This window comes from Heterodontus francisci, chromosome 4 (assembly GCF_036365525.1).
Source record: "Heterodontus francisci isolate sHetFra1 chromosome 4, sHetFra1.hap1, whole genome shotgun sequence".
Classification (NCBI taxonomy): Eukaryota; Metazoa; Chordata; class Chondrichthyes; order Heterodontiformes; family Heterodontidae; genus Heterodontus; species Heterodontus francisci.
In genome coordinates this window covers 168,251,440-168,539,797 of record NC_090374.1, presented here as the reverse complement: position 1 = coordinate 168,539,797, position 288,358 = coordinate 168,251,440, and the positions used below count along the sequence as shown (strand labels likewise).

At 44.3% G+C, this 288,358-nt stretch overlaps 1 protein-coding gene across 5 annotated transcripts; it reads left to right on the top strand.

The window, feature by feature from the left end:
• Positions 1–81,318: 81,318 nt before the first annotated feature.
• On the top strand, positions 81,319–282,832 carry LOC137369373 (endophilin-A1-like). Of its 5 annotated transcripts, none has more exons than XM_068030489.1 (11): positions 81,319–81,495; positions 208,823–208,911; positions 220,161–220,229; positions 222,171–222,275; positions 236,966–237,038; positions 248,127–248,270; positions 267,505–267,638; positions 270,316–270,474; positions 278,968–279,071; positions 281,198–281,319; positions 282,095–282,832. In XM_068030489.1, exons 4-11 carry the CDS (start codon positions 222,240–222,242, stop codon positions 282,292–282,294), a joined length of 972 nt encoding a protein of 323 aa, XP_067886590.1. In that variant the 5' UTR covers positions 81,319–81,495; positions 208,823–208,911; positions 220,161–220,229; positions 222,171–222,239; the 3' UTR covers positions 282,295–282,832. The 5 variants fall into 5 exon arrangements, with proteins under 5 accessions (XP_067886590.1, XP_067886589.1, XP_067886593.1 ...); XM_068030488.1 differs by having other exon boundaries at positions 222,168–222,275; XM_068030492.1 differs by lacking the exon at positions 222,171–222,275.
• Positions 282,833–288,358: the final 5,526 nt, after the last annotated feature.

Sequence of the window (288,358 nt, the reverse complement as noted above, 5' to 3'; positions counted from 1 at the left end):
GTGGTGCAGTGAGAGAGACGGTGAAAATCATCAGTGTATATCCAGAAGTTTTCTTCATTCTGGAGTTGAGAAAGAGAAGGAGGTCAAAGTTAGAACCTTATGGAAGACTTTAGACAATAATGTGAAAGAGGGAACAGAAACCACTCGAGGTCTTACTATGTTTAGGCAGCCAGGAGTGGAGTAATGCCATAAGCACTGTTTCCTTGAAGCTGGAGAGTGAAGGAAAGGCATTGGTGAAGAGTAACGTGGGTCACACATCCAAACACCACAGAGAATTCAAAGGAACAATGAAGGATAACATGCAGTTGCAGATGTAGGAGTTTTGATGACAGTTCTGTTGAAAGATCATCAATCGACCTGAAACATTAACTCTGTTTCTCTCTCCACAGATGCTGCCAGACCTGCTGAGCGTTTCTAGAATTTTCTGTTTATATTTCATTTATGGAAGGTATTAGTGACATTGGCCGGGCCCACAGTGTTGTGAGTGGAGCAGTATCAGGACTGGAGGTATTTACAAGAGATGGGTACAGACAGACCTGACAGGTGATGGTGTGTTCAAGAAATGGCATTCTTCCCACATCCCTTTCCTGTCCTGTCTGGTTTTTAATATTTACTCCACTGTGTAATTGAAAATAACCCATTCTCAGGGCAGTTTTTCTGTGTTGATGCTGCTCACCTGGTATAAAGGTAACCAGCTGATTCAAAATGTTTCCTTCCTTTTAGTACTTCTGTAAAGCAGGCAATCAGTAAATTTAACATCTCAGGATTAATTTTATTTAGTTATTTCCAACTCATTCTCGAGTTTTGGATCTTTCTTGTCTAGTTCAGTAGCAGAAAAGCAGATGATTTGTACCCAGTTTTTTCAGCATCAGGAACAATTCTCTGTAACTCCTAACCAGAGAGACAGTATTACACCTCACTAGCAATTGTTATCCCTTTCTCTTTCCCTGGAGTGAGATGTAGAGTGTTTAGTCCTGTCTGGGTTTGTATGCCCTGATAAATATTGGGATTTTGAAAGTTCAGAATTCAGGGCCTCTGCACAGAATTCTAAATTAAAATTTTAAGTTCACGTACTCTATCTCAGTCAATAAGTTAGCTTTTTCATTATCATTGACCTCCATTATCATTTTTTTTAAATGCATATGGTAAAGACTTGTAAAACAGTGATATGATTTAACAAAATGGCACTAATTTCTAAAAATAATCAGATCCACAATTACGAGCTAACTTATAATGTCCCTGTAGCATGCGAAAATGACACAAATTTGCTTTTCAACAGTTTTATATTAATGATGTCATCTTTTTTCTTTAATGTGATAAAGGATTAGCTGAGATCTCAAACTCTCGCAGCACAGGGACTAATTTACCCAGGATCTAACAATGTTCCCCCGAGTGGTTAATTAACATTAATTAACATGGTTTCCATCTTTTCCCCAGATCAACATTCTATTATAAATACGCAAGTGCACAAACTCCTCAGTCTTTCTCTTCAATCTAAACATTAAGCTTTAAGTATGTTAGTGGCTAAAAGTGTATAAACATTTTTTTAAACTTGCCTGGTTTTTGAGTGGAATGAGCGACAAGCAGTAACGGAGTCAGTAATCCATACCGAATATTATTTTTTGTCACTTAAGTACTGTCTAGTCAATATGCCTTGCAGGTTTCAGCAAGATGCTGACACTCTTCTATTTATGTGACAAGATGCATTCAAATCTTTCTGTGGATCCCTGAGGTTTAATTAACCTGTTCCCTACATAATGAAGTACTGTGAACAGGTTAAAAAGATCTCAAATGAGCACCTGATGGAAGCAAACCCATGAAGCTATGTTGAAAGGAAACCTAATTCTACACCCTGTGCAGGAATGAAGGATAAGTCCAATCAACCTTTACAATGAATTCATTAAAATACCACACTGGGCAAATACATTAAACTTGGAATGTCCACAAATACAATATTCTCATCTGCAACTTAACAGAGACTGGCTTAAAATGAAAGCTGATTTTTGATACTAAGATTTGTTGAGTTTGCTGGATTGTCTGGAGTATTTTAAATTTATGTAACCAGCTGAAAGAGGCAGACGCCGTCTCATCCAGTTTGAAATGGGTAAATACAGGGGCATAATTTGTAAAATTATTCACAAATACAGGTTTTCCCAGTGTAAAATATCAGTATCACATAGATTTCTGCATTATTTCATGATGTTAAATGACGGATGGGAACTTCTGATATATTTATTATCTGGAATTCTAATTGCACTGCAAATTACGCCACTGTATATAGACTAACAGTCTGTGTCCAGGTATTTTTAGGTTTATTTGAATTAATATTTGCTGAGTTTAGTAGAGGTGGTTGTCATTTTTGTTGGGTGTATTTAATCCCTGGTGAGTGTGATGATAGAGCATATACCATACGTCTGATACGATAATCCTTGCGATTGAATAGCAACATGCATCTCCTCTTCCTGACTGAACATGGAACCGTGTTTATTTTGGGGAAGGGAATGTTTGCTCTCTGCTGGCCGAGGTAGACACTTCCAAGAACATTGGACTGGCTTCAAAATAATGAAGTCTTGAGTGACTTGTAAACTGGGATGTCTATCAGTGGAATGGGAATAATTTTCACCACTTGATGAAATATTGCTTAAGCTCATTATCTAAATGTTAATAAGGTTTCTTTGGACATTAAGTAGATATTTCTGTCAGCATTTTTACAGTTTTTGGCAAGAGAAGTGGTACCAAAGTTTTGGAAGCTGTTTTCAAAAATGCTTTTAAATTTCTTATCATTGGTTTCTTTCTCTCTGCAAAATAAGGTAAATGCTACTCCTGAACTGTACAACCTGAAATACTCCCATACACTTAGCCCAGTGCAAGTGTTACAGGGTTCCCATGTTGGCCACTTGGTTCTAGGTTACCCTGTCGATGATTTGATTTAGCAATCCCAATTGGGTGTAACGAGCCTTTATTATAGCATTAGCAGAATCAGTCATACACACAGTATTCAAGCAACAGTTAACAGAATCAAGGTCAGTATTACTGGGAACGAGTCTCCGGATAGCAGCACAGTGTGGTCAATCTTTTTCAAATCTCTGTGTTTCATTCTGTTTGCTCTCTTTTATTATCCGCCTGTCCTTATGGCTCTGTTGTGCCCACATGCTCTTCCATCAACCAGAACTCATTCACACACCTTCATTGGCTCCACTCTGGCTAGCTTCAACCAGCTATTATCTTACACAGGCTACTGTGTCCTTGTTTTACCTGGAATTAAGCACACCCTCCCCTCTAAGCAACTGTCAACAACATATTAATTGCATGTTTTAGCAGTTAATGAGCTTAAGGCCATCTAAGAGTTATTTAAAAGTTAATTCATTATATTTCAATGCTTTCAAATTGGTTAGTTCTTCATATTTCAACTGTTCCCAACTTGAGGGAGAACTTCTTCCAATACATCAATATTCTATTGTTCTGATTCATCAGTTCTGATGAAAGGTCACAGACCTGAAACGTTAACTCTGCTTCTCTCTACACAGATGCTGCCAGACCTGCTGAGTATTTCCACCATTTTTTTGTTTTTATTTCAATATTCTATTACTGTTCCCTTAATAAAGCTGCCATTTCATGTCTGTCTACTTTCTTATTTAAGCATTTTATAAGAACTCTAAAACAACAGACTAGTATGAGCAAAACCCCCAGTACCACAACCTTAGCTCCAATTAAAGATTCAAATAACAAGTGCTATCCCCAAGTGCTGGCTTGTGTTATACACTGTCTCCCATCTTCAGTCTTTTTATACTTGTTGGATTTGTTGCTCAGCTGCCTCATTTAATTGGTGCTCAGGTTGTGGTACTGGGGGTTTTGCTCATACTAGTCTGTTGCCTTAGAGTTCTTATAAAATGCTTAAATAAGGAAGTAGACAGACTTTAAGCATGTGCAGGCGTTCTGGCCTGCATCTTACACAGCTGAGCATTGAGCAGCCATAAGGGGACATCTACAGACCGTCTGACAATCAGAAAATAGAATCCAGACCCCATAAAAATCTTTCCAGTTACTGCCTGTCCCTCTGTACCCTGACCAGGATTCTTCTCCCAGACCCTTTAAAGATCTGCTTCCAGCTCAACTCTGAGGAGAAACCACTGGATCTCACCAATTTCCTACCCCACAGACCCCAACCAGCGAGATGCCTGTTGGTGTTCATTCAGTGCTGGCAGCTCATCGTATTCAATTTTCATGGTTGGGTGCTTCAGACAGGATCCATCCACTATCTGCTCCCTCCACTGCGTGTCCACCCTGCTATCCATCCAACCCCACCCACTGTCCATGCAATGGCCACCCACTGATGCCTCAGACAGGCTGTGCCCACTGTCTGCCCACTCCACTGTCCACCCACTGCCCATGCAATGCCTGCTCACTCCTCTGTCCTATCACCACCATCCACTGCCCATGCAATGCCCACCCTCTATCTATCCACTGCCCACTCCTCTGGTGCTTCAGACAGGCTCCACCCACTGCCACCTAATTTGCACCAAAACTAACATTGACCATGCCTATTTATTTTGTAAATTGTGAGGTAATTCTCAGTTCTGGATAGAAGGGACGCAACTTTCCTCATTTTTGCAATTTTAGTGAAAAATTAGAGGTAAGGTTAAAGCATTGTTCCCTACCAACAGTGCTATCAAGCGGTGCTTGCTCAGCAATAACCTGCTCAGTGACACTCAATTTAGGTTCTGCCAGGACCACTCAGCTCCTGAGCTCATTACAGCCTTGGGTCAAACATTGACAAAAGAGCTGAACTCCAGAGGTGAGGTGAGGTGAGAGTGACTGCCCTTGACATCAAGGCAGCATTTGACTGAGTATGGCATCAAGGAGCCCAAGCAAAACTGGACACAATAGGAATCAGTTGGAGTCATACCTAGCACAAATGGTTGATTGAGGTCAATCATCTCAGTTGCAGGACATCACTGCAGGAGTTCCTCAAGGTGGTGTCTTAGGCCCAACCACCTTCAGCTGCTTCATCAATGACCTTCCCTTCATCATAAGGTCAGAAGTGGAGATATTCGCTGATGATTGCACAATGTTCCGCACCATTCACGACTCCTCAGATTCTGTAGCAGCCCATGTCCATATGCAGCAAGACCTGGACAATATCCAGGCTTGGGCTGATAAGTGGCATGTAACATTCACGCCACACAAGTGCCTGGCAGTGACCATCTCAAACGAGAGAATCTCACCATCTCCCTTTGATGTTCAATGGCATTACCATCGCTGAATCCCCCACTATAAACATCCAGGGGGTTACCATTGACCAGAAACTGAACTGCACCAGCCACATAAATGCTGTGGCTATAAGAGCAGGTCAGAGGTTGGGAATTCTGCGGCGAGTAACTCACCTCCTGACTCGCCAAAGCCTGTCCACCATCTACAAGGCACAAGTCAAGAGTGTGATGGAATACTCTCCACTTGCCTGGATGGGTGCAGCTCCAACAACACTCAAGAAGCTCGACACCACCCAGGACAAAGCAGCCCGCTTGATTGGCACCCGATCCACCACCTTCAAGATTCACTCCCTCCACCACCAACGCACAGTGGCAGCAGTTGTACCATATACAAGATGCACTGCAGCAATTCACCAAGGCCCCTTTGACAGCACCTTCCAAATCCTCGACCTTTACTACCTAGAAGGACAAGGGTAGCAGATGAATGAGAACACCACCACTTGCAAGTTCCCCTCCAAGCCACACACCATCCTGACTTGGAACTGTATCGCTGTTCCTTCACTGTCACTGGGTCAAAATCCTGGCACTCCCGAACAGCACTGTGGGTGTACCTACACCCCAAGGACTGCAGCAGTTCAAGAAGGCAGCTCACCAGCACCTTCTCAAAGGCAATTCGGGATGGGCAATAAATACTGGCCTAGCCAGCGATACCCACATCCCATGAACAAATAAAAAAAAAACCTCTTCAGTACCCATGACCTCTACCACCTATAAGAACAAGGGCAGCTGATGCATCGGAACACTACCTTTTGCAAGTTTCACCCCCCCCCCCCCCCACCCACCTGCCAAGTCAGCCACCATCCTGTCTTGAAAATATATGGCCGTTCCTTCACTGTCGCTGGGTCAAAATTCCAGAAAGCAGTGTGGGAACACCTTGACCACACAGACTGCAGCAGTTTAAGAAGGCAGCTCACCACCACATTCTCAAGGATAGTAAGGGATGAGTAACATACTGGCCTTGCCCATCATGCCCACATCCTGAGAATTAATTAAATGAAACAGGATTAGTAATGGTACATTTTTTGTCCTGGATATTTTTCAGTGTGCATTACAGTTACTTGTCCAGCAAGTGGTGCTGTTGTCAGTTACCTACTGACTGATAAATTGCTCTCCTTCCTTTGAATAAATGTACATTTCCGAAGCTGGTAATTTAAAGCACTTTGATGATGTTGGTAATCTGCAGATTTGTCATGGATTGGTTCATCAAAATTCCAAGGTGATTGAACAGCTTTCTCACACCCTGCAGGATTCATGCTCCTAGACCTTTCTGTGAGGTGTCGTCTTCCAGGATTGTCTTCTTCCTTGGATCATAGTACTGCAGAGTACAGGTTTATACTGACAATGCTTATTTGAGAGACTCAAACATGCTGATGGTTCTCCTGCAACACAATGACGGTTTGTCAGAAAAATTTGGAATGTATAGTGCCAAGAAGTTGAAAAATCCAAGATATCTCTGTAGATCTTCCTTGTCTTGTGGAGTAGGAATAGGCCTTACATCTTCAACTTTGCCTGGGCCAGGACGGATTCCGCAACCTGAGTAGATGGAGCCAAAGAAATTGATCTGACTTACATTCACCTGGCATTTCTTGTTGTTAAAAACAAGCCCTTTGCGACGAGCTACTGCCATCAGTGAATTGAGATTTTGATCATGTTCTTCTTTGGTTTTGCCCATTACCGCAATATCATCGGTAATGCATATACAGCTGGACATGTTTTCTATAATTCTGTCCATTTGCTGCTGAAACAGATCTTGACTGACAGATAAACCGAAGGGTGGTCTCTGGAAGCAGTATCTTCCAAATTGTGTCCTGAAGGTGGAGACTTCTTGAGATTCCTTAGCTAGGTGTACTGACCAATATCCATGTTTAGCATCCAACTTGGAGAAGAATTTGCCTCCTGTGAACATAGGATTCAATTCCTCCAGTGTTGGAATCTTGTGGGGGCATCTCTTTAGGGAGAGGTTTAGATGCCTTGGATCTAGACATACCCTGATAGCTCCATCCTTCAGCAGTACGCATGTGATTGAGTTACACCAGTCAATGGATGATGCCATTGTGTTCGATGTCATCTAACTCAAGCTTTTCTTGTATGTGCACGCTGCACTTTCTGGAAGGGTCGATTGATGGAATTGCATCCTCTCTGGCGTGCAGTACGGCATTGCCTTTGAAATCTCCTATGGTGTTGAACCTGTCTGGGTACGTTTGTTGTAGGTCATAGACCGAGTCAATACGGGTACCTTTGGTCATATTTGCTGTAGGGGGTACCTTTGTGACCTCGTGTATGGTAATGATGTTGAGGTCCATACACACTGGTAGTCCTGCCACCGGTGGTCCACTTGTGTTCACTAGGTAAAATATTTGTGGTTTCCATGCTGACTTGCCATAGCTGCATTGTTAGTGTGCCAGGGATGGGTAACCCATTGTCTGCAGATAACTTGGCAGTTGTCGGTTGTATCATTGATTTCCAATGACTCCAGAACATATCCTTCAGGATTTGGATTGGTAAGATATTTGCACTAGTGCCAGTGTCAATCATGACCCTGAGTGTATGTTTGCCAGATTTCTTTGGGCATGTGATGTTAATGGTAGCAAAAGCTTCCAGTTGTTTGACTTCATCAACATGATGTGTCAGGTTCACAATGTGAAACGCTTGCTTGTCTTCTGACTCAGAATTGCTTCTCTCTGATTCTTGTCTCAGGTTTGTTTCGCTGTGGACTTGGTGTAACGGCTTGCGTTTATGAAGGTCTCTGGCGCTTTCCTTGCTGGTGATGCCCTGTTGCTGCACCTGTCTTCTGTTTGTTTGTGACTTCTGGATGAGTCCTTGGAGCCAGATTTCTTCCATATGTGGGCCCAGTGTCCTTTTGTACCACACGCCTTGCACGCTGTTTGTGGGAGCTTGCTGTGCACAAACTGGTTGCTGTATTTCCCTACATTATAACAGTCGCTACATGCCAGGTGTAGTTAATTAACTGTGAAACATGTTGGGATGTCCTGAGGTTGTGAAAGGCACTGTAGAAATTCAAGTCTTTCTATTTGTTTTTGGGATGTGGGAAAGGCCATTTATTCCCTGAAGTGAACCAGTTGGTTTTATGACAATCCCAGAGCAAATTATTATCTAATTTATTTATTGAATTCATTGGCTTAGTGAGATTTGAATGCAACCCCTGCAGTCTCATGCTGCACAGCAGTAGCACACATTTGCCATTCCTGGAGGATTTAGATAATCATATCAATGCACTGTGGGATCCTTAGAGCACAGAGGATATGAAGAAGGTGATCCAGGAAAAGAAGCCCCTAAATGGAAGCTAAAATTTCGTTCAATCCACAGCATCAAGGGAGAGCTCCTGATCTCCGGGGCCCAGCTTTTCAAAAAGGATTCTTTTGGAACACAAGATTGTTGGAGTCATAGTATCATACAGCACGGAAGAAGGCCATTCAGCCCATCATGGCTGTGCTAACTCTTTAAAAAGTTATCTAATTAGTCCCACTACCCCTGCTCTTTCCTGTAAATGATTCCCCTTTAAGTATTTGTCCAATTCCCCTTTGAAAGTTACTATTGAAACTGCTTCCACCGTCCTATCAGGCAGTGAACTCCAGATTCCACTCCCCAATTGGGGAACGAGACTGGGAGATTTCCAATCATAGCAGCTAGAGTGTAGGACTCAAAAGCCTGCATGTGTAATGTTTTCTTGCAGAGCACAGAAAGTATGGAATGAATGCCAGCTCCAGAGACACCAGCATCACAGCTACCCTGTCCCATATCAGTAATCCATTTTCTTGACTTAAACATAATATTTAACTGTCTTCCAAAATTCAATCACCTGAATTCTTTCCTGATGCAGATAATATTTGCTTGGATTCTTGAACACTATTCAATAGCAAAATGACACACAGCAATTCACCATGAAGGGCCCAGCATCATCCTTCCTCAGAAACTGTTCTATGTTATCCCTGCGGCATCTTTAATTTACTTTCAACTCTTTCTAACATATAGTGAGTAACCAGCTGGGTAAACCCATCCATTTTTAAACTTCCACAGTGGAGCCCAATCTTTCTTTCCCCAGAGATCATAGATTCAATGAAGAACTTTCTCCTAATCTCTCATCAATCAGCAAATATTTTAAATGGGTGACCCCATTCTTCAACTTGAGGAAATATTCACTCTAAAAATCTCAACTAAATTTCCTTCACTGCTCCGGTGGGAGTGGTCCCCGTATCTCAAGTTTCCTCGCCTATATAAAGTTTCTCATCTCTGGTATCATCCTGTCGAATTTACATGTCATACTAGACCCCCATCTGCCAAGAATAAGGCATATTAATTTTGCCATATGGATATTAAATTTCAAATTGTTGCTGGGAAGTAGAGAAGGCCTGGTACAAGGGCTGCCAGACACTTGTCTGGAAGATGTTTACATACCAATAGGGACAAGGGAGGTTACTTCCCTTATCCAATTTAACCCACAATGGACTTTGAGCACCAGACATTGAAAGTGAGGGAGCTTAAATTTCAGGATGACTGCTGGGGTAACTGAATCCACAAGCAGACAAAAGCCCAGAGAAAGAGAGAGAGAAAGAGGAGCATGGCGGGAGCGGGGGTTTAAAAAGCGCGCCAAAAGTCCAGAGTCGGAGACCAGAGACAGAGCGAGAGAAAGGAGCACGGCGGGAGTAGCAGGAGTGGAGCAGGGAAAAATCAAAAAGTGACAACAGAGTGACATCACAATTGACAGTGACAGCAGGGAAACAGAGCCGCTGGGGTGAGTATACAGGTAAGCTTTTAATTTAATTTAAATCAAACATAGCATAACACTTGATTGATTTATTAGTATATAAGTTAAAAACTAAAGCAAATTTTATAACTTATAATAGAGTGAGAGAGAGACCAGCAGTGAGTGTATTAGTTCAACTTAAAACATAAGCTGTATTAAGTATTATTAGGGTTTATCAATATTTGTAAGGTTTACTAATATTACTAAGATTTATTAGTATTGGCAAAGCTTTATTATCATTGGTAACATCTATTAGACACAATGAGTGCCAATTGAAAGCTGAGTGTGGAGATTCGAGTTTGGTGAGTGGCGAGTTCAGTGAAGGGGGCAGAGGTGCACCATGTTTCCATTTTTCCTTTTTTTTGTACTCTTTTAACCCTCCAGTATTTGGTTCTTGCTTCGGTGCAGTGGAAGGAGCTGTTTGGTGAGTACCTGGTAAGCTGTGACATCACAGGCAAGCAGGTAGGCGATTGGTTTGGGAAGAAGCTACCTGTTTGGTGAGTTTCTGGTATGTGATAAAGGTCCTTTCTAATCCTAACGTTGAAAATAGTAAAGTAACTAGTGATAAGCTTAATAAAATATATAAAAATAGGGCGGCACAGTGGCGCAGTGGTTAGCACCGCAGCCTCACAGCTCCAGCGACCCGGGTTCAATTCTGGGTACTGCCTGTGTGGAGTTTGCAAGTTCTCCCTGTGTCTGCGTGGGTTTCCTGTGGGTGCTCTGGTTTCCGGTATAGGTAGGTGGTAGGGGAATTTAGGGACAGGTGGGGATGTGGTAGGAATATGGGATTAGTGTAGGATTAGTATAAATGGGTGGTTGATGGTTGGCACAGACTCGGTGGGCCGAAGGGCCTGTTTCAGTGCTGTATCACTAAACTAAACTAAAAAATAATAGAATAAAATAATTAAGTAGTTAATTAAAACACATTAAGGATGGCAGGACAGGTGATGTGTCACAGCTGCAGCATGTGGGAGCGTCTGCAGTAAGTGTTTGCAGCACGAAGAGCTTCGGCTCAGAGTTATTGAACTGGAATCCAAGCTGCAGACACTGCGACACATCAGGGAGGGGGCAAGTTACCTGGACATTTTGTATCAGGAGGTGCTCACACCGCTTAGGACAGGGTCTTCCGATTTGGTCAGTGGTCAGGGACAGGAGAGTGTGGTTACAGCTGAGGCAGGTAAGGGGACTCTGAGGACAGGAGTGCAGGATCCTCAGCCTTTGCGATTACCCAACAGGTTTGAGGTTCTTTCAGTTTGTTTGGTTGAGTGTGGGGGCTGGAGGGTGGATGAGCAACCTGACCATGGCACCATTGTATAGGAAGCCATTCAAGTGGAGGGAGAAAAAAGGAATGTAGTGGTAGTAGGGGACAGTATAGTTAGGGGGATTTACATTGTTCTCTGCAGCAAAGAGCGAGAGTCCAGATGGCTGTGCTGCCTGCCCGGTGCCAGGGTTCAGGACATCTGCTCAGGGCTGGAGAAGAACTTACAATGGGAGGGGGAGGATCCAGTCGTCATGTCCATGGAGGTACCAACTATATAGGCAGGACAAGGAAAGAGGTTCTGCATAGTCAATATGAGGAACGAGGCACCAAATTAAGGAGAACCTCAAAGGTAATCATCTCTGGATTATTACCTGAGCCACGTACAAATAGGCATTGGGCAAATAAAATTAGAGAAATTGATGCGTGGCTCAAAGACTGGTGTGATAGAAGTGGGTTCTGAGTCGTGGGGCGCTGGCACCAGTACTGGGGAAAGTGGTGGCCGTACTGTTGGGACGGTCTACACCTGAACTGTGCTGAGGCCGGTGTTCTAGGGAGCCGCATAATTAGGGAAGTAGAGAGGGTTTTAAACTGAATAGTGGGGGCAAGGGATCAAATTTGGGAAGATATGTTAAATCAAGGGGTAGAGACAAGGCAAGAGAGAAAAGTATTAATATGGGAAATGATAAACAGACTGTGACACAAAGGGACAGAGTGTACAAGTGCAAATAAACAGATAAGACTAGTGGTTACAAAAATAATAAAAGGACAAAGCTAAAGGCTCTGTATCTGAATGCACGTAGCATTCAAAACAAAACAGATGAACTGAGCGCAAATAGAAATAAATAAGTACGATCTGATTGCCATTACAGAGACATGGCTGCAGGATGACAGATTGAGACCTGAATATTGAAGGGTACATGGCATTTAGGAAGGACAGGAAGCTAGGAAAAGGTGGAATGGTAGCTCTGTTAATTAATGATCACAGCGCAATAGAGAGGGATAACCTAAGTTCAGGAGACCAGGATGTAGAAGAAGTTTGGGTAGAGATGAGAAATCATAAAGGCAAGAAGTCACTTGTGGGAGTGGTGTACAGACCACCTAACATTCACCACACAGTAGGAAGGAGTACAAAGGAAGAAATAAAGGCAGCTTGTCAGAAAGGTACAGCGATAATTATGGGGGATTTTAACCTACATATAGACTGGAAAAATCAGATGGGCAGAGATGAGATGTACATAGAATGCTTTCGGGATAATTTCTTGGAACAATACATTCTGGAGCCAACCAGAGGCTATACTAGACCTAGTATTATGCAACGAGATAGGATTAATTAATGGCCTCATAGTTAAGGCGCCCCTAGGTAGCAGCGATCATAATATGATTGAATTTTACATTCAGTTTGAGGGAGAGAGGAGTAGTTCCAAGAACTAGTATTTTCAACTTAAAGAAGGGCAATTATGAGGGCATGAAAGGAGAGCTAGCTAAAGTGAACTGGCAAATTAGGTTAAGCGATAGGTCATTAGAGATGAAATGGCAGACATTTAAGGGGATATTTCAGAATACACAGAATAGATTTCAATGAGAGAGAAACATTCCAAGGGTGGGACCCACCATCCGTGGTTAACTAAAACAGTTTAAAAATAGTATCAAACTTAAAGAAAAAGCATATAATTGTGCAAAGATGGGAGGCAGGTCAGAAGATTGGACAGAATATGAAAAAACAGCAATGAATGCCTAAAAGATTGATAAGAAAAGTAAAATTAGAGTACGAGAGAAAGCTAGCTAGAAATATAAAAACAGATAGTAAGAGTTTCTATAGATATTTTAAAAAGAAAAGAGTTAACAAAGTGAGTGTTGGTCCTATAGAAAGTGAGTCTGGGGAATTAATAATGGACAATAAGGAGATGGCAGATGAATTGAACAGATATTTTGCATCGGCCTTCACTATTGAGGATACAAGTAACATCCCAGTGTTAGCTATAAGTCAGGAAATGGAAGGGAGGGAGGAACTCAAGAAAACTACAATCACCAGGGAATTGGTACTGAACATATTGTTGGAGCTGTGGCTGACAAGTTTCTCGGTCCTGATGGACTTCATCCTAGGGTGTTAAAAGAAGTGGCTAGTGAGATAGTTGATGCGTTAGTTTTAATTTTCCAAATTTCCCTAGATTCGGAGAAAGCTCACTTTGGAAAATAGTGAATGTAACTCCTTTATTCAAAAAGGGAGGGAGACAGAAAGCAAGAAACTACAGGCCAGTTAGCTTAACATCTGTCTTAGCGAAAATGTTAGAAGCTATTATTAAAGACGTTATAGCAGGGCACTTAGAAAAATTCAAGGTAATCAGGCAAAGTCAACATGGTTTTGTGAAAGGGAAATCATATTTAATCAATTTATTGGAGTTCTTTAAGGGAGTTGCATGTGCTGTGGATAAAGGGGAACCGGTGGATGTATTGTATTTAGATTTCCAGAAGGAATTTGATAAGGTGCCACATCAAAATTTATTGCAGAAAATAAATGTTCATGGTGTAGGGGGTAACATATTGGCATGGATAGAAGATTGGCTAACTAACAGGAAATGGAGAATAGGCATAAATGGGTCATTTTCTGGTTGGCAAGATGTAACACGTGATATGCCACAGGGATCTGTGCTGGGGCCTCAACTTTTTACAATTTATATCAATGACTTAGATGAAGTGATGTCACAAAGTTAGGTTGGAAAGTAACTTGTGATGAGGACATAAGGGAGCTACAAAGGCATATAGATAGGTTAAGTGAGTGGGCAAAGATCTGGTAAATGGAGTATAATGTTGGAAAGTGTGAAATAGTCCACTTTGGCAGGAAGAATAAAAAAGAAGTATATTATCTGAATGGTGAAAGATTGCAGAGCTCTGAGATGCAGATGGATCTGGGTGTCCTAGTGCATGAATCACAAAATGTTAGTATGCAGGTCCAGCACGTAATTAGCAAAGCTATTAGAATGTTATTGTTTATCGTGAGGGGAATTGAATACAAAAGTAGGGAGGTTATGCTTCAGCTATACAGGGCATTGGTGAGACCACATCTGGAGTACTGTGTACAATACTGGACTACTTATTTAAAGATGTAAGTGCATTGGAGGCAGTACAGAGAATGTTTACTCAACTAATACCTGGAATGGGCAGGCTGTCTTACAAGGAAAGATTGGACAGGCTAGGCTTGTATCTGCTGGGATTTAGAAGAGTAAAAGTCGACTTGATTGAAACATATAAGATCCTGAGGGGTCTTGACAGGGTGGATGTGGAAGGGATGTTTCCCCTTGTGGGAGAATCTAGAACTAGGGGTCACTGTTTAAAAATAAGGGGTTGCCCATTTAAGACAGAGATGAGGAGAAATTCTTTCTCTCATGAGGGTTGTGAGTCTTTGAAATTCTCTTCCTCAAAAGGCAGTGGAAGCAGAGTCTTTAAATATTTTTATGGCAGAGGTAGATAGATTCTTGATAAGCAAGGGGGTGGAAGGTTATCGGTGGCCGGTGGAAATGTGGAGTAATCAGTTCAGCCATGAACCTATTGAATGGCGGAGCAGGCTCAAAGTGCCGAGTGGCCTATTCCTGCCCCTAATTCGTATGTTTTTTAACAAAAACAAGAAATGCTGGAGCCACTCAGCAGGTCTGGCAGCATCTGTGGAAAGAGAAGCAGAGTTAATGTTTTGGGTCAGTGACCCTTCTTCGGAACGTATGTTTTATGTTTGTTTGTATGGAACAGATGTGGTCAGACTAGCTGGTCACGTGACTAGCCTACTTGGCAACCTGATTTTTCTGAATTGTACAAACAGTTTGAACTCAGAGAGTGTCTGCTGGCTCCTGGACTGAAAAGACCTCTCCTGGCTGGCTCGGCACTGCCTCTCCTGTCTGCTCCCATCTCTTCCTCCAAACCTCTGAATCCACTGAAGACACATGAACTCCAAGAGAGAAAAGTCTCCTACAACGAACAAGATTCAAGAAAAATACTGGGCCGCAACGAAAAGCAAGATCTACCTCTAATCAAGGGCTCTACAGTGAGCTCGAAGAACCGTAACAAAAACTCTTCAGAGATTGCCTCAAACTTTTCCACTTTATTTTTCTTCTGCTCTTTTCTGTCTCGTTCTGCATGTGTGTGTCGCGTACGCGTGCTAGCATGGGTGCGTCGTGTATTAATAGGTGTTAACTAAATTAGAATTTAAGTTTAATAAATTTCAACTTTTCTTCTTTACACCTAAGAAAACCTGTTTTTGTTGGTTTCTTTGCCTTATAATTGAAAAGTGGTGAACAAGGATTCACCAAGGGGGAGCTAAACACACGGTGTTTTAAAAGATTAAACCCTGTTACGGTAAGACCAGGTGGAGGCTGAGCAGGAACCCTAGACCTCTTACTCACCTGGTCATAACAACACTGTGCGTTCTCAGTTGCATCAATGTCCTTTTTATAATGCAGTGTTCAGAACTGTGCACCTGTCCCTTTAACGGTGGCCTAATCTTTGTTTGAGACAGATTTATCATTACCCCTTTGCCCCATTTATAAAATCCAAAATACCATCCAACTTTTTATAGCTTTGTTTAGATATACCCACACTTCTAAGGAATTAATGTCTTTGCATCCCCAGTCCTTTCTGTTTTTTCAGAATCTTGATGTTGAGTTTGTAACACACTCCCTATGCCCATACCCAAATTTTCTTCTGTCTCACTTTTCCTTTTATCAACAATAACAACTTGCATTTATACAACACCTTTAATGTAAAATGTCCCAAGGCGTTTCACAGGATTGTTATCAAACTAAATTTTTACAGTTTCTATTATTTCTTCAAATTCTCCTTTCATGAGTAAAGATTTTTTAAATTTCATTTTAACTCTGATTCAGGTTCTCCTATTTTTGTTTCAGTGTTATATTCATGCACTGCCAAGCATTCATGGGTTTGTATAAGGAGAGGTCATGTTTCAAGTGCAGGAAAATGTGCTGTTTGTAATCTCTTTAATCCCCAGAGGGTCCTAACAACAGTGCCAGTATTTTTGTTAATAATCCTGACAGTATTTTGGTAATAAAACTTTTGTCTGCACAAAACTGGCACAGTATGCACAGGATGCTAAAGTTATGATACTTTCAGAAGAGCTTCTCACAAACACAAGATTAAACTTGAGACAGCAAAACAAACAGGGGAATGATGTCAAAAAGAGAGGAAAGTGGCAGGATGCCATTCGTTGGTATGAAATCAATTAATGCGAGTGGGTCATTATCTGTTGGTAAATGGCAGAGGTGGTGTAGGCTATAGACCACTCAAGCCAGCTTTCATCATTTGCTCATTTAAGGCATATTAGCTTGGCTTCTGTCCAATGGAAATTCTTGAGTGGTTCTGAACAGGTATCCAATTATAATTGCCTGGAACTGGTACTGTATAAATGCAGCAAGACAAACAAAGAGAATAAAGATTAAAATCTTCCACATCCTGACCCAAATATTTTGCTCCATAATTTGTGAATCTTGAAATAAGACTGGAGGTTGCACAGACCAGTTTTGGGAGATTCACACTAATGGTTGTATGTCACAATTGCATTTCTATATAATTGCGCTCCTTAATCTTAATATAGCTGTCAGTGAACATAACTTTTCAGCACAAAACTGCCCTCAAATTCAGTGATGTTACTTTGATAATGTAATGCATGTAAGGAGCTGTGATGAAATAAACAATGAAATAAAAGAATTATGAATTTTAAAAAATCAACTGCAAAACAAAATCACAAGAACATGAACACTTATACAAAATAAACATGGAGTAGTGGCCATGTGCCCTCTTCTATACTCGAAATCTACAAACTTGTCTGCAAGGAGGAGGCTCGTTAACCTCGTCTGAAATAGTTCTGGGGAGAACCCCTTTGATATTGAAAGAAACTATTGCATATTAATGACTCTGATCAGCATGAATAGATTAACAGAGAATGCTGGAGACAGTCTGGCTCATTGCCAACCGAGGTGAATAAGGAGTGAAGCAGCAACATAACAGAATTATTCCCATTCAAACATTAAACAATGGCCATGGTTATCATATCTTGGCCCATTTTGTGGTTACAAAAGGGGAGAAGGCCATGCATATCCTAACCAAAATTTCAATGTGAGAGATTTTTACCTTAAAAGATAGCTCTCTGGAGAGGGAGAGGGAGGAGATCAAGCCAACATCACAGAAAGCCTGTGAGAAAGATTCAGCAGACGAGAGAAGAACAATGCTGAGCAAGAACAGCCACTACAGCAGAGACGTCACTAAGTGACTTTGATACTAACCATCTGTGAAGGTAACAAACGATACACCACCAGCTTTGGGCTGTATTACAGCCACTAGAACTTTGCAATACCTCCGCAAGTTCAAGACTGCGAATAATCAGGCCTGAGATGTCAAAAAAAGACATTTCCGACGACTCAACAATCTTCTGTAAACCACACACACTTATCTCACTTGGGACTTAAAACTACCTCTTTCCCTTTCTTTCTATCTATCAATCGATCGATTGATCTAGCTATTGTGTATGTATGTTTGGGTGAATCTGTGGGTGAGTGAGGTTGCAATCATTTCAGGATTTGTTTTTAAAAAATTGTTCTACCTATGAGAAAACATATTATTTGTTTATTTGACTCTAAAGACAGTCGGGCTGAATCATCATTTTTACAAAACACGATTGTGGTCAGTTGGGAGGTGAATAGTGGGAACCAACCAAACTTCTTTCCACCTGTCTGGAACAATAGGTATAACATTAGGCAAAGGGCGGTGCAGTAGTTAGCACCGCAGCCTCACAGCTCCAGCGACCCGGGTTCAATTCTGTGTACTGCCTGTGTGGAGTTTGCAAGTTCTCCCTGTGTCTGCGTGGGTTTTCGCCAGGTGCTCCGGTTTCCTCCCAACACCAAAAGACTTGCAGGTTGATAGGTAAATTGGCCATTATAAATTGCCCCTAATATAGATAGGTGGTAGGGGAATATAGGGACAGGTGGGGATGTGGTAGGAATATGGGATTAGTGTAGGATTAGTGTAAATGGGTGGTTGATGGTCGGCACAGACTTGGTGGGCCGAAGGGCCTGTTTCAGTGCTGAATCTCTAAATAAATAAATAAAATAAATAAATGGAAAGCTCCCACAGAGGTTTGGTACCTCTCAGGTGATTTTAGGTGCTTTATAAAACTAATGTTGACTCCTTTATAGATCTGATGCTAATCCTGACCTCTGATTTACTGGTGTCAGCATTGTAGCAGCTCTTACTTTGAAGAACTAAATACACCCATATTGAAAAGTGTATTAAAAAATATGATTGCTTTCAGTAAAATGTTATTACAAGATCTTTTATTAAGTGCTATGCTCTAAAAATAGGTTATTATGTCTCTATTTTTAAAGTCAACCTGTTCCCAATAAGATTTCCTGAGCTGTTGGATCCTTGGAAATGTCATATTATGGAAGACAGATGATCAAGAATGAATTATTGTAGCGTGCAAAGTTTGAAAGATTTTCTTGAGTTCTAATTAATTGACCTTTGCCAACGCAGAGGCAATGACTAGCCAATCCTCAGGAGGTTCCACAGTGAAGCAGAATCCTTCGTAATAGTTACTAAATATGTATTCTTCTTCTTCTTCTTTGGCCTCCTTGTCTCGAGAGACAACGGGTAAGCGCCTGGAGGTGGTCAGTGGTTTGTGGATGTATCATCAGGGAATGAATAGACTCAATAGGACGAAAGACCTTTTCTCCTGTCATAGTCATAGTCATAGAGAGATACAGTACTGAAACAGGCCCTTTGGCCCACCGAGTCTGTGCTGACCAACAACCACCCATTTATACTAATCCTACATTTAATCCCATATTCCCTACCACATCCCCACCTTTCATACTTGAAATGTTTTTGTAATTGGCATACCATTATGGAATCACAATACAGTTATTCCTAAGAAAAAAAAATATTTTTCTGTGGAAATGACTGACTTTCATAATCCTCCCACATTGTCTTCGGCTGTCCGTCGGGATCGAGGATGACTTGCTTCCACTCCGGCATATTGTGAGACACTGAACCATAGGCGGCAGAAATCTCCAAACACTTTGCACCTCCTCCAATGGCAATCGTCTAACATGGGGGTGAGTAACTGATCTCTCCATCTTGGTCCCTTTATTCAAGCAGGAGATTCCCACTGAAACACTTGATCCAGAAACATAACAAAACTGACTCCAGACAGTGAGAAGCAACCCTGGGGGCTCCAACCCATCGTTATTTCGGTGGAGAGCATGTATGCATTAAATGTATAGCACTTTATGATAGTTTAACACTGCATTTCATGATACTATAATACCTGGCATTCCACATCCAAGGATTGCTTTAATTTTTCATCATTATCAGCAATTCGTAAATTATTCTGATAATTCTGTGAATTGCTAAATGCTCTGTAGTTCCGAATATTTCTGTGAATTTGCTTCATAAATCAGATCAAATTGTGTGCAGCCTGTTGAATCTGCACCTGGAATTAAGACTGATGGAGTCAGCAGTTACCCTGTTAATAAGCATATGGTTACCATTGTGACAGTTACTAGTAGACTTTTCCAGGCCAACATCTTGATGTATCACCAGAAAGGACAGGATGCAGAGGAAGGTACCACTATCTGCTGGGCTGCACTGGAAATATCGTCCTTGCTACATTTTTAATAGTTTATTGTTTGAATTTACTCTAAGTCCTCATCTAGAGAAATCTTGCAATTAAATGCAAATGGACAAGATAAATCCTCAGATTTTAACTCAGGTTATGGGATGAATTAGGAACTCAGTCACTGCTCCAGAAATCAGCCCAGAGAGAGTAATTGAGTGGGGGTGGGAGTGGTGGTGGGGGGAGGGGGAGAGAAGGGGAGGGGTGGGGGCAGTCAGGGGAGGGGGAGGTGTTGGGTGGGGTCGGTGGCTGGTGGGGAAGGGATGAGGGAGTCACAGCAGCTTCCATACTCAGACCTGAAAAGAAAAACTGCAGCTACTTTGGATCCTAACCCTTGCTAACTGCTCAGGTTAAAATCACAGACGATGGGGTCCTGACAGCTTCCCAGTGGATTGGTGGTTCAGGCAAGTTTAGTTAACAACCCATTTAGTTTCCAACTGGAAAGTAACCTATTAACCTATTTTTTGTTGAAAGCTAACAAGCTATAAATGTTAGAAATAAAGACATTCCTTGAATTTGGTTGCTGCCGTTCACATATCCTGAAGCACTTCATCACTGATTAAGTATTTTTGAAGTATAGCCATTGTCATAATACAGCTAAATGTGGCAGCCAGTTTGTACACAGCAATGACATCAGGGAAATCCCCTGCTCTGTTAATAGTGTCAGGGGACCTTTCATCTCCATCTGAGAGGTCAGGCAGGGCCTTGGTTTAATGCTTCATCTGAAAAACAGCACCTCGCACTTCATCAGTAAGGTAATTCGGCCCATCGTGCCTGTGCTTGCTCTTTGAAAGAGACATCCAGTTAGGCCCAGTCCCCTGTTCATTTCCCCACATCTCTGCATCTTTCTCTTTTCAAATATTTATCCAATTCCTTTTTGGAAGTTACTATTAAATCTGCTTCACTGCTCTTTCAGGCAGCGCGTTCCAGCTCGTAACAACTCACTGTGTACAATAATTTCTCCTCATCTTTCCCCTGGATCTTTCACCAATCACCTTAAATCTGTGTCCTCTGGTTACTGACCCTTCTGCCAGTGGAAACAGTTTCTCCTTATTCACTCTATCAGAACCCTTCATGATTTATTCAGTTACCTGAATGAGATTCAAAGCCACGACCTTCTGTCTCAGCCGAGAGTGTGACCAGGGAGTCAGGGCTGGCGTTTAACAATACAGCTAACATAATAATCTTGAAAATAAATATCAGGTAACTTTTTGGTCTGATGGATAATTCCACTCTTGTAGGGCAGGAGGAGGAGCCTGAATTTGAGGTATTTATCTTACTAAACAGTTGTGTCATTTATTTTAAGTATTATTTTACGCTATATTCCTTTACCAATCTTCTCATTTTCTCAATGTAGAGGCTCAGCGCCAACTTTCAGACACTTCTTCCTACCTCCCCCTGGACCATGACCCCACCACCAAACATCAAGCGACTGTCCACAGGACTGTCACTGACCTCATCTCCTCTGGAGATCTTCCCTCTACAGCTCCCAACCTCATAGTCCCGCATCCCCAGACAGCCCGCTTCTACCTCCTTCCCAAAATCTACATTGTGACCCATTGTGTCAGCCTGTTCCTGCCCCACTGAACTTATTTCTTCCTATCTTGACTCTGTCTTTTCTCCGCTGGTCCAGTCTCTTCCCACCTACATCCGTGACTCTTCTGACGCCCTAAGTCATTGTGACAGTTTCCAGTTTCCTGGTCCCAACCGCCTCCTCTTCGCTATGGACGTCCAATCGCTCTACACCTCCATCCCCCACCAGGATGGTTTGAGGGCTCTCTGCTTCTTCTTTGAACAGAGGCCCAATCAGTCCCCATCCACCACCACCCTCCTCCGCCTGGCTGAACTTGTTCTCACATTGAACAGCTTCTCCTTCACTCCACTCACTTCCGTCAAGTAAAAGGTGTTGCTATGGGTACCCGCATGGGTCCTAGTTATGCCTGTCTTTTTGTGGGATATGTCGAACATTCCTTGTTCCCGTCCTACTCAGGCCCCCTCCCCCAAATCTTTTTCCGGTACATTGATGACTGTATTGGTGCCGATTCCTGCTCCCGCCCCAAACTGGAAAACTTTATCAACTTTGTTTCTAATTTCCACCCTTCTTTCACCTTTGCATGGTCCATCTCCGACACTTCCCTTCCCTTCCTCGACTTCTCTGTCTCCATCTCTGGGGATAGGCTGTCTACTAATATCCATTATAAGCCCACCAACTCCCACAGCTACCTTGACTACACTTCTTCACACCCTGCCTCCTGTAAGGACTCCATTCCATTCTCCCAGTTTCTCCGTCTCTGACGCATCTGCTCTGATGATGCTACCTTCCACGACAGCACTTCTGATATGTCTTCCTTTTTCCTCAACCGAGGATTCCCCCCACTGTGGTTGACAGGGCCCTCAACTGTGTCCGGCCCATTTCCCGTAGCTTTACCCTCACCCCTTCCCCTCCTTCCCAGAACCGCGACAGGGTTCCCCTTGTCCTCACTTTCCACCCTATCAGCCTCCATATCCAAAGGATCATCCTCCGCCATTTCTGCCACCTCCAGCGTGATGCCACTACCCTCCCTTCCCCTGTCAGCATTCCGAAATGATCGTTCCTTCCGTGACTCCCTGGTCCATTCCTCCATTACCCCCACCACCTCGTCCCCTTCACATGGCACCTTCCCCTGCAATCGCAGGAGGTGTAATACCTGCCCATTTACCTCCTCTCTCCTCACTAACCCAGGCCCCAAACACTCCTTTCAGTTGAAGCAGCTTTCAATGTAGTATACTGTATTCACTGCTCACAATGTGGTCTCCTCTACATTGGGGAGACCAAACGCAGACTGGGTGACCGCTTTGCGGAATACCTCCACTCAGTCCGAAAGCATGATCCCGAGCTTCCGGTTGCTCGCCATTTCAACACTCCCCCCTGTTCTCATGCTCACATCTCTGTCCTGGGATTGCTGCAGTGTTCCAGTGAACATCAACGCAAGCTCAAGGAACAGCATCCCATTTACCGATTAGGCACACTACAGCCTGCCGGACTGAACAATGAGTTCAATAATTTCAGAGGATTTTACTTTTATTTTCTTCTTATTTTTTCTTCTTTCATTTTTCTTTTTTATATATTTTTTGTGTTTATTTTATTTTATTTCATCTTAGTTTGTTCAGTTTGCTTACCCACTGTTTTTTTCATATTTGTACTTGCGGCTGTTCAGTTTTCAGTCCGTTAACACCCTATCTGTACTAATGCTTTGTCTTTCAACACACCATTAACATATTGTTTGCCTTTGCTCCATGACCTTCTGGTCGGTTATTCTCTGTGACCTTGTCCTATCTACACCTTCTCCTTTGCTATCTCTTGCCCTACCCCTGCTTTACTTGCTTAAAACCTTTCACATTTCTAATATTTGCCAGTTCTGAAGAAGGGTCACTGACCTGAAACGTTAACTCTGCTTCTCTCTCCACGGATGCTGCCAGACCTGCTGAGTATTTCCAGCGTTTCTTGTTTTTATTTCAGATTTCCAGCATCCGCAGTATTTTGCTTTTATTCTCATTTTCTCACCTTGCCTTTTTCTGGATCTGTCTCCACTGATACCAAGTTCTTCTCCAGTCCTTGATGTTCAGCAAGGATCTCTGAATGGTGATCAGGAGCAGGAACACAATGGTCCTTTTTCCTCCTGCCAAACCTGCAAAATACTGAAGACAATTGCAAATTGCAGGAACCCAACAGTTCCCAACACTAGCCAGCTGAGCACAGACGAGAGATTAAACTGAGAACTGTACAGCTCAATAACTACACTGAGTAGACAATGCTTATTTCTAAGCAACACTGAATGTGTTAATGACAGCAGAGTACCCAGCCATGAACCTTAGGTCTGTGAATCACTGTGTGACTTCTACACAATTTCAGGGCAGAATATTCAGGCCCTGCCAAGGTTGAGAAAGGAGCCAGACGGGGCCTGAAAATACTAGCACAGGCAGGCTTGTTAGTTTTCCAACCCCTTTCCTGGTGTCAGCCATTTTGGCTGATCATGGGGTCGGGGCCTTGAAAGGCCACCTGCCCCACGAGGTGGGCAGACAATTAGGCTCATTAAGAGCCTTGTTAAAGGTAGGTAATGGATGCCAACTGGGATTTTTAAGTCGGCCTCCAGTTGCCCAAAGCAATGGGGAGCAGTTTAACTGCCTGAAGGTGGGCAGCCAGTGGTATGCCAGAGGGGGGCCAATGCTCCAGGCAGGCCTACAGGCCCTCCATGCCTGCCTGGGTGCGGGTGCAGCCAAAGGCCATACGACAGGGGCTTCCCCCCACCGCACCCCCACTCCAAGTGGTAACCTGACGGCTTTTTGTATTTTTTAATTAAATTTTTTTTTAAGTGGCTGACAGGACATCTCATGTTGAAGTGCCCTCTCAGGCACTTACCTTTTATTGCAGTCTGCTGCTCCTCTCAAGCTGGAAGGCCTTTGATTGGCCCTCCAGCTTCAAGACTCCACCCGCTGCCCTTAATTGGACAGGGAACTTGGCCCCATGCCATTTCAGAGAGCGCCCCAGCCAAAATTCCAACAAGTGACTGTTGTCTCCCTGGGGCTGGGTTCAGGACCTTTTTCCCACCCCCAAAGTGAAAATTCAGCCCTCAGTATTGAACAAGGTGTAATTGTCCACTGACTATATATTAAAGTCATGTATAAAGCCTAGCAGTAGGAATTGCTAAAGCATATAGAATTAAAGATCAAACACACAGATATTTCATGACATACATTCCATCTGTCATGTGTCTCTGTCCAGTTTTCTAAATGTTTACTGGGAGAAAGAACATATTAAACTGTCAAGGTATCCATTTCACCATCTGCTCAGGACATATCAGAGCAGATGAGAACATGAACACATTCCACATTCAACTGGTGACAAACAGATCTCTCCAAGCCAAAAGCTGGGTCTTTTTTCAAAGATGAAGAAAACCAATAACATATGTGGAATATTTGACAGAATTGGGACAAGAATGTTAAAATGCTGTCAAGCATCTGACATTCAGTCTAATTGACCATTCATTGGAATGGTCTTAGTGATGTTTGATACTAGGCAGTGCCAGGAGAATGGGAATGTGACCCAGTAGGGTATGAAACAAGAACAGAAATGCTGTTGTTGCCAGAAATTATGTAATCCATAACCCTGGACTGACGATTAATGTATTGGTTAGTTTTCCCGAAGTAGGATGTTAGTTCTTTGGAACGATCTGCTTTTCCCTTCTTTGGTCAAGTGTAGTAAGATTCATATGTAATGCAGAGTTGTCCTAATATTTTTACAGTTACAATGTGCTGAAAACCTCAAAATGAGAAGCATTGTACACCTTCCTTAAATTTCTACATTTCCTTTTGTGGCAGTTCTTAGTGAAGTTCATTTCTGTGGCCCAGCTAACCTTTACACAATGTAACTAAGAATTTCTTGGTTTATTTCTATACTGTAATTCTGCAGGTGATTTACCAGTCTTGCATTGTGAGCCTCGAGGGGAGACTGGCAAAAGCTCCAGTGAAACGGTATAAACTGGCATTTTCAGCTATTTGTGCTGTTATGTTCGGGTTGCACCAGAGTTCTAACAGGGCATTGGTGGAAGCCCAGCATAATTTCAGGAACAGTGACCTCGATTTAACATTCTCAAACCCCCCTTGACCCCCCACCCCTACCCTGCTGTGACAGGAACCAGGCAAGGGGCAGTTAAAATAAAGTAGGGGGGGGTGATGGAACAGCAGGTGCACAATCCAATCTAACACACCAAGCTTTCAGAGAGCTCCAAGTGCAGTTCTACATTCCTAATGGTGTACAAAAATGTCAGGCCATTTAACACACAAACTGTTGTTACGCTCCCATTAGGGACCATTGGCTTTTAAAAAAGAGCAAGTCAAATTCCCAGTTATTACCGAAAGAAATACGCCACAAGATTTCACATTTTAAACAAAAAAATTTACTGTACAAGAGTTAAACAGAGCAAAACACTACTAACTTAACACTACAAGTTGGAAACATTTATATTTTAAACTTAAAATCTTAACAGAACATAAAGTTGTATGTTTTAAACTCTAAATCTCAACAGAACACACCTGTTTGACTGTTACTTCCAGCCCAAGAGTCCCCTATACATTACAAGATCTTGGCGATGTGTTCACTTCTCCTGGGACCAATCCAAAGTGTAACACAGCTCTTAAGAATTCACTTTGATTCCTTAGTTTCTCAGCTATCTTTCGAGGTATGAGATCACCTCCTGAATCTGGACTTCCCAGCTTCCCAGCCTGCCACAAAACAGAAACACCCCTGGTTCCTGATGGCCTCTTTGCTCCTGCGTCCAGCTGCTTTCAAAGCCTTTCCAAAAGCCAAATTGTTTTTTCAAAAGCCAACTCTTTGTCTGAAGCCAACAGCTTTCCAAAAGCCAACTGTGTCTCTATGTCAGCAAGCACACAGATCAAAAAAGCAGGCACCCCCTGCATCATCTATCTCCATAGCAATATTGTACTGTTGGGATGTCCCAGATAGTATTTTAAGCTAATTATTTGCAACTCCAAATGTTCTCTTTGTTCTGGGAAATCATATGAATAATTTAACAAAGTGATTCATGACAACGCTTCGTCAGCGCTGACGTCATCAGGCTGCGCCGTGGTGCGCACATGCGAAGACAGTCACCTGCTCTCTGCGCATGCGCTGCGGTCCGGCTTGCCAGGGCCGCTTTGCGCATGCGCAGATGATGTCATCGTGTTACGTTGTCTTCCTCGGGCAATGCGCCAGGTTGGCCTCTGCGCATGCGTCAATCTTCGGATATTCACGCATGCGTCAAAGCTTCGGCGCGACTTTTTGAAAGTGGAAGGAGGAGAGGTTTCGTCGTGCATTTTCTCGCATTTTATCTGAAATATTTAGTCATTTTGGAGATTTGCTTCATTTTTATTAGACACAGGAGATTGTTCCAAGGTAAGCTGCTCTGCCGTTGTAAGCTGCTCTGAAAACATTTCCATTGTCTGGGGCACTGCATGTGCTCCAGTCCCTGTTGTAAGTTGCTTTGAAAGCATTTCCATTGTCTGGGGCACCGCATGTGCTCCAGTCCCTGTTGGAAGTTGCTTTGAAAGCATTTCCATTGTCTGGGGCACCGCATGTGCTCCAGTCCCTGTTGTAAGCTGCTCTGAAAGCAGTTCCATTGTCTGGGGCACCGCATGTGCTCCAGTCCCTGTTGTGAGTTGCTGTGTGCAGGCAGTACATGTGCTGCAGTCCAGCGAACAACCTACCATCTAAACGGTCACTTTCGTTTTTGTAACGTTTCAATGGAGTGCATTCTGTATTTCTTATCTCATCTCATGTTTCCCGTGTGGTCCCTTAATAGCCTTCCTGAACTTCAAACTTCGATCATGGCAACGTCAGTAGATTCCACAGAGCAGTTCCTTGCCACCTTCACAACCCAGGAGTTCGAGAGTTATGACGACTTCAGCAGTAAATTTGAGATGTTTCAACAGGTAGCATGGTCTGCAGGCACATCCTGTGATGTGCCTTGTTATGTTTCACTATGTTAACAATGCTATTTAAATGCGCTTTGCTGTTGTGCTTACAGGCAACGGGGAGTCTATTTAAAAAAGTGAGCACCCATACGCTTGAGAGGGAAAACAAGAGACGGAGAGTCGAAACTCCCATCCGCTTTAAGTATGCCTCGGTGAGGCTGTGCTGTGTACACTATGGGCAGCCACGCATCCGTTCCACTGGAGTGAGACCGAATCAGAGGTAGGTGCTGCGGTCACTACATTTCCACTTGTGTAGCTTGTCAGTCCTGTAAAGCTGTTCCTTGATGCGCATTGAACCAAGATTAGATTTGCATTATCAATACATCTCGTCAGTGAGATCCTGTGCCCACAAAGCCACGCGCATACCACCCCCGTGTCTACGGACTGCCTTTGTTGTGATTTCCTGGATAGACCAATGGCTGGGCGACCACCTCAGCGCCAGCTCCTCTGCACTGCGAAACAGGTGCGCACCAGATTTTGGGACCTTGTCATGGTGCACATGTAAACTGCTGCCAGCAACACACCTGGGGATGGCTGGCGTTTTAGTGAGGGCACGAGGAACTTGGGGCGTGCTCATTGAATGTCTGTGTAACTTTTCAGGTATCTTGCCCTGGGCTGTGAGGTCTTCATCAGTGTAAAATTCAATACGAGCAAGAACAAACTGTGTGTCAGCTCCTACCATCTTGTGCATACCGGTCATGTTTTGCATCCAGAATGTTTACGCTTCTATGCAAGGAGACGACAACTGAACCACGATGAAAGGCAGAAGGTAGAAGAGTTGGTCAAGCTGCAGGCTGGGAACAAACAGCTGAAGGATTATATCGAGCGTTCATTCAATAAGACCGTGACCCTTAGTGACATTAGAAATGTAAAATCCCGGCTCAAAACAGGGGATGACAGCATGGATGCACTGTGTGATACGCTGGAGAAGATTCAGCAGGACGGGGCTGCAGTGCGGGTTGGCCTGCAGGGAAGCAGCATCCTCTATATTGCCTTCATGACACCAGCCATGAAGGCCCACATGCAGGCCTTTCCTGAACTGCTGTTCATGGACGGAACGTACAAAGTGAACAAATGCGGCTACCCTCTGTACCAGGTGATGGTGCAGGACAATGTTGGTAGGGGCAGGGCTGTGTTCTATGCCATGGTGAGGAATGAGACGTCTCAGATGCTGGACGAGATTGTGGATGTTTTTGTCGATTTCATGGCATCCAGCGCCTGCCGCGTGAGATCAGCCATTGTGGATAAAGACATCAATGAGATCAATGCGATCAGGAAGCATCTCCCAGCTGCAATGGTTCTCCTCTGTCAGTTCCATGTGATGCAGAGCATGAGGAGGAAGATCAGCAGCTACCCACTGAATGGTGAACTGAGGGATCAGTTGTTTATGATCTGCAAGGAAATGGTTCATGCACCTTTGGGGGAGAAGCTCACAAGTTGTGTAGAAAGGATTGGACACCTCTACCCACCCCTGCAGGACTACCTGCTTACAAACTGGATTCCACAGAAGGAGATGTGGGCAGCATGTTCACGCAGTAAAGTCCTAACGTTTGGGAACAACACTAACAATCGCATTGAGTCAGAGAATGGCAAGATAAAGCACCTGCTCCACTCCTCCTCATCCATGAAGGAATGCATCTCAGCGCTGATCTTCCACAATAGTGTCCTGGATCGGGAGCGTGCCTATTACACATTCCTGCAGGGAGCCTCTTTCAAGCGCATCGCAGAGGCACCAGCAGATCTACAATCATTTTACACGGGATTCACCAGTCATGCTGTGAAGCTGATGCATCAGGATCATAGCCACATTCAGCAAGTACATGTCAAGGAGCAGGATGAAGGCACAGTGACTGTGATTTCTGGTGCCAAACAGTACACACTGCAGATACATGATGGCCAGGCTACCTGCAGCTGCATCTTCTCCATTCAGACTTTGTTGCCCTGCAAACATGCTATTGTTGTGCAGAGGCATCTGGGTCTGCCTTTGGACAGGCTTGCCCCCAACTGCCGCTGGCGTGCATCTCAGACACCGACGACGACAGGCATGGCTGCTGCCATTCTGATTACAGAGGAACAGCCAAGGCCCCTCAGCTACAATGAAAAATACCGCTTGCTTTCAGATCAATGGTACCAGCTACACCAGGCCGTTCTGCAGAGTGGAACGGCATCATTCATGAGGAAACTGGACTGGCTGAGGCAACAGATTCTCCGCTGGCAGCAAGGACTGGCTGAGATGGAGCCATTTACTATGCCCAACAATTGCCCGGAGGCACCTTCGGATGGAGGTGGCCACGCGCTGGACATCAGTCACATGCCACAATCCATGGATCCTGAGCGTTTCACCCCCTGGCCTAATGATCTGATGGACCATACATACGCCTGCCTGTTCAAAGCTCCACTTCCCCCACCTGCAGTACCCTCTCCTTGCTGCTCAGTTACACAGTCACCTGTTCCTGCACCCATCCGGGCAGTGCACGTGGACACACAGCCATCTGTTCCTGCACCCATCCGAGCAGTGCACGTGGACACACAGCCATCTGTTCCTGCACCCATCTGAGCAGTGCACATGGACACACAGCCACCTGTTCCTGCACCCATCAGAGCAGTGCATATGGACACACAGCCACCTGTTCCTGCACCCATCCGAGCAGTGCATATGGACACACAGCCACCTGTTCCTGCACCCATCCGAGCAGTGCATTTGGACACACAGCCACCTGTTCCTGCACCCATCCGAGCAGTGCATATGGACACACAGCCACCTGTTCCTGCACCCATCAGAGCAGTGCACGTGGACACACAGCCACCTGTTTCCCCATCCGCCTTTGAAACAACCATGCAGAGCCTTGTGAGACTCCGCAATTGCCAGCTTCTGCCTGTCAAGCAGAGAGGGCGTCCAAAGGGGTCAAGCACTTGGGGAACATTCAGCAAGAAGAGACTGAGCACTAAACGAAACAAGCATGCCGTGTCCAGTGGTAGCACAAATGTGAATGCTCTTGCTGCGTACACAACTGGTGAGGTGGGAGTGCAGCCACACCGTTCTCCATCCTCAGTGTTGCTTTAAGGCAAAGGTAGGTAAGAGTAAAATGAAATGGAAGGTGATGCTGATAATAATAGGCAGGATTAAATGGGAATGGATGGGAAGACGCACGAGTAGCATAACCACTAGCAGGGAACAGCTGGGCTAAATGGCCAGCTTTATGTTCATAGCCCAAAAGAAATGTGCTTCTTTTTCCAGCACCCTCACATCATTCATGTTTTCCCTGAGAGCAGCATTGAACCATCATGAGATAGGGGCAGTAACATCATCCTGACTCCTACAGCTGAGGTGGGTACTAAGTGATTCATTGGCAGTGTTATCAGTACATGCCTATACTGCAGAGCATAAAGCATGCTCAATGGTAATTTCATTGGAGGGAGGGAAGCTCTGACACTGATGTTCTTTCCTTATTTCCTTTCATGTAAAACGTGCCCTTGAGAAAACAATCCTTGACACTTAAGGACGGCATTCCAGCAAAGGAGGCAGTGCAGGAGAGGACGCAAGGATGTGCTGATTCCTGCATCTGAGGTGGGTAATAAGTGCTTCATTGGCGACGTTATCAATTGGTGCCTTCACTGCAGAACTTAAAAAGGTGTGCACAACAGTAATTTCAGTGGATGGAGGGAGGCAAGCTCTGACTCTGATTTGCTTTATTTCTTTTCATGTAAAACATGCCGTCGAGAAAACTATCCTTAAGACTTAAGGTCAGCATTCAAGCAACGAAGGCAACTGGATCATGCTGCGGAGCTCGTCACGATGTGGAAAGGAACATTGCATTTATGGATGAAGTGGGAGCGCTTGGGGGACATTCACCAAGAATAGACTGAACTCAGACTCTTGTGACTTTGCCTTCTTCACACGGACAATACAGTAGTGGAATAGAGAGCTACGCGTTCATTCACCACAAGGCTCTCCAGGAACAATCTCTTTAGCTGTGCATAGCAGAGACTCGGCCTGTCTGTCTAACGGGAATGCTGGAAACACAACACTCATGTATCCATGCACAGCAGTGCCTCGGATGCTTAATGAACTTAATAAAACTTCTCAATAATTAACCCCAGAATTGTTGAGGTTTTGTTTTTGATGCTATTTCCCCGACATTGCAACTGCACTTCAGATATTCAACTGTGGTGGAGGGGTGGAGGTAGGGGGGTAGAGGGAGGGGTGGAGGTAGCGGGGTAGAGGAGGGGTGGGTGAAGAGGGGGATAGAGGGGTGGGTGAAGAGGGGTAGGGAGGGGTGGGTGAAGAGGGGGAGGTGAAGATGGAGAGGGGGGAGGGGTGGGGAGAGGGGGGAGGGGTAGGAAAAGCAGGCAGGGGTGGGGAGAGAGAGCATGCAAAATGCAGGGACCAGACAGTTGCAATGCCTGAAGTACTGTGGAGAAGTAGGGGAGAAGCAACTGGATTGGGCATCCACAGCTGGAGGGAACGGCTGAATGGAGAGGGCCGGAAGCGAGAGGCCGTAGAGAGCCGCGGGGAGCGAGTGTGCGAAGACCTTGGTGTCGCCGGGTCCAGGGACTGGCCGGTAAGTCTTTTGCTGTTGTGTTTCTGGCGCATGCACAGAAAAAGGCACTCCTCTTCCGCTCCGCTGCTCCCCCCACCTCTCTCCCCCACCCCCCCCACTCTCCCCCACCCCCGCCCTCCCCCCCTCTCTCCCCTCCCCCCCCTCTCCCCCACACCCCTCTCCCTCTACCCTTCCTCCCTCTCTCCTTCCTCCCCCTCCTCTCCCCTCCCCCCCCTCTCTCCCCTCCCCCCCTCTCCCCCACCCCCTCCCTCTCCCCTTTTTTCCTCTCCCCTTCCTCCCTCTCCCTCTCCCCCAGTTCCCCCCCTCCCTCTTTCTCCCCCTCCCTCTTTCTCCCCCCTCCCACCCTCCCTCTCTTCCCCCCCCTCTCTTTTCTCCCCTCCCTCTCTTTCCCCCCCTCCCTCTCTTTCCCCCTCCCTCTCTTTCCCCCCTCCCTCTCTTTTCCCCCCCTCCCTCTCTTTCCTCCCCTCCCTCTCTTTCCCCCCTCCCTCTCTTCCCCCCATCTCCTTCTCTTCCCCCCCTCTCCTTCTCTTCCCCCCCCTCTCCTTCTCTTCCCCCCCTCTCCTTCTCTTCCCCCCTTCCTCTCTTCCCCCCTCCCTCTCTTCCCCCCCTCCCTCTCTTCCCCCTCCCTCTCTTTCCCCCTCCCTCTCTTTCCCCCTCTCTTCCCCCTCCCTTTCTTTCCCCCTCTCTTCCCCCTCCCTCTCTTCCCCCCTCTCTTTCTTTCCCCCTCTCTTCCCCCCCTCCCTCTTCCCTTCCCTCTCTTCCTCCCCCTCCCCTCCCTTTCTTTCCCCCCTCCCCTCCCTCCCTCTCTTTCTCCCCCCCTCCCCTCCCTCTCTTCCCCCCCTCCCCTCCCCTCCCCTCCCTCTCTTTCCCCCCCTCCCCTCCCCTCCCTCTTTCCCCCTCCTCCCCCTCTTTCCCTCCCTCTCTTCCACCCCCCTCCCCTCCCCTCCCTCTCTTCCACCCCACTCCCCTCCCTCTCTTCCACCCCCCTCCCCTCCCTCTCTTCCACCCCCTCCCCTCCCCTCCCTCTCTTCCACCCCCTCCCCCCCCTCTCTTCCCCCCCCCTCCCCCCCCTCTCTTCCCCCCCTCTCTTTCCCCCCCTCTCTTCCCCCCCTCTCTTTCCCCCCCCTCCCCTCCCTCTCTTTCCCCCCCTCCCCTCCCTCTTTCCCCCCCTCCCCTCCCTCTTTCCCCCCCTCTCTTTCCCCCCCCCTCCCCTCCCTCTCTTTCCCCCCCCTCCCCTCCCTCTCTTTCCCCCCTCCCCTCCCTCTTTCCCCCCCCCTCTCTTTCCCCCTCCTCCCCCTCTTTCCCCCTCCTCCCCCCCTTTCCCTCCCTCTCTTCCACCCCCTCCCCTCCCCTCCCTCTCTTCCACCCCCCTCCCCTCCCCTCCCTCTCTTCCACCCCCCTCCCCTCCCTCTCTTCCACCCCCCTCCCCTCCCTCTCTTCCACCCCCCTCCCCTCCCTCTCTTCCACCCCCCTCCCCTCCCCTCCCTCTCTTCCACCCCCTCCCCTCCCTCTCTTCCCCCCCTCTCTTTCCCCCCCCTCCCCTCCCTCTCTTTCCCCCCTCCCCTCCCTCTTTCCCCCCCTCCCCTCCCTCTTTCCCCCCCTCCCCTCCCCTCCCTCTTTCCCCCCCTCCCCTCCCCTCCCTCTTTCCCCCCCTCCCCTCCCCTCCCTCTTTCCCCCCTCCCTCTCTTTCCCCCTCCTCCCCCTCTTTCCCCCTCCTCCCCCTCTTTCCCCCTCTCTTCCACCCCCCTCCCCTCCCCTCCCTCTCTTCCACCCCCCTCCCCTCCCTCTCTTCCACCCCCCTCCCCTCCCTCTCTTCCACCCCCCTCCCCTCCCTCTCTTCCACCCCCCTCCCCTCCCCTCCCCTCCCCTCCCCTCCCCTCCCTCTCTTCCACCCCCTCCCCTCCCCTCCCTCTCTTCCACCCCCTCCCCTCCCCTCCCCTCCCTCTCTTCCACCCCCTCCCCTCCCCTCCCCTCCCCTCCCTCTCTTCCACCCCCTCCCCTCCCCTCCCCTCCCCTCCCCTCCCCTCCCTCTCTTCCACCCCCTCCCCTCCCCTCCCTCTCTTCCCCCCCCTCTCTTCCCCCCCCTCCCCATCCTCTCTTCCACCCCCTCCCCTCCCTCTCTTCCACCCCCTCCCCTCCCTCTCTTCCACCCCCCTCCCCTCCCTCTCTTCCCCCCTCTCTTTCCCCCTCCCTCCCTTCCACCCCCTCCCCTCCCTCTCTTCCACCCCCCTCCCCTCCCCTCCCTCTCTTCCACCCCCTCCCCTCCCCTCCCTCTCTTTCCCCCCCTCCCTCTCTTTCCCCCCCTCCCTCTCTTTCCCCCCCTCCCTCTCTTTCCCTCCTTCTCTTTCCCCCCCTCCCCTCCCCTCCCTCTCTTCCCCCCCCTCCCCTCCCTCTCTTTCCCCCCCCATCACCGTCACCGCTGCTCTCCCCGCGCTGGTCTCCCCGCCCCCCCGCGCTGCTCTCCCCGGCCCGCTCCACTCTCTCACTCCGGCCATTGTATACTGCCACGTGTTTGTTAGGTTTCCTCAGTGTGATTCTTTGAGCAGCGCCATCTTTAGTCCTGGCAGCTGCTACAGTCGCAATCTGTGACGTTTTAGTGGCACATGCTGTATTTGCACATGTGCCAAAACAGCGCCACCTACCATTCGCGTTGTCAACAAATGCGGTCATGATTTAAACTCCCGATTGCAACAGCTGCAGACACACCATCTCATTCAAGACAGTCAGAGAGGTTTCCATTGTTTCGGGTCTCCAAACTTCCCTTTATGACCTTACTAAATAAACATGGGCTACCCTTTGTTTTGTAACCACCCTAGGTTTGTTTGCCAGCTTCTCAAACTAGGTGTTTTAGTTTAGTTTAGAGATACAGCACTGAAACAGGCCCTTCGGCCCACCGAGTCTGTGCCGACCATCAACCACCCATTTATACTAATCCTACACTAATCCCATATTCCTACCACATCCTCACCTGTCCCTATATTTCCCTACCACCTACCTAATACTAGGGGCAATTTATAATTGCCAATTTACCTACCAACCTGCAAGTCTTTCGGCTGTGGGAGGAAACCGGAGCACCCGGAGGAAACCCACGCAGACACAGGGAGAACTTGCAAACTCCACACAGGCAGTACCCAGAATTGAACCCGGGTCGCTGGAGCTGTGAGGCTGCGGTGCTAACCACTGCGCCACTGTGCCGCCATTTGTCTTGTGTCAGGCAAACCCCCTACCTGCCTAGACTGAGGCACACATGATTTCACCCCATGAACATTAGAACTTAAAATTGCAAGACCCTGACTGGAAGGACATTTGCATAGTACAAGCAGTGTTGGAACAAAAGGGACCCAGTCGTTGCTTCCCCAATACACAGAAGAAATGGTCAAACCAGTTTTAGTAACATGACTAGCTGCTTATTGAGATTTGAACTTCCAACAAAGGATTCAAACTCAAAAAGCTCCTGGCTCCTGGTTTGATAAGACCTCTCTCCTGTCTGCCCTCATCTCGCTCTCACCAGCTTCGGAAACCATTGAAGACATGTAAACTCAGAGAGAGAAAAATCTCCTACATGAACAAGGTTTTCGAAGAATACTGGGCCCCAACGAACCGCAAGTCCTTCAATTGAGGACTCCAGCAAGCTCGAAGCACAGTAACAAGATATTGCCTCAAACTGTTCTGCTTATCTTTTCTTCTGCTCTTTTCTGTCCCTACTTTCATGTGTGTATCGCGTGTGCATGCTAGTGTGGGCACGTCGTATATCCATAGGCGTTAACTGGATTAGAGTTTAAGTTTAAGGTTTAATAAGTTTCTTTTTTTCTTCTTTAAACCAAAGAAAGCCTGTTTGTGCTCATTTCTTTGCCTTATAATTGGAAAGCTGTGAACAAGGATTCACAAAGTGGGAGCTCAAAACACTGTGTGTTAAAAATTAAACCCTGTTAAAATAAGACCAGGTGAAGATGGCAAAAGACCCCTAGACACATTTCTCACCTTGTCATTATCGAAATTGGGTGCTAGCATCCAGATTGTTACTCACAGATGAACAAGTGAAATTGGAAGTGGGAAGCCAAATTGTTCCCAATCAAAAAGATCAAACTATCAATACAGGTTTTCTTGTGGTTGTGTGTGATTGAATACTAACATGTCTGCAACTGAAGCGAGTAGCTCTCCAAGCCAGGGTGAAGTAACTTGGGATAAGTTAAAAGCACTGTCTATGGAGGAGTTGAGAAAAATGGCTGAGCAGTGTGGGATCACTGCACGTGGCAAGGCTAGGATGTCTGAACTCCTAAGGCTAGTGGCCTACCATTTTTCCTTGAATCTGAAGAAGCAGAAGCAGTGTTAGAAGTAGACCCAGAGAGGGCACTGCTGGCAAAGATACAATTGGAACAGAGGAAACTTGAATTAGAAGACAGGGAAAGAGAGAGAGACAGGAGAGGGAGAAAGAAACAGCCTTCCAGATGGAACATGAAGAAAAACAAAGACAAGAGAGGGAATGAAAGACAGAGGAGAGAAAGACAGGAAAAGGAACAGGAGACACGAGAGAGAGAGAGAAAGAATATTCCGGAAAGAATGCGAAGAACGAGAGTTGAAGCAGCTTGAGTTAACTAGGGGGCGTCAGAGTAACCCTAGTGAAAACATGGCCAATATGGAGGAACATAATTTAAGACTGGGTACAAGATTGCTAAAACTCACTCAATTAATTCCAAAATTCAATGAGGAAGATGTGGAAGCGTTTTTCGTGTCTTTTGAGAAACTGGCAAGGCAGCTAAAATGGCCAGCTGAGACCTGGTCTCTCTTATTGTCAAGCAAACTAACTGGAAAAGCCCATGACGTTTATTCCTTATTGTCAGATGAGGGTTCATCAAATTATGAACTGACCAAAAATGCTATCCTCGGGGTATATGCATCAGTACCCGAAGTCTACCGCCAGAAGTTTAGAACCCTCAAAAAGCAAGCTAATCAAACTTATGTGGAGTTTGAAAGAAGTAAGCAGCTGGCTTTTGACCAGTGGCTGAGGGCTTTAAAAACACAACTCAGCTATGAGACTCTCAGAGAAGTAATCCTGTTAGAGGAATTTAAAAACTCTCTCCCATTATCAATAAAAACCCAAGTGGAGAAGCAGCGGGTTCAGGAAGCCTGGCAAGCGGCTGTTCTGGCCGATGAGTTTGCTTTAATTTATAAGTCAGTTTCCAGGGGAAGAACCTTTCCTAATATAAAAGCAAAATACTGCAGATGCTGGAAATCTGAAATAAAAACAAGAAATGCTGGCAATACTCAGCAGGTCTGGCAGCATCTGTGGAAAGAGAAGCAGAGTTAACGTTTCAGGTCAGTGACCCTTCATCAGAACCTTTCCTAATCACACCCACAAATCCGAAAAGGACAAAGGGTGGGAAAGTGATATCCGCCCAGGCAGTCCTAGAAGAGAAAGGAAAACAGGAGACACAGAGGGCACTCCTCTAGCCAAAAAGGAAGGTGCTGTGAGCAAGAGTGAGACCCGGAGACCTGTGTGCTTCCATTGTAATAAGGCAGGGCATTTAAAAGCTGACTGCTGGAAACTAAAGGGGAAACCGGTAGGGTTAATCAGGGCACACCCGCTCAGTGAAGACGAAGTCCTGATGGAAAACACGGAATGGGCTGTGGTTTTGACTGCAGTAAGGGTGCAACCCAGGAAGCTTACTACGGCCAGTGCAGGAAAAGTTGATAGGATTCCTGAAGATTATCAGGGTTTTGTTTATGAAGGGAAAGTAACCCCATATCCCTCGAGTGGGGCAAACAAGCCCAAAGTGATTCTCAGGGACACAGGGGCCACCAGATCTCTTTTACTGGAAAAGGCCTGACCTTTCCCCCAGAGAGTGCAGTGAACACCAGAATGGTGGTGAATGGTATTGGAGGGCAGTGTACCTGTACACCGGGTGCACCTGGAATGTGACCTAGTTTCGGGACCAGTGACTGTAGGGATTGTCCCTAGTTTACCTGTGGACGGGGTTGACCTGCTGCTAGGTAATGACCTGGCAGGGGTGAAAGTGGTAGCCGCTCAAGTAGTGAAAGAAAGACCACAGGAGGTCAGAGAGACAGGTCAGTGGCAGGAGATGGTCCCCTGCAGTTTCCCTGAATGTGTAGTGGGTCAGACCCTGATCAAACCAGCTCCCCCAGAGGAACCTGCATTGACACTGCAGGCAAATGACCATGAGGTCACCCAGGACCGCTGTAACATCAGCTTTAAACATCGCGAGGGCTTGCTCCTGCTGTTGTGTGGTTGCAGCCAGATCCGCACACCAAGTTCCATCTTGATGGGCTGCTTGCAGCTGTCCCCAATAATTCTCAGGTAATTTAGTCCTAACCAGCGTGGCTATGTTCTGATTGTGGAGATTGTGGCATATGCGCATCTCAGGTATTTTCTGCCAGAATACTTTGTTATTCTATCTGGCCTTCAGGACAGGTAATGTGTCTAATAATTTCAGGGTGTCACTAGGGGACAGGGAGGTGTATGTCATACGTAACTGTGCCGGTCTGCCTGGTTGCGCCCGGACACCACCCTGTACGACCTGGGGGGCAACGGTTGCCGTGTACTGAACCTTTACGGGAGTAGCCTTTGCCGGTCCACCGGGCGCGTATGGAGGGGGCGATTCCCATTGATTATATTCACACGCCTCCTCCTCTAGCGATCCCCAATCTATCTCAATATCTTCACTACTTGGGGTACTTGGTTCATTTCCTAAAGCTGGCAGTACGGTCCGCCCGGACATTAGAGCAGCTTGTTTCTTATTCTGTATAAAACGGTTTAACCTTTTTGCCAGCTCTACATGAGCCCAGAGCATCAGAATCCAGGCTTTCTCATCTTTATCCTTTTTCTCATTTTGCCACCACTCCCTTTGTTTTGCAGGAGAGTCATGGGGATTCCAATTAGATCTGATCATCTTATTGATAAGTTTCTTGTTCTTAACTGCCAGATAGCACTTAAGGGAACCCTCTGGTCCCCACTCGAGCTCTGCTTTCTCATTGCCCATATTTGGGTAGGATTAGCACCGTTTTTTTTTGTCTATTCTCAGAGGTCCGCCTGTCAGTCTATTCTCAGAGGTCCGTGACTTGTAGTAGCTAACCTCAGCGCGACTTGTAATAAACTAATAACTGTCCACTCTCAGAGGTCCGCCTGTCAGTCTACTCTCTGAGGTCTGCAACTTGTAGTAGCTAACCCCAGCGTGACTTGTAGTGAACTATTCACTCTCAGAGGTCCGTGACTTGTAGTGAACTATTGACCCTGCCAACTATCCGGTCACAAGCCTGTAACAACTTTACAACAAACTTATGGTATACCTGATTACACGTTCTAACGAGCTGCCTACCACCGTTTGGCGACTGGTCAGACCCCTCTACAATTTGGATATCCTAGCCACTGAACACCAGCACCCGGTCCCGGGAGAATGAATAAACGTACTCACCCGGTACTCTGTCAATGGTGGGCGCCCTTCGAATATCTTGTTCGTCCCAAGTTCGGAATCAGGTTCCAGCCAACTCCTCCTTGGCCCCTTAGTTCTCTTCGCCCACTTGATCCTGGCCGTCACGTGGGACTAAATCCTCTTAATTCAGGCTCAGGCTGGGTGATTGGGAAAGCGGGATTACAGAAGAGCTGACCTACACCTGATCCTGCCGACTACGCCAATTGTTAGAGTGAAATTGACTAAATGAACCACTCAATGCTCAGGTCTGTTCCAATCGTCAAAAGGTTTATTTTTTTACACAGGTGGGGAGCAAGAAGCTGGGCTTACCATGCGCTTTTCCACTGAACAAAGGAAAATTCACAACAGATATACAGTTACTCAGCCCATTCCAGCTGGACACAATCCAATCATAACAGTTATTGATTACAGACATTATATTCATTACCAATAAAATTATTAATTATGCATCATGTGGTTGTGGGGATAGCTCATGGTACGCCCCTGGCCATCTCAGCTTGTTTACCAATCGCCCTTATCAACTACGCTTGAGTCTTCACGATGAATTCTTCTACCTCTATCAGGCCTGCATTCCTAGTTGCTTGTGTAGTCCGCAAATAGACAGAGCAGCTGTCTTATGCACTGATACGGGGGGCCCTCCTTGGTCAGGCTAATTGATGTGCTAAGTAGTACCAAGTCCCACAATGCCTTGGGTAAATACTCCATTTTGTAACAATATGTGACTACACTTTCATCTTATATATATATATGTATATATTTATTTAGCTGCATCGACCACAACTTTTCCCCCTACAGAAGGTTAGGGGATCCAGGGAATGAATTTAATGGATTTTCCCTAGATGAGGCTCAGTGAGCCGACCCAGTATTGCGAGAGTTAGCACAGGCTGCCCAGTCTGAAAATGAAGCAGAGGGAGTCCCTGATTGCTACTATTTAAAGAATGAGGTACTGATGAGGAAATGGAGTTCTCCTGACAGACCTGAGGGCTAGTTAATGGTGCCGCAGAGGTACCAGAGAGAAATATCAAGAAGGGCCCACGGGACTACAGTGGCTGTACATGCTGGTATACCAAAGACCAAAACCTGCATACGACAGCAGTTTGACTGGCCAAAACTCCACAAAGATGTGGTGGAGTACTGCAGGATTTGCCACATGTTCCAGGTTGAGGGGTAACCCCAACCTACAGTGAAACCTGCACCCCTAAGTCCTGTACTGGTGTTAGGAGGACCCTCCAGCAGAGGGCTGGTGAACTGTAAGGGACCCCCGCCGAGAACAAAAGGGGACAGGCAGGCACATGGCTGGCAAAAGTTTAGAGAGAAGAGGTAAAAGTGACAAAGAGTGCAGGTTAAAGGAAGTCCAGGAAGAATCCCGGCTGAAAGTCCCTATTGTCTGGGCAACCAACCCCGAAAAATGTGAAAGGTTAGACCCCACAACCTCCTATGTGAATGCAGAGTCTAGAAGCACCCCACCAGAGTTGCTAACAGTACTTACAGGAACCTGCAGAGACAAAGAGAGACCTCTAGGGGGCAGAGAAACTGTGAGGGTGATGCCTCACCTAGTCGAAGTGTCACAGGGGAATGCAGTTAAGTCTGCATAAATACCTGCAGGTAGGAGTGTCCCAGAGAACACAGGGGAGAGTAACAAAGACTCGTCCCCCACAGTCAGAGGAAAAGGGAACCACCCATCCCCTGAAGCCAGAAGTCTTTGCATGAATCAGGGAGTTCAGGATAGACCTGCAAACCCCCCCACCCACCACTACCTTTCCTGAGAAAAAAAGAGAGAAAATTAAAGCAGCTCTGGCACCCAGAAAAGGCCATTTTTAATCGGCTTTAAGATTGGTGAATGAATGGAAATGAATGAGAGAAATGCATGGTTTATATTTCTCTCAAAGTTTGGAATGAAATGTGCCGTTTTTCTTCAAATCGCATTCATTCCCCTGGGTGTGGAGGTGTCAAGCAAACCCCCCACCTGCCAAGACTGAGACACACATGATTTCACCACATGAACATTAAAACTTAAAATTGCAAGACTCTGACTGGAAGGACACTTGCATAGTACTAGCAGTGTTGGAGCAAAAGGGACCCAGTCGCTGCTTCCACAATACACAGAAGAAGTGGTCAGACCAGTTTTAGTAACATGACTAGCTGGCTGTTGAGATTTGAACTTCCAACAAAGGATTCAAACTCGGCAAGCTCCTGGCTCGATAAGACCTCTCTCCTGTCTGCCCTCATCTCGCTCTCACCAGCTTCGGAAACCATTGCAGACACGTAAACTCAGAAAGAGAAAATCTCCTACGTGAACAAGGTTTACGAAGAATACTGGGCCCCAACGAAAAGCAAGATTATATCTTCAATCAAGGACTACAGCGAGCTCAAGAAACAGTAACAAGAGATTGCCTCGAACTGTTCTACTTATCTTTTCTTCTCTTTTCTGTTCCTATTTTCATGTGTGTATCACGTGTGCTTGCTAGCGTGGGCACTTCGTATATCCGTAGGCGTTAACCAGATTAGTGTTTAGTTTAAGGTTGAATAAATTTCATCTTTCTTCTTTAAACCAAAGAAAGCCTGTTTGTGCTCATTTCTTTGCCTTATAATTGGAAAGTTATGAACAAGGATTCACAAAGGGGGAGCTCAAAACACAGTGTGTTAAAAATTAAACCCTGTCATAATAAGACCAGGTGAAGACAGCAAAAGACCCCTAGACACATTTCTCACCAGGTCGTAAAACGTGCATTGAAAAAATTCAATTACAAAATTATAAGTTACTTCTAGAAAATTAATACAAACCATGAACTAGGTGCTCATAATACTGTGCACCAAGAGGAATTGATTCCAGGTGTAAAGCAACACTTCAACCAGAAACACACAGGAAGATCACGGGCAGTGTTAATAGTAAACTTCCTCATGGCCAGGTGTAGAACACTTAGCAGGAGAGCAGTCCTACACCATATTGCAGCCTTCTTGGTAATTGTCTTTCTGAACAGTTTAAAAAACAGTGGCCAAGATTTTGCTGGGGCCTTGGGCATGGCTTCCAGCCCCGGCAGAGGTGGGCTGGTCCCTGCCTTCTTGGTTGGTGGGCGGGACCTCCCGCCCAACGTAAAATTCTGTTCAGGTTCTTTGAAGTTGTTCAGAAAATATACTTATTATTAAAGAAAATCTTATGAAGTAGTTTACTGTTAATCTCATTTGGATACCTCTGAATTGACCTGTGGATTTTCTTCCTGGACAGATTTTATTGTTAGGTGGTGATTTCTTCTTATTCTGCACAGCTCTCAGTATCAGCACAGGAGCAGCCAATAGTGATAAATGAACAGTTACAAAGTGGAGAGGTTCATTTGATGTCATTACCATGTGGTCAAGGTTCAATCAGTCCATAGACGTTATCCAAAAGCAGGATTGTTATGAGCTGTCTGAACTCACTCATTGCTCTTATTTCATTTGCTGTACAGCAACTTTATTAAAAACCAATGTTAAAGGTACATTGTTAGGATTTTGATTCAGGCAAAGAGGAGTAAATGGGCAGTGAATAAATGGTAAACTTTGCTCAGCATCTGCTCTTTAATTTGTCTTTATACCATTTCAAGTAATATTCCCTTCCCTGTCTTTAAATAAATATAACTATGCTGTTTAAGATAACTTGTTTGATAAAGATGGAGGGGGAGAAGGAAGTAAGGAATAAGGCAGCAAAACAATAGAAAATAGAGAAATAAGGAAAGGAAAGAAAAATCAGAATAGAGCAGGCACAAAGTTCCTACCTGCTACCCTACATTGTCTACTGTTAATATTTGAATGAGTACATGATAAATGCTGTGATGTTTTAAGAGAAACTGTTAATGGAAGAGAAGATTGGAAAACACAGAGGCTAAAATTCCTTGTTTCTTCCAGTGCCATCTGTGATAACTGCAGTAGAAGTGCAGAGGGAGGGCTGGAGGATCAGTGGCAGGTAACTGGCAGGTGAGATTTTGGCAAAGTTTTGGACCAGACATGGCTTTTCTGATGTTCTTGTGCCGCTGACTCTTGATGTGTGGTTCTAGTGCAGTTAGAGGTAAACTTGCTGAGGGTTTATAGAGCTGCAACTGGGAAGACCTGGGCATGCTTTACTGGGATCTTCCATTCATTCATAAAATGAGGTCCCTCCACGGTTCCGCCCACATACATTCCGAGGAACCTAATTACTGAATTTAAAAATTTTGATGAATGTTGGTGGTGAGTGAGTTATACTTGTAACTACAATACGCTCAAGTGTCCTTGATTTGACCTCTTGGTCATTTATCCTCTGTAGTGATCAGAAGTTTTTTATATGAACTCCCAGTAAAAGATGCATTTTTGAAATGATACGATTTTTTGGGGCCTTTGGGACCAGTAGAAAGTTGGGCAATAGCTTGCAGGGCCTGCGATTCATACCTACAATGCAATTGCAATGAGTCATAGAGTCCTAGTCATTGAGTTATACAGCACAGAAACAGGCCCTTCGGCCCATCGTGTCTGTGCTGGCCATCAAGTACCTAACTATTCTAATCCCATTTTCCGGCACTTGGCTCGTAGCCTTGTATGTTATGGCTTTTCAAGTGCTCATCTAAATACTTCTTAAACGTTGTGAGGGTTCCTGCCTCGACCACCTCTTCAGACAGTGCGTTCCAGAATCCAACCACCCTCTGAGTGAAAATTTTTTCCTCAAATTGACTCTAAACCTCCTGCCCCTTACCTTAAAACTATGCCCCCCGGTTATTGACCCCTCCGCTAAGGGAAAAAGTTTCTTCCTATCTAACCTATCAATGCCCCTCATAATTTTGTATACCTCAATCATATCACCCCTCAGCCTTCTCTGCTCCAAGGAAAACATGCCTAGCCTTTTCAGTCTCTCTTCATAGCTGAAATGCTCCAGCCCAAGCAACATCCTGGTGAATCTCCTCTGCACCCTCTCCAGTGCAATCACATCCTTCCTATAGAATGGTGCCCAGAACTGTACACAGCACTCCAGCTGTGGCCTAACTAGCATTTTATACAGCTCCATCATAACCTCCCTACTCTTATATTCTATGCCTCGGCTAATAAAGGCAAGTATCCCATATGCTTTCCTAACCACCTTACCTACCTGTGCTGCTGCCTTCAGTGATCTATGGACAAGTACACCAAGGTCCCTCTGACCCTCTGTACTGCCTGGTGTCCTACCATCCATTGTATATTCAGTTGCCTTGTTAGTCCTCCCAAAATGCATCACCTCACACTTCTCAGGATTAAATTCCATTTGCCACAGCTCCGCCCATCTTACCAGCCCATCTATATCGTCCTGTAATCTAAGGCTTTCCTCCTCACTGTTTACGATACTACCAATTTTTGCGTCATCTGCGAACTTAAGAAATTGCAATGACTCTGTTATTGGGGGTTACAGTACAGCGATAGTCCACACAATCATATGCAACCAATACAAAACCATTTGGATTTCCAGATTCATTGACCAAATGAGCTGTTGGCTGTTAAATGGGGTTTTTTTTTGGTGGGTTTTCATCATGTTTAAATCAGCTGCATTGTGCTAGGTTTTCTATGTGAATTTCATCATCACCATTTCTTTATAACCATTTATTTTTCCAGCTATTTTTCAAGATTGTGTGGGTGTTATTGCATAATGAAATCCATGTGAGTTGGATTGTTTCAATGCCTGCTGAGTATTGATGAAGAGCATGCTCTGTGAAGAGGATTAGCCGTCCCATACTTGACCCAGACTGAAAGCTGCCAATCCTACATCATTCACCAGAGGGCAGTAAAGACCCAATCCTACTGATGGATAAATGGGAAAATATTCCAAACACAAACCTTGCTGCTTCATCTTGCTATATTTATTAAAAATCTTGATTTAGTGATTAGGGCTAACAAGATACTTAAGGGCATCATTTCATGTTTTTTCTCTATAATAAGTTTAATGCAAAAGTACTCAGATATTTAACTTTTCAAAAGCACATTGAAAGATTACAAAGATTAATATGGAAAAAAACATTAAATCTAAGGTTGCCAGAAATAGTGAATATCAATTATGGAAAGTGATAAAAATTGCAAAGGATTCTGAGGGGGGAAAATTCCACAGACAATGTAAAGTCAGACTTCCCTAATAGGGAAATGAATAGGTTCATAACAAATTTGCATGAAAGACAAATAATAGCCATTTATTTACTTTTTTAAAACTGGCTTTTTAATTGCATTTTCTGCTCCATCCATTCACCTGAAGAATATGGCACCTCCCAGTTGACGCGACTCTGCAGATTAATCTAGTTTAAGTACTAACCGTTAACAGGTGGACAAGAGCAGTTTTAGTGACTCACCCTGCAAATCTGTTTTCACAGGCTCCAAAGATGGGACTGAACAAATGTCCCTTCTGCTAATGATATATTAATTGGGTGTTTAATTGTATTCAGGTGGAAGACATTAATTGGGTGTACCTATATATAGGAACAGGCTGAAAGAGGAATTATTGGGTTGGAAGTGGACGATACATAATGTATGTTTCTGTAAAAAAAAGCTGTAAGTGTATAAAGACTTGGCTCCAGTTCAATCCTTTATTCCCTGTCTAGCTGACATCTAACAGCTTCCCCTTCCCCCCCTCCCCAACATCTTCACCCTCTTCCCCCTTCCTCCTCTCTTCTTTCCCCCCCTCTTTTCCCTTCCCCCTCTCTTCTCCCTTGCCCCCTCTTCCCCCTCTCTTCTCCCTTCCCCCTCTCTTCTCCCTTCCCCCTCTCTTCTCCCTTCCCCCTCTCTTCTCCCTTCCCCCTCTCTTCTCCCTTCCCCCTCTCTTCTCCCTTTCCCCCTCTTCTCCCTTTCCCCCTCTTCTCCCTTTCCCCCTCTTCTCCCTTTCCCCTCTCTTCTCCCTTGCCCCCTCTTCCCCCTCTCTTCTCCCTTCCCCCTCTCTTCTCCCTTCCCCCTCTCTTCTCCCTTTCCTCCTCTTCTCCCTTTCCCCCTCTTCTCCCTTCCCCCTCTCTTCTCCCTTGCCCCCTTTTCCCCCTTCCTGACATCTTCACTCTCCCCCTCTCTTCCCCCTTCCTCCCCTTCCCCCTCTTTTCTCCCTTCCCCCTCTTTTCTCCCTTCCCCCTCTCTTCTCCCTTCCCCCTCTCTTCTCCCTTCCCCCTCTCTTCTCCCTTCCCCCCTCTTCTCCCTTCTCCCCCTCTTCTCCCTTCTCCCCCTCTTCTCCCTTCTCCCCCTCTTCTCCCTTCTCCCCCTCTTCTCACGTCCCCCCCTCTTCTCACGTCCCCCCCTCTTCTCACGTCCCCCTCTCTTCTCCCTTCCCCCTCTCTTCTCCCTTGCCCCCTCTTCCCCCTCCCCCCTCTCTTCCCCCTCCCCCCTCTCTTCCCCCTCCCCCCTCTCTTCCCCCTCCCCCCTCTCTTCTCCCTCCCCCCTCTCTTCCCCCTTCCCCCGTCTCTTGCCCCTTCCCTCTCTCTTCCCATTCACCCCCCTCTTCCCCTTCCCCTCCTCTCTTCCCCCCACTCTCTTCCCCCTTCCCCCCACTCTCTTCCCCCTTCCCCCCACTCTCTTCCCCCTTCCCCCCACTCTCTTCCCCCTTCCCCCCACTCTCTTCCCCCTTCCCCCCACTCTCTTCCCCCTTCCCCCCACTCTCTTCCCCCTTCCCTCCACTCTCTTCCCCCTTCCCTCCACTCTCTTCCCCCTTCCCCCCACTCTCTTCCCCCTTCCCCCCACTCTCCTCCCACTTCCCCCCTTCCCCCTTCCCTCTTCCCCCCTCTCTTCTCCTATCCCCCTCTTCCCCCTTCCCTTCTCCCTCCTTCCCTTCTCCCTCTGATTGGCTGTAATGGCCAAAATCTGGGGTTCAGTTCAGAATCACAGTATTAAGTGTAAGTCTAGTGCACTGAGCTATTATTGGTTCAACCGTCTTTAACACCCACTGTTGTGGCTGAAGTTTTTTTCTGATAATAGGTCACAGACCTGAAACGTTTACTCTATGTTTCTCTCTCCATAGATACTGCCAGAACTGCTGAGTGTTTCCAGCATTTTCCGTTTTTATTTCAGATTTCCAGCATCCGCAGTATTTTGCTTTTGTTTTTCTGGAATTCGCTTTATAATGATGGGACCTTGCACCTCATCTTTGTGAATTCCTTTATGTTTGTGCGTTTACTATTTTGTTGGCCAGATTGAATCTTAGTCCATGTGATTTCCGTGGTGGATTGTGTGTTTCTGTTTATTTGATGAAACATCAGGAATCTTAACTTAATATGTTGCAAGTTCTTAAAACCTGTGAACTTGTAATTGTGACTTGCTTGATCTTTGGCATTCACTGTAAATATCACCAGTGTATGACGAGCAAGTTTCCGCAGGTTCTGCAAGTTCAAAAATACCTTCTGTCTTTCTACTGACCTAACCCTAACCGTGGCTTGCTACACAGTGACTCCTTACCTTGAAATCCATTGAGCTGTTCCCTGCTGGTCCCCCACTGTCATTAAGAGGAAACATTAGGGATGATAATCCTTTCAAACACTGAGGAACACTGAAGGAAATCGAGTTAAGAAGAATTTAAAAATAAAAGACTTTAAAAGATTTTAACCCTACCCACCTCGTGGAAATTGAGCAGGTTTCTCATCTGCTCGAAACTTGACCTTTTTCTGCTGTCACCGATTTTAACCGACAGGATTCTGCAGGCAATGGAGCTGGGATGAGCAGGTGTGCTCTGGGTTCCACAAGGAAATCCAGTCACAGCTTCTCATTCCCCACCCCATCCACACAGGATTGTCCTGAAACTCCCTCCTGTCCTTAATTTCCTGATTTCACCACAGGAAACTGCATAGGGCCAACAGTACCTTGTAAATTCTGGCCCTCTACTGCAAGATGTGAGTTTACACTGGGCTGGATGGAAATGTTTGTTTAAAACCAGATCAATGTAGTAGAGCTGACTGTACAATATTGTAAACGAACTAGGATTCTGAGGGAATCTTCCATACAATAGGACTTATATACGACAATACTTCCATGCGATACATTTATATGGCAGAGCTGCCGATAAATTGGCATCACTGTATTTTGTAATAGTCAATGTCACATTAAAATCTGTTAACGTGTCATTAATTTAACAGTAAAATGTTGTAGCTAAAAGGCAGCATAGTGTTAATATCAGTTGTCAGTGTTTCAAGCAGAAACTATCCATCCAGGCAGATTATCCCATCTCCCACAGAACAAAACTACCTTCAAATCGGTTCACAGAGTTTGCAAGGATACCTAGTGTGGGGGGAAAGTGATACCAGTTTTAGTGGTGCTCTTTAATAGACTTTTTATTGCAGACCAGGTCAAGCTTTGTATTTGCACGGACTGTGTTACAACAGTGTTGCCAAGAATATGGCAGAAAGACATTCTATTTCTGTGGAAACATCATTCACCTGATGAGAACAAACTTATGAATGAACAATAGATCGCAACATCTAAAAAGCCATTGCTCTTCAGGGAGAAGGGAAATAATCGGCTCAGAAAAGATATCACAGGTTTTGGAAGATTCAACACAGAAACAGGCTATTCGGCCCAATCAGTCTGTGTCTTGTTTTCCCTCTACGTATGGGAATCACCTTCATCACGTTTAACTGGCCTGTCTCCTGTCCTCCCTCGACCTATCTAATCAGATCTCGAGTGTTGACCTATGTCGGAGCGGTTTATATATTGGATCAGCCCACTCTGCTTTCCTTCCCATTGAGTTGGGTTACAATGCAATCGCAGTTCCTATTGATGTAACAGGACCCTAATTTGCATAAGTCCCATGAGACCCCCACCTGTTTTAATCAGCTGCCTGCAAGTTAAGGTCCTGGTTAGTGAAACCTTCTTGTTTATGGTGGAGTGGCACAACACGGACAGAAACTTTTCAGTATTTGAGTTTAACTGTGAATCTGCATCTGAAATTGGGGTGGCATTTAACTGCTCGCCTGGTTTCCAGTGGACAGATAGGGTTAAAATGGACCCATATTATTTTAAAGTTGGGTGAGAGTATTTGTAGCAAATGCATATTTAATTAAAAGGTTCCACAATGGCAGTTGCTCAAGGCCAATGCAGGGAAACCAGGAAACCTGTGGTCACAGACATCCTCTTAGTTGCTCGGTGGCAGATATTTATATTTGGCAAGGAAACGCAGAGAAAATTTATTGCATTGTGCATTAGGAATCCAACCACTTTCTTTTGACATAATTTGGTTCAACTACCATGTCACAGCTCGAAATGAGGAAATTCAGAATAAGAGAAGTAAGGCAAGACTTTTTCACATGATAATAGACCTGTGGAATAAATTAACAAGCAAGGCATTGAAATAGACAGTATGAATATGTTCAAGAAACAAAGAGGAAGCTTTTTCCCTGTGGCACAGGTTGGGCAGAAGATGGGCAACTATGGCATTGGCAGGAGACACCTCCCATTTTGGAGTTGGGCCTCAATTGCATTGACTAGTTGAGCTCTTGGTGTGAATTGCCCTGTTTATTATCAGCTCACCATTTGGGGGAGCAGGAAATCTAACAGGGCTTTCAGCACTTAAAGGCAGCCTGCAATTCTTAAAAGGGAGGTGTGCTTTTCAACAGTAGGAAACTAGAAATCTCACAAACTGGATGGCAATAACCCAGGTCAATGCGCAGCATCCGTTATTGCTCAGAATTGACCTTGCCCGTTTAGTCACCAGGATATCTCGTCCCACAAGTTACTAAAAATGGGAGATGGAAACAGCATGCCTGTTTCAGTGCTGTGTCTCTAAACTAAACTAAACTAAACTATCCTGGACATTTGGGCCCTGAGTGAACAGGGCAAACAACAGGGTATGTCCTTAAATATAAACAGAAAATGCTGGAAATACTGTTCCTGATAATATAGTTTACCCAATTGAAAGTGTAAAAGCAGGAATCTCAAAGCAGCAACCCTGTATAATAATATATAATAATACATGTAAATGAGAATTCTGTGTGGGAATGTTCAAAATGCACAATGGAATACATGGAGACAGATTGTGGGGCTGAGAACCGGTGGAAAATATTTCAATTTTACAATGGAAAAAGCTTGCCCTGATTATTTACTGAAATTACATTAGAAACAGTATAAAATCCTAAAGCCATTGTGACAAAAATTATGATTTAAAAAAAATCTGTGATGAATTATTCAGTGGATTTTTTTCTTGTTGGTCACAGCACACACAGGATTAAATTGTTTACTTTGCAGTCTGTTATGCCGAAGGTACCAACCTGCATTGTTTGCCTAAGTTGCTGTAGCTAATTTGGACGTGTGTCAAATAGATTGCTCCTGTATCTATGAGATAGCTGTTGTCCTTGGATTGGGACCCCATCTGACAGGTGTTTAGAGCAGATCAATAGGTCAAGCCAATCAATTCAAATACAAACATCTTATGGGACTGTTTGCACTATGTTTGTTTGGTAACTTTATTTGTGTAAGTGCCAGTTTAATCCTGAGAATGCCTGACCACCTACATATATTCATATAATAGGTTATATACGCATAGATGTCGGTTTAGAAATTCAAGTGGTGCACTGGTGCTGCTCCTGGTGTGGCAGGGTGAAATTTCCATCCATCACTTTGTCCCTGTCATGGCTCCATCCCAAATTCCAGAATGGGGATATTTAGATCTTAAGGGTGCGCATTTATGCTAGTAGAGGCCCTATAATGACTCCCATCCAATAACAATATATCAGGGCTCCTTATATTTCCTCGATGGTGGAGGGAATTGCCAATTCTTATGCTGGTCGACCGCTCCTGCAGCTCAATATGTAACACACTGGCCGTTAGACTGGTAGCCACGTTACTGACATATCTGGTGGGAGCCTAAATATGCTCCCAACTTGGGACAGAGGAAGAAGTTTTCAGCTGGCAGTGAAATTTTCCACAGCAGCTTCACTGGTGTATGGCAGCATAGTGATTATGTTGCAGGACTAGTAATCCAGAGGCCTAGCCTAATGATCCAGATACATGAGTTCAAATCTTGTCATGGCAGTTGGGGAATTTAAGTTCAATTAATTAAAAAAATATGGACTATAAAACTAGTCTCACGAACGGTAACCATGAAACTACTGGATTGTCATAAAAACCCATCTGGTTTACTAATGTCCTTTACGGAAGGTAATCTGCCATCCTTACCTGGTCTGGCCTCTATGTGACTCCAGATCCACAGCAAGATGGTTGACTCTTAAATGCCCTCTGCAATAGCCTAGCAAGACACTCCGTTGTATTCAAGGAGGTGGCTCACCAACACCTTCTCAAGGGCAATTAATGCTGGACCTTACCAGTGATGCCCACATCATGTGAATGAATAAAGGAACGTCAAGCAGAGAGGGAACTTGCTCTAATTTCTTGTCTGTCTGCTGCTATGACACCCGAATTCTGCCCCAAGAAAGTAACTTCTCGGTGATACAGTTTTAATGTCTTTGTTCTGGGGTATCTCAAAAGGAGGCAGATCTGGGGCAGTATTGCACAGAAATTGCAGAGAGGCTAAATGCAGCAGAGATTATGGTTGGATCAGTAATCCTGTGGGTGGTGGGTGGTGGTGCACAACCACAAAGAAAATAACAGAAATATATTTCAAGGGGTAGAGTTGTTGCAGTTCCTCTTTGTTAACACAAACACACCAATCACACAGATGGGGCGTGTCTAAAACAGCTGTCTATCACCAGACAGGATATGATGTTGAAGCTGCTTCCATTATCAATAATTTTTTGAAGACTTATGTTTAAAAGACTGTGTGTCATGCTAGGCCCCCACCTGCCATGAATGAGGCACATTAATTTTGTCATGAACATTAATTTTTAAACTGGAGTGAGGGGAGGACTTGTTGAGCAGATCAGCTGTGGCTGGAAAAGACATTTGCATAGCAACAGTGTTTGGAAGGACAAAGCAGCCATTCCCAGACATTTAACATACAATGGACTTTTGATCACCAGACATTGAAGTTGGGGTAGCTCGCATTTCAGGGAGTGCTACGATGGCTAAATACACAAACGGACACGGTCAAACCAGCTGGTCACATGACTAACCTGCTGGGCAACCTCAGTTTTTTGAATTTGTACAAACAGTTTTGGGGAAAAATAAGTCTGTTTGCTCCTGGACTGAGAAGTTCTCTCTCCTGTTTGCCTGCTCCCATCTCTTTCTCACAATCCTCTGAATCCATTGAAGACACATGAACCCCAAGCGAGAAGTCTCCTACAGCGAACAAGGTTTAAGAGGAATACTGGGCCCCAGCAAAAAGCAAGATCTACCTGCAATCAAGGACACTACAGCGAGTTCAAAGAACCATAACAAAAACTCTTCAGACATTGCCTCAAACTTTTCCACTTTATTTTTCTTCTCGTTTCTGTCTGTTTTTGCATGTGTTTATCGCGTATGCATGCATGCTAGCGTGGGCGCGTCATGTATCTGTAGGCGTTAACTGAATTAGAGTTTAAGTTTAATACATTTCAACTTTTCTTCTTTAAACCTAAGAAAGCCTGTTTGTGCAATAGTGCAAACATTGTAAAGATCGTAATTATTGGAAAAATACTACTGAACTGAGTACTGTTAATTTATCTATTTAGTGATATTTAACCTGGATTGCCCTCTGACAGAATACATAGGGGGTTATTGGAGTGAAAGAATGAAAAAAGTGTGTGCTGTGCTAATAAGGTATTCCTGTTTGAAAGTCTGGTCTTAGCACACAATTTAGAACCTAATTGCTGATTACCACAATTTAAACTTGTCTGGCGACGCTAAAATAGACACCTGCAGGTTTGACACCCAAGTGCAGTGTATGAGGGCTCCTCGTACCCAATTCCACTGAAGGTGTGGAGTGCTCTGGCTGACACACAATGGCAGGTTTCAGGATGTCTCAGGAACCTAGGATGAGGGTGCACAGGTTCTCGGAGGCAGCACTGGAGGTCCTGTTGGAGGTCCAGAAGAGGAGGAGGGATGTCCTGCACCTCCGTGGGGAAGAGGGTCCACATTGTCCTCCAGTTCCTCTCACCTGTAGCAGCTGGTTTTGCTGTGCCTGGTCTCGTGTCCTTCTCCCATTCCTCCTGCAGACCAAGGGGGACCCCGAGAAAGATGTCAACGGCCAAGCACTCCCTTTCTCCTGGTGACTCCTATAAGGTGACCAATAAGGTAGAATAGTGCAGCACTCACTCTTTAGTTGACATCCTCAGAGAATTTCTGGACAAAATGTTGATAGAGTGTTGGTGAGGTCTTGACAAAGTCTCCTAATGTGTTTCAAAGGTTCTTTTCAAACCTCCATCAGAAAATGAACAGTAAACAGTGTTCAAAATCCTCAGCAACAACTAGTTTGCTTCCAGTCAGCTGTCAGGAGGGAGAGTTAAGACAAGTACTATCTACCAAAATGCTGTGCAGCCTTGTTAATGAGCACTAGCAAGAAATTTAACTCTTAATCAACCATTAAAGAACTTCTGGGCGGCCGTCCCTAGCGTGAGCTTCAACTCTTTTACCAGGATGGCGTCTTGTGCTAACTACAGGTTAAACCAGCTTTTCAGCTCAAGACCCTATCGTCGCTGCCTCAGAGACTCTTTAGGAGCCATTGAAAATGGCCCCATATTCTTCTACCAAGGATAGGTGTTCATGTGTCAGCACCTACTTCGTGCTAGGATACCAGACCATAGTGAGCAGGATTGGCCCACCGAGTCTTGCTACATTTACCCGGATATTAAGCAGCTAAATATTCTGGCTCTTAGCGAACATAACATCTGATTATCAGCGTGGTTAATGACACTGAACCATTTTGACAGAAACAAGCCCCAACAGAAGCTTACAAGGAGCTTACAAAATGGGCAAAGGTGCATCAGAAATTATCTGTCATTCTACACCTATTTCCAGAGGGTAACAGAAAATAAAAGTAGCATTTAATTCTAAGGAGCTTATGAGAAAACACTTTTTTTAATGAAAACCCATTAGCAAACTAAGCTATTGACAAGTCTACACGAGTACTGGAACGTACTTCTTTTCCTGAGAACTTTGCAGGCAACAGTCTGGAAACTGTGCACTGCTCCATCGCACGTGTGCGAACTCATGCATACACTGTGGTCTTCATTTTTACCAGTCACTGTTTAACCCTCTCCCCGTCAGTTTTGGAAAACGTAAAAATTTTTGATCTGTAGCTTTCCACTTTGAATTTTGAGTACATGCAACTATTTTGTTCCTATCACAAGCATGCTCCCTGAATAGGTCCCAGTCTGCAGGTGGACTGATAAATAATCAGTGAAATAGGCTGACCTGTAAAGATTGCGTTACCCTTGCCATTCTGACAAGATTTGCATCAGTTCTTGGAAAGGACTTAGATCAGTCCACAAGATTCAGCCTTAGTGGTTGCTGCAGTAGGGTGCACGGAGAGGATGGTATCTGGAGATGGTCAACCAGAGTCACATGGTGCAGGTATGATAATGGAGAAATACTTCGGATTTTCCCTTGATTTTTATAGTGGTCTGGGAGTATTTTCACAGAACTTCCCACCAGGAGTTAAATTAGTTTGGTAGAATTGGTGATAAAGTAGATTGTACTTGATCTGTGGAGGTTTAGGGAGCTGAATCACACTCTCACTTCATGTGTTTTGTTATTTTTTATTTAGATGCTAAAGTAAATTTTCATGTTTAATGATTCCAGTACAGATTATCACTTTGCAGGAGCACTAATCATGAAAACCTATCCCTATTTTGCGACTGAGTTTTGTATTATTTAAACGTGTAGAATGATTGCTTCATCAGCGATGTTTTGGGATGTTAGGGTGACATATTTCCTCTTTTTAAAGGTACGGTTTCCTCCTCATTCCCTCCTCATCCTGTACCAACTACATGTGAGAAACTTGCTTCTGAGTCTCTGGCTAAGCCACTGACTGCCAATTGTTTCAACGTGAGCAACAGCCAACAACATATGACTCCCACACCCCCTGCCCACCCTGCCACAACCTTCCCCCCCCCAACCGTGCGTTCCGATCCCTTCACAGCAGCTGGAAATCAGTCAAGAGGAATATTCAAACCTAAATTCCACTGACCTGGGATGAGGCTGAAGCAGGCTGCATGGCCATGGCAATTGGTGTGATTGTACACATTCCTTCCTTGGCAATGATCATTATGGTGTGGACAATGATGTCATTCACAGCCTATAATGAAGGAGAGTGTTTGCTGGTTGGTTCTTTGAACACTGACTGGCCATCAATTTATTTGACTATATTTTGTTGGTAGTGTTATAGTTTTGTCAGAGGTAGATTACTAAAACAGATGGACAGTTAGTTTTATCAGATTTGGCTTGAGAACGTTTGATTTTTATTTTAACTCTACTGTAAGCATATTTGGTCTGCAGGATTGATGCTGTACAGAGCTTAGTGGCGGATAGGACTAAGGCCAGCATTGCCATAGTTACAGATGGTGTTTCCTGATGCTCAGAGGAAACAAACAGCTGTTGTTTTTTTTAATGTTGGTGCATTCCTAAAAAACATTTCTGATCAGGTTATAGCTCACAGAATGGAATAAATACCATTTTTCACATGTAAGTTAATAATTGTCACATTGTGGTATTTGCTGACAAAGAAAATTCAGAACAACATTTTTAAAAAGGGCAGAAAGAATGTGCATTATGAATCAATAAATCTTATTAAACCTTGGTAATTAAGGTTTCCAATGCTCCAGGATTGGCCTGGAGTCTCCAGGAACTAAAGACTAATCTCCAGGACTCTGCTGCAAGCAACACCCAGGAGAAAAATCATAGGAACGGTAAAAATTGTTTATCTTTTAAATTCTCTGTTCACAGTTATAAAAATATTGGACACTGGGGGAAGAAATGGCTGTTAGACTGAGTCAAGAATCATCCAATTGGGTAACAGTTTGTTCACTTTCCGATTGGCCGTTGAGAAGGCGGGGAACTGTGAGGATGGTGACTCATGGCAGAACTGTGGGTGTGATTGGAGGCCAGAGGTCATGTGATGACACCTCCAGGAGCATGTCCAACCAGCGTTGGCAACCCTATTGGCAATGTAGAGCTGCAATGATTGGAGCATCAACACGTGGCAATGGCAGAAGAGCCGGACACAGCTTCCGTTATCCCTAGTGTTGAGCTGATGACTTCAGGTGCGCTCTCTGAGGGAGAAAGAAAATCAGAGAGAGTCTCAACCCCAGATTAACATCATCAGCCTCCTCGTGATCAGCTCACCCCATCATAGTCGGAGGTCACAATTGGTTTGTGGGTCAGCATTAGTGAAATGGAGATTGTGTGAGAAGTTGTTGCGAAGGTAGACGATCAGCCATGATCTTATTGATCAGGCTCGAGGGACAATATGGCAGACTCCTGCTCCTATTTCTTATGTTCTGATTACAGGAATTCATACTTGGGTCAAAATATGGTTTTAAAAAATGAATATCAGTGTTTAGAATACTTTGGCAAGCTCCTTCCTATTTAACGCATTAAGCGTTAATTTGTGTGTTTTGATGAATGAATATCCATTTCAGCTAGTAAACTTTGTCCAAAAAATTAAAGCTTCTATCCAAGGGAACATTTCCTTATTAACAATATTCTATAAATAAAATGAAATATTGGAAGAATAAATAATTGTCAGTAAGTTCCTTCTTATGACTGATAGGTGTATGTAATAATTAATATTGATGCCGAATCTGTTTGCTCATAATTAAGCTTGTAGACATTTCAATGATGAGCAGATTTTCAGTTCTCCTTTGAAATGTCATAAAAGGATCATTTGGTAACACCTGGAATAGATTCAGTAAATAATCACTGTTTTATTCACTCTGTTTTAGAAATATCTTCACTGCCTTTTTATCTGCTCCATAATGTGGTATGTTGAAATAATCTGCTAACTTCTCCACCATGACTAGCAATGACACCTCACATTGGTCAAGTGTTCTACAAGAGAGGATCATTGTTCTAGAAACAGAAAATGCTGGAAATACTCAGCAGGCCAGACAGCATCTGCGGAGAGAGAAACAGAGTTAATGTTTCCAGTGGATGACCTGAAGGATAATTGTTCTTGATTTCCCTTGCTCTGGATTCAGTGCTCTGTGACTGCACCGCTCTCCTCCAACAAGAACTGAATAACTTCACCTGCTAACCAGACTTAAATATTAAGATCTGGAGTCAAACTTGGACGGTATTCCTGGGAGCCTAGCAGTATACATCTGGGCTATTAGTGAATTCTGAATCATGGATTCTGTATTCTATCTGACCACCATGTGCATCATGTCTACGTTGTGTCAAGTGTAGGAGATGTTCAGTCAGTGTTATCATCCACTCTCATTAAAGCATCGTCCTGGGTATCAGACAATTTGCACATACTGCCTGTGTAAATCTTTCATAATGTGGATCTTGTAACAAGAGCTGTGGATCAGTAAACATATAACAAAACTAGTGCAATAACCAAGAGCTATATAGTTATTTATATCATTTGGTAACATGTATTGAGACTCTGATCTGATTGCTCTTTCAGAATAAACACGGTTACCAAAATGAAAATAACTTTGAGAGCACAGAAGAAAATGACATTAATAGGACCAGCTCTGGCTTTTATCAGGTATTGATGAATTCCTGAGTAAATTCTGTTCCTTAGGGGAAGGTTCTGGAGATGTCTGCTGGCAGATCTCACTTTACAGGCTGAAGTTCAATATTCCCTTCTGTACCGATGCTTGTTTTCTGTGATGTTTTTCTGTAATCTGCACATCTGTCAACCCCTTTCCTGCATCAGTACCACTTTTCTTTTGGGCCTCCTTATCTCGAGAGACAATGGATACGCGCCTGGAGGTGGTCAGTGGTTTGTGAAGCAGCGCCTGGAGTGGCTATAAAGGCCAATTCTGGAGTAACAGGCTCTTCCACAGGTGCTGCAGAGAAATTTGTTTGTTGGGGCTGTTGCACAGTACCACTTACACTTGTGTAAATATGGCATTTTGGCACAAAACACAACTGTATTTGTTTAAAGTGCCTGATCTGTGAATTTATGTTTGTTGTGTTCCGCAGTCCAGTGAATCATGGCCCAGAAATAAATGATTGCTTATTTTACATCATTGCTCTGACAAGGTTGCTGTGGTGAGACTGTGTTTTTCTGTTTGCTTATATTCTGGCGAGAGGGAGAGACATTGGGGCATTCTGTTACTGCTCTATTTTTCAGTGTGTGTTGGGGTCAGCAAGATGATAATTGCGAAAGGTTTTCTCGTCCGCAACTGTTACTCTTGGAGTCTTGGACCCCATCTTGGTCGCTCTGAAAATATTTGAGCTAAGTTTAACGTAATGTGAATATTAAAGTGAAATGGGTTTAGGGCCTATTGCTGATGTCATCAGGCAACTCTCTCAAATCATTCCATATAATTCTCTCCCAGTCTTGGAGATTTACACATGTCCCATTATATTCTTCTGCACGAAGTCCTGTTCAGCCATTGCCCACCCCGTTCCCACCCCCCCCCCCCCCACCCCCGCTCACCGACCTGTGCTCGCTGACCTACATTGGTTCCCAAGCTGGCAATGCCTCAATTTAAAATCCTCATTCTTGTTTTTGAATCCCTCCGTAACCGCTCTCCTCCCTATCTCTGTAATCTCCTCCAGCCCTACAAACCTCTGAGATCTCTGTGCTCCTCCAATTCTGGCCTCTTGCGCATCTCTGATTGTAAATTGCTCCACCATTGGTGACCATGCCTTCAGCCGCCTGGGCCCTAAGCTCTGGAATTTCCTCCTTAAACCTCTCTGTCTCTCCTTCTTAAAACTTACATCTTTGACCAAGCTTTTCGTCCTAATATGTCCTTACGTGGCTGGGTGTGAAATGTTGTCTGATTGTGCTCCTGTGAAGTGCCTTGGGACTTTTTAAATGCAAATTATGTTGTTGTTGATGTGATATATACTTTTTGGAATAAGTTAAAATGATGCAGTCGGTAGCAGTGTCACGAGCTCTATGCTACAGTCCAACCATTATTGTTCCAGTGTCCCTACTGGTACAGTGATTACTGCAAAGATACAATTTCCCCAGTTAATCAAAAGATCAAGGCCTAACTACCCAATGAATACAGTAGCAAACCAACCAACTATTAACGGGCGGACCCTGCTGAGATAAATCAACCACCAATTTTGTACAGTTTTCTGCTCACTAAACATTTGCACCATAAAGCACACTTACATTGGGGTTTAATGCCTTCATTCTGCGAAAAGTTCTTAAGTCGCTAATCTGTCGCGAATATATTCTATAACATATGATGGTGCTGTGACACATCAACAAGAACATGATCTAATCTCAGAAGAATTCTAGGATTGCCAACTAACCCCTGATAATTGGAGTGATTGATATATCATAGAATCATAGAAATTTACAGCACGGAAGGAGGCCATTCAGCCCATCAAGAAGTCACTTGTGGGAAAGGTGTACAGGCCACCTAATGTTAACCACACTGTAGGACGGGGTATAAAGGAAGAAATAATGGCAGATTGTCAGGAAGGTACAGCAATAATTATGGGCAATTTTAACCTACATACAGACTGGAAAAATCGGATGGGCAGAGCTAACCTAGATGAGTACATAGAATGTTTTTGGGATAATTTCTTGCAACAGTATGTTCTGGAGCCAAGCAGAGAGCAGGCTATTGTGGTATTGTGCAACGAGATAGGATTAATTAATGACTTCATAGTTAAGGCACCCTAGTTAGCAACAATCATAACATGATTGATTCGATTTGAGGGAGAGAAGTGTGGGTCCAAGACTAGTATTTTAAACTTAAATAAATGCAATTTTGAGGACATGAAAGCAGAGCTAGCTAAAGTGAACTGGCAAATTAGGTGAAGGGATAGGTCAATAGAGATGCAGTGGCAGACATTTAAGGGGATATTTCAGAATACACAGAATGGATACATTTCAACAAGAAAGAAAAGTTTTGAGGGTGGGACCCAACATCCTTGGTTAACTAGAACAGTATCAAACTTAAAGAAAAAGCCTATAATTGTGCAAAGATGGGAGGCAGGTCAGAAGATTGGACAGAGTATAAAAACCAGCAAGAATACCTAAAAGATTGATAAGGAAGGTAAAATTAGAATATGAGAGAAGGCTAGCTAGAAATATAAAGAGAGATAGTAAGAAAGAGTTAACAAAGTGAGCATTAGACCAATAGAAAGTGAGTCTGGGGAATTAATAATGGATAATAAGGAGATGGCAGATGAATTGAACAGATATTTTGCATCGGCCTTCACTATTGAGGATGCAAGTAACATCCCAATATTAGCTGTAAGTCAGGAAATGGAAGGGAGGGAGGAACTCAAGAAAATTACAATCACCAGGGAAGTGTTACTCAACAAATTGTTGGAGCTGCGGGCTGAGAAGTTTCCGGGTCCTGATGGACTTCATCCTAGGGCGTTAAAAGAAGTGGCTAGTGAGATAGTTGATGCGTTAGTTTTAATTTTCCAGAATTCCCTAGATTCGGGGAAGGTTCCGTTAGATTGGAAAATAGCAAATGTAACTCCTTTATTCAAAAAGGGAGGGAAACAGAAAGGAAACTACAGGCCAGTTAGCTTAACATCTGACTTAGGGAAAATGTTAGAAGCTATTATTAAAGACGTTATAGCAGGGCATTTAGAAAATTCAAGGTAATCAGGCAGAGTCAACATGATTTTGTGAAAGGGAAATCATGTTTACCCTGTTTATTGGAGTTCTTTGAGGGAGTTACATGTGCTGTGGATAAAGGGGAACCGGTGGATGTATTGCAGAAGGCATTTGATAAGGTGCCACATCAAAATTTATTGCAGAAAAAAAACTCATGGTGTAGGGGGTAACATATTGGCTTGGAGAGAAGATTGGCTAGCTAACAGGAAACAGAGAGGCATAAATTGGTCATTTTCTGGTTGGCAAGATGTAACGAGTGATGTGCCACAGGGATCAGTGCTGGGGCCTTAACTTTTTGCAATTTATACCAATGATTTAGATGAAGGGACCGAAAGTATGGTTGCTAATTTTGCTGGTGACACAAAGATAGGTAGGAAAGTAACTTGTGAAGAGGACATAAGGGGACTGGCTACAAAGGGAGAAAGATAGGTTAAGTAAGTGGGAAAAGACCTGGTAAATGGAGTATAATGTGGGAAAGTGTGAAATTGTCCATTTTGGTAGGAAGAATAAAAAAGAAGCATATTATCTAAATGGTGAGAGATTGCAGAGTTCTGAGATGCTAGTGCATGAATCGCAAAAGGTTAGTGTGCAGGTGCAGCCGTAATTAGGAAAGTTAATCGAATATTATCATTTATCGTGAGGGGAATTGAATGCAAAAGTAGGGAGGTTATACTTCAGCTATACAGGGCATTGGTGAGACCACATCTGGAGTACTGTGTACAGTACTGATCTCCTTATTTAAGGAAGGATGTAAATGCATTGGAGGCAGTACAGAGAAAGTTTCCTCGACTAACACCTGGAATGAGCTGGCTGTCTTAGGAGGAAAGATTGAACAGGCTAGGGTTGTATCTGCTGGAATTTAGAAGAGTAAGAGACAACTTGATTGAAACATATAAGATCCTAAGGGGTCTTGACAGGGTGGATGTGGAAAGGATGTTTCCCCTTGTGGCAGAATCTAGAACTAGGGGGTCACTGTTTAAAAATAAGGGGTCGCCCATTTAAGACAGAGATGAGGAGAAATTTTTTCTCTCAGATGGGCATGAGTCTTTGGAATTCTCTTCCTCAAAAGGCGGTGGAAGCAGAGTCTTTGAATATTTTTAAGGCAGAGGTAGATAGATTCTTGATAAGCGAGGGGGTGGAAGGTTATCGGTGGTAGGTGGAAATGTGGAGTTATCAGTTCAATCATGAACTTATTAAATGGCGGAGCAGGCTCGAAGGGCCGAGTGACCTACTGCTCCTAATTTATATGTTCGTATGTTCATGTCAATGCGAGCTGACAAGTAGCCATCCAGCCGAATGCCACTTTCCAGCTCTTGGTCCTAGCCATGTAGATTATGGAACTTCAAGTGCATATCCAAGTATTGTTTAAATGTTATGAGGGTTTCTGCCTCGACTGGCCTTTCAGGCAGTGAATTCCAGATCTCCACTACCCTCTGGGTGAAAAGATTTCCCTCAAATCCCCTACAATCCTCCTACCTCTTACCATAAATCTATGGCCCCTGGTTATGATCCCCTCAACCAAGGGAAATAGGGCCTTCCTATCCACTCTATCTAGATCCTTCATAATTTTATACACTTCAATTAGGTCTCCCCTCAGCCTCTTCTGTTCCAAAGAAGCCAACCCTAGCCTTTCCAATCTTTCCTCATAACTAAAATTCTCCAGTCCAGGCAATATTCTCGTAAATCTCCACTGTAACCTCTCTAGTACAATCACATCTTTCCTATAGTGTGGTGACCAGAACTGCACACAGTACTCCAGCTGTGGCCTAACTAGAGTTTGGTACAGTTCCAGCATAACCTCCCAGTTCTTATATTCTATGCCTCGGCTAATAAGGACAAGTATCCTGTAAGCCTTCTGGACCAGTTTATCTACCTGTCCAGCCACCTTCTGGGATCTGTGGACATGTAATCCAACTTACCCCTGTTCCTCTACACGTCTTAATATCCTATCATTTATTTTGTATTCCCTTGCCTTGTTAGCCTTCCCCAAATGCACTACCTTACAGTATATATCTTTATTGTTATGAGCCTGTGTTTTTTTTCGTGAAGAATGCAGTATGCCTTTAAGGCTGGAAAAGAGCCGTACTGCTTTAAGGCAGCCAGATCTAAAGACTGAGTCAAAGAATGCATTCTCATGGCCTTGGATATAGCCATTCGAAGACTACGATTCAAAGGGTGCTTTCTCGTTAACTTGGATACAGCCACTCGGACTGAGCATCGAGAGATACCATTTGTTACTATTTAAATTTGAACTGGCTTATAGTGCAAACAGCCTGTTCGAGCAGAGGACACAGACAGACAGCCCATTTAAACTGAAGGAAAAGAATTTAGTCTGTTTATTTATTATTCTCTCTCAAAATTCTAAAAGGTCAAGCCAAAACAGAGATCTCTGATAATTTAAACTGAAAGAAAGGAAGTTAGACTGTGATAATACTTTATCCCTCAAAAATTCTGAAGCCAGATTGATTCTATTGAAAGTGGTTGTGAGTTGTTGATCTACTGTGGTCATCGCTCGAGAAGGAAAGCATCACTTACTGCTGGAATTAGAATACAGACTGTTAAATAACCTTTTTTCTCCCCATTGGACGGCTGTGAAAACTTCAAGCAACCTTGGACTTTTTCACCTCCGGCAGGAGCATAAATTTGCAAGGACTCTTAAGTTTTTCTATTTTAAATATTGTTTATAACTTTGTAGTGTTTAAGAATTTAGTTTTTTCTAATTAAACAGTTAACTTATTGATTTAAAGACACCTGGTTTGGTTAGCCTCATTCAGGGGTTAATAGATGGTACAATTTGGCTGTGTCTTTCTTTAATTTGGAAAGTTTAAGATGATATGTTAGGCGATCTGTGGAGTGACGGAACACAATTGACAGTGCGTTTCTCCCACCACAGTCAGAATCATATATTTTGATTGGGGGCTTTGACTGGAGCAGTCGGTCATAACATTATATAGATTATGTAAAGGCAAAGTAACAAATATCATATTGATGAACGGGGTCTATTTAACTATTTAACTAATTTACTTAGCAAGCAAATGAAAATCCAGTGGATAAAACAAAGACAAACTTGATGTAATATTTCCAAATGTGAAATAAGGCCCAGAGTCACCTTGTAACACTGATTCAAACTGTTCTAAAAATGCATTTTGAAATAGGAACCTGTTTTCCACTAATAAGGTTGACATGCAGAAATCTTTACTTGACCATCATTGATAATATTGATATATTTATATAGTTAATCTAAAGGTAAGTCTTTAACTTCACTTCAAAATATTTTTAGAGAGGAACTTGAAACACAGTTTGAAGCAGACTGCATTTCTCAGGCGCACATTAGATTAGCCAGAATCTATTGCTGCCTAAATAGATCTATAAGATTCCCAATATTCTTGCAGAGGTAATGGAGCAACTTTGAGACATTCTTTGCTATTATTGGCTTGCACAGTGTCTTGGTGTGATTGGCTGCACTACTATGCATAGACCAGGCTTGCACTTGTCCTGATCCATATCACCTTCAACATCTTGTTGCCTGAGGTATGAGAGGTTCTTTTCTTCCTGTGAAAGTGATTAAGTGGATTTGTTAATTGGGATCCCACCCATTTTTTCTCACAACTACTTTTTAAAATTTGGTGTAGTTTGCCTTTCCCTCTGTCACACACACCGGTAGTGCGATGATACAACAATCATGGATTAACTCTGAAGAGTTATGAAAAACAGACTTTGTCTTTAAAAAATGAACCCTTATTTTAAAAAGTGAACAATGGTCCAAAATGGCCATCGAAGGAAAAGGGTTTGGCCTTTTGTGTATTCAAACTGTCTGATAAAGATAAAGGACAAATCGTCAAACCTAAAATATGTCATTGGAACCCATCCTACACCTATTCAAAAACACTCCAGAATTGAATGTCTTATTCTGAAACAAAGGAGGTGTGAAGTAGCCATGTCCTGGACCACTGTCTGATCACCATGGCTTAGAAACCAGAGCGTCTCCCAAAAGCTTTGCCTTAAAAAAAGACAGCCAGCGAAAGAGAGACTCATCCAGGAGAGAAGCAACATCTAACAGCTTGCGTTCCAGCCAAGTCAGAAAGTACTAAAATAATTGCTTCTAGTTTCCACCCTTCTCTCACCTTCACATGGTCCATCTCTGACACTTCCCTTCCTTTCCTAAACTTCTCTGTCTCCTTCTCCGAGGCTATGCTGTCTACTAATATCCATTATAAGCCCACTGACTCCCACAGCTACCTCGACTACACTTCTTCACACCCTGCCTCCTGCAAGGACTCCATTCCATTGTCCCAGTTTCTCCATCTCCGACGCATCTTCTTTGATGATGCTACCTTCCATGACAGCTTCTGATATGTCTTCCTTTTTCCTCAACTGAGGATTTACCCCCACTGTTGTTGACAGGGCCCTCAACCGTGTCCGGCCCATTTCCCTCACCTCTACCCTCACCCCTTCCCCTCCCTCCCAGAACCGCGACAGGGTTCTCCATGTCCTCACTTTCCACCCCACCAGCCTCCAGATCCAAAGGATCATCCTCCGCCACTTCTGCCACCTCCAGCGTGATGCCACTACCAAACGCATCTTCCCTCCCTTCCCCTGTCAGCATTCCGAAGGGATCGTTCCCTCCGAGATACCCTTGTCCACTCCTCCATTACCCTCACCCCCTCGTCCCTGTCCCAAGGCACCTTCCCCTGCAATCGCAGGAGGTGTAATACCTGCCCATTTACCTCCTCTCGCCTCACTATCCAAGGCCCCAAACACTCCTTTCAGGTGAAGTAGCGATTTATTTGTACTTCTTTCAATTTAGTATACTGTGTTCACTGCTCACAATGTGGTCTCCTCTACACTGGGGAGACCAAACGCAGACTGGGTGATAGCTTTGTGGAACACCTCTGCTCAGTCCGTAAGCAGGACCCTGAGTTTCCAGTTACTGGCCATTTCAACAACCCCCCCCCCCCCCCACCCCCCCCCACCACCCCCGCTCTCATGCCCACATCTCTGTCCTGGGCTTGCTGCAGTGTTCAAGCGAACATTAACGCGAGCTTGAGGAACAGTAGCTCATTTACCGATTAAGCACGCTACAGCCTGCCAGACTGAACATTGAATTCAATAATTTCAGAGCATGATGGGCCCCCACCTTTTTATGTTTAGTTATTTTTTTCTTTTTTATTTGGTTATTTTATTTTAGTTTTTTTTAGTTTGGTTAGTTTGTTTCTACTGTGCCTACCCATTGTTTCTGTTTTAATTTTTTTTTACATTTTTGTACTTGGAGTACTTTGTGCTTTACAGTCAATTCATACCCTCTCTGTACTAACACTTTGTCTTTCAGCACACCATTAACATACCGTTTGCCTTTGTTCCATGACCTTTTGGTCAGTTATTCTCTGTGGCCTTGTCCTATCAACACCTTCTCTTTTGTTATCTCTTGCCCGACACCCCCCGCTTTATTTGCTTAAAATCTTCTACATTTCTAATATTTGTCAGTTCTGAAGACGGGTCACTGACCTGAAACGTTAACTCTGCTTGTCTCTCCACAGATGCTGCCAGACCTGCTGAGTATTTCCAGCATTTCGTGTTTTTATTTAAGCCAGAAAGCACATGCCTTGCTGCAGAATCTGACATCTACACTATACAGCAGTGAGAGCTAGAAGTAACCCACCGTCTTCAATTGAACCTGCAGTCAAGAGAGAAATCTACACTCATCTTGGGCCTGCATCTATCAAGAACTTGATTTCTAAGAGAATTCAATAGGTTTATTATAACCTTTCCTCCCACTAATAGCCACCTTACTTTTTCCCTTCTCTATCTGTTTCTCGGTGCATGTGTTTGTATGTGTGTGTGCGCGCGAGTGAATGTGTGAGTGGATATGGTGGATATTGACAATTTCAGGGTAAGGCGTATTGATCAACAATTGATTTTCTGTTTTTAAAACCTACAAGAAAACCTGTTTATTTGAAAAATAAATCACCAAGGGGCTAAACTCTAATACAAATACATTTGCTGCGGTCAGGTGGGGTGTTGAACAGTGGGAACCACCCATGTCACCCATGTGGTCGTGACTGTTCCAGTTTTTGTCATCAGCAGAATATCTGCTGCTGTCTTGACTATCCATTGGGAACAATTGTTCTCGGATTTTTCCCCCTCTCCCTGCGGAAAGGCAGCTGGTACCCATTGGTTCCTCCACAGGGTAGTAGGCGGAGCTGGGAACTCCACGACTTTGGTGAAACCAAATCAATATTCTACTGATGTCCTGATTGAAACCAAAGCACTCACCAGTCTCTCATCTGATTCTCCAGTCACAAATTGTAGGTGCTTCCAATTAAATTGAATGGAATATTCCCAATCCATCCTCTTTTTAAAGTTGGGTGTATTTTTGGGAAAAACTGATAGTTAATTGATCCAGCGTCACCATAAATTAATTATAATAAGGCTCAGTCATTGAGTATATTCAAGTGAGAGGTTGGTAGATTACTAGATATTAAAGGCATCAAGGGATATGGGGGTAGTGAGGGAAAATGATGTTGAACAAGAAGAATAGCTATGATGTTAGGTCAGAATTTGCATCTTGCATCTTGTTTGTTTGACTTTTCTCTCACTTTTCAGCTTGAACATGTTTTGCCTGGTGTAACTTGCTGGCAAGTGTGAACGGCAAGGGTAACAGGGCATCTGGGCCGTGAGCGATGGGACCAACAGTAACACTTTAACCAATGAGATTTAAGGATTGAAAAAGAAACAGAGGAATGATGGAGAAAGAAATAGGGTGAATTAAAGTCAAATAAGGTACAGAAAGAGAAATAAAGAGGGGGAAAAGTAAGGATGGATTAACGGAGAGAAAAAAAGAGACAGAAAAGAAAAGTCAGAATAAAATTTAAAAAATTGACATTTATAAAATCTCTTAAAACAATTCACAACTTGAAGGAATGAAACTCATAGGAACATAGGAAATAGAAGCAGAAGTAGGCCATTCAGCCCCTTGAGCATGCTCCATCATAGCTATTCTTCTACCTCAACGTCATTTTTCCGCACTGCCCCCATATCCCTTGATGCCTCTAATATCTAGTAATCTATCAATCTCTGTCTTGAACATACTCAATGACTGAGCCTCTGGGGTAGAGAATTCCAAAGATTCACCACCGCTGAGTGAAGAAATTCCTCCTCAGCTAAGTCCTAAATGGCCTACCCCTAATTCTGAGATTCTGTCCCCTGGTTCTAGACCCCCAGCTATACTTATCCAGGTAAGTGGAAAGTATTCCAACACACTCCTGACTTATGCCTTGTAGATGGTGGACAGACTTTGGGGAGTCAGAAAGTAAGTTACTTGCTGCAGAATTCCCAGCCTCTGACCTGCTCTAGTATCCATAGAATTTATATGGTTATGTTCCTGGTGATCCCTACGATGTTGATGGTGAAGGATCCGATCGATGATCGTAATGCTGTTAAATATCATGGGGAGGTAGTTAGACTCTCTCTTAGAGATAGATTTATTGGAGATGGTCATTGCCTTACACTTGTGTGGCACGAATGTTACTTAAATTTAACTTGCCACTTATCAACCCAAACATGAACCAGGTCTTGCTGTATGTGGATACGAATTGCTTCAGTATCTGAGGAATTGTGAATGTACGATGTTCAGTACCAATCATCAGCGAACATCCCCACTTCTGACCTTATGATGGAGGGAAGGTCATTGATGAAGCAGCTGAAGATGGTTGGGCCTTGGACAATACCCTGAGGAACTCCTGCAGTGATGTCCTGGGACTGAGATGATTGACCTCCAACAACCACCACCATCTTCCTTTGTGTTAGTTATGATCCAACCAGTGGAAAGATTTCCCTCGATCCCTGTTGACTTCAATTTTGCTAGGGTTTGTTGATGCCACACTAAGTAAAATGCTTCCTTGATGTTAAGAGCCTCATGGATGCCCAGTTTTGAGCTGCTAGATCCGATTCCTCTGCCCTATCCCGTAGCCCTGAAATGTTATTTCCCTGAGTGCCTATCCAATTTCCTTTTGAAATCATTGATTGTCTCCATTTTCACCATCCTCATGGGCAGTGAGTTCCAGGTCATTACCACTCACTGTGTAAAAATGTACTTCGTCACCTCCCCTCTGCATCTCTTTTCCAAAATCTTCAATCTGTGCTCTCCTAGTCCTTGTACCATCAGCTAATCAGAACAGCTTTTCTTTGTCTACCTTATCTAAATCTGTTATAATCTTATACACCTCTATCAAATCTTCCCTCGACCTCCTTTGCTCCAAGGGGAACAACCCCAGCTTTCTTAATCTAACCTTGTAACTAAAATCCCTCATCCTTGTAACCATTCTGGTAAATTTCCTCTGCAAGCTCTCAAGGACCTTGACATCCTCCCTAAAGTGTGGTGACCTGAACTGGATGCAATACCCTATTTGTGGCTTTATAAAGGTTCCCTGCTTTTGCACTCAATACCTCTATTTATGAAGCCCAAGATTTCATATGTTTTGCTAACTACTCTAACCACATCCCCATGATATTTAACAGCATTACGATCATCGGATCCCTCACCATCAACATTGTAGGGATCACCAGGAACATAACCAAATAAATATCAATATGCTCTGCCACCGTCAAAGATCTTGGCACATGAACCCCCAGGTCCCGCTGTCCTTGTACATTCTTCAGAATTGTACCATTAAGTCTACATTGCCTCTCCCTATCCCTTCTGCCAAAATGCACCACCTCACGCTTCACTGTATTAAATTCCATCTCCCACTTGTCTGCCCATTCTGCCGGCCTATCTACGTCCTTCTGCAGTTGATTGGTATCATCCTCACTGTTTTCCACTATTATTAGACAGTGCTTCTGTATGTTTTGTTAAGTGTTTTTGAGGACTCATGTATTTTAGAATTATGGACATGGTTTTATTAGGGAAAACTGAAAAGGATTACATGGATCTTTTTCCACTGGGGTCATTGAAAGGACACTGAGAGGTCTTGTTTGAAATCAACATTTACTGGAAGTCAACTGTCTTCAGATAAATATCCAGCAGGGGTATTTTGACTTGGGGGAGACGTTTACAGAGAAGTGACGGGTCAAGATTTATAGGGGTCAGAAGGCTTGACTCTTGAGATATTGTTTTTAGTTTTGCTTTGGACTATGTTGGGGAGTGCACTATTTTGAAGGCAGTTTGAGAAAACCAGCTTAGAGAGCATTCAGCATCAGCACCCTCTTCCATTTCTTTGAGAACTTCCTGAGAATCAAGTGTAAGAAATAGAGAACCTGATGCTGCATTTCTCCTGAAAAGCCTGCCAGAAACCCCTGTTGTCACATTTCTCCTGGAAAGCCTGCCAAACTGATCCTCAATGTTGGCTGAAAAAAACAGTTCTAGAGAGATCCCAGTGACAGCCATCTACATGTATTTGGGACACCAAACCAAAAAGGGACAACTGACATCTTTCCATATCTTCTCTTTTTTTCTTCAAGAATTGGCAAATATTTGGCCCAAGTATTCTTTTTTGTCTTTCTTTTGTAACAGAGCTCTAAAGAGAAAATCTCTATTTTTTTCAGTAAACCTGTGTGTCTGTGTGTTTGTCTGTGTGTGTGCGCATGTGTGTGAGGGGCTAAGGTAAAAGGGAGCTTTCATATTTCACTCTGTGTGTTAATGTTGTGCTTCATTACTAGTTATGTCTTATTTTATAATAAACTGATAATTTTGTTGTTTATTTAAAGAAAGCTGATTGATATATTTTATTCTGGAATAAAGAGTAGAGTCTATGATTGACCGTATCGAGAACTGGGTAAACATTTAAATATATGTTGTGACCTATGGAGAGGTGGAACTAGAAAAGACAGTGTACTCCTTCCACCTCAGTTGTAACATATAATTGGGGGCTCGGTGCTGGATAACCCAACAGTGAAGATGTGCAATTGTAAGTGGGGTAATAATAAGTGAAAAGAGGAAAAGGCAAAACCAGGTTTCTTGTGTATGAGAATAAAGTTTACATTACCGGAATGGATTTGTCAGTTGCTATGATCTTTCTAGAGAAGGAGGACTTATCCCTGAATGATTTGAGAAACTTAATCAAGGTTAAGCTAATAGCATTGGCAGCAAAATTGGAGTTAGCATTAAAACCAGGAGCTAGGAAAGCAGATGTAATGGAAGTAATAGCACAGCATTTGCAATTGGAACAAGAAAAAGGCAATCCAGATGGTAGTTCAGTTGAATTAGCTAGAATTCAGTTGCAATTGGAAATGAAAAAAACTTGAGCTTTAACAAGAAATACTTGAACTACAATTTCAAAGGGAGCAAGCAGAGTGGCAGGAGAGAGAAAGGGCAAGGGAAAGAGAGGAAAAGGAGAGAGAAAGGGAATAGCAGATTAGAAGGCTGGAACTAGAGAAAAAAGGGATGCCCTTGACCCGGATGAAAATTTGGGTGGGGAAAAACCTGTCTCCAGCTTATGACCCAGTGGAGAGCTGTTTAAATTTGTACAAGCGCTGCTGAAATTTGAGGAAATGGACGTAGAGGCATTTTTCATTTCTTTTGAAAAGAGAGCCAGACAGATGAAGTGGCCAAAGGAAAGCTGGACTCTGTTGTGGCCAACCTTGCTTGCAATATTGGCAGACCTCAATGCTCTCTTTATCTTGCATCTGCACCTGACAAATTTATTGGACTGAAATAGGAAGTAGAAATTCGCTAATGGCTCTCGTCTTTTGCGGGTCTGCCATTATGATGCTACAGCTGAAAATGTGTCCTAAAAAAACAAATGGATGTTTTTGAAAACTCACACTTCTTATTAAGTTTTGTTTTTATTCTTTTAATGGAATGTGGGCATCACTGGCAACATTCATTGCTCATCCCTCATTGCCCTTGCTAACTGAATGGCTTGCTGGGCCATTTTCAGAGGGTAGTTAAGAGTCAACCACATTGCTGTGGGTCTAGAATCACGTGTAGGCTTGACCAGATAAAGACAGCAGATTTCCTTCCCTAAAGGACATTAGTGAACCAGATGGGTTTTTATGACAATCGATGATATTTTCATGGCACCATTACTGAGACTTAGCTTTCAATTCCAGATTTATTAATTATATTTATTAACTTATTGAATTGAAATTCCACTAGTTGCCATGGTGGGATTTGAACCCATGTCTGCAGGGCATTAGTCTGGATCTCTGGATTACTAGTTTAGTGACGTTACCACTACACCACTGCCTCCCCCTAAATGTTAGGTCTTTGTCTTGCAAAGAATTCAGAACAGCTTTAACCCTTAGGTTATGTTCACCTATGGACTCTCCATGAACCAAAATGCTGTCCATTTGACATATTACACCTTCAATATTTCCGGTGCTGACGTGATACCGAATGATAGACGGTTAAAACTAAATCTTCCAAAGGGAGTAATGAAGGTTGTCAATAAGCTTGACTTCTTAACTAATTGAACTTGCCAAAAGCCACTACTCAAGTCAATTTTCATGAACACTGAACTTTTGAATAACCTTGCCAAGCTTTCATTCACTGAGGACATCGGATGGACTTCTTGAGCCACAACAAATGCAAAGATCACCGTTGGGTTTAGGAACTGGAACTATTCCTAAACACCACTCTGTAGGTTCAGTAACAGGAGAAATGACTCCCATTCTGGTCATCTCTTCTAATTGATGTTGGACTTGCTCCATTAATGGGTGTGGAATCTTCCTTGGCGTAAAAAGACATACTGGTTTAGTATCTTTCGACAATGTAATAAGATATTCGGTCTTCAGTCTGCCTAGACCGGTGAACAATTTTGGAAATTCCTCTTGGAATTCACTCCCAGATACTTGTCGCTTAACATCTTCTACTTTCTATATAAGTTGAAGGTCTTCTACTTAAAAGAAAGAATTCCTGATTCTTTAGAACATACAGTGTTTCTAATATCTGCTTTCCCTTGTACTGGAGTGTTACAAAGAACAAAGAACAAAGAACAGTACAGCACAGGAACAGGCCATTCGGCCCTCCAAGCCTGCGCCAATCTTGATGCCTGCCTAAACTAACACCTTCTGCACTTCCAGGGCCCATATCCCTCTATTCCCTTCCTATTCATGTATTTGTCAAGATGTCTCTTAAACGTCGCTATTGTATCTGCTTCCACCACCTCCCCTGGCAGCAAGTTCCAGGCACTCACCACCCTCTGTGTAAAAAACCTGCCTCGCACATCCCTCTAAACTTTGCCCCTCGCACCTTAAACCTATGTCCCCTAGTGTAGCTTCCCCTTTACTTTGAGTTCAACCCCTCTGGGGCCATGTAATTGGGTTTCTGTTGGTTGCAGAAAATGTGTTGACAACCACAGCTCTTTGTCTGATAAGATTGTTACACTTGCTTCCGTGTCGCATTTAAAATTAGTGATATGTCTGTTTCCATATTTATCTGCAGACCAAAAAGCCTGACTCACATCATTCTAAAGGCCTGCTCAGGTCGGGAAAAAGAACCCGACCCGAACCCGACCGAAATACATACAGCGGACCCGAGCCCGACCTGACCCGAGTCCCTCCGATTTTGCCCCAAGCCCAACCCAACCCGAGCCCGACCCTGACTCGACCCGACCCGACCCAACCGTCCCTTTGCTTACCTTCCAACTTGGAACCTCCAGGAAGCTTCAGTGCATGCATGATGACGTCACAGTGACGTCACTCGCTCACTGCGCAGACTCAGTTTCGTCCCAGACTCCCAGCTCAGGTAAGTTTTTTAATTTCAATATTTACCAGCAGAGCACTTACTGTGTGTGTCTGGCCCGACCCAACCCGGTCTGACCTGCACTCGGCCCGACCTGATCCGAGCCCGAAAGCCAGATCCGGAAGATGGGCCCGACCCGACCCGCACCCGACACATGTCGTCAGGTCCCATCGGGTTCGGGTTGAGTAGGAGGCCTTTAGATTATTCACCTCTCTAAGAAGTGTACTGGTTGCTGTTCTGAAGAAGGTTGTTTGACTTTGTTGACCATTCTTTTCTTGAATAATTTTTCTTTTGCACCTGTGGGAGTAGATATTTTTGTCTGACACATTTTACCAAAATGCCCTATTTTCTTACAGTGGAAGTATTCTACTTTGTTCGCGTCTGTGGGTACTTTTGGTGCCACATCGCCGGCAGGTGTCTTTCGCTTCCCCCCACATAGTGTACCTTTTTTCCTGGTGCATATTTCAAAGTCCTCTGGTCAAGGAACTGTATGGTTGCTGGAGGTTTCCTGAACTAAGGTCTTTCTTCACTTCTCAGGATTGATCTGTTGTTCTGCTTGTCTCACCAATTGTCTCGCCTCATCCAGGGTGAGGTCCTCTTTAGACTGCAATAAGTCTGATAGGGACTTATCAGTAATGCCTCCAACAATGCGGTCTCAGCGGAAGCGGAGGTTGAAAAAGTGCGCCAAAAGCCCAAAGTCAGAGACTGGAGACAGAGCGAGAGAGAGGAGCATGGCGGGAGCAGAGAGAGACAAAGAGACGCATGGCGGGAGTTGAGAGAGAGAGAGGAGCACGGCAGAAGTGGAGAGAGAGGAGCACGGCAGAAGTGGAGAGAGAGGAGCACGGCGGGAGCAGAGAGAGAGAGATGCACGGTGGGAGTGGAGAGAGAGAGAGGAGCACGGCGGGAGCAGAGAGAGAGAGATGCACGGCGGGAGCGGGGAGAGAGAGAGGAGCATGGAAGGAGTGGAGAGAGAGAGAGGAGCACGGCGGGAGTGGAGAGAGAGAGGGAGGAGCACAGCAGGAGTGGAGAGAGAGAGGAGCACGGTGGGAGTGGAGAGAGGGAGGTGCATGGTGGGAGCAGCAGGAGTGGAGAGAGAGAGGAGCACGGTGGGAGTGGAGAGAGGGAAGTGCACGGCGGGAGCAGCAGGAGCGGAGCAGGAGAAATTGAAAAGTGACATCAGAGTGATGTCACAATCAACAGTGAGTACAGGGAAACAGAGAGCCGTCGGGGGGAATATACAGGTAAGCTTTTAATTTAATTTAATTTAAATCAAACATAGCATCAAACATCACAGGCAAGCAGGTAGGCGATTGGTTTGGGAAGAAGCGACCTGTTTGGTGACTATCTGATAAGTGATTAAGGTCCATTCTAATCCTACCGTTTAAAATAGTAAACGAATGAGTGGTAAGCTTGATAAAATATATATATAAAAAGGAAAATAAAATAAATAATAGAATAAAATAATTAAGTAGTTAATTAAAACACATTGAGGATGGCAGGACAGCTGATGTGTCACAGCTGCAGCATGTCAGAGCTCCTGGATGCCAGTGTGATCCAGGGCAAACACATCTGCAGTAAGTGTTTGTGGCTCGAAGAGCTTTGGCTCAGAGTCATTGAACTGGAGTCTGAGCTGCAGACACTGTGACACATCAGGGAGGGGGAAAGTTACCTGGACATTTTGTATCCAGGAGGCGATCACAACCCTTAGGATAGGGTCTTCTGATTTGGTCAGTGGTCAGGGACAGGAGAGTGTGGTTGCAGCTGAGGCAGGTAAGGGGACCCAAAGGGCAGGAGTGCAGGAACCTCAGCCTTTGTGATTGTCCAACAGGTTTGAGGTTCTTTCAGCTTGTTTGGATGAGCGTGGGAGCTGCAGAGTGGATGAGCAACCTGACCATGGCACCATGGTATAGGAGGTCATTCAAGTGGAGGGAGAAAAAAGGAATGTAGTGATAGTAGGGGACAGTATAGTTAGGGGGATTGACACTGTTCTCTGAAGCAAACAGCAAAAGTCCAGACGGCTGTGTTGCCTGCCCGGTGCCAGAGTTCGGGACGTCTGCTCAAGGCGGGAGAAGACTACAATGGGAGGGGGAGGATCCAGTCGTCGTGGTCCATGTAGGTACCAACGATATAGGCAGGACAAGGAAAGAGGTTCTGCATAGTCAGTATGAGGAACAAGGCACCAAATTAAGAAGCAGAACCTCAAAGGTAATAATCTTTGGATTATGACCTGAGCCACGTGCTAATTGGCAGAGGGCAAATAAGATGAGAGAAATTAATGTATGGCTCAAAGACTGGTGTGGTAGAAGTGGGTTCCAGTTCGTGGGGCGCTGGCACCAGTACTGGGGAAAGTGGTGGCTGTACCATTGGGACGGTCTACACCTGAAACATGCTGAGGCCGGTGTTCTAGCGAGCTGCATAACTAGGGAAGTAGAGAGGGTTTTAAACTATATCGCAGGGGCAAGGCATCAAATTTGGGAAGATATGGTAAATCAAGGGGTAGAGACAAGGCAAGAGAGACAGGTATTATTATGGGAAATGATTAACAGACTGTGACAGGAAGGGACAGAGCGTACAAATCTAAGTGTAACTATATAGATAAGGCTAGAGATTACAAAAATAATAAAAGGACAAAACTAAAGACTCTGTATCTGAATGCACGTAGCATTCAAAACAAAACAGATGAATTGAGAGCACAAATAGAAATAAATAAGAACGATCTGATAGCCATTACAGAGACATGGCTGCAGGATGACAGATTGAGGCCTGAATATTGAAGGGTACATGGCATTTAGGAAGGACAGGAAGCTAGGAAAAGGTGGAGGGGTAGCTCTGTCAATTAATGATCGCATTAGCGCAATAAAGAGGGATGACCTAAGTTCAGGAGACCAGGATGTAGAAGCAGTTTGGGTAGAGATGAGAAATCGTAAAGGCAAGAAGTCACTTGTGGGAGTGGTGTACAGGCCACCTAACATTAACCACACTGTAGGACGGGGTATAAAGGAAGAAATAATGGCAGCTTGTCAGAAAGGTACAGCGATAATTATGGGGGATTTTAAACTACATATAGACTGGAAAAATCAGATGGGCAGAGCTAACCTAGATGAGGAGTACATAGAATGTTTTCGAGATAATTTCTTGGAACAATACATTCTGGAGTCAACCTGAGAGCAGGCTATACCAGACCTGGTATTGTGCAACAAGATAGGATTAATTAATGACCTCATGGTTAAGGTGCCCCTAGGTGGCAGCGATCAAAATATGATTGAATTTCACATTCAGTTTGAGGGAGGGTAGTGTGGGTCCAAGACTAGTATTTTAAACTTAAATAAGGGCAATTATGAGGGCATGAATGCAGAGCTAGCTAAGGTGAACTGGCAAATTAGGTTAAGGGATAGGTCAATAGAGATGCAGTGGCAGACATTTAAGGGGATATTTCAGAATACACAGAATAGATACATTTCAACGAGAAAGAAAAATTCCAAGGGTGGGACCTGCCATCTGTGGTTAACTAAAACAGTTAAAGATAGTATCAAACTTAAAGAAAAAGCATGTAATTGCGCAAAGAGGGGAGGCAGGTCAGAAGATTGTACAGAATGTAAAAAAACAGCAAAAAATTACTAAAAGATTAATAAGGAAGGTAAAATTAGAGTACGAGAGAAAGCTAGCTAGAAATATAAAGACAGATAGTAAGAGTTTCTATAATATTTTAAAAAGAAAAGAGTTAACAAAGTGAGCGTTGGTCCTATAGAAAGTGAGTTTGGGGAATTAATAACGGATAATAAGGAGATGGCAGATAAATTGAACAGATATCTAGCATCGGCCTTCACTATTGAGGATGCAAGTAACATCCCAGTATTAGCTGTTAAGTCAGGAAATGGAAGGGAAGGAGGAATTCAAGAAAATTACAATCACCAGGGAAGTGGTACTGAAAAAATTGTTGGAGCAGTGGGTTGACAAGTCCCCGGGTCCTGATGGACTTCATCCTAGGGTCTTAACATAAGTGGCTAGTGAGATAAAAACAAGAAATGCTGGATTCACTCAGCAGGTCTGGCAGCATCTGTGGAAAGAGAAGCAGAGTTAACGTTTCGGGTCAGTGACCCTTCTTCGGAACCGGATCTTTGAGGGAGTTACATGTGCTGTGGATAAAGGGGAACTGGTGGATGTATTCCGAAGAAGGGTCACTGACCCGAAACGTTAACTCTGCTTCTCTTTCCACAGATGCTGCCAGACCTGCTGAGTGAATCCAGCATTTCTTGTTTTTGTTTCAGATTTCCAGCATCCGCAGTATTTTGCTTTTATTATGGCTAGTGAGATAGTTAGTTTTAATTTTCCAAATTTCCTTAGATTTGGGGAAGGTTCCGTAGATTGGAAAATAGCGAATGTAACTCCTTTATTCAAAAAGGAAGGGAGGCAGAAAACAGGAACTACAGGCCAGTTAGCTTAACAACTGTCACAGGGAAAATGATAGAAGCTACTATTAAAGACGTTATAGCAGGACATTTAGAAAATTGAAGGTAATCAGGCAGAGTCAACATGATTTTGTGATGAGAAGTCACGTTTAACTAATTTATTGGAGTTCTTTGAGGGAGTTACATGTGCTGTGGATAAAGGGGAACTGGTGGATGTATTGTACTTAGACTTCCAGAGGCATTTGATAAGGTGCCACAACAAAGGTTATTGCAGAAAAAAAAGCTCATGGTGTAGGGGGTAACATATTGGCATGGATAGAAGATTGGCTAGCTAACAGGAAACAGAGAAGCATAAATTGGTCATTTTCTGGTTGGCAAGTTGTAACAAGTGGTGTGCCACAGGGATCAGTGCTGGGACCTCAACTTTTTGCAATTTATATCAATGATTTAGATGAAGGGACGAAAGTATGATTGCTAAATTAGCAAAGATAGGGAGGAAAGTATCTTGTGAAATGGGCATAAGGGGGCTACAAAGGGATATAAATAGGTTAAGTGAGTGGGCAAAGACCTGGCAAATGGAGTATAATGTGGGAAAGTGTGAAATTGTCCACTTTGGCAGGAAGAAAAGAAAAGAAGCATATTATCTAAATGGTGAGAGATTGCAGAGTTCTGAGATGCAGAGGGAGCTGGGTGTCCTAGTGCATGAATCACAAATGGTTAGTATGCAGGTACAGCACATAATTAGGAAAGCTAATAGAACATTATCGTTTATCGCGAGGGGAGTTGAATACAAAAGTAGGGAGGTTTGCTTCAGCTATACAGGGCATTGGTGAGACCACATCTGGTGTACTGTGTACAGTACTGGTCTCCTTATTTTAGGAAGGATGTAAATGCATTGGAGGCAGTACAGAGAAGGTTTACTCGACTAATACCTAGAATGGGTGGGCTGTCTTACGAGGAAAGATTGGACAGGCTAGGCTTTTATCTGCTGGAATTTAGAAGAGTAAGAGGTGACTTGATTGAAACATATAAGATCCTGAGGGGTCTTGACAGGGTTGGTGTGGAAGGGATGTTTCCCTTTGTGGGAGAATCTCAAACTAGGGGTCACTGTTTAAAAATAAGGGGTTGCCCATTTAAGATAGAGATGCGGAGAAATTTATTCTCTCAGAGGGGCATGAGTCTTCGTGAATTCTCTTCCTCAAAAGGCAGTGGAAGTAGAGTCTTTGAATATTTTTAAGGCAGAGGTAGATAGATTCTTGATAAGCAAGGGGGTGGAAGGTTATCGGGGGTAGGTGAAAATGTGGAGTAATCAGTTCAGCCATGAACTTATTGAATGGTGGAGCAGTTTGGAAGGGCCGAGTGCCCTACTCCTCCTAATTCGTATGTCCTGAATGGGGCCGACCTCAGATCCACCCTAACTACAGAATTTCCCGTTGATGCCTGCCTAATACCCTTATGGACTGATTTTTTTTTACCCTCTTTCAGGGTTGCTCACCTGCTTCTCAGACTTTGCTTGTTTCTCAGACTCGAAGCCTACACTCACTGGACCGGTTTTCTACCACCGATTCCCCAACTCTCTGTGTCTGGAGCTCTGGAGCCTTTCTACTGGCTCCTCTTGAGTCCTGCAGTTTTGCTCTTTTTTCAGGTCAGCTTCTTTAACTTCTTTCAAATTCTTCTTCTGGAAGGTACCCTTGTTGCTCTCAATCTCACCACTAATCACCATCTTGTATTTTGGTTTGGTACACTGCCCCCTTACTTAGTCTAGCTGATAGAGATACTTCAGTATGGGTTAGTTAGAACATTGATATTTATTATATTAGAACTTGTCATGTAGGCCCCCCACCTGCCAAGAATGAGGCATATTAATTTTGTCATATGAACATTCATTTTAAACTTGCTGGGAAGACAAGAAGGCATGTTACAAGGGCTGCCACACAATTTGCTGAAAAATATTTGCATACTAACAGATAGTGCTTGTGGAGACAAAAGGAGCATTCCCTGACACATTCAATCCACAATTGATTTTGATCACCAGACATTGAAGGTGTAAGGAAGAGCATTGCAGACACTGCTAAGGTGATACAATCCACAAAAGCCGGGACTGGTTAAACCAGCTGGTCACATGACTAACTGGTTGGTCCAGGGTGTTTTAAACTAGCCACAGAGTTTTTTTTTTTAAAAAGACGGTTTGCTCCTGGAGTGAGAAGACCTCTCCTGTCTGCTCCCATCTCTTTCTCACAAGGCTCTGGACCCACTGAGGACACACAAATATCAAGAGAGAAAAGTCTCCTACATTGAACAAGGTTTAAGAAGAATACTGGCCCCCAACGAAAAGCAAGACCTACCTACAATCAAGGACTTTACAGCGAGCTCGAAGGACAGTAACCAAACCATCTTCAGATATTGTCTCAAACTTTTCCACTTTATTTCTTCTGCTCTTTTTTGTCTCCATCTGCATGTTTGCATCACGTATGCATGCTAGCATGGGCACCTCGCGTACCCGTAGGCGTTAACCGAATTAGAGTTTAAGTTTAGTAAAGTTTAACCTTTTTTCTTTAAACCTAAGAAAATGTGTTTGGCTAGATTTTTGCCTTATAATTGGAAGTTAGTGAACAAGGATTCACTAAGGAGGAGCTAAAAAAAAGTGTTTAAAATCAAACCCTGTTACGGTAAGACCAGGTGAAGGCTGAGAGGGAACCCTAGACCCCGTTCTCACCTGGTCCTAACAAACTACATATATCTTCACACTAGTCAGTGTGGCTCCACCAAAGTCATGCTGCATCCAGCTTCACGTCTCGCTCACAAGATCTCTTACATAATCATGATAGGAGGTATTCCTCACACATTCTCAGGATTAACCCTTTCAGACCCCTATACTACATGTTGGGTGAGTATGACTGTCAGGCTGTTGCTTGACTCGTCTGTGGACAGCTCTCCCAATTTTTATACATATATGTGTGTGTGGGTGAGACTGTATATAATGCCTGAATTTCCATATAATAAAGGCACTGGTCATTGTGCAGCTGTCAGAAACGCTCGTACAAAAATAGCTTGTCTCTATTTTTAGCTGTCAGGACGGTTTCATTATCTCCAATACTGTCCCTAAGTGTGACTGTCGCTTTAAGAAACTGACGTCAGGTTGGATCCGGATATCCTGGCTTTGCAGAGTAATTTAATCCTGGAGTGAGATGAGAAGAAACTGAGAGGGATCGCTTGCAGCAGCTGGGGAAGCGAGAATAACTCCATCACTCAATAAGAAGCTGCCCAGGTACCTCCTCCTTCAGCAGCAGTATTCTTTGGCAGAGACCATGTCTGTGGCAGGGCTGAAGAAGCAATTCCACAAAGCCACCCAGGTAAGGACAGGAGCTGTATCTCTGTCTCTGTCCATTGCACCAAAGCAGCTGAGCTCCGGCATCAGGAATCCAAGCAGCATTCCTGACCTCCAGCTTTATTCCCAGCACTGCACTCAAAACAGGGAATGAATTTGCTGCAAATTCTAATTCATGCATCGAATTCACATCCAAACTGCAATGCGCCGCGTTGACGAAGCAATGTCAGGAATTGCCGAGGTCGTCTGATTTCCCCGGGAATGAGCCGGGTTTGATGGTTTGATATTTTGTCGCTGGTGCTTTAGTGAATGTGATGTCGCTGAGGTTTGATTTGACATTCGGTGGAGATCTTGTGCTTTGCTCGCTTGACATGAGACTCGGTTTAAAGCAGCCGGTTCCCGGTATGTTTGCGGTGACCGGGCACTGGAGTCGTACGGAGAATCGCTGCCAAAACCAGTTACTATTTAGTGGCAGAGTGAAGATTCGATCCACACCGCACCATCTTTCCATCTGGTTTTAGCAGCCAGCTGCCAGTCCCCCAGTCTAGCTGTAAATATCCCGGGGATGGTGATGGGGACTGAGGTGAGGGCCACTTAATATTGGTGGGGTTTTGAGTCGGAGCATTGCATTGCACTGTACACAGTGCAATGTCCAGTTTCACTGAGAAGTGTCTTTTCAACAAGGCCATGTTATTGCTACGAGTGACATCAGTTCACAGCTCGATTAACACTGATAACACTCTTAACGTACATGAAATGCCATGATAATTAGTTTGACGCTGCTGTTTCTACTTACCAATTCTGAAATGATTCCAGACCATCAGCACTTCAGTCTTGGTTTCAGTACACCTGCAGTGCCCCGTGTGTCTGCCTATTTTCGACAGGTCTGAGACTCTCAAGAGCAATAACCCTCACCTGACTGCCGTCTAATGTTCCTGTCTTATTCCTGTGCAGTACTTTGGGAGCAGGGTCCATTCCCACAGCAAGTGAGATGTCCATTACAGAATTTGCTGCTAAGATCGGTTCATTCTCTGTGTGGCAAGTAGGAATTTGAGGTTGAGTCGCTGGTCTGGGTAGGGGGAGAGATGAGTTAGGCAATTGGGAGGTGGAGACTGGCATTGACAAATCTCATAGAGACAGGTAAGATCCAAGCTTGTAGTTGGAGCAAGGGATGAGGAGGTGGGAAGTGAGTGGGCAGGTAATCGAGGGACACTGAAAAAGATGCTGCAGTCATATCATCAGATCCCAATAATATTATGACAAGGAATGTCCTTGGCCCATCTTCATTCTCCATCCTGACAGATCCTTATACCTGCCCCATTGGAGGATCTAATTGTTTTTTAAATGATTCGAGGGCTTGTGCCTCCCTGCTGCACTTTATCTGCAAGCTTACACTACATGCTGATCAAGCGAAATCTCCTCATATCAGTCCTAGTTTGAACCTATGTTCTCTACTTGCACTCCCACAGTTTAATTAAAAATAATATTCTGGGTTGACTTTTGCAATAGCTATGACAATTTCATGCCCCCCTAAGACCACCTCTCAGACACCTCCTTTACAGGCTGGAAAGCCCAAGTTTTTCCAGTGTTTCCTTATAACTCCAGCCCCTGATTCCAAAGATCACGCACATGGCTCTTCACTGCCTGAATGCATGGGTGATCAGAGCTGGATGCAATATTCAAGATGCAGTCTGACCAGAGCAGACAGGGCACTTCACGTGCACTGAAACTGTCCACAAAAAGCAGGACCAGTACAATCCAGCCAATTACCGCCCCATCAGTCTAATCTCAATCATCAGCAAAGTGATGGAAGGTATCATTGACAGTGCTATTAAGCAGCACTTAAACAGTAACAGCCTGCTCACTGATGCTCAGTTTGGGTTCCACCAGGGACGCTCGGCTCCAGACCTCATTACAGCCTTGCTCCAAAACATGGACAAAGGAGATGAACTCGAGGTGAGGTGAGAATGACTGCCCTTGATATCAAGACAAGACTGACAGCGTGTGACACCAAGGAGCCTTAGCAAAACTGGAGTCAATGGGAATCGGGGAAAACTCTTCGCTGGTTGGAGTCATACACAGCACAAAGGAAGAAGCTTGTTGTTGTTGGAGGCCAATCATCTCAGCCCCAGGACATCACTGCAGGAGTTCCGCAGGCCCAACCATCTTCAGCTATTTCCTCAATGACCTTCCCTCCACCATAAGGTCAGAAGTGGGGATGTTCGCTGATGATTGTATGATGTTCAGTACCATTCGCAACTGCTCAGATACCGTGTCCGCATGCAGCAAGACCTGGACAACATTCAGACTTGGGCTGTTAAGTGCCAGGCAATGACCATCTCCAACAAGAGAGAATCTAACCATCTCCCCTTGACAATCAACGGCATTACCAACACTGAATCCCCCACTATCAACATCCTGGAGGTTACCATTAACCAGAAACTGAACTGGAGCAACCACATAAATACTGTGGCTACAAGCGCAGGTCAGAGGCTGGGAATTCTGTGGCGAGTAACTCACCTCCTGACTCCCCAAAGCCTGTCCAGCATCTACGATACACAAGTCAGGAGTGTGATGGAATACTCTCCACTTGCCTGGATAAGTGCGGCTCCAACAACACTCAGGAAGCTGGACACCATCCAGGACAAAGCAGCCCGCTTGATCAGCACCCCATCCACCACCTTAAACATTCACTCCCTTCACCACGAATGCATAGTGGCAGCAGTGTGTACCATCTACAAGATGCACTGCAGCAATTCACCACACCTCCTTCAGCAGCACCTTCCAGACCCGTGACCTCTTCCACTGAGAAGGACAAGGGGAGTAGATGAGTAGGAACACCACACACCATCCTGACTTGGAAATATATCACCATTCCTTCACTGCCGCTGGATCAAAATCCTGGAGCTCCCTCCCTAATAGCACTGTTGGTGTACCCATACCAGATGGACTGCAGCGGTTCAAGAAGACGGCTCACCACCACCTTCTCAAGGGCAATTAGAGATGTACAACCAATGTTGGCCTTGCCAGCGACACCCACATCCGATGAAACAAATAAAAATAAAAAATTCTGTGACAATGTCTTGTGAAATCCCATTAGCTTCATGGATTGTTCTGCTTTGATTGGATGTATTGAGTCTGGTTTCTTTCAGCTTCATCCTCAGCTATTGCAACATCATTCCTGGAGGGCGCATTGACAATTTCTCCTTGCTATGTGTAGAATCTTGCAATTGTCTGCTTTAAATATCATCTCCCATTGTTCTGCCCACTTATATATCTTGTCCAATTCATTCTATAGCTTCTGAATTTTCTCTTCTGATTCCACCTTGTGTGTAATCATCTGAAAATGTGATCACTTTGCATTGTTTCTGAAGCCAGCATCATTTATGTAAATTAGAAACAGCACTGAACTCTGAAGGTCTCTACTCAATACTCTCCTAATCTGATATAACTGCTCCAATCCATATTCCTTGATTCTCAATAAATAGAAACAAAAATGCTGGAAACACTCAGCAGGTCTGTCAACATCTGTGGAGAGAGAAACAGAATTAACGTTTTAGGTCTGTGACCTTTCGTCAGAACTGATGAAACGTTAACTCTGTTTCTCTCTCCATAGATGCTGCCAGACCTGCTGAGTATTTCCAGCACTTTCAGTTTTTATTTCAGATTTCCAGCATCTGCAGTATTTTGTTTTTAAGTTAGAAATATAATTGATTTTGGGCAAGTGAAAGGGAGGGGGGGTGGGGGTGGGTGGGTGGGAAGAAGAACAAAAGGGAAGGTCTGTGATAGGGTGGAGGGCGGGAGAGATTAAATGACAAAAAGGTTCATGGTGCAAGGCCAAAGGGAATGGAAATGAGACAAGTAAAGAAACAAAGGATGTGTCTAAAGGTGGTGTGACTGGCAGGATAGCAGCCAACTGAACACAAAGTAAAGGGATTAAGAAAGAAACAAGATTTAAAAAAACAAACCAGCAAAGAAACTTGAAACAAAATTGGGGCAGAAGTTATGATCTAAAATGATTGAACTCAATTTTGAATCCAGAAGTCTGTAAAGTACCCAGTCAAAAGATTAGGTTGTGTTCCTCGAGCTTGGGTTGAGTTTCATTGAAACACTGCAGCTGGCCAAGGACAGAGAAGTCAGAGCGGGAACAAAGTGGAGAATTAAATGACAGATGATTGGGATCTCAGGATCATGCTTGTGGACTGAAAAGAGGTATAGCACAAAGCGATCACCCAGTCTGCATTTGGTCTCCCCAATGTCGAGTAGATCACATTGTGAGCAGCGAATACTGTATACTAAATTGAAAGAAATACCAAGTAAATCGCTGTATCACTTGCAATGAATGTTTGGGGCCTTGGATCATGAGAAGGGGGGAGGTTAAAAAGACAGGTGGAGTGGACTAGGGTGTCATGGAGGGAACAGTCCCTTTGGAATGCTGAAAGTGGAGGGGAGATCTGCTTGGTGGTGACATCATGCTGGAGGTGGCAGAAATGGTGGAGGATGATCTGTTGAATATGGAGGTTGGTGGAATGGAAGGTGAGGACAAGGGGAACCCTATTGTGGTTCTGGGAGGGAGGGGAAGGGGTGAGAGCAGAAGTGCATGAAATAGAACGGACATGGTCGAGGGCCCTGTCAACCATGGTAGGGGGGAATCGTCAGTTGAGGAAAAAGGAAGACATATTGGAAGCACTAGTTTGGAAGGTTAACAGAGATGGAGAAACTGGGAGAATGGGAGAATGGAATAGAGACCGAACAGGAAGTAGGGTGTGAGGAAGTGTAGTTAAGGGAGCTGTGGGAGCCAGTTGGCTCATACTGAATATGGGTTGATAGCCTATCCCCAGAAATGGAAGAAGGGAAGAGTCAGAGATGGACCATGTGAAGATGAGAGAAGGGTGGAAATTGGAAGTGAATTCGATGACATTTTCTAGTTCAGGGTGAGAGCAGCACTCATTTTCTCCAAATAAAAGGTGTTTCTATGGGTACCCGCATGGGTACTAGCTGTGCCTGCCTTTTTGTTGTTCCAGTCCTACTCATGCCGCCTCCCTCTTTTTTTTTCCTGGTACATTGATGACTATATCAGTGCTGTTTTCGCATAACCTCTTCCGTCATTTTGTTTTGCATTTCTTTGCTAGTTTGTTTTTTTTCCTCACGTTTCTTCCTTATTTCCTTTTACTTTGCATTCAGAGGGCCACTATCCTGCCATTCACACCTCCTCAAGACATATCTTTTATTTCTTTACTTGTCCCATTACCACTTGCTTTGGCTTTGCACCGTGTTATGAGCGAGGATGAAGGAGTGCGCTGTCTTTCTCTAGCTCCACTTCTCCATGGGTCACAATATATATTTAAATGTTTTACCCAGTTACGGATATGGCCAGTTATATACTTTATTCTAGTTTCAGAATAAAAATCCGCCAACTAGGTTTCTTTAGTAAGCAACAAAATTATTAATTTATTATCAAACAAGACTCATTCAATAAAGATGCAAAGCTTATTAACACACAGATTGAAATATGAAAGTATAAATTGTTTTGACCAGGTGAGGAAGGTGTCGAGGGGTCTCTTTCAGCCTTTACCTGCTCTTATGGTAACAGGGTTTAATTTTAAACACAGTGTTTTGAGCTCCCCCTTGGTGAATCCTTGTTCACCATTTTCCAATTATAAGGCAAAGAAATGAGCACCAACAGGCCGCCTTAGGTTTAAAGGAGAAAAGTGCAATTTATTAAAACTTAAACTCTAATCTGGTTAACGCCTATGGATACACGCCACTCACCACGCTCGCATGCATATGTGATAAGCACATGCAAATAGGAACAAAAAAGAGCAGAAGAAAAACTAAATTAGAGAGGTTTGAGGCAATGTCAGAAGAGTTTCTTGTTAGTGTGCTTTGAGCTCACTGTAGTCCTCTCGTAGGTAGTTCTTGCTTGCAGGTAATTCTTGCTTAAACCTTGTTCACTGTAGGAGAGTTTTCTCTCTTGGGGTTCCTGTGTCTTCAATGGATCTTCAGTTCCATGAGAAAGAGATGGGAGCAGACAGGAGAGAGGTCTTTTCAGTCCAGGAGCAAACAGCTTTCTGAGTTCAAATTCTCTGTGGCAAGTTCAAATTCAAAAAACTCCAACAGCCAGTTAGTCATGTGACTAAACTTGTCTGACCACATCTGTTTGTGTATTCGGCCTTCTTAGCAGTTAACTGGGAATGCTAGCCTCTCCACCTTCAATATATGGGAAGCAAAAGTCCATTATGGATTAAATTGGGGTAGGGAGTGGCCCCTTTGTCCTTTCCAAGTACTGTTTGGTCCTATGCAAATGTCTTTCCAATCACTGGGTCTGGTGGGGTTTTTTTAAACAAGTTTGTTCTTTATTCCAGTAACAGTTTAAAAATCATTGTTCATGTGGCAAATTTAATGTCTCATTCTTGGCAGGTGGGAGCCTGCATGACAAAATACATTCCCTTCTAAATAACCCCAACACACACCAGTTAAAGGAAAAATAAAGAAGCTTTCTCTGCAGAGATCAACTTTACAAAAGCTGAAATTTGGTACAAACTTGCAGTAGAAACCACAGATACCCAAAAACCTCATGATTTCTCACTTAGTTTTAGGGGCAGGGAACTCCACCAATGCTTGTACTTTTGCTGTCCTTGGCAACACTTGTCCTTGCCTTATGATATGCCCTAGGTAGGTTACCCATGCTTTTGCAAATTCACTTTTGGCAAGGTTTATCACCAAATCAGCTGACTGCAGTTTTCTAAATAGAACTTCTAGTTGTTCCAAGTGGTCCTTCCATGTGTCACTGTATACTAGCACATCATCAAGGTAAACCACACAGTTAGGGACACTGGCTACCACTTGGTTCGTTAGTCTCTGGAAAGTTGCTGGGGCATTTGTAGCCCAAATGGCATCACTCAACATTGGAAAAGACCGTCTGGTGTGTCAAAGGCCGATATTTCTTTAGCTCGGGGTGTTAAAGGAACCTGCCAGTATCCCTTTAACAAATCTATTTTGGTAAGAAACATGGCATTGCCAACTCTGTCAATACAGTCTTCCAAGTCAGGAATTGGGTAAGAGTCTGCATTAACCTTTCTGTAGTCCATGCAAAATTGAGTTGAACCATCAGGCCTAGACACTAACATGATTGGGGAACTCCAGCTGATTTGACTGAGTTCAATTAGGTGATTTTCCAACATGTATTGTATTTCTGCTTTCACCTGGGCCTGTTTCTCTGGACTTAAGCGATAAGGATGCTGTTTTATAGGAGAGATTCATCTACATCCACATCATGTGTGGCTAAGGTTGTACATCCTGGTTTGCCCGTACAGACTCCTTTTAAATGCTGTAAGTAGACTTGTTAGGTCTCCTCATTGTTCTGCATCTAAATATGAAAGCATCGTGTCTAATCTCCCTAACAATTAAGTGTTAGCTAACCGAATAGTAGAAGGTTCAATTTGGGGATTGTTTAGGCCTCCTTCTGCCTTATCCTCACTATCCCTTTCATCCTTCACTGTCCTTACTACCTGACGTACATGTGCTTGTTTATCCTCCTCCCGGCAATGATATTGTTTCAACATATTGATGTGACACAGCCGATTTCGTTTTCCGGCAATCTGGGACGTCAATCAAATAATTTACCAATCTTTTTGACTACTCTATATGGACCACTGAACCGTGCTTTCAGTGTTTCACCCTGTAAAGGCAGTAATACTAACACCTCATCCCTGGTTGAAATGTTCGTGTCTCGACATGCTCGTCTGCCCATTTCTTCATGGTTGTTTGGGAAGCTTTTTAGTGTTCCTGAGCCACTTTGCAGGCTCGCGTGAGCCACTCCAGGAACACGGATACATAATCTAACATAGGAGGTTTGTCCCTCTGTTCTAAAAACCTTTCTTTGATTAGTTTCAGAGGACCTCTTACTTCATGTCCATAAACAAATTCAAAAGGACTAAAGCCGGTAGACTCATTAGGTGAATCCCTGGTGGCAAACAAAAGAAATTCCAGCCCATTGTCCTAATCATGGAGATATTCATGACAATATGCCCTGATCATTGTTTTGAGGGTCTGATGGTACCGTTCTAAAGCCACTTGTGTCTGTGGGTGGTATGCTGAGGACTTTAACTGTGTTACACCCAGATTACTCATAATTTCCTGAAAAATTTTAGACATAGACATAAAATTGGAACCTTGATCCGACTGAATCTCAATCGGTAATTCATATAGAGTGAAGAACTGAGTTAACTTTTCTACCACTACCTTAGCAGAAATTGTTCTCAAGGGAACAGCCTCTGGGAACCGAGTGGCCATATCTATGATAGTAAGTATATACTGATGATCCACTTTTGTCTTCAGTAAAGGTCCCACACAGTCTACCAACACCCTACTAAATGGTTCTCCAAAAACTGGTATGGAAATTAGAGGTGCCGGCTTTATTGCAGGTTGCAGTTTTCCCACAATCTGGCACGTATGGCACATTTTACAAAATTGCACCACATCCTTGTAAAGACCTGGCCAGTAAAAATATCGACTTATACGTGATTGGGTCTTCCGGTTCCCTGTATATCATGCCATAGGAATTTCATGGGCTATCCGTAATATTTCCTGGCAATACTTGGGCGGTACAACTACCTGGTGAACTACCAACCATGCTTCATCCACAGGTCTGTGAGGGAGTCTCCACTTCATCAGAATCTCATTTTTAATATAGTAGCCTTGCGGAACTCCCTTTGCTTCAGCTTCAGTTAGAGCCAATTGTGTCATTTTATTTAACTCTGGATTGGCTTGCTGAGCTTTGATCAGAGAAGACTTACTGAACATTTCCTTCAAATTATCTAAATCCCTGAAGAAAGTTTCAGATATTCAGCTATTTGTCTGTGGTGCCAATTTGACCTCTGCCAATGAACTTGCTTAGCCATTGCTCCGGTCACTACACATGAAGGAAAAATTCCTGGAACCTTTTCCTGCAACTGTTCTGTCTCCTTGACTTCACTTGGTCTTTACATGATTTACTGGAGAAGCTACTACTACCTTCGCTCCAGCCAAATCATTCCCCAGGAGTAGATCAACTCTGTCTACAGGCAAACTATGGAAACTCCAATGGTTACCGTTCCAGACATTAGGTCACTCTCCAGGTGCTGGCGGGCAGCCATAAAGGTGGGGCTAAAGTGTGGCAAGTCGAAGAGACTTAGTAGTTGGCAGGAAAAAAGACAGAGGCGCAAGGGTAGAGCCAACTGTGTAACAGCCCCGACAAACAAATTTTTCTGCAGCACCTGTGGAAGAGCCTGTCACTCTAGAATTGGCCTTTATAGCCACTCCAGGCACTGCTTTGCAAACCACTGACCACCTCCAGGCGCTTATCCATTGTCTCTCGAGATAAGGAGGCCAAAAGAAAGAAGGTGCGTCCAATACAAATGTACGGGCATATACTCCCCGCTGATACCATTCACTAAAACCTTGGCATTCAATGCGCTCTCTGGTAGAAAAGTTATGCTTATCCCAGCAAAAGAGTTTGGGTGGCTCCAGTATCCCTAAGTATAACTATCAGTTTACCTGCCTCATTGAGGAAAAGGGAGTTACTTTTCCTTTTGACAAGAATTGCCTGTCGCTCTCAGGTATCTTGTTCACCTTCCCCACTCTCACAGTGGTTTTTGTACTTGACCTTACATTTGCAGTCAGAGCTATAGCTTGAAATGGCGGAGCGACTAAATCAGTATTTTGTCTCAGTTTTCACGTTGGAGGGCACTCGTACCATTCCAATAGTAACAGGTAATGCAGAGGTTATAGAAAGGGAGGAACTTAGAACAATCATCATCACTGGGGAAAAAGTACTGAGAAAACTATTGGGATTGAAGGCAGACAAGTCCCCAGGGCCTGATGGCCTGCATCCTAGGATCTTAAAGGAAGCGGCAGCGGAGACAGTGGATCCATTGGTTATAATCCAAAATTCCCTGGATGTGGGAAAGGTTTCAGTGAATTGGAAAAATGCTGATATAGTGCCCTTATTCAAAAAGGGAGGGAGGCTGAAAGTAGGAAACTATAGATCAGTTAGTTTAACATCTGTCATTAGGAAATTGTTAGAATCCATTATTAAAGAAGTAATAACAGGACATTTAGAAAGTCAAAATGCAATCCATCAGAGTCAGCATTGTTTTATGAAGGGTAAATCGTGTTTGACTAATTTGCTAGAGTTCTTCGAAGATGTAACAAGTACAGTGGATAATGGGCATCCTGTAGGTGTAGTATATCTGGACTTCCAGAAGGCATTTGATAAGGTGCTGCACAAAAGATTAATATGCAAGGTAAGGTCACATGGGGTTAGGGGCAATTTATTAGCTTGGATAGAGGATTGGCTAACCAACAGAGAGTCAGGATAAATGAGTCCTTTTCTGATTGGCAAGATGTAACTAGTGGGGTGCCACAGGGTTTGGTCCTCAGGCCCCAACTATTTACAATCTATATTAATGACTTGGATGCAGGGATAGAAGGTACTATAGCCAAATTTTCAGATGACATTAAAATAGGTGGTATAGTAAGTTGCAATAAAGAAATAAGAAATTTACAAATGGATATGGATAGGTTCGATGAATGGGCCAAAATTTGGCAGATGGATTTTAACATGGATAAGTGTGAGGTTATCCATTTTGGTCGGAAGAATAGAAAGGCAAATTATTATATAATTGGAGAGAAACTTCAGAGTGCTTCGGTGCAGAGGGATCTGGGTGTCCTCGTGCATGAATCGCAGAAAGCTAGTATGCAGGTGCAGCAGGTAATAAGGAAGGCAAATGGAATTTTGGCATTTTTTGTTAAAGGAATAGAATATAAAAGTAGGGAAATGTTGCTGCAACTGTACAAGGCATTAGTGAGACTGCACCTGGAGTATTGCGTACAGTTTTGGTCCTCTTGCTTGAGGAGGGATGTAGTTGCATTGGAGGCAGTTCAGAGGAGGTTCACTAGATTGATTCCAGAGATGAGGAGTTTGTCTTATGTAGAGAGATTGAGCAGTTTAGACCTTTACTCTCTAGAGTTTAGAAAAATGAGAGGAGATCTAATTGAGGTATATAAGATGATTAAGGGGATTGACAAAGTAGACGTAGAGAGGATGTTTCATCTTGTGGGGCAATCTAGAACGAGAGATCATAGTTTTAGGATAAGGGGTAGCAGATTTAAAACAGAGATGAGGAGAAATTACTTCTCTCAAAGGGTCGTGAGCCTATGGAATTCACTGCCCCAGAGTGCGGTGGATGCTGGGACACAGAGTAAATTTAAGGCGGAGATAGACAGATTTATAATTAGTAATGGATTGAAGGGTTATGGAGAACGGGTAGGAGAGTGGAGTTGAGGCCGAGATGAGATCAGCCATGATCGTATTGAATGGCAGAGCAGGCTCGAGGGGCTGAATTGTCTACTCCTGCTCCTAGATCTTATATTGATCTGTCATACTCTCATTCACAACCCCTTTCTCTGCATTGGCCTTGTGTACCCCAATAAGTCCCATGGATTTATCCAGCAACTTCCAGCATTCTGCACGAAGGTGTCCTACCTTGTAGCAATGGAAAAACGTAGGCTTTCGGACCTCACCTCAACCCTCAGCACCTTCCTTTCTGGCCTGAGGAAGAGATCCCGCTCCGTTCCCAGCTATCCCTTGCTGTCCCCGCTACTTGCTTTCCTTTCACCCTCCCACCTTCTATCCTTCTCGGGTTTGTGGGGTGATGGAAAATGGGTTTGGGCTTATAAACACGCTCGTAATCATCAGCTATTTCCGCTGCCTGTCTGGCTCTTATGTGGGTTCTTACTAACGGAGGGAGAGAATTTTTACATTCTTCCAGGAGATTTATTTCCTTAAGGGTCTCTACCTTTAGTGCCCACATCCAATGATCAAAGTTAATTTGCTTTACCCTCTCAAATTCTGTATAAGTCTGCCCAGGCTGTTTCCAAAGGTTCTGAAATTTCTGCCTGTTAACTTCAGGGGCCAACTCATAAGCAGCGAGAATAACCTTTTTTGCCATCTCATAATCTGCAGCAGCTGCTTCAGAAAGTATGGCATAAAATTCCTGAGCTCTGCCTATCAATCAGCTTTGCATGAGCAGTGTCCAGTTTTCTTTCGGCCACCTCATCTGTTTAGCTGGCCTTTCAAAAATGAAAAATGCCTCTGCATCCTTTAAACCTTGGGAGGGATTGCACAAATTTAAATAGCTTGCCACTGGGTCCTGGGCTGGAGTCAGATCTTTCCCCACCCAAATTTGCATTGGGCCAAGGGCATTCTTTTCTTCTAGTTCCAGCCATCTAATCTGGTATTTCCTTTTCCTCTCTTTTTCTCTTTCTCTTGCCCTTTCACTCTCCTGCCTCTCTGCTTGCTCCCTTTGAAATGCTCTCTCTTGTTCCTTTTCCTCTGTTTCTCTTGCCCTTTCCTCTCTTTCTTCCTTTCTCATTTTTCGTGCTCCCTTTCTCTGTTGAAATTTTAGCTCTAACCTCTTCATGTCTAACTGAATCTGTGCCAGTGTGACCTTGTCTTCCGATTCTACTCATCCCTCTGGCTCTTTCGCTTCATTCTTCAGCTGTCTGACCTCTAGTCTCTGAATTTCGGCCCGCCTAGCTTTCAGTCTAATATCTAATTTCAAGTCCGCCACCACACTTGACAGTTCATTGGTTGACAATGAATCGTAATCTATTCCAGACTGCTGCACAAAAGCACTCTCATCAAAAATAGCCATTCTGTAATGGAAGATTTACTCTAATATACAAGAAACCTGGCATTTTTCTTCTCTCCCTTTTCAATTATTATTACCCGGCTTACAATTACACTTCGGCTTTGGGTTTTCCTGGACCGAGCCCCCAATTTTATGTTACGACCGAGGATGAAAAAGTGCACTGTCTTTCTCTAGTTCCAATTCTCCATGGGCCACAGCATATGTTTAAATGTTTTATGCAGTTACTGATACGGCCTATTATGTACTTTATCTATTCCAGTCTCAGATTAAAAATCAGCCAACCAGGTTTCTTTAATAAAAACAAAATTATTAATTTATCATAAAGCAAAACTAATTCAATAAATATGCAAAGCTTATTAACACATAGGATGAAATATGAAAGTATCAATATATTAACCTCTAAATAACCCCAACACACTTGTGCGCACACACACACACCGGTTCAAGGAAAAATAAAGAAGCTTTCTCTGCAGAGATCAACTTTACAAAAGCAAAAGTACTTTGGCCAAATACTTGTTAATTCTTTAAGACAAAGGATAAGAAATGCAATGTTCCAGTTGGTCTGGCGTCTGGCTACACGTAGACGGGTGTCACTAGACACATGTGGTTGTCACTGTGATCTTTTCAGAAGCAGTTCGTTCAGGAGATGCCAAGAGCAAGTCTTGCAGAAGCTTCTCAGAAGAAATGCTGCATCAGTTTCTCCAGTTCTCATACAGGATTTTCAGGGTTTTTCAAAGAGGTGCAACAGGGTGAGTTGGTAGCCTCTCTCTCTTAGCAGGCTTATACCCCAACTGAACTCTAAACAATATCCAAAAACGAAACCAACTCATGACCACCATAAATCTAGACATGTCACTTCTCTGTAAACAACTCCGATAGTCAGCAAGGCTCCGGCTGTTTACTTAGCTTAAGACATGTGACTTCCAGTAAATGTTTGTTTTTAAACAAAGTCCCAAGTGTCCTTCTGGTGACCCTTTTTTAAAATAAAAAAGTCCAGCATCTCCTCAGGTATTTCCAGTCTTTTGAACACAAATCCTCAAAAATATTAACAATGGAAGCACATTCATGACAACCGTGAAACCTTTAGCCATTTAATCTCACCGGCCCTCCACCCTATCACAGACCTTCCCTTTTGTTCTTCCCACCCTCTCCTGTTTCACTTGCTTAAAACCAATGAAAGTTCACTGACCTGAAACATTAACTTTGCTTCTCTCTGACAGACATTCCCAGATCTGCTGAGTATTTCCAACATTTATGTTTTTATTTCAGATTTCCGCCATCTGCATTATTTTGCTTTATGTTCCTTGATTCCTCCTCTTCAAACAGTTTTTTTAATCCATTCTGAGTCAACCTGGAATCCCCAGAGTTTTAAGTTTCATCAATAGCCTTTTGTGGAACTTTATCAAAAATGTTTTAAAAGGAAGTGGAGGCATACCACGCCATAGGGTTTATCATGCTCCATGTGTATTGCCATTTCCTTAAAGAGGTTGAAGAGGTTGGTCAGGCAGGATCTTCTTTTGAATCCATACTGACTGCTTTTAACTGGATTATTGTTGTACAGATAATCCATTGATTGATGATCTGTAGTTACCTGTGACTGTACTTGCACCCTTTTTTGAATATGGGTCCCACATTAGCCTGTTGCCAATGTCATGACATCCTGCCCCCCTCTGCCTCCACCCTCCCACCATCCCCACCGTGTCTTCCCCACCCCCACCCCTATGTCCATTGACTCCTTTCTGACTCAGTGTCTCAAGATTCTCTCCCTAATCTCTCTCTCTCTCTCTACTCCAGGATGGATACCATCTATTTTGGGGAATTCACAGAATTGCTGTAGCACAGAAGGAGGCCATTTGGCCCGTCGTGTCTGCATCGACTCTCCGAATGAGCAATTCACCTAGTGCCACTCCCCCACCTTCTCCCTGTTACCCTGCACATTCCTCCTTTTCATATAACAGTCTAATTCCCTTTTGAATGCTTCAATTGAACCTGCCTCCACCACACTCTCAGGCAGTGCATTACAGACCTTAACCATTCACTGTGTGAAAAAGTTTTTCCTCATGTCGCTTTTGCTCCTTTTACCAATTACTTTAGATCTGTGCCCTCTTGTTTTCAATCCTTTCACGAGTGGGGACAGTCCTTCTCTATCTAATCTGTCCAGACCCCTCATGATTTTGAATACCTGTACCAAATTTCTTCTCAGCCTTCTCTTCTCCAAGGAAAATAGTCCCAACTTCTCCAATCTATCTGCATAACTGAAGTTCCTAATCTCTGGAACCATTCTTGGTAAAGAACCCATTTAACCTGTTTAGGATTTCCATCTCAAATATAGTGAAGTCTTTGTTATACTTGGAATAAAGGATGACCCATGTCTTTCATTATGAATATTTGCCGGAGGAGAATTAGCTTGTTCTAATTCCACTGCTGTTGGAAATCAGGAGGAACTGCTTTAAAAACCAGTCTGTCAAGGAAGACCTTACATGGTGAGTTCCTGGTCTCAGGCCCCGAGGAGGTTGTACTAAGACCTTCTGCTACCGGTAAAGAGGTCATCATCATGAGGTCCTCTCATAGAGTTCTCTGTTTTTGGCTGCACAACAATATGGTCTGAGACCCGGGAGCAGGTTTCTAGACTGTCCTTATTTGGGGAGGGTACAGAGTGTGGAGAGAATTAAGGGATGGGGAGAAAATGGATATAAAAACAACTCTAGTTCTTAGTTGATCAGGTAAGTGAATATTTAAGTGCTCCATTTGTACAATTTTGATCATGATTTGCAATCTAGCGGAGGCTGATTTTGGAATTGCTAACTGTATGCTGTCCCAGCTCCACCCCCATAGGTACAAGAGATGAAGCAAAGTTCAGCCTCTATTAACATATGAAGTCCATCCAATCAAGATGCATGGGTTGGATAATTAGAGGTTGGGATGGTGGGAAAAGGGCTGAGAAAGGAAATGTGTATTTTAGGAAATGTACTGTCCATTAGTTGTGTCACCTGTCACAATCCATTCTGTTGGTTGTACAGTGGAGTAGCAGAGTGTCTGATATGTGAGAAGCAGCTATCTGTTGGCTTTCTCGAGGAAATATTTGTTGTGCTTGTTAAAGGGTGAAAATGTGGAAAAGATTAAAGAAGGAAAATGCAACTTTTGTGATGAACTTTTGAACTTAGTTGCTGAGGAACAGGAAGAGGCCATTCAGCCCCTTGATCCTGTTTTGCCTTCCATTTATTTCATGGCAGACCTGTATCTCAACTCCATCTACTCGCCTTGGTTCCATAGCCCTTAATATCCTTATCCAACAAAATTTGTTAATCTCAGTTTTCAAATTTTCTATTGACTCCCCTCCCTCCCAGCCTCAACAGCTTCTCGGGGGAGAGAGTTCCAGATTTTCACTACCCTTTGTGTGAAGAAGTGCTTCCTGACATCATCCCTGAATGGCCCAGTTCTAATTTTAAGGTTATAAGAATAGAAAACATGCCTCTTTGAGCATGTCAGATGTAATGACCCTTTCCCAAGTAATGTTTAGCACAGCCAAATGCAAACCTCCTAATAGTATGCCCAGCCTTCAAAGTCTGGTGCCTACTGATTCTATGATTCGATGCTTCTGATATTCCCATTTTTCACACCACTCATCTTGTAACGTATATATCACCAGTTTTTTGAAAATGGCATCAAGAGTTAAGCTGATGGTTGCTGGGAGATTTGCCATCATTGGGAAGCTTTGCCAACTAGGTTGAACCAGTATCTGTAGTTTTGGGTACATCTCATTCATTCTCCTCCCCTTTTCTAAAAACTAACATTTCTTTGTTTTAGTAATTAAATTAGTCCAAATAATTAGAAAATAAAAACAAATGCCTTGATTATTGGGCAAGCAACATAGTTCTGAAAGTAGAAAGATCAATGAGTTGTGATGTGAAGAAGGAGTCCAATTCTTTGCTGTGGACACTTGTAATAATGAAACAACACTAGCTAATGATAGAGTAAGTAGGGTGAGCTTCAATGTGTATAATAACATAGAAGTTGAGGGTTAAGTAATCATTATAACAATGGCTGTAATATTAAAAATGAACAGCTTTTTAAAAAAAAAAATCATTCTCTGGATGCGGGCGTGCCTGGCAAGGCCAGCATTCATGGTCCGTCCCTTGTTAGTGTTGAGAAGGTGGTGGTGAGCCGCCTTCTTGAACTGCTGTAGTCCGTGTGATGAAAGCACTCTCACAGTTCCTTCTGGAAACTTCACCCAGTAACGATGAAGGAACGATGCTATATTTTCAAGATAAAGGTAAGGACAAGTTTCTCACATTCTCAGATAAACCATAGTCACAAACTCAGGCAGTAATTAACAGTCTAACACAGATGCTACCCCTAATAAGGGCTGGACGGCAGAGCACACGACTCTTGCAGCTTTGTGTCTTCAAGCTTTTGTCTCTCTCTCTCGCGCTCTCGCTCTCTTATACTTTCTCTTGTCTCGTCGTTGTTGTTGTTCTCTGCCACAGAGTAGGAAAGAATGGACTTCTTTTATCCTGGCAGCTTTACAGTTAACCCTCCCCTCTCCCAATCCGTGATTAGTCTTGTATTTAAGGATGCTTTTCTTAACCAACCAAGGATCATTTTATGATGGTTGCTAATCTTTCGGATTTGCGCAAATAGCACACAAAGGGGTCTTTGTGTTGACTACTTTATCTCAATGCTTTTAATTTTCGAGGATGCCTTATCATTACGAGACAAATCTATGCAAAAGCTGTTTTCACTGTCTGTTCTCACGATCTCACATTTATTTCTGCAAGTAAGCATTTTAAAATGTGACATAATCTCCCAGAATTCCTCTGCCTTGACATCTTGTCTATACTGTGCCTTATTTCCTAGGTTTTCCACTTTATCATACTACCAAGAAGGGTTCTAATAAAGCTAAGTGTTAGTTTATGATAATAAGTCATTTGTTAGTTTATAATAGTGTCATGCAGGCCCCCACCTGCCAAGAATGAGGCACATTAAGTTTGCCACATAGACATTAAATTTCCAACTGCTGCTGAAGTGCTTGAAAGGACAATGGGGTGATTCCTGCTCCAGTTTAACACATAATGGACCTTTGATCACCAGGTATTGTGTGTAGAGGAGACATTCCAGGGTCTGCTAGTACAAGACAATCCACAAAGCCAGAAGTGGTTATACCAGTTGGTTATATGACTAACAGGCTGTTCCAGAGTTTTTGAACTCAGAGACTGGAGAGTGTCTGTTTTCTCCTGGACTGAAGAAGACCTCTCCTCTGTCTGTTGCCATCTCTTTCTCACGGAACTCCAAATCCACTGAAGACACATAAACACCAAGAGAGAAAAGTCTCCTACAGCGAACAAGATTGAAGAAGAATACTGAGCCCCAACAAAAAGCAAGATCTACCTACAATCAAGGACTCTACAGTGAGCTGGAGGATCTGTAACAAAACTCTCGTCAGATATTTCCTCAAACTTTTCCATTTTACTTTTTTTTGTCCCTATCTGCATGTGTGTATCGTGTATGCATGCTAGCGTGGGCGCGTCGTGTATCCATAGGCTTTAACCAAATAAGAGTTTATGTTTAATAAATTTCAATCTTTCCTTTTTAAACCTAAGAAAACTTGTGTGTGCTGGTTTCTTTGCCTTATAATTGGAAAGCGGTGAACAAGGATTCACCAAGGGGGAGCTAAAAACACGGTGTATTCAAAAATAAAACCCTGTTTAAGTAAGACCAGGTGAAGTCTGAATGGGAACCCCAGACCTTTTAGTTTAGAGATACAGCACTGAAACAGGCCCTTCGGCCCACCGAGTCTGTGCCGACCATCAACCACCCATTTATACTAATCCTACACTAATCCCATATTCCTATCACATCCCCACCTGTCCCTATATATTTCCCTACCACCTACCTATACTAGGGGCAATTTATAATGGCCAATTAACCTATCAACCTGCAAGTCTTTGGCATGTGGGAGGAAACCGGAGCACCCGGAGGAAACCCACGCAGACACAGGGAGAACTTGCAAACTCCGCACAGGCAGTACCCAGAATTGAACCCGGGTCCCTGGAGCTGTGAGGCTCTTTCTCACCTGGTCATAACAATAGCTAGATTTTAACAATTAGTATGCTGGTTAGTAACTTTTAGCAACCTAATAATAGCTCCTTAAATAACAAAGCATAAAGAGTCCTACTACTAACACAATAGCTTGCGTTAGTATCATAAATATAGGAAGAGTCCAGAGCTATGGGTGTTGGCCTATATTATATGCAGTCTCCCACCATTGGTGGTCGCCTAGCTGTTGTATATCCTGCATTCTACGGTTATCGTTCTGCACCATTCTTGCTGAGTGTTTCTGTGAGGTGGTGGTCCTTTCTATTCCAGGCTGCACTGCTGGCTGCTGTACTGATACCCAACAATTCCCCTTCCTTGATTCTAACCCGTCTAATCGTGATGCCAGCATCCATGGATCCATGGCCCAATCACTGGTCACAAAAGCATCAGATTCATTACAATATCACGATATTTCCATCATGTGTGCACTTAAAAGATTCTCCAGCTCTCTCTTTGCCTGTATCCATCTTGTGGATAGTTCTTACCAAATATTATTTTTCTAGCCATTTAACTGTCTTTCTGAACTTTAATTTTACTCCCTCTGATCATTACCAATGTGTTTGATTTATCCTGATTATTGTAAAGCCATTTTCTCTATGGAATATGTGTCAATGCCTTGATAATGTAAAATGTTTTCTCACTCTACTGGCCACATTAACCATTTCATGCCCTGCTGTTTGTCAAGTAGGTGAACATGTTTGAAACCCGTTCTTCAGTGCATACATTCATTCTCCTCCCCTTTCCTAAAAACTAAAATTTCCTAGTTTTCAGTAATTGAATTAGTCCAAATAATTAGAAAATGAAAACAAATGCCCTGATTATTGGGCAAGCAACATAGTTCCTAAGGTAGAAGGATCAATGAGTTGTGATGTGAAGACTTGGATCTTGGACACTTGTAATAATGAAACAGCACTAGCTAGTGATGCAGAATAAGAAGGGTGAATTTCAATGTGTAAAATAACATAGAAGTTGAACGCTAAGTAATCATTATAACAATTGCTGTAATATTTAACATGGACAGCATTTTAAAAAAATCATTCTCTGGATATGGGCGTCACTTTTCAAGGCCAACATTCATTGTTCATTCCTTGTTAGTGTTGCGAAGGTGGTGGTGAGCCGCCTTCTTGAACTGCTGCAGTCTGTGATGAAAGCACTCTCGCAGTTCCTTCTGGAATCTTCACCCAGCAACAATGAAGGAACGATGCTATATTTCCAAGATAGGATGGCATGTGACTTGGAGGGGAACTTGCAGTTGGCGGTGTTCCCATATGCCTGTTTCCCTTGTTCTTCTAGGTGCTAGAGGTCGCGGGTTTGGGAGGTGCTGTCGAAGGAAGCTTGGTAAGTTGCTGCAGTGCATCTTGTAAATTGTACACACTGCAGCCATAATGTGCCAGTGATGAAGGGCATGAATGTTTAAGATGACGAGATCATCAGCTTCGGATTAATATGAGAGCAACAATGGGTCACCGGCATTCTTTTTTTTAAATGGTTTTACAGAAGATAATGTTTGCTTTCTCTGTGCCATTTTACACACAAAAACAAAACAGTGCAAATTTAAACTGGCTGTTTTAGCAGTGATGCTTTATTGCTATTTATGCTGCAGGCATTGAGTGCTTTATATCACGCAATCAACAAAACATCACAGGGGCTCTGTATAAACACATCTGAGCTATGTCTGGTATGCAGGTGTGTTTGTGTATACACTAGTTAAGGCTCAGTTTGTGGCTGAAGGTTTCACTTAGATGGTTTTGGAAGAAGCAAAGGTTTATCCACCCCTCAGCTGGTTGCTGTGACAGTTGTAATTATAGTGAGTCTGAACTGGTATTTATCATCATCAGAGGTGTCCATACTCGGCCTCAGTACGAGTGTCCTTTCTGACATCTGGCAGGACACTGAGGGAAATATGCTAATTTCATTATGTGAGTGTGTATGTCTATGTCTGTGTGCACGTGTGTGTATGGGTAATGGAGAGGAGTGAGCAATCACAGAGTAATAATGTTTAAGGAGAAGGTGCAGTGTATTTGAATATGAAGAGTACGTTGCTCACCTCAAGCAATGCACCATGGAGGAAGATCACGAAGGGCAGAGAAAGAGACAATCTTAAAAGCAGTCTTGCCCTCAGAAGATCTAGTGCATTCTACTTGCCAACTTGTACAACTCGGTAAACAATGGAATATGGTGGCAGGATGTGGGTTTCCCCATGTGCTGTATTGTGGCTTTGTATTGTAAGCTTTTTGGACTTGGATAGTGTCCACCCTGCATCAAGCAAAGAAAGCTCACAGGCAACTCTTAAATATGATGCAGAGTTTCTGTGTATGTTTAAATACACAATTCATCCAAAACGAAAGGGCTGCTTTATTTTTGCGTTAAGTTGATAAGTCGTCTTTGTGATTTTTGGTTGTTTCGGAAGTGTTGCATCAGCAGCCATTTCTGTTTTGATGTTTTTGATGTATTGAAGCTATTTTCAGCGTCAGCCCTCTGTGCTGTTCAACAGTCCGGCTGAAAGCAGGCAGGGTTTTAAAATATTGATAGGATGGAGATAGACTGCTTTACGGAACAGCTGATTATATTTCAGGAACTCTGTTCAAAGATGTGAAATTCTGAGGAGACGGAATATCACAACCAGCAGTCCAAATAACATCATAGCTCAGCATCACCTCTTGTAACTAGTGTAAATCTATTACCACCTTAGCTAATTTAGATTTTTGCCAAATATTAATTTGAATGTTGATTTAAAAACCATTCCTGACAATGAGCCATATTTCATTGACCGACTAACCTTTCACCGTATTTACTGAGCATAAGCTTCACTGCTCATTGCAAAACTGATAATTATTTTAAAGTAGCATCATAGTTACTCAGCACTGTAATTAACACAAGGAATAGTAAATCCATAAAACATGCAAGGAGTATCTGTGAAACGGCATCAAATGAATCCTTAATCTCTTTATTCCAATTCTGCATCAGAGAATTGGGCTGGAGAATTACTATCCAATTCCAAGCTTGGCAAGATGTCTAACATTTAACTCTGCTTTGATTTGAGCGATCTTATATGAGAATTCAAGGTATATTAACAGAGGGAACACAGTATATGAGTGATTGAAGTGATAAACTCCTAACTGTGAGACTCATCCAAAATGAAATCCGATATAGAGAAGTATTAACCAATATCACAATATGAACATATTCAGGATTGCAGTTAATGATGTCACATGATTAGGGAGTACCTTTAAGAACTTTATTATTAAAACTGGTTTTAAATACAAACATATTTTAAACATGAGCTTTTATTTTTAAAACAATACAGAAAATTACACTCAGTGCCCAGGATCACTATGGTTACCAAAGTTATATTTATATTTACAGTTTGTGTTGCTAATAAGTTAACAGCTTTGCATACAATTTGGTCCTTTTTTGGTTAGATGAGCTTGTGATAGAGGAAAGTAGTTCGATCTCCCTCTAGGACACTTGTAATGGACTGTCATCCAGGCACATAACAACACATGCTGTACAAAGTGGACATGTCTTATTTAGTCCTGAGAATATTCTAGCAGATAATCAGAATGGTAGTTCTCCTTCATACATAGGAACAGGTGAACAGGAGGAGGCCATTTAGCCCCTCGAGCTTGTTCTGCTATTCAATGAGATCATGGCTGATCTGTGTATCCTAAGCCTGATACCTGCATTTGCCCCATTATACCTGCACTCTATCTCCTGCTGCACAGCCAATTTTCTAACCTGGTTAACAATTTCCCTTCAGTTCCACGAGCTTCAGCTTTAGCTAACAGTCTCTTTTTCAATACGTTCTGCAAGTCCATATAAATAACAATTATAGTCTTTTCCCCCATCTACTACTTTCATCGCTGCTTTAAAAAATTCCATCAGATTCATTGGATATGACCTGTTTTAATCTACTTTCCCAATCTATCTCAGCCATCTCATGCCACATACCTATATAATTGGCTTAATTTAAGTCCTACACTCTAATTTTGGACTTATGTACCTCAGTCTCAAAGTCGAAGTGAAATTCTATCATACTATGATCACTGTATCCCACAGCATCCCTTATTATGAGATGACTAATTAACCCTGTCTCATTACACAAACCAGGATCTAAAATAACTTCTTCCCTGGTTAATTCCACAACTTATTGTTCCAGGAAATTGTCTTGAATGCATTCTATGGACTTGCCTCCAAACTACTTTTGTCAATTTGATTTGTCCAATCTATATGAAGATTAAAGTCCCCCCCACCAACCCTGATTATTGCATTGCTTTTGTTACAAGTTCCCCTCGTTCTTGATTAATACTATGTCCAACAGTACAGCTACTGTTAGGGGGCCTGTAAACTACTACCACCAACATTTTCGGACTCTTATTATTTCTTATCTCCATACATACTGATACTACTTCCTGATCTTCCAAGTCAAGATCCTTCCTCAATACTGTCCGTATATTCTCATTATCAGGGCTACTCCCCTCTTCCATTTTGTCTGTCTCTTTGAAATGTCAAGTACCCAGGAATATTAATTCCCAACCTTGGTCACCAAGCAAACCACACCTCTGTAATGGCTATTAGATTATCTATCTCTATTTGTGCCATTAATTTCTCTATTTTGTTCTGAATGCTTCATGCATTCAGGTAAAGCATCTTTAATTTTAACTTTTTATTATTGTTTTCAACGTGACCTAATTCAATGAGGCACTATTATTGTTAAGCTCTGTCTCTGCCTACTACGCTCTGCTTATCTTGACCCAAATCGCTACATTGCAATTTTGCCTTGACTTTTCTCTTTAAATTTATAAGTTACCTCTCACTGGAGCCCTCTTACCCCCTTTTTTGTTTAAAGCCCGATTTACAGCCCTAGTTATATGAATAGTCAGGACACTGGTCCCAGCCTACTTCAAGTGGAGCCTTTTCCAAAGCAACAGCTCCTTCTTTCCCTGATATTGCCACCAGTGCCCCCTGAATCAAAACCCCTGTTTCCCACACCACTCTTTGAACCACACATTCAACTCTCTGATCTGTTTGACCCTATGCCAATTTGCATGTGGCTCAAGTGGTATCTGTAGATTATTCCCTTTTAAGGTTCTGGTTATTAATTTGAACCCTAGCTTCTCAAATTCCCTTGGCAGAATCTCATTCCTGGTTTTACCTATGTCGTTGGTTCCTACGTGGACCAGAACAACTGGATCTTCCCCCTCCCATTGCAAGCTCTTTTCCAGCCGTGAGGACAGGTCTTTTACCCTGGCATCTGGCAGGCAACACAACCTTCGGAGTTCCAGTCATGGCTGCAGAGAACAGTAACTATTCCCCTGACTAAACTGTCCCCAATCAATACTACATTCCTTTTCACTCTCTGTGCTTGAATGGCCACCTGTGCAATGGACAGTTTGTTCATCCACCCTGCAGACTTTGCCCTCATCCACACAGGCAGCAAGAACCTCGTACCTTTGTGAATAACGACAAAGGCCAAGGCCTGGGATCCCCTTACCTGTCTGACTTGCAGTCACACCCTCCTGTCCCTGACCACTAACCAGATCTGCAGCATTTCTTAACCCAAGGGATGTGACTGCCTCCTGGATCAGAGTGTCCAGGGAACGCGCCCTCTCTCTGATGCCCTGTTATGTCTGCACCTCGGACTCCAACTCAACAACAACGAGCTGAAGTCCCTCAAGATGCGAATACTTATTGAAAATGTGGATGTCTGGGATCACAATGCTGTCCACAAACTCCCACATGCTGCAGTTGCGGTACACCACATGCACTGCAATCCCTATCTAACCTTATTTTATTTATTTAATTAATTAGCCTATGTATTTAATCACCTTAGCTTACAATTTTTAGTCCTGTAACTAATTATTCAGGTTTAAGTTACAGGTAGGTCAAATTAAAAATTTACCTGTAGCACGAACCATTAAAAGTATTGGAGGAAAAAAGCAGCACATCCTTCCCTGTTATGACCAGGTGAGAAAGGGGTCTCGGGGTTCCCTTTCAGCCTTCACCTGGTCACACTGTAACAGGGTTTAATTTGAAGCACACTGTTTTTTAGCTCCCCTTGGTGAATCCTTGTTCACCGCTTTCCAATTATAAGACAAAGAAACCAGCATAAATAGGCTTCCTTAGGTTTAAAGAAGAAAATTTTAAATTTGTTAAACTCTAATTCGGTTAATGCCCACGGATACACGACACGCCCACGCGAGCATACATACGTGATACATGCAAATAGAGACAGAAAAGAGTGGAAAAGCTTGGTACGGTTCTTTGAGCTCACTGTAGAGTCCTTGATTGTAGGTAGACCTTGCTTTTCGTTGGGGCCCAGTATTCTTCTTAAACCTTGTTCGCTGTCGGAGACTTTTCTCTCTTGGGGTTCATGTGTCTTCAGTGGATTCAGAGGCTTGTGAGAAAGAGATGGGAGCAGACAGGAGCGAGATCTTCTCAGTCTAGCAGCAAACAGACTTTCTGCGCAAACTGTTTGTACAAATTCAAAAAACTCCGGTTGCCCAGCAGGTTAGTTATGTGACTGGCTGGTTTGACCATGTCCGTTTGTGTATTCGGCCATTTTAGCAGTCAACCTGGAATGCAATCTCCCCCACCTTCAACGTCTGGTGATCAAAGGTCCATTGTGTGTTGAATGTGTCAGGGAATGGCTGCTTTGTCCTTCCAAACACTGCATGTTAATATGCAAATGTCTTTCCAGCCACGGCTGATCTGTTTAACAAGTCCTTTCTTCACTCCAGTAACAGTTTCAAATCAACATTCATTACAAAATTAATGTGCCTCATTCTTGGCAGGTGGGGGCCTAGCATGACATTCCCAATCTGCACCAAATTTCCAACTTTTGCATTCTGTAGGAGCAAGATACTATTTCCTATTACAGCCTCGATATTCAATTAAAGAAGACAGGTGCACTGTGAAACAGCATGAAACAACATCAGCAATATTACTAAGGCAGGAATGCTAAACCAGTTCAAGCAATACACCCTGGCTGTACAGTAAAGATGAAACTCCTGAGCCAGAGTACTTGGAGTGCTGGAACATGCACACACGGTGGGTCCTTGAAGTTATAATCTGCAAGTCAGAGGCTCCACATACCCCAGGACTTGTATGTTGATTGATGCTGATGAGGCACCTGTAAGCAACATTCCTGAGATTGAGGACTTTTCTGAAACGCAGGTCCCCTCACAGTGGTCCTGTGAACTAACCGCAGCCTCCAAAGCAAGTACTAACAAGTACAGTGCCCAAAGCTGCTGGCAGGAGACATCTATCATCGATCGCAGATCTGAAAGACAGTGTCTTCCTCCATCCTGATTGAAGGACTATTTGTTTTTATAGTGCCTGCTTGTCATTATGTGTTTTGTTTCATGGAGGCAGTGGAGTAGTGGTATTGTCACTGGACTGGTAACCCAGAGACCCAGGGTATTGCTCTGGGGACCTGGGTTCAAATCCCACCACAGCAGAAGGTGGAATTTGAATTCAATTAATAAATCTAGAATTAAAAGTTAGTCTAATGACGGCCATGAAACCATTGTCGATTGTTGTAAAAACCCATCTGGTTCACTATGTCCTTTCGGGAAGGAAATTTGCTGTCCTTACCTGGTCTGGCCTACATGTGACTCCAGACCCACAGCAATGTGGTTCACTCTTAACTGCCCTTTGAAATGGCCTAGCAAGCCAATCAGTTGTATCTAACCGCTACAAAGTCAATAAAAAAGAATGAAACTGGATGGACCACCCGGCATTGACCTAGGCACCGGAAACGACAACGGCAAACCCAGCCCTGTCGACCCTGCAAAGTCCTCCTTATTAACATCTGGGGGCTGGTGCCAAAGTTAGGAGAACTGTCCCACAGACTAGTCAAGCAACAGCCTGACAAAGTCATACTCATGGAATCATACCTGACAGACAATGTCCCAGACACTGCCATCAAAATCCCCCGGTATGTCCTGTCCCACCGGCAGAACAAACCCAGCAGAGGTGGCGGCACAGTGGTATAGTCAGGAGGGAAGCTGCCCTGGGATTCCTTAACTCTGGACCCCATGAAGTCTCATGGCATCAGGTCAAACATGGACAAGGAAACCTCCTGCTGATTTTCACCTACCGCCTTCCCTCAGCTGATGAGTCAGTACTCCTCCATGTTGATCACCACTTGGAGGAAGCACTGAGGGTGGCAAGGGCACAGAATGTATTGTGGCTGGGGGACTTGAATGTCCATCACCAAGAGTGGCTCGGTAGCGCTACTACTGACGAAGCTGGTCGAGTCCTAAAGGACATATCTGCTAAACTGGGTGTGTGGCAGGTGGTGAGGAAACCACCATGAGGGAAAAACATACTTGACCTCATCCTCACCAATCTGCCTGCTGCAGATGCATCTGTCCATGACAGTATTGGTAGGAGTGACCACCGCACAGTGCTTGTGAAGACGAAGTCCGTTTTCACACTGAGGTTACCCAGCATTGTGTTGTGTGGCACTACCTTGGTGCTAAAAGGGATAGATTTCAAACAGACCTAGAAATGCAAAATGGAGCATCCATGAGGTGCTGTGGGCCATCAGCAGCAGCCGAATTGTACTCACCCACAATCTGTAACCTCCTGGCCCGGCATATCCCCCATTCTACCATTACCATCAAACCAGGAGACCAACCCTGGTTCTGCAGGAACAGCACCAGGCATACATCAAAATGAGGTGTCAACCTGGTGAAGATACAACACAGGACTATCTGCGTGCCAAACTGCATAAGCAAGCATGCGGTCGACAGAGCTAAGCGATCCCATAACTAATGGATCAGATCTAAGCTGTGTAGTCCTGCCACATCCAGCCGTGAATGGTGATGGACAATTAAGCAACTAATTGGAGGAGGTGGCTCCACAAATATCCCATCCTCAATGATGAGGGAGCCCAGCACATCGGTGCGAAAGATAAGGCTGAAGCATTTGCAACAATCTTCAGCCAGAAGTGCCAAGTTGATGATCCATCTCGGCCTCCTCCTGAAGTTCCCAGCATCACAGATGCCAGACTTCAGCCAATTCAATTCACTCCGCGTGATATCAAGAAACGACTGGAGGCACTGGATAATGCAAAGGCTATGGGTCCTGACAATATTCCGGCAATAGTACTGAAGACCTGTGCTCCAGAGCTTGCCGCGCCCCTAGCCAAGCTGTTCCAGTACAGCTACAACACTGGCATCTACCCTGCAATGTGGAAAATTGCCCAGATATGTCCTGTACACAAAAAGCAGGACAAGTCCAACCCAGCCAATTACCGCCCTGTCAGTCTACTCTCAATCATTAGTAAAGCGATTGAAGGTGTCATCAACAGTGCCATCAAGCGGCACTTGCTTAGCAATAACCTGCTCAGTGACGCTCAGTTTGGGTTCCGCCAGGGCCATTCAGCCCCTGACCTCATTACAGCCTTGGTTCAAACGTGGACAAAAGAGCTGAACTCAAGAGGTGAGGTGAGAGTGACTGTCCTTGACATCAAGGCAGCATTTAACCGAGTATGGCATCAAGGAGCCCGAGCAAAACTGAAGTCAATGTGAATTGGGGAAATCTCTCCGCTGGTTGGAGTCATACCTAGTGCAAAGGAAGATGGTTGTGGCTGTTGGAGGTCAATCTTCTCAGCTCCAGGACATCACTGTAGGAGTTCCTCAGGGTAGTGTCCTAGACCCATCCATCTTCAGCTGCTTCATCAATGACCTTCCTCCATCATAAGGTCAGAAGTGGGGATGTTCGCTGATGATTGCACAATGTTCAGCACCATTTGCGACTCCTCAGATACTGAAGCAGTCCATGTAGAAATGCAGCAAGACCTGGACAATATCCAGGCTTGGGCTGTTAAGTGGCAAGTAACATTCATGCCACACAAGTGCCAGGCAATGACCATCTCCAACAAGAGAGAATCTAACCATCCTCCCTTGACATTCCATGGCATTACCAACACTGAATCCCCCACCATTAGCATCCTAGGGGCTACCATTGACCAGAAACTGAACTGAAGTAGCCATATAAATACCGTGGCGACAAGAGCAGCTCAGAGGCTGGGAATCCTGTGGTGAGTAACTCATCTCCTGACTCTCCAGTGCCTGTCCACCATCTACAAGGCACAAGTCAGGAGTGTGATGGAATACTCTCCACTTGCCTGGATGGTTGCAGCTCCAACAACACTCAAGAAGCGCGACACCATCCAGGACAAAGCAGCCCACCTGATTGGCACCCCATCCATAAACATTCACTCCTTCCACCACCAATGCACAATGCAGCAGTGTGTACCATCTACAAGATGCACTGCAGCAACGCACCAAGGTTCCTTAGACAGCACCTTGCAAATCCGTGTCCTCTACCAACTAGAAGGACAAAGGCAGCAAATGCATGGGAACACCACCACCTGACAAGTTCCCTTCCAAGTCACACACCATCCTGACTTGGAACTATATCGCCGTTCCTTCGCTGTCGGAGGGTCAAAATCCTGGAACTCCCTTCCTAACAGCATTGTGGGTGTACCTACCTCCCATGGACTGCAGCAGTTCAAGAAGGCAGCTCACCACCACCTTCTCAAGGGTAATTAGGGATGGGCAATAAATGCTGGCCTAGCCAGCGACGCCCTTATCCCATGAATGAATTTAAAAAAAAATGTTGGCGTTCCTTTCTGTGTGTTTGAACTTACGAACATATGAAATAGCAGCAGGGGTAGGCCACTCAGCCCCTCGTGGCTGCTCAACCATTCAGTAAGATCATGGCTGATCTGATTGTAACCTCTACTCCACATTCCCACCTATCCCCAATAACCTTTTACCCCTTTGCTTATCAAGAATCTACCTTTGCCTTAGAAATATTCAAAGTCTCTGCTTCCACTGCCTTTTGAGGAAGAGAATTCCAATGACTCACTACCCTCTGAGAGAAAAAATTTCTTCTAATTTCTATGTTAAATGAATGACCCCCAGTTCTCGATTCTCCCACAAGAAGAAATATCCTTTCCACATCGACTCTGTCAAGACCCCTCAGAATCTTATATGTTTCAATCAAGTCGCCTCTTACTCTTTTAAACTGAAGTGGATACAAGCCTAGCCTGTCCAACCTTTCCTCATAAGACAACCTGCCTATTCCAGGTATTAGTCTAGTAAACCTTCTCTGAACTGCTTCCAATGCATTTACGTCCTTCTTTAAATATGGAGACCAATACTGTATGCAGTACTCCAGATGTGGTCTCACCAATGCCCTGTATAACTGAATACTTTTGTATTCAATTCTCCTCACAATAAATGATAACATTCTATTAGCTTTCCTAATTACTTGCTGTACCTACATATTGACCTTTTGTGATTCATGCACGAGAACATCCAGATCCCTCTGCATCTCAGAGCTCTGCAATCTTTCACCATTAAGTTGATATGCTTTTTTATTCTTCCTGCCAAAATGGACAATTTCACATTTTCCCACATTGTACTCCATTTGCCAGATCTTTGCCCAGTCACTTAACCTCTCTATTTCCCTTTGTAGTCTCCTTATGTCCTCTTTACAAGTTATTTTACTACCTATCTTTGTGTCATCAGAAAATGTGGCAACCATACCTTCGGTCCCTTCATCTAAGTCATTTCTATAAATTGTAAAAAGTTGAGGCCCCGGCACTGATCCCTGTGGCACACCACTCGTTACTTCTTGCCAACCAGAAAATGACCCATTTATGCCTACTCTCTGTTTCCTGTTAGCTAGCCAATCTTCTATCCATGCCAAAATGTTACCCCTACACCATGAGCTTTTATTTTTTGCAATAACCTTTGATGTGGCACCTTATCAAATGCCTTCTGGAAATCTAAGTACAGTACATCCACTGATTCTCCTTGATCCACAGCACTTGTTACTTTTTCAAAGGACTCCATAAATTGGTTAAACATGATTTCCCTTTCACAAAACCATGTTGACTCTTCTCGATCACCTTGAATTTTTCTAAAAATTGTGTTTTGAACTCTGAACTAGTTGGTTGCTATATCTTTCTGAGGGTCAAGATTTAGCGTAGTATTTAGCACATATTCGCTGTATCTGAATGTCATCTGAGTCATCATATGATTTGTCAGGTGATTCTTTTGCTTTGTCTCCTGTGTGATTTGTTGAAGCAGAACACTGATGAAGCTCTTGCAATTACTTTTAAGTTCATTTGTGTTACGTGCTTAATAAAACGTTGATAGTGTTTCTAACAACCCAGGATTGGGCCTAATATTTAAAGAGATATTGATTCATAAAGCACCAAGAGGAATAGAATGTGGCCATTTTAAACTTTTGTTTTAAACTGTGAATTTAAATGACTTTTTTTTTCAAAGCTGCATGTGTTTGACAATATCTGTACCTGTTTTTGTCCTTTTCTGTAATCTGTGCATTAACAGCTCTAGGGTGCCATGTATGTAAATTTTTTTAGCTCAATGGTAATCATTCCTTGTTATATTGGATCACAAATTCATCTGTGTCTCTATAGATAATTTGAAAACTCATAGTGGAATTGTAGTTAACTCCTCTGGTTCATTTGTCAGTGTTTTGAAACTATAAATGTGGTTAAACCTGTCTAGTTATTTATTTAGAGATACAGCACTGAAACAGGCCCTTCGGCCCACCGAGTCTGTGCCGACCAACAACCCTACAGTAATCCCATATTCCCTCCCTACACTAGGGGCAATTTACAACAGCCAATTTACCTATCACCTGCAAGTCTTTGGATGTGGGAGGAAACCGGAGCACCCGGCGAAAACCCACGCAGACACAGGGAGAACTTGCAAACTCCACACAGGCAGTACCCAGAATCGAACCTGGGTCCCTGGAGCTGTGAGGCTGCAGTGCTAACCACTGCGCCACTGTGCCGCCCTTTGCCTAATGTTATACCTATTGTTCCAGACAGGTGGAAAGAGGTTTGGGTTGTTCCCACTATTCACCTCCCAACTGACCACAATCGTGTTTTGTAAAAATGATGATTCAGCCCGACTGTCTTCAGAGTCAAATAAACAAATAATATGTTTTCTCATAGGTAGAACAATTTTTTAAAAACAAATCCTGAAACGATTGCAACCTCACTCACCCACAGATTCACCCAAACATACATACACAAGAATAGATAGATCAATCGATCGATTGATAGATAGAAAGAAAGGGAAAGAGGTAGTTTTAAGTCCCAAGTGAGATAAGTGTGTGTGGTTTACAGAAGATTGTTGAGTCATCGGAAATGTCTTTTTTTGACATCTCAAGCCTGATTATTCGCAGTCTTGAACTTGCGGAGGTATTGCAAAGTTCTAGTGGCTGTAATACAGCCCAAAGCTGGTGGTGTATCATTTGTTACCTTCACAGATGGTTAGTATCAAAGTCACTGAGTGACGTCTCTGCTGTAGTGGCTGTTCTTGCTCAGCATTGTTCTTCTGGGACTCTTCACCCCTCCCACAGTATTTGATTATTTTGAAGTACCACTCCCACAGTATTTGATTATTTTGAAGTACCATTTGCTGACAAGACAGATTATTTGTCACAAAGTGGTGCTGCAACATTCTCGATCCCATTTGTTAGCAGTTTAGACATACGTGTCAAGCTGTCTTTCCTTTTCCAATCCTATCCTCCTTTCCCGAGTCCAATGATTACTTCCTAAATAAGTACAGCTAGCGAATGATGAGCAGTTTGACCATAGGAAGCATGGCAACTGAGCCACGAACAGAGTCTTATCTGCTCAGGAATCATTTCTCTCTATTCTCCCATGGTTTGCTGTACAGTGATCAGTAGTCTGAAGGTGGGGGGTGGTCTGGGAGTGAAATTTCCACTGGGATTTTCCTCATCTCCTGGGGTCATAGCATCATTAATGGCACACAAGGAGGTCATTTGGCCCATTGAGTTCATGCCGGCTCTCCACGGTGTTATGTTGTCAGTCCCACTTCCCGACTCGATCCCCATAGCCATGCGTCTACTTCTATCAAGTGGCCATCCAACTTCCTCTTGAAGTCACTGTCTCTGCTTTCACCACCCTTGTGGGCAGCGAGTTCCAGGTCATTACCGCCCGCTGCGTAAAAAAAGTGCTGCCTCATATTCCCCTTGCATCTTTTGCCCAAAACCTTCAATCTGTGTCCCCTAGTCCTTGTACCATTTGTTAATGGGAACAGCTTTTCCTTGCCTAACTTATCTAAGCCTGACATAATCTTGTACATTTCTATTAAATCTCCCCTCAATCTCCTTTGTTCTAAGGAGAACAAACCCCAGCTTTTCCAGGCTAACCTTGTAACTAAAATCCTCCATCCCTGGAACCATTCTGGTAAATCTCCTCTGCACTCTCTCAAGGACCCTCACATCCTTCCTGAAGTGTGGTGAACAGAACTGGATGCTATACTCCAGTTGGGGCCTAACCAGAGCCTTCTCAAGGTTCAGCATAACTTCCCTGCTTTGGTACTCAATGTTTCTATTTATGAAGCCCAAGATCCCATATGCTTTACTAACCACTCTCTCAATATATCCTGCCACCTTCAAAGATTACTGTACATGCACCCCCAGGTCCCTCTGTTCCTGCATACTTTTTCAAACTGTGCCATTAAGTATATATTGCCTCTCCCCATTCCTTCTGCCAAAATGCATCACCTCACACTTGTCAGTGTTAAATTCCATCTGCCACCTCTCTGCCCATTCTGCGAGCCTATCTATGTTCTGTTGCAGGTGGTTCATATCACCTCCAAGTTTGGTGTTGTCAGCAGATTTTGAGATTCTACTCTGTATTCCAAAATCCAAGTCATTTATATATGTTGCAAAGAAAAACAGTGGACCTAGCACTGATCCTTGGGGAACAGCACTGTCTACCATCCTCCAGTCTGAAAAGCAGCCATTTACTACGACTCGCTGTTTTCTGTCCATAAGCCAATATTTTATCCAATTGGACACTGATTCTTCTATTCCATGAGCTTTGGCTTGGGCAGAGACAGTGTGTAGGGTCAGTCAGACTGAACTATGTACTCATGTCTCCCTTTGTACTGCAGGGTCAGTCAGCCCGTCAGTGCATCCTAGCAACATTCAAGCTTTCAGTGCCATGCCATTCTGGCAGGCCCCAATAAGTTTGATTATTTTCATGCAGTGTTGTTGGTTTCTCATGATTGGAAACCACTAGTAACCAGACTAACTTTGACTTTGAGCAAACAGAACAGCACAGTGCTGCTACACTGGGAATCATTATTGAAAACAAATCTTTGAAAACAAATCTTTGCTACATCTTATTCTGCTGGAAACATGGGAATATCCATATTACACTCCATGCTTCCCTGAAGCTTACTCTTTAAAGAATTAAATTCTTTGTCTGTGAACACTCTGGCAGTGTCAAGACAGATTTAAGGCTACATATTTGCTCCACAATTATTTTGGAATGCTTCATAAGTGTCATTTTATGAATATTTTGGCAGTCATTTTCTTGACAATCTGACACTTAATTCCATGTGTGACACTGTTCCCACCTTGTGCTGATTTTCGCTGCCAGATTTTCAGAGTACAATTTATCTGTTTCCTCATATGGACATCTCCATGTGATGCTGTTACTGCAATGGCCATTACCTTCATACATTGCTTCAAATCACACAGCAACCTTTCATACTGATCTTTAATCATCTGTAGCCATGCGTTCTGTAATGGTGAGCCTGCCCTGTAACGGTGAACCCTGTCACGTGAATTAGACTTGAAACCACATTGTTACTGATTGCTGTCCTTCAAAATTGCCATAGTGAATATTTTAGCCTTTTATCTGTTTGGATTGGCTGTTTATGGTGGGAGTGCCCAGACTTGCATCTGTTAGCCAATTAACTGCTTACGTTTACTGCAGGGATTATTGTACCAATGAAAATGGGCAAGCTTTTCCTCATCATAGAAACTCTTGCTGGCAGGTTTGGTCAGTGTGTTTGTTTCAGGTAATTCTTGAGGATTGTTCCAGAAGTGCATATTGAAGCACCTGGTGCTTGCAAATGAATTATATCATATTTAGAAAAGACTGCCAATAATCATGGAATTTAATAGTTAATAATTATGACGTTTGTTAATTAATTACAAAATCATTCAAGTAAGTTCCTTGATTGTTCAGTTATTTTTTTCCCCCCATTATCCTTTGATTGACATCCAACTAAATGATGTGCATTTTTTGAAAAAAAAAGGGATTTTCATCTTTGACCATTTCTTGACCTGCTTACACGACCATCATTGCTGGATGGGAGTGCGAAAGGATGAATTGTGCCCTGGTCTGCACTGAAACGGTTTTGAAACCAACCATTATGAGAACATTATCAAAGTCATCCAAACCCTTCTATCAGGTTTCCACTATACATCCCATTATGTGGAATTACTGCAGATTGTTGCAAAGTGCTTTTTCTTGCCCTGATGTAAAACATGAGCTGCTGACCTCTCACATGTAGTGTGTTAAGTTTCAAAAAATGTGGTGGTGGTAGTTTCTCTGGTCACATGTGTAGTGACATTGTGAGGATTTCCAATTTGCTAAAGAACAAATTGTCTCCCAAAGCTGTGATTTGCTTGTATCTGCTGTCTCTAGTTTCATAAAATATCAGCACAGGTGCCAGTTTTTACCATGTCCTTTCTGAAATGCCTCTTCGCCATAGTGATCCCTTTAGTAAATCTGATACAAAGCTGCTCAAATTGTTGATCATCGCTACACCTCAATGTGGCTCAGCAGGAGTGGGAGGGGACTCCCTAAAAGCTTCAACTTTACTCGGACCCACTCTAATTTCATGTCCATTGACGGAGTGTCTGAAATGGTCCAACTCTTGAATTATGTTGTAAACGTTCAGTGTCCCAAGCCCAGTACAATGTTCAAAATACCTTTTGGATGTACATTATGGACTGTAGCCAATTCTCCATAATTCCTACTGTACCCCTTGGCCTTTCAAGTCTTCAGTTATTTTGCTTGGAAATAGTTCTGACACTCCATAATCCCAAGTCAGATTCAGCAGAAATAAAACCTACTGTGGTGCTGACGTTACCCCCAAATCAATTCTTTGGGAGCAGCATGGATGAGGTGGTATCTGCCGATACTCCGATGGAGCATTCATCCATGGATATACACACCCTCCAGCTCGTTTGTTCTGCAGTGTAAGTGGAGCAAATATTTCCTATTTCATTGCTTCATTCAGCTTGCTCAAATCCACATGGAGCTGGACTTTCCTTTTACACAATTGCTACCATCATCGTGTAGGCTCAGTAACTTCCTCAATGATATTTGCTTGTTGCTACAAAGTTCTTTGGATATTGGGCAGGTGAAGATACACTTCAGTTTATAAATAGCAAGAAGTCTGAGACATTGAACCTGAGGAAAAATATCTGGAGTTTCAGAAAATTCATTCTCGAGACGTGGAAATCACTGGTAAAGACAGCAGTTATTACCCATCCCTAATTGCTCTTTAGAAGTGGGTGGTGAGTCACCTTCTTGAACCCCTGCAGTCCTTGTGGTCTAGGTACACCCAGTGCTGTTAGGGAGGGAGTTTCAGGATTTTGACCCAGTGACAGTGAAGGGTCAAAATATAGTGATATAGTTCCAAGTCAGGATGATGTGTGACTTGAAGGGCACGTGCAAGTAGTGGTGTTCCTATGCATCTGTAGCCGTTGTCCTTCTAGGTGGTAGAGTTCATTGGTTTGGAAAATGCTGTTGAAGGAGCCTTGACAAACTGCTGCAGTGCATCTTGTATATCGTACACACTGCAGCCACAGTGTGTCAGTGGTGGAAGGAGTGAATGTTTAAGGTGGTTGATGGGGTGTCAGTCAAGCGTGCTGCTTTGTCCTGGATGGTGTTGAGCTTCTTGAGTGTTTTTGAAACTGCATCCATCCAGGCAAGTGGAGAGTATTCCATCACACTCCTGACTTGTGCCTTGTAGATGGTGAACAGGCATTGGGGAATCAGGAGGTGAGTTTCTTGCCACAGATTTCCCAGCCTCTGAGCTGCTCTTGTAGCTACAGTATTTATATGGCTGATCCAGTTCAGTTTCTGGTCAGTGGTAACCCCAGGATGCTGATGGTAGGGGATTCAGTGATGGTAATGCCATTGAATGTAAAGGGAGATGGTCAGACTCCATCTTGTCGGAGATGGTCATTGCCTGGCACTTGTGTGCCGCAAATGTTATTTGTCGCTTCTCAGCCCAGGCCTGAATGTTGTCCAAGTCTTGCCATCAAAAGTGTTGCACCAACGCAAGACAATGTACCTTAAAAAGAAAGGCTGGAAATATGCAAGAGCATCTGAATGGAGAGAAAGCTCAGCTAATAAGGGTCCGTTTCTGACTTGCCAGCTGAAAGCAAGAAATTCCACCATGAGCTTTGCACAATCCTCTGATTATGTTCAGGCAATTATATTCCATCACAGGACAAGACTCAAAAGTTGGAAACTGACCCCAGTGTTTGGAGTAGGGAGACATTTCATTAGAACATCCTTTTTCATTTTTTTCCCCTTGTAGTCAGCAGTGAAACTGAAGACTTGCTGTTTTTGCCCTTGACGTGTTGAGACGAAGCTGTTTGTACGTTCTGTACAGCCTGAGCCCTGTGTGTGAGCACAAATCCTTCTGCTTGATTTTAAATTACACCTGCAGCATCTGCAGTGCAGTGTCACTGATCTAACTTCAGTGTTATTTTCTGTAAATAAGCTCTGTCGACATATTCTTATCTAAGCAACATAAAAAAGTATTGTCCCAAAGGGGCAGCTTTTCATGGTTTTCTTTTGTCTTTACTTAAGTATGTTTGTTGGTGAACTGCAGCAGTCTAATGGAATATATTTCATCCTGCATCTTTTATGTTGTAGCGTAATTTTAAGCCACCGTGCCCAGCGGTAAACTGATGGGAGAGGCTGACAGTTTTACACCCGCTTGATTTTATTTTCCATTGGAGAGCAAGCAGCTGATGTGATCCCATCATGTTAGGCTAAAATTACCCCTTCCATTTTCCCTATAATCTTCCTTTTACCCCCTTCCATTGTATGGGAGAGGAGCAGTTGAATTGGCAGGAGATGTGCAGATGGTAAATTACCAGCCTGGGATAATTCTGCTAGTTGATGGATATAATCATGGAATAGTACAGCACAGGCGGAGGCCTTTCATCCCATCGAGTCTGTGCCAGCTCATTAAAAGAGCATTTACCTAGAAAAAAGTTATTCTGATTGTGAATTCAAAGCAGCGGGAAGATGAGAGGTCCAGCTCCCAACACGGAACCAACCGTTGTTCGCTGTTGGTGGAACCTGCGCGGCTCAGTGAGGACTTGGCTTTCTCTGTTCTCCCCCTGCCACCAGCTGCTGTGTCTTGGTGATGCTGGCTCCACACTTCCTCAGAACTGGGTTTCACTCACAGAGTGAAACAGCTGGGGGAGCAGCAGAGAGATTCTGGTAGTACTGGGTCTCCACCTCGCAGGCATGTGCAAATAAACTCCTGGCAGTGGGAGGGTGGTCAGACAGAAGTGGAGAATGTGAGTTAACAAATGGATGGTGGCTGTCTGGCAAGATGTCATTGTCTCTCCACGTTCCTGCCGCTCTGACTTCTGTGTGGCCATAAGCCTGGATGCCAACACTGTTCTCGTGTCCAGGTCTGCGGAAGAGAGCAGCTGGATCACCACCTGAGACACCAGGCATCATTCATAGAATTGGCTTGCTTATAAATGGGCCAATTTGATACTGGCCTCCCAAGTGGCTTGCCAGCTCCTGCCCACTTCCCCCTCTGTGTGGGCACTCAGGAGATGCCCACACAGGCACTGGCAGTTGTGCTGTGTGGTGAATGGCATAGATGCATTTAAGGGGAGGCTAGATAAGCACATGAAGGAGAAAAGGAATAGAGATTTATGTGGCGAGAGTTAGGTGAGGAAGGATTGGAGAAGACTTGAGTGGAGCATAAACGCCAGCTTGGATAGGCTGGGCTAAATGTTTTTTTTTGTGCTGTACATATTCTGTGTCATTCTATGTAGCTGGTGAAATGATCAAAGTTGGCTGACTCCAGATATTCTGGTGGATCAGCAGTGGAGGTTAGTGATACATTGGGATTCCCACTCTGCTGCAGTTAGGATGGTCAAGTGGGATTGAGGAATTTCAGCTCTGTTGTTCTTAGCTTCATTATTTATATTTATGTATAGATTACTGGAGGAGGGTAGCTCAGTTGGCTCGCTGGCTAGCATGTGGTTCAGAGCAGCATCAATGGGTTCAATTCCCATTCTGGTCTGAGGAAGGCAATGGGAAATCACCTCATATACCCTCTTTCCTAGTCATGCTCATCTCTCCTGGTGGAGAAAAGGAGCAAGAGACCTGGCCTTGGGCAGGGCACTGCCACAGCACAACACAAATTAATGAATTATAGCTCACTGGGAATCTTCTAACTTTGAGAACTCTGAATTATGCTGTGTACTTTATATTGGGTCTGGAGCACTAGTTCATGCTTCAATGATTGCAGATATTACAGTCTCTAGCTGAGCAGGTGATGCATGCTAAAAGATTTGTTGCATCTCCTTTAGGTACAATTCTGCGCTCTTGTCAATTAATGCTGTGTTCTACAGAGACTTTGCAAATGCAGGTAAATCTCTTAGTTGCAGGAAGAATCTTGAGTCAAAGCACAGCAACACTATGAGCTCCAAATTCAATTCCAACTTTTTCCATATTGGCCAAGCTGAGGATGGTGGGGTAGTGAATTATGTTTAAATGACCAGGTTGTCCCTGTAAAGTGAGCAGATAATTCTTAGCAACTTTGTATCATTTAAAGTTCTTGATTTGCTCTAGATAGGGACAAGGACCAGAATTTTACCAGCCCTTAAGAGACGGTCTGAGAGGCGGGAGGGCTCATACAATGGCAGTGAAAGGTGCGGAATGGAAGCCAAATGTTTTCCCACCACCACGAGCTATTCCCAGAGGCGGGCACAGCAGTGGCACTGCAGGCATTTCACACTCATCCCTGCATTTTACCAGCATTGGGCAGGCCCTTGCCACATGGGGAAACCAGCAGGTACATTGACAGGGCCTCTCTGTGGCTTCCCAGGGAGTGGGGTCTTCCTTTGTCATTGCTCCGTGGCCCACAGAGGGCCCCCCCACTAGGCAGCATGCCACTGGAGGGTGCATCCTTCTGAGGCCTGCCTGGCCCCGACAAAGTAAAAACATTTTTTACCTGGCCTTTGAGCGTGCCTCAACATAGAGGTGCCCTCTCCTTCTCCCTGCAGCTTTGGCAGCAGCCACCTCTAGCTGCCAAGCTGCCAGCTGTCTGATTGGGTCAGCAGCTCGCAGAGGCAGACTGCCATTCTTAATTGGACAGCAGTCCCGCAAGCAGCCAATTAAGAGGCCATTGGTAAAATAACCATCACGGTCCCACTGGTGCGGGCTTCGGTACTGCATTTCGCCCTGATGCCAGGGCTTCACTCTTGCCAGTAAAATTCCGGCCAATATTTCTGTAAAGGAGAATGTAGCGTATCCAATTTTGTTAACTATCGTTCTTACATTTCTAACTTAAACCAACTGACACTGGTTTAATCTGACAATACCATTTTTAACATGCAGTAGAAGTGCATTAATCTGTGCCAGAATATCAATGAAGTGTTGAAATCTATGGCCAAGTGTTTGGTGACTAAAATATTAGAAGCTTTAGGGATTAATTTGCTTCATTAGATTGTTTGCAATTTTTGTTTGAACTTTATCTTGTTGAGAATGCACAACTGAGTTATCTTTGCTGGGAGAATCCAGAATTAAAACCTTTGTTCATTCCCAAAAGCTGCTGTTTTCTAGTTTCTTTTTAAGTGTGGCTTTGAAGGAAATGATTCAAAGGAACATCTTTCCTTTTCATTTATTCAGGGGTTAAATATGTTACAGTGGATTTTATTTCCTGAAGGAATCTAGGTGCTCAAAGATAATAGGAGATGAAACTTGCACTATAAGGGGCGGCACAGTAGCGCAGTGGTTAGCACCGCAGCCTCACAGCTCCAGTGACCTGGGTTCAGTTCTGGGTACTGCCTGTGCGGAGTTTGCAAGTTTTCCCTGTGACCGCGTGGATTTCTGCCGGGTGCTCCAGTTTCCTCTCACAGCCAAAGACTTGCAGGTTGGTAGGTAAATTGGCCATTGTAAATTGCCCCTCGTGCAGGTAGGTGGTAGGAGAATGGCGGGGATGTGGTAGGGAATATGGGATTAATGTAGGATTAGCATAAAAATGGGTGGTTGTTGGTCAGCACAGACTCGGCGGGCCGAAGGGCCTGTTTCAGTGCTGTATCTCTAAATAAAATAAATAAGCCAGTCAGCTTTCCTATTCTGAGCACAACTGGAACAGCAGTCATAGTCCCAATCATTCTGTTTTGCATTTATATTCAAAGCTGGGGACACTTCATTTTATCACAGTTGAGAATTACTGAAAATTGACTTTCCAATTAAATACAGTCAAAGCATTCTGCCTTTCATATATTACATCTGAACTGGTAAAGCAATAATGCAGCAATATATAATGACTTTAAAAATATAAGGTGCAAATATAAAGGACTCCTAAATGGTCCCAGTGGTATTTACAGGATCATTGGATCATTTTTTTTTTGTTTATTTAGAAGTAATAATGCTGTTTTCTTAATTTGTGTGATAGCAAAATTACAGGAATGAACAGCTCTGAAATCTTCCATTCTTGAGGATGAATTACTGTGAGCATTACCAAGATGATAGCCAATCTCAGCACACTTAATTGGGAGAAATTGCTGCAATGGTGCATCTCACAGCAATTGGACTTCTACTTCACCATTCACATCACATTCATTTTTCAATTCCACAAATTACACATCTTTGCCCGATGGTATATTGATGGACAAAAGCTCACTGTCAACTCTTGTCACTGTCTGAAGCCAGTGGGATGTCGAGTCATAAGCACTCTTAACAAAAATAGAGCTCCTGTAACACAAATAACATAAAAGGACCTTTTGAAGACTCTTGATTCTCCGCCAGCTTGCTTCCTCTTTATTTCTGGTGGTCTGAAGATCAGACATAGTGGCATAGTCTCGCAAACGTGTCTCCTCTCCAGTTCAATTAAAAATTTTTTCCAGCATTTCCTCAATTTGCAGGTGAGCTATTAGGTTGATGTGATAAAAAGTAGTTTCTTGGGTTTCATCAAACGCCTCTCCAGTGCAGCTGAATACAGTGGTGCTGCTCTGATCAGCTGCTAACAAGATTCTGTGACCCGCAGAAACTGTTTCACTTATTGAACTGCCTGTTGGAACATGCATATCCAGCTTCTGCTAACATTTATTCTGATCAAGATCGTACCAGCCTTTCAGCCTGCTCCCCTGAAGTGGGAACTATTTCAGTTTTGTCAGTCACGAATTGGGAATCCATCTAACCTCAACCCTCGCTTACCATTCTGAGGACATTTGTCTTTTATGCTTAAACCTTGACACAGTTGCACAACTGCAACCCTTGAAAATAATAGTTACAGAAATGAAGCTCAGATTCTCCATTCTTCACAGCTGATCTTGAACACTGAGTCTTTTCTTCATCCTTTCATTGCTACTATTCTCCAGCCTCCATGAATACGAGTCTCCGTCAACCAGTGTGAGCTGCAGAGATGTGTGAAATAGTTGTCTTTAAAAAAAAAACCACCTTTTTGAAGTTTCCTGATTGTAGCTGTAGCATTTGTGCGGCATCTGCAAATACTTTCTACAACAAGCCTCAGGTATTCCATTGGCTGTGAAATGCTTTGTGGCATCTTGAGGATGTGAAAGGTGCTATAGAAATGCAGGTTTTTGCTTTCTTTCTTTGTGTCTGTCCTTTTATATTACTCAGCATTGACCAGAAACTGAACTGGACCAGTCATATAAATACCATGGCTGCAAGAGCAGGTCAGAAGCTGGGAATTCTGTGGCAAGTAACTCACCTCCTGTCTCCCCAATACTTGTCCACCATCTACAAGGCACAAGTCAGGAGTGTAATGAAATACTCCCCATTGCCTGGATGGGTGCAGCTTCAATAACACTCGAGAAGCTCGACACTATCCAGGACAAAGCAGCCCACTTGATCGGCACCACATCCACCAGCTTAAACATACTCTCCCTCCATCTCCAGCACACAGTGGCTGCAATGTGCACCATGTACAAGATGAAAATTACAAAGCTTATCATTTGTTGGCGTGTTTAGCACAATGACTACACTAATTAAATAGGTAATGAGATACCAACCATTTAATATATTGGAATAAAGTAATGGGAGTAAATCATAAACACTAAAGATGTCACAACAGATCTTCATTAAAACATAAATAAATTGTAAAAAAAAGTATTATTCGTTGGCATGTCATAAAACAAGTTTGTGATCATTCTGTGCAACTTCTACAAATAGGTTTCTGCCTGAACTAAATGAAAGTGAATCAAAAGATACAATTTGCTACGGCAAAGCTCATTCAACAAGGCTAGGATACCGGCCCTGCCTGAATGCACCAGCCCTGCCTGAACCTACTCATTGTTACTGATGTTCAGTTCCATGGGAAACAAACCATAAAATACAGGAAACCCTCAGCCAGTCAGTCAGCTTCTGTAAAGGGAGGGTTTGCATTACTGTTTCATGTGAGGAGCCTGTCTTAGATCTGATGGTTCCTGGTGATCGTTCCTCATCAGTAATTCATCTGCTCTCTCCACGGAAGCTGACTGAACTGAGTGTTTCCTGTACTTTCTGTTTTTGTATGGGATTTTACGGATCGGCTGCTGTAGTTTTTTGCTTCTTGTTTCTATGGTTCCTTAGCTGTGAGCCACTTTGCTCTACCCGGGCCATTCTTTACCTCTGAATATAAATAAAGATTAATGTCAAATTAGGAAGTGTGTGGAGCATGATAACCTAAGCCTGATTCTTCCCCCTCTCTTCCCTGCCCCACATTCCCTTTCCCCAGGGGTGCTGGGGTTAAGTGTAGTCTCCCTAGTCCATCCTGCTAATATACCTTAAGAATCGAAAACCCCTGTCCTCGGCAATGTCAATCTCATTCCCCCCTAATATCCATCCACCTTAGGAATTCCATACTGATATTCATTGTCGTTTTGCTGCTATTAGAGTCATTGGTTGATAATAAAGGAGAAAAATGTAGGCTGTAGGAAGGCATCAGTGGACTAGTCAGTTGAGTGGAACAGTGGCAAATGGAGTTCAATCGGGAGAAGGTTGAGGTAGTGCATTTGGGAAAGGCTAACAAGCCAAGGGAATACACAATAAATGGTAGGACACTGAGAAGTGTAGAGGAGCAGGGGTAAGTTAGAATGCATGTCCACAGATCCCTTAATGTGGCTGGACAGGTAGATGAGGTGGACAAGAAAGCTTACAGGATACTTGCCTTTATTAGCCAAGGCATAGAATATAAGAACTGGGAGGTTATGCTGGAATTGTATAAAAGCACTGGTTAGGCCACAGCTGAAGTACTGTGTGCAGTTCTGGTCACCACACTATAGGAAAAATTTGATTGCGCTAGAGAAGGTACAGAGGACATTTATGAGGATGTTGCCTGGACTGGAGAATATTAGTTATGAGGAAAGATTGGATAGGCTAAGGTTGTTTTCTTTGGAATAGAAGAGGCTGAGGAGGGACTTAATTGAAGTATATAAAATTATGAGGGCTCTAGATAGAGTGAATAGGAAGGCCCTATTCTCGTTGGTTGAGGTGACTGTAATCAGGGTGCATAGATTTATGGTAAGAGACAGGAGGTTTGGAGGAGATTCGAGGGGAAATATTGTACCCAGAGGGTTGTGGCGGGATGTAACTCACTGCCTGAAAGGGTGGTAGAAGCAGAAACCCTCATAACATTTAACAAGTACTTGGATAGGCACTTGAAGTGCCGTAACCTACAAGGCTACGGACCAAGAGCGGAAAGTGGGATTAAGCTGGATCACCACTTGTCGGCTGATGCGGCCGTTGATGGGCTGAATGGCCTCTTTCGTGTTCTAAATTTCTATGATTATATACTGCATAGAATAATACAGAATAGAAGGAGTCCATTCGGCCCAGTGTGCCTGTGTCTGCTCTTTGAAAGAGCTGTCTCATTAATCTCACTGCCCTGCTCTTCCCCCATAACCTTGCAAATGTTTCTCTTCAAGTGCTTAGTCACATTCAAAAGAGAATTGGATATTGAATCTACTTTTACTGCCCTTTCAGGCAGTGCATTCCAGATCACAATTCGCTCTGCAAAATGTTTCCTCACCTCCCCTCTGGTTCATTTGCCAATTACCTTAAATCTGTGTCCTCTGTTTACTGACCTTCCTGCCACTGGAAACAGTTTCGCCTTATTTACTATATCAAAACCCCTCATAATTTTGAACATCTCTTAAATCTCCCCTTAACCTTTCAGCTCTTAGAACAACCCCAGCTTCTCCAGTCCCCACGTAACTGAAATTCCTCATTCCTGCTACCATTCCAGTGCCAGTGAACCCCCTCTTCACCCTCGCCAGGCCTTGATATCATCCTAGAGTGCACTGCCCAGAATTGAACATAATACTCCAGCTGGGGCCTAAGCAGTGTTTTAGGAAGGTTTATTGTAACTTGCTTGCATTCTATTTCTCTCAGAAGCAGAGGGTCCTGGGGGTATATGTGTGCAAATCATTGAAGGTGGCAGGGCAGGTTGAGAAAGCAGTTCATAAGGGCTATGGGATTCTGGGATTTGTAAAGAGAGGCATAGATTACAAAAGCAAGGAAGTTACAGTGAACCTTTATAAAACACTGGTTCAGCCTCAAATGGAGTATTTTATCCAATTCTGGGAATCTCATTTTAGGAAGGATGTAAAGGCATTAGAGAAGGTGCCGAAAAGATTCATGAGAATGGTTCCAGGGATGAGGGACCTTCAGTTACATGGATAGATTGGAGAAGCTGGGGCTGTTCTCCTTGGATTAAGAGAGATTTGATAGAGGTGTTCAAAATCATGAGAGGTCTGGATAGAGTAGATAGGGAGAAACTGTTCCATTGGCGGAAGGGTCGAGAACTAGAGGACACCGAATTAAGGTGATTGGCAAAAGAAGCTATGGCGACATGAAGAAAATCTTTTTTTACACAGTGAGTGGTTAGGATCTGGAATGCCTAAGGGTATGGTGGAGGCAGATTCAATCGAGACCTTTAAAAGGGAACTGGATAATTATCTGAAGCAAAACAAATTCCAGGGCTGCAGGGAAAAGGCGGGGGAGTGGGACCAGGGGAGTTGCTCTCCCAAAGAGCCAGAAGGGACACAATTGTCCAGATGGCTTCCTTCTGTGATGTAACCATTTGTATGCTTTTTAACAACCTTCTCAACTTGTCCACTACCTTCAAAGATTTGTATACATCCATCTCCATTTTATGGGCATTTATCACCTACAAAAAAGCAAAATTTGTTAGAAATATGATTATGGAGGAACAAATCAAGAATAGAAATCTTTCCTTTATGAAACCTGCCCAGGTTCACTATCCTACTCAGGATAAAATTCTTATGCGCAAGAGGATTAGTAACTCCAAATGTTGAAAGGATCAGAGGAACTCGCTATGAGGTGTCGAGGGACGCATGATGAATACCCTAGTTGCTATGGAAACTGAGAAGGTCCAGACATTTGATAGCGGCGCAGCTGATTTATACTTTCTTGGTATTTATGTGACAAGATGCAAAGAAGGAAAATCGACTAATTTACAGAATTAATCTTTGAAAATTGCTCCGTTTGGGAATTAATATCGACCATTTGGTGGTTGAAGGATTATATCATTATTGCCAGTCTTGTGTGGTTTGAATGGAAAACAAGGAATTATATTTCTTGCTGATCAGTTCTGCTAATATTCTGGGAATGATACAAATTTTTGAAAGCTTGCTTCCTTCACTTGACTGCATTTTTGTTAAAAGGGATGGACAGCCACTTTGAGCACATATCCCTGCTATCGGCCTTGTTGACTGACTTGCTGTTTAAGCAAGAGACAACAACTGATCTGCTATTGAGGATTGAAGCCACCATTGTTGTTTAATTACTGCATAAAGTGGCAATTTGCAGCCATCTTTGTGTAAAGTGCTTTTCATGACAAGTCCTAAGGGAGCAGTGGCTGGAATGACAGCTGTTAACCAGCTGTATCCAGCTGACACTGTCGCAGATTGTGGTCACATATCTGAAAGTTATCTGCAATAATGTCATCAGTTTAACCACTGGATGGCGATTTTTTTTGCATTTTGTATTAAGCAGGCACTGAAGAGGGGAGTTGTTGGCTTTGTTTGCTTTATTGCCATTGTCAAGATTGCAAAGGATGATTCATCTTAGTTCCTTCCAAACTTTGTTGTGGCAATAGAACATTCATGAGCTGGGTAGGATGGGAACAAGGTGAATCTAACTGTTGTGGAACAAATATGCTGAAAATTCGTAGTTAGATCACTGCACAATTGCCTAACTTGGAATTTGCAGCACAGCAGAAGGCCATTCTGCCCATTCTGCTGAGTTTCCAGTCTTGGCTGTGACGCTGGGGAGAATAGTTTGTTCAAGGAACGTCAGTCCATTGCCAACTTGAACATAAGCCAGTCTCCCATTAGGTATGTGCAGATTACTTTAACCAAAGTGATCTATCTATAAAAGATATTTTATCCCTAAGGCATAAATGTGGCATTGTATTAATGTCAGTGAGCTAGTAATGCAGAGGCTCAGGCTAATGCCCTGATGAAATGGCTTCAAATCCCACCATGGCAACTGGTGGAATTTAAAATGTTAACAAGTAATTGAATTTATTAAAGTAAAAATCTGGAATTGAAAGTGTCATTGATTATTGTTAACATCCATCTGATTCACTAATGCCCTTCAGGGAAGGAAATCTGCCATCCTTACCTGGTCTGGCCTACATGTGACTCCAGTCCCATAGCAATGTGGTTGGCTCTTAACTGCCCTCTGGAATGGCCTAGCAAGCCATTCAGTTGTCAAGGGCTATTAGGTTGGGCAATAAATCAAAAAACATTTTTTTTTAAACTCAGTGCAGACTGAACAATGCAACCAGACAACAGTTTCAGAAATAAAAACAAGAAATGCTGGAATCACTCAGCAGGTCTGGCAGCATCTGTGAAAAGAGAAGCAGAGTTAACGTTTTGGGTCAGTGACCCTTCTTCGGAACTGTTTCAGAAGCAGGTTTATCATGTCCCTATTCCTGGGCACAGTAACACGCACTAAATTCCTAAATTAATGTCGTGATTTTGGGGAGACGGACTTCATAGACACATAGAAAATAGGAGCAAGAGTACGCCATTTGTTCCTTCGAGCCCACTCCGCGATTCAAAAAAGATCATGGCTGATCGTCTAATTCAGTACCCTGTTCCCGCTTTCTCTCCATATCCCTTGATCCCTTTAGCATTAAGAAATATATCTATCTCCTTCTTGAATACATTTAATGACTTGGCCTCCACTGCCTTCTGCGGTAGAGAACGCCACAGGTTCACCATCCTCTGAGTGAAGAAATTTCTCCTCATCTCGGTTCTAAATGGCACACCCCTTATCCTGAGACTGTGACCCCTGATTCTGGACTCCCCAGCCATCGGGAACATCCTCCCTGCACCTAGCCTGTCTAGTCCTGTTAGTATTATATAGGTTTCTATGAGATCCCCTCTCATTCTTCTAAACTCTACCAAATATAGGCCTAGTCGACCCAATCATACGTCAAACTTGGCATCCCAGGAATCAACCTCGTAAATCTTCTTTGCACTCCCTCCATGGCAGGAACATCCTTCCTTAGATAAGGAGACCAAAACAGCACACAATTCTCCAGATTTGATCTCACCAAGGTCCTATATAACTGCATATCCTTGCTCCTGTACTCAAATCCTCTTGCAATGAAGGCCAACATACCATTTGCCTTCCTAACTGTTTGCTGCACCTGAATGCTTGCTTTCAGCAACTGGTGTACAAGGATGCCCAGGTCTTGTTGTGCCTCCTCCTTTCCCAATCTATCACCATTCAGATAATCTGCCTTTCTGTTTTGGCAACCAAAGTGGATAACCTCACATTTATCCACATTATACTGCATCTACCATGCATTTGCCCACTCTCCCAACTTGTCCAAATCACATTGGAGCCTCTTTGCATCCTCCTCACAGCTCACATTCGCGCCCCCCCCCCCCCCACCCCCAGCTTTGTGTCGTCTGCAAACTTGGAAATGTTACATTTAGTTCCTTCACCCAAGTCATTAATATGTATTGTGAATAGCTGGGGCCCAAGCACTGATCCCTGCGATACCCCACTAGTCACTGCCTGCCACCCGGAAAAAGACCCGTTTATTCCTACTCTCTCTCTTTCCTGTCTGTCAGCCAATTCTCAGTCCATGCCAGTATATTACCCCCAATCCCATGTGCTTTAGTTTTGCACGCTAACATCTTATGTGGGACCTTATTAAAAGCGTTCTGAAAATCCAAATACACCACGTCCACTGGTTCTCCCTTATCTATTCTACTAGTTACATTCTCAAAAAACTCCAGTAGATTTGTTGAGCATGATTTCCCTTTCGTAAACCCATGCTGACTTTGCCCAATCCTGTTAATGCTTTCCAGGTGTTCTGCTGTCACATCCTTTATAATAGACTCTAACATTTTGCCCACTATTGATGTAAGGCTAACTGGTCTGTAATTGCCTGTTTTTTTTTCTCCCTCCTTTTTTAAATAGTGGGGTTACATTTGCCACCCTCCAATCTGTAGGAACTGCTCCAGAGTCTATAAATTTTTGGAAGATGGCCACCAATGCATCCACTATTTCCAGGGCCACTTCCTTTAGTACTCTGGCATGTAGATTATCAGGCCCTGGGGATTTGTCAGCCTTTAACCCCATTAATTTCCCTAACATTTTTTTTTAACTCATATAGATTTCCTTCAGTTCCTCCTTCTTATTAGACCCTTGGTTGCCTTACATTTCTGGGAGGTTATTTGTATCCTCCTTTGTGAAGACAGAACTAAAGTATGTGTTTAATTGTTCTGCCATTTCTTTGTTCCCCATTATAATTTCCCCCCATTTCTGACAGTAAGGGATCTACATTTGTCTTCACTAATCTTTTTCTCTTCACATATTTATAGAAGCTTTTACAGTCAGTTTTTATGTTCCCCGCAAGTTTACTCTACTTTATTTCCCCCCGCTTAATCAACCTCTTTGTCCTCCTTTGCTGAATTCTAAACTGCTCCCAATCCTCAGACTTGCTGCTTTTTCAGGCAATTTTATATGCCTGCTCCTTATAAGAACGCAATTCGCCTCAGAAGTAAATCTGCCCTCGGGATTATTGTGAAGGAAAAAAGGATGCTAAGGTACGTTTTCAAAAAAAATCAGTAACTGAATTGGGATGTGTAATCTTATAAAAGGTAAAGGTAAATGTAACAGGCTGGAAATTTGTAGCAAGTCTATCAGCAAATGGAAGAAAAATAGGAGAATGTTTGTTTTGGTGTGTGTGAGACACCCGCTCGGCTGTGACTGTCCAGTGGTCTGGACTCTCTGTCCTCGGGCGAGACTGTCCATTGGTCTGGACACACTGTCCTCGGGCAAGACTGTCCATTGGTCTGGACACACTGTCCTCGGGCGAGACTGTCCATTGGTCTGGACACACTGTCCTCGGCCGAGACTGTCCATTGGTCTGGACACACTGTCCTCGGCCGGGACTGTCCAGTGGTCTGGACACACTGTCCTCGACCGTTGCTGTCCAGTGGTCTGGACACACTGTCCTTGACGGTGACTGTCCAGTGGTCTGGACACACTGTCCTCGACCGTTGCTGTCCAGTGGTCTGGGCACACTGTCCTCGACCGTTGCTGTCCAGTGGTCTGGACACACTGTCCTCGACCGTTGCTGTCCAGTGGTCTGGGCACACTGTCCTCGACCGTTGCTGTCCAGTGGTCTGGGCACACTGTCCTCGACCGTTGCTGTCCAGTGGTCTGGACACACTGTCCTCGACCGTTGCTGTCCAGTGGTCTGGACACACTGTCCTTGACGGTGACTGTCCAGTGGTCTGGACACACTGTCCTCGACCCTGCTCCCTGACTCGCTGAGTCTTGTCACATTGTTGCTGCTGAAACTCCCCCACCCCCCACCACCTCCAATAAGTGTTTGGCTGTTGGGGAAAACTGCCCCTTGTCCAAAGTCGATCTGAGTGTGGGTTTGGAGGTGGGGAATTTTTTTAAGCTTTTCTTCTTAGTAAGTACACTGAGGTGTCTCTGCTGATAACAGGAACATTCAAATCATTTACTAACCCAGTCAGAGTGATTTCTACTCAAATATCTCTGTCACCTGAACTATCAGCATGACACAGCCATTCAGTTCAAAATCTCCTTCCACAGAACAACATTTCATTTCATGAGAATTTGCGGATATATCATTTTTTTTTTCAGTCACACACTTGATGAGTGCATTTACACCCTGATTCTTTAACATTGACAGATGTCTGTGATGCATTACCATCCGTGTTAAAGTCAATGCAAATTGCCAAGAATGTAAATTCTGCTCCTTGAGAATAAGTATGTATGCTACTTCCTATTTCAGTGCTCTTATTAAGAATACATGTCAGGTAATAATTGGACCAGGGTGTCACATAGGAAACGATCCCTTCAGAATGCTGACAGGGTAGGGGAGGGGAAGATGCGTTTGGTAGTGGCATCACGCTGGATATGGCGGAAATGGCGGAGGATGATCGTTTGGATATGTAAGCTGGTGGGTTGGAAAGTGAGGACAAGGGGAACCCTGTCGCGATTCTGGCAGGGAGGAGAAGGGGTGAGAGCAGAGCTGCGGGAAATGGGCCAGTCACAGTTGAGGGCCCTGTCAACCACAGTGGGGGGGGGGAATCCTCGGTTAAGGAAAAAGGAAGACATATCAGAAGAGCTGTTGTGGAAGGTTGCATCATCAGAGCAGATGCATCAAAGATGGAGAAACTGCGAGAATAGAATGGAGTCCTTACAGGAGGCAGGGTGTGAGGAAGTGTAGTCAAGGTCACCATGGGAGTCGGTGGGCTTAGAATGATTATTAGTAGCCAGCCTATTCACAGAGATGGAGACAGAGAGGTCGAGACAGCGAAGGGAAGTGTCAGAGATGGACCATGTAAAGATGAGAGAAGGGTGGAAATTGGGAGCAAAGTTGATAAAGTTTTCCAGTTCAGGGCGGGATCAGGAAATGGCACCAATACAGTCATCAATGTACTGGAAAAAGAGATGGGGGAGGAGGCTTGAGTAGGACTGGAACAAGGAATGTTCAACATATCCCACAAAAAGACAAGTATAACTAGGACCCATATGGGTACCCATAGCAACACCTTTTACTTGACGGAAGTGAGTGGAGTTGAAGGAGAAGTTGTTGAATGTGAAAACAAGTTCAGCCAGGTGGAGGAGGGTGGTGGTTGATGGGGACTGGTTGGGCCTCTGTTCAAGGAAGAAGCGGAGAGCCCTCAAACCGTCCTGGTGGTGGATGGAGATGTAGAGAGATTGGACGTCCATAGTGAAGAGGAGGCGGTTAGGGCCAGGAAACTGGAAATTGTCAAAATGATGTAGGGCGTTAGAAGAGTCACAGATGTAGGTGGGAAGAGACTGGACCAGGGAGAAAAGATAGTCAAGATAGGAAGAAATATGTTCAGTGGGGCAGGAACAGGCTGAAACGATGGGTCTGCTGGGACAGTCCTGTTTGTGGATTTTAGGAAGGTGTAGAAGCGGGTTGTCCAGGGTTGCGGGACTATGAGGTTGGAAGCTGTAGAGGGAAGATCTCCGGAGGAGATGAGGTCAGTGACAGTCCTGTTGACAGTAGCTTGGTGTTCGGTGATGGGGTCATGGTCTAGGGGAAGTAGGAAGAAGTGTCTGAGAGTTGGCGCTCAGAACTATCTTTGTCGGCAGGTTTGATCACAATGTCGGGGTTAGACCTGAGATAATGGAGTGCCGCTAGTACAGAGGGAGACAGGTTAGTGTGAGTGAGGGGAGCGGAGAAATTGAGATGGCCGATGTCACGCCAACAGTTCTCAATGAAAAGATCAATGTTTTTAAGTATCTGTACAACACCGATTAATTGTGTGAGTTAAGCTACAGCTAAGATGCAATTTTCTTTTCAATAATAATTTGTGTGAGGGTGTGGGGGGGGGGGGAAACCCATTTATTTTTAAATAGTATTTCCTCCCATGCTGCACTCTCCTTTTTATAAGGTGGAAATTCTAACGTGATTCCAGGCCTCCAACAACATTACTCTGAACCAAGTGACATGATGAGCAGTAGCAGGTGTTGAGTACCAATGAGGACTTTCTAGCCAATCCCAATGCCTCTGCAACCACTGCCCTGTTATGAGGAAATGCCCAGCTGTATTATACAATTTCTAATAGTCGGTTGGTTAGTAATGGGGTCTTAGGAATTTGACATGATTGTTGGAATGAATCCCACTAAACAACTTTCCATGATGGTAGGCATTGGTACATTTTTAATATATGAAAAACAAGACTGGCATTTATACATTAAATAATTACATACTTTTGTAGTCACTGTTGTAATAGGAAATGCGGTAACCAATTTGCACTCAGCAAACTCCCTCAAACCCTTATGTTATAATGACCAGATAATATTTTTAATGATGCGAATTGAAGGACAAATACTGGCCCAGGATACTGGAGCGAACTCCCCTGGTCGTCTTCCAAATAGTGCCATGGGATCCTTTACATCCAGCAGGGCAGACAGGACCTCGGTTTAATATCTCATCCAAAATATGGCACCTACAACATTGCAGCATTCCCACAGTACTGCCCCTCCAATAGTGCAGTGCTCCCTCAGTACTGTCCCTCTGACAGTACAGCACTCCCTTAGTACTGTCCCTCCAATAGTGCAGTGCTCCCTCAGTACTGTCCCTCTGACAGTGCAGTGCTCCCTTAGTACTGTCCCTCTGACAGTGCAGTGCTCCCTCAGTACTGCTCCTCTGACAGTGCAGTGTAGTATTGGGAGAGGAACAAAAAAAGAGTTGTAACATTGCAGTTTCCATGAATGAAGAACCAAGTACGCATTGTGTAATAACGACATCAGACCAACAGTCATTTCCAGCACAGTGTCTGTCATACTGGGGAAGAGGGAGGGAACTAACTGATATAAATCAGGCACAATAAGCAAGTTTACCTCTCACATTCAGTGGAGTTTTGGCTTTTTCCATAACTCAGAGCATGTCTGTGCATTTTAATGCACTTTGAATGTAAACTGGTGATTTTTAGTTTCTTTATTTCAAAGTATCCAGAGTACGTACTGAAGCCACACCATTTAATCTAACCACTGGCACAAGGTGCTCGGATTGGTACCCTCATTCAGATTAAGCAGTTTCAATGCATATTGTGATAAAGAGAGATATGTTGTTCATCACTACTGATGCCTATTTCTGCCTCCATAATATTGCCTACCTTCTCACATCTGCCACCTTTGAAACTCTCATCCATATCTTAGTCACCTCCAGCCTCAGGTACTCCTATTCTCTTCTCACCAGCTTTCTGAATTCCATACTCGAACTTGTTCAAATCCCTGCTGTGTCCATCCCCATCCCATTGACTCACACAATTATTACTCTGTCTTTGCTGACCTCCATTGCCTTGCCACTTTCCAACAAATTTAAATCCTTGTTGACCCCACTCTAACCTGTTTGCATCTTGCACACTTTGGGCTGGATTTTGTTCTCAGCCTGATGCCGGAATTGCCGGGCCCAATCCAGGCAAGTGGAGAGTATTCCATCAAACTCCTGACTTGTGCCTTGTAGATGATGGACAGGCTTTGGGGAGTCAGGAGGTGAGTTACTCACCACAGAATTCCCAGCCTCTGACTGCTCTTGTAGCCACGGTATTTATATGGCTACTCCAGTTCAGTTTCTGGTCAATGGTAACCCCCAGGATATTGATAGTAACCACTCAACTGCTATTCCAAATGCCTGGCCCATTACTGTTAGTTTAGTTTAGTTTTTTTAGTTGAGAGATACAGCACTGAAACAGGCCCTTCGGCCCACCGAGTCTGTGCCGACCATCAACCACCCATTTATACTAATCCTACACTAATTCCATATTCCTACCACATCCCCACCTGTCCCTATATTTCCCTACCACCTACCTATACTAGGGGCAATTGCTAATGGCCAATTAACCTATCAACCTGCAAGTCTTTGGCATGTGGGAGGAAACCGGAGCACCCGGCGAAAACCCACGCAGACATAGGGAGAACTTGCAAACTCCACACAGGCAGTACCCAGAATTGAACCCGGGTCGCTGGAGCTGTGAGGCTGCGGTGCTAACCACTGTGCCACTGTGCCGCCCCTAAACATACTAAGATCAATCATTAAATATTTATGTTCTGCCTTTCAGTGGGGTCACTTTTTGATACACTCTTCCTTTCAGTCTGATCCAAGTTGTTGGGAAATGCATCTTTATAGAGAACATGCTCAGTTCCTAACCAGTTCATGTTAAGTCAAAAGGAAAAGAAAATGTTACGATCAGGTGAGGAGGGGTCGAGGGGGACTCTCTCAGTCTTTGCCTGGTTTAACCGTAACGGTTTCATTTTTAGAAAAACATCATGTTTTAGCTCCCACTTAGTAAATCTTTGCTTTCCAATTGTAAGGCAAAGAAATCAATTCAGACAGATTTTCTTAGATTTTAAACAAGAAAGGTAGAAGTTTATTAATCTTAAACTCTAATCCGGTTACCGACTATGAATATGCAAAGTGACCACGCTAGCATGCATACGTGATAAACACACATGCAGATAGAGACAGAAAAGTAGAAAAGAATAAAGGGGAAAAGTTTGAAGCAGTAGATGGTTTCTATTTTATTGTCCTCTGTGAAGTCTTTGGTAGCCGGTCAGATTTGCAATTCAGTGGGGCCCAGTGCACGCTTCAACTTGTTTCGAGGCTTTACTCTCTTGAGGTTTATGTGTCTTCTGTGCGTCCAGTGCCTTGGGAGAAAGCTAGAGAGAGAGGCTTTCTTGCTTCAGTTTCAACTGCCTCTGCCTTTCTCTCTGGCACAATTCAAAAAACCCCAGGTTGCCCAGCAGATTAGTCATGTGACTAGTTGGTTTGACCACTTTTTTTTGTGGATTCTGCCATCTTAGCAGCCATCCTCACCTTTAATGTCTGGTGATCACAGTCCATTTTGGGTTAAGTGGACCAGGGAATAGTCCTTTGTCTCACCAAGCACTGTCTGTTAGTATGCAAATGTTTTTCCAGCCAAGCGGCTGGTGATTTTTTAACAAGTCCTTGCTTCACTCCAGCAACAGTTAAAAATCAATGTTCATATGACAAAATTAATATGCCTCATTCTTGGCAGGTGGGGGCCTGCATGACACTTCCACACCCAGCGGAATAAAATGTGATTTTTTTTTTAAAGGAGCATTTCATTAAAAGGGACTCGAGAGAAGATAAGGACAGGAACACACACATGCAACTCTCTCATTCATTTAGAACCATAACATTTGTTATAGCCTGTCTTTTCTTGCTGGCAGTGCTGCTTTAAACGGCCCTTTCTGGCATCCCAATAAACATGCGGTTTTTGGGGCAGTTTTTTTTTCAGTTTTCACATTCCCATGACTGCCTAAGGGGAGCCTTTGTTCTTGTTGAGTTTGCCGGGGGAGGGTTAGGTTTAATTAGCCCTAGGTTAGAATTCTGTTCAGGGGCGGTGGCAGTGGGCGGTTCTACTCTGAACTTTCTTTCAGTGCCTTGATGCGTCATGCAAGGGCTTTTCACCTCTGGTTGGCTGGTTCCCTTTTTCCCTGACTGTGGGGGTGGATCCTTTGCTAATCTTCCCTTTGTCCCCTGCGACACTTTGACTAGGTGAGGCATCACCCTTACTGTTTCTCTGCCCTCTTGACTTCCTTTGTCTCTGCAGGTGCCTGTAACTGCTGTTAGCAACTCTGGTGGGGTGCTTCTAGTGTATGCATTTACATAGGAGGATGTGGGGTCTAATTTTTCAAACATTTCTGGGTTGGCTGACTGGACAGCAGGGGTTTTCATCTGGGATTCTTCCCGGACTTCCTTTCACCTGCCCTTTTGGTCCCTGTTTCCCGTTCCTTTCTAACCTGGTGCCTACCTGCCACCTTTTGTCCTGGGCAGGGGCCCCTTACAGTTCACCAGCCCTCTTCTGGAGGGTCCTCCGAGCACCGATACGGGACTTAGGAGTGTAGATTTCACTGTAGGTTGGGGTTTCCCAACTTGGCATATGTGGCAACTCCTGCAGTACTCCACCACATCTTTGTGGAGCTTTGGCCAGTCAAACTGCTGTCTTATGCAGGCTTTGGTTTTTCGTATACCAACATGTACAGCCACTGCAATCTGATGGGCAATTCTTAATATTTCTCTCTGGTATCACTGGTGAACTCCACTCCTTTTCTCTCAGGTCTGTGAGGAGAATTCCATTTCCTCATCAGTAGCAGTCAGGGACTCCCTCTGCTGCACTTTCAGACTGGGCAGCCTGTGTTAACTCTCGCAATACTGGGTCAGCTTGCTGAGCCTCAGCTAGGAAAGATCTATTTAACTCATTCTAACTTTCTAAAGAAAGTCTCGGACAGACAGACCTCATGGTCATCTGCCTGCAGTGTCAATTCAGTCTGCTCTGGGGGAACTTGTTTGATCATGGCCTCACTTATTACACATTCAGGGAAACTGCAGGGGACCATTTCCTGCCAATGCCATATCTCTCTGACCTCCTGCAGTCTCTCCTTCACTACTGGGGAAGCTACCATCTTCATCCCCACCAGATCATTACCTAGGAGCAGGTCAACCCTGTCCACAGACAAATTAGGAACAATCCTTGTGGTCACTGGTTCCGAAACTAGGTCGCACTCCAGGTGTACCACCGGTGTAAAGGTATGGGTCCATACCACCATCCGATACCATTCACTAACACATTGGCCTTCACGGCACTCTCTGGGGGAAAGGTCAGGCCCTTTTCCCCGTAGAAGGGATTGGGTGGCCCCTGTGTCCCGGAGTACAATAATGGGTTTGCCTATTCCACTCTAGGGATATGGGGTTACTCTCCATTCAGACATAAAACCCTTATATCCTTCAGGAATCCTATTAAATTTTCCTGCACTCACAGTAGCAGAGTCTCTGGGTTTTACTGCTGCTGCAGTTAAAGCCACAGCCTGTTCAGCTGTGCTTTCCATCAGGGTCCCTTCTCTTTCACTGAACAGATGTGCCTGATTAACCCTACAGGTTTTCCCTTTAGTTTCCAGCAGTCAGCTCTTAGATGCCCTGCTTTATTACAATGGAAGCACACAGTTCTCCAGGTCTCACTCCTGCTTATAGCACCTTCCTTTTTGGCTGGAGGAGGGCCCCCTGGGTCTCCTGCTTTTCTTTCCCTCCCAGGACTGCTTGGGCTTCTATCACCTTCCCACCCTTTGTCCTTTCCAGATTTGTGGGGGTGATTAGGAAAGGTTTTCCCCTGGGAAACTGACTTATAAATGAGAGCAAGCTCATCGGCCAGAACTGCAACTTGTCGGGCTCTATGAACCTTCTGTTCCTCGACATGTGATTTGTCTTTATGGAGAGTGGGAGAGAGAGAGTTTTTAAATTCCTCCTGCAATATTACTTCTGAGATTTTCACAGCTGAGCTGTACTTTAAGAGCCCTCAGCCACTGGTCAAAAGCCAGCTGCTTATTTCTCTCAAACTCCAAGTAAATTTGATTAGCTTGCTTCTTGAGGGCTCTGAACATTTGGCAATAGGCTTCCGGCACTAACTCATATGCCCCGAGGATAGCATTTTTTGTTAGTTCATAATTTGATGACATGGCAACATGGAATAAATCTCATGGGCTTTTCAGACTAATTTACTCTTAACAGCAGAGTCCAAGCCTCAACTGACCGCTTTAACTAAAGGGTCACTGACCCGAAACGTTAACTCTGCTTCTCTTTCTACAGATGCTGCCAGACCTGCTGAGTGAATCCAGCATTTCTTGTTTTTGTTTCAGATTTCCAGCATCCGCAGTATTTTGCTTTTATTTTAGTGTTTAATTCACTGCCACTTCTCTTCCAGGAATGCCGACCTTGAAGAAGTTCTGCTCTTCTCTCCGACGGGATTTTCGTTTGTCTCTTTTACCTTGTTCACCTTCATTGCTTTCTATTTCCCTCCTGGTGTTTGATAAGGTATCTACCAAAACTCGTTTTCACAGCCACATCTCCTTCCTCAGTGACTGTCTCCGGCTCCGACTGATTCCACGTGGATTCCAACTGCAGTTTCACCCATCATGCTTTGAAACCACCCAGGATCACAGGTATCTCCGAGAAATACAACGTTCCTCGGACTGCTACTCTCGCCGCATCCTGAGATCTACACTCAGTGCTATGCGCCGCCACATGCACACACTGGACCTCTCTCTCCAGCAGCACCGTCTCACCTTATCTCAAATCTGTTCTACTCCGCAGTTTCATCTCATCTTACGTCTCATCCGACGCATTAACAAAAAACTTTTTTTCTTCCTTTCAGGTGTTAAGGAACGCAAGCTCCAGCAGCTGATGGGGACTAATGCCCCTCCAGATCCTCCTTCCGCTTCACTTCCCTCTGACCCCACCCCTTCTGATCTGACCCCTTGCCGTGTATTCACTATACCCTCTGACCTCCCCCTCTCTGATGCTGAGCGTTCTGTACTCAGCAAAGGACTCAGTTTTATCCCCTTACGCCCCCACCTCAATGAATTTCGCGCTCGGCATGACGTTGAGCTCTTCTTCCGTCGCCTCCGCCTCCGGGCTCACTTCTTTGACCAGGAGTCCTCCCCCCGACCAGCAGACCCATTCACCCGCCTCCAGTATTCTCCCTCTACCTGGACCCCTCACCCTGGCCTCTTACCCGCTCTTGATCTCTTCATTGAAAACTGTCGGCGAGACATTGGTCGTCTCAATTTCTCTGCCCCCCTCACTCACTCTAACCTGTCCCCCTCTGAACTTGAGGCACTCCGTTCTCTCAGGTCTAACCCCGACATGGTCATCAAACCTGCAGACAAGGGTGGTGCTGTTGTTGTATGGCGTACCGACCTCTACCTTGCAGAAGCTCAACGCCAACTCACAGACACCTCTTCCTACCTCCCTCTGGACCATGACCCCACCACCGAACATCAAGCCACCGTCCAAAGGACTGTCACTGACCTCATCTCCTCTGGAGATCTTCCCTCTACAGCTTCCAACCTCATAGTCCCGCAACCCCGGACAGCCCGCTTCTATCTCCTTCCCAAAATCCACAAACGGGACTGTCCCGGCAGACCCATTGTGTCAGCCTGCTCCTGCCCAACTGAACTTATTTCTTCCTATCTAGACTCTATCTTTTCTCCGCTGGTGCAGTCTCTTCCCACCTACATCCGTGACTCTTCTGACGCCCTACGTCATTTTGACAATTTCCAGTTTCCTGGTCCCAACCGCCTCCTCTTCACTATGGACGTCCAATCGCTCTACACCTCCATCCCCCACCAGGATGGTTTGAGGGCTCTCCGCTTCTTCCTGGAACAGAGGCCCAACCAGTCCCCATCCACCACCACCCTCCTCCGCCTGGCTGAACTTGTTCTCATATTGAACAACTTCTCCTTCAACTCCACGCACTTCCTTCAAGTAAAAGGTGTCGCTATGGGTACCCGCATGGGTCCTAGTTATGCCTGTCTTTTTGTGGGATATGTCGAGCATTCTTTGTTCCAGTCCTACTCAGGCCCCCTCCCCCAACTCTTTTTCCGGTACATTGATGACTGTATCGGTGCCGTTTCCTGCTCCCGCCCCGAACTCGAAAACTTTATCAACTTTGCTTCCAATTTCCACCCTTCTCTCACCTTTACATGGTCCATCTCTGACACTTCCCTTCCCTTCCTCGACTTCTCTGTCTCCATCTCTGGGGATAGGTTGTCTACCAATATCCATTATAAGCCCACTGACTCCCACAGCTACCTCGACTACACTTCTTCACACCCTACCTCCTGTAAGGACTCCATTCCATTCTCCCAGTTTCTCCGTCTCCGACGCATCTGCTCTGATGATGCTACCTTCCATGACGGTGCTTCTGATATGACCTCCTTTTTCCTCAACCGAGGATTTCCCCCCACTGTGGTTGACAGGGCCCTCAACCGTGTCCGACCCATTCCCCGCACCTCTACCCTCACCCCTTCCCCTCCCTCCCAGAACCGTGACAGGGTTCCCCTTGTCCTCACTTTTCATCCCACCAGCCTCCATATCCAAAGGATCATCCTCCGCCATTTTCGCCACCTCCAGCGTGATGCCACTACCAGTCGCATCTTCCCCTCCCTTCCCCTGTCAGCATTCCGAAGGGATCGTTCCCTCCGCGACACCCTGGTCCACTCCTCCATTACCCCCACCACCTCGTCCCCGTCCCAGGGCACCTTCCCTTGCAATCGCAGGAGGTGTAATACCTGCCCATTTACCTCCTCTCTCCTCACTATCCCAGGCCCCAAACACTCCTTTCAGGTGAAGCAGCGATTTACTTGTACTTCTTTCAATGTAGTATACTGTATTCGCTGCTCACAGTGTGGTCTCCTCTACATTGGGGAGACCAAGCGCAGACTGGGTGACCGCTTTGCGGAACATCTCCGCTCAGTCCGCAAGCAGGACCCTGAGCTTCCGGTTGCTTGCCATTTCAACACTCCCCCCTGCTCTCATGCTCACATCTCTGTCCTGGGATTGCTGCAGTGTTCCAGTGAACATCAACGCAAGCTCGAGGAACAGCATCTCATCTACCGATTAGGCACACTACAGCCTGCCGGACTGAACATTGAGTTCAATAATTTCAGAGCATGACAGCCCCCCACTTTACTTTCATTTTTAGTCATTTTTAGTTATTTTTTCTTCCTTTTTTTTGCATTCCTTTTTACATTTTTTGCATTTATTTCATTTCATCTTAGTTTGTTCAGTTTGCTTACCCACTGTTTTTTTCAGGTTGTTTTTCTTCAGGTTTGCACTTGCTGATGTTCTATATTCAGTATATTCACACCTAATCTGTACTAATGCTTTGTCTTTCAAAACACCATTAACATATTGTTTGCCTTTGCTCTGTGACCTTTTGGTCAGCTATGTGGCCTGGTCCAATCTGCACCTTCTCCTTTGTTATCTCTTGCCCAACCCCCACCTCACTTGTTTATAATCTGTGACTTTTCTAATATTTGTCAGTTCCGAAGAAGGGTCACTGACCCGAAACGTTAACTCTGCTTCTCTTTCTACAGATGCTGCCAGACCTGCTGAGTGAATCCAGCATTTCTTGTTTTTGTTTGTGACCGCTTTAACTGCCTTGCCAGTTTTTCAAAAGACGCCAAAAACGCTTCTATGTCTCCCTCATTGAATTTTGGGATCAGTTGGGAAGGTTTTAACAATTTTGTACCCAGCTCTGAATTACGCTCCTCCATATTGGCCATGCATTCACTGGGGTTACTCTATCGCCTCCTAGTTAACTCAAGTCGTCTCAGCTCTCTTTGCATTCTTTCTGGAAGGCTCTTTCTCTTTCTGTCTCCTGTCTCTCTCTTTCTTTCTCCTGTTTCTCTCTTTCTCTTTCCCTGTCTTCTAATTCAAGTTTACTTTGTTCCAATTGTCTCTTTGCCAGCAATACCCTGATGGAGTCTATTTCTAACCCTGTTTCTGCTTCTTCAGATTCAAGGGAAAAATGGTTGGCCACTAGTCTTCAGAGTTCAGACTTCCTAGCCTTGCCACGTACAGTATCCCACACTGCTCAGCCATTTTCCTCAACTTCTCCATAGACAGTGCTTTTAACTTATCCCAAGTTACTTCACCCTGGCTTGGGGAGCTACTAGCTTCAGTCGCAAACATGTTCGTATTCTAGCACACACAACCACAAGAAAACCTGTATTGAAATCTTTTCTCTTTTTTGATTGGGAACAATTTGGCTTCCCACTTCCAATGTCTCATTAGTCTGCGGGTAAAGTCCAGGACGGCAGCCCCAAATTTCTTTAACAATCCGGTGAGAAGGGGTCTGGGGGTTCCCTCTCAGTCTTTGCCTGGTTTAACCGTAACGGTTTAATTTTTAGAAAGCACCATGTTTTAGCTTCCCCTTAATGAATCCTTGGTCACCACTTTCTAATTGTTAGGCAAAGAAATCAATTCAGACAGGTTTTCTTAGATTTTAAACAAGAAAGGTAGAAGTTTATTAATCTTGAACTCTAATCCGGTTACCCACTTGGAATATGCGAAGTGACCACGCTAGCATGCATATGCGATAAACACACACACAGATAAAGACAGAAAAGTAGAAAAGAATAAAGGGGAAAAGTTTGAGGCAATAGATGGTTTCTATTTTACTGTCCTTTGAGTTTGCTGTGAAGTCTTTGATTACCGATCAGACTTGTTATTCACAGGGGCCCAGTGCACGCTTCAACTTGTTTCGAGGTCAGAGTCTTTTTTCTCTTGAGGTTTATGTGTCTTCCGTGGGTCCGGTGGCTTGGGAGAAAGTGAGAGAGAGAGAGGCCTCCTTGCTTCAGGTTCCAGTTCCAAACAGCCTTCTGAGTCTTTCTGTCTGGCACAATTCAAAAAGGCCCAGGTTGTCCAGCAGGTTAGTCATGTGACTAGCTGGTTTGACCATATTTGTTTGTGGATTCTGCCATCTTAGCAGTCATCCTGGAATGTGAGCTTCCTCAACTTCAATGTCTCTTGATCACAGTCCATTTTGGACCAGGGAATAGTCCTTTGTCTCTCCAAGCACTGTCTGTTCGTATGCAAATGTTTTTCAAGCCAAGTGTCCGGTAATTTGTTTTTAACAAGTCCTTTCTTCACTCCAGCAGCAGTTTAAAATCAATGTTCATATGACAAAATTAATATGTCTCATTCTTGGCAGATAGGCGTTAGCATGACAAAAGACTTGCATTTATATTGCACCTTTCACAATCGCAAGACATCCCAAAGTGCTTTACAGCCAATGAAGTACTTCTGAAGTGTTGTCACTGCTATAATGTAGGAAACACAATAGCTGGTGCACATCGGGCTCCCACAGACAGCAATGTAATAATGACTAGATATCCTGTTTTATTGATGTTGGTTGAGGGCTAAATATTGGGCAGGACATTTGGATTAACTCCCCTGCTCTTTGAAACAGTGCCACAGAATCACAATTGTTACAGTGTGGAGGAGGCCATTTGGCCCATCGTGACCATACTGGCTCTCTGAAGGAGCAATTCCCTCAGTCCCATTCCACTGCCTTCTCCCCATAACCCTGCACATTCTTCCTTACAGAATCAAACCATGTTATCTTTTACATCCACCTTAGAGGGCAGATGGGCCTTGGTTTAATGTCTTATCCAAAAGTAGCACCTTGGATCACGCAGCAATTCCTCACTCCTGCACTGGGGCACCAGCCTGGATTTTGTGTTCAAGTCTCCAGAGTGAAACCTGAACCCACAACCTTCTTATTTAGAGTCAAGGGTGCTAGCCACTGAGCCACCACTGATAAGTAAGACGAACACTGGCAATGCTCTGACCATTTCAAGCATGGTCAGTTATCCATCGAGTTTTTTGTTCGATAGAAACTGTGCTATATTTCCTCTTTTTCCTACCTTTGCTCTGTACTTTTTTTCTGGTAAAGGGGTGAACTGAGGAATGTGGAGCCCTTTATATCATCCACAAGGATTACCAATCTGGGAAATGCATTGTGCATGTGGAACAGTCTTGAGGGACTGAATTAAAAGCAAAATACTGTGGATGCTGGCAATCTGAAATAAAAACAAGAAATGCTGGAACCACTCAGCAGGTCTGGCAGCATCTGTGGAAAGAGAAGCAGAGTTAACGTTTCGGGTCAGTGACCCTTCTTCGGAACTGACCCGAAACGTTAACTCTGCTTCTCTTTCCACAGATGCTGCCAGACCTGCTGAGTGGTTCCAGCATTTCTTGTTTTTATTTGAGGGACTGAATGAGCTACTCCTGTTCCTATGTTTGGTCACATGGTACAGATATACATTTTACATGCCATATACGTCGTTGTACATATTAGGTAACACAGCAATCATATGAGGTGGTTCTTTTAAAATAATGGAACAGCTTTGTGTGATAAATCTCCTCTTAGGTTGGTAGCAGAATGGAAATGTTTCCATGTTACTTACTCTTCAAAATGTAATAATGGAAATATTCTTCCAGCTCTGAAATTCTACTGGTGAGGTTTATATGTTACAAATATGAATACATGTACAAGAACTGCATGTTTGGGGTCATAGGGAACATTTTAGTGTGTATTTTGGTTTTGCATGAATCTAATTCATTTCTTTATTGGTGGAGAGCTGAATTCCCTGTTGTGCTTCATGTTGACTTTTAGCAGTCTATTAAGCCCAGGCCTAATAGCTGGTTAATGTCATTCGTTGTAATCTCCAGGGAACATTGCATCAGGTCTTGAACACATGAGAATTATCTTACATCATTGTCTCACAGCAACTTTTTTTTCCATTGAGGGACTTAATTAACTGATGACAATACAAGAAGCAGCTATTAATTTTCAAATGTAGTATCAATTTCCTTCAGCCTAATGTGAATGAAGCACACTATTGCACAGTGCAGTATGCAATATATGAGCCTATTCCAGAACAATCCACCTGCTTGAAAAGATTTTTTTATTCCTTTTTATATTCTCTTCATTTCTCAAAGTGACTTTCTCAGAGTTGTTCTGCCAGGGGTGTGCATGGGTGGTTTGTTCATGGGCCTACTGCCTGATAGCTGGGAGTGGTGTGGTCCTTGCTCTGTAGCTAGGGAATATCTGAGAGGCAGGACAAGCACCTTAAGCTTCCATCACACTGAGCAGCTCAGTCAGATCTAAACAGCTCAGCCCAGAATGTGTCAGCATGCATCGCACCATCACCCTTCAGACCGATTAGTGAGCTGCAGTAAGGCCAGGCAGCCTGGTGACTGGCCCTAAATCACATCAAAGTTGAAAACTGAAAGCTGGTTAGCTGAGCTGTCTTTCTGTTAGTGCATGAGGATATTTGACTCAAGTTAGCATTATGATGATGATGATGCTCCAGTAATGATGAATCCTGATTGAATCATAGTCTGTACAGGAGGAATTCATGTCTTTATTACCTCCTAGACTTGACTAGTTCAACGTACTCCTGGCCGATCTCTCACATTCTACCCTCCATAAACTTGAGATCATCCATGTCCTGACTTGCACCTAGTCCCCTTCATCCATCACTCCTGTGCTTGCTGACCTACACTGGCTCCCGATTAAACAATACCTCAATCTTAAAATTCTTCTTGTTTTCAAATCCCTCCATGGATATACCCCTCCCTATCTCTATAATAATGTTGAAACTGAACCTGAGAAGTCCTGTAATTGGTCCCAGCTCACCCAGTCAGTCCTATCCAAGGATATTCTCAAAAAGGTCAAGGAAACTATCTGGACTTGTAGATAGTTATGAGGAGTGGTGTTCATTATGGTTCTGCTCTTGGCATATCCCAACTTTCTTGCATAATACTGGAAGAGGGCTATGGTTTATTTTTATCTCTTTATTGTATTATATAGTTGTTGAATTTCTTTTTTTAATCATTTTTAGCTCTTAACCAGGCCAATTCTTGGAGATGGTTATGGTCACTGTGAGGTTCTGAGAGGAAAAGTGAAATATGTTGTACTTGCATATAGAAACTGAGCACTAGAGGGCTCCCTGTTAGGACCAAGCATCCTGCAGCAATGACACTCCAGGGGTCTCTTCGTATATTAGCGTTTTATCGAGAGAGAATGGGCTGGATTTTGCGCTGAGCGGATGGGAGTTGGCCACCGACGGAAAAGCCGGTGGCGAACCCACTTCCGCCGAGCCTAGGAATTCGTCCGGCATTTTACGGGCCCCCAGGCTTTAACTGTTCCGAGGTGGGACTTCCACCCGCTTGAGGGAGGAAGTCCCACCTCATTGAGCTGCCGGCCAATCAGCAGGCCGTCAGCTCTTCGTCCCAGCAGCACCACCGGGAGCGGTGTCCACTGCTGGGACTGCAGCCCAGCCGAGGACATGGAGCCAGGAGTCCAGGTAAGTTTGGGTTGTCTCACCAGGGGTAATTGGTCGGGCTCCGCCGAGGCAAGGGTGGTCATTTGGGAGGGGGGGTGGGGGGGGAAGGGAACGTCTTGGGTCCTGGGGGGTGGTTGGGGAAGCAGTTTTTACCGGGCGGCCTCTCCCGGCTCCAGGATGCCCGCTTACCACGCGTAAAATCCAGGTGGAGGCAGGCGAAGGCCGTGCAGTACCGTTAATTGGCCAAGGGTGGGCGGGCCCTTTTCTCACCCCCTCCCTCCCCAGCGTAAAGTGGGGCAGAGGTGGGAGCGGGTCGGGAAGGCCTCCCGGGCCCTCCCGCTCCATTTTACGCCAACTCCCCGCTACCACCCGGCTCGCTGGGGTGACGTAAAATTCCAGCCAATGTTCCACAGAGTCTGAAATAAAACCAGTCATTGCATCACCACACCAATTTGAGTGTTTATTGGACATAGCACATTCCTCTCAGCCAATCCTACTGCCTTGTTACCAAGCGTCCTAGACTTTTATCCTGAAAATGCAGAATGGCAGAGCCATAATTCTTGGCAAATATAATGGCAAAACCCCAGTGAGCCCCCATGATAAAGAGCTGAGCACAGCATGATCTGGCCTGAGGGACAAGAAATTACTAAATAACCTTTGTAGTAATTAAACAAGAGCAAAACATGAGCAATGTAATTTAGAGTATTACTTTTCCTACCAAGCTCAGTTCCGCAACAGTTCAAGAAGGCAGTTCACCACCACCTTCTCAAGGGCAATTAGGGATGGGCAATAAATGCTGGCCTAGCCAGCGATGCCCACATCCCACCAACGAATAAAAAATCATTGCCGCGAATGGGATTGGAATAGATAGTTCCAATGTAAAACCAGCAGCAGCATAGGCAGGATTGGCCAAATGGTTTCCTCATGTACCATTGTTTGTGTGATTTCTGTGCTGCCCTGGTACGGAGTTGAAGCAAGTTCTGGGCATCTTCCTTAAACAGAGAATCTGTACTGATACCGGCTTTAGTGCAGTTTATGAACTTTGATAAATTGAATCTGAATATTAGAGACCACAAAATGAACCCAACAGCTGGCTGGTTGTGGCATATTGAGGTGACAGAGAGAGATAACCCTCCCTCCACTCTATCCACACATGCCTATTTACAATTTGTTACCTGTATTTTGTAACCCAGGGAACAATCACTGACACTTTTTTCTACCCATCGTGATTTTGTTTTTATATCAAAGGAAACTAAATTCCATCTGTACTGCATTAACATTTGTAAGGAAATGCCTTTAACGGGTGACTGACATCTTTCTTTAGGGCACTAAGTTGCTTCTTTGCTGCATTCTCCTCTGTGGTTGGGGAGGGGGGAGGGTTACATATATCTTCAAACTTGGTTCCGCAAGCTGATTTTATGATATTTCTGCCTGTCCGTCATCACGTTTCTGTGTTTTGATGTAAATTACCTTCAAGCATGATACTAATAGATGTTTTTTGCAATGATATCACTTTATTTTGGAAGCTAATTGGAGTCATTGGGATTATGCTGATTTGCGTTCATGGTCCTCACATTTAATGTTTAACCCTGAGGCATATACACTTTCTGCTGTCTGTTAGAGAGGCGAATTGAAACATGGAACAGAATGAAAATCTATTCATGATTTTTAAAAATTATTTCTTATTAATTGTGTTATTAAAGGACCTAATATTTGGCCATTGCTTCTTTAAACTGTTCTCTTTTGTTCCCCTTAAACACCAAGTAGACTGTACTGCATATTGTTTCTCCACACTACCCCAATAAGGGTGTTAACAATGAAGTATCACCAGGAAAGTGTGATATGGAATGTGGTACCAGGAGTATATTTGATAATTACAGGAAGTGACACTTATACAAGATTTTTAATATCGATAGAAAGTCCAGTGCAATAACCTACCTGAGTAGAGAGTGAAGATTCAAGCAACACACTTGGTAAATTCATTGAAAAGAAAAACGTTTGCTTCTGGTGGGATCTGTCTTACATTGAGTACAGATAGACCAAGGTGACCAAACTTTCAGAGCTCAAGAACCAGCTAAAAAATCTAAAGAGGTGCAAGTGTGTCAGACCTTTTTATTTACACCAGTTCTGGTGCTGGGAGAATGATGCTAAAAATGGATCTCCTCTGTTGTCAGTTCTACAGAAGGTGGTCTGTTTCTGATCAGGAGCACCACTCACAAAATGAGAGCTGCACATCTTCACTCCATGGTGCTCCATTGTGGTAAAATTGCCTTAACATAAGCAAAAATACAAGATATATTGATCACTTTGGATATTTTCAATGTAATATAAGGTTTTTAAAAAATTCATTCTCCGTATGTGTGTTTCGCTGGCAATGCCAGCATTTATTTCCTATCCCAAATTGCCCTTAAGAAGGTGGTGGTGAGTTGCCGACTTGAACTGCTGCAGTCCATGTGATGTAGGTACACCCACAGTGCTGTTAGGGATGGAGTTCCAGAATTTTGCAGCGTTTTAATACAACCGACAGAATGGCTTGCTAGGCCATTTCTGAGGCCAGTTAAGAGACAACTGTGTTGGTGTGGGACTGGAGTCATTTCTGGATCCCATCTATTGCTGTTCCAATAAAATGCTTGTCTTTGCTTTCTTGCACTGATTTCTATTGGGCAGTTTTTATTTCGATACCCAATTGATGTAGTCTGTATGATAGTTTTAAACACAGGAACTAATATATCTTTTAAAAAACCATCATGCTGTGGGAAAGTGCTGATATATAGAGAATGATGTAACTGTGTCTCACTGAAAGATGTGTTGCAGTATGAAACATGCTAATATTGTAGCTGGGTTTTTAGGTCAGGCTGTGCAAATGATATTTTCCAATATACCGACAGTGCTGCTTTGTTTGAAAGCTCTTCCAATCAGCTGACATTGCTACAGTTTTAGTGTTGGTCATAATAGTCTGGATTTTGCTTTATGAATAATGGTGAGGCTATCAATGCTGACCGTTATTATGGAGTAAATTGGGCAGCCACGCCCAGATTCTGCATGTATGCAGTGTAATTCTGGAAGTTCAAATGCAAAATATTGCAGATGCTGGAAATCTGAAATAAAATCAGAAAATGCTGGAAATACTCAAAAGGTCAGGCAGCATTCGTGGAGAGAAAAACAGAGTTAACGTTTCAGCTCTGTGACCCGTCATCAGAAATCTGGAAGTTGCTGAAAGGGTGTGATGGATGTTTACCCACTAGATATTCTCCAAACATACTGGAAAGATTTACGGCTGGTGCATTCAGGTGTAAAAACGTTTTTAATGGCGTGATAGTCTTAATTACTGCCAAACAACATGTCTGAAAATTTAATTTTACAAATGTAAAGTCTCATTCCTTCAGAATTTAAATGTTGTTGAAGATTTAAAATTAAAAATTAATATAATTGTGCTTGTTACTTTTTCTTTCTCTCATCTCTCTCTCTCTTAATCCCACCTTTCTTTACCTCTCATTATTTCTGTAGATGATTTTACATTGAATTAAATACTCTAACTTACATTTCCTGGTTGACCCTGTGGCTGGGATTTTACCCGGGTGATGGGGGTCTCGACCTCTGGCAAAAGTGCCGGCAAGAACCCCGCATCGCCCCTTCTGTGGGAGACCCTTCGAATCGAGTGCCAATTAGGCACTTAACTGGATAGCGGCAGGCCTTCCACGGGATCAAGGAGCCCAGCGACGGAAGTTACGCCCTCTGAGAGCTGCTGGCCAATCAGAGGCCAGCAGCTCTTTATCTGAACAGTGTCACCACAAAGGCGGTGGCTTCTGCTGGTGGAGCAGCCACCCGAGGCCGAGGATCGACGTTGGACCCAGGGTCAGGGTGGAAGGGGTCTCGCTGGGTGGCAGTCACGGGAGAGGGTTAGTGTAGGGGGGCCGGCAGCAAGGGCAGCAGCCCCACCCCCTTCCTGATATTGGGCCCCTCATTCAGGCACTTAAGTGACTTTTAACGAGGGACCCGCCCCCCCCCCCCCTCCCCCCACTCCCCGGAGGCGGCAAGCAACCTGCATGGTCTTTCTTGCCTTGCTCCCAGTGTGACGACAGGCCTGCCTGCCGCTGGGCTAATTGTGGTGGCGGTGGGATGAGGCTCTTAATTGGGCATTAAGTGCCCACGAAGGGCCTCAATTGGAGGTGGGGCAGGAAGGCCGTTCACAGGCTGCACTTTTGCCGGAGGTTGAGACCCTGTTGCCCCAGATAAAATCCCAGCCATCGTTTTAGATGAACAATGGCTCAGATTTTGCAGCCAGTAGTGAAGCGATGGCACTCGACATGCACCACAGTTTCAGCTGCCCAGCAGTGACTTGCTGTCATCGGGAGTCTGAAACAGTGCGGTGACCTCTGCAGGGGATCTGTGGCGTGTGTGACTAAGAATCCTCACTGACACACGCAGGGGAGAATTTTATGCTCTCTCCCACGTTGGGAAGAGCATGTAATCGTGCTGGATGGTGGCTGCTGCCAGTGGATCACCCACCCAAGGCTTGGGAGCATCGCTGGACCCAAGCCACAGGTCGGTCAGGGTGGGAGGGGTTTCGCATGGTGGGGTTTGTGGGGGAGGGGGTTATAGGGAGGGTCGGCAGCAAGGGCAGGGAGGTGGCTCTCAGCGGGCCCCCTTCCAGATGCCTGGTCCTTTGATCCGTCACTTACCCCCACCCCCCGCCCACCACCCAGAGCCGGCAAACAGCCCACATGGTGTTTCTTGCTGTGCTTCCTGTGCGGTGATAGGGCCGTCTGCCGCTCGGCTAATTTCTGTGGTAGGAGAGGCCCTTAATTGGGCATTAAGTGCCCACTAAAGGCCTCAATTGGTGGCAGGGAGGGAAGGCTGTTCACAGGCCTTCCTGCCCCGGACTTAATTTCGACGGGGGCGGGAAAATGGCAGGGTCCTCCACCGCCACTATCTGACCCAATTACATACTGTCCTCATCTCCAAACCGGCCGCAGGGGAGAGCATAAAATTCCCCCCTATGAATATGGAATGCACTTGCCCTCTTTCCCCTAATAGGAAACAGGAAGAAAAAACTGGGACCACAGAGAGAGATTTTACTTTAATTTCAAACCTCAGTAGCAAAAACTGATAAAGTATGAAAATTAGAAAGCTTATTTGTATTTTAATACAGAAGATAGCAGGGTATAAACACTACAGTGAGGCTTTAACGCATTCTAATTTCTCAGGGCACTTTTTTGAATTAGATCCCATAGAAATACTTTGTATGGACTCACCTCATCGTGGTTATATTCTACCCACATATCTGTCCTTTTATTACTATTTAAAGACATTGCACTTGATAACTGTGGATGGTGATCGAGTGGGAACACTGGTTGTTTGGTGCTTTTTTTCTCTCTTTTTCCACCCTAGAGCAGGGGGATTGAAGATAACTGCAGCAATCCAGTGCAGACAGGGTAATGGAGCTAAGGATCTTCTCCTGTGTCTGAATTAATGTGACACCAATCAGGGCCATTACCACTCCAGCAAACCTTAACGGAGAGTTAGCCGGTCGCCCTTCAGGAATTGCAATGGCGTAATAATTCAATGTGCAGTTCCTCTGAATTGGTTTCACTTAAAGTTGATGTAGCAATGGGAGGTGTACTTCCAGATGGTGAAGGGGAAAGCTTGTAGCAATATCATTTACCTATCTCTCCCAGAATAAATCCACAAGTCTAGACTTTGATGAAGAAGCTTCAGAGAGCACCATCATGTTTATATTCAATGATAAACATTTACACTGGAGTCTAAATTGCTCCTGTAGTCCATGTAATTAATCTGTTGCACAACAAGAACTGTTTATAACACAGCTACATTGAAACATAACTTTGATTATGTAACATAAAAATGTATAATTCCAATCAGATTACTGCATGTCCATTTGCTTTAGTAATTAAAGTTGTCAGGACTGCTTTCTCTCTGTAATTGCCCCTTGCCACCCATTTGTCACACACAGCTCAGTAAATTGGATGTGGGCCCAATATCTGTGACTTGAATTTTACTGCGTGGGATCTGGGAACTGAAAGAGTGATGGATCTCTTTATCCCCACTACTTTGTTTCATTTATCTAAAACCCTGCTGATTTGTTGAAATCACAGTGAGAGTAGCATTGTACCATGCTGGTGAATGTATTCGATCAATGGCTACTGTGTTAGTCTTATTGTAAAACTCCAGGTGTTAGATGATGTAGAGCAGTGATGGTACAATTTCCTGTAACCCATGCAGTAACAGGTGAGAAGGAGGATAACACTCACAGTAACTGCATAATCGCTGGCTTCGGAGGATATAACCTGAAAACCTCAATTAAGGAATTGAAAGATTCTTTGATTTTTATTTTGTGAACTTTTATTCTGAAGCCCTAATTCTTTCTTGTAATGTAAACACTACTCTTCCCTTTCCCTATACATTGACTGCTTACTTCAATACTGTTCTGCTCATTCTTCACCATGGGATTAGGACAAGGGGATCTGGGGGTTTTCTGTGCATTAACATGGAATAAAAATGTTGTAAACTCTCCTGGCTTAGGTAGTGAATATCGAAGTCACAGATTCTACCCCCAAACTGGGTTGACTTGGCCTCAATACTTTCAGTTAGAGAGACGAGGTTCCCAGTCAAGAACACTAACCAGAAACCCTTGTATATGTGTCAACATTGGATGATGACAGTTAACTCACCACAGGCTGGGAAATCAAACATCCAAAGATTCCTGATTGTAGCGATCAACTGCGAACTGGATAAATCCACCTTGACTTTGGGCTTGGGGAAGTTCTGTTCTCAAATACTGGATGAGAAATTTATTTTAATTTGAGGTCTCCTGAGAAGAAAGAACAGTACAGCACAGGAACAGGCCATTCGGCCCTCCAAGCCTGCGCTGATCCTGATGCCTGTCTAAACTAAAACCTTCTGCACTTCCGGGGACTGTATCCCTCTATTCCCATCCTATTCATGTATTTGTCAAGATGCCTCTTAAACGTCGCTATCGTACCTGCTTCCACCACCTGCCCCAGCAGCAAGTTCCAGGCACTCACCACCCTCTGTGTAAAGAACTTGTCTTGCACATCCCCACTAAACTTTGCCCCTCGCACCTTAAACCTATGTCCCCTAACTGACTCTTCCACCCTGGGAAAAAGCTTCTGACTATCCACTCTGTCCATGCCGCTTATAACTTTGTAAACCTCTATCATGTCGCCCCTCCACTCCGTTGTTCCAGTGAAAACAATCCGAGTTTTTCCATCCTCTCCTCATAGCTAATGCCCTCCAGACCAGGCAACATCCTGGTAAACCTCTTCTGTACCCTCTCCAAAGCCTCCACGTCCTTCTGGTAGTGTGGCGACCAGAATTGCACGCATTATTTTAAGTGTGGCCTAACTAAGGTTCTGTACAGCTGCAGCATGACTTGCCAATTTTTATACTCTATGCCCCGACCGATGAAGGCAAGCATGCCATATGCCTTCTTGACTACCTTATCTACCTGCATTGCCACTTTCAGTGACCTGTGGACCTGTACGCCCAGATCTCTCTGCCTGTCAATACTCCTAAGGGTTCTGCCATTTACTGTATACTTCCCACCTGTATTAGATCTTCCAAAATGCATTACCTCACATTTGTCCAGATTAAACTCCATCTGCCATTTCTCCGCTAAAGACTCCAACCTATATCTTGCTGTATCCTCTGACAATCCTCATCACTATCCGCAACTTCAACCTTTGTGTCGTCCGCAAACTTACTAATCAGACCAGCTACATTTTCCTCCTAATCATTTATATATACTACAAACAGCAAAGGTCCCAGCACTGATCCCTGCGGAACACCACTAGTCACAGCCCTCCATTCAGAAAAGCACCCTTCCACTGCTACCCTCTGTCTTCTATGACCAAGCCAGTTCTGTATCCATCTTGCCAGCTCACCTCTGATCCCGTGTGACTTCACCTTTTGTACCAGTCTGCCATGAGGGACCTTGTCAAAGGCTTTACTGAAGTCCATATCGACAACATCCACTGCCCTTCCTTCATCAATCATCTTCATCACTTCCTCAAAAAACTCGATCAAGTTAGTGAGACACGGCCTACCCTTCACAAAACCATGCTGCCTCTCGCTAATAAGTTCATTTGTTTCCAAATGGGAGTAAATCCTGTCCTGAAGAATCCTCTCTAATAATTTCCCCACCACTGACGTAAGGCTCACCGGCCTATAATTTCCTGGATTATCCTTGCTACCCTTCTTAAACAAAGGAACAACATTGGCTATTCTCCAGTCCTCTGGGACCTCACTTATAGCCAATGAGGATACAAAGATTTCTGTCAAGGCCACAGCAATTTCTTCCCTTGCCTCCCTCAGTATTCTGGGGTAGATCCCATCAGGCCCTCGGGACTTATCTACCTTAATGCTTTGCAAGCCGCCCAACACCACCTCCTTTTTGATAATGACGTGACCCAGACTATCTACACTCCCTTCCCTAGACTCATCATCCACCAAGTCCTTCTCTTTGGTGAATACTGATGCAAAGTACTTATTTAGTACCTCGCCCATTTCCTCTGGCTCCACACATAGATTCCCATAGAAATGTAGAGTGGTGTAAGTAGAGCATGCTGCCTTGCTGTTTCTGGCTGAACAGTGTTGGAGGCACGAAAGGTCATGCTGTAAGGTCAAGCCTCATTAATGATTAAGGAATTATGTAAATTCAGGTAGAGCTTCCCTCCGCATGTGTCCTGATGACTTGCTCCCCAATGCAGCCATTGTATCGCACCTCTTTAAAGTAGGCGCACTTACACACTAGCTTTCTGCCTTCCAGAACTTTGGTTCTTAAAGCTGTATACCCCTCTATATGAGTGGCATAAGAACTTAAGAAATAGGAGCAGGAGTAGGCCATTCGGCCCCTCAAGCCTGCCCGCCATTCAATAAGATCATGGCTGATGTGCCCCAGACCTCAACTCCTCTTTCGTGCCAACTCCTCATAGCCCTCAACTCCCCGAGATTTCAAAAATCTATCTGCCTCCTCTTTCAATCCTTTCAGTGATCTAGCCTCCACAACTCTCTGGGATAGAGAATTTCAGACATTCACTGCCCTCTGAGAGAAGAAATTCCTTCACATCTCAGTTTTAAATGAGTGTCCCCTTATTCTGTAACTATGTCCCCTAGTTCGAGATACCCCCACTAATGGAAACATCTTCTCAACATCTACCCTGTCAAGTCCCCTCAGAATCTTGTACGTTTCAATAAGATCATCCCTCATTGTTCTAAACTTTAATGAATAAAGGCCTAACCTGTTTAGCCATTCTTGATAAGTCAACCCCTTCATCCCAAAAATCAGCCTAGTGAATTTCTTTTGAACTGCCTCCAATGCCAGTATATCCTTTCTTAAATACAGGGACCAAAACTGTACGCAGTACTCCAGGTGCGGCTTCACCAACACCCTGTACAGTTGTGACAAGACTTCCCTATTTTTAAACTCTAACCCCCTAGCAATAAAGGCCAAAATTCCATTTGCCAACCTTAATTACTTGCTATACCTGCATGCTAACGTTTTGTGTTTCATGCACAAGAACACCCAGATTCCTCGGTGCTGCACTTTTTTGGAGTCTCTCTCCATCTAAGTAATAGTCTGCCTTTTGATTCTTCCTACCAAATTGCATGACCTCACACTTTCCCACATTAAACTCCATCTGCCAAGTTTTTGTCCATTCACTCAACCTATTTAAATCCCCTTGCAGATTCCTGATGTCCTCATCAAAACATGCCCTCCCACCTACTTTTGTATCATCAGCAAATTTGGATATATTACACTCTGCCCCCTCCTCCAAGTCATTAATATAGATAGAAAATAATTGAGGCCCTAGGACTGATCCTTGTGGCGCTTCACTAGCTACGTCTTTCCAACCTGAAAAAGACCCATTAAGCCTGCCTCTTTGCCTTCTGTGTGTTAACCAATCCTCAATCCATGCTAATACATTATCCCCAATACCGTGAGCTCTTGTGCAATGGGCGGAACAGTGGCGCAGTGGTTAGCACCGCAGCCTCACAGCTCCAGCGACCCGGGTTCAATTCTGGGTACTGCCTGTGTGGAGTTTGCAAGTTCTCCCTGTGTCTGCGTGGGTTTCCTCCGGGTGCTCCGGTTTCCTCCCACATGCCAAAGACTTGCAGGGTGATAGGTTAATTGGCCATTATAAATTGCCCCAAGTATAGGTAGGTGATAGGGAAATATAGGGACAGGTGGGGATGTGGTAGGAATATGGAATTAGTGTCGGATTAGTATAAATGGGTGGTTGATGGTCGGCACAGACTCGGTGGGCCGAAAGGCCTGTTTCAGTGCTGTATCTCTAAAACTAAAAACTAAAAAATAATCTTCTATGTGGCACCTTATCGAATGCCTTCTGGAAATCCAAATACACTACATCTGCCAGTTCCCCTTTATCAGCTCTGCTTGTTATATCCTCAAAGAACTCTATCAGATTTGTCAAACATGATTTCCCTGTCACAAAACCATGTTGACTCTGTTTGATTGCATTAAGCTTTTCTAAATGTCTTGCTATTTCTTCCTTAATAATGGACTCTAGCATTTTCCCAATGACCGATGTTAGGCTGACTGGCCTATAGATTCCTGCTTTTTGTCTCCCTCCCTTCTTGAACAGGGGTGTCACATTAGTGGTTTTCAATCCGCTGGGACCCTCCTGGAATCCAGTGAGTTCTGGAATATTTTGACCAATGCCTCCACTATCTCCGCAGCCACTTCCTTTAAAACCCTTGGATGTCGGCCATTAGGTCCTGGCGACTTGTCTGCCTTTAGTCCCATTAGTTTGTCAAATCCTTTGTCCCTCGTGATGGAGACTGTTACAAGATCTTTCCTCCCATTAGGTCCTTTCTTATCGATTATCTGTGGGATGTTTATAGTGTCCTCCACCGTGAAGACCGATGCAAAATATTGGTTTAAATGATCTGCCATTTCCCTGTTCCCCATTATCAATTCTCCAGTTGCATCCTCCAAGGGTTCCACGCTTACTTTAGCTACTCTTTTTTTTATATACCCGTAGAAACTCTTGCTGTTTGTTTTTATATTTTTTGCCAATTTACTTTCATAATCAATTTTCTCCCTCTTTATTAGCTTTTTAGTCATCCGCTGCTGGTTCCTAAAAAAAAAAATTACCAATCCTCTGGCCTACCACTAGTTTTCGCTGCTTTATATGCCTTAGTTTTTGATTGGATGCTCTCCTTGACCGCAGTGAAGTTCTGTTTGTTTGGGCCATTTAATTCACTTTTTCTTGTTGTTTTTATTTTTATTTTGTTTGTCCATTTCTCAGGTTTCTTTTCCTTTACCTTTTCTCCCAGGTGGTTGAGTTGCTGTCTGGCTGGTGCCTGCCCCTCCCAGTCTAAAATGGGGATTCTGGTGGGACTTCCCTTGCCTTTAGGCAGTTACAGGATAAGGAAGGCTTCTAAAGAGCCGGCAAGCCTGCATCGGAGGAGGGCTCAGTCAGTAATCCCCTACCCGAAAGAGGCTGGTATATAGTCATTACCAAGGTTCCTTGGCTATCTCTGAGGAGCTTCATCTTTGTCACATGTACTTCAGCAGCAGGCAGTCTCAGAGGTTTGGAATCTCCTACAATGGGTTTGCATTCTGTCTTGCACTTTTGTGATCAATTCTCCATAGTTGACAACCTTATTTATGCCTTTTTAGTTGCTGGGGAGACATATCTGTCCGTATACGTTTTGTTAATTGTATATTAATTGCGTTTGATTATATGCAAGTTGTGGGCATTCGCTGGGAATTCACTGAAGCTGTCCCTTTAAGGACTGCCAGTTGGGTTGCACATAGATCACTTTCCTCAACGTTGCTGTTTGACCAATATTACAAAGTGGGCCTGAAACAGATTAGATGCAATTATTTGCATATGCAAAGGACCTAATGCCTGAATCAGGCTCCAGGCCTGAACACCTTTCTCTGCTTTACCAATAGGGCAGGTGATGTAGAATGTGCTTGAACTATCATCCACCATATTGGACGTTCAGTCTCCCCCGTTTTGTGTCGTAGAATGGGTGTGGTACCAACAAATTTCTCGACCGATATCTCTTATCACATGAATCGCCTCTTGTAACCCCATCAATTCTCGACTGCTCCAAAACAATGTTCTGCATCATAGAGAGAGATAATGAAATTTCAGATCTTAAAGCTAATTAGCTGTTGTCTTGTTACAATATATTTTAAATTGTTTAATAGATTGTTACTGGTCTCAGACTTTCCTTTGTTATGGTTGATGTTAATTGCTAAATTGAGATGAATTCTCTTTATATTAGGCTGTCATACAGTCGATACTCATTTGCTAGTTACACTCCTGCAATGAGTAATAAAACAGAGTGGGCACAGTATAAGAAAGAAACCCAGAGGAGGCTGTTGTTGTGTGTTGACTGTGGGGGTACTTTAAGCAACAATAACCTTCACCTTTTTGGTGAAATTTAAGTGTTTAAGCTTTACACAAAGAGATGAAGGTTTCCTTCGTCACAGCGTCAACATATTGTATGAACAAAACACAACAGTTTTCACGTTTCACTTTTCACTTTTTTTCTCCACACCCACTGATAAATGGACCAGTCACAATAAAACAATGGTCAGCCTAGAAATTCAAGCTCACCTGTCTTTGGAGACACAGTGGGTGTGAGGACCAACCTTAGCACCTGAATGGCTGCCTCAGGGCGAATCGATTTTACACACAGGGCCTCAACCAGGCATTAAGCCCCTTGTTTGCGGATACAAAGGGACTCATGCCTGTTTCAGGGCTGAAGACTGCACACTGTTCTTTTAGTCTTTACCAATATAGCGGGAGCCACACTTCCAGCTTGCAATGAATGTCTACCTCCTGCCTGCCATGTTGGAGGCTTAGGAGGTGATTTGGCAGCCAGGAAATGGGTGCTTTGTGGCCAGAATTCTAGGCCAATGAGTTTAAAGATCTGAGGTCATTAGAACAGGGTCTGGATAATTGTACCCAGATTTTTCAAATGCTCCTGGAACTAACAATGCAGCATCTGTATTACATTCTCCACACCTCCCCCTGAAGGTTGTCTAGTAGAAGCTGAGTGGCAGAGTTAGCATTTTCACTCTGGGGCTAGCCAGACTGCTGGTGGGATGTAAAACCCCTCCCCCAATTGGACATGAAGGACGGAATTTTACGGGGCCTTAGACGATGGCCTTGAAGGTGTGAAAGCTGGCAAAGATGCACGGGAAGGCATTTTGCCGTGCTCGACATCTTCCTGCAGCCATACCATTTTGCCAGCCGCAGAAAAAGTGGCAGACGACCCGCCCGCCTGGAGCTCAGTTGAGCCACTTAAGTGACCGATGCAGGGCTCCTTCCTGCCTCCACTGACATTTAACCAGTGGGTGTGGAGAAAAAATTGAAAAGTGGTCCTGCTGTGAGGGCAGACTGCCAGATAAATCCTGTTGGCCTCCTTTTTGGGCATTCTTTGGCTGACAAAGGGGCCCCCAACTTCAATGGCCACCCCCAAGGCATTGGTGCTGCCTGCCCTTAGCAACAACACCCCCCACCCACTTTGCCCGGGTGCTGCAGCTCTTGGGGACAGGCTGCTGTCCTTAATTGGATGGCAGTCCCGATGGCAGTCACTTAATTGGGTGTTACCCGTAAAATGCAGCCCCAGGTCCCGCCGCTGCCTGCCAAAGTGGGCTCGCCTTCGAAAAATCCCAGCCACAGACTCCACGTGAAATGGCTCTGGACAATGTCAGTATCAACTGCTCGTAATCTGAATTTCACCTTTCACAACCTTTGGAAGTCTCAATTGGTTTTACAGCCAATGAAGTACTTTTGAAGTGTAGTTACTGTTATAATGTGGAAATGCAGCAGTCAATTAGCACACAAGATCCCACAAGCAGCGATATGATAATGACCAGATTATCAGTTTAGTGATGTCATTTGCAAGATAAATATTGGTCAGGGAGAGCTCCTCTGCTCTTCTTCAAAGAGTGGCCATGGGATCATCTCCGCCCCACCTGTGAGGGCAGATGGGACCTTGGTTTAACATCTCATCCAAAAGGTAGCACCTCCAGCAGTTCCTCGCTACTGCACCTCCAACAGAATGCCTCCCTCTTTACTGCAGTGGACTGTTAGCCTGGTTTATGCGCTCAAGTGGGACTTGAATCCAAAGCCTTCTAATGCAAGGATAAGACTGCGACCAGCTACACCTGATATCCTTTGGTGAGTGGTTATGTTATTGCACAGTTATGAGGGTTGAAAACAATTACAGAGCAAATTGCACCAATTGTGTAGAAAGGTCTTCCACATGTTCTCTGTTTCTCCAATCAGCCGAAATCTTAAGACATGTTCTGCATCACTAGCATCATTTATTTACTATATTTTATGGATATATTAAACTGAAACTTGGCGGCAAACACATTAAGAAAGAAACTAGATACAGGCCGGAATTTTACCTGCACAAAACAGGCATCCTTCAAGGCGGCCGAGGCGAAAAATGGCAGGCAATGACATCGGATCGGGTTCCCGACGTCCTGATGCCAAACCCCATTTTACGTAGGTCCAACGGCGGGTGAGATCGAGGCACCATTCACCATCCGCTTTGCAGCAATTAAAGGCCAATTAAGGTTGTCTAAAATCCAACTAACAGCCATTTTACATCTGTCGAATGAGTCGACGGGGGAGTTGGGAACCCGGCAGCTTAGAGTGGCAACAAGTGGATCTGTGAAGGAGTTGGAGGTACTAGTTTTTTCATTATTCTGTGATCGATTTATGTGCTATTTTTAAGTCCTGGGTTGTTTCTACTGGTTCACCAGGGTTCACCCGAGTGTTAGAAACTCCTGGTCAGGCCACAGCAGTACTGATTTATTCTGTGTAGGGGAGGGGGGTTGTGGGTGCCTGTCCTTGCAGCAGGCTGCAAATACCTGTCCACATAACATCTCTAGGATACTGCAACCATGGGAATTGTCCACTCTGGAGGTGACTCATCTACTGAGGAAGACTGTGCCACAAGGAGGAACAGGAGGACAACTGGCCAGGGGAACCAGCAATCTGCTGGCCAAGTGTAGCCTGGTAATGAGGGAGGGGGAGAAGGTCACAGTGTGCCGGGTGCAACCACCTGTCAGGAGACGAGCCTACCCAGCAGGCAGGGTTTACCACCCGCGTTTCAGCTTTCTACAACTGTCAGAGCACCAGTGCCAAAGAAGACTGCGCCTGTCATGGGAGACTGTCACATCTCTGTGTGAGATGCTGGCAGCGGAGGTCGCTTCCAACTGCGTGGGTGGCCATCCAATGCCAGTCACACTGAAGCTAACAGTCACTCTAAACTTCTATGCATCAGGCTCCTTCCAGGCTTCATCAGGAGACTTGTGTGGAGTCGCGGAGTCTCTCAGTCATCAGCACATCACTGCATTAAAGTGGTAACTGATGCCATATTCAGGCATGCCAACAACTTCATCAAGTTCGAGACAGACTCTGCCAGTCAGGCCAAGAGAGACAGAGGCTTCAGCGCCATTGCTGGGTTCCCCATGGTCCAAGGGCTGATTGACTGCACTCATGTGGTCATTAGAGCACCTACAGGTCAATCAGGGGCCTTCATTAATTGAAAGGGGTTTCACGCAATGAATGTGCAACTTGTCTGTGACCACCGTAGGGGTATGTTGCAAGTGTGTGCACGTTCTCCTGGAAGCAGTCATGATGCATTCATTTGCCGGAATTCCCAGGTGCCAGTGCTATTCAGCAGCCCCCCCCCCCCACCACCCCACCACCCCGAGTGCCTGCAAGGATGGATACTTGGCCACAGGGGTTACTCACTGAAGACACGGCTGATGACACCTGTGAAGAACCCGCGGAATGAAGCAGAGGAACAGTACAATGGGAACCATGCAACCACCAGAGTCACCATTGAGCAGACCATAGGTCTTCTGAAAATGAGATTTAGGCGTCTCGATCGCTCAGATGATGCCCTTCAATATTCACCAGCAAGGGTGTCTCGCATTGCCTTACATAACCTGGCAATGGAGAGGGGGGAGGCTCTGGAGGATGATGACTTCGTTCAGCACGAGGCATCCTCAGACGAGGATGGTGATACGGCTGAGGCTTAGGAAGAGGGGGCGCAGCCACCTGAATGGCGGGGGGAGGGAACTGGAAGTTTGTGGGAGTTGAGTGGAAGGGAGGCCCGGGAGGCTCTAATACTCAGGCGTTTCTCCTGAACGGAGGTTCTTCACCCAGTGACTGACATGTCAGTTTGAAATGAGGGATTCACATGAGCTGGAGGCGCCGAAGCACTCACCGGCAGGTGGAAATCTCAGCTGCTATAGCTCACCTTTCCCTCAAACACCACGCGGCCCGAATGTGCCGCCTCCCAAAGTATCCTTCTAATGCAGAACAACCAGATCGCCTAAAACATCAGCATTGACTTATGACAGATGAAAATGCCAAGTGAAAAATTTAATAATTTTTAGTGAGTTAAAACAGCAAATAAATATTTACAAATCACACCAGTGACCCCCGTAGTACAGTTATTGTGATTTTTTTGAAAAGTTTGCGAGTGCTCGCGCGTTTGGACGACCCCTCACCTCCAGACATGCTAGAGGCAGGTGTCTGTTCAGGCTGCCCCATTGCTTTGGATGACTTTGGCAGGCGTCCTCTGCCTGCCCGAGGCCATGAGGGCCCCGGCATGTTGAGGTGACCCTGAGCAGTCTCAGGACCCTCCTAACCCCCTGGGACTATGCGATGCTGATATCACTGGCAGATGGGACAAGAAACTGCTGAATGTATCAGGAGTGCCCTGAGAGGAGCCCCCGTATGCATACTGCTGCCACTCCTGTGTCCTCTCAAGGCTCAATTGGTCCTCCCTGCTGACCTCAGAGGGATGAGCAGCTTCCAGATGTTGCAGGAACCTCATAGACAGATCTCTAAGGCACTGGTCCATGGAGCTCACTTTCTCTGAGGTTCTGCAGGGCCTCCAGGATCGGGCCCTCCACAGCAGCCGCCAATCTGTCAGTGGAGGAAGCCAGATGGGCAGAGGCCAGGGACTGTGTTTTACTCATGGCCTGGATGGAGATCTCCCAAGTCTGAACCAGAGCACACAATGTCTCTGGTAACTCTGCCAGATCTCCACCCATCGTATGCTGCACCTGCAGCATTTCCTGCTGAATAGATGTCAGCAGAGGCTCATCATCAGCATGGGGCTCAGCACTGGCCTGGCATCCCACAGTCCTCCGAGTGTTAGAGGCTTCGGCCGATACTGCCTCCGGCAGCTGGTCTGGCACTCGTGTGGTGCTGGCACCAGGTTGTGACCATGAATCCGAGGAGGCACACATCCCAACCGAGGTGAATGTCTCTGAGCTGGCGCTTGGTGCAGGGAGAGGATGTGACGCTGCAGCCTCTGAAGTTCCCTCCTCATCCTCAGAGGTGGACAGATGATCTCCGGAGACGCTGCCCGGCTACAGCTGTGTTTCACCTGTAGGAAAAATCAGAATGATCAGCTGTGATCGGCACTCCTGACTGAAGGACATGTCACTGACTGCAGTGTAGCCACATGTGTGTGATTTTAACCTTGCGAGAAACCGTCATTGCTTGAACCAATCCGTAACCCCCCACCCCTCCCCACCTGCCCCTCAACCACACTCTGGGGAACTCGCCCTCCTGGCCAGGTGCTCTGGCCTCACCATCAGCTACTGAGCATCCTCTGTCCTCCCCTGCAAGCATCAACGCATCCTCCTCCACTCTGGTTAGAAAGGCGGGGTTGGCCACTCCACCACTGGTCCGGGCCTTCTCTCAGGCAATCTGTGCCGCCTTCTCCTGTGGAGAGACATGGCAATTAGTTCAGTCCTTTGACTTGAAAGAGCACCCACTCATCCCTTGTGTTGCTGCATCTGGAACCAATGCCATTGAAGTGCACAGTTGGCACACCTCTGGACCATTGTGGGCTGGGCTGCAGACAATCACTGAAGATGGATGGCTTCGACTTTGCAGCATCAGCACCCATTGACCCTCCTGTATCAGTTAAAAGCTGCGATGCCTGCGGATTGCCCCTTACCCTGGCAGAGCGCAGAAGGTCATTGACCTGCTTGCAGCACTGGAGTCATATCGTCCTCACTACCCCGCGCTGCTGACCTCTTCCAATACTTCCAACCACGCCTTCTTGGTGACTTGGGGAGGCCTCCTCCTTCTGTCTGATGGGAAGAGGACCTCGCCTTGCCTCAGCCACCTGGAGGAGGACATGCAGGGAGTCTTCAGAGAACCTGGGTGCCTTGCGGTTGCATCTCTCTGCCATTGCTGCAAGTGGGTCTGTCTCGGGTATATTAATGTTTACTGGATGGGTGGTTCCTTTAATTCTTGTTGCACTCCTTTCACCCTTAGGCAGTTCTATTCCTTCTTCTAATGTGCTGCTCCCCCAAATGTGCTCTTTGATGCAGGTAAGCCTCTCAGAGCCACTGAGGTTGTTGAAAACTCTTAAATGGCTTTCAGCACCTTCTACCGGCTCTAACCACGCCCCCACTGATGCTCACCACCCAACCCCACCCGACCCCCCCCACTGGATGCGCGCCTTTTTCTGTCATAAAGACGCCACCGAATCACTAATTGGATGGTTAGCGCTCGATAGGGGCGGCAGCTAGGCGCGGAGCGGGAGCGACTTCAGCACTTGATTCCGCCTCATTGATCATGGAGCCGCCAGGAAAAGTAAAATTCCGGCCACAGTTTTACCTACAGCATAAGGTTCTACCTTTCTACAGCTGGAGCCATTATTCATGTTTTTATCACCTTGAAGATCGAATTCTTAAATCTTCTCAAAGAATGTTGCAGACTGAAATTCTAAATCATTAAGCTCTGTTCTGTGAGTGCCCAGCTTCATCAGATTTCTAAGCCACAGTTATCTTCAAAATGCAAGCTCGTCACTGGGCTGAGCTTATTGCCTGTGCTGTGTGACCACAATTTGAACTGTGAGGAGATTCATAAACTGAATATTTTACCACTCGGCATTTAGGATTGCACTTCTGATTAAAGTTAAGGTAATTGTATTTTATCAGCTTTGTGTTCAGTTGATTCATCGCTCGAACATGAGGGTCAAAAGAGCACGACCTCAGGAAATGGTATTCACTTTAACATTGAGCTGCTTATGAAGTCTGACAAATCCCAGTATCTTCTGCTTTAGTCTTATTATTTACATAATCAATGAATGATCTTTTAAAAATCTCGACTTCACGCTTTTTTATGTAAAAGATTTCAGACAGATAGAGTACGCTCTTGGGAAATTCTGGCACCATATGGTTGGTGAATGACTCATATTTACCATCTGTACAATTTGGCAATAGAAAAACTGGTGTTTGGGGTTGGTACAATAACTCCATAGAGTGGACAAATCATTGAAATGGTTTATGTATTAGCTATATAAATATTAAATAGCTCCAGTGTAATTCACCAGCTATCATTTGTACATGGATTGAAGAGAAGACTGACACATAGCCAACAGCTGTAAGAGTCAGCAGAGCAAAAAGAAAATGACCAGATCTTGTGGCATATGTGGTCAACATGGTTACGATGATTGACTGACTGAATACTGTGTTCCTTCTGATTTGACAGTGATTGAAAAAAATCATCGTAACACACATTGTCCAACACAATGACTTACAATTTCTTGACCACCTGTCCATATTGAGCAGTAAAGCTCACGTCACCTGACCTGGGGGTGAAGATATTTGTAGAATCTAAGGAGCCGATTGTTGGAATGATTAACCATGTATGGTTCTCCACTTGTAGTCAGTTGGCTAATGAGAGGATGGCACTGCGTGTGTGTTGGGGGAGTGGAGAGGAAAGATTATGGAATTCTGGTTAATGGTAATGATTTCTGACAGCACACATGTCTGAGGGAGACAGCAGCACATTGCCATCCATGTGAGAGCTCTCACTGAAGCATAGGAAAAGCATCCTGAATGCCTTGCAATGGTTTTTAATCCCTAATCTTTCTATCATTGAATACAGCAATCACTAGTTAACAGAAATATGTTTGTATGTCACATACTGAACCCCTGGAGGAATACAGAAAAACATTGCATTTGCTGAAGCCTATCTTCCAAGTGACATATGCGGTAAAAAACACATCTCTTTTTGATATTCTGCTCCTGTGCCAATGCTGTGTGTGTTGCTTGCAATTCTTACAAGACAATATATTGAGCATTCAGCCCAGGTAATTTTGAGAAGGATGAAAAAAAGACTTGCATTTATATAGTGCCTTTCACAAACACAGGACATTCCAAAGCACTTTGCACCCAATGTGGTAATGCAGGAAACTTGTTGCACACAACAAGATTCCACAAACAGCAATGCGTAATAACCAGGTGATCTGTTTTTTGTGATGTTCATTGAGGGATTAATATCAGTTAGGACACTGGAGTTAACTCCCCTACTCTGTGAAACAGTGCATTGGAATCTTGTACAATCACCTGAGATGGAAGATGTGACCTTGGTTTATCCAAAAGACCGTGCCTCTGACAGTGCAGCCTTGGGGTGTCAGCCTGGACTTTGGACTTAGATCCTGGAGTGGGACTTGAAACCACAATGTTCTGCCTCAGAAGTGAGGGTGCTACCAACTGGTGTAGTTTCCATATTGAGATAAAGGTGCAATAAATTATTGTAGCTAATTAGTGATGGATGGTCACATTGCTCAAACATAGTGGGTGAGATTTTAACCCGTTCACTTACACAGAGTTAAGATCGGGCCCATAGTGTTGAAATATTTGATCGCACATTTGTGATTGAATGGAATTTCCAGCCTTAACGTGAGAAGGGAATACATTTATCCCTGATTATTCGAGCAGATCTGGATGAAGCATGGTCTCTTAAAGGGGCACGAGTTTCATCAAATACACTCAAAATGTTTTTTTTCCCATCTGTTTCTGAGTTGCACAGTGTTGCTACATTTCTGGTCAAATACATTTTCACATCATTGGCAGGTGATATGACAAAACCGATGCTGGTTTCTCCTGCCTGCTCTACCACTCCAAAAAAAATTCTGTTCATTGAATAGTTCTTCGCAAAGCTGGTTTCCCTTTTAAATTGCTGGCGTGGCGAAAGATCGGGCCCATAGTGTTGAAATTTTTGATCACACATTTGTGATTGAACGGAATGCTGCTAAGCTGTTTCCCCTGGTTGGGGAGTCTAGAACCAGGGGACACAATTTCAACGTAAAGGGGAAGCCAATTAGGACAGAGATGAGGAGAAATTTCTTAACTGAGGGTTGTGAATCTTTGGAATTCTCTACCCCAGAGGGCTGTGGGAGCTCAGTCATTGAGTATGTTTAAAGCAGAGATTGACAGATTTCTAAATATAAATGGTGTAAGAGGATATGGGGATAGTGTGGGGAAAAAGGCATTGAAGTGGATGACCAGCCATGATCATATTGAATGGTGGGGCAGGTTCGATGGGCTGAATGGCCTACTCCTGCTCCTATGTTCCTAATAGTATGTGCAAAGTCTCTCACTCCCAATAGTGTGTGATCAGCACAGGTCAGAGAAGTTGAGGCTGAAGCGATAAAGCTAGTCTTATTATTCCACAGTAACCCATCGGGGAGTCAACTTTCAGACATGATGTACAGCCACTATGGAGAATGATCTATAATTTTAAAATCAAATTTTAAAACTGCCATCTAATATTTTTTACCCTGGCTGGTGCCCCTGGGAGAAACAAGTTAGCAGCCAATCTACTGCACACCTTTCGTCATGTTGTCCTGAGCTGACCAGAAGCAGATGTGCTGGAGTGGCTGGAGGACAACTCTGTCCATTTTCACTCTCACAACAGTGCAACTGAAGCTAAGAGCTCAGTAAGGGGAGTCCACTCTGTGTTGTTCAATGCCATGGCACTATGTAGTGGTGCCCAGTGCTCTGCTCCACAGAGCTGCCTGTATCCCATGTATTTTTGAATGGAGCAAAGTTTATTTCAGATCTCAAAATTACTTCGAGCTATAGTCAAAAATATTTTGGGAGGAAGGTTAATCCCTTTCTTTCCTTCCTAGTTTGGTTGGGCTATATATTGTGTAGGGCCGAGAGAATGCCTGATGCCCAATGAGGCGAGTTGTCTAGTAGAAGGTGTGCAGCAACACATCAAACATCACTCTTCCTCCGATGTGAGAACAGGAAGTGTGACCCTTCATCAGAACATAAAGGGTCACAGAACTGAAACGTTAACTCTGTTTCTCTCTACTCAGACGCTGCCAGAGCTGCTGAATATTTCCGTCACTTTCTGTTCTCAATTCAGAGTTCCAGCATCTGCAGTATTTTGCTCTTACGCTTCCTCCAATGTTCCCTTCTCCATCTGGTGCCTCTAATTGTTGTATAATTGCCTTTAAGAGTGATGACCCTTTAAGTTCTTAGTATGCTAATAAGCTAAGTGCCAGGATGCAGTCATGTGACTCTGAGCCAGAGTCACTCTGTAACTGTAACACCTAGAGGCAGGCCCTGTAAATAGTTAGCTCTACTGTATACAATATTTAGCTATAATAAACTCGTTTGAGACCTTCACCCAAATGGAGTCTATGTGTCTCATTTATGTTGCATCAGACAACTTAAAAAGAACTCATAATACTAATATCCTGGACTTGTGTATTTTAAATAGAGACCATCTACATTGTGTCTCAGAACTACTAAAACATTTTTCAGCCTGTATAGTTACCTGGCATCTAGAAAGTGTGAATCCCACTGTACCTTATCCAAAGGGTATTTAATTTAAATCTATACACAATAATGAACAAATATTAAGTATGGCTGAAAATAGAGACATTTTGTCGAAGCTTTTCACCTTGCACTCATCAGGACAGTTCGCAAGAATACCAATGTAAGGGAAAGCAAGAAGTTTATACTGTTTGAGAAGAGAGTGCTGATTGGTTGGCAAGTGGACTCTGATTGGTAGAGGTGTTGCCATGGAGAATGCACCAGTTTATGGTGACTGAAAGGTAATTGCCAAGCTTTGTTTGAAATTTAAACCACGCAGCTTGACTCTGGTCAAGGCATTGCCCTGAGGAATGAACCAGCGAATAGCTGTCACTTATTTTGTTCAGCTGAAACAGGCACAATGTGTGTACATGTTCTTTCTATCTGCAAAGAACAGGGCCCTGTATTTTAATATATGTAGCTTCCAGTACACGCAAATGCGCCATACTGCGAGCCCTACTGACCATCTTAAATTGGTTGTCAGCGTAATTCTTAGCACACTGAGGATTATTTAGCAAATGTTGTCCAATCATGGAATCACATCTAATGTTGGACAATATATTTTGAGTTTTGCAAACACGGGCTGGTTGGGTACGGCCTGTAGCTTGCGCGTTTCGAATAGCAGAATGGACATGTTGTTTGATACGACCTGCTAATCTTTGGGATGTACGGCCAATATACCTAGCATCACACTGGCATTGAAATTCATATATCACATTACTCATTTGTGTTATAGGCAGTTTTGGCTTGATGGCAGCATCCTGTTAGTGGCGAATACCACACGTGTTGTTACTGCATAGTAGCAGCGTGAGACAGCTAGCTTCACCTGTTGCTCAAATTTTTGGGATGCATTACCCTTCCAGGGTAATCTGAGGTAGAAAGGGCACTTTTAAGGGCTAAAATGACGGCCTTAGGCCAGTTCATAAATTTGCGCAATATACGCCGAGAAATGATCTGATCAGGGTAGCCATTGTCACGCAGGATGCGTTTGATTTGCCCTATTCCAGCATCGAACTTGTATGGTGAGCAAATGGCTCGGGCCCTATTTATGAGGTTGCCGATAAGGCCAATCTTATAGTGCGTGGAACTGTAAGAATCCCAATGTGTGTATTGACCAGTGAAGGCAGGTTTGCAGTAGACCGTGGTAGAGAACCCCTTAACAGATTTCTCAATTAGTATGTCAGGAAAGGGAGCTCATTTGACTGCTCCATTAAGATGTGTAAGGAAATCATTATATGCAGCTGCAGCTTCAAATAAAGCAAATGTATCATCTCTCGAGACAAGGAGGCCAAAGAAGATCATCTACCTATCAGAAATATGCAAGAGGTAGGAGGTTAGGTGTCATTCCTTCGAAAACATGTTTCTCATGGAACCCTACAAAGATGTTTGCGAGAGCTGGACGTACAGGGGATCCCAAGGCAACGCCATCTATTTGGGCATACCTGGTGTCATTAAAACTGAACTCAACTGCGCGAGTTGCTGAGTTCATAAGTTCAGTGAATACTGATTCATGCAATGGTGGTAGGTCTAGATCGCCATGATATAGTGCTGCAGCGCAAATATCTATCGTTTCCTATTAAGTAACCAGGTACACTTGTCACTGAGGATTCTGAGTATGTTCCCAGCGCTTACAATCCAGAGAAACTGCGCAGCTGAAATGTTGATTTGATGCAGAGTTTCTCGGAGTGTATCAGGAGTTTCAATTACTGTGCTATGTTTAGTGTGCTGCAAAGTGAAAACCATTTCTCATAGACAATAAACTGCTTCTACTTTTGTATGACAGGAAATGTTTATAATGGGAAGTCTTGTTTGGTTATCCACTCTATCGTCTCCTGAGATACCGAGGGGGGGAAATGAGGTGCCTCCTGCAACAGATCTCAGTGGGCAGGTTGATGAGATGTCCCGTAGTCTGGACTCATGGCTACAATCACACTTCGGGTTGTCCCTCAACTTCCACTTAAGGAGCAGGTGGCTGATTTGTCCATTCCCTGTGTGGATTCAGTTGAGCACTGTCCACTATCTTCAAATGAGGTTGAAGCCTTTGTCACGGAACTGTGTTTCTTTTTTGTCCTCTGTTTGGAACAGTGTGCCTTTAAGATTCTGTTTAAAAACAGTGTGCCTTTAAGACTGAGCACAGTGTGCCAGCAGCTACACTTGTTCCCGAGGCAACAGCAGGAGACGTGTTGTGATGTAACTTTTGACTGTGTGTAAAAACCAGCTTCAACCGGTTTGTGTTAGAGACAGATACCAGCGAAATGTGCTTGCCTTGAAGGAAGAGAATTCTCTCAGCAGAAATTCTACAATGAGCCACAGGCTGTGTTAATTGCCTAAGAAGAAAAAAAAATCCTTTTTGAAGAGAGCATTTGTATTACTGGAGGTAGCAAAAATTCCTTTTCTTTACTTCCAACCTCAGAGTCTTTTCTTCAAGATTGACTCTATCTTGACTGCGTTTTCTGGAATTCGCAGTAAAGTTTCGACTGAAATCTACCAATTTTAAAATCCAAATAATAGACCTGATATTATACTCTGTGTTGAAAGAACTGTGTGACAGCTGCTGCAGCCAAAGTGCTTTGAATGTCTGTCAAGTAAAGACTGTTCATCAAATTCACATGGAGATTTCGAGTGGCACCTGATTATTTTTTACACTAGTATACCTCACCCATCAGGAATATAACCCCCAAAGACTTACAACCCAATTAGTTATTTATTCTTCAGAAACAGCTAATTGTTTTTAACACCATTTTTAAAACCAGTTAACCATTAGTTTTTGAATGATTATGTGAATGGGGGAGTTAAAATAAATAAGAAGTTATAAGGTCCTTAGACATAAATTTATCTTAATAGTGTTTAAGATTTAGTTTATTAATAAATAGTTAATTTGTTGCCTAAAGATACCTGGTTTGGTCTATTTTTATTGTGGGGGGGTGGGTGCTAAAGTGTTTAATTTGGCTAATTTTCCAGTAGGTGGGAAAACTTTAATAATATGCTGTGCCCTGTGGAGTATTGGGACTCAATTGACAGTGCATTACTCCCGCCTTAGTCGTAACACCTGTGCTGTTGGGTCAGTGATGTTTTGTTTTTTTAATTCTGCATGCATTCCATGATTCAAGCTATCTGGATCGTGGGTTGATACCAGCTGCGTAGATATTCGCTGCAGCTTCCCAGAATGGCCAGTGCAATTTTCAACACTTGCCTGGTGGTTTTTTCAAGAATTTGTGAATGGGGAGGTTGGTGTTGCTCCTGACTTTTTCCATCTTACCGGGTACGATGGCGTCGCAGTGAATGGTGGGTGGGCAATGAGGGATAGCACCGGGAATCATTCAGCTGGGGTGGACTTAAGCTTCCCTGACACTGTTGTCATGGCAATGTTTAGCTGCACCTCCATGATCTTTGTGTGAAGGCTGCTGGGCATGAGGCAGAGCAGTATTCTATAGCAGAGTGGAGCAGAGCCACTGTTGATGTGTGAAATGTTCTGGCTATGATCCTCCTCCAGTGAATTTCTGGACCAGGTTCACCCTGGTTTTCACTGACATTAAACAAATGCAGAGTTCATGGCCTGAGCTGAATTCGGATCAAACAGGGTGAGTCTAACTGCACTGACAGACTGGGCCTGATTGCTACATTACAGCTTCATATATACTACACCTAAGGCAGGGCTACAAAGCAGAATCACAGTTGTATCATAAATGCAGCCAGGGACCCTTTGGTAGCACAATTCAATGATACAATTTAATTTTACAGATATCTGCTCTAAAGGGGACTGTAATAGGGGTGGAAATTCAGCATCATTGCATCAGTTTTCCAGATGTAACATTTGGCAGTGGGAAGGCCCATACTTGATTTGCACAGGAGCATGAGCCTCTGCTTGATTTACCTAGGGCTGATGGGTTCCTAAAGCTGGTGCCGGCCTCATTTCGATATGGAAAAGAGGATCCTCCACTCGTTTCATGCCCCATCCCTGAAGTTCATCTACTCGGGGCAGAGCAGAGCAGCATGAGGCTAGCTCCACTCAGTATTACCTGCGCTACAATTGGCCTAACCAGCAGTCCTTAACAGTACAGCACTCCAGTGGGCAATTTATAGCCCTGCAGCAGTCCCCCTCTCCATTTTCCTACCACCTGTACCTGCCCCCTCCCCCAGGACTTACCTGGGGTCTGCTGCCAATAAGGCCAATGGTCCAAATTCCATTGGGCCACACGAAGAAGCTGCTTCTGGAGGCTGACGGGCTTCTCCCATTGTTATAAACAGGTCCAAGGCCTTGCCATGAAATGAAGGTCAAATCCAATGACTGCCCCCTACCTATCAGTCATAATGTCACTGGAGATGACCTTCACAGTATTCCCCACTCTTCCCCCATCCCGCTTCCCCAATGCAGTGGACACAGTCACAAAATGTCAGCTCCCGGTCCACATCCAACTAAGAGCAAAATTAACACTCTATAGCTGTGTGTCAGCAATGGCTCAGGGGTATGTACACTTGCCTCTGCATCAGGATGGGTGTTGGATGAAATCCCACTCCAGGCACCTGTGTATAAAAATCCAGGCTGACACTCCAGTGCGTTACTGAGGAAGTGCTGTACTGCACTGTCAGAGGTGCTGCATATGGATTAAGGGTTAAATTGAGACTCTATCTGTCTTCTCAGGTGGACATATAAGATTCTGCTGCGCTATTCAAGTTACAGTTCCTCTGGCGTCCTGGACAAGCTTTCACTCAATCAACACATCTCATTATCTTGTTATTTATCACACTGCTGTTTGTGGGATCTTGCTATGTGCAAATTGGTTACCACGTTTCCCATATTACGATAATGATGTCCCTTCAAAAGTACTTCATTGGCTGCAAAATGCTTTGGGACATCTTGAGGTCATGAAAGACGTGATTTAAATGCAAGTCTTTTCTATTGGCCCGAATTTTGTGGTCAGCAGTGAAGTGATAGTGCTCACTGCTGACCTCGAAGAAAGCTGCCCACAATGATGCAGTGATCTCTATGGCATAGGTTTTACCTTTCCTGACAGCAGTTTGAATCTGGCAGCAAGTCAAGGGGATCCCCAGGCATGCAGCAGCAGTGATGTCAGCAAGCAGAGTAAGTAGCCAATCACGTTAAAGTGTTCTCACCGGCAGCAAACCAGGAAGTTAAAAGCAGCAATTTAAATATTTCAAAGACTGAAATAAACAATTTATGAATGGATTATGAAAGAAGTTAAAATGACGATAAGCAAGCTTTAAAAAAAATCTTAAGAATTTGTGAATTTTTGTAACATAGTTTTCAGGGCCAGTGAGGGTGTTCAGCAGTAATTATGAAGTTAGTACACTGTTAAAACCCATTTACACCTCATTCAGCAAGTTGTAACTTTTTCAAGGGTTCTTACAAGAAGACTAAAATTGTAAAAGTTTAAGTTCTTTTCAGTTGAATGATTTCCCTTTGGTTGCAGTCTGAGGGGTCTTCAACTGCGCACTCCCTGAGGGAATGTATAATCACTGGCCACAACTTCTGGATCTCTGTGTTATTCTGCGCATGTGTGGACTCCAGAAATTGCTGTCAGTTTCAGTGGAGTAATTACGGTGAACATTGACAGTTTCGCTGTCATTACCACAGCAAAATCTGAGCCTATATTTTGTGTTTATAACATTCTAGATTATGTTGACATTTTGGTAGGATAGATGGTTCCCCTTTAAAGTTATGATGCCCTAGTACTCTAGACAATATGTTAGTGTAGTGGTTATGTTACCTGACTAGTAATCCAGAGACCTGGGCTAATATCTAACTTCAATATTGTACCACAGCAGTTTGAAAATTTTAATATTCTGGAGATAAAAATCAGTTATCAGTGACCATGAAGTTATCAGATTGTTCTGTTACGACCAGATGAGAAGGGGTCTAGGGGTTCCCTCTCAGCCTTTGTCTGGTTTAACCGTAACCATGTTTAATTTTAGAAACACTGTTTTTAGCTCCCCCTTAGTGAATCCTTGTTCACTGGTCCAATTGTAAGGCAAAGAAATCAAACCATTTTCCTTAGATTTAAGCAAGAAAGGTAGAAGTTTGTTAATCTTAAAATCTAATCCAGTTAACGACTCGAATATGCGACGTGACCATGCGAGCATGCGTGCACGAGAAACACACACGCAGATGGAGACAGAAAAAGTAGAAAAGAATAAAGGGGAAAAGTTTGAGGCAATATCTGGTAGTTACAGTCCTTTAAATTCAATGTGCAGTTTTTGGTTGCCGGTAAGTCTTGCGATTCATTGGGGCCCAGTTCATGCTTCAGCTTGTTCCAATGTAGGAGTCTTTTCTTTCTTGAGGTTTATGTGTCTTGCCTGGGTCCAGTGGGAGAGAGAGAGAGACAGCCAGGTGAGAGACTTCCTTGTTCCAGCCTCAGTTGTACACTGCCTTCTGAATTCAAACTGTCCTGTGGCTAGTTCAAAAAACCTGGACCAGCCAGTTAGTCATGTGACCAGCTGGTTTAACCAGTCCTGGCTCTGGATTGTATCATCTTAGCAGGGCCTGGAATGCGCTTCCTTACACCTTCAATGACTGGTGATCAAAATCTATTTGGGTTAATTGCAGCAGGGAATAATCCTTTGTCTCCACAAGCAGCGTCTCTTCGTATGCACATGTCCTTCCAGTCCAGTGTCTGGTGATCTTCAAACAAGTCATTTCTTCACTCCAGCAACAGTTTAAAATTAATGTTCATATGACAAAATTAATATGCCTCATTCTTATCAGGTGGGGTTCTGCATGACAGTTGTAAAAACTCAACTGGATCATTAATATCTTTTAGGAAATCTGCCATTCATAGTTGGTCTGGCCTATTTGTGATTCCAATCCTACACCACTCTGGATGACTCTTAACCTAGCAAGCCACTCAACAGGCAATAAAAGCCGGCCTTGCCAGTGACACTACATCCTGAAAATCAGAATCACAGAATCACAGCATAATACAGTGCAGAAGAGGCCCTTCAGCCCATCGAGTCTGCACCAATGCATTAAAGACACCTGACCTGTCTACCTAATCCCATTTGCCAGCACTTGGCCCGTAGCCTTGAATGTTATGATGTGCCAAGTGCTCATCCAGGTACTTTTTAAAGGGTGTGAGGCAACCTGCCTCTACCCAACCTCCCAGGCAGTGCATTCCAGACCGTAACCACCCTCTGGGTAAAAAAAGTCCTCCCTCAAATCCCCCTTAAACCTCCTGCCCCTCACCATAAACTTGTCTTCCCTCGTAACTGACCCTTCAACTAACGGAAACAGCGGCTCCCTCTCCACCCTGTCCATGACCCTCATAATCTTGTACACCTCGATCAGGTCACCCCTCAGTCTTCTCTGCTCCAGCGAAAACAACCCAAGCCTATCCAACCTCTCTTCATAGCTTAAATGTTCCATCCCAGGCACCATCCTGGTGAATCGCCTCTGCACCCCCTCCAGTGCAATCACATCCTTCCTATAATGTGGCGACCAGAATTGCACACCGTACTCCCGCTGTGGCCTTACCAAAGTTCTATACAACTCCAACATGACCTCCCTGCTTTTGTAATCTATGCCTCGATTGATAAAGGCAAGTGTCCCATATGCCTTTTTCACCACCCTATTAACCTGCCCTTCTGCCTTCAGAGATCTATGGACAAACACGCCAAGGTCCCTTTGTTCCTCAGAACTTCCCAGTGTCAGGCCATTCATTGAATACTTCCGTGTCACATTACTCCTTCCAAAGTATATCACCTCACACTTTTCAGCGTTAAATTCCATCTGCCACTTTTGGCAAAAGAAAGAAAATGATGCAAGCCCTGGCAACTGTGCAGTCCAACTGGTTGCCGATTACTGATTCTGATTTTTGCACGTCTGTAACTCTGGTGTTATCATTCTAAGACTTCACTGCACCAAAATCTTTCGGCTCTTCTGAAAGTGTGATGCAGTAAACAAACAGCATGCCAACCTCCTGCACTGCACCAGACAAGTGAAGGACCATTCTCTCCTGGGGCAGGACTGTCCAATAAGAAGGAAGTGTACTCAAACCTTGGGAGAGAGAGAACTAGAACATCAGAAAATGATTTACTTCTACAGTTAGGGTTGCAATGTGCTGAATTCTGACACACTCCAAACATCTCTTTAAACACTCTTCACTGGACATTGTCGTCAGTCCCTATACTGAAACTGGAAATATTCCCACAGGCACTTGGTAAAAATATTTTCTTCTCCTCTCCCTCCCCACAAAGCCTCACTACGTTACATAATTACACAAAAAAAATATTGTGTTGGTTCTGTACATTTTATTCTCTATCCCTGCTGCACTCTAAACCCCTTCCACTGTCCTTCTTTGGTTGCTAGTTTTAAAGAAGCAGGATTTGCTTGTATTGATTTGAAAAAAGCTTTTCCTTCCTGCAATTAGAGGCAGATTATTCTGCTTCCTTTGTCATTCCGTGAATGTAAAATGACCTTCTAACAGCGACAAGCATCCAATGCTTGAATGGAATACAGAGTTCCTGCAGCATAATCTCTGCACTGATTCATCAATGCTGTTCCATTTGTTTTTACCGAATATGATCTTTGAATCCAATCTTCTAAACTATGCTCTAATAATCAACATATTCTTAAATTTTATAACAATATTTTAATACTGATTTTAGGGCTCTCTTGAGATGATATTCAGTGTAATCAAATGGCCAGAGAGATATGACATGGGATATTTTCCTCACATTGGCTGGATTTTATGGTCCTGTAGAAGGTGGATTTTTGGAGGGGAGAACCAGAGAATCAGCCCGGAGCCATCTGCCACGGAGCCCGCGCCGTAAAGCTAGTTCCCGATTCTGTCGGAGGTGGCCAAGTGCCCTGGTGGCACTTCTGCCCCGACGCGAGGGCATAATTATTTGAATCTGTTATATACTGTTTCACATATATTTGAATGTCATTTACCGCAATCCTACCAGGCATTCATAATTTTGTGTTTGAAGTGCAGCACTCATGTGCCTTCAGTTTCGTGTCCTGGAAAAGCTGGCACCGCCGAGGCAAGAATCCTCAGTGCCTCGAGAAGGTGGGTAACTTTACCGGTGTTATCTAGGGGAAGAGGGTTTTTCAGTGGACATTGCTGCTAAGCTCAATCTGAAAGTGGAGTGGGGGGGGGGAGCTCTGCAAATGGGTTGTGTGTGAAGTGGGGGGGATCTCTGCAAGTGGATTGTGTGTGAGGTGGGGGTAACTCTGCAAATGTGTTGGTGTTTTTTGTCGGGGGTCTGGTGCAGGGTACTTAAATGGTGTTGGTATGGTCATGATGGCTTGAACTTTTTGAAAAGTTGTGAGACCAACATCAATTCATACCATAGAGCTAATGCAGACATCCTGCACAACCAAAATGAACAAAATCTTTGCCCAGATATGTGTACTTTACCTTTTGAAGGAAGCCAAAGGTCCAAGGAGGGTAGAGATGGGTATGATTCATCCTGTTTTCCTGGATCCCCTTGCTATGTTGAGGCGTCTCTGCTGGAGACGGGCCCAAGAGGCAGCTGCGGCTCACGAGGAAGCTCCTAGACGTGAGCAGCAGCAGCCACCAAGGCCAGATACACCAGCGAGTTTATAGGAGCTGATATACCTGCAGATGTCTGAGTCAAACTGCTAGAGAAGACTGCGGCTTTCCAGAGAGGCTGTCACAGACCTCTGCGCACTGCTCAATGACAATTTGTGACCAATGGGTTTTGGTGGTCGCCCTATGCCTGTGGCCTTCAAAATTACTGTGGCCCTAAACTTTATCTCTCTGGATCATTCCAGGGATCCACCGGGGGCATGTGTGGGGTCGCTCAATCGACAGCGCACCGCTACATCAAGGAGGTGACCGATGCTCTATTCAGGAGGGCGGACGACAATGCGCGCTACAGTACAGACCCTGAGAGTCAGGCTGAGAGGGCCATTGTATTTGGGGCCATTGCGGGATTCCCACAGGTTCATGGTGTGATCAACTGCATGCATGTGGCAATCAAGGCTCCCATGCAGCAACTAGCCGCCTTCATAAACAGAAAGGGGTTTCATTCCATTAATGTCCAACTATTGTGCAACCACAGAAAGCACTTCCTACAAGTGTGTTCTTGCCTTCAGGGAAGCTGCCACTACTGTTTGACAGTCCCAGGTGCCACTGCTTTTCACTTCCCCCACTCGCCTTCAGGGGTGGATTCTTGGGGATAAGGGCTACTCCTTGAAGACATGGCTTCTGACGCCAGTAAGGACCCCCAGCAACGGTGCAGAAGAATGTTACAATGCTTGCCACGGATTCACCCGAGCGACCATCGAGCTGAAGATGCAGTTCCGCTGCCTCAATAGTTCTGGTGGAGCCCTTCAGTATGCACCAGACAGGGTTGTGTGCATTGTTGTGGTCTGCTGCGTTCTACACAACATAGCGCTACATAGCACTACATAACATGAGACATCCTCCAATGAAGCGGACACAGAGGGCACACAAGGCCAAGCAGGCATGGATGATCAGAGCACAGTTGTAGAGGCCAGACATGGTGAGCAGCACACAAGGGAGACAAGGCAGAGACTGATAATGTCACATTTTCATAATCCATGAATTTCAATGAATATGCTTGCTGCCAAAACTCACCATTACGCATGTTATCTCAAGGTTTCTGCCTCCATACGATCTGTCTCTCCAGCATGAATGGCAGCAACAAATTAAGCCAGTGTTCGTGTGACATCATTCGTGCAATGAAACATCACGCTCACTGACATGTTAATGGTGTCAGTGATCACATTGGCAATGCTGTCAGGCTTATGATGGGATTGCAGGAGTCACAATCACGCCATGGTGGAATGTGGTTTTCAAACCATGAAGGCTGGTGATTGGCATGAAAGAACATTTAATTCAAGTAAACATGACCGATCTGTCTCACCTGTGAATACCCCTATGTGTCAGGTGTCTTTTTAATATGTTTGCGGGTGCACCTGCACAGTGTAACCCCTGCATCAGCAGCTGGACTGGAGGCAGGCTGCTGATCAGGATGCCCCTGGCGGTCGTCCTCTGGGTGCCTGAGGCTTGGAGAGCCCTGACTACCTGCACTGGTGCAGGACTGTTCTCAGGTGTTGCAGTGCTGGAGCTGAACTCACTGGCAGAGGGGCTGAGGAGCCAATGTCCACACACGAATTGCCCTGAAGGAATCCTCCAGATGTGAAGTGCATCCTCTCCTCCTCCTTCGCAAGGCTCATTGGAACCTCTGTGCTCACCAGAGAAGGACTAGGAGTGGGCAAACTCTCCAGGTTCCTGGTCGTTCACTCACCCTGCCAATGCTGATTTGAAGTCATGGCCAAGGCGAGGGTTTGCAGGTCATGGCACATGTACAGAATGTGGCTGTCCAAGAGGGTCGCCAATCTCTCAATGAATGAAGTCATGTGCTCATGTGGCTGTGACATGGCAGCTATCATGGCATGGATGGACTCCTCCAGCATCTGCTCATGGCTCTGCATGGCCTTTGGCATCTCTGCCAGATGTTGCCTTACCTCTCCCTGCAGCTCCAGCATGTTCTGTGCTGTCGACACCAGAGGCTCGTCATCAGCCTAGGGCTCAGCATGGACCCGGACACCCCCGTTCCACTGACTGTCAGAGGCCTCGGTTGTCTTGGCCTCAGCCAGCTGCTCGGGCGTGTGTGTTGTGCTCTCACCAACTTGTGACCCTGATTCAAATGCTGATTGGATACCTACCGAGGCGAGAGTATCTGCGCTGGTGGAAGGTGCAGGAGAGTAATGGGACGGTGCATTCTCTAAGTGTTCTTATCTGCAGAGGTTGGCATCATAAGATCAATATCTGGAATCATTTCCAAGCGGCGCCCTGCAAGATACAACATAAACACAGCATTTTAGGTGTTATGGTACACACGTCAGAATGACAGCATTGTGCACCCCAGTAAAGTTTTGAATCATTCTCTGTTTGGCAATAATCACTTTCTTCAACTGGGACCCCGAGCTCGCCATCCTCCTTGGCTCCTGGCTAACTCCAGCACCTTCTCTTTGGCCTGAGACAATGGCCGCAGTTTGGGCACCCTGCCACAGGTCTTGGCCGCCTCCCTGCTGTTGTGGGCTCTCTTCTCCTGAAAGATCAAGGATGCAGATGTTGTCAAGTTCCAAACATATCTCCATCATGGCAATATGACATGGGCCCCTCATCAGTACCTGGAAGATGTCTCTTCTCTCAGACTGACTCTACCTGTCATGGGTCTCAATTGGGTTGAGTTACAAACGAGGGAGACTGGTCTCACTTATGCAGTTAGTCATCTGCCATCATTCTGCTATGACCTTCCTGTCATTGGAATGGCTGTGGCAACTGTGCGCCTTTACACTTGTGGGCAAGCAAATCGCAGCAAGCTATGTGGAACCACAAAACTTATCTTGGCTGACTGTGGGAGGTCTTTGACCTTCTTCCTGCATTGGCCCCAGTTACGATGGGTGAGCCCACGACTACTAACCTTCTCTGCAATCTTCGTCCAGGCTTGCTTGGTCAAGTGGCAGGACCTCTTCTTGCTATCGCTTGGGAAAAGTACCTCCTGCCTTTTCCTAGCAGCCTGGAGGAGAATCAGCAGGGAGGCATCACTGACTCTTGATCATCCATCTGCCATTGTTAGAATGACGCCTGGGGGAGAGGGTGGGCTTGCAGATAAAATAACTTTTTGCATGAAATTGTAGCCTCAAGGTGGCGCCAGCAGCTGCTACAACATCAGGTGGTGCTGTGAATGGCGTTACCAATGCCACCCCTGCCACATGATTGGGGGGAACGGCTGTCATTATGCAAAATGGCTGCCCACCGTATAATTGCGGCAGCGTGGCTGCTGACATTACAAGTGGAACTGCCGCTATTTTGCGCACCCGCTGCTGCTCCCATGAGCAGGATTATAAAATTCATCCCATTATGTGTGAATTAATTATTATATTTTGTTATATTATAATTACTTGCGTACAGTAGACCAGCACTATAGGCATGTTTATAAACCTGTGCGTATCAACTCAGACTTGCTTAGTAAAGGGATACTTTAACATTGATGAGTGCATTGCTTACTGAGAATAGACATCTGCTTTCTGGTGCCATCTGAAGATCAGAGTAAATGTTGCTGAACACAGAATGAGTCTTAGCCAGTACAGTTACAGAACGCAAGTACAGAATTACCAAACCATTGACTACAAATGAAAATGCAGTTCACAGATTTGTGAAAAATAAGTCCATTTGTTCGAAGGCTTGTATAAATCCTCAGTAGTATTACGATTTAGATGGGGGTGTGGGGTCCATGATTACTGATCCATTTGAAAAGGGGTCTTTCAAACAAAGAGTTTGAGAACCTCTGGTCTCTGAGGACTGTGAGTACGTTCCCAACATTCACAATCCAGAGAAACTGCAGCGGAAATATTGTTGATTTGATGCAATGTTTCTCAAAATGTATCAGGAGTTTCACTTAGTGTCCAGTTTAATGTGCTGCAAATCGGGAAGCAAAATTTAACTGACGTTAAACAAATGCAGAGTTGAGGCCGGAGCTAAATTCAGATCAAAACAGGGTGAGTCTAACTGCACTGACAGACCAGGCCTGATTGCTACATTACAGCTTCATTTATACTACACCTGAGGCAGGGGCACAAAGTGGAATCACAGTTGTATCATAAATGCACCCAAAGACACTTTGGTAGCCCAATTCAATGATACAACTTCATTTTACAAACGTCTGCTCGAAATGGCACTGATATAGGGATGTAATTCAGCATCATTGCATCAGTATTCCAGGTGTAACATTTGGCAGTGGGAAGGCCCAAGCTTGATTTGTACGGGTGCATGAGCCTCTGCTGAATTCACCCGGGGCTGACAACTTCCTGAAGCTGGTGCCGGCCTCATTTCGATATGGAAAGGAGGATCCTGCACTCATTTCATGCCCCATCCCTGAAATTCATCTACGCAGAGCAGAGCAGCAAGAAGCCAGCTCCACTCAGCATAACCTGCTGTACAAATCGGCCTAACCAGCAACCCCTAAAATGGACAGTGCTCCAGTGGGTAACTGACAGCCCTGTATCAGTCCCCCTTCCATTCTCCTACTCCCACCTAGATCCCTGATACTCCTCTTGGTCTAGACATTCATTGATGCCGCACCTGTTTTCCAGACGCAAAATGGGCACCTAAGCATCTAATATGGCGACTCGCGTGCTCATTCAGTGCTGGAAATTCATGGCCCACCATATTGAAATGGGCTGCTCCCTCCAGGGTGCTGCCAGAGGTATAAAAAAAAAATGAATAAAATATTTCAATTCAGGTCCTACGATTATGGTATGACCCTCTTGTGACATTGATCTGCCCCAGAGCCTGACTTGCCATGTGATCACTCGCTCAGTAACTTGTGGCACTAACAGGCAGCAAGGACACTTCAGTAGCACAAAAGGACTTATCTGTTACATACATGCCCCGTTTAGACTGCTGGTTAACTGCTGGACATTTAAACTGTTTACTGATATAAAACTCAATTCTGATTTTTGAACAGAAGTTTTTGTTTACTGCTGGACAGTTTTTGTCCACCTTCAAAACAGTTTCACTCCTGTAAAGATGCATTTGAATTTGTAATAAGCTGGATGGGCAAAATGACTCCAGTGGTGTAGTGTTTTGAAAACTGAATTGTGCATTTTGTCTACGTGAGGCTACCATGTACAACAACATGAGCCAGCAAAGGGTAAGTAAAAGTTTTTAAAAAAAAGAATCCATGGTGTTTCAACAGCCTGCTGTCTCTGTCTCTGCCTCACATCTCTTACTAATCTTGGCTAAACCTTACTCCAGTCTCAAGAACACCACAATGATGATGGTGAGGTGAAACTTGACTTTCAGGTATGAAATTTTTGGAAGGTTTTTTGTCTGCTTTTCTGAAGACCAAATTTTAAGTTAGAGACTGTGTTACGGTGACACACAGGAAGCTTGTACTTATACACACACACTGCTCTCTCCAAAATCAAAAAAAAAATTAATCTCAGATCATTGCAGAGAAATTTCCTCAAAGGAACGTGATCCTGGATCCTTGATCATGCATTATCACTGCATTGTCTATACCCAAGCTACCACCTTTTGATGTACATTCAGAGCCATCATCTGTATGCCCACATTGGCAAAAGTGGCTGCGACGGTTCAAAGGCATGATGACAGGTTTTGCTATCACAGACGACAACAGGAAAAAGGCCTTATTTCTACACTATGGAGGTGAAGAATTGGAAGATATCTTTGAGACACTTACACCTGAGCAGAATGATTATGACTCAGAAAAAAATGTGCTGACAACCTACTTTTATACCCCCCAAAAAATATGCGAAACCATTGTCTTCCAAAGTAGTAAGCAAGAAGCAAACGAGACAATTGACCAGTATTGTCTGCGATTGAGGCAACTAGCAACCAAATGTGACTTCGGTGATGTTGAACATTTCAACCGTGAAATCAAAACACAAATAATTGAAGGCTATCTCTCTAGTCAGCTATGCCGAAAAGCACTCAAGAATGACAGAAAACTGTCAGAGCTTCTGGAGTTAGCAAGATCACTATTGCTGTCCAAGTCCAGAGCTACTGAAGTTGAGGGTACTAACAGTAACTACCACACTCCTGTGAACACTGTTTATCGCTCAAGTGCCAGGAAACCACCTGCAAAGCAACAACAGCCATCTCACAAACAGAGTTGCGATCTGTCCAGAGCATGTTTCCATTGTGGCAGTGTTTACCCACACCAGACAGAGGGTCCTGCTACTGGTAAATGGTGTAAAGCCTGTGGAAAACCCAACCACTTTGTTTTTGTTGCTCATCAGCAAATTCAACTACTGAGACCAATAGCAATAGAAGGATGCCAACTATGTGTACCTCAGCAAAGAGTTGAGAGAATGTAGGCATTCTCAGACACAGCAAACAGCCACGTGTGACAGTGACCATTGGCTGCTCGGACGTAGATGCTCATGTTTGTGAAGGTGTATTTTGTTCAGTATTTATGACAAAATCCAAAAAAAAATCCTCCAGTACATTTACAACAACTTATATTTGTATAGTGCCTTTAAAGTAATAAAATGTCCCAAAGCACTTGACAGGAGCATTATAAAACAAAGCATGACACTGAGCCACAAAAGCAAATATTAGGTCAAATGACAAAAAGCTTGGTCAAAGGGGTAGGTTTTAAGAAGTGTCTTAAAGAAGGAAAGCAAGGTAGAGAGGCGGAGAGGTGTAGGACGGGTATTCCAGAGCTGAGAAAAAGTTTGCCCTGGCTGGAGGATCTCGAACACGGTCTCAGAATGAGGGGTCGACCATGAAGGATTGAGATGAGGAGAATTCTCTTCACTAAGAGGGTTGTGAATCTTTGGAAATCTCTACCCGAGGGAGTTGCAGGTCAATTGTTAAGTATATTCAAGACAGAGGTCGACAGATTTTTGGACATGAAGGGAATCAAGGGATATAGTGTGGGAAGGTAGAGTTGAGCTAGAAGATCAGCCATGATTGCATTGAATGGTGGACCAGCCTCGAAGGGCTGAATGGCTGACACCAGCTCCTGCTTCTTATGTTCTTGCGTTCTTTCATTTATGACGTTGCTGCATATAGAGTCCAGAGGAATTCCATCCCCTGCATTGTTAGCAATTCTAACTAAAACTTTTTTTTTACAGAAGGATGTTAAAATTGCCCTTCATTCTTTGTTTCATTTCCAAAGGTGTCTGCGGGCTGTGTGTCTTTTTCACTTTGACAATTTTGTAATTGGCAAAAGAACCAGAGGCGACATGAAGAAAAAAATATTTTACACAGCGAGTTGTTGTGATCTGGAACGTGAAGCAGATCCAATAGTAAAAGGGAATTTTTAAGTACTTGAACAGGAAAAATTTGCAGGGCTACGGTGAAAGACTGGAGGACTAACTCGATAGCTCTTCCAAAGAACAAGCACTGGCACAGTGGGTCAAATGGCATCCTACTGTGCCCTACCATTCTCTGATTCTCTGAAGAGGATTAAAATACGAAGACTTCTACAGATTGTGTGTACATGCATGAATATTTCATATGGATATTAAAATTATCTGGAAGCCAATGGGATACTACATGAAACACTGGAAGCTGCATGAGTATATTTTCAACTTAAAGTCAGTGTGTGGCCATTGGAAGAAACAGGATGTATATTACGACAGATGGAACTTCTGCTCTCAGGAAATACAAAACTGTGCCAATTGAATGGATCGAGGTTGGACACAGCGCTACAGTATCTTCCTCAGTACTGACAGATGGCTCCATCACTGCTGCCCTTCCACGTCTGCCTATTCCTCAGGAGGCAGCTTTTATGATTACACCTCACATTCCAGTACGGTTATTGTGCTGTGATTAGGTAGGATGGTTGTTTAGTTTCTAGCTTACATGAAATTGTTGGAGCTACTCTAATTTTCAGAGAGTTATGCCAGTAACACAAGGGCTCACAGCTTGGTTCTAATCATTGATCAGGGAACAAAGGCAGGAATGGCTGTTTCATGTACAAACATACCTAAATATTAATATTTGTTTAGAGTTTAGAAGAATGAGAGGTGATGTCATTGAAACATATAAGATTCTGAGGGGGCTTGACAGGGAAATGCTGAGAGGCTGTGTCCCCTGGCTGCCAAGTCTAGAACTAGAATTCACTGTATCAGGATAAGGGGAAGGCCATTTAGGACTAGGATGAGGAGAAATTTCTTCACTTAGGGCATCTTTGGAGTTCTCTACCTCAGACAGCTGTGGATGTTCTGTCATTGAGCACTTTCAAGACAGAGATGGATAGATTTTTGGATACTAGAGAAATCAAGGGATATGGGGATTGAGCAGGAAAGTGGAGTTGAGGCAGAGGATCAGCCATTATTTTAATGAATAGTGGAGCAGGCTCGAGGGGCTGTAAGGCCCACTCCTGCTCCTATTTCTTAAGTTCTTATGTGTACACCTTTATAATCATGTTGGTATGGCGGTTTCTTAAGTAATATTTTATCTTCCCCCTCCCATCAAAAACAAATAGCTTTGCTGTTGTCATGCAGGCCCCCACCTGACAAGACTGAGGCAGACATTATTTCGCCACATGAACATTAAAAACCCAGTCCCTGCGTCTCCAATACACAGAAGACCTGATAAGACCAGTTTAGTCACATGGCTAACCGGCTGTTTGAATTTGAACTTGCTGAGAGAAAGAAAGGCAGAAAGCTGTTTGCTCCTGGACTCTCCTCTCTGATCCCATCTCCTTCTCATGGAACAGAAGACCCATTGAAGACACGTGAACTCAAAGAGAGAAAAGTCTCCTACGTGAACAAGGTTTAAGAAGAATACTGGGCCCCAACGAAAAGTAAGAGCAGTCTACAATCAAAGACTCTATGGTGAGCTGGAAACACAAACAGTAACAAGAAACCCCCTTCAGAGACTGCCTCAAACTTCTCTACTTTATTTTTCTTCTCTTTTTCTGTCCCTATTTGCATGTGTGTATCGCGTGTGCATGCTAGTGTGGGCACGTCGTATATCCATAGGCGTTAACCGGATTAGAGTTTAAATAAGTTTAATAAATTTCACTTTTCTTCTTTAAACCTAAGAAAACCTGGTGTGCTCACTTCTTTGCCTTATAATTGGAACGTGGTGAAAAAGGATTTACCAAGGGGGAGCTCAAAACACAGTGTGCTTAAAAATCAAACCCTGTTACCATAAGACCAGGTGAAGACAGTAAAAGGCCCCTAGACACCTTTCTCACCTGGTCGTAACAGAAATTTGGGTGCTAGCATCCAGAATTTTACCCACAGATAATGAGAGAAATTGGAAGTGGGAAGCCAAATTGTTCCCAATCAAAAGAGAAAAGAGCAAGATTAATACAGGTTTTCTTGTGGTTGTGTGTGATTGAATGCTAACATGTCTGCCACTGAAGCGAGTAGCTCTCCAAGCCAGGGTGAAGTAACTTGGGATAAGTTTAAAAACACTGTCTATGGAGGAGTTGAGAAAAGTGGCTGAGCAGTGTGGGATCACTGCACGTGGTAAGGCTAGGAAGTCTGAACGCCTAAGGTTGGCGGCCAACTATTTTTCTCTTGAATCTGAAGATGCAGAAGCAGTGTAAGAAGTAGACCCAGACAGGGTACTGCTAGCAAAGATACAATTGGAACAAATGAAACTTGAATTAGAGGAAAAAGAGAGAGAGAGGCAGGAGAGGGAGAAAGAGAGAGCCTTCCAGAAGAAACAGGAAGAGAAAGAGAGAGCCTTCCAAAAGGAATGTGAAGAGAGTGAAAGGTAGGAGAGAGAGAGACAGCGAGAAAAAGAATTCGGAGAGAGTGCTGAAGTGGCTTGAGTTAGCTAGGGGGTGACAGAGTAACCCCAGTGAAAGTATGGCCAATATGTGAGAGCAGACTTCAGGGTTGGGTACAGAATTGCTAAAACCTGCTCAATTAATTCTAAAATTCAATGAGGAAGATGTGGAAATGTTTTTTTCTGTCTTTTGAGAAACTGGCAAGGCAGCTAAAATGGTCAGCTGAGACCTGGTCTCTCTTATTGCAAAGCAAACTAAACAGAAAAGCCCATGAGGTTTATTCCTTGTTGCCAGATGAGAGTTCATCAAATTATGAACTGACCAAAAATGCTATCCTCGGGGCATATGAATTAATACCCGAAGTCTACTGCCAAAAGTTTAGAACCCTCAAAAAACAATCTAATCAAACTTATTTGGAGTTTGAAAGAAGTAAGAAGACTATTGGTTGAGGGCTGTTAAAATACAGTTCAGTTATGCGACTTTCAGAGAAGTAATTATGTTAGAGGAATTTAAAAACTTTCTCCCACTCTCAGTAAAGACCCATGTAGAGGAGCAGCAGGTTCAGGGAGCCCGGCAAGCAGCTGTTCTGGCCGATGAGTTTGCTTTAATTTATAGGTTGGCTTCCCAGGGGAAGAACCTTTCCTAATCACCCCCACAAACCCAAAAAGGACAAAGGGTGGGAAGGTGATATCCGCCCAGGCAGTTCTGGGAGAGAAAGGAAAGCAGGAGATGCAGGGGGCCCTCCTCCAGCCAAAAAGGAAGGGCTGTGAGCAAGAGTGAGACCTGGAGACCTGTGTGTTTCCATTGTAATAAGGCAGGGCATTTAAAAGCTGACTGCTGGAAACTAAAGGGAAAACCTGTATTGTTAAGCAGGGCAGACCTGCTCAATGAAGACGGGACCCTGATGGAAAACATAGAGCAAGCTGTGCTTTGACTGCAGTAATAGTGCAACCCAGGAAGCTTGCTACGGCCAGTGCTAGAAACGTTAATAGGATTCTTGAAGGTTATCAGGGTTTTGTGTCTGAAAGGAAAGTAACCCCATACTAGAGGCCTGCTCAGGTCGGGAAAAAGGAACCCGACTCGAACCCCACCGAACCACAACGGACCCGAGCCCGACCCGGCCTGAATCCCTCCGATTTAGCCCCAGGTCCGACCCGACCCGAACCCGCCCCAACTCGACCATCCATTTACTTACCTTCCTGACACCAAACCTACAAGAAGATGCAGTGCATGCATGATGATGTCACAGTGATGTCACTCGCTCACTGCGCAGTCTCAGCTTCGTCCCAGACTCCCAGCTCAGGTAAGTTTTTTTTTTTTTTAATTTCAATACTTACCAGTAGAGCACTTACCGTGTGTGTCCGGCCCGACATGACCCGACCCAAACCCGACACGTGTCTTCGGGTCCCGTTGGGTTCGGGTCGGGTAGCAGGCCTCTACGCCATACTCCTCAAGTGGGGCAAGCAAGCCCATTGTGATTCTCAGGGACACAGGAGCGATTAGATCCCTTTTACTGGGAAAAGGCCTGACCTTTCCCCGAGAGAGTGCAGTGAACACCAAAATGGTGGTGAGTGGTATTGGAGGGCTGTGTATGCCTGTACCTGTACACCGGGTGCGCCTGAAGGGCTACCTAGTTTCAGGACCAGTGACCATATGGATTGTCCCTAATTTGCCTGTGGATGACCTCCTAGGTAATGATCTGGCAGGGGTGAAGGTGGTAGCCCCCCAGTAGTGAAAGAAAGACCGCAGGAGGTCAAAAGGACAGGGCAGTGGCAGGAGACGGTACCCTGCAGTGTCTCTGAATGTGTAATGGATCAGGCCATGTTCAAACCAGCTCCCCCAGAGGGGACTGCATTGGCACTGCAGGCAAATGACCATGAGGTCTGCCTGTCTGAGACTTTCTTTGGAAAGTTAGGGGACCCAGGGAATGAATTAAATGGATTTTCCCTAGCTGAGGCTCAGCGAGCCGACTCAGTATTGCAAGAGTTAGCACAGGCTGCCCAATCTGAAAGTGAAGCAGAGGGAGTCCCTGATTGCTACTATTTAAAGAATGAGTACTGATGAGGAAATGGAGTTCTCCTCACAGACCTGAGGGCAAGGAGTGGACTGTAGTTCACCAGTTAGTGGTGCCACAGAGGTACTGGAGAGAAATATTAAGGGCCCACGAGACTACAATGGCTGTACATGCTGGTATACAAAAGACCAAAGTCCGCATAAGATAGCAGTTTGACTGGCCAAAACTCCACAAAGATATGGTGGAGTTCTGCAGGAGTTGTCAAATTGAAGGGAAACCCCAACCTACAGTGAAACCTGCACCCCTAAGTCCTGTACCCATGTTAGGAGGACCCTCCAGCAGAGGGCTGGTGAACTGTAAGGGACCCCCGCCGAGAACAAAAGGGGACAGGCACATGGCTGGCAAAAGTTTAGAAAGAGAAGGGGGAAAGTGACCAAGAGGGCAGGTTAAAGGAAGTCTGGGAGGAATCCTGGATGAGGATCCCGGATGAAAATCCCTACTGTCTGGTCAGCCAACCCCGAAAATTTTGAAAAGTTAGACCCCACATCCTCCTATGTAAATGCAGACTCTAGTAGCACCCCACCAGAGTTGCTAACAGTGTTGACAAGAACCTACAGAGACAAAGAGAGTCCTCCAGGGGGCAGCAAAACCATGAGGATGATGCCTCACCTAGTGTAAGTGCCATAGGAGAGTGCAGTCGAGTCGTCACAAATACCTGCAGGTATGAATGTCCCAGAGACGAAAGGGGAGATTAACAAAGAATCCTCCCCCACAGTCAGAGAAAAAGGGAACCACCCATCCCCTGAAGACAAAAGTCTTTGCGTGACTCAGCAAAACACTGAAAGAGAGTTCAGGATAGACCCGCCCACTGCTAACTCTCCAAAAATAAACGTTGCCTCAGCAGGAACAAAACCCTGGGCAGTCATGGCAGTGGGAAAGCTGAGGAAAAACTTCCCCAGGGAACTACATGGTTACTGGGATGCCAAAAAGGGGAAATTAAAGCAGCACTGGCACCCAGAAAAGACCATTTTAATAAGCTTTAAGATTAATGAATGAATGGAAGTGAATGAGAGAAATGCATGGTTTTTCTTTCTGTATCTTATATTTCTCTCAAACCTTGGAATGAAATGCGCTGTTGTTTTTCAAATCGCATTTCATTCTCCTGGGTGTGGAGGTGTCGGGCAAGCCCCCACTTGTCAAGACTTAGGCACACATTATTTCGCCACATGAACATTAAAGCTTAAAATTGTGGCTGGGAAGGAAAGAGGGCCTATCACGAGGATTTGCCAAGCTCCTGACTGGAAAGACATTTTCATGCTAGCAGACAGTGTTGGAACAAAGGACCAATCCCTGCTTCTCCAATATACAGAAGACCTGGCAAAGCCAGTTTAGTCACATGACTAACAGCCTGTTTGAATTTGAACTTGGTGAGAGACAGAAAGGCAGAAAGCTGTTTGCTCCTAGACTGAGAACACCTCTCTCCTGTCTGCTCCCATCTCTTTCTCACAGAACGGAAGACCCATTGAAGACATGTGAACTCAAAAAGAGAAAAGTCTCCTACGTGAACAAGGTTTAAGAAGAATACTGGTGCCCAACGAAAGGTAAGAGCAGTCTACAATCAAAGACTCTATGGCGAGCTGGAAACACAGAAACAGTAACAAGAAACCCCCTTCAGAGACTGCCTCCAACCTCTCTATTTTTCTTCTCTTTGCTGTCCCTATTTGCATGTGTGGAACACGTGTGCATGCTAGCTTGGGCACGTCGTGTATCCATAGGTGTTAACCAAATTAGAGTTTATGTTTAATAAATTTCACTTTAGAACATAGAACATAGAACATACAGCACAGAACAGGCCCTTCGGCCCACAATGTTGTGCCGATCCTTTGTCCTCTGTCAAGGACAATTTAATCTATACCCCATCATTCTCCTTTATCCATATACCTATCCAAAAGCCTTTTGAAAGTCCCTAAAGTTTCTGACTCAACAACTTCCCCGGGCAAGGCATTCCATGCCTCGACCACTCTCTGGGTAAAGAACCTTCCCCTGACATCCCCCTTATATCTCCCACCCTTCACCTTAAATTTATGACCCCTTGTAACGCTTTGCTCCACCCGGGGAAAAAGTTTCTGACTGTCTACCCTATCTATTCCCCTGATCATCTTATAAACCTCTATCATGTCACCCCTCATCCTTCTCCGTTCTAATGAGAAGAGGCCTAGAATGTTCAGCCTTTCCTCGTAAGACTTATTCTCCATTCCAGGCAACATCCTGGTAAATCTCCTCTGCACCCTCTCCAAGGCTTCCACATCCTTCCTAAAATGAGGCGACCAGAACTGCACACAGTACTCCAAATGAGGCCTTACCAAGGTCCTGTACAGCTGCATCATCACCTCACGGCTCTTAAATTCAATCCCTCTGCTAATGAACGCTAACACCCCATATGCCTTCTTCACAGCCCTATCCACTTGAGTTGCAACTTTCAATGATCTATGCACATAGACCCCAAGGTCTCTCTGCTCCTCCACATGCCCAAGAACCCTACCGTTAACCCAGTATTTTGCATTCATGTTTGTCCTTCCAAAATGGACGACCTCACACTTTTCAGGGTTAAACTCCATCTGCCACTTTTCAGCCCAGCACTGCAACCTATCCAAGTCCCTTTGCAGACGACAATAGCCCTCCTCGGTATCCACAACTCCACCAACCTTTGTATCATCTGCAAATTTACTGACCCACCCTTCGACTTCCTCATCCAAGTCGTTAATAAAAATCACAAACAGGAGAGGACCCAGAACTGATCCCTGCGGCACGCCACTGGTAACTGGGCTCCAGGCTGAGTATTTACCATCTAAGACCACTCTCTGCCTTCTATCAGTTAGCCAATTCTTAATCCAACTGGCCACATTCCCCACTATCCCATGCCTCCTGACTTTCTCCATAAGTCTATCATGGGGGACCTTATCAAATGCCTTACTAAAATCCATGTACACCACATCCACTGGTTTACCCTCATCCACTTGCTTGGTCACCTGCTCAAAGAATTCAATCAGGCTTGTGAGGCAAGACCTACCCCTCACAAAACCGTGCTGACTGTCCCGAATCAAGCAGTGTCTTTCCAGATGCTCAGAAATCCTATCCCTCAGCACCTTTTCCATCAACTTGCCTACCACCGAAGTAAGACTAACTGGCCTGTAATTCCCAGGGTTGTTCCTATTCCCTTTCTTCTTTAAACCTAAGAAAACCTGCTGTGCTCATTTCTTTGCCTTCTAATTGGAAAGTGGTGAGCAAGGATTCACCAAGGGGGAATTCAAAACACAGTGTGTTTAAAAAATCAAACACTCTTACAGTAAGACCTGGTGAGGACAGTAAAAGACCCCTAAACACCTTTCTCACCTGGTCATAACACAGTACAATGGAACTGTATTGCTATTTCAATATATGTTGCTTGTTTACAGAAATTAACTGATCTTTGTTAATTCATTAACTGTAATTACAACAATTTTTGAAAATTGGCTTTTTTGAAAGCATAATCTAAATGTGTTGAATAAAGCTGTCTCCTAATCACTGTCTGAATGTAATGACTGCACGTCTGTGACTGCATTCCTCTAATGCTGAGCAGTGACCAAAAGCATCAAAGTCTGTCTTTTCATTAGTTTTGGATTAACTAGCTTGTTTTTAAATCCTCTTTGAAGGATGTTACTTTGCTGTAGTCCCATTGTCAGCGCAATCTCTTGAATGAGTATGATCATAGAATCCTACAGCACAGAAGGAGGCCATTCAGTCCATCATGCCTTTGCCAGCTCCTTGAAAGAACACTCCAGTAAGTGAGCAACAACAACTCTCATTTATATAGTCCCAAGGTGCCTTCCAGGCAGGATCAGTCAAAATTTGACACCAAGGCACAAAAGGGGATATTAAGACAGGCGACCAAAAGCTTGGTCAAAGAGGTAGGTTTTAAGGAGTGTCTTAAAGGAGGAGAGAGAGGTGGAGAGGTTTAGGAATGGAATTCCAGAGCTTAGGGCTGAGGCAACTGAAGGCACGGCCGCCAATGGCAGAGCAATTAAAATAGCAAAATCTCAATATCTTTTCCATTGCTGCTTTCTGATAGTCACCGGGGCATATCTGGTGTGCAATAGTGCAGCCTGTGATCATTCACTGTCCCATGATGGTGAGACGCTCTATTTCATTAAATTCTTCACAAATCTGCCTGTTTGCTTTGAATCTCAAGCAGGACTAGATTCAAGTAGAGGTCACAGGGCGGCCTGCAAGAAGATGGTTCTCCTGCCAGAGAGATTATCCTATTGGTAAAAACTTTATTCAGCATGTTAATACGCCATTTGTGAAGAAGGTTCTCTGGTAATTGTAATGGCCTCCATATACCCATAGCCTCAGTGACAGACAAGACCATCTGTGACCACTTCCCTTTATCCCCGCCACCCACATCTCACAACACCTCCCACCCTCACTCTCTTCTGCATCCACTCTTAGAATAAGCTTCTTACCACAAATCACTTTAAGCTGCACTTTCAAACACCCAACTCTCTAACCTTTGATCTTTCGCTCATCACGATATTTCCGCCACTATTAATGTGCTCAACCATTCCCTCTCCTCCACATTTGCTGCCCTTCTTCTCAGTAAAACCCATATTTTCTTCCACATTGGGTATTTCCCATGTATGGCTCCCATCTTCACACCCCAAACCCAAGGGGTGTAGACTTGAGCATATCCAGTTTAACCATCCATCACCACTCTGCTTGGACCACATCAACCATTATTGTGCAATCAATTTGGAGAAACACAACTCCTGTAAAGTGTCTGCAGATCATGTCAAAAGTTACTAATCCAATTTTATTAGAAGTCCAAAAATCCACAATTATTGCACTTTCTGATCTTGTTTCATTTGAGACACATTTGGTGATCCAAAAGACAAAAATGAGGAGTGAACTCAGTTTGGAATTTGAGCAATTGAATTGCTTAAATTTGGATTAATATGGAGACTTTCTGACCTTTGACCCACCTTTTTTTTATAAAGTGTGTTAGTGATAGAATGGTTTGCATTGGAAAAAGCAGGTTCTTATTTGTTACTGGCACAGGGTGTTAGGTTTACTGGGGCACCATTAAGGGAATTCTTTTAATTTTTTGACCATTAATATTTTTGTTCTGTCACTTTGGCCAGTTAGTTCAGTGGCCATGCATTGGTGGTCTGGCTTTTTTTTGGCGATGTCGCTCTGTTGGATTTTGAAAAATAAAATATTTTTTTCCCAGCCAGTTGTGATGTTATTGATCTGATGCTGTGGGCACTCAGCCAATAAATAGTAAGCATTTGGTAGCAGATTATTGGTCCATCCCTCGATACCCTTCTCGACAACCCATCTGGTTCCTGACTGTGATTCTAGAATGCTGAATGGCCCTACATTCAATTTAGGTGCAAGAATTCATCCAATCCCTTTTTGAATTATCTGTGAGAAGACATTTGAATTCACATCAAGTTGAATTGAGAAGGACCAAATTCTAATCTAATTGATCTAAATATATTTATACACAACAAATATTTCACTTGTTCTGACTTTTGGCATCGACTGAATTCATGTAAATATCTATTAGATAGTAATTGCTTGTAGTCAAGAAGCTGAGCTGGGCCAATGGAGCATCAAGTTGCTTAGAGAAATGTTTATCTTTGGATTACCTAAATCCTTTTCCCAGTTACCAGGAAGGGGGAAAAGCCTGAGTTGAAGATGATATTTTTTTGATGAAAGATTTATTTGACTGAGGCCAAGAAGCGAAAAACACTCGGAGAAAAGCTCCTCTCAGTCAGAATGTAGTTGGATCATCATTTCCATAAAATTCACCAGTTATCCAAAAATAAATTAAAGGTTTTGTTACAAGATGCAATTTGTTACGTCGATTGATTATAATTTAGTAATTTAGTTTTTCTCTACAGAGATTGGTATAGGAATTAACAGTTTATGAATTTCAACTAATCTCCAATTCTGGCTGGGTCAAGTAAATGCAACTTCAGGATTTTGCTGAGAGATGTGGAGGCTTTAGAAACCTGAAACACTAAAATGGGAAGAGGGTGAAGAAATTTGAGAGTGATTTCCGAAACTGTATTTGAATTCTTCTGGCTATTGCTGCAGCAGTTTCTAAGTAAAATATACCGTTTCCGTTGTTCCCTGGTAATTGTGGGAATTATATATGAGGTAGAGGGAGCAAAAATCAAGTAACAGGAGAGAGGGATTCCAGGAAAAAGTTTCCCCTTTCAGAATGAAGGTGTCTTCATTAATCGTCTGAAATAAATTCACTGGGGAAATCAGAGAAGACGCTATATGGCCTTATGCGGCTTGGCTGTAGGGCAGTTTGGAAGCTTTTGTCAATAGGCAAGAATTCTCATTGCTTAAAACTGCTCATAATTGTAATTTAATGAGCAACTTGATGCTAGCTGGTGCCAAAGCAGAGATATTCTCCTTGGAACAAAGGAGATTGATGGGAGATTTTAATAGAAATGTACAATATTATGACAGGCTTAGATAAATTAGTCAAGGAAAAACTGTTCCCATTAACTAATGGTACAAGGCCTAGGGGACACAGGTTTTGAGCAAGAGATGCGGGGGGAATGTGTAAGAGAACTTTTTTACGCAGCAGCTGGTAATGACCTGGAACTTGTTGCCCACAAGGGTGGTGGAAGCAGAGACAATCAATGACTTCAAAAGGAAATAAACTTGTGGAGCTATGGGAATTGAGCAGGGGAATGGGAGTGACTGAATGGACCCATTGCAAATTGAGGCCCTTAATTGGGTAATTAACCGCCAATTAAGGGCCTCTTCCCACCGTAGCTGCAATTACCGTGTGGCGGATGGCCCTGTCACTGCACGGGAAGCACGGCATGAAAAACCGTGCAGGCTGCTTCCCGGATCCAGAGAGTGGGAGTTGCCTTGTTCAAAGGCACTTACTGCCTGAACATGGGATCCAGTATCCGGGGTGGGGGGTGGGGTGGTGTTGGACACCTGAGGATCACCGCGCTGCTCTTGCTGCTACCACCCCTCCCCCTCCCCTATGAACCCCATCCCGCAAGACTCCTCCCGCCCAGACCTACCTGAGGCCTTGCTGCAGCGACGCTCCTCCAGGACAGTCATCTCCAGCAGCAGCCACCGCCTTCTGATTGGCCTGCAGCTCTCCAAGGGCGGGACTTGCAGAAATTTGGCATTGGTTTCTCCTGACGTTGAAACCCCTGCCAGGATAAAATTCCCCCCTTTGTGTCCTCCTCACAACTTGCTTTCCCACTTTTCTTTGTATCATCAGCAAATTTGGTTCTAATACACTCAATCTCTTCATCCAGGTCAGGAATATAGATTGTAAATTGTTGAGGCCCCAGCACTGATCCTTGTGGCATCCCACTAATTAGATTTTGCCAACCTCACTTATCCTGACTCTGTTTTCTGTTTGTTAGCTGGTCCTCTATCAATGCTAATGAGGGGAGGCAGTGGCGTAGTGGTATTGTCACTGGACTAGTAATCCAGAGACCCAGGGTATTTCTCTGGGGACATTGGTTTGAATCCCACCACAGCAGAAGGTGGAATTTGAATTCAATTAATAAATCTGGAATTAAAAGCCAGTCAAATGATGGCCAAGAAATCATTGTCGGTTGTTGTAAAAACCCATCTGGTTCACTAATGTCCTTTAGGGAAGGAAATCTGTTGTCCTTACCTCGTCTGGCCTACATGTGACTCCAGACCCACAGCAATGGCCTAGCAAGCCACTCAGTTGTATCTAACCGCTACGAAGTCAATAAAACAGAATGAAACCGGATGGACCACCCGGCATTGACCTAGGCACCGGAAACAACAACCACCTGTCCTCCTTGCTAACATCTGGGGGCTTGTGGAAAGGTTGGGAGAGCTGTCCTACAGACTAGTAAAGCAACCGCCTGACATAGTCATATTCACATAATCATACCCGACAGACAATGTTCCAGACACTGCCATTACCATTCATGGGTATGTCCTGTCCCACCGGCAGGACGGATCCAGAAGAAGTGGCGGCACAGTGGTATACAGTCGGGAGGGAGTTGCCCTGGGATTCCTCATCATGTACTCTGGACCCCATGAAGTCTTATGGCATCAGATCAAACATGGACAAGGAAGCCTCCTGCTGATTATCACCTACTACCCTCCCTCAGCTGATGCGTCATTACTCCTCCATGTTGATCACCACTTGGAAGAAGCACTGAGGGTGGCAAGGGCAGAATGTACTCTGGATGGTGGACTTGAATATCCATCACCAAGAGTGGCTCGTTAGCACCACTACTGGCCGAGCTGGCTGATTCCTAAAGGACATATCTGCTAGACTGGGTATGTGGCAGGTGGTGAGGGAACCAACAAGAGGGAAAAACATACTTGACGTTGTCCTCACCAATCTGCCTGCCGCAAATGCATCTGTCCATGACAGTATTGGTAGGAGTGACCACCGCACAGTCCTTGTGGAGACGAAGTTCCGCCTTCATATTGAGGATACCCTCCTTCGTGTTGTGTGGTACAACCACCATGCTAAATGGGATAGATTTCGAAAAGATCTAGCAATGCAAAACTGGGCATCCATGCGATGCTGTGGGCCATCAGCAGCAGAATTGTATTCAACCACAATCTGCAACCTCATGGCCCGGTATATTCCCCCCATCCAGCCAGTAGGCTGACCCTGGTTCAATGAAGAGTGCAGGAGGGCATGCCAGGAGCAACACCAGGCATACCTTGAACTGAAGCTATAACACAGGACTACTTGTGTGCCAAACTGCATAAGCAGCATGCGATAGACAGAGCTAAGCAATCCCATAACCAACGGATCAGATCTAAGCGCTGCAGTCCTGCCACATCCAGCTGTGAAGGGTGGTGGACAATTAAACAACTAACTGGAGGAGGTGGCTCCACAAATATCCCCATCCTCAATGATGAGGGAGCCCAGCACATCAGTGCGAAAGATAAGGCTGAAGTATTTGCAACAATCTTCAGTCAGAAATGCTGAGTTGATGATCCATCTTGGCTTCCTCCTGAAGTCCCCAGCATTGCAGATGCCAGACTTCAGTTCAATTCGATTCACTCCCCGTGATATCAAGAAATGACTCAACACACTGAATACTGCAAAGGCTATGGGCCCTGATGATATTCCACTGATAGTACTGAAGACCTGTGCTCCAGAACTTGCTGCGCCCCTAGCCAAGCTGTTCCAGTACAGCTACAACACTGGCATCTACCTGGCAATGTGGAAAATTGCCAAGGTATGTCCTGTACACAAAAAGCAGAACAAGTGCAACCCGGCCAATTACCGCTCCATCAGTCTACTCTCAATCATCAATAAAGTGATGGAAGGTGTCATCGACGGTGTTATCAAGCGGCACTTGCTCAGCAATAATCTGTTCAGTGATGCTCAGTTTGGGTTCTGCCAGGGCCACTCAGCTCTGACCTCATTACAGCCTTGGTTCAAACATGGACAAAAGAGCTGAACTCAAGAGATGAGGTGAGAGTGACTGCCCTTGACATCAAGGCAGCTTTTGACCGAGTATGGTACAAAGGAGTCCTAACAAAACTGAAGTCAATGGGAATTGGGGAAAACTCTCCGCGTTGGAGTCATACCTAGTGCAAAGGAAAATGGTTGTGGTTGTTGGAGGTCAATCTTCTCAGCTCCAGGACATCACTGCAGGAGTTCCTCAGGGTAGTGTCCTAGGCTGAATCATCTTCAGCTGCTTCATCAATGACCTTCCTTCAATCATAAAGTCAGAAGTGGGGATGTTTGCTGATGATTGCACAATGTTCAGCACCATTCATGACTCCTCAGATGCTGAAGCAGTCTGTGTAGAAATGCAGCAAGACCTGGACAATATCCAGGCTTGGGCTGATAAGTGGCAAGTCACATTCATGTCATACAAGTGCTAGGCAATGACTATCTCCAACAAGAGAGAATCTAACCATCTCCCCTTGACATTCAATGGCATTACCATCACTGAATCCCCCACTATCAACATCTTGGGGGTTACCATTGACCAGAAACTGAACTGGAGTAGCCATATAAATACTGTGGCTACAAGAGCAGGTCAGAGGCTAGGAATCCTGTGGCGAGTAACTCGCCTCCTGACTCCCCAAAGCCTGTCCACCATCTACAAGGCACAAGTCAGGAGTGTGATGGAATACTCTTCACTTGCCTGGATGGGTGCAGCTCCAACAACACTCAAGGAGCTCGACACCATCCAGGACAAAGCAGCCTGCTTGATTGGCACCCCATTCACAAACATTCACTCCCTCCACCATCGACGCACAGTGGCAGCCGTGTGTATCATCTACAAGATGCACTGCAGCAACGCACCAAGGCCTTTTAGATAGCATCTTCCAAACCCGTGATCTCTACCAACTAGAAGGACAAGGGCAGCAGATGCATGGGAACACCACCACCTGCAAGTTCCCCTCCAAGTCACACACCATCCTGACTTGTAACTATATCGCCGTTCCTTCACTGTCGCTGTGCCGAAATCCTGGAACTCCCTTCCTAACAGCACAGGGGGTGTACCTACCTCACATAGACTGCAGTGGTTCAAAAAGGCAGCTCACCACCATCTTCTCAAGGGCAATTAGTGATGGGCAATAAATGCTGGCCTAGCCAGCTACTCCCACATCCCATGAATGAATAAAAAATCTATATATTACCCCCAACCTTTACAGCAACCTTTTATGTGGCAGCTTATCGAATCCCTTTTAGAAATCCAAATACACTACATCTACTGGTTCCCCTTTATCCACCCTGCTTGTTACATCCCCAAAGAACTCTAATAAATTTGTCAAACACCTTTTCCCTTTCATAAAACCATGTTGTCTTTGCTTGATTGTATTATGATTTTCTAAATGTCCTGCTGCTACTTCCTTAATTTCCCATTGACAGATGTTAGGCTATATCTAGTATATCCAGAGGACTAGAATACAAGGGGGTCAAAGTCATGCTTCAGCTATACAAAGCCCTGGTTCGACCACACCTGGGGTACTGTGAGCAGTTCTAGGCACCACACCTCAGAAGGAATATATTGCCCTTGGAGCGAGTGCAGAGTAGATTTACCAGAATGAAACCAAGGGTTAAGTTATGAGCGTTGTATTCCTGGATTTTAGAAGGTTAAGGATGATTTGATCATAGGTTTCAAAATATTAAGGGGAACAGATAGTATAGGTAGAGAGAAACTATTTCCACTGGTTGGGGAGTCAAGATTAAGGGGGCATCATCTAAACATTGGAGCCAGATCTTACAGGTGTGAAATTAGAAAATTCTTCTACTCGCCAAGGGCTGCAGAAGTTTGGAACTCTTCCACAAATGGCAATTGATGCTAGATCAATTGTTAATTTTAAATCGGAAACTGACAGATTTTTTGCTAACCAAAGGTATTAGGGGATATTGGGCAAAGTTGGGTATATGGGTATATAGGTCACAGAGCAGCCATGATCTAATTGAATGGCAGAACAGGCTCGATGGGCTGAATGGCCTCCTTCAGTTCCTATCTTCCTACCAAGTAGGCAGGACTTTTTTTTTTAGAGATACAGCACTGAAACAGGCCCTTTGGCCCACCAAGTCTGTGCCGACCATCAACCACCCATTTATACTTCTTTGGCCTCCTTATCTCGAGAGACAATGGATACGCGCCTGGAGGTGGTGAGTGGTTTGTGAAGCAGCGCCTGGAGTGGCTATAAAGGTCAACTCTAGAGTGACGGGCTCTTCCACAGGTGCTGCAGAGAAATTTGTTTGTCGGGACTGTTGCACAGTTGGCTCTCCCCTTGCGCCTCTGTCTTTTTTCCTGCCAACTACTAAGTCTCTTCCACTCGCCACATTTTAGCCCCGTCTTTATGGCTGCCCGCCAGCTCTGGCGAATGCTGGCAACTGACTCCCACGACTACTACGTTGTCCAGGCCTCGCTGCCATAGAGCAAGGTACTGAGGACACAGACCTGATACACTCGGGCTTTTGTGTTCCGTGTCAGTGTGCCATTTTCCCACACTCTCTTGGCCAGTCTGGACATAGCAGTGGAAGCCTTTCCCATGCGCTTGTTGATTTCTGCATCTAGAGACAGGTTACTGGTGATAGTTGAGCCTAGGTAGGTGAACTCTTGAACCACTTCCAGAGCGTGGTCGCCAATATTGATGGATGGAGCATTTCTGACGTCCCGCCCCATGATGTTTGTTTTCTTGAGGCTGATGGTTAGGCCAAATTCAATGCAGGCAGCCGCAAACCTGTCGATGAGACTCTGCAGACACTTTTCAGTGTGAGATGTTAAAGCAGCATCGTCAGCAAAGAGGAGTTCCCTGATGAGGACTTTCCGTACTTTGGACTTCGCTCTTAGACGGGCAAGGTTGAACAACCTGCCCCCTGATCTTGTGTGGAGGAAAATTCCTTCTTCAGAGGACTTGAACGCGTGTGAAAGCAGCAGGGAGAAGAAAATCCCAAAAAGTGTGGGTGTGAGAACACAGCCCTGTTTCACGCCACTCAGGATAGGAAAGGGCTCTGATGAGGAGCCACCATATTGAATTGTGCCTTTCATATTGTCATGGAATGAGGTGATGATACTTAGTAGCTTTGGTGGACATCCGATCTTTTCTAGTAGTCTGAAGAGACCACGTCTGCTGACGAGGTCAAAGGCTTTGGTGAGATCAATGAAAGCAATGTAGAGGGGCATCTGTTGTTCACGGCATTTCTCCTGTATCTTTCGAAGGGAGAACAGCATGTCAACGGTCGATCTCTCTGCACGAAAGCCACACTGTGCCTCAGGGTAGACGCGCTCGGCCAGCTTCTGGAGCCTGTTCAGAGCGACTCAAGCAAAGACTTTCCCCACTATGCTGAGCAGGGAGATTCCACGGTAGTTGTTGCAGTCACCGCGGTCACCTTTGTTTTTATAGAGGGTGATGATATTGGCATCGCGCATGTCCTGGGGTACTGCTCCCTCGTCCCAGCACAGGCATAGCAGTTCATGTAGTGCTGAGAGTATAGCAGGCTTGGCACTCTTGATTATTTCAGGGGTAATGCTGTCCTTCCCAGGGGCTTTTCTGCTGGCTAGAGAATCAATGGCATCATTGAGTTCCGATTTGGTTGGCTGTATGTCCAGCTCATCCATGACTGGTAGAGGCTGGGCTGCATTGAGGGCAGTCTCAGTGACAGCATTCTCCCTGGAGTACAGTTCTAGGTAGAACGGGCAGAGACTGCTTGTGTTGTGTACCTATCGTAACCTCTGCATCACCAACTTGTTCTTTCACACTAAACCCTGTCATCAGGTTTCATGGAGGCACCCAAGATCGCGTCGTTGGCACCAGCTAGACCTCATTGTCACAAAGCGAGCCGCCTTAAACAGTGTTCAAATCACACACAGCTTCCACAGTGCAGACTGCGACACCAACCACTCCCTGGTGTGCAGCAAGGTTAGACTCAGATCAAAGAAGTTGCATCATTCGAAGCAGAAGGGCCACCCGCGCATCAACATGAGCAGAATTTCTCACCCACAGCTGTTACAAAAATTTCTAAATTCACTTGTAACAGCCCTTCAAAACACTCCCGCAGGGGATGCTGAGACCAAGTGGGCCCACATTAGAGACGCCATCTATGAGTCAGCTTTGACCACCTACGGCAAAAGTGCGAAGAGAAATGCAGACTGGTTTCAATCTCATATTGAAGAGCTGGAACCTGTCATAGCCGCTAAGCGCATTGCACTACAAGAAAGCCCCCAGCGATTTAACATCTGCAGCACTTAAAGCAGCCAGAAGCACTGCACAAAGAACAGCCAGGCACTGCGCAAACGACTACTGGCAACACCTATGCAGTCATATTCAGCTGGCCTCAGACACCGGAAACATCAGAGGAATGTATGATGGCATGAAGAGAGCTCTTGGGCCAACCATCAAGAAGATCGCCCCCCTCAAATCTAAATCGGGGGACATAATCACTGACCAACACAAACAAATGGACCGCTGGGTTGAGCACTACCATTTATACTAATCCTACCCTAATTCCATATTCCTACCACATCCCCACCTGTCCCTATATTTCCCTACCACCTACCTATACTAGGGGCAATTTATAATGGCCAATTAACCTATCAACCTGCAAGTCTTTGGCTGTGGGAGGAAACCAGAGCACCCGGAGGAAACCCCACGCAGACATAGGGAGAACGTGCAAACTCCACACAGGCAGTACCCAGAATTGAACCCGGGTCGCTGGAGCTGTGAGGTTGCGGTGCTAACCACTGCGCCACTGTGCTGCCACTTAATCAGAGGCAAGTAAAATGAATGGAAAAAACCTGACAAAAATGCAAGACAGAAATTTTAGAACCATAGAAAGATTACGGCACCGAAGGAGGCCATTCAGCCTATTGTGTCTGTGCCGGCTGAGAAAAACTAGTCACCCAATATCATCCCACCTTCCAGCATGGTTACAGTACTTCAGGTGCATGTCCAGGTGCCTTTTAAAAGAATTGAGGGTTTCTGCCTCCACCACCGATCCAGGTAGTTCACCCCTGGGTGAAAAAGTTTTTCCTTATGTCCTCTCTAATCCTTCTACCAATCACCTTAAATCTGTGCCCCCGGTAATTGAACTCTCTGTTAGGGGAAACAAGTCCTTCCTGTCTACTGTATTTAGGCCCTCATAATTTTGTACACCTCAGTTAAGTCACCCTTCAGCCTCTTCTGTTTTAAGGAAAACAACTTTAGCCTATCCAATCTTTCCTCATAGCTGCAATTTTCCAGCCCTGGCAACATTCTTGTAAATCTCCTCCGTACTCTCTCCAGAACAATAATGTCCTTCCTGTAATGTGGTGACCAAAACTGTACACAATACTCCAGTTGTGGCCTAACCAGTGTTTTATACAGTTCCAGCATTACATCCCTGCTTTTGTATTCTATGCCTCGGCCAATAAAGGAAAGCATTCTATATACCTTCTTCACCATTCTATCTGCTTGTCACTTCTTCTACCCCTCTCAATATCCTCCTGTTTATCATGTATTCCCTCGCTTTGTTTACTCTTCCCAAAAGCATTACCTCACACTCCACCGGATTGAATTCCATTGCCACTTTTCCGCCCACTCAACCAAGCCATTGATATCATTCTGGAGTCTACAGTATCCTCCTCACTATCAACCACACGGCCAATTTTTGTGTCATCTGCAAAGTTCCCAGTCATGCCTCCCACATTTAAGTCCAAATCATTAATATATCCCACAAACAGCAAGGGACCCAACACTGATCCCCATGGAAAGCCACTGGAAGCCACTTTCCATCCTTAAAAACATCTATTGACTACTACCCTTTGTTTCCTGTCCCTGAGCCAATTCTGGATCCAACCTGCCACATTCCCCCGTATCCCATGGGCTTTCATTTTTCTGACCAGTCTGCCATGTGGGACCTTGTCAAATGTCTTACTAAAATCCATGTAGACAACATCCACTGCACTACCCTCATCAATCCTCCTTGTTACTTCCTCAAAACGCTCAATCAAGTTAATCGGACACGACCTTCGTGTGACACAAGTTTGATCGTGAAAAAGACATGACTGAATGGGAAGGCAATGTTATACAAAAGGAAACAGATGCAAAATCAACTTTTCTAAAAATAACACAAGGAGACTGTGGAGTAATGTGGAGTGAAACAATAGAGATGCCAATAGTTTGAAATTTACAGGGCAATTGTTATGCTTGAGAACAGCAATGGTATTGAATTTCAGATAACTGATATTGTAATTGGTTCCCTCACCTCAGATGCTGTTGGTCCCTTTAAAACCTCCGTCAGATGTGCACAAGTGAACTTAATGAAATATTTCAGAAATCTTTCCAGAAGCCCACAAGAGGGAAAGCAATATTTACTCTTAAGAAATGTGGAGTAATAACCTCATGAGTTGGTTATTTTATTAAGTGTGCTAGCTTCTCCTGTAGTGGTCTTCGGGCTCAGTTATCAGTCTACATCGCCTGCCATGTCTGGTGTATGACTTGGTACTGGAGAGCCAAACAGGGCGAGCTCCTCACATCCACCTCAGATAGCAGAATGTCCAATCTGTCAGCAGGAGGCTAGAAGCAGTGCCACTCCTCGATTTCCTCGCTGACTCAGATTTATGTCTTCATAAATGTCTGCTCTGCCATTCAATAAGATCATGGCTGATTTTCCACCTCATTTTCAACTTCATTTTCCTGCACTATCCCCATATCCCTTGATTCTCTTCGTGTCCAAAAACCTATCGATCTCTATCTTGAATATACTCAACGACTGACTATCCACAGCTCTCTGGGGTAGAGAATTCCAAAGATTCACAACCTTGTGAGTGAAGAGATTTCTCTTCATTTAGTCCTAAATGGTTGACCCCTTATCCTGAGACTATGCCCCCTAGTTCTAGACTGTCCAGCCAGGGGAAACAGCCTCTCAGCATCTATCCTGTCAATCCCTGTAAAACTGTTATGACCCTTATTGAATCTTGAGAAAGGCTCCAACAGTTTTATTGTCCTACATGTGGTCATTTGCCTTTAATTGGCACCTTGTTTTATGGTCTGCTGCTCAAGCTGTACAGGAAGCAAATTAGCCAATGTCACAGATTCCAGTGAGACTGGGTGCCCACTCTACATAATGAACTCGAGTGCACACTGATTCCAGGCTCATATTCCCTGGGATCAGCCCTAATATTTCACCTTATAACTTCCAATTAACAGTTACAATTCAATTATAATTTTTTCTGGTAATTGATATAAAGAACACATTTCACTGTTCCCCATTGTGTGCTTGGTTTATTACAGGTATTAACATAATGTATAACACTGGGCTGGATTTTAAGTTCCCAACGAGCTGGAAGCAGAGGGTCTGATAGTGCACGCGAAACCCGGAAGTAAGTGTAGCGCGTGTCAGTCGCTTTTTAAATTAGCCACTGCATTGATATTTCATTTCCGGGTTTCCTGACCAATTAGCTTAAGAGGGTGAGAGGACAACCTGCATGAGTCCATTTCAACTCCAGTATTTAAAGGGATCAAAACATAAAATTTAATGAATTCTGAAGTTGGGGATAGAATGCAGTGAGTTGAACGAATATGGAGTGCACCCACTCCAAGGCTGCAACTCTGCAACTTGTTTTAGCAAGTCCTGCCTAGATGTGATTCTGGGGGCTTTAAGGAGATACTGCTCCCTACTGATAGGCTGGAGGTAGAAGAGGAGGGTAGCAGCAGGAATTGTAGATTCAATGCTAAATGTGGTTTAATGACCGACACAAGGCAGGAAAGATGAGTACAGTGCCCCATGCGCCTACATCCAGATGTGTACATATCCCCCAATGCCCTCATGCTGCCTTCCCAGACAAACTCCAGCACATCATTCCTCACACCAACTTACCTTGCAGGTGCATTTATTCCTCATCCCCATCTGTTCATTCACCACTGACAGTAACTGTCATATCAACGTGCTTTGTTGAATGATAATTTTCTTTAATCCACTGACTGGAGACCTGAATTTACATTTTACAAAGAAATTTAACAAGGAACAGATAAAAGATGACTTTGCTAGCAGCTTAAGATGGCCACCTAATTTGCAACACTGTATCCTACATTGCAAGGCCTTTGAGGTGGAGACGAAATGTCTGTTCATCCCAGCAAGTACCAAGATGCAGGAGGATTAAGGGAACTGCCTGTTCTTTTTAGCAAGAAGAAATATGCTGCCAGCTACTATGCTTGAATCACTGGGTGATTGTCATGTGACTAGCCCCCACCCATCTGTGGTTTTAAGCTGGTGTTTCTCTGCAGCAAGTTGAGAAGCATCTGGACTCTGACACGTGCAGACTCAAGTCGGGGTCCCTCTCTCTCTCTCTCTCCCTCTTGCTCTCCATTCCAGCTTGCAAGCTTCGAACCCTGCCTGCTGACTGACAACCTCTACATACTCCAGCTACAGTCAGGAACCCCTTTGGAGGGAATCATTCGCATTGCTATCTCCAAGAGACCCATCAAATCAGTCATCTGTCACTTCAAACTAAAAGCCTCAGGACCACCGAATTCAGCTAGAAGCCAGCTGAATTACCAAACTCCACAGACTGTATACATTTTTTTCTATGGACTCTAACTCGACCAATCTACCATTCTCCACTCTGTAACCTATTTGTGTGTGTAAGAACCTCTAGTGTGTGTGTCTGTGTGTGTGAAAGTTGGCACATAGTTCATTATGCTGCTTAGTTCAGTTCAAATACAATAAAATTAACCTTTTTCTTTGTTAAACTCAAGAAAAGCTGTCTGATTGGTTCTTGTTACGATCATAGCAAGTAAGTAATCAAACACCTACTGAATTGGCCAGTGCATGCACTTTAAAAAGGAATTAAATCTGTTGCGATCAAACAAGGAGAGGGAAAAGAGGGAACACCTTTGACCCCTTCTCACCTGACCGTAACAGAATTTTGAGGGCTCCTCCGGGATCAAACCCAAAGACAAATGGGAAATTGGAAGCGGGAAACCAAGTTGATCCCTTGCAAAGTTTAAAAATTTCAATACTGGTTTTCTTGTGGCTTTCTTGTGGTTTTCAATGCTAGAGTACTAAAATGTCCACATTCAAGGCCAATACCTTCCTAGACCAGAGTGAAGTAACTTGGGGCAGGTTAACAGCCCTATCTGTTAAAGAGTTGAGGAATGTAGCTGGGCAGTTAGAGATTACTATCCGTCCAAAAGCTAGGAAGCTTGAAATCCTAAAATATGTGGTCAACCATTTTTCACTTGAAACTGAAGTCTCAGAGACAGGTTTAGAGTTGAAAACAGGCAGAACAACATTAGCCAAAATACAGCTAGAACAAAGGAGACTAGGATTAGAATTTCAGAGAGAGAAAAAGAAGTGAGAATTCCAGGAAAGGGGAAAAGAAAGAGCTTTGCAGATGGAGAAGGAGGAAAGGGAATTAAGGTGGCTCGAACTAACTAGGAGAATACCCAATGCAACTCGTGCAGGCACCGCTAGTGAGGGAACAATTCCTAACTCAGGACTGAATGCTGACGTCTTAAAGTTCTCCCAGTTGATTCCAAAGTTCAATGAGGGGGATGTGGAAGCATTTTTCATCTCACTTGAAAAGCTTGCAAAACAGTTGAAGTGACCAGTGGAGCGCTGGACCCTGCTACTGCAAAGCAAATTAACGGGAAAAGCCAATGAGGTTTATTCCCTTTTGTCTGATGAGAATTCATCAGACTATGAGTTGACCAAAAATGCTATCCTGAGCACATAAGAACATACGAATTAGGAGCAGTAATAGGCCATTTGGCCCCTCTAGCCTGCTCTGCCATTCAATAGGATCACGGCTGATCTGTTTGTGCCTCAAATTCCACACTCCCATCTACCCCTGATAACCTTTGATTCCCTTGCCTAACAAGAACCTATGTACCTCCGCCTTAAAATTATTCAATGACCCCGCCTCCACCACCTTCTGAGGCAGAGAGTTCCAAAGTCGCACAACCCTCTGAGAGAAAAAATTTCTCCTCATCTGTCCTAAAAGAGCAACCCCTGATTTTAAAACCATGCCCCCTAGTTCTGGACTCCCCCACAAGAGGAAAGATATGAGCTAATCCTGGAAGCGTACTGCCAGAAATTCTGAACTTCTGAAAGCAGCCGGAACAAACTCAGATGAGGTCGAAAGGGTGAAGCAACTGGCTTTCGACTGATGGATTATGGGCACTTAAGGTAGAGTCCACCTATGAAAACCTCAGAGATGTGATTCTCCCGGAGCAGTTCAAAAACTTGCTTCACGTGGAGGAACAAAAGGTTCCAAGAGCCAGGCAGGCAGCAATCCTGGCTGATGATTATACACAAGCCCTTGCCCCAAGGAAAACCCTTCCCTAGTCATCGCCAAAAACCTGAAACTGACAGAAGGTGGCAGGGTGATAGGAGGATGAATAACCATGGGTGAGAAGGGAGAGCTGGAAACACAGAGGGATGACCTCAGGCCAAAAAGGAAGGTGCTGAGACCCAGGAGTGATTCCTGAAAGCTTGTATGTTTCCATTGTAACAAGGCAGGTCACCTTCGAGCTGACTGTTGGAAGTTACAGGGAAATCCCATAGGATTAGTCAGGATACACCAGACTAGTGCAGGAAAAAGGGCCCTGATGGAAAGCACAGCAGACCAGGCTGTGGCTTTAACTGCAGCAGTAAAACCCAGTAAATATACCGCTGTGAGTACGGGAGAACTTCACGAAATCTGAGAGTTACCAGGATTTTGTGTCCAGAGGAAAAGTGACCCCATACCCCTTGAGTGAGGCAAGTAAGCCCATAGTCATACTTAAGGATACAGGAGCCACCCAATCCCTTCTGCTGGGAAAAGGCATGACCTTTCCTCCAGAGAGTGCATTGAATGCTAGAGTATTAGTAAATGGTTTCGGGGGAAGGTATATGCCCATACCTTTATATCAAGTGCACCTGCAGTGTGACCTTACTTCAGGGCCAGTAACCGTGGGGATTATCACTCATTTACCTGTGGATGGGGTCGACTTGCTCCTGGGTAATGATCCGATGAGGGCAAAGGTGGTAGCTTCCCCACTGGTCTTAGAGAGACTGAACAAGGTCAGGGAGACAGAACAGTTACAGAAAAAGGTCCCTGGTGTTTTCTCTGACTGTGTGGTGACCCAGTCCATGACCAAACAAGCTCTGTCAGAGGAAGTTGAACTGGCACTGCAGACAGATGACCCTACTGTCTGGTTATCTGAAACCTTCTTCAGGAATTTAAAGGAACCAAAGGAAGTGTTCAGGTCTTTCTTGGTTGAGGCTGAGCAAGCTGATCCAGGGTTAAAGAAATTAGCACAGACTGCCCATACTGAAGCTGAAGCAGAGGGAGTTTCAGAGTGCTACTATTTAAAGAATGAGGTCGTGATGAGGAAGTGGAGACCTCCTCACAGACATGCCTCACAGTGGTGCCGCTGAGGTACCATGGGGAAATAATGAGAATAGCCCACGAGATTCCAATGGCTGGACATGTCGGTATCAAAAAAACCCAAGCCCACATCAGACAGCATTTGCACTGGCCACAACTCCACAAGAATGTGGTGGAGTTCTGCAAGACTTGCCACACGTGCCAGATTGTGGGGAAGCCTCGACTGGCAATGAAACCTGCACCCCTAATTCCCATGCCAGCTTATGGGGAACCATTCAACAGAGTGCTGCAGGATTGTGTGGGGCCCCTGCTGAAAACAAAAAGGGTCTACCAGTATCTTCTCACCATTATGGATGTGGCTACCCGATATCCAGAGGCTATCCCTCTAAGAACTATCTCTGTCAAGGTAGTGGTGGAGGGGCTAACCCAATTCTTCACCTGATATGGGCTGCCTGCTGAGATTCATTCAGATCAGGGCACAAATTTTATGTCCAGTATTTTTCAAAAGGTCATGGGTAATCTAGGCATAACCCAGCTAAAGCCCTCAGTCTACCTCCCACAGTAACAAGGGGCTTTGGAGTGGTACCACTGGACCCTACAGACAATGATCAGGGCATACTGCTGTGAGTACCCCCATGACTGGGACAAAGGGCTGGGATTTTTTCTGTTTGCTATCAGGGACTCACCCAATGAATCCATTGGCTTTAGTCCCTTTGAATTAGTTTATGGACACAATGTGAGAGGTCCTCTAAAACTAATCAAGGAAAGGTTTTTTTGACACAGGGACAAATCTTTGCTGTTAGATTACATCTTCATGTTCTGAGAACGGCTCACGATAGCCTTTTCAGTGGCTCAGTAACACCTAAAAACCTCCCAGACAGCTATGAAAAGGCAGGCAGATAAACATGCCGAGGCCAGAACATTTCCGCCCGGAGACCATGTGTTAGTGCTATTACCAATACAGGGAGAACCATTGAAAGCCCAGTTCAGTGGCCGTACAGAGTAGTAAAGAGAATTAGCTAAGTGAATGGTATAATTGACACCCTAGATCATAAGAAAAAGCAAAGGCTGTGCCACATCAATATGTTAAAACGGTATCACAGCCGGGAAGGGGATAAACAAGCACAGGTCTGTCAGGCAGTCAGGAAAGAGGAGGGCAAAAGGGATAGTTAGTTAGTTAGAGATACAGCACTGAAACAGTGAGAATGAGTTAGAGGGAGACTTGGAGGATTCCCAAATCAGCCCCTTACCGTCCAGTTAGCTAACACTGAAATGTTAGGAAAATTAGACAATGTACTCGCCTATTTAAATGCAGAACAGAGAGGATACCTAACAAGGCTGCTCACAGCACTTAAAGGGATCTGCAGGGACAAACCAGGGTGCACAACTCTAAACTTACATGATGTGGATGTAGGAGAGACCCCTCCCGTAAAACAAAATCCCTATCACCTAGGTCCCATGAAACTGACCCAGGTTCTGGAGGAAATTCAGTATATGCACAAGCTGACTGAGCCCAGTCAGAACAGTTGGAGTTCCCCAGTTGTGCTGATACTCCAACCCAATGGCTCAACAAGACTCTGCATTGATTACAGAAAGATTAATGCAGTGACCTGAGCTGATCCCTACCCAATTCCCCACCTGGAAGATTGCACAGATAGAGTAGGAAATGTCACATACATTATCAAAATAGACTTGTTAAAAGGCTCTTGGCAGATTCCCTTAACCACCCGAGCTAAAGGGATCTCAGCTTTTGTCACCCTAGGCGGCTTATTCCACTGCCAGGTGATGCCCTCTGGATGCTGAAATGCCCCAGCCACCTTCCAAAGGTTGATGAACCACATAGTGGCTGGCCTACCCACTGAGTAGTGTACCTGGATGATCTGTTAGTATACAGCGACACATGATGGAACCATCTAGACCAGTTAGAAGATCTCTTCCGAAGGTTACAGTCAGCTGACCTAGTGGTAAATCTTGCGCAGAGTGAGTTTGCTAAAGCTCAGATAACCTACCTAGGTCAAGAGTGGGTGCTGCCCAGAGAAGCAAAGGTACAGGCGGTGATGGATTTTCCCGTCCCCACAACTAAATGGGAAATAATGGGGATGTGTGGGCTTTACCGCAAGTTCATCCCTAACTTCAGCACTTTAGCTGCCCTGCTGACAGACTTGTTACTGAAAAAAGCAAAGGTAGTGTTTTCAGGGAGGTGCCAAACAGCTTTCGAGAGGCTGAAAGCCATCTTAACAAACAAACCAGTGCTGGCAGCTCCAAACTTTAACAAACCATTTAAGGTGACAGTTCATGCTAGTGACCTAGGGGTAGGTGCTGTCCTGTTCCAAGATAATGAGTCAGGCATTGAGAGATCAGTTGGATATTTCTCTAAAAAATTAAACAAACATCGAAGGAGATAGTCTACTGTGGAGAAGGAAGCCCTGGGACTGTTTCTGGCTCTCAAACACTTTGAGGTATATGTCCAAAATGGATATAGAGAGACCTTAGCTTATACTGAGCACAATCCTTTGACCTTTATGGAGAAATTCAAAACCCAGAATGCAAGATGTTTTCGTTGGAGCCTGCTTCTGCAACCTTACCGCCTAAAGATTATTCACAATACAGGGAAAAACAAGGTGAGATCTGTCACTTTATCTAGAGTCAAGCTCAGCACAGAATCATCCTGGATTTAAAAAAAACCTAACCAGAGCCTGGCTATGACAGTGTGAGACTGATGAGTGAGTGTTTGTGAATGAGTGAGTGTGTACAGTTTCTTTTTAATTTTGCGAACTCATAATGAAATGTCCCTGTCGCCACATTTCATTTCACCTGGTGGGAAGGTGTCATGCCAATGTTCTTTGTTGAATGATAATTTTCTTTAATCCACTGACTGGAGACCTGAATTTATATTTTTTAAAGAAATTTAACAAGGAACAGATAAGAGATGACTTTGCTAGCAGCTTAAGGTGGCCACCTAATTTGCAACACTGCATTCTACATTGTAAGGCCTGTGAGGTGAAGACAAAATGTCTGTTCTTCCCAGGAAGAACCAAGATGCAGGAGTTTTAAGGAAACTGCCTGTTCTTTTTAGCAAGAAGAAATGCACTGCTAACTATTGATTTAAAACTGTAATTTGTTGAGCAGCTCACATGCAGCCTAACATGTTGCAGTTAAATGTGTAAGTTGATGGGTTGAAGTCAGTTTCCTTACGAGTTGTTAAAGTCTGAACTTTTAACCACCCCCACTCCCCACTCTGAAACCCATGTGCTCCAGCAAGTTAAGGTTCAGCCCAGCATTTTATATCTAGTAAATAAGTAATTTCATTTTGTTCAAACACTGAATTAAGCTAAGATGCTCCATGAAGACAGCAGGGGAAACTGTGATGCAGTACTGGAGAATTGCCGGATATTTTTCATTGTGCTATTGATTAGACAGAATATATAATTTTCAATACCAATAAGTATGCTTCCAATAATTACAGTTTTAAATCACATAAGATTCATGAAGCACTGCAGAATATGAATAAATTATTTATTTGGATTGGAAACCTAATCATGGTTAGAACTTGATCCTTCATCAAAGTTACTTACAAGAAATTCCTGGTAGTGTAAAATAAATCAATCTTGCTAAATTATCTGCATTTCCTTGCTTACATGTATCAAATCATATTTATCAATGTCTAGCTAATTCTCTGATCCAGCCCTTCTACACTGGGTTCGAATCTGTCGTTGCTTAAGTTTGATCATGCTGTGAATGTAATCTGACATTTGTAGCAGAATTGTCTGCTTCTATAACTAGACATTGGGCCACCACAGCAGATAGGTTTGTCTGATGTCAGTATCAAGCACTATCAAGTAGGAATCAGAGAAGGTCCTCTGCCCAGTTTATCCCATCATTTCATTCTATACTCCTTTCTTCCTTTGACACCCAGCTATCAAGTTGAATAAGGAAATTCCTACAATGATTTCATCTGCATTTATATCCAGAATGCTAGCTGGCAGCAAGTTTCACAGTTCTTTAAAAGTTGTATTTGTAAAATGTATTAATTTTTCTCTCTTCTTTCACTTTGTTGCTTCTCGCCATATGCCGGTCTGTGCCAGTTCCAATTCTGCTGCTGCTTTATATCCCATCTATTTAGTTCATTAAGAAGTCAAGAGTGGCTTTCCTTCAGAATTTTACTTCCCTTCATCTGGGGAAAGTATCAGCCCTCTGCTCTTATCCATGTCCCAACGTTGGTTCAGAATGCACATGCATCTTACAGTCCAAGGTGCAGCAAGTAGGAGATGCAATAAGCTACATCACCATGCTGCTTCTTAACAGGTCTCAAGTTAGATAAAATTTCTCCTTGACTTGCGGACTAGCTCAGGATTTCATTGGCTTAAAATAATGTCCCACTACACCTTTTCATGGTCCCTTTTGGACGCAATGCATGATCCCTTGAACTTTGAACCCTTTCTCTCTACCCTCTTCACTTCTTAATCTTTCAGAATTAGAACAAAACGAGTTCTCGTTAGCTCTTAATACTTCATTAAAATAGATGCAACATCACTTCTATTACATTTTTTTGTGTCTTTTCAAATGTTTATTGTTTCCTAAGTACGATGACCAAAACTGAACTCAGTGGCACTGTAAATATCACCAGTGCTTTACATTCCCCTGATTTTGACGTGTTTCTCAAAGTACCAACATAATATGTTGATAATTTTAGTAAATTAACTACTTTATGCTATGGATTTTTAAAACTCACTAATATTGTGACTTAAGTATCAGTATTTTGGCACAGCAACACGAGATTCCCTGAAGCGCGTCCTGTAATTACTAAAATAATGTTCTAGTTATGAAGGTAGGTCTGTCATTATATTAGCATCCTGTCACTATTGTAGAAACAGTAATCATACAGTCACCAGACAGATTTTGGTAATGGTCACCAGTTTGGCTGCCCTTCTACAGAGGATCTAATGTGACAGCTGATATAAGATGTCGCCAGGTATTCAAGCAAATGTTTCAGTTGCGTTGCTAGATGGATTATAATTTGGTTTGATTGAAGACAGATGCTCTGCTGACATTGTCTGAGTTGTCATCAGCTTGTGTCACCTGACTCTGGAGACAATCGCTGCAAAATGTGATTTTTGGGGCAGCTTTAAATTCTGCTCAATCACTAGTGCAATGTGTAACATCACTCTCTTTCACACTAGTTCTACTTCAATTCCAATTATTCCATTTGCGATTTAACCTGTGGTGCCTATAATTTTTGGAATATCGTTAAATCAATTTAACTGCAAATCCGATAAATAGCAAGTTCTTGGTGATTTTAACCATGTGTCAGTTTGAGATTCGTTCTGCTGTTCTGCGTTCATTCTGGATTATAGAAGCCGTAGTGATCTGTGCCTGCTACTGTTACTTACCTCGCACAAGGAACCTAGCCCTGATATTAGCACAAGCATAGCTTTTTGAAATGTTGCCTTTTTTGTAGCAAAACATTAATGCATATAATGCTGTTACTTTTTCACTGCCTCAAAGCCCGTCATAATCAATCAATTAGTTTTTATGTACAATTACTTTTATTACATAGGCAAATGTGGCACCCAATTACACACAATGAAGTCCCATAATGAGATAAATAGCCAGTTTATCTGTTTTGGTTGAAGTGAAATGTTTGGCCAGGACACCAGGAGAATGGCCTGTGCTTCTTCAAATAGTGACATTTTCTATGTCAATCTGAATATGGAAACAGGACCTAGGTCAATGGCTCACTTGAATGATAATGCAGAACAGTCTCAATTTTGTATTCAGTGCCAGTCCAATTCCTGTGCTCAGTTGCGAGAGCTGGGGTGATGGGGGATTGAAACCGTAACATTCTGACTCAGAGGCAAGATTATTATTAACTAAGCTACTGAAAAAATACCGGGCTAAGTTAGCACACAGGAAATACGTAATAGCAGCTCAATGAGTGAAGCTCCTCCAGTTTTCATTGCATTACAAAACCCTTAGGAGGTAACAATCGTAGATTAATTTGTTTCCCATATTAATTTGGTTTTGATTAGGGCTTTATTGGTGGAGAGGACTGAAGATTAAAACTGCGTGTCCCCACTCAATGGTCCTGTATAATGCATGGCATGTGTCGTGCAGAGTATGTGCTCATCCCTACAGCAATTCTATCCCTTTGTAATGTCACGGAAACATGCTAGGTTGAATGATTTTTTTTAATCCACTGGCTGGAAGCCTGAATATAAAACTGGTGGAGATGAACCACTCAAACTTTGCAAGTTTCAAACTCTATTTGCTGACCGTGAGCAGCGAGGCATATTCCTTGCTGCAGACTGTAGTGTTCAGTGGTTTAATTGATCTGTGTTTGATTGTGTTAGTCTGTTCACTGATCAATGCTCACTGTGCTTAATGACTTAGGCCTGATGGGGGAGCTAGAGAGTAGAGAATTTTCCAAAAAGAACAGAGATCTCCTTTGAAGAAATTCAGACATATTGCTACCTCCCGGAGAACCACTGAATAAGCGTCCAGCTTTTCAGACTGGAAGCTGGAGAACCACCGAATCAGTGTAGATGTCTTCAAACCGGAAGCCTCAGGACAACAAAAGGAAAGTTGCGTGACCACCGAATTCAGCCTGAAGCAAGTCGAGTCACCAACCTCCACAGACTGTATACCTCATATATTTCTATGGACTCTAATGCGACCAATCTATCCTTCCCCAGTCTGTAACCTATTTGTGTGTGTGTGTGTGTGTGTGTGTGTGAGAAAGTTGGAGAGTATTTTATTATTTTTATTCATTGATTTAAGTACAATAAAGTTAACCTCTTTCTTTGTTAAACTCAAGAAAACCTGTCCAATTGGCTCTTTTTCTGATCATGGCCCGTAAACAGATAAATACTCACTGAATTGGCATGTATATCCACTTAAAAAAGAAATAAATTTGTTGTGGTCAAACAGGAGAGCGAAAAGAGGGGAGCCCTTTAACTCCTCCTCACCAGATTGTACCAGTAATTTGTTTATTAATTAAGAGCAGACTCATCCATATTAATGCTCAAAAGGGAATTGGATAATTATCTGGAGAGGAAAGATTTGCAGGGCTATGGGGAAAAGGTAGGGGAGTGGGCCTAGCTGAATTGCTCTTGTAGAGAGCCAGCAAGGACATGATGGGCCGAATGTCCTCCTTCTGTGCTGTAACCATTCAATGATTCATTATATAACTGGTTCTTTAAGACCTTTCCACACGTGTGTTCCTATAGACTTACCTTTGTATGTGTGTTGTGTTTCCACAGCGTGTCAGTGAAAAGGTTGGTGGTGCAGAAGGGACCAAACTGGATGATGACTTCAAAGAAATGGAAAAAGTAAGTGATGCATCTACCATGCTGAGAATGAATTTACCTTTTTACTCTAGTTATCCCTGAATATGCCATTTAGTTAGAGCCGACAGGATGAATTGGATACCACCCCATATTGGACATCTGTTTATTATTGTTGTGCAAGGGTTGGCTTTTCATTTATGTTGAAAAGGTAGTTTGCAAGATTTCGCCCATAACTAGCACATTGTAACAGACCACAGGTGCAAAACATTCCAAAACCTCTGATGCATACAGTATCCTAGGCTTTATTCAGAGGGGCGTAGAGTACAAGTGCAAGGAGGTTATGTTGAAGTTGCATAAGACACTAGTTCAGCCTCAGCAGGAGCACTGCATCCAGTTCTGGGCGCCAAACTTTAGGAAAGATGTAAAGGCATTGGAGAGAGTACAGAAAAGATTCAGGAAAATGGTTCCAGGGATGAGGAACTTTAGTTACGAAGATAGATTGGAGAAGTTGGCCCTGTTTGCCATGGAGAAGAGAAGGCTGAGAGGTGATTTGTTAGAGATATTCAAAATCATGATGGGTTGGGACAGAGTAGATAGAGAGAAACTGTTCCCACTTGTGAAAGGATCGAGAACGAGAGGGCACAGATTTAAAGTAATAGGCAAGAGAAGCAAAAGCGACATGAGAAAATCTTTTTCAGGCAGCGAGTAGTTAAGGTCTTGAATGCACTGCCTGAGAGTGTGGTGGAGGCATTCAAAAGGGAATTAGACTGTTACCTGAAAAGGAAGAATGCGCAGGGTTACGGGGAGAAGGCGCGGGAATGGCATTAGGTGAATTGCTCATTCAGAGAGCCGGTGCAGACACGATGGGTGCTGTAACAATTCTGTGGTTCTCTATCAATTAGATTTGGAACAAATATAATATTCATTGTTAGTTGTCATGTTTTGTGCTTTTGACATTAGGTCTGTGCAGCAAGAGACGGTCACTATCTTCAGCAGTGAAGAGAAAGAAGAACAGAGCTTGAAAATATGATTTTCATTACAATTATGGGAGTGAATTTCCTTGGTGTTTCTCCCACTCCTCCGTAGTGACTTTAGCAGAAACCCGGTTTATGCGCGGAAGTGAGCTTTTTGTCAGTTACGGCAGACAGCGGGAGAGGCACTGAGGAAACTCACACCTGATGCAAGCAACATGAAATTATTAAGGAGCAATGATGTATTGCAATGCAAATCATGTCAAATCGTGCTTGACTGAAAAACATGTTTGCCATTATGTTCAAAGGTTGTAACTTTAATCAGAAGTGCATAGGCTAGCTTGCTGATCAAAGTGTACTAAAGAAACTCACTAAACCACAGCTCTGGCAAAGTCAAAGAATCCATCATTTTAAATTCTTTTTCTTTTGAAATACTAAAGGAGGTTTGGTGAATTGGAGTTAAAATATGGTAAACACTCAGAACTGCTGTGAATGTCATTATGTTACATTCTGAATTTCTTCTGCAGTTTGCTTTTTTTTAAATTAAGTATAAACCAAGAGCAGACACTACAATATTTTAAAAGAAATAAGAGAGACGGCTAGTGAATCAGGAAGGAATGACACGGTAATGCTACGCTTCAGTTTTAAAAGTTTGAAGATTGTTGGAGGCAGGTAGGATTGATGGAGGTAAGGAATTCCATTGTTTTGTGGCCCTTGGAAAGAATCAGTTGGAGTGGAGGATTGTACAATCAAAGTTGGTTTGAACATGGTGATGATGTTGGGACAAGGAGGAAGAGGGTGACGAAAACTTAGCATTCTGACCAAGTGCAGTGAAGTTGCTTAGATGCCATTTGCCAACAAAGCTTTGCCATTTACTGAGCCATTTCATTATTGCTTCCACTGAAACCAGTGCAATCGTTGGCCATTTGTATTCCCTCTATAATAGCAATGTTATACTGACTCTCCCACCTAATGCATACATTCTCTAATCCCTACTGTTTTGCCTCAGAAGCATCTGCAATGAACATCAGAACTGAGGCAAAGAGCTCCAATGTTCAATCAGCTGTAATGTTATATCGACATGGGATTGAAAAGATATGACGGACAGGAGGCAACGGCAAGTTGGGTGATTTGATAGAAAATCGTAACTGACTGTATTTCAATTGTTTGTTCAATGAGTGAGTTTGGCGATACAGGGAGGTTGTGGAGTGGAGGAGATTAGGATAGCTTCCTTCCCATTCTGCTCACTTCCTCTTCCCAATCACCCCTTGTAATCATTTACCTGAGTGCTGCTACTGGTATCGCAGGGTGTTCCTTCACCAGCATGCTGCCTGGGACAGTCCACAGTTCACTGGTTCAATCAAAATGAGGCCTAATATCGTGTGCACTTTGGCTTTCACCATTCAGGTGCATGGATTGCTCCTACACTCCTCAATTTCTAGGATAAGAATGCCAAGAAAGGTTGAACCATGAATAGTAAGAGGTGGTAGGTTTCAGCTAGACTAAACATTGAGAAAAATAAGATTTTCATTACCTCTTTGAGGGCACGGAGGAAACCAAAATATGATTCAACTGTTGCACTGCAAGAAAATTGGAGGTGGTTTCTCCTGAATGTGTGTGATCTGAAAGAATAGTGTTATCAGCAATGGAACAGATGGGCTTTGATGAAGTCAGTAATGTAAGATGCAAGAGAGGGTCAAGTCCTGGGAAGCCCTGAATTAATGGAGGAATGATTAATCACAAGGGACAACTTACACTTCAGATTGAATTAAGGGCTGTTGTCACCAAGGATTGTAAAGATAGAGGTTTCTTGACCATGCTGAATGTTGTGTGTAGTTACCTGTTTAAGTTCACTTAACTTCTCTCCACTGCTGGTTTGCACATTTACTTTTCATGCATCTTTTCTGTAGCTGACACAGTGACGTTTTTCCTTCTTAATTGCACTCCTGTTATTATTGACAAAGTCAAGGTATGCGCTCAGCAAACTCTAAGTAAACAATGCTGTTTTTCTTTTCCTCAATATACTTAAAACTGAAATAATATTCAGCTCAGTAAAGCATTGATTGGACCAACACTCCAAATATTTCTGAATGTTATCACTGCGGCACAGAGACGCAGTGGTTAGCACCGCAGCCTCACAGCTCCAGCGACCCGGGTTCGATTCTGGGTACTGCCTGTGTGGAGTTTGCAAGTTCTCCCTGTGACTGCGTGGGTTTTCGCCGGGTGCTCCGGTTTCCTCCCACAGCCAAAGACTTGCAGGTTGATAGGTAAATTGGCCATTATAAATTGCCCCTAGTATAAGTGGGGGAATTGAGGGAAGGTGGGGATGTGGTAGGAATATGGGATTATTGTAGGATTAGTAAAAATGGGTGATTGATGGTCGGCATAGACTCGGTGGGCCAAAGGGCCTGTTTCAGTGCTGTATCTCTAAAATACAATAAGATTGTATTGGCTGTTATCACAGAATTGTTACAGCACAGAAGGAGGCCATTTGTCCCATCGTGTCTGCACTGGCTCTCTGAAAGAGCCATTCCCTGGCCTTCCCCTTGTAACCCTGCACATTCTTCCTTTTCCTATAACTGTCTAATTCCCTTTTGAATGCTTCAGTTGAACCTGCCTCCACCACGTTCTCAGGCAGCGCATTCTAGACCAAAGCCATTCGCTGCATTAAAATGTTTTTCCTCATGTCACTTTTTCTTCTCTTACCAAACAATTTAAATCTCTGCCCTCTCATTCGCGATCTTTCACACGTGGGAACAGTTTCTCTCTATCTACTCTGTCCAGACCCCTCATGATTTTGAATACCTCTATCAAATTTCCTCTCAGCCTTCTCTTCTCCAAGGACAACAGTCCTAACTTCTCCAATCTATCTTCATAACTGAAATTCCTCATCCCTGGAACCATTCTCGTGAATCTCTTCTGTATTCTCTCCAATGCCCTCACATCTTTCCTCAAGTGCGGCGCCCAGAACTGGATGCAATACTCCAGCTGAGGCCGAACTAGTGTCTTATACAAGTTCAACATAACTTCCTTGCTCTTATACTTTATGCCCCTATTAATAAAGCCCAGGATACTGTATACTTTATTAATTGCTCTATCAACCTGTCCTGCCACCTTTGATGACTTATGCACATATCCACCCAGTTCCCTCTGCTCCTGCATCCCCTTTAGAATTGTGCCCTTTATTCTATATTGTCTCTCCATGTTCTTCCTACCAAAATGAGTCACCTCACATTTCTCTGCATTGAACTTCATCTGCCACTTATCTGCCCATTCCACCAACTTGTCTATGTTCTTTTGAAGTGTTGACCCTCAAACTAGGGTGTCAACTGACGTGGCGGACAAAAGACACCTGCACAAGATACTTCATGTAAACGCTTTTATTGATACTTAAATCTGCTGTTATTTCAACTGTTAAACTACTTGTTACTTGTTACAATAAATCACAAGACCCATGGCTTGGACTTAAATACTACCCGTTGCAAGGCGAGGTGATCAGTTTCCCTCTGATGGATTCTCTTCACTGAAGCCCGAATTCAGGGTACCCTTTCTGCGATGGTCCTGCTGGTCTTCTTCCTTTGGAGGCTCCTAGCCTTCCCTTTTTATCCAGTTGTTCCCAGCCTAGAGAATGTTCTTAGTCATATACACCCATGACTTGGAGTTAGTGTTAGTTGCAAAGCAAAACAAAATACCTCTGCTGGCCATGTCCTTCTTATCCATCCTTGTCCAGCAACCTTCACAACCGCTCACAGTGTCGTTCGGAGCACATCTTATCACACACTGTCTATTCTGCAGGCTGGGTTCGTTAAACTGCAACTGCAGCTATTTCACAGTCCTTGTCCTTGTGTAAGGCTGGCTATTTTTCCCTTCATGCTCTGCAGCTGCTTAGCTGTTCGCCATCCGGCTACAGTCCCCCCTTTGATCCATTAAGCGTTAGAAAATTGGCTCATAAAGGAGTCCTGATCATACCCCACCTCGCGACAGCAGATATTCAAGTCCATGCCATGTTAGATTTAGTTATATCTATCATTCGCTCGCGTTTTCGCACATACCAGTCCATTTCCACCTTCCCAACGTTTAAATATAATCAGAGTATACATTTGATACATCAAAATCACAATGTTGGTATCCCAATTCAAAATATCATCCCACCAGTTGGTTACTCTAATTGTTTCAATCTTTCGCCCAGTTCCCTCGGCTTTCTGAATGACTTTGACAAATGACTGGTGGGTTTCAGCTAATCCATTGCAAGTCCAAGTAAATACTGAACCAACTGCCTAGCCGCCCAGTTGTGGCTAGGAATGGTCCATGATATGGATGACCCTTACTTTCCGATGCATCACGGGTTGAAGCCACTTGGTGTTCTCCGGATATCACCATATGGCTGTTCTCTGAAAGTGTGGGCCGGGTCAGACTTTGATTCGGTGGATGTGGTATTTGGCAGTCCATACATCACAAACATGATAAACAGCTTCATTTCAAATTACTTATTATCTGTAGAACACAAGGTAATTTCTGCTCTTATTTACAGTTTCTTATTATAGCCAATTAACGTGGCTGAGATCAATATCAGCATCCAGGCAATTTAAACGCCTGTTCCCCCATAAGCAAGTCCAGGTCGGGGAGATCGGTATCTGCCTAGGCCTTCTTCGTCTTTGGCCCTGATTCAGAGGTGATTGTTGTTGATGGGTCTCTTGAACGTTCCCTATGGCCTGCCCCGCTTGCGGCACTTGTGGCAATGGCAAAGAGATGATGCCACGCACGCGTCCATCAACACATGATGCTGGTGGTTACTCTGTTTGCTGAACAATTTTAATTGGTTTACAATATACCATCTGGTCTTCCCAGAGTCCGGCAGGACTTTGTACACCGAGGGACTAGCTTTGTCCACTATGGAGTGGAGGCCAAAATACTTAGGGGACAGGAATGTGCCAGGCTGGTGGACCTGGAGCATAACTTTCTGTCCTATATCATATTCGATAGGCTTCACCTTGCCGTCGAAATATGCCTGACAACATTTCTTCTTCAGTCCCATTTTGACCGTGGCGGCCGTTTGTGTGGCCTGGACATTGTCCAATAACTGTTGCACGGCTTTCTCATGACTGAGAGAAGGTAGTTCAGGCTCGGAGAGGTCGAGTCCCAGGAGGGTTTCAATTCCTCAATTCCTGTCATCAGGACATGAGGGGTAAAACCTGTTAAGCTTGATACAGTGTTATGTACCAGCATTAGGACAAAGGGTAGGACCACATTCCATGTAGAATTGTTCTGTTGGATGGTCTTCCAGATCATGCCTTTCAGGGTTCTATTTATCCTTTCTACTATACCACTAGATTGCGGATGGCGAGCTATGTGGAATTTCTGATTTATTCCCAATAAGGCCATTACATTTTTCATGACCTGGGCGGTAAAATGGGTACCCTGGTTGGACTCAATACTGCGTGGGAGTCCCCATCTGGTAATACTTGCTGCACCCCAATATGTCGGCTATTATTTTAGCCTTATTCGTTCTAGTGGGGAAGGCTTCGACCAACTTACTAAAAGTGTCAATGATTACCAGGATGTACATATATCCCCCCCTTGCATGGTGGCAGAGGGTCTATATAATCTATTTGTAAGTTTGTCGAGGGTCCATTTACTGGTCTAGTGTGTCTAAGTTCTCCCTTGTTGGCATAATGATCAAGATTATTTTGGGCACACTCCAAACAATTGTCCATAGAGTGCTTTATGTCCCTGTCAATGTTAGGCCACCAACACAAGCTTTTAATCCGCTCGGTGGTTGTTTCTATTCCTTGGTGTCCCTGGATACCATGGCATATTGGGTTGGTACCACGTACTGTCCGTCCTCAAGGACGAGTCCGTCTTTAATGTATATTTTAGCTCTCCATTTGTTATATTAGGGCGGCGCAGTGGTTAGCACTGCAGCCTCACGCTCCAGGGACTCGGGTTCAATTCTGGGTACTACCTGTGTGGAGTTTGCAAGTTCTCCCTGTGACCGCGTGGGTTTTCGCCAGGTGCTCCGGTTTCCTCCCACTGCCAAAGACTTGCAGCTGATAGGTAAATTGGCCATTGTAAATTGCCCCTAGTTGTAGGTAGGTGGTAGGAAATATGGGATTACTGTAGGGTAGTATAAATGGGTGGTTGTTGGTTGGCACAGACTCGGTGGGCCGAAGGGTCTGTTTCAGTGCTGTATTTCTAAATAAAATAAAATAAATAAATGATGCAGGGCATGCTCCATCTCGGATTTGTTTTCAGTCATTATCCATACCTTAGGCCTTTATAAGGTCCTCAGCCTTAGTCTGATTGACAGTGACTGCGTTCACCTATTGGGAGTTGCCATGTCTTGGGCGCTTTGCTTTGCCAATTTGTCTGCTCATATGTTCCCAGCTGGGGAAGATTTATGGTGCACTTTCACATTGAGTATACCATATTCTTGCCCTTGGGTGGTCTGGATAATGTGTTTTAAGAGGGGCGCAGACAGTAAAGGTACAAAGCCTCTTGTTTCCAACAAGGGCAGGAAATCAGTTAAACTGCTGCATGTGTATATGCTGTCCTAATATAGATCTACTGGTGGGGGAAATTTGTCGGGGTGGCTAACCACAAACGCTACAATTGCTAACTCAGCAGTCTGAGCGCTCATTTTAGCTGGCAGTTTTAAAGCTATCTGTGCTAGCGGTGTACCTTGGTAGTCTTCTGCGTAGATGCCACATCCTGTTTTCCTAATTCCGTCCTCCACTAGGGAGGATCCATCAACAAAAATTTTTAGGGTCTGATTGCCAGGTACCCCCCCCCCCCCCACTTTTTTGTTTGGGCACAAATGGTTCCTTGGGATCATGTGCTGTCAATACCTGACATTCTTGCGGTTCACCGCTATAACTGAGATTGTCAGTGAGAAAAGTGGGTGCTTTGATCCACTTGACTGCAATATCCTGACCCTGCAACATCAGAGTCCATCCATTTTGGCTAATGGTACTGTCCTTGATCCATCCATCCGGCAACAGCTGGATGGGTGTATGCTCCGTGAAGACAGTTAAGGGGTTCAGGCCAATTATGTACGAGAAATGCTGTACCGCCCAGAAAACCGCCAGAAGGTGTCACTCGCAGGCAGAAAACCCTTGCTCTACAGGGGTTAGAAGTCGGGATGCATATGCAACTGGTCCAAGTCTCCCATGGCGCTCCTGCAAGAGGACCGCTGAGATAGTAGAGTCTGTTGCAGCAACCTCCAGAGCAAAGGGGAGTGCTGGGTCTGACACCTGCAAGGCCAGAGCTTTGGCTAGGGCTTGTTTCAGTTCCAGAATGGCCTGGGTGTATTGTTCAGTCCACAGCCATGGGGCATCTTTCTTTAGGAGGTCTGACAGTGGGGAGGCTTTGGTGGCAAAACCGTCAATATGGTTCTGGCAATATCCTACTAGTCCTAAAAAAAAGAGCTGAGGGATTTCACGTCCCTCGGGAGGGGTAATTGTAATATTGCCTCAATAAGTTTAGTCTCAATTTCCCGCTTACCATACATAGGTTACCGTATTTCCTAAGTACATAACTTGGGATTTCATAATCTGGGCCTTTTTAGGGTTAATTTTGAGTTCCAAGGAAGTAAGGAGGGCTAACAATTCACTGAAGAGCTAGAGATGTTCCCCTTTAGTGTGTGTTTGGAGGAGGAGATCATCAACGTGTTGAATTAAACATTCGGGTCGAGAAAAACTAATGAGCCCCTGTGCTAATCTCTGATGGAAGATTGAGGGAGAGTTGTGAAACCCATGAAGCAAACAGGTCCCAGTGTATTGCTGGTCTTGAAATGTAAAAGTCAATTTGTATTGACACTCCCGTTTCAAAGGAATAGACCAAAATCCATTATTAATATCTAGAACGGTGAAATACCGGGCTTGTGGAGCTTGCTTCATCATAGCCTCGGGACTGGTTGCTACTGTAGGCGCGGTCAGCAGGGTGGTCATATTTAACCCCCGATCGTCAGTCGCCAAGAACCGTCTGGTTTCCTAACTGGCCAAATTGGTGAGTTATTTATTGATGCAGCAGGGCGCAACACTCCCTGCTGTAACAGACTTGTTATCACCTTCAAAATTTCGCTCTCTGCTTGCTTGGGAAACCCATATTGTTCTGTGTCTTTGGACCGGGGCCGTCTATGACCACTTCACCTATCAGTCGACCACAGTTGTGTTTATGGGTTGCAAAGGCTGATATATGCTTGCCAATAATTTCTTGCACCTCTACATATCTGTAGGTTTAACCCAAAGTTCCCCCATTGTGCAAATTCTTTCGGGGTACGCCCCAGTGGAGATTTCCACCATCGCCTCCGCTACTTTGCCCATTTGCCAAATACAGCAATTTACTGGATCAAACGACAAATTACACTTCCTCATGAGGTCAGAGCTGAGAATATACTCTGTTTCAGGGTGTAGATTTACTAATATAGCCAGGTGATAGCAGATCAAATTTCCAAGTCTAAATTCTAAGGGGCTAGTTCCGAATCCCTCCTGTGAGTGGTCAGTGAAACCACTCATAAAGATGGTATGTTTAGTGCGCCATGATGGATCTTTTCCTTTGGATGTGTTAAGGGGGGGTGCGGGAACCTCCCGTATCCCATAAAAATTCGGTGGGGCAGCCTCCTACCTCACCTTCCACCAGACGTCATCCCACACCATCCCATTTGACACTACACACCCATACTGGAGAGGCCTGACACCATCGGATTTTGGGCTGGGCACTGAGGGTACAGAAGGTTGGGACAGTCTGTCTCCGCGACTGGGGCCATATGGGTGAACGCCTGTCCCTGTTCCCAAGGTCCCTCCAGTGGTGGAGGTGGTGGGGGAAAATGATTTTGACCCGGTCCCTGATCTTGGGGAGGTCGTTGGGGACGGGACCTGGCACACTCTAGCGTAATGGCCCAATCGACCGCAATTATAACATTGGCCCTGATAGATATTTTGATTTTGATTCCGGCCTCTGCCTACTGGGGCAGCATACAGGGGTGGAGGCTGCCGGGAGTTGTTATTTCCCCGCTTCCCCCTCCCCCCCCTCCCCTCTTCATCCCTCATTTTTCCATACAGGGCCCTGACTCTGATTTTTAACCGGGTTCATTTGCCCTTCTTTAGACCGCTGCCTTGCATTCTCCTGCACCTCCCTTTCCCAGGCGAGGGTCATGCGCCTAACTGCCCACTGTTCAGTATGGCCACTGTCCACTGGGCCAAAAAGCTCACATGCTTTCCTACTGCTTTCCTTGGCATGAGAGATCAACGTTCTGACCCACCATATTCTCTTAGGGGCTTCCAGTTCTGTCCGGTTAAGGCCTGGCCCAAAGACATTGTTAAAATGGATCCACAACCTACTGGCGAATGCCATTGGGTGTTCCCCTTTGTGCTGCCTGCACTTACTCAGTAAATCAATGGGGTCCCCTTTGTTTTATCCCATAGCTGACAGAATGGCAGTTTTGGTTTCCTCGAAGGTCCCTTCCTCGTTAGCTCTATCCTCAGGCAGTGCAATGAGGATTGTTTTCACCAGACACATAAGTACTAACTTTTGCTCTTCCCCTGCATCTAAGCCATGTAGGGTCCCAAGTCTATTACAATGACTAAAGAACTCCTCAGGGTCCTGTCCCAGCTCCAGGGGCGTTACCTTCTTAGCTATTTCTGACAATTGTGCCACTATAAGGGGAGTACTATAAGAAATACTTCCGTTTTCAGCAGGTGCTCCTCGGGTCGTCATTATCGGGTTCATTGGTACTGTCTCAGGTGGTGCAGAAGGGACCACCGGCTTGTTGTTGTGTTGTGGCGGCGGATCAACCCAGCCTCAATCACGCTCTCCTTCCCCTTCTTGTTCTCCATACCTACGGGCTGCTTCATCTAGACTGCCCCAATCCACATCGTCATCACCGTTCGCTTGTGTCTCCCAAAAAGAACATATCATACCTCGGTTGGCAGCAAGTTGACTTTTTAATCTATCTATTTCTCGCTGACACGTACTATGTTCGGCTCCTTTACGCTGCCCTTGTAAGTGGGACTGGTGCAGTGCTTTAAGGGCCGCCTGCAAATTGTAACATTTTTCATTTAAGTCGGACACCGCCTTATTAGCTGCCTCTTTCTCCTGCATTGTTCTCTCTCTCTCTCTCTCTCCTGGTGCGCCTGTTCATATTGAGTTTGAAACTGACTCATATGAATAATGTTCATCTGTGCTTTACACTCCTTCTCACACACCTTTTTTTTTCAAATCATCTGTCTCCCGCCTTGAGACTTCTGATTCTAGTTTGGTCCCCTCGAGTTCCACTTTTAACCTAACATTCTCCATTTCCTTTTCACACAATTCCCTCATACAATTGGCTATTGCTGTACCCTTACTAAGTTTAGAGGTGCGCTTCGCTTGTTCTTTCCTAACCTCTTCCCAGTGTTTCTGTCTAATGGGTCCCGGGCCCTCAAAAGCCTTATCAGAATATTCAACCCACTTGGGCCATTTACGCTTTAGGTACTCCCACTCTGGACAGGCATTGGACATCATTCTGCTGTTTATCCGGCACGTCTATGGGCCAGACACGGTGTGACTTTAAGGCGATCACTTAACCGTGCCCACCCAGCGACGCCAAAATGTTGATCCTCAAACTAGGGTGTCAACTGACGTGGCGGACAAAAGACAACTGCACAAGAGATACTTGGTAGAAACACTTTTATTGATACTTAAATCACATCTGATGTTATTTCACTTGTTAAACTACTTGTTACTTGTTACAATAAATCACAAGACCCACGGCTTGGACTTAAATACTACCCATTGCGAGGCGAGGTGATCAGTCTCCCTCTAATGGATTCTCTTCACTGAATCCTAAACTCAGGGTTCCCTTTCTGCGATGGTCCTGCAGGTCTTCTTCCTTTGGAGGCTCCTAGCCTTCCCTTTTTCTCCAGTTGTTCCCAGCCTCGAGAATGTTCTTAGTCACGTACACCCATGACTTGGAGTTAGTGTTAGTTGCAAAGCAAAACAAAATACCTCTGCTGGCCATGTCCTTCTTATCCATCCTTGTCTAGCAACCTTCACAACCGCTCAGTCTTGTTCGGAGCACATCTTATCACACACTGTCTATTCAGCAGGCTGGGTTCGTTGAACTGCAGCTGTTTCACAGTCCTTGTCCTTGTGTAAGCCTGGCTATTTTTCCCTTCATGCTCTGCAGATTTTTAGCTGTTAGCCATCCGGCTACAGAAGTTCTACACTATCCTCCTCACAGTTCACAATGCTTCCAAGTTTCATATCATCGGCAAACTTTAAAATTGTGCCCTGTACAACAAGGTCTAGGTCATTAATATGTATCAGGGAAAGCAAGGGTCCCAACACTGATCCCTGGGGAACTCCACTACAAACCTTCCTCAAAACTGAAAAACATTCATTAACCTGTTTTCTGTTATCTGTTTTATAGCCATATACAAGCCCAGGCTTATGCATAGATTCATGCAGCAATACTAAGGAACGAAACTGAGTAGGACACAACCCAGTACTAACCATTAAAATAACAAGTCACTGAACAATAAACCTGTCAAAAATTGCTATTCTTCTGTAAATCATCTGAAAATTCCTGCCAGTATTATAGATTCTTTTGCTAACGTATGTAAAATTGTCTTGACTTTATGCATAAAGGAAAAAGCCTTTGGTGGAATTTAAAATGCAATTGAATACGACACTTCTGAAAGACAGATCAAAAGTCTTGAAGATTGACTGAGACCCCAGCAGGACATTGAGGGAGTCTTCATTATAGCGAAAAGCACTCGAATTAACTCTGACATTTTCCCTGTACAATTACGCAGCTGGTGTGAATTCAACTTCTTTCCATGCTGAGTAATATGTTTGTGGGCACAATGCCTTATCTTGCAATCTGGTTTCTGGACAGCTATTATGGTTTCTTTTTATTCAGAAGTGATATTACTTGATATTCGGATCTATTGAGATCATTAAAATGCCAAATCCTGAGCTATGGTTGGATAAATTAAAGAAAATATAGGAATGACATTTGGGTTTCACCAAATTCTGAAGTCTGACATTTCATGTGCATATGAAGCTGAATTCAAATCTTTAGATTCAGTCCCACCAGTCAACTTAAAACCTTGTAAATCAACAAGGAATGCACGGAGAAGATTCTTCTCCCAAATCAACTGTACAAACTAAGCAACCTACCCACTCCAACAGAGAAAATAGACTCTAACTAAGCTACCAGCGGCGGTTATACCTACCCAGAGATCAACTAATGTAATAAAAGCAAAATACTGCGGATGCTGGAAATCTGAAACAAAAACAAGAAATGCTGGATTCACTCAGCAGGTCTGGCAGCATCTGTGGAAAGAGAAGCAGAGTTAACGTTTCGGGTCAGTGACCCTTCTTCGGAACTGTTCCGAAGAAGGGTCACTGACCCGAAACGTTAACTCTGCTTCTCTTTCCACAGATGCTGCCAGACCTGCTGAGTGAATCCAGCATTTCTTGTTTTTGTATCAACTAATGTAACGCAGACCAAACCTCGAACCTGGCTCCTTATTGGTCTGTGTGGCTCAGTTACACATGGAAGAATCTTATTGGGCCACTGGGGCAGCTAGATTGCAGAAGAGATTACACCTCAATCTATTATATCTATATAAAACACAGAAACCTCTCACTTGCATTAACCTGAATTACAACCTTTACCAGTCTAAACTAGAATTATCACAATTGGAAGATGGGCCAACATAGTTTGTAGCTTGAAGTAGCTTGTAAATCTGTTCAAAGACTAGAAAATAAAACCATTTATTTTGAAAGGTGACAGTCATCTTTTGGAACAAAATGATCTGAATTGTTAAGAGTCCTGTCATTTTCATTGATGTAATATGAGCCAATACTTCCAGTGGGGAAGCTGCACTGAAAGGGAGTACACATTAGGGATAAAACAACACATGTGGCTTCAATTTCATAAGAACATAAGAAATGGGAGCAGGAGTAGACAATAGGGCCCCTTGAGTCTGCTCTGCCATTCAATACCATCATGGCTGATCTGCTATTTCAACTCCGCTTTCCCACTCACTTTCCTGCCCACTCCCCATATCCCTTGATACCCTGAGAGATCAAAAATCTGTCTATTGGTTAGTTTGTACAATTTATTGGGGAGAAGAACCTTCCCTATATATTCCTTGTGGATCGACAAGGCTTTAAGTTGACTGTCGGGACTGAATCTAAAGAAATATTAGACCTCAGAATGTTGTGAAACCCAAATGCCATATATATTCAATGATAGAGAATCCACAACCATCTGGGGCAGAGAATTCCAAAGATTTACAATCCACTGTGTGAAGAACGTTCTCCTCAATTCAATCTTAAATATTCAACCTCTTATACTGAGACTGTGCCCCCATGTTCTAGAATCTGCTGCCAGGGAAAACAACCTCTCCGTATCTACCCTGTTACGACCAGGTGAGGAAGGGGTCTCAGGCTCCCCTTTCACCCCTTTTCTGGATTGGCCGCAGCAGAGTTTATCTTTTTAGCACAGTGATTGAACTTACCATCCCAGTGAGCACTTGCTCCTGTTCCTCTAATATAATTGCAAATGAACAAATCAGACAGGTTTTCTTGAGTTTAAACAAGAAAGATGTAAGTTTCTTATCCTTATCACCCTAAACTGGCTAAAATTACTAAAATATGCTACGCATCCATGCCCCACATTCATACACACACACACACACACACACACACACACACACACACACACACACACACACACACACACACACTACAGAGGAGAAAATCGAGTTGGGAGGTTAGAGTAGAGTCCGTAATAAATGGAATTTAAATACTGAATCTCAGCTCCAGAGTTCTTAGTTGAAATTGTAATCCTGAAGTCCTCGCTGGGCCATGTGCATGGTTTGGACTTGCTTCTCAAGTTCTGGAAGACAGAAGAGGGGTTTATCCTTCCCCCCTAGTTGCTGGCTGTGCTGGGCTGTAGGTTTGAGGCTTAGTAGTTGCAGCCGAGGCTTCTCTGGGTCTTTACTGGAGAGAGGAGAGAGATGTTCCCTTTCTGGATTTCAGTTACATTCTGCCTTCTGAGTCACCACTCACAAATCTCCAGAGTGGCCCAAGCAGTCACATGATAGGACCACCTCTTTGTGTTTGAATGAGAATATTCTGGAATGGTCTCTGAAATTCAAGGCTCTCCCCTCAGGCTGCCCATATGTACTTGGTTGTGGGGGGGGAGGGGGAATTAGCTCTTTCAAAGTCAATGGGTGTTGATAGCCTTTGACGACCAACATTGACAAGGCAACCTCAGGTAAGTGAATCAGAGAGCAGCCCATTGTTCTGGCTAGACTGAGTTAATCACATCTATCTCCAGCCTAATCCTTTGATTTTTTCATATGCAAATTTGCATGGCTATCTTGGCTGCTAGCTGTTCTATTTTAACAGTTATTTGCAACAATTTCCAGTAAAAGGCTCAGACAACGTTCCACACAATGAAATTAATATTTCCATTTGCTATGTGGGGTTTTCGTTACAACCCCGTCAAGCTCCTTCAGAATTTTGTATGTTTCAATGAGATCACCTCTCATTCTTCTAAGCTCCAGAGAATAAGGGCGGAACAGTGGCGCAGTGGTTAGCACCGCAGCCTCACAGCTCCAGCGACCCGGGTTCAATTCTGGGTACTGCCTGTGTGGGGTTTGCAAGTTCTCCCTGTGTCTGCGTGGGTTTTCTCTGGGTACTCCGGTTTCTTCCCACAGCCAAATGACTTGCAGGTTGGTAGGTAAATTGGCCATTATAAATTGCCACTAGTATAGGTAGGTGGTAGGGAAATATAGGGACAGGTGGGGATGTGGTAGAAATATGGGATTAGTGTAGGATTAGTATAAATGGGTGGTTGATGGTCGGCACAGACTCGGTGGGCCGAAGGGCCTGTTCAGTGCTGTATCTCTAAATAAAATAAAATAAATAAATAATATAGACCCACTTTACTCAGTCTCTCATGTTTCCAAATGCACGTCTCCCTCTTGAGATCACGGGTTTGACTTCACAGTATCACAGGTGTATAATTCACCTGTATCGAAAAGCCAAAGGTTCATATTGCTGCAATTGAGCTTTGTGGGTATAGTTTGATTGCATTTCAAGACATGTGCTAATTGGGGCTGACAGACTTATCTTATATGACGTTCCTGTGAATGTGACATTCTCTAAACAATCCAAAATCAATGTTTCAGTAACTCATCATCATCCCGTGACCTCTGCGGGGAACTGTGTATGTGTAGACATCAGGGGAAGATAGAATTGGGCTCAGTTACAATGCTATCCTTGGCCAAATAGCGTGATGAGATTCTAGGCTCACACATAAAGAATGGCCAGTAAGAGTGGGACCAGAGGCTAGTGGGCAGACCTGGAACTGCGTCCCAACATAAATCTGCCCTTCAGGAGGAAAAGAAAATGAGGGGAAAGCAAAACACCAACAGAAATGTGATGATCAGTGAAACTAGGTGCAGGGAAATTATAAACCCATTCTTTATAAGAAACAGTCCTGCCCTTCACTGTTGTTGGTTTAGATAAACAATTCCTCAATGTAGAGTTAATTGTAGTTACTGCTCTGTGTCAGCCATCCAAGTGCAACATGACTGCAGCATAGCGCTTGACTGAATGAATGGCTTACTGTTGGAATACATAAGATTTAGGAATAACAGAAAGCCTTTGAGCCTCCCCATCACATCCCACCACACAGGTTGTCTTGCTCCCTTGTTGTTGTGCTATAGATTCTACACATACAGAGAGTGCACAGATACATATTACTGCCTCTGAGTTCATTTGCATTTGATTTCTTCTTGTTTTCAGAAGGTGGATATTACCAGCCGAGCAGTGATGGAAATAATGACCAAAACGACAGAATATCTACAGCCCAATCCAGGTAATGTGGCACTACACATCTGTTAACTGGACATGATGGGGCATTACCACTCTTTTAATAAAGATTAGTGTGACCTCACGACTGGGGAAAACAAATCCACAAATATTCAAGGTGTGTTAGAACAAAGAACAGTACAGCACAGGAACAGGCCATTCGGCCCTCAAAGCCTGCGCCGATCTTGATGCCTGCCTAAACTAAAACCTTCTGCACTTCCGGGGACCGTATCTCTCTATTCCCATCCTATTCATGTATTTGTCAAGATGCCTCTTAAATATCGCTATCGTACCGGCTTCCACCACCTCCCCCGGCAGCAAGTTCCAGGCACTCACCACCCTCTGTGCAAAGAACCTGCCTCGCACATCCCCTCTGAACTTTGCCCCTCGCACCTTAAACCTATGTCCCCTAGTAACTGACTCTTCCACCCTGGGAAAAAGCTTCTGACTATCCACTCTGTCCATGCCGCTTATAACTTTGTAAACCTCTATCATGTCGCCCCTCCACCTCCGTCGTTCCAGTGAAAACAATCCGAGTTTATCCAACCTCTCCTCATAGCTAATGCCCTCCAGACCAGGCAACATCCTGGTAAACCTCTTCTGTACCCTCTCCAAAGCCTCCACGTCCTTCTGGTAGTGTGGCGATCAGAATTGCACACAATATTCTAAGCGTGGCCTAACTAAGGTTCTGTACAGCTGCAGCATGACTTGCCAATTTTTATACTCTATGCCCCGACCAATGAAGGCAAGCATGCCGTATGCCTTCTTGACTACCTTATCCACCTGCGTTACCACTTTCAGTGACCTGTAGACCTGTACGCCCAGATCTCTCTGCCTGTCAATACTCCTAAGGGTTCTGCCATTTACTGTATACCTCCCACCTGCATTAGACCTTCCAAAATGCATTACCTCACATTTGTCCAGATTAAACTCCATCTGCCATTTCTCCACCCAAGTCTCCAACTGATCTATATCCTGCTGTATCCTCTGACAATCCTCATTACTATCCGCAACTCCACCAACCATTGTGTCATCCGCAAACTTACTAATCAGACCAGCTACATTTTCCTCCAAATCATTTATATATACTACAAACAGCAAAGGTCCCAGCACTGATCCCTGTGGGACACCACTAGTCACAGCCCTCCATTCAGAAAAAGCACCCTTCCACTGCTACCCTCTGTCTTCTATGAGTGAGCCAGTTCTGTATCCATCTTGCCAGCTCACCTCTGATCCCATGTGTCTTCACCTTTTGTACCAGTCTGCCATGAGGGACCTTGTCAAAGGCTTTACTGAAGTCCATATAGACAACATCCACTGCCCTTCCATCATCAATCATCTTCGTCACTTCCTCAAAAAACTCAATCAAGTTTGTGAGACACGACCTCCCCTTCACAAAACCATGCTGCCTCTCGCTGATAAGTTTATTTGTTTCCAAATGGGAGTAAATCCTGTCCCGAAGAATCCTCTCTAATAATTTCCCTACCACTGACGTAAGGCTCACCTGCCTATAATTTCCTGGATTATCCTTGCTACCCTTCTTAAACAAAGGAACAACATTGGCTATTCTCCAGTCCTCTGGGACCTCACCTGTAGCCAATGAGGATACAAAGATTTCTGTCAAGGCCCCAGCAATTTTTTCCCTTGCCTCCCTCAGTATTCTAGGGTAGATCCCATCAGGCCCTGGGGACTTATCTACCTTAATGCTTTTCAAGACGCCCAACATCTCCTCCTTTTTGATAACGACATGACCGAGACTATCTACACTCCCTTCCCTAGACTCATCATCCACCAAGTCCTTCTCTTTGGTGAATACTGATGCAAAGTATTCATTTAGTACCTCGCCCATTTCCTCTGGCTCCACACATAGATTCCCTCCTCTGTCCTTGAGTGGGCGAACCCTTTCCCTGGTTACCCTCTTGCTCTTTATATACGTATAAAAAGCCTTGGGATTTTCCTTAATCCTGTTTGCCAATGACTCTTCATGACCCCTTTTAGCCCTCCTGACTCCTTGCTTAAGTTTCTTCCTACTGTCTTTATATTCCTCAAGGGCTTCGTCTGTACCCAGCCTTCCAGCCCTTATGAATGCTTCCTTTTTCTTTTTGACTAGGCTCACAATATCCCGTGTTATCCAAGGTTCCCGAAACTTGCCAAACTTATCCTTCTTCCTCACAGGAACATGCTGGTCCTGGATTCTAATCAACTGACGTTTGAAAGACTCCCACATGTCAGATGTTGATTTACCCTCAAACAGCCGCCCCCAATCTAAATTCTTCAGTTCCTGCCTAATATTGTTATAATTAGCCTTCCCCCAGTTTAGCACCTTCACCCGAGGACTACTCTTATCCTTATCCATAAGTACTTTAAAACTGATGGAATTATGGTCACTGTTCCAGAAATGTTCCCCGACTGAAACTTTGACCACCTGGCCGGGCTCATTCCCCAATACCAGGTCCAGTACAGCCCCATCCCTAGTTGGACTATCTACATATTGTTTCAAGAAGCCCTCCTGGATGCTCCTTACAAATTCTGCCCCATCCAAGCCCCTAGCACTAAGTGAGTCCCAGTCAATATAGGGGAAGTTAAAATCACCCACCACTACAACCCTGTTACCTTTACATCTTTTCAAAATCTGTCTACATATCTGCTCCTCTACCTCCCGCTGGCTGTTGGGAGGCCTGTAGTAAACCCCCAACATCGTGACTGCACCCTTCCTATTCCTGAGCTCCACCCATATTGCCTCACTGCATGACCCCTCCGAGGTGTCCTCCCGCAGTACAGCTGTGATATTCTCCTTAACCGGTAATGCAACTCCCCCACCCCTTTTACATCCCCCTCTGTCCCGCCTGAAGCTTCTAAATCCCGGAACATTTAGCTGCCAATCCTGTCCTTCCCTCAACCAAGTCTCTGTAATATCAACAACATCATAGTTCCAAGTTCTAATCCAAGCTCTAAGTTCATCTGCCTTACCTGTTATACTTCTCGCATTGAAACAAATGCACTTCAGACCACCAGTCCCGCTGTGCTCAGCAACATCTCCCTGCCTGCTCTTCCTCTTAGTCTTACTGGCCTTATTTACTAGTTCCCCCTCATTTATTTCACCTGCTGTCCTACTGCTCTGGTTCCCACCCCGCTGCCACACTAGTTTAAACCCTCCCGAGTGACGCTAGCAAACCTCGCAGCCAGGATATTTGTGCCCCTCCAGTTTAGTTGCAACCCGTCCTTCTTGTACAGGTCCCATCTGTCCCTGAAGAGATGCCAATGATCCAGATATCTGAAACCCTCCCTTCGACACCAGCTATTCAGCCACGTGTTTAGCTGCACTATCTTCGTATTTCTAGCCTCACTGGCACGTGGCACAGGGAGTAATCCCGAGATTACAACCCTGGAGGTCCTGTCTTTTAACTTTCTACCTAACTCCCTAAACTCCCCCTAAACTGTTCTGGGATTGTTTTTGTTCAGACTAAATATAATTTCTAACTTACACATCTGGAGTTACAAATCAATGAATATGACACTGCGCTGTTGAATGGTTTCTTATTTGCATAAGCTATTCAGACGAGGGGACAGGAAATAATATCTGCTTGGGCTCTACAACTGCCTGTGTCAATGCTCCAAACATAGTTAGATTTAATATTTTACAATAATTTATGTACTGCTAATCTCAGTTGCTATCCATCAGAGTTGCTGACATTGTAAATATGTATTTCTATGTGAAAGGCAGTTTGGAAAGAGACTTAAACAGGGGGTGTATTCTCGTTATCTGCAGATAGCAAGAAAACAATTTGCCGGCTTAACTCTATATTAACCATTTACAAATTGAAAATGTCTCCGAGTTGGAAACCTTAATAAGCTCCATACTGAGTTTTTAAAGCATGTGGTTGTAGGGCCTGTCCTTGTCCTAATTACTGCAGGTTTTATTCTTTGCTAATATGAAATTCCAGCTGGTGAAAAAAGATGGTGAAATGAAAACTGGGACAAATAAGGACACGGAGGTTGTAAAAAAAACTCTCTGCATTTATAATAGTCCAGACTGAAACAGAATTGATCGATTGATGACAATAAATTTTCTTTGTATTATATTTCATATCATACTTGTAATATGAACAGAATATTCATAGACATATCTGCAGGGAAGGCAAAGATCAGGAGAAGAAGATGTCAAACAGAGTAGGGGCTAGGACACAACCTTGTTTCACTCCATTCTTCACTCTGAAACTGTTGGAAGTGGAGCCATCAAACTGTACAGTGCAGTGCATGTTATCATGGAAGGAGCGGATGAGACTGAGGAGCTTCGGTGAACAGCCAATTTTCCCCCAAATCTTGTAGAGCCCTGCTCTGCTAATGGTGTTGAATGCCTTAGTGAGATCTATGAAAGTAAGCTAAAGGGGTATACTCTGTTCCCTACATTTCTCTTTCAGCTGGCGTATGGAGAAGATCATGTCCACAGTAGATCTGCCAGACCAGAAACTGCACTGTGCTTCCGGGTACACTTGGTCTGCAAGTAAATGGAGTCTTTTAAGTATGACCTTAGCAAAGGCCTTCTCCATGATGCTAAGGAGTGAGATGCCCCTGTAGTTGTTGCAATCTCCTCTGTCACATTTGTTTTTGTATAGTGTGATGATTTTGGTGTCATACATCTCCTGTGGAACAGAGCCTAATTTCTAGCAGAGAAGGAGAAGGTCATAAAGGCCATAGATGGGACTTTCTGTGCTTGAGCAGTTCCATGGGATTCCATCCTTTCTGGCTGCCCTTTTGTTCGCTAGGTGGTCTGTGGCCTTCTCAAGCTCAGGAATAAGGGTTCTTCATCTAACTTATCCACGACAGAAGTTGCGGGAGAGTGTCAAGCGCAGACTGGGAGATGTCCGACTCACAGAAGTACAGCTCACAGTGACGTTCAGCCCAGTGGGACATCTGTTTACTTCTGTAGGTGAGTACTTCACCATCCGCCAACTTCAGGGGAGCCGCTTTGGTGATGGCAGGGCCAAGCTCCCTTTTGATCCCTTCGTACATAGCTCGTAGATTTCCTTTGTCACATGCAGCTTAGATTTCTTGACATAAGCTGATGTAGTGTTTGTTGCACAGTATCTCCTTGTCTTTTGCACGGCTGTCTTGGTTACTTTCAGGTCATGCAGTGTCTTAGCTGCTGGGTTTATGTTGTGCATACTTGCACACTAGGTCAGATGGCAATCTCTACAATCTATCAAGGCTGAAAGTGAAGACAAAAATACATCACGTCCTGATCAGAGAAGTCCTCTACGCTGATGATGCTGCCCTAGTCATTTACATGGAAACTCAGCTACAAAGATTCATGGACCATCTCTCCCATGTCTGTAACTTGTTCTCCTTGACTATAAGTGTCAAGAAAACTATGGTCATTGGACAAGCTGTTGCATCTCCATCCTTTATTACACTAAATAACATCCCAATGGAAGTGGTTAGCAAATTTTGTTACCTTGGGTCCACGGTGACAGACAATCTGTCCCTTGATGCAGAGCTCAATACACTCATAGGGAAAGCAGGTACCACCTTTGGCTGACTCGCAAAACGCGCATAGAATAGCACCAAGCTGATGATTTATAAGGCCTGTGTTCTCAGCACCTTGCTGTATGGTTGTGAAACATGGGCAACTTACAGCTACCAGGAAAAGAAGCTCAATAAATTCCATCTTCACTGTCTGCGGCACATTATGGGTATATCCTGGCAGGACAAAATCACAAATGTGGCAGTTCTCTCAAAGGCAGAGCTCCCAAGTGTTTTGGCCCGAATCAAACAGAGGTGACTTTGGTGGATCCGACATGTCTGCAGAATGGAAGGCAATCGCATACCCAAGGACTTTCTATATGGTGAGGTTGCCCGGGTCAGTCAACCAGTGGAGTGCCCAAAACTCCGCTTCAAGGATGCTTGCAAGCGTGACACAAAGTCCCTAAATATCAACTATCACATTTGGGGGCCACTAGTTAGCGAAAGAGGGAAATGGCGACACATCCTGTGGACTGTTTTAGTTTTAGTTTTAGAGATACAGCACTGAAACAGGCCCTTCGGCCCACCGAGTCTGTGCTGACCATCAGCCACCCATTTTATACTAATCCTACACTAATCCCATATTCCTACCGCATCCCCACGTGTCCCTATATTTCCCTACCACCTACCTATACTAGGGGCAATTTATAATGGCCAATTTACCTATCAACCTGCAAGTCTTTTTGGCTTGTGGGAGGAAACCGGAGCACCCGGAGAAAACCCACGCAGACACAGGGAGAACTTGCAAACTCCACATAGGCAGCACCCAGACTTGAACCCGGGTCGCTGGAGCTGTGAGGCTGCGGTGCTAACCACTGCGCCACTGTGCCGCACTGGTGTGCACTAACACGATGACCAGTTGCTACAGCAGCTTGACAACAGGTGCCAATGCCGAAAATAACAACTCTCAGTGCCACTTGGCAGTGTCATGTGCAGCACTTGTGGCAGAACCTGCCTCTCAAGGGTTGGCCTTCACAGCCATCAACAAAGGTGCACCAAGAGAAGACATCCCACCTAAATGGATTGTTTGCTGCGTGTCCATCATCTTTCATAGATGGAAGGATGCCAACAACACTAATTCATGGACAAACCATTGAGTATGGAATTTGACAGACATGAGTGGAATTGTCATAGCTTATTGCTGTCTGCAGGGCTGGTCAGTTATTTGGTCCCAGTCACTAATCAGATATACTTGGTTTAGGACTCAACATCTGTTGGATAGAGATGTTCATGGCACTACTTTGATATCTAGTGTGGAATTTCCTGCTGTAACCTGACTGTACACCTCCTGACACATTCAATGTCAGCTGTGAGCCACCCATTGGGCACAATCAAGTAACAAGACACCATGAAAACTGTTGTAGCAACCAAACTAAAATAGATATCAAAAATTGCATTTCTACAAGCTGCCAGCAAGGGAAGATCAGCAACTCCCAGCTGCCCACCACTTGTGGTAAGTAGATAGGAGCGGGTTTTGGGAAGATCTTACTAGAGGGAATAGGGGGAGAGTCTGGGGCAGGAGAGCTCGCGACTCTCCTCATGAATCTTGGACCACTCCAGCTCATCCTAAGCCCACAAAGGGAAGATTTTCACTTACTTGGAAAGCCTGTTTTTCCTTCCCACCAGCTGCTGACCTGCTTCAGCCTGGCTGGTAAACCTCACCACTTCTCCACTCAGGACTTGGTTCAAATCCCATCGGGGTCCCAGTGATGTTATAGGATTAGCATTAATCCACAAAGCTTCCATCAGGGCTGGGCACCAATGATGTTCGAATTAGTGATTGGCAGGAACATAGCAAGACTGGAGCTGCTCGCCTGTTCTGATCCAATGAGCATGGAGTTAAAATTCCACTAAGATATATTATAGATATTCCAACAGTCCTAATGTTGGAGAAATCACTTTCTTGTTCAGTAAAAGCAGCTACACTAGAGTCTGAATAAAATACTTGCAGGGTCTCACTGGAGAAACTATTCATACATTGACTCATAACCCATTTACCACTTAAGATTTAATTATTAATCCAATGGCACATAATTCAAAGTCATGATGCGGCATAAACCAGATTTAGTTTTGACTGTTCATGTCCAATATCTTAATTCAAAAGGTAGATTCTATTGCTCAGTTTAAAATGTTATTAAACAATTACATTTTCTATATCAGTAATTACACAGATTTCAGAAGCTCTTATTTTTGTCTATGCTGCTTCCTAACATGTTTTCAAATGCATTACACAAGATTTTAAAATGAAAAGAGACTACAGGCATTAAAATCCTCTTATTCTTCAGTATTCCTGAATCACTGTGACTTGTTGATTCAATTAGTGTCATCTGGTAGGGCTTTGAACTGTTCACTCTGACTTAGATCAGATCCCACACATTGGAGCTCTTAGTTCTGCCGAGTGCAGATTGTACAGAGCACAGAGTGGAACAGATTATCAAGAAGCAACACACTGAATGATGCTGACCCCTGGAATAATAAGGCATTTAACATGTGAACCTCGCCATCCAACTCGTGCCTCCCACAGATACCACCTGATGTCTAGTCCTGAGCTCAAACTAGTTTAAATTGTGTTTTATATGAAAAATGTAACTTGATTCAGAATCTACTTGTGGAAGCAGAGATATGTAGAAGAAAGCAGCAATGATGATGGAAGAGTTAAGTTAGACAGTGTCTTGGATAAGATCGAGGCCAGTGTATTTATATTGATGGGCAAGATGTGCAGCTTGAGGTGGAAAAATAAACAAGCTAGATCATATATCCAATCAACTATAGCGAATTGGGTTTAAGGACCAGTATGTGTCCCTGATATGAATGAGAGGGAAAGGCGGGAAGGGAGGCATGTCAGTAAGAAACAATTTGGGAAAAAGAGAGTTAACATTGACACATGCTCAATAAGCAGATCCAAGTGCTAGTGGGCCTTAACTGAAGCGCCTCAGCAAGAGGCACAGGTAAAACTCTGCTACGAGGTTTGAGAAAAGTTTTCCTCTATTGAAGAATGAGTGTAAATAAATAAAGTGGGGGAGAATTCTCACTGGGATTTGGCTGATCAGCTGCCCTAACTTTGACAGCAGAGCCACAGGAGCCCATGGAAATGACACAATGCCCACTGATACTCTTCTTCCGGGGTTTCTGTGTTTCTGCTGCCAAAGTTACAGCGGGCAAGCGGGAGAACCCCTGTAAAGATTCACCTCACTATATATGGGCTTGCAGACCATGCACTCCTGTGGCCAATACTGGTGAAAATCTTTCTCCAAGACCACATCCCTCCCCCTTGCAGAAGAGGTCAGCTTACTATTGGGTCTTTTCTAATCTTATTACTCTAAATTATTTTAGCTGTCCTATCTTAGATCACTCTCCTTGGCAAGTGTCGACTGCCATACCTTTGAGAATATCTATCCTAGCCTCGAGATCTAGGTATGGTTTCAATAATGTGCCCGGAAAGCAAACAGAAAATCTAGTCTGATAGTTGCTTTTAGTTATGGGACGTATCCTGTTGTCTCCAAAAGATGGCACTCTAGTCTTCAAAAGCACTGAACCACTCCTCATTTAAGTGTAAAATATTAAACCATTTTATTTTATAAAAGTTAGTGAGCAAAAACACAACAGGCATATAATATAGTTACATATTTTATTTAACATCCTGCCACCTAACTCCTCAAACAGACAAATCTTTTTTTTAAATGCAGCTCAGAGAGTTAAGCCTTTGTCAATAACTTTTAAATAATGCACAATCTAACATTGTAGGCTTGGTTCAAGATTTGGTTTTAGCTAGCTGTTAAACTCCTTTGCAATTCCTGACAGGTTTCTCCCAATATCCTGCTGTAACCTTGGCAGAATTTGCAGAAATTCTCACCCCTTATATACAATAAGGGGCGGCACAGTGGTGCAGTGGTTAGCACTGCAGCCTCACAGCTCCAGGGACCCGGGTTCGATTCTGGGCACTGCCTGTGTGGAGTTTGCAAGTTCTCCCTGTGTCTGTGTGGGTTTTCTCCGGGTGCTCCGGTTTCCTCCCACAAGCCAAAAGACTTGCAGGTTGGTAGGTAAATTGGCCATTATAAATTGTCACTAGTATAGGTAGGTGGTAGGGAAATATAGGGACAGATGGGGATGTTTGGTAGGAATATGGGATTAGTGTAGGATTAGTATAAATGGGTGGTTGATGGTCGGCACAGACTCGGTGGGCCGAAGGGCCTGTTTCAGTGCTGTATCTCTAATCTAATCTAATCTAATAACGGCAATGCATATATAATAACGGGATTTAACATGACAACTACCAAAGCAAAACAAGACACAAATGCTTCATTGTTGTCATACGCCCATGTATACCTAAAGTTGCATATCCTTTTCCAACAAAACCAATCACAACCAGCTCCAGTCCCCATTGCTAGTCAATATCACCATCTGTACCACAGGCTGCATGCTGCAACAGCCGTACTCGATATACAACTAAAGACAGTATACTCCTCTAACCACCGCAATACAGAACACTATCTGTGCCATTGACAAGGTAACCTGGTACTATTTGGCAGGAATGTACACATCAGAAGATGTTAACACCACTCCCACCAGATCAAACAAGACCAAAAATAACAACACCTACATTTGTTGGCAAACATTAATTAGAAACTGAACAACAGCAACTCAAGAAGAACGCGGACAGCCAGTGATTTAAAGGAGCAGGCTGTCCATTCTCCTAGTTTCTCCGTCTCTGACGCATCTGTTTTGATGATGCAACCTTCCACAACAGCGCTTCTTCCTTTTTCCTCAAGCGAGGATTCTCCACCATTGTGGTTGACAGGGCCTTCAGCCATGTCTGACCCATTTCCCATACTTTTGGCCTCACCTCTTCCCCTCCCTCCCAGAACTGTGACAGTGTTCCCCTTGTCCTCACTTTCCACCCCACCAGCCTCCACATCCAAAGGATCATCCTCCGCCATTTCCAGCGTGATGCCAGCACCAAACACATCTTCCTCTCCCCTCCCCATCAGCATTCTGAAGGGATCGTTCCCTCCGCGACACCTTGGTCCACTCCTCCCATTACCCCCTACACCTCGTCCCCTTCCTGCAGCACCTTCGCATGCAAACGCAGGAGGTGTAACACCTGCCCTTTTACCTCCTCCGTCCTCACCATCCAACACCTGCCCTTTTACCTCCTCCGTCCTCACCATCCAAGGCCCCAAACACTCCTTTCAGGTTAAGCAGCGATTTACTTGTACTTCTTTCAATTTAGTATGCTGTATTCGCTACTCACAATGCGGTCTCCTCTACATTGGGAGTTCTGATGAAAGGTCACAGACCTGAACGTTAACTCTGCTTTTCTCTCCACAGATGCTGCTATATATGCTGAGTATTTCCAGTATTTTCTGTTTTTATCTCCTGAGACTATGCCCTGTAATGTGATGTGACAATAGGGGACATGATCTTCTCTGGTCTCCATTTATAGGATGTACATAAATATATGCGTATTAAGAGATGTTTATAATTTCACCACCAGGGTCTGTATCCAAATGTCAGATTTTAGGAAAATGGAATGATTTGTGTTCTTTGTTTTCCTGTTTTTTTCTGTATTTAGCCTCCAGAGCAAAACTGACAATGATCAACACTATGTCGAAGATTCGAGGGCAGGAGAAAGGACCAGGTTATCCTCAGGCTGAGGGACTGCTGGGAGAAAGTATGATCAAGTTTGGAAAGGAACTTGGTGATGAATCAAATTTTGGTGAGTTGTACCTAATCCAGTAGCTCAGGTGTACACACTCACACTCAGACACACACACACACTCAGACACACTAAGACACACATGCACACAGACAGCCACACTCACACACTCACTCTCTCACACACACACACTGAGTCACACTCACACACTCACTCACAAGCACACATTAACGCTTACAGTCACTCATGCACACACTCACACTCACACATACACACAATCGCACACTCAGTCTCACATACTGTCACTCATGTTCTCACTCACTCACACACACACACACACACACACACACACACACACACACACACACACACACACACACACACACACTCAGTCACCTACACACACACTCACTCACTCACACTCACACACAGTAACTCACACACACTCACACACACAGTTTCACACACTCTCTCTCACACACACACAGACACATTCACACACACTCATACACACATTCACTCACACACGCACATACGCACTCACTCACACTCACTCACACTCAAACTCACTGTCACATTCACACACACACTCACTCACTCACTGACATTCACACACACACACACTCACACACTTACACTCACACACTTACACTCACACTCAAGCACACTCATACTCATGCGCACTCACATACACACACACACAAACACACTCACTCATACACAGACACACTCACACAGACACTCACTTACACACACACTCACACATGCGCACTCACACTTATGCACACTCTCACTCATTCACACACGCTCACCCACATGCACGCTCACACTCATGCACACACACACACTCACAAGCAGACTCACTCACACACACATTCACACACACACACACACATTCACACACACACAATCACTCACACACTCACTGACATGCGCACTTACATATACTCACACACACTCACACCTTCACATACTCTCATACAGTCACACGCACACTCACACACACATTCACTGACATGCACTCTCACACTCACTCACACCCATACACACACACACTTACTCATTCACACTCACACACTCACATACACTCATTAACACAGACACATACACACTCATTAACACAGACACACACACACTCACATACAGACACACACACACTCACATACAGACACATTCACTCACAAACACACTCACTCACAAACACACTCACAGACACACTCACTCACGCTCACACACTCTCACACCCACACTTACACACACACACACTCGGGGGAATTTTACAGGCCTCCAAGAGTGACTTTCGTGATGAGTGGAGTGACTTAATTAGGCAGGAGGTGATATTTCGCTTGCCCGACAGCAGATTTTATTTTTGAGATTAAGTCAGCAGCATGTTTGCGGCCGATCGGGGTTCATGCAGTCCTGTGGCGAGTTCCAGCTTTCAATATATTTGTATAGTATGAATGGTCAAAATATTCCAAATTCAGTCCTACCTTCCAGATTAAGTCAGCAGCGCACGGCAATCCCATGGCACCTGGTTCACGTTCGTTTAAAGGTGACGTGCACCAGTTGGCTTTGTGCAGTTTTGTCTGAGGTCAGTGGTTTTCTTTCTTGAACTCTTCGGCACAAGGAAGGCTAACAATGGAAAAGATGTTTGGCTCCAGGCTTGGACCCAGCAAGGGCGATTGCATTGCGGGGGAAGTGGGAAAGGCATGGTGGTGGGGTCTCGGATGGGTGGAGGTGTGGGAGAGGGAATGGTCTAGCGTTCAGCGTGTGTACTAGGTGTTTTTGCCTCTGATGTTGGATGGTGGGGGTGGGGGGTGTTTAGACCTGATAATGAATGTGATGGTCATGATGGACCTAAAGAGAGGAGTGAGTGCTGCCAAGGTCAGGGTCCTATGGGGTGAACTCAGGCTTGCGGAGGGAACAATCTCAGTCACCAGGAGGGGGACAGGTCTAGACTTAGGTTTGGGTTTGCGATTAAATCATAGGGAGGTGAATGGGACTCGGCAATGACATTGAGGTGGGAAACTGGAGGATCAAGGGTCAGAGTGGGCATATCGATGGTGATGGGTGTAGGAACAGTGGGGAAGGATGGCAAGTTAATAATGGTCTGGTCAAGGTAAGTAGGGAAGGTTCAAGGATCACAGAGGGAAGGTGTAAGGTAATGTTGGGTGAGTCAAGGGTCAGGCTGAAAGGTGGAAGGTGGGAAAACTCACCTCAATTGTAAAACGCACCATTTTCCAATTGAGACAGTAAACCACGTGGCCATTCTAGGATTGCAAATCGAAGTGAGAGGAGACCAATGATGGAGGGATAGGATTTTAGGCTGTGCACAATGTTAGACGCATACAAGTAATCTGCTTATTACTTCAATGGTTGAACTCTGTGGCAAAACAGTGTTGAAGTTTAATGCTTACCTCATTATAATAGTTGCAAAGCTGCAAGGACAAGGGTCTCATACACCCAATATTTTTGCTGCCTCGGGACAAGAGGAGAGGATGTGACTGAGGAGGGCTCTTCCTGCTCAGCGGCTGATACTGCAATGCCAGCAGCAGGCAGCACAAGAGGGGGGAGGCTGCTCAGAATGATGCCATCCAGGGAAGGCATCATAGAAGACAGGCGCTGACGCATGAGCGCATCCTCAGGACAAGAACAATCTACCTTCAGATGTCTGAGAGGCAAAGCCAGAGATGCCTGAGAATGTCATGTGAAATGGTTACTGAAATTTATGGGCTCATTCAGCATGACCTGCAAACATGTGGTTTTGGTGGGAACCCCATGCCAGTTGCTCTCAAGGTGAATGCGGCACTCAATATTTTTGCTAGCGGTGCTTTCCAGGACTCAACAGGCAACATATGTGATACCTCACAGGCTGCAACTCATAGGTACATAAACAAGATGATCAATGCCCTATTCCGTCGTGCCGGTGATTGCATCTATTTCCCAGTAGACGAAGACAGCCAGGCAGCAAGGTGGCCTTTAGCGCCATCGCTCATATCCCTAGAGTGCAAGAGGTGATCGACTGCACTGACGTGGCTATTAGAGCTCCCTGAGACCAGCCCGCTGCTTTTGTGAATCACAAACGCTTTCATCTTTGAACATTCAACTAGTTTGTGATCACAGGTGAAAAATCGTGCAGATCTGTGCTCGCTTCCCAGGGAACTGTCATGACTCATACATTTTGCGAAATTCGAAAATACTGGGAATGTTTGAAGCACCAGCCCAAGTTGACAGCCAGATACTGGGTGACACGGGTTACCCACTTTGGACATGGTTAAGGACACCAGTGTGGCATCCCCAAAGTGCAGCAGAAGAGCGATACAATGCTGCTCACACATCCACCAGAGCCATCATTGAACACACCATTAGCTTGTTGAAAATGCGCTTCCGCTGCCTTGACTGGTCCACAGGGACTCTTCAGTACACACCACGGAGGGTCTCACAAATAATCGTAGTCTGCTATGCACTGCACAACCTGGCAATGCAACGCAGACATAGTTTGCATGAGGAGGAACGAGAGGTGAAAGGAGTCAAATATAAAGGGGACTTGGTGTTGGGGTGGGAGAGACTGTAACGGATGAGTGGGGGAAAAATATGAATAAATAAGGCAATATTAATAAATTTCTGAAGATGATTAAGGACTGGGCAGGTTGTTGATCCTCCATGCATGCAATGTGGAATGCTTTATAGCTGTGCCATTAATGGTGCTTTGAAGAATGACAGCAGGAGACACTGATGAAAAGCCAACCCTGTCGCATGATTGCACGTGTCTCCCGTGTCCACCGCCAGAACATAAATTTACATTTCTAATTGTGTGGGAATGGCAAAAAGGGCGAAAATGGAAGTGCTGCCACCTTCTGGTTCTGCCGTCGGAAACGCCGCAAGATGCATAAAATACCACCCTCACTCACTCACTCACTCACTCACGCGCTCACTCACTCACTCACGCGCTCACTCACTCACTCACGCGCTCACTCACTCACTCACGCGCTCACTCACTCACTCACTCACTCACTCGCTCACTCACTCACTCACGCGCTCACTCACTCACTCACGCGCTCACTCACTCACGCGCTCACTCACTCACGCGCTCACTCACTCACAGGCACACATACTCACATGCACACCCTCACTGTCACTCACAGACACACACTCACTCACTCACAGACACACACATTCACAGACACTCACTCACAGATACACACACTCACAGACACACACATTCACAGACACACACATACTCACTCACATGCTCACACGTATATATACACACACATTCACTCATGCACACACGTACATTAACATGCACACATACTCACACTTATTCTTACACTCGCACACACTCACTCATACACACACTCTCACACACACACACTCACACATGCAATCACACACACACACTCGCACACACACATTCTCCAACACACACACACAGTCTCATATATACACACATTAGATTGGTTTTTCAAAATCTTTTTTTCAAGTCTCACCCATACGGTCACATTCACATGCTCACGTTCACGTTCACACTCATACACACACTCACTCACACACCGACTTGCACTCAAACACACTCTATTAGCATGTCATTTTAATTTGCGGTGAGGGTAGTTGGGGGAGAGAATGTGGTAAATGTAAACAGGACATTTCAGATTCTGTGACTCCAGTATCAACAACTGTTGGTGCATTTATTTAAACAGGAGAACCATTGCATAGTCTGGAATATACCAAGATGTATGCCAAGGTGGACAGGGTGAGAGTCACTGCCCTTGACATCAAGGCATCATTTGACCGAGTATGGCATCAAAGAGCCCTAGCAAAACTGGAGTCAGTGGGAATTAGGGGGAAAACTCCCCACTGGTTGGAGTTGTACCCAGCACAAAGGAAGATAGTTGTGGTTGTTGGAGGTCAATCATTTCAGTCCCAGGACATCACTGCAGGCATTTCTCAGGTCTCAACCATCCTAGGTTCAACCATCTTCAGCTGCTTCATCAATGACCTGCCTTCAATCATAAGGTCAGAAGTGGGGATGTTCGCTGATGATTGCACAATGTTCAGCACCATTCATGACTCCTTAGATACTGAAGCAGCCCGTGTCCGGATGCAGTAAGATCCGGACAACATCTAGGCTTGGCTGATGAGTGGCAAGTAACATTCACGTCACACAAGTGCCAGGCAATGACCATCGCCAACAAGAGGGAATCTAATCATCTCCCCTTAATGTTCAATGGCATTACTGTCACTGAATCTCCCACTATCCACATCCTGGGGTTACCATTTACTAGAAACTGAACTGGACCAGCCACATAAACACTGGCTACAAGAGCAGGTCAGAGGCTGGGAATTCGGTGGCAAGTAACTCACCTCCTGACTCCCCAGTGCCTGTCCACCATCTACAAGGCACAAATAAGGAGTGTGAGGGAACACCCTCCACTAGTCTGGATGAATGCAGCTCCAACAACACTCAAGAAGCTCAGCACCATCCAGGACAAAGCAGCCCACTTGATTGGCACCCTGTCCATCACCTTCAACATTCACTCCCTGCACCACCGACGCACAGTGGCAGCAGTGTGTACCATCTACAAGATGCACTGCAGCAGCTCCCCAAGACTCCTTCAACAGCACCTTCCAAACCCGCAACCTCTACCACCTAGAAGGACAAGAGCAGCAGATGCATGGGAACACCAAGTGCCCCTCCAAGCCACACACCATCCTGACTTGGAACTATATCACCGTTCCATCACTGTTGCTGTGTCAAAATCCTGGAACTCCTTTCCTCACAGCACTGTTGGTGTACCTACACCTCAAGGACTGCAGCGGTTCAAGAAGGCAGCTCACCACCACCTTCTCAAAGGCAATTAGGGATGGGTAATAAATGCTGGCCTAGACAGTGATGCCAACATCCCATGAATGAATAAATAAAAACATTTGTCGTTCAGTATTCCATGCCCCCTTTGTGTTCACAGGCTAGTTTCAAACCATCCAGAATATGCTGAAACTTGTCTGAGAAGACTGCCCATCTATAATGAGTACCTAATGTTACCACAACAGCAACTGAATGACCCAGGCTTGAACTGGTATTAGGAGACCACAGGTCTATAAAGTCACTAATGACCTAGCTACAGTCAGTCCCAAAGGTGGTCTTATGGCCAGATTTCACTGTTTGTCACAGTCAGTGCTATCCCTATTATTCATCAACTCAATTGTCTTTGCATTTTGTACTTTACAGATGATAACATTTTAATATAGGCACCAGTTTAGCAACCAGGATAGGCTGAAATGTGAGAGACTGTTAACAGATAGAAAAATTATTAAAATACATCCAACTGTCTACCTGCAATCAAGGACTCTACAGTGAGGGTGAAGAACTATAACAAAAACTCTTCAGAATTTTTCCGCTTTATCTCTTCTGTTCTTTTCTGTTTCTATTTGCATGTGTGTATCGAGTATGCATGCCAGTGTGGGCACATCATGTATCCGTAGGTGTCAACTGAATTAGAGTTTAATTTTAATAAATATCAACCTTCTTTTCTTTAAACCTAAGAAAACCTGTATGTGCTGGTTTATTTGCCTTATAATTGGAAAGCGGTGAACAAGGATTCACCAAGGGAGAATAAAAACACGATGTGTTCAAAATTAAATCCTGTTACAGTAAGACCAGGTGAAGGCTGAAAGGGAACCCTAGACTTCTTTCTCACCGGGTCATACCAGAAATTTGGGGGTTACCGTCCTGGAGTTTACCCAAAGACAAACGAGAGAAATTGGAAGTGGGAAGCCAAATTGTTCCAATCAAAAAAAAGCAAGATTTCAATACAGGTTTTCTTGTGGTTGTGTGTGCTTGAATACTAACATGTCTGTAATTGAAGCTAGTAGCTCCCCAAGCCAGGGTGAAGTAACTTGGGATAAGTTAAAAGAACTCTCTATGGAGGAGTTGAGGAAAATGGCTGAGCAGTGTGGGATCACTGTATGTGACAAGGCTAGGAAGTCTGAACTCCTAAGGCTAGTGGCCAACCATTTATCCCTTGAATCTGAAAAGAAGCAGAAACAGGGTTGGAGGCTGACTCTGACAGGGTATTGTTAGCAAAGATACAATTGGAACAGAGGAAACCTGAATTAGAGGAAAAAGAGAGAGAGGGAGAAAGAGAAAGAACCTTCCAGAAAGAATGCGAAGAAAGAGAACTAAAGCAGCTTGAGTTAACTAAGGGGCAACAGAGTAACCCCAGTGAAAGCATTGCCAATATGGAGGAGCGTAATTCAGGGCTGGGTACAAACTTATTAAAACTAGCTCAAGTAATTCCAAAATTCAATGAGGAGGGTGCAGAAGAATGTTTTGTGTCCTTTGAGAAACTGGCAAGGCAGCTAAAATGGCCAGATGAGATCTGAGCTCTTTTATTACAAAGCAAGCTAACTGGAAAAGCCGATGAGTTTTATTCTCTGTTGCCAGATGAGAGTTCATCAAATTATGAACTGACCAAAAATTCTATCCTCGGGCATATGAATTAGTACCCGAAGCTTATTGCCAAAAGTTTAGAACCCTCAAGAAGTTAGCTAATCAAATTTTTCTGGAGTTTGAAAGAATTAAGAAGTTGGCTTTTAACCAGTTGCTGAGGGCTTTTAAATTATAGCTCAACTATGAGAATCTCAGAGAAGTAATTCTGTTAGAGGAATTTAAAAACTCTTTCGCACTCCCCATAATGACACATGTAGAGGAGCAGTGGGTTCAGAGAGCCTGGCAAGCAGCCATTCTGGCTGATGAGTTTGCTTTAGTTTATAAGTCAGTTTCCTAAGGGGAGAACCATTCCTAGTCACCCCCACAAATCCAAAAAGGAAAAAGGGTGGGAAGGTGATAGGAGCCCAGGCAGTCCTGGGAGAGAAAGAAAAGCAGGAGACACAGGGGATCCTCCTCTAGCCAAAAAGGAACGTGCTATGAGCAGGAGCGAAACACGGAGACCTGTGTATTTCCATTGTAATAAAGCAGGGCATTTAAAAGCTGACTGCTGGAAACTAAAGGGAAAACCTGTAGGGTCAATCAGGGCACACCCACTCAGTGAAGAATGAACCTGATGGAAAGCACAGTAGAACAAACTGTGGCTTTAACTGCAGTAAGAGTGCAACCCAGGAAGCTTACTATGGGCAGTGCAGGAAAAGCTGAAGGCTATCAGGGTTTTGTGTCTGAAGGGAAAGTAACCCCATACCCCTCCAGAGGGGCAAGCGAGCCCATATAATTCTCAGGGACACAGGGGTCACTAGGTCTTTTTTTACTGGGAAAAGGCCTGACCTTTCCCCCAGAGAATGCAATGAACACCAAAATGGTGGTGAGTGGTATTGGAGGGCAGTTTATGCCTGTACCTGTACACCAGGTGCACCTGGAGGTCGACCTAGTTTCGGGATCGGTGACCATAGGGATTGTCCCGAGTTTGCCTGTGGACAGGGTAGACCTGCTCCTATGTAATGATTTGGCGGAGGGGTGGGGGTGAAGGTGGTAGGCCCCCAGTAATGAAAGAAAGACCGCAGGAGGTCAGAGAGACTGGGCCGTGGCAGGAGACGAACCTCTGCAGTTTCCCTGAATGTGTAATGGATCAGGTCATGATCAAACCTGCTCCCCCAGAGGAGACGGAATTAGCACTGTAGGCAAATGACCAGGTCTATCTATCTGAGACTTTCTTTGGAAAGTTAGGAGACCCAGGGCATGAATTAAATGGATTTTCCCTAGGTGAGGCTCAGCGAGCTGACCCATTATTGAGAGAGTTAGCACAGGCTGCCCAGTCTGAAAGTGAAGCAGGGGGAGTCCCTGATTGCTACCATTTAAAGAATGAGGTACTGATGAGGAAATGGAATTCTCCTCACAGACCTGAGGGCAAGGAGTGGACAGTGGTTCACCAGTTAGTGGTACTGCAGAGTTACCGGAGAGAAATATTCAGAAGGGCCCACGAGACTACAGTGGCTGAACATGCTGGTATACGAAAGACCAAAGCCCACATAAAAGGTTGAGGGGAAACCCCAACCTACAGTGAAACCTGCACCCCAAAGTCCTGTACTGGTGTTAGGAGGACCCTCCAGCAGAGGGCTGGTGAACTGTAAGGGACCCCCGCCGAGAACAAAAGGGGACAGGCAGGCACAAGACTGGCAAAAGTTTAGAAGGAGAAGGGAAAAAGGTGACCAAGACGGCTGGTTAAAGGAAGTCCGCGAGGAATCCCGGATGAAAATCCCTACTGTCCGGGCAGCCAACCCCGAAAAATGGGAAATGTTGGACCCCACATCCTCCTCCATAAATGCAGACACTAGATGCACCCCACCAGAGTTACTAACAGCATTTACAGGAACCTGCTGAGACAAAGAAAGATCTCTAGGGGGCAGAGAAACTGTGAGGGTGATGCTTCACCTAGTCAAAGTGCCACAGGGGAGTGCAGTAGAGTCTGCACAATACCTGCAGGCAGGAATGCCCCTGAGGACAAAAGGGAGATTAGCAAAGAATCCTCCCCCACAGTCAGAACCAAAGAGAACCACCCATCCCCCAAAGTCAAAAGCCTTTGTGTGACCACTGAAGGAGAGTTCAGGATAGACCCGCCCACTATTGACTCTCCTGAGAAAAAAAAATTCCAACTTAGGGCTAATTAAACCTAACAATCTCCAAGACTCTAGGCAGCCATGGAAATTGGCAAACTGAAGAAAAACATCCCCCTAAAAAAACACATTTACTCGGATGCCAAAAAGTTGGGTGGGGTGGGGGGGAACGGCAGTTTTAAGATTTATGAATTAATGTGAATGAATGAGAGAGAGAGAGACGCGTGTTTTTCCCCTTTATCTTATATTTTCTCTCTCGACCCTTTTAATGCAATGCTCTCTTTAAAAAGCGCATTTCATTCCGTTGGGTATGGAGATGTCATGCTAGGCCGCCACCTGCCAAGAATGAGGCACATTAATTTTGTCATGAACATTGATTTTAAACTGTTGCTGGAGCGAGGAAATGACTTGTTAAATAAATCAGCTGTGGCTGGAAAATATATTTGCATATTAACAGACGGTGCTTGGAAGGGCAAAGGACCATTCCTTGACACATTCAACCCACAATGGATCTTGATCACCAGGTATTGTATATAAGAGGAGCATTCCAGAGACTGCTAAGGTGATACAATCCAGAATCGGTTAGACCTGCTGGTCACATGACTAACTGGCTGCTCCAGGGTCTTTTGAACTAGCCACAGAGAGTTTGAACTCAAAGACTGTTTGTTCCTGCCTGCCTCAAACATTTTCCACTTTATTTCTTCTGCTCTTTTCTGTCTTTATTTGCATGTGTGTATCGCGTATGCATGCTCGTGTGGGCGCATTATGTATAAGTAGGCGTCAACCGAATTAGAGTTTAAGTTTAATAAATTTCAACCTTTTCTTTAAACCTAAGAAACCCTGTTTGTGCTTGTTTTTTTGCCTTATAATTGGAAAGCAGTGAACAAGGATTCACCAAGGGAGAGCTAAAAATACGATGAGCTGAATTTTACCAGCCCCTCGACGCCGCAGACCGTGGCGTGGAGGCCGGTACTATTCTGCACAAAGAGGCCTGCCTCGACCCGCGATGTTGAGAAGGGCCCGTAACAAATTACTGGCGGTGGGGGCATGGCGACAGCACCATAATTAGAATATGTTAAACGGTACTCACCTCTGCAGATTATGCAGCCCACTGCATTTCCATGGACACCTCCAGACTTTCCGCTGAAAAGGCAGCCATCACGTGGTGTCCCGTTCCCGATTGGAAAAGCAGGCAGGTCCTCAGAGGCAGAAGTTGTCGCCAGCCAAGGTAAGTTCTGCTATTCAGGGGTTTCACTCTGCGTTATGGAAGGGAGGGGGGATATTCAGGGGTCTCACTCTGCATTCTTAAAGGGAGGAGGGAGGGGGTCTGAGATTACTGGAGAGAAAACTCTGCAGGTATGAAGGGAGTTACTGTGTACCCTCTCTCCGTAAACAGTGTATTCTCTGCGTTTATTTGTGTGTGTGAAGAAGCAATGGCACTCTGCTCACCCTGTGTGTGGGGAGGGTGCCAGAAAGGATAGGAGCATTAATGTTATATGGATGGTGGGGCAATCGATTCAGCTGGTAGGATCTTGATGTGGTCATGCTGTTCCACTCAGTGTTGGCCAAGATGGGCAATGCCATGGCACACCACATAGTCGATCCAGGAAAGTGGCTGATTCACCTGTCAACACCAATCCCTGCCCTGTTAGGAACCTTTGAATACATGAAGGGTTCAACTTTATTTATCACATAGAAATAGGTATGGCTCATCCTACATTGCATGATCCTCTACTCCTGAGGATCTGTATGCGCTAGAGGCAAAATCAACAGGCAGGTGCAATCCATGTAGAGGCCCCTGGTCATGAGCAGCAGCCCCCAAGGGGAGCTCGCCATTACGATTGCTGTGCATCTACAGGCCCCACATGACATGCCATTGGATGTCAGAGCACCAGTGTCAGAGGTGATTGCGCATGTAGAGAGGGTGGTGACACGTCTCTTTGCCCTGCTCAAAGATGACCTGCAGTCCATGGGCTTTGGTGGACATCCCATGCCTTTGGTCCTCATAGTGGCAGTGGTTCTCAAGCTTGATGCCTATGCAGCTTTTCAGGGGCCCACCAGAGACCTTTGTGGGTTCACACAGTCAGCAGTGCACTGCTGCATCAGGCAGGTCACCAATGCCCAGCATGGAGGGCCAGTGAGTATGTCGGCTTCAGGACAGACTCTTACAGCCAGGCCCAGAGGGCCATCAGTTTTGGCACCATTGCCAGAGAACCATAGGTTATAATGTTCAAAGACTGCACTCATGTCTGTCCCACCAGGCTGCCACGTGCAGACGTCACCATTACAGGAATCCTCTCAATTTAGGTGAAGCTGGTATGTGATCATCGCAGATGCTTCATGCAAATCTGTGACCGCTTCTCAGGCAGCTGTCATGACATCTGGGACCTGAGTCAGTCCCAGATGCCACCGCTGCTCACTGAACTGGCTCAGATGGAGGGGTGGCTTCTTGGAGATAAGGCCTATCCCTTGCAGACACGGCTCCCGACACCAGTGAGAGACCCCACTACTGCTGAAGAGGAGAGATGCAACACCAGCCACTGAGCTACAAGAGCCACCATTGAGCAGGAGATCAGCATGCTGAAGGAGTGCCTCCAATGCCTGTATGGATAGGGTGATGCCCTGTACTACGGGCCGAAAAGGCCAGCTCCTTTCTTTGCTGCTCAGCACAACTATGCCCCCAATAAGGGCCAGGCCAGGCATGATGAGGAGAGACGTCAACAGGATTCCTCCTCAGACTATGAGGACGCTGAGGACCTACAACATGAAAGATGCATGGGAGGGCAGATGGCACCCAGGTTCTTCACGCAGGGCTAGCAGTGAGGTAGGGATGTACGGCAGTAGCTTATCAGACAAAGGCTGTCTGTACCATAGGAATCAATATGAGCTCCGCAAGCCACACATCACCCTTATTCACTTGCTGTGCATCAGTCCATATCTGCAGTATCCCTGTGTAAACCATTAGAGGCAGCAGCTGACTGAGCCAATGTCTATGTCGCTGAGTCCGTGGAGACGCTCATGAGTAATGGTGGCATGGCAATCTTATTGCATACGTTGGCTCTCCTGAAGGGCCAATGGTGCAAAGGGATGTGACATTGGTGCTACGTGCTGGCACACATCATTCACACAGAGAAAAGGACACACATGTAGGTGAGGAACATTTAGCGAAAGACGTATTTACATTGCTGTGACGCTCGTGCATTTCCATTTGTGTCAGTGCGTTCTCTGTAAACCTCTGTAATACCTTTTATGGTATATTTAAGTCTCGCATCCTGGAATGTGCAAAATTAAGATTATTCACCCAGGTGCGGCACACCTACAAGAAGGAATATTACACTTGAGTGGGAGAAGAGTATCGCAACTTCACAGGGCACTGGACCACAGCAGGGTAAGTATGTCGCAGCAAAGTGGAAAGTGCTGGGGTAACTCAGCAGGTCAGGCAGCATCTGTGGAGAGAGAAGCTGAGTTAACTTTCAGGTCTGTGAACTTGGACAAGTTAACTCTGCTCCTCTCTCCACAGATGCTGCCTGACCTGCTGGATTTCTGCAGCACTTTCTGCTTTGCTGCCAGTTTGACAGCCGGTGTGATGCAAATGAGCCCCCGCGCATAATATGAAGGGGGCTCTGCGGTGGCTGCTAAATGTGGGCACCCTGTTGAGTGTAAAAGGTGCCGCCGTGCAACGCGGCACACGAACAAATTTCAGTTCGGTGTGTTTAAAATTAAACCCTGTTACAGTAGGACCAGGTGAAGACTGAAAGGGAACCCTTGTCCTCTTTCTCACCAGGTCGTAACACAACACAGTTGGTGCAATTACTTCTTCTGGTCATTTTAAAATGCAGCTGGGTCTAGCTGACAGATAAGGAACATCAGATATAGACTTTTAAATTACTCAGGGTTATAAAGCTGTTTGAAGCTTTTCATTATTATGGTTTGTATCCGACCAACAAAAAAGCCTTTGAAAGTATGCCTAGGTTTTGAGTATTGTGTTATGTGCTGACAATGTACCATACAAGTTGAGAACGTCAACGTTTTTAAATGTGTCTTATGCTCCCAAAGGCTTTCCAATTTTCATTTGGTCCTTTGGAGTGTATGTAAATACACAGCTGAGGAAAAATGGTAATAGTTCAGTAATCAAAGTTTGGAAAACTGCTTTTGAACTCAGTGCATGGAATTTAACCAAAGTGTTGGTGTTTAATCAGAGCTCATCATTTACATGTCATTTGTGGATTTAAAAAAAATGCCCTGGAAGCCTTTCATTTCTAGATCGTAGTTATCAAAAACCCATGGTTTGAACCATAAAACGCATGTCCCTTTCAGGGGAAGATAATGAAAGGAAAAAGTCATCAGAAATTTAGAACCTTTGTGTGAAAAAAATGATTTTGCTGTTGGACTGATTTAGGGGAGATTCTGAAGTGGCCAATTTTGAAGGCTAAACTTCCTTTGCACAGAGTTGGTGGGCTATCAGCATGATGTGAGCATTAAAGGGCAGATCACCAATCTGGAGTGGTGGAGAATCAGTAGCACATTGCAGGGCTGAGTCAGCAGAAGTTAATGAATTTATGGGAGAGTGTGGGTGGCAGACAGGAAAGTTAACATTAGGGAAAAGTTCTACTGAAGGCTGGGAAGTGTAAAGATGCTCATCCAGCTGTTAAAAGAATCTTCACAAAGCCTTGCTTTAACTCTCCCAGCATGGTCTCCAGTCATTCCTTTAAGGGAGGGCGGTTGTGGCTGCGTTAGGTTTGCAAGCAGCAAAGAGGTCCCATACTATGGGGTGTTGCATGTTCTCTAATGAGAGGTCCTATTGGCTGCTGATATCAAGGCCTGCTGGCAGTGGGTGGGAAGTGCTGTAAAGAGACCAAAATCTGGGCCTTCCTCCCAAACCTCTGTTCGATTTGAGCTGCTTTTCTAAAATGTTCTTGCAGCCGAGTGATGACTACATTTCTGGGTTTAAAGTTCACCATTTGGGGCTGCTGGTGACACTCTGGTTACCTTCTTACTGTCCAGCCGTAGACTGCAGATCTCAGCAATTGCCTCCTTTTCTCCGGTCACTGTCTCAGGTTCAAGCAAACTGTTCACAATTTCAGCATCTTAAACTAAGCTCTTCTCCATCACATAGATATACCTCTGGTCACCTCCCATCTCCATCTCTGCCTTAGCTCATCTGCTGCTGAAACCCTCACCCATGCCTTTCTTACCTCCAGACTTGACTATTCCAATGATCTCCTGGCTGGCTGCCCAAAAATGTGTAAAAATCAGCTCATCCAAAACTCTACTGATTGTGTCCATATTCGCATCAAGTCCTGTTCACCCATCACACCTGTGTTCACGGACCTACATTGGCTCCCGGTTCAGCAACGCCTTGATTTTAAATTTCTTATCTTCATGTTTAAATTCCTCCATGGCCTCGCCCGTCCCTATCTCTGTAAACTCCTCCAGCCCTACGACCCTCTGAGATCTCTGTGTTCATCAAATTCTGGCCTCTTGTAGATCCCCCAGCTCTTTGTTCTGCTATTTGTGGCTGGGCCTTTATCTATCTAGGCCCCAGCCTCCAAATTCCCCTCCTTAAACACCTCCCTCCCTCTCCCTCTATACCCTCCTTAAAACATACTTGTTTTACCAAGCTTTTAGTTATTTCTGCTCATATCTCATTCTGTGGCTCAGCCTCCAGAGTGATTTGATGACATTTTATGAAGAGATTTAGGATGTTGCTGTGTATCAAAGCATTGGAGAAGTGGAAATTGTTGTTGAGAAAATTTTATATGGCTCAGTGAAAGTAGAAAACCCATACTAATCTATTCCAAACTGTAGATCCAATAACATCTGACTCAATCTCATATTTTAGGAAACAAGAAACATGCTTGATGCTGTTATGAGCCTGTAAAGAATAGCTGTGAGCTATTTTGGTTACTGTACTGCCTGTCATTATAATCCTTGTTCTGGAAAAAGACAAAAATAGGGAAATGCATATCTGGAATGAGTAGCTGCTCAGCCGTTTTAACAAATGAACAATTAGCAACAGTTGTTTCATTGTCACTTGCCTTTTTTAATACAGAGCACAGTATCCTGGTGGGTCCATTACAAGACAGGGATAATGGGGGAGGCAGAGAGAGACAGCAAGCAAATACTGTCAGATATTACTAACATCAGATTAATTATTTTTGTTGTCCAACCATGAAAGCAACAGGTATTTGAATAACCTTTTTGCTGGTACAAGCTCCAGAGAAGCCACTTGCACACAGTCCCTCATTTAGGGAAACATTATAATTAACTGTCACTGTACTAAATGCTATGTGGTTTACATGGTATATGAGCATCTATACAGATTATGTTCATTTAGGAAGCAGTTATATTGTGCGTTGCAATGCCATTATAGCCACTGTAATGTAGACAGTTATTCTACTGGGTACTCTGCTTCCTGTGTCATGAGAATTCTCTGCTCGAATAATTTATATATGAAATTCTTTTCTAATTTACTAAAGGATTATTAAGTTAAGGTGTGGAATTATTGTTTAAATAATTTTCAATTTCCTCCATTTAGTTCTTTTGCTATTAAACTTATATTAACTGTAGAAAACCTCTCTCTGTCTGCGGTGTACAATTTCAAGGCCACAAACTCTTCTCGCAGATTTCTCTGAGATATGCACTGTTGTTTAGCCAAGAAGGAGTAAGCAGGTGACCTGTTGTCTGACCCCATTCCAATGCCCACAGTGAATGAGAGCAGTCCAGAGTGGCTTGCTCATTGGTTTCCCCTTTCTCCCTCTGGGGAAGCATCTGGTCCCTTTTCATTCCTAGCCCGACAGCACGGGTGAGATTGGGAACTCACTGTGTGCAGAATCATAAACTCAACCTTTGTCTTAAAGTTCTGCAGTGCAGTACATTGGCCTATACACGTCAGCTAATCAGCAGGCCGTTGATTGCCTGCATGCCCATATCAAACAGAAGCAATGGCTTATTCTGCCTGCTGCTCTCGACCCTATTCCCACTAAATACTGACCACCTAATTTCCCTTTCTGACCTCCATATTAGCTAATATTGTTAATGGTTTCCATCTCACCTTCATATCCGTTAACACCCCCACTCCTCATAAAATCCACCCTTGACACCCCCGTCCTTGCAAACTACCATCCCATCTGCAACCTCCCTTTCCTCTCAAGTCCTTGAACATGTCGTCACCTCCCATATTTGAGCACATCTTTTCCAGAACTCCATGTTGAATCCCCCCAATCAAGCTTTTGCCCTGTCACAGTACTGAAGTGGCTCTTATGAAAGTCACATATGACATCCTATGTAACTGAAAAGAAGACTTGCATTTATATAGCACCTTTCACAACCACCAGATATCTCAAAGCACTTTACACAGACAATGAAGTACTTTTGAAGTGTAGCCACTGTTGTAATGTAGGAATGCAGCACCCAAGATGCACACAGCAAGCTCCCACAAACAGCAATGTGATAATTATCAGATTATCTGTTTTTGTGATGTTGATTGAGGGATAAATATTGGCCAGGACACCAGGGCTAAGACCCTTGCTCTTTGAAATAGTGCCATGGAATCTTTTACACCCACCCAAACAGGCAGGTGGGTCCTGAGTTTAGCATTTCATCCAATAGATGACACCTCTGACAGTGCAGCACACCCTGCAATGCACTGGAATTGATTTTTGTGCTCAATCATGGAGTGGGACTTGAATCTGGAACCTTGTGACTTAGAGGCAAGAGTGCTACCAACTGAGCTACAGTTGGCACAGAAGCTGTGATAAAGGTAAACTATCCATCCTCATCTTTCTCAATCTGTCTGCAGTCTTTGACATAGTTGACCACACCATCCTCCTCCAGTGCCTCTCCACTGTCATCCAGCTGGGTGGGTCTGCTCTCACCTGGTTCCATTCCTATCTATCTAGTCATAGCCAGAGAATCGCCTGAATTGGGTTCTCTTCCCACTCCTGCACGGTTACCTCTGGTATCCCCTAAGGGTCTATCCTTGGCCCCCTCATATTTCTGATCTACATGCTGCCCCTTAGCGACATCATTCGAAAACATGATGTCATGTTTCACATGTACGCTGTTGATGCCCAGCTCTACCTCATCACCATCTCGCAGCTTCTTATTTGTATGACATCCACTACTAGATGAGCAGAAATTTCCTCCAACTAAATATTGAAAAGACCAAAATCATTGCCTTCGGGCCCCTCTACAAACTCAGTTCCCTAGCTGCCGTCCATCCCCCTGGCAACTCTCTTGAGGGTGAACCAGACTGTTTGCAACCTGGGCGTTATATTTGACCAGGAGATGAGCTTTCAGCCACGCATCTGCATTGTCACTAAGACCGCCTAATTCCACTTCTGCAACATGATTTGTCTCCACTCCAGCCACAGCTTATCTGCTGCTGAAATCCTCAATCTTGCCTTTATCACCCCCAGTTTTCACTAAACACTTTGCTGGCCAGCCTCCCACTTTGCACCCTGTGTAAACTTAAGCTCATCCAAAACTCTGCTGCCTGTGTTCTAACTCACATCAAGTCCTCAAACTCTGGATTTCCTAAACCTCATCACCTCTCTACCTCTCTCCCTTTTAAGATGCTCGTTAAAACCTCCTGTATAACACCTTCGGGTGTTTTACTATGTTAGAAGCGCTATATAAATGCAAGATGTTGTTGCTGTTACTCATAGTTCTTAACATTTGTTTAATTATGCATGAACTTCCTTTTAAAATATTGATTCTTCTGATTTATGATTTGTCATTACTGTATAATAACATCAGTATATTTTTAACATAATGCGTTTCAGTAATGTGTACACAAACACAATCTTTATCAGTGCCAGACAGTGCCAGGCTTGCATATGAACGCAATCAGTAATGTAGACTCTTTGCAATTCAAAATCTGAATCCTAGATGTTTTATTGTGTGGGGAAGTGGGGAAGAGTGTACTGGGATAATGTCACAAGCTGTGTTGTATATTTTTTATGACCATTGAACTTTGGCGTTTACAAACTAATGTAAATGATCACTTGGTTCTCAGCTCCTGGACATGAGAACTGTGATGTAATGTAGACTCAATCATAATACTGTTGCCAAGCTCAGCAACAGGGATGAGAGAGAAAGAGGAATTTACGAATATTGCTGCACCATTAAAGAATCTGTCTTTTTCCTTGTCCTTTTTTTCTTTTATTTCTCTGTTATCCCTCTCTCCTTCCATGACCTTGAGAATATGTTTAATGGAGCTTGCTGTTGAATTGTGGAGTGTTAACTGGAATTCAAAATGTAAGGTGTGAGAGTTGTCAATGCTAGAATGGAGACTAGGGTAACTTAGCACAATTCACGAGCTAACAAATAGTAACATACAATAACACACAGTAACATACAATATTCCACACACAAAGACTAGTCAACTCCAACCTGTCTGCATGTTTTCTTTACCAATGATTAGAAATATCTGCAACTGAACTCAGTGAACTTTTGTCCAATTTGCTATTGTCTATAAATTTTCAACTATTTCCTGGTAATTTGTTTTGTAATTATAAGCATCAATATTAATGTGTATTTTATTACCATGAATTAATTCTGGGGCGATTTAATTAAATTGGAATGAAAATTGTTATTTTCATTACGAAATACTAGGTTATGAAGTTCAAAAATTATTTGTAAGAGCAATTTTTCTGATGAAGTTGAAATAACAGTGCAAATTTTCAAAGTCTACTTTTGAAGAATATATTTCTGAACTGTCTTCCAGGTCAGGCCCTGATGGACTCTGGTGAAGCTATGAAGCAGCTTGCTGAGGTGAAAGACGCTCTCGATATGGAAGTAAAACAAAACTTCATTGATCCTCTACAGAACCTTCATGACAAAGACCTGAAAGAAATACAGGTATTGATATCATTGATGTCCTTGATAGCTGTGTTTGTAGTTTATTCAGGGGCGTACATTCATAAAGTAGGGATATTTATAAAATTGGTGAATATTGTAGTTCCTCTCCCCATCCATCCCATCCCTTCCCCATCCATCCCATCCCTTCCCCTCCCTACCCCTCCCCTCCCTGCCCCTTCCCTCCTCTCCCACCCCTCCTGTCCTCTCACTGCCCTCATCCTCTCACTGCCCTTCCTCTTCCCTCCCTCCTACACCTGTCCCTCCCTTTCTTGCTCCTCCCCTCCCTGCCTTCTCCCCACCCTGCCTCTCCCTTCTCCTCACCTTCTCTCCCCCATCCCTCCTCTCACTGCCTATCCCATCCTCCCTTCCATCGCCTCCCCTTCTTGCCTCTTCCCTACCACCTCTCCCCTCCTCACCCTGCCTCTCACTTACGGCCTCTCCCACCCTTCCCTCTCCTCTTCCCTCCCCTCCCCTCCATTTCTTTCCCCTACCCACCCATCCCCAATGGTATGCAGTTCGATGGTGGAACAGAATCCAGGCCATTTCAGGTTTCCTTAAAATCCAGCTGTGAAGTACAAACACATAATGCCTGTTAAAGGCATTGTTCACTTCAGTCCTTCCTCTCATGGTTAATGCTTTCACTGGAGTTAACTGCCATTAGGAATCAGAATGACGAACAGAGAATCTGGACTTCAGTTTGGTATCCTACAGATTTGAAGCTTAGTTCATTCTGTTCTATCATCTAACTGCATATCAAACAATAAAACCACCACATTTTTAAACATGTCACTTAACTCTGATAAGATCCATTTGTGCTCAAGATCAGTTCTTATTTTACATTTATATTTTAGTTACTCTTAGGATTGGGATAAGTTGAGCCCCATGGTCATATTCACATTCCACTCTGTTGCATATTGTGCAACTAATTTTGTAAAGCTTCTAAACTACAGCACTATAGATTATAGGAGGAGGGAAGATTACAGAGATTTTAGAATTAAAATGAGCTGCTAGCAGTGAAGATTAAGCAGGTAGGATTGTGAACGATGAAGCCAAGCAGAGCACACACTAGATTTTGTTTTGCGCTATTTTTACACAGGAATTAACCCATTTAGAATAAACAGCTTAATGCCTGCATAAAAATAGAATAAGTATTCAACCGTGAGTTTTACTGAATGGAATTTTCACCTGTAAATCATAATTAATATTGATTTTATATGATATCGCTTCACCTACATATACTAAATAGCTAATTTATTGTCCAGCACAGGTCATTTGTCAGAAGCTAAATAGCCAACACCTAAATTCGTTCAAGGTCCAATAAAAAATGCTACAACTAAAATAAGATCAACTATTCCATTATCTTCGAAATATTTTAGGTTTAAACAATTGAGGCCATGCTCGGGTAAAATTTTCCTCTCCCCATTTCCTGATTTGCACTAAATGTAGCCTACAGGTAAACAGATGGACTCTGCCCAATGATCGCTGCCCATACAACTCTGAACTATCATCCAGTGGCCTCTTTGCATTGTAATATAAACCTTGGATTTTATTCTTTTGTACATGAAGGGATTAAAATTATATTTTTGCATGTTGTTGAAGCAGCTTATATTTAATGCAGGAAGAAAAAGCATGCTTATTTAAAAAAAAATCTTTCATTTATATAGCACTTTTAATGTAGTAAAACATTCCAAGGCGCTTCACAGGAGGATTACCAAATAAAATTTGACACTGAACCACATAAGGAGATATTAGGGCAGCTGACCGAAAGCTTGGTGAGACAGGTAAGTTTTAAGGAGCACCTTAAAGGAGGAAAGAGAGGTGGAGAATTCCAGAGCTTAGGGCCCAGGCAGCTGAAGGCATGGATGCCAATGGTGAAACAATTGAAATCAGGGATGCACAAGAGGCCAAAATTAAAGGAGTGCATCGATCTCAGAACGTTGTAGTACTGGAGGAGATAGGGAGCGGTAAAGCCATGGAGGGATTTGATAACAATGGTAAGAATTTTAGAATTGAGATGTTGCTTAACTGGGAGCATAGGGGTAGGAGATGCATGGGACTTGTTGCGATAGGGGCAGGAGAATTTTGGATGAGCTCAAGTTTATGGAGGGTGTAATATGGGAGGCCAGCCAGGAGAGTGTTAGAATAGTCAAATCTAGAGGTAACAAATACCTGATTGAGGGTTTCAGCAGCAGGTGAGCTGTATTTGTACAATTGGAGATGTGTCAGGAAAGCCCATCTGTTGTTTTTGTAATATTCTTTATGCCTCAGTTGTCAATTTATATTGCCCTAAAATGTTTAGCATTTTAATGTGCATGTGAATAGATATTTAAAATGAAGCATAAAAATGTGTTTTTCTACAAAAACATTGAATCCTTTTAAGTTTATTTGCTTTTGACAGGGCAGCAATGATTATAAATTGGCCTCAGTCATTAGAGTTTAAATAACTGCTTTAAATATTCCTATTTTTTGAATTAAAGAACTGGTTATGAATAACTTAGTAAGAGGAGAGACACAATGGTGATCCTTCATTCCCTGCTCCTGGTATAACCAGAGTATAAAGTGTGGCCCACAATGGTGAAGCAAGTTGCCTCTGATTTAGAAGAAGTCTAATTTGTAGCTTACCTCCTTTTCTCAGACTGCCATTCTCACAGGTGTATCTTTAATAATTTATTAATAGCATCACCTGAAGAAATTGGAGGGGCGGCGATTAGATTTTGACTACAAGAAGAAGAGGCAAGGGAAGATTCCAGAAGAGGAGATTCGACAGGCACTGGAAAAGTTTGATGAATCAAAGGAAATTGCAGAATCAAGCATGTTTAACCTGCTGGAGAGTGATGTAAGGACTCTGCTTCTGAGTTACAGTGGTTGATACTATCTTTCATAGAAATGGGTAAAAGCTCTTAATCACTTTCTGGGGATTTTATAGTTAATGCGCTGCACTTCCCCCCCCCCCCCCCCCTCCCCCCAATGGTGTTTGGTATTTGATCCTTCTGCCCCCTCCATTCACATATAATTCTAATTCTAATATGCTGCCACTCTATGCATCATTGCTCCCCTGAGTGGTGGCAGATGTACTGTCACTCCATGAGTGGAAATGCTAATTGTGCCTCTTCATCTGCCAGTAAGGGACATGTTTACTGTGTGTTATGGATTACATAATCTTGCTGAGATGTGACTGAACTCATCAGGTTGGAGCTTTTCCCTTTGATCTCAATGTTTGACAGGTTTGGGACAATGCCCATAACCACAGTATTGCAATGGCACTATCTTGGCCTGTTGCGACATTCCAACGATTAAAGGAATGCTCATTTACTGGTTTTTGATTAAAAAAATTTCAGTGTCATTCTTCCCCGTTTAGTGAAACTAGTTGAGGTCATGTATGTGATACTTTTGTTTCAGCACCTCCTCAGTCGTTGAAGTAACACACCCTGGTGATACAGATCACTTACCTGGTAAATTGAGCTATCTATCTTTGTTCAAAACCTACTGCATTAATAATCTTTCTTACATACCCTAGCAAGGTTTTCAGCCCCAGTAAAGGTATGTTCCTGTAATGCATCGAACCACCAGATGTATAAAACAAATCTTGACCAGAACTATATGTTTAAGGCAATGATGTGAAACTGAATCTTGCTCTTTTAATTTCAATGAGCTGCAATTCCGTGCAGCTGTGTTTTGAATCTGTGAAATCAGCCTGGTATATTCATTCTTAATGCTGAATGATTTTGAAAGGCATTGGCAAAAAAGTGTCAAATAATTTAAACCTATTGATGAATGAGATATGCCATATTTGCTGCAATGCATTTGCCACCTTTGAATTGATAAACTTTCTTAACTGCTTAGATGAAATATCTTAAACTATGCAGCAAATGCAACTGGAGGATTTGTGCCACCTGTTGGTTGATATGTCACTAACCTACTTCCGGTAACTGAACACAGGACCGACCCAGCTGTATAGTTAGTTACAACTGGGGGTCAGTTTATTCAAGCCCGCTCTGAGGGAACTGATGGGATCCAACTGGTCACCTGTTTTACACCCCTCCTGATCTTAATTTCCATTGACCAATTGAAAGTGAGATTGCATGAGGTATAAAACAGGCAGCTGTGTCCCATCCAGTCCTTTCAGTTTCCCTCGAGACAGTTTGGGATAAATTTACCCCTTCCCCCCACCCCCCAATCCCATATTGTGGGGTCAGTTTCCCATGATGTGGTGATGACACCTAGCTTCACTTTCCAACTCCACCTCAGCGTTATCACACAGCTTGCTCGAGAATTTCCCCCAGCTCAATGTTGGGAAGACCAAATCCGTCTTCAGTTTCAACAACAAACCCCTCTTCAGGCTGCCAACTCCATCCTTCGGTTCTTCACTGGCTGCTCAGTCTGGCTGAACCACTAGACAACTTCAATGTCTTGTTCAATTCTGAGCCAAGTTTCATAGGAACAGGAGGAGGAACAGTCAATGAGATTATCGCCGATCTGTAACCAAACCCCATTTACCTGCCTTTGCCCCATATCACTTAATACCTTTGGTTAACAAAAATCTATCAATATCAGATATAGGACGGCACAGTGGCTCAGTGGTTAGCACCGCAGCCTCACAGCTCCAGGGACCTGGGTTCGATTCTGGGTACTGCCTGTGCGGAGTTTGCAAGTTCTCCCTGTGACCGCATGGATTTTCGCCGGGTGCTGCGGTTTCCTCCCACCGCCAAAGACTTGCAGGTGATAGGTAAATTGGCTGTTGTAAATTGCCCCTAGTGTAGGTAGGTGGTAGGGAATATGGGATTACTGTAGGGTTAGTATAAATGGGTGGTTGTTGGTCGGCACAGACTCGGTGGGCCGAAGGGCCTGTTTCAGTGTTGTATCTCTAAATAAAATAAAATTAACAATTGACCCAACATCAATTGCTTTTTGTGGAAGAGATTTCCAAACTTCTACCTTCCTTTGCGTGGAAATGTTTTTCCTAACTTCACTCGTGAAAGACATGGCTCTAATTTTTTACCCAATACTCCCGAGGCTTAGTCTCCCCAACCAGTGGAAATAGCTTCTCCCAATCTACCTATCAGTTGCCCTTAATATCTTGAAAACTTCAATCAAATCATCGCTTAATTCCAGGAAATGGTTGATGTAATCTCTCCTTGTCACTTAACCTTTGGAGTATCATTCTGGTAAATCGAAATAAATCTCAAAATAAAAAGGCCAGCATTCCATTAGCCTTTTTTATTATTTTTTTTTGTACTTCATCATGACATTTTAATGATCTGTACACCTGGACCCCCAAGTCTCTATTACTTATAGCATTTCCCCATTTAGAAAGTTCTCTGTTATATCCTTTTTAGGTCCAAAGTGGATAACCTCACACCTGCATATATTGAAATCTATTTGCCAAACTTTTGCTCATTCACTTAAATAATTAATATGTCTTTATAATTTTATGCTTGAACCTACACTGCTTACACTACTGCCTATCTTTCTGCCACCAGTAAACTTAATATCTGGCTTTTATTTATTTATTTAGAGATTTATACTAATCCTACATTAACCCCATATTCTCTACCACATCCCCACCATTCTCCTACCACCTACCTATACTAGGGGCAATTTACAATGGCCAATTTACTCTATCCCATCATTTAAGGTATTACTAAATACAGTGAATGATTGAGGATCCAACACCTCCAGCCACAACCTGCCAATTAGAGTAGCTGCCCATTAACCCCTATTCTCTGTCTCCTGTTGCTCAGCTAATTTCCTCACCATGAGCTTCAACTTTAGCTAACAGTTTTTTATGAGGGACTTTATCAAATGCCTTCTGAAAGTCCAAATGAATAATATTCATGGACATTTCCCTGTCCACTACTTTAGTCACACCTTCAAAAATCCAATCAGGTTCATGACCTACCCTTTATGGTAGTGCAGTGGTAATGTCACTGGCTTAGTAATCTAGAGACCCAGACTAATCCTCTGGGGACATGGGTTCAAATACCACCACAACAGCTGGTGGCATTTAAATTTACTGAATAAATTCAATTATTTAATTTTAAAAATCTGGAATTGAAAGCTGGTCTCAATAATGGTGACCATCGATTGTCGTAAATATCCATCTGGTTCATTAATGTTCTTTAGGGAAGGAAATCGGCTGTCCTTACCTGGTCTGGCCTATGTGTGACTCCAGATACAGAGCAATGTGGTTGACTCTTAACTACCCCCTGAAATGGCCTAGCAAGCCACTCAGTTGTACAAAACTGCTACACAAAATTTCAAAAGGAATAAAACCGATCAAAACACCTAGCATCGACCTAGGCACTGGAAACGTTAATGACACACCCAGCCCTGTCGACCCTGAAAAGTCCTTCTTACTAACATCTGGGGGCTGTGCCAAAATTGGGAAAGCTGTCTCACAGAGTAGTCAAGCAACAGCCTGACATAGTCATACTCACGGAAACATACCTTACATCCACTGTCCCAAACACGACCATCACCATTCCTAGGTATGTTCTGTCCTACTGGCAGGGCAGACTCACCAGAGGTGGTGGCACAGTGGTAGACAGCTAGAAGTGAGTTGCTCTGGGAGTTCTCAACATTAACTGTGGACCCCATGAAGTCACATGGCATCAAGTCAAAAAAGGCAAGGAAATATCCTGCTGATTACCACCTACCACCCTCCCTCAGCTGATGAATTTGTACTCCTCCATGTGGAACACCACTTGGAAGAAGCAATGAGGGTGGCAAGGGCACAGAATGTACACAGGGTAGGGGACTTCAATGTCCATTACCAAGAGTGGCTCGGTAGCACTACTATCTGTCAGACTGAGCCTGCGGCAGGTGGTGAGGGAAAAACCTACGAGACCTTGTCCTCACCAATCTACCTGTCGCAGATGGATCTGTCCATGACAGTATTGAGAGGAATGACCACCACACAATCCTTGTGAAAATGAAGTCCCTTCTTCACAATAAGGATATCCTCCATTGTGTTGCTTGGCACGAAAACTGTGCTAAATGGGATAGATTCAGAACAGATCTGGCAGCTCAAAAATGATTCACTCCATGTGATATCAAGAAATGACTGAAGGCACTGTATACTGCAAAGGCTATGGGTTCTGTCAAAATTCCAACTGTAGTACTGAAGACTTGTGTTTCAGAACTAGCCACATCCCTAGCCAAGCTGTTCCAGTACAGCTACAACACTGGCATCTCGCCGACAACGTGGTAAATTGCCCAAGTATGTCCTGTCCACAAAAAGCAGGACAAATCCAATCCAGCTAATTACCGCCCCATCAGTCTACTCTCGATTATCAGTAAAGTGATGGAAGGTGTTGTCAACAGTGCTATCAAGTGCCTCTTAAACAGCAAAAACCTGTTCACCGATGCTCAGTTTGGGTTCCACCAGGGCCACTCAGCTCCTGACCATTACAGCCTTGGTCCAAGCATGAACAAAAGAGGTGAGCTCAAGAGGTGAGGTGAGAGTCACTGCCTTGACATCAAGGCAGCGTTTGACCGAGTATGGCATCAAAGAACCCTAGCAAAATTGAAGTCAATGGGAATCGGGGGAAAACTCTCCACTGGTTGGAGTCATACCTAGCACAAAGGAAGATGGTTGTGGTTGTTGGAGGTCAGTCATCTCAGTCACAGGCCATCACTGCAGGAGTTCCTCAGCATAGTGCCTAGGCCCAACCATCTTCATCTGCTTCATCAATGACCTTCCCTCCATCATAAAGTCAGGAGTGGAGATGTTCGCTCATGATTGTACAATGTTCAGTATCATTCGCAACTACTCAGATACTGAAGCAGTCCGTGTAGAAATGGAGCAAGTCTTGGACAACATTCAGGCTTGGGCTGGTAAGTGGCAAGTAACATTTGCACCACACAAGTGCTAGGTAATGACAATCTCCAACAAGAGAGAATCTAACTATCTCCTCTTGACATTCAATGGCATTACCATTTCTGAATCCCCCACTATCAACATCCTGGCGATTACCATTGACCAGAAACTGAACTGGAGTAGCCATATAAATACCATGGCTACAAGAGCAGGTCAGAGGCTGGGAATTCTGCGGCGAGTACCTCACCTCCTGACTCACTAATACCTGTCCACCATCTACAAGGCACAAGTATGATGGAATACTTTCCATTTGCCTGGATGGGTGCAGCTTCAACAGCACTGAAGAAGCTCGACACCATCCAGGACAAAGCAGCCCACTTGATTGGCACTCCATTTACCACATTCAACATTCACTCCCTCCACAACTGACGCACAGTGGCAGCAGCATGTACCATATACAAGATGCACTGCAGCAACTCACCATGTCTCCTTCAATAGCACCTTCTGAACTCGCAATCTCTTCCACCTAGAAGGACAGGGGCAGCAGATGCATGGGAACGCCACCACCTGCAAGTTCCCCTCCAAGCCACACCCCATCCTGACTTGGAACTTTATCCCCATTCCTTCACTGTTGCTGGGTCAAAATCCTGGAACTCCCTTCGTAACAGCATTGTGGGTGTTTCTGCATCCCAGTATGTCGATTTGAAAACCTTACACATCATTTCCCAAGTTGCTTAATGGTCTCGCCCTGCCTCTGCAACTTCCACCAACTCTCTGTACCAGACCGAGTCCTTTTTCATTCCTGCATTGGGCTCCAGGACCCATTGAATATTTAATCAAGTGAACAGTTGGACCAAATTGGAATAAAGTTAAAAGAAAGAATGACAGAACTTACATTTATATAGTGGCTTTCATGACCGCAGAACATCACAAAGCACCTCACAGCTGATGAAATACTTTTGAAATGCTGTCACTGTTCTAATATAGGAAACGCTGCAGCAAATTTGCGCACAGCAAGCTCCCACAAACAGCAATGAATGTGGGAGGAGAGCATTGGAATAATTAAGCCTAGCGGTAATAAAGGCATAAATGAGTCTTTCAGCAGCTGATGGGCTGAAATAGGGCCAGAAGTGGCGATGTGACAGAGCTGGCTATATTTGAGATGGAATCACCGAATCACAGAATTGTTACAGTGCAGAAGGAGGCCAGCTCTCCGATAAAGCAATTTACTCAGTTCCATTCCTCCACCTTCTCCCCGTAACCCTGCACATTCTTCCTTCTCATATAACAGTCTAATTCCTTTTTGAATGCTTCAATTGAACCTGCCTCCACCATACTCTCAGGCAGCACATTCCAGATCTTAACCACTTTCTGCGTGAAAAAAGTTTTTCCTCATGTCACTTTTGCGTCTCTTACCAAATGCTTTAAATCTGTGCCCCTCTCGTTTTCGATCAGTTCACGAGTGGGAACAGTTTCTCCCTATCTACTCTGTCCAGACCCCTCATGATTTTGAATACCTCTATCAAATCTCCTCTCAACCTTCTCTTCAAGGAAAACAGCCCTAACTTTTCCCATCTATCCTCACAATTGAAGTTCCTCATCCCTGGAACCATTCTTGTGAATCTTTTCTGTATGTGAAGGAGAGGATATGGGATTGAAAGCTTAGCTTGGGTTTGAATAGGACATGAAGTTTGGGAACAGTCTGGTTCATCCTCAGTCAGTGGCCAGAGAGGGGGATGGGAATGGATGGTTTTGAGGGGACCAAGATGATGACTTCTGTTTTCCCAATGTTTAACTGTATCATCCAAGACTGGGAGTGTGACAAGCTGTCTGACAATATAGAGGCAATAGAGGGATTGAGCCAAGTGGTGGTGAGGTAAAGCTGGGTGACAGCAGTGTATGTGTGGAAGCTGATCCCAAATCTGTGGATGATGTTGCCAAGTAGCAGCATTGTGGCTGAGAAAGAGGAGAGGGTGAGGGGTGGATTCTTGGGGGTTTCCTGGAGGTTTGAGGGTGGTGGTGAGATCACTGCAGGAGAGCCTCCAGCTGTGATTCAATAAGTAAGAGTGGAGCCCAATGAGGACAGTCAGGCTGAGCTTGACAAAGTAGGAGAGGTGGTGGAAGACAATGCTTTGATCGACTGTGTTGAGAATTACAGATAAGTTGAAGAGATTGAGGATGGAATGTGCACCATAAGAAAGGGAAGAGAAACTTGCATTTATATAGCCCCTTTTATAACCTCAGGACGTTCCAAACATTTTACAGCCAATGAAGGACTAGTGTGGTCACTGTTGTGATGTAGGAAATACAGCAGCCAATTTGCACACAGCCAAATCCCACAAACAGCAATGTGATAATGACTAGATAATCTGTTTTAAGGATAAATATTTGCCAGGACACTGGGGACAGCTGCCCTACTCCTCTTCAAAATAATCACCATGGGATCTTTTACATCTGCCTGAGAGGGCAGATGGGGCCTCAGTTTAATGCCTCATCCGAAAACCAGGTAGTCACAGTAACACGGAATGTCATTTGTGACTTTGGTTCGGGCCATTTTGGTATTGTGGGAGGAGTTGAACCTGATTGGAGAGATTGGTTTCTTGAGAATTTCTGGTTTCAGTTGCTCCACCATTTGTGGCCGTGCCTTCAGCTGTCTGGGACCTGAGCTCTGGAATTCCCTCCCTAAACCTCTCCCCCTCTCTACCTCTCTCTCCTCCTTTAACATACCTTAAAACCTACCTCTTTGATCAAGCTTTTGGTAACCTGGCCTAATATCTCCTTATGTGGCGCGGTGTCAAATTTTGTTCCATAACATTCCTGTGAAGCAGCTTGGGATGTTTTATTACGTTAAAGGCACTATATAAATGAACGTTGTTATTGAAACATGGAGTTATGGGAGAAGGTTCTGAGCGGTATCAACGCATTGAAGGACTTTGGAGAGGAAAAGGAGCTTGGAAATGGGACAATCATTTGCAAGGACAGAGGGTTTGAGGATTTTTTTCTGAGGATTGAGTTGATGACGGCAGTTTTGAAAGGGAGAACAGTGTGAGGAGCGGGAACCATTTATAATGCCAGCTATCTTAGGGGTTAGGAAAGGAAGTTAGGTGGTCCACATTTTAGTGCACATGGGGTCAAGCAAGTAAGAGGTAGATCTCATGGATGAGATGAGCTCAAGGTGATGGGAGAGGATCTCAAATGTGTTTTGGTGCAAGATTAGAGCAGATTTTTAATTATTCATAACTCAGTTTATAAAATTTCCTGATCTTTTTCTGAGTCCTGTCATTAGTATTCTGGTCATTGTGCTGTATTACATAGGAGACAAGTTCCTTTTTGTGGGACAGAGCATTTTTAAAGTGAGACTGGTAGATGTTTAAGAGACCTAAACATAAGAACAATGTGAGATTACTTCCTGTTAGTAACTGCATGCACTGCTCAGAGAGAAGTCCCCAAACATGATTGAATGTTATATGAGGGAGCTAATGGCTTTTGTGCTTTTGTTCATATTTTTAGATTGAGCAAGTGAGCCAGCTTACAGCACTGGTACAAGCCCAACTAGAGTATCACAGGCAGGCCGCAAAGATTTACCAGGAGCTCTCTGTCCAGTTGGAGCAGCGGTGAGTCTGAAATTAATGTGTCATCACTTTTTTCATAAAACAATCAAGAAAATGATCACTAAAATAAAAGCAAAATACTGCGGATGCTGGAAATCTGAAATAAAAACAAATGCTGGAAATACTCAGCAGGTCTGGCAGCATCTGTGGAGAGAGAAGCAGAGTTAACGTTTCAGGTCAGTGACCCTTCTTCAGAAAATGATCACGACGCCTGTCTCATTTTAGTCAAAGATCCAACCCCTAAATCACAATTCTGTAGCAATTATTTTAGCAAATGGAACAATTTGGAAATGAGTTTGCTCAGTATAGTTTTTTTAATATCGTTCATGTATCGTTTATGCTTTGTCACAACACTGAAACAACTCAAATAATTTACTTTTAATTGTAGTCACCATTTGCTTGTGAATCTTAAACTTTGTCATATAACTGGGGTAACAATGCTGTGTAAGTGACAACGTTTGAAGAGCTGAAGAGCTTCATTGCAGTAAAGTTCCATTCTTTTTAGTTTTAATACAGCCAGACAGGTAAACCTGCCATTTGCTGTTAGCTGCGCTGTCAATTTGGATGCTTCACAGAAGCAAAATGCTTTGCATCAGAGGGAGGAGGAGGAAAAAGAGGAATTTTTATCGCCTTTGTTGTTCTCGCCCTACAGCAAACCTCCTTCTTGTTAGCTAATCAGAATGGTTTGCTTGTCTCATGCTGTCTTATCAGAGCAGGATGGATTTCTGCTGTCAGTCACAGGAACAGGATTCCAGTTCAATCATGAATAAATGGGAAGAACTGGGTTGGTGATATGAGCTAAAGCCTGGTATAAAATTAAAACCTGTCTCGGGCCCAACCCAACAACAGCCAACCCGAACCCGACCTGGGCCCGAGTCCTTTAATTTTTAAATGCCCAACCCGACCCAAACCTGTAATTGGGTTTGGTCGGGTAGCCAGGCTTTACTGCAGAGTGCGGATTCTGGACTGCACGTTTCCCGCCTTGACATCCTGAATGTTCATTGGAAGATTACTTCCAGGAACAAGGCAGCACTGTCCACATCCAGCCCGACCCGACCCGAGCCTGAATGCTGTACCCGTAAGAGAGACCCGACCCGACCTGAACCCAACACGTCGTCGGGTCCGGTCCGGTCCAGGGAGTTCGAGTCGGGTAGCCATGGTTTAATCTGAGCGAGTCAAAATGGCAAATATTGTGTTAAGGAAATAAGTCTTCCATTGATACGGAATGCACCAAAATTTAATTTAAAAAGGCAACAGGATTAACTTTAGTCTATTTAATGGGAGAACGTGGTGATTAACGGACATTCCACAGGTCATAATTTGTATTTTGTAGCTTACAATCAAAGCTAATTTTCTATAATTGATGTGAGTGTACCTATATTAAAACTGCCAGTGACATAGAATGCTCAGATGATTAAAGTAGGCAATGATAAACATTGAGCAGGAATTGGGCGAATAAAGTTTGTAAAATCTTGAATTAACAGCAACAGTGGCAATATCTGTTGATGCAAAAAGGATATTGATAATCAAATGAGTATGGGGTACAATTTTTTTAATGTTTCTGATAAATGTTCTCTATGAGAGCAGTGCCAAGGGAGATGTGAAGCTATGTTTCACTGAGTCATATGTAAAAAATATATGGAAATTCCAATTTCTGCAGGGTTCTTACGTGCAGCATACATTCTAATCTTTTTAATGGTCTCTCAAGCCTAGTTTTCCACTGTTGAAAATCTGTGATTGGACACGTGGGTTAACACTGCATTCAGATTACATTTTTTAGAAACAAACAAAAACTACTTTTTGGGAAGAGTCTGGGATATTTGAAAAATAAATAATATATAGTTCATTTTATTTCATACTGCCTTCTTGTTTCCACGTTGACTTCCTTCAGTCAGGAGGCCAACATGATAGGGATCTCCGTTGTCAGTGCTGTATCAAGTTTATCATCTTTGAATATCAGTCCAGGAGTCTGTTACTTGAGAAACAACTGAACATTGTTTTAATTGAGTTCCAGTACTTTCCAATAGGTTGCCTTCTGATAGGCAAAGTTCTTACTGCCTTTCCACAATGGATAAATGCTCATTAACTTTTACTCCCTTGACATACAACTGATGGCACGTTTTTTGCAGAATGACAGAGGCAACTGCTTGTCCTCGAAGGGAATACAAACCAAAGCCCCGTTTGACTTATGAGTTTGCAGATGATACTCAACAGAATGGTGGAGTGACTCACAGCGCACAAAAGACAGCAGGTAAAATGCAGCAACTGCATCCGTTAGATGCTAATTGTGTCTGTATGAACAACTATTTACCTTTGTATCGATAATTAGCAGAAGAACAGGCAAGCCATTGTGCTCCTCACAACTGTGACTCTGCCCAAAACATGCAGAACTGACTCCTAATGTGCCAAGGATCAAACCTCGCCATGGCGATTAATAGCTCATCAATTAATATGAATGGGTGTGTTCTAATGGGGAAAATGCAAGTTCATTTCCCAATCTGAACCAAGATGAGTGGAGAATGTGCCTTCTCCTGGCAGAGGGAGTTGGATAGTCAGTTTGAGAGGTCACTGTCCTGTCCTCTGGCTGGAGCTGAATGCTCCAGATAGAAGAATGGGGGCAACATACAACAAGGAAGTAATCTTTCCATATAAAAGGTACTTATTTTAGGATGCTCTTATTTGGGATTTTTTTTCCCGATCTGCTTGATAACTTGTTTACTTTTCTACTCCTGGAAGCTTGAAAACCTTAAATTAAGCAACAATTGTTTTAACTTAGCTCATTACCATAGAAATTTCACAGGAGGCCATTCAGCCCATTGTGCCTTTGCTGTCTGCTGCAATCCCATTTCTTGCATTTTTTCCATGATTTATGGTGCTTGTTTCTGACTACAGCAAACAATTGTGACTTTTACTTTCCCAGAATTCAAGGCCCACGTTTTAAGATGATTTCAAGTTTTATTCCTTTGCTGACCAATTAATAATTCATCTGAAAGTTTTACTTTTTATCAATTATTTCTAAAATGCAGGCACACCATTAGACCAGCCGTGCTGCAGGGCTGCCTATGATTTTGAACCAGAGAATGAAGGAGAACTGGGATTCAAGGAGGGAGATATCATCACGCTCACCAATCAAATTGATGACAACTGGTATGAAGGGATGCTCCATGGACAGTCAGGATTTTTTCCCATCAACTATGTGCAAGTTTTAGTCCCTTTACCGCACTAGAGTGACTGTTGTAACCCAATCCGTCCTTATGTTTGTGCCACTTCTTAAACAGATGAGGTGGTTCAGTTTATGAGATTGTCTGATGCAGTGACACTGTTTATCAACAAACTCCATTGGTGTAAAGTCTTCAGTTTACATGTATTATAATCCTTAACTGTTGCACTCAGTTGAATCTGTAGTAATTGTAGGCAGAAATATTGCTGGTTCCATCCTTAGTGTGAACTAGAAGATGCCATCATGCTAAGCAACACACAATCGAGTTGTGAGTGTAATCTGTGAAAGCTTTTCTCCTGTTTTCCAGTCTGTTATGTCTAGGTGGATAGCGCTGCATCTAGCTTACCTTATTTTTGTAACAGTCATAAAGCTGTACAGCTTGGTTCTTGAGAATATATTTATCTAAACTTAAAAAGAAGAGAGAATATATGTGCTATATGAATTGTTTTTCTCCTATCTGTGCTGGATCCGAGAATACAAAGATTTAAAATTGGATTGCTAAGTGTGGTGAATTCCAGTATATTAAAAATGTTCAGTAAAGATATCTGTATGTGTGGACTTTGTTTCCAAAGGACAATTGTCTCCTATTGATATTCTAACTGCCCAGTTAAATGGAAATGTAAATAAATTGTCATCACACTCTAGCTCAGCAGGTTACATTATTAAACATCTGTTTCTTATCCCTTCCCACAGGTTTCCCATACATATACACTCTGCTCATTTCCTTTAAGGAGAAGATTCCTAACATTGACAAGTAGAAAGTATCTCAAGACAGTCAACCAGGTTCCTAAGTTGGGCTGTCCAACTTTGACTATTGTGAAAGCTGTGACTTTAACTCCAATATTTTGGGTCCAGAAATTCTCTGCACTTGAGCTGGGAAAGCAGCAGAAAGGCTGCAAACTAGGTGAGGACCCAAATATATCAGGTCCCCATCGAAGGAGGAGATTTCAATGGCTTTGCTTGGGGATAGAGTCTCCTCAGTCACCTCCCCACATACAAACAAAGCCAATAACACAGCGAGGTGAGAGCAGGGATAGGAATTCCCGTGTTGAGAATTCCTGCTTCTCTGGTCTCTTAGAGGCCTAGCAGTTCTTTGCAGTGGATAAAGCAGCAGATGAGCCCAATCAGTGGCGTAATTGGGCCCCATCAAGGAGTTCAAGCTAAGCCTGTCGTCTGGCTTCCAAAAGAGAATTAATATTTTATATTTATTATTATTTATTTTATATTTTATATTATATTTTAAAATAGATATATTTTATACTCACCCCTCCCCCATCACCCTGGGTGTAGTCAAATTGTTTGGGATAGGGAGGGATGGAATAACACATCCCCTCAGCATGGGCAGCAAGGCTGCATTTCCCACCCAGGACGGTGGGCAGGCTTATGCTGTGCCCTGTTGATGTGAGGGCCCATCATTTGTATGTAGTTGAAATGATCTCACAGTTACCCAAGATGCACTGGTTGGGTTACTGATGGAAATCTCCATGAGCACAATCAGGCTATCCATGCTGGGATTGCAGCCCAAGGATTTTCAGGGTGTATTACTTTCGAGATATGAGTGCATCAACGCCTTTATGATCTTCACCTTAAGCTGACAGAGCACTGTGTACCAGTAGTCACAAATAATATTTCTATTCAAAGCCCACATCTTCCTTCTCTCTCTTGCGTAATGCTTGGTCTCATCCTAATACTGGTGAACTCGTTTGTCCTCATAATTAGATATGGCCCTTTATACTGCAGGCTTGGCACTGCTTCCAGGTGTATGAAGCTTGCAGCACTGAGATATACCCAGAGTTCCACACTACTCTCACTGAGTTATACTCCGGGTTCCACACCACTGTGAGTTATACTCTGGATGTGACGCGACTGTGTGTACATGTGCAAAGTTCTATACCTGCAGCTTAAACAAAAATGTACATTTCTGTTGTAGTTACCAAAGAACCATGAATCCGATCATCTCTTCACTAAAGTTTAAAAATCTAATAGAGATCCAATGAATTTCCAGAGACTCCGCCAATATTCATCTTACAAGCATTCCTGAAGATATAGCTCACTCCCTTCACTTTGTCAAATTCTTTTTCATTATGCTGCTGTGAAGCGCATTGGGACATTTTACAACATTAAGGTGCTTTATAAATACAAGTTGTTTTTGTTGTTTAGTCATAATTTGTATTTGCATGGATGAGCATGAACTGAGATACTGTTATGTTTTTATTTTGACTTACTATCTCCAAGAATCTTCCCATTAACAGATCTGTTAAACAGAGAGAGCCACTTGATGGGCCCAGTCCCACGCCAGTGCTAGGTAGGGCCTCATCCAGCCTTTGTTGACAACAACCGTTCCAATTGGAGTATTGTGTCCAATTTTGGGCAGCAAACTTTAAGAAGGATGTGAAGGCTTTAGAGAGGATGCAGAAAAGATTTATGAGAATGGTTTCTGTGATGAGGGACTTCAATTTACTGTAGGGTTAGTATAAATGGGTGGTTCTTGGTCGGCACAGACTCGGTGGGCCGAAGGGCCTGTTTCAGTGCTGTATCTCTAAATAAATAAATAAATAAACAGACACTGACTAAATACAGACAAAAATTGCAAAACAGTTAACAGCCTTTAAATTGCGCCTACTCTTTGAAGAACTGTCCTCTTTAACTGTAGCTCAAGTATGCTTGCATGGATGACAGTATAAGAAGGTCCTAATCTGCACCACAGACTTTGTGACCTGAAATTGGGCTTGGAGCCTCATTGGTGCAATGTTGACAATCGGCCGTCCAGAGGTAGGTCACCAGTTCTACAAGGACAAACTTGTGCCAGATCCCTCCTCAGTACCTCCTGGGAGGGGATGGAGGTGGGAGGGGGTGGGGGAAGTCTGGAATGGGGCTGAGCGGGAGCCATTCCTGTCCATCACGTGGGTACCCGCCCCACCGCGATTACGCAGCGGGCAGCCATTTTGCATAAAGGAGGCGCGGGTCCCCCCCAATCACGTAGCGGGGGCAGGAGGCGAGTCATTGATTACAGCCTCAGATGATTCCTGAGCAGGTGCTGGTGCCATATTTAAAGGCCTGCCAACCCTGCATTCACTCCTGCCTTGGATACATTGTCAGCTTTGTGCAACCTATAACTTTCGGGATCATTGTGGAGATGGAACGTTCAGTACTGCACCGCCTGGCTCCACATTCAGATAAGTTTTTTAAAAAACCACCATTTTGGTGGCAGCCTTCAGCCTCTTTAAGGAGCTCTGGATGGCCTGGAGGTGGGCCTGGATTCCTTGAATGCAGCAGGCCCAGCATTCAGAGCAGGCCAATGTCAGGAAGGAAGCATCAAACAGGCATTGAGTTTCTCATTTGGATATCCAGGTGTGGGCTCCAGGTGTTTGTATGGTTGCCTATTGACCAATATGGTGACTGGTACAGTTCTAACGCGGATTGCGCACATGCACCGGCTATATTGGATGTGTCTGTTTTATACCTGTAAATTGGACATGGTGTCAATGAATTTCCAAGCCTGTGTGTTTACCTGCTGATTCACCTTCCACGCAATTGTCTTCGTGGTATTATGCCTTTGCACTCTAAGTGCTGAATTTAATGAGCCTGCCGCTGGTCCTGGTGGCAGGCCTGGTAAAGGGCACCATTTCTGTCCATCATGTGGGTACCCACCCCACCGCGATTATGCGGTGGGTGGCCATTTTGCATAGGGGAGGCACGGGTCCCCCCCAATCATGTAGCGGGGGAGGGAGATGAGTTATTGATTACAGCCGCAGATGATTCCTGAGCAGGTACTGGTACCATATTTAAAGGCCTGTCAGCCTTGGATACATTGTCAGGTTGGTGCAGCTTACAACTTTGTCCGACAGATTCCTGAACCAACCCATGCACCTCCTCTGCACCAACACCCCCCCCCTCCCCACCCCTACCTAAGAGGGCAGAAGACAATGTGCAAGGAAAGACACAGGGTGGCCCCATGGTTCAGTAATGCCTCCCTGCAGATTCTCATTCAAACTACAAGGGAAAGGCGGGAGGTCCTATTCTCCAGCAATTGCAAGAGGTCATCCTCCCATTGGAGCAAGCAAGTCTGAGTGGAGATCGTTGGAAGTGGTTAGCAGCCATAGGGTCACTCAGCACAAATGGGACCAGTGCAGGAAGAGGGACACTGACATCCTGTGTTCTGCCCAGGTGAATGCTCCATACCAGTTGCATTCTGGAGGATTGCATTTAAAAACGCAGAAGGTTGCACAAAATGGAACGGGTAGCAGTGCTGTATCATTGACTGTGTGGCCAGGGTTCGGTCTCTTCCTGAAAGATCCACGGCTGCCTCTCGGCCACAGGCCACCTTCCTTCAAAGCTCACCCCCTTAACGCCCCTGACAACGTGTGTCAGCATGAGTTATGAGTCCCCAGTAGAGGATGAGGGGCTGAATGAGCAGAACTGTCATGTTGATCTCTGTGCCATTCTCAACCATCTCCTTCCTCTTGCAGGACAAGAGGGCCCATAACAGGAGGGAGATGGTCCAGACAGGTGGAGGAATCCCAGATCTACGTCCACTCACCTCCGCTGAGGAGGAGGCCTTGGAGCCAGCAGGCACCCAGGGCGGCTGCGCAATATCGGATGGTAATATTGGAGTCCCTACGCAAGAGAGGGACGATTGTCTCCTGTCGGCATTTGCATCAATGTTGGAGACCCACATTATGCTTGTTGGGCATCAGGAGATCTGCACAGCCTATCCCACATATGTTTGTGTTCTCTATTGCAGATAGCCATTCGCAGGGGTCCGCAGCCATAGGGGGAGAGTCATCCACATCTGAGGAGGAGGACTACTCAGCAGCTGCACTGTCCCATGACTCTCTTGCACCCTTCACCAGCGCAGAGATTTTCACCTCGTTGGGGACCCGCTCAATATTAGAATCAAGTTTACAAGCTGATGAGAGCACCACACACATACCCTAGCAGCTGGCGGAGGCTGAGAAAGCTGAGGCATCTGACAGTCAAAGGACTGTGGGTGGCCAGGCCCATGCTGAGCCCCAGGATGATGACAAGCCTCTGGTGTCAACAGCACGGGGCAGGCTGGAGTTGCAGAGAGAGGTAAGGCAACATCTGGGTGGAGATGCCAGAGGTCATGCACAGCCATGAGCAGATGATGGAGGAGTCCATCCATCCCATGAGTGTTGCCATGTCTCAGGCCTATGAGTGCACGGTTCCATTCATCAAGAGGTTGGCAACCCTCATGGAGAGCCAGATCCCACAGATGCGCGCTGACCTGCACACTATCACCTTGGCCATGTGCTCTATGCAACAGTGGCAAGGCGATAGAAGGAACAGGAGCCCAGATGATTCTGCTGCTCCTGGTCCTTCTCTGGTGAGCAGAGAGGCTCAAGTGAGCCTTCAAAGGGAAGAGGAGAGGCTGCCAGCCACATCTGGGAGCTCCCCTCAGGGTGCTCTGAGTGTGGACTCCTCAGCCTCTCTGCCAGTGAGCGCAGCTCCAGCAGCCACAATGCCTGAGGAGAATCCTGCACCAGTGCAAGAACCCCTCAGGTAGTCGGTGCCTTCCAGGTCTTAGGCAACCAGAGGACGGCCACCAAAGTCATTACAGGCCAATGGGCGGCCTGATCAATAGCCTGCCTCCAGCCCAGATGCTGCTGCAGGGATCTCAATGCATCGGAGCACCCACAAACATATTAAAAAGAGCACATAGCCACACTTTGGGTTTCATAGGTGTACCATATATGTTTTGTACTAAATAATTAAAAGATTCTTTGTTCAAATCGTTTGGCTTCATTACCAGAAAGCCATGTGCCATTATGCCTTAATTGTTAGATGTTGACCTCCCCCTTCCTCCTTAAGGCTTTGCCAATGTGATGAGAGCCCACGTTAACATATGCTCTCCCATGGGCACTAGCGCACATTGCATCTGCTCACAAGACAGAGACCACAAATGGAAAGGACGTGACAGAGTTCAGGAATTAAGGTGAGCCTTTATTTCACTCTCTGTGAATGGACACCAGGATGGCTGCAAATGAGTTGTTATGAAATTGTCTCTTGCCTCCATCACGTGTTGCTCAACCCATTCGGCCTCCTGCCT

Bases quoted from the DNA above. Each gene is read 5' to 3' on its own strand.
- LOC137369373 (XM_068030487.1), top strand. From the start codon at position 81,451: ATGTCTGTGGCAGGGCTGAAGAAGCAATTCCACAAAGCCACCCAG. The intron at 81,496-220,160 runs GTAAGGACAGGA...GTGTTTCCACAG, and splicing joins AATTCCACAAAGCCACCCAG to CGTGTCAGTGAAAAGGTTGG. The intron at 248,271-267,504 runs GTGAGTTGTACC...ACTGTCTTCCAG, and splicing joins TGGTGATGAATCAAATTTTG to GTCAGGCCCTGATGGACTCT.